Source organism: Diorhabda sublineata, chromosome 8, assembly GCF_026230105.1.
Source record: "Diorhabda sublineata isolate icDioSubl1.1 chromosome 8, icDioSubl1.1, whole genome shotgun sequence".
NCBI classification, from domain to species: Eukaryota; Metazoa; Arthropoda; class Insecta; order Coleoptera; family Chrysomelidae; genus Diorhabda; species Diorhabda sublineata.
In genome coordinates, this window is record NC_079481.1 from 18,917,616 (window position 1) to 19,205,973 (window position 288,358).

The window sequence follows — 288,358 nt, forward strand, 5'->3', positions numbered from 1 at the left end:
ATAAAATATGTAAGGGTCTTCTAATGCACGCGTTGAGAAATGTGACAAACATTCACTTGCAAAATTGTGTTGCACATGTCATAAAAGAAGAAGATTAACTGTTTAAGTTAGATAAGATTGTGAATGATCTTATAGAACCAATAATCGTTTCTTTCCTAGTGATGACAGTGAGGCAGATTTTCAATGACTATATTTTTTAACTTTAATAGGCAATGTAATTAATTGCTCCGATACACTGTAAAATGTTTATTTTTTTCAAATAATGTTTAATAAAAAATTATGCTAATAGTTCAATGATTAAACTGTTTTTGTACTACATCTGATTTCTAAATACTGAAATTACCGTTTTCAGAATAAGGATTAACTGCAATAGATTGTCTATTGAATAATAGGCCCTTTTTCATACTGTTTGTAAATTTTCTAAATAAAAAAATCTACGGGAGAAATGATGACCAATACATCATTCTGATAAGCTGTAGCACATACAGATATTTTTGATAATTTTTTTCTATTTTTAAATCAAATAAGTTCTTGTACTTGCAAGGGAACATTTTCCTAACCAATTTCAGGCTTAATCAATTCTTTAATCAACCGATCTTCATTTCTCAATTTGAGTTTTTGAGTAATTATACATCATCAAAATCAAAGGTTTCACCTTTTGCTGGGAATTTAAATAAAATTAAAAGCAACACTGATCTTTCATATTCTTTAATGCAGTTTTTGAAAAATCATGGTCATACTAACCTATTGCAGTTTTGTGTTGATGTTGGTGAGTTTTTATGGGGCCGAAAGTAGCGTTCACAGGAAACAGTTGAACAAGGAAAACCTGGTAATTAAATAAGGTCGAAAATACCCTAAAAATTTAATTTTGGCCGTATCAAATTTTATTTTCGAATTATATTGATATTGATTGGACCATTTTTTATTACAGATTTTGTTTCAATATTTGTGTTGACTTTTCACTTTGCGACACTTTATTCAATAAAAAATATAATGCTTGAAGCTCATTGATAAATCTCCTAAATTATCCTCAGACATTTATTTACCGAAAAACAAAATATATTTCCCAAAATCAACAGGGGAAACAGGAGTTGTTAAAATAAATATTTGTGTAAGGCATTCAGGAACAGTATATCCGAGAAAAAAATTAAAAATACATTTGAAGCCCATTTATTGTTTTCCCAAATCATCTTCTGACATTGCTTTATCGAAAAAAAATATAGCTTATAAAATTGCCTTATACAGGGGTTGTTTCAAAATAACTATCCAACTATAATAACTATTAAATACTCCTTATCTATGATTGATTCTCATGATCAGCGTAATTGGTATATTACTGACACTTGCGGTTTTTATATTTTTTGATGGTTCAACATAAAGATATTTAGTGTAAATATTATCAAAAACGGAGATCTATTATACATATAACTGCAAAAAATATTATAAATATTATTCCAAATATTATGGAAAATTCATGCTCCAAACTGAAGTAACAAAAATGAAATGTTTTCGTAAGTTCAGTTTCAAATTTCCGTTGAAAGCCACTTTTGTGAACTGATAAAAATTTCTTTCCCTTGGCAGGATCTTGGTTTCCGAAAAGGCCCGATCATGGGCAGCGTTGGCCCGAAAATAGTTGACATGACAATGTTGACGTTAAGATGACTGATTATAGAATAGTATTTTGGGTGGTTGTCATAAAGGTTATCCATTGTAGTTTTAGAAGGTATTCTACAGAAACTAAGAAAATTCAAAGGATATATTTATAGAGTTAATAGTTTCATTTTCAAAAAATGTCTCATCAAACAGGAATTAAAGGTATTTTAATATATTTTTGCCCAACTACAAGTAATTCTATTTGTCATCATGATTAGATATATAAGTATTGGTAAATAAACTTTTATAGTCTTATTTAAATTACTTTTGTTTTATAAACTTTCATTTGTAGCTAATGAAGAATTGTTAACATTTTTCGCTAAATGTAGAGATGGTACTATACGACTTATAAAAGTCATAATTCATAATGGTAAGTTATATTCTGGTTATTTGAAAATAATACCAGAAAAAAGATTCCTCCTGCATAGGATTGATTGTAAATATTAATTAAGTTATAGGGTTTTCAGTAGTCATTGTTGATATTTTGATTTCAATTCTATGATCATTTGAAATTCTAACATTGTTATTATTATAATTATGGTATCAAAATTTTATTACAATAGATCATTATTTTTAGAACAATTGTGTTTGGATAATCATAAGAAGACACAGAATACTTGGGATAAGGATTTTGATCCATTCATTCAACCATTGATTGAAGAAAATCAACCATGTTACATACTATATAGGTCAAGTATATTTATTTCAGTTCTCTTAAGACTGACAATACAAATAATTCTGTTAAGTATTTATGTATTCTAGCATAAATAATCAACCATATATTTTTATCCAAATGTTGGGCCAAACAAATTATTTAGCTACAATTGTACTTTTCTCCCAGGGTATGTTTATGAGTTTTTCTCAGTGTGGATTCTAGGACTTTTTGGAAACAATGATTGAATTAATCAGATTATTATCTGAATGTTCGGGAACTAACCTGAATCACATTAATTTTTGTTCGAAAAATGGTGAATTAATTGGGCAGTAAGGTCCTTTTTACCCTGATGGCTTGTGGATAAATGTGATCAGCTGAAGGGTTGTTTCATTTGTCTATGGTTTTTTGAAAATTAAAAGTTATTTATTCCCCTTAAATGCCTGGATACAGGGGTTCAAAAAAACCCAAGATCTTTACTACTTCTGTTTATATATCCTATTTAGTTTATTCTAAACAAGCACATATTGAAATCTATTTGACAACAGATTATGCATTATTGTACAGCTCGTAAAAAATTCCAAATCAGAGTGTCATATGTTGAATTTCAGTTGTTGCAAGCCATTTGCAAAATCTAAATATGAGCACTTTGCTTTTCATTACAATTGCCATTAAAAGTTTAGAGAGGTGTAAAAATAGGAGTAGAATGCTCTTGAAAATATATAATAGTAGTTGATTGCTCAAACTTTCGTATTTTGTAGAATTTGAGAAGCTACTATTTTACTTGCTTCAGCAAGGATTGTATCCTTTAGCAACTCTTTTTGGGATGATTTGACAAATATCAATAGTCCAAGATTTAGACAAGCAATTCGAGCACATGTTACATCGACAGAAATTCGCACATGTCCATCTCAAATTATTGATTTGAATCATCGACATCACCAGGTTTTTTGTGAAAATATATGAATTGTCTATCAGTTTTGACAATCTTAATTACATATTTTCACATGTTCATCATATATATGATGATATATATATATATATATATATATATATATATATATATATCATCATTGTCAAAACTGATAGACAATTCAATATATATCTCCTTGGGAGCATTTTCAAAAGAATAATTAATATATGATGATTGAATGTTTGTAGAATAGATAAAAATATATTAGTACATATCTTAAAAACATAGTATTAGAATCAGTGTATTTATGTGGTAGTTTGAGCTAAGATTTTTTTTTTAAATCAAATTGATGATATTCATTTTTTTCATGTTAGTGTAGAGCAGTCGATGCATTTTAGTGTATATATATATATATATATATATATATATATATATGCGCCTAAACCGAACCATTGTTGAACGAGCTTACTGTATGTTGTTCGATGCCCAATTAGATAAAAGGTTCTGGGCAGAAGCAGTAAATACTGCAGTTTACCTGAGAATTAGAAGTACAGTTTCAGGAATTGCCGACGATAAAACCATATTCGAGATTTGGCACGGAAGAAAGCCAGGCATAAGTTACATTAAAATCTTCGGGAGTAAAGTAATGACCCATATTCCTAAAAGCAATAGATTAAAATGGGACAAAAAATCTAAGAAGACCATTTTAGTTGGGTACAGTGAATGCAGCAAAGGATATCGTCTTTATGATCCAAATATCAACAACATAATCACATGTAGAGATGTTGATATAATTGAAGACATCAACAATGAAGTTGAGAGAAAACACAAATGAAGCAGCAGCTTCAGTGGGGGGTTCAGATGTTGCTGAACACTGACACTGACACTGAAAATGATTTTTTAAATTGTGCCGATACCAAAACAAGTACGTCAGAAGATTCTAACGATGAAGAGTTTGTTTTTAGAACAAAAAATGTGATTGAAGAAAAAATTAGAATTTCGCAAAGAGTCACAAAACCTAAAAGAATGGATGATTTTGTGACTTACATATGCATAGAAAATGATTTTCAAGAAGACCCTTTCACAGTTGAAGAAGTTTTGTCCAGACCAGATGCAGAAATGTGGAAGAAAGCAATGTCAGATGAACTGGACAGTTTTGAAGCAAATGAGGAAAGTTTTGCTCCTATTGTGCGGCACTCTAGCTTAAGATTACTTTTTTCATTATCAGTGAAGCTTGGTACAAGCATTGATCATCTTAATGTGCAAACAACATTCCTTAATGGTTTCCTGAAAGAAAATGTTTATATGCAAAGGCCCGAAGGGCTTGTTTGTTCGGATAATGATAAATGCTTGAAACTAAAAAAGGCAATATATGGGTTAAAACAGTCATCTAAGGCTTGGAATGATCGTGTGAATGATGTTTTAATTTAATTAAATAATGAAAGATCAAAAATTGAATCTTGTATTTATATAAAATGGGAAAATAATTCATTCACAATAATTGCTCTGTATGTGGACGATTTTTTTATTTTCTCTAACAACGAAATAGAAGCAAATAATTTAAAAATTGAGTTGAGTTCCAAATTTAAAATTAAAGATTTGGGTAAAATCAGAGAATGTTTAGGCATGCAAATTAATTTTGATGAAAAAAAGGGTGTAATCATCTTAAGTCAAAGAGATAATATTAATCATTTATTAATATGCTTGATGCCAAAACAGTCAAGACTCCAATGGAGGCTAAATTAAATTTAAATTTGGTCGAAAGCTGTTCTGATGAGGAGAAAGCTAAGTATCCTTATCAGAAATTAAATGGTAGTCTAATGTATTTTCTTGTTTTGACAAGGCCAGATATTTCTTTTTCTGTGAGTTTTCTGAGCCAATTTAATAATTCATACAATGAAAGTCACTGGAAATGTGTAAAGCGCATCCTTAGGTACTTAAAAGGTACTGTTAACTATTCATTGAGATATTCTAAAGATGACTCAGAACTACAATGTTTTGTAGACGCTGATTGGGCTAGTAATGCTGCTGACCGTAAGTCCTATACAGGATACGCTTTCAAACTTTGTGGTTCTGTGATTTCCTGGTTGAGCTCAAAGCAAAAGACAGTTGCGCTGTCGAGTACTGAGGCTGAATATATGTCAATCTCTGAGGCAACCAAGGAAGCTATATATTTAAAGGGATTATTGGAAGAATTGACAGGGAGTGTACCTTGTGTAACTTTATTTAATGATAACCAAAGCGCAATAAATTTGACAAGCAATCCCATGTATCATAAAAGAACAAAGCATATAGATGTGCGCCATCATTTTGTAAGAGAAACAATATTGAATAATGTTATACAGATGAAGTATTTATCGACTGTTATGCCATCACATGTTTTAACGAAGAGTCTACTTTCTGAAAAGCATTTCAGGCTGATAAATTTACTTGGTTTAATAGATACTTGAATTTTGTTGATAAGTGGGGGTGTTAGTATATGTTTATGTTTGGATATCAAACAAAATGTTGGTATTAATCAATAAAGTTTTTATTTTATTAGTTGGTATCACTGTTAAAAAGTGTGAAGTATGTCATGTCGTGTCAGTCGTTTGCTGATTACCTGAAAGGAAACCACGTCGCATTTTTTAATAGCTAAGCATCTAAATTCAGGATCTGATAGTTGGATAGATCTATTAAAATAATTTAATATTTTAGTGGAATAAAACGCGACGTGGTTTCCTTTCAGGTAATCAGCAAACGACTGACACGACATGACATACTTTTTAACAGTGAAACCAACTAACAAAATAAAAACTTTATTGATTAATACCAACATTTTGTAATGAATGTTAATGAATAGTTAATAGTACCTTTTAAGTACCTAAGGATGCGCTTTACACATTTCCAGTGACTTTCATTGTATGAATTATTAAATTGGCTCAGAAAACTCACAGAAAAAGAAATATCTGGCCTTGTCAAAACAAGAAAATACATTAGACTACCATTTAATTTCTGATAAGGATACTTAGCTTTCTCCTCATCAGAACAGCTTTCGACCAAATTTAAATTTAATTTAGCCTCCATTGGAGTCTTGACTGTTTTGGCATCAAGCATATTAATAAATGATTAATATTATCTCTTTGACTTAAGATGATTACACCCTTTTTTTCATCAAAATTAATTTGCATGCCTAAACATTCTCTGATTTTACCCAAATCCGATTATCTAATTATCCGAACAAACCATCCCTTCATGCATTTGCATATAAATATTTTCTTTCAGGAAACCGTTAAGAAATGCTGTTTGTGCGAACAAACGTTTTCAATAATGAAGAAATTGTCTTCTTAATAGGCTTTCGGCTCCTTTTTCTTTGTTTAAAATTTCAGCATCACAAATTTTTCGGCTTAAACAAAAACAGTTCCACATGTCACATGTTCCCACAAAGACCAGACCAACAATTAGTATTTCAGAAAAATTATGGCAATATTTTTATTTTAGTAAATAATATAATGCCTCAACTTGGCCCGCCATATATTTCGTTAGCAAAAATTGGCACGCGAAGAAAAAAGTTTCCCCATCCCTGCATTAAATAAGAAATTGAAGATTATATATATATATATATATATATATATATATATATATATATATATATATATATATATATTGTTATGGTATGAAGAATATATTCAAAATAAATTATTAAATAATAATAAGATATAAATAAAGCAATAAGTTCAGTTCTGTTATTCGGTTACTTAGAGCAGTTTATCACAATAAAATAAATAACATTCTTTATATTAAGTTTTGGCCAACACTATATTCTAAATTATTATTTAATTTTGACAAATCCGGTATAATCAAAGAATTTAATCCATAAATTGACAGATAAAAACAGGAGCACCAACTTCCAAAATTTGTGTGACATACCAACATAAATTTTAAGGTTATAAATGATAAAATATAAAAATTTTGACAACTGCAATGATAAAATTAATAACATAGGAATGAAATAAATACAACAAAGAAATTATAGAATAATATTATTTGAATAAAGTCACAATAATTTAAAAATTTAAAAATGACAATTTAGTAACCAACTTTTAAAATAAATATCATTGGTTAAAAAAAAAAGTTTGTTTAAAAAAAAAGGGATAAAAAAAATCAACAACGAGAAAAAATATTTTTGGCAAGAGAAAAAAGAGTAAAATAATTTTAATTGAAATTTAAAAAAATTAAAATCTTGATAAAAAAGGCATAAAATATTCAAAGGATTGATAATTAATAATTGTATAAGTGTAGTAATAAGAAATTAGTGAAAACAATTAAATAAAGTGAAATAAGTGAGAATACTCACTAAAAATCAGATTTTAATTTGGGCGCCATTAATAATTATTTGAATTTCTTTATTTTATTATGTTATTATTATTTTTTTTATTCTCAGGGTATTATATTGTGAGGTCAAATTAAAAAATTTTATTGCGATAAATTGTTATGGTTATAAGGTCAGATTATAATAGTTTTAAGACCGGGTCTGTTCTTTATAATGAATAAAATATTCAAAATATACAATTTCTTAACTAGCTATTACAATTATTTTATTTTACAAACATTCATTCATTCATTCATACTCATAATTACACTCATAAAACTAAATTATATGGAAATGTGAACTCAAATATTATATACTAAAGGAAATACTTAAACTTAATAGAACAGTACTTTAAGTGTTTGTTATGTTGTATTTTTAATTTTTTTTTTTTAATTGGAAATTGTTACGGCCTTGCAGAATAAACAGATACTCCGCTGTAGTTCCACTCCTGTTCTTTTCCTTTTCACAACTTCTTTATCTTGGAAATTGTCCCTTTGTGAGTATTCTCACTTATTTCACTTTATTTAATTGTTTTCACTAATTTCTTATTACTACACTTATACAATTATTAATTATCAATCCTTTGAATATTTTATGCCTTTTTTATCAAGATTTTAATTTTTTTAAATTTCAATTAAAATTATTTTACTCTTTTTTCTCTTGCCAAAAATATTTTTTCTCGTTGTTGATTTTTTTTTATTCCTTTTTTTTTAAACAAACTTTTTTTTTTAACCAATGATATTTATTTTAAAAGTTGGTTACTAAATTGTCATTTTTAAATTTTTAAATTATTGTGACTTTATTCAAATAATATTATTCTATAATTTCTTTGTTGTATTTATTTCATTCCTATGTTACTAATTTTATCATTGCAGTTGTCAAAATTTTTATATTTTATCATTTATAACCTTAAAATTTATGTTGGTATGTCACACAAATTTTTGAAGTTGGTGCTCCTGTTTTTATCTGTCAATTTATGGATTAAATTCTTTGATTATACAGGATTTGTCAAAATTAAATAATAATTTAGAATATAGTGTTGGCCAAAACTTAATATAAAGAATGTTATTTATTTTATTGTGATAAACTGCTCTAAGTAACCGAATAACAGAACTGAACTTATTGCTTTATTTATATCTTATTATTATTTAATAATTTATTTTGAATATATTCATACCATAACAATATATATATATATATATATATATATATATATATATATATATATATATATATATATAATATTGTGGATTATTTCATAATTAGTTACCTTGCCAATATTCCAATGCCAATACTCCTTTCGAATAATCTGCTAAACTACAAAATTTTTACATAAAAAATTATTACAAGAGAAGTAATGTCAGAAATCACATTGTATCCTGAGTTACATGTGAAGAATTCTTGAAGGACATTTTATAAACAATGCAATTGTATCAAATATCATAAACATGTATCAGCATTTATTTTATTTTGTATCAAATATCGTAAACATGTATCAGCATTTATTTTATTTTGTATCAAATATCGTAAACATATATCAGCATTTATTTTACTATAAATAAGATTTTTGTAAACAACTTGATAATATTTAATGTTTATTATTAGTTCGATCTTGAGATTCATTCAAATATTCAAAATAAATTTCGAAAACCGAAATTTATAAGTGGCGCAGTCAGTAGGATTAGTGCGGTCGCGAGTTTTACGCAAAGTGCGATAAAAGTTCCGGCTAAGTACTTCAGTACATCAGCACTAGACTTACGTATTCCACGAGGGACAGGACTTCAGATAGCTGTAAGTGCCAAGTTTCCTTATTATTTTTATTCCTTTATTATCCATCCTTATAAAAACGTTGAATAAGGAAGAGATAATTTAATAACTTTGAATAATTTTATGAACGATTTTGATAAATTATTAAATATATTCAGTAAGTTAAACTTAAAAGAGAATCCAGACTATATAAAAATGGCAACTTCAAGCCCAAAAACCCTAAATTGGGAATTATTCAAATTAAAGTTAGAAAACATTAAACCTTTGACGGAAATAAAAATACGTTCAATAAATTTATAAATCGATGCGAAAACCTAATAGAGACGTATTCAGTTTATAACGATCAAGACATTAATAATCATGTATTAGAATGTATACAAGAGAAATTAATAGATAAAGCCGAGTTAATGGTAGGAAATAGGACAGAATTGAATACATGGTTTAAATTAAAAGAAGCGTTGATTCAGTGTTTTGCAGATAGGCGCGATTTAGATTGTATTTTACAAGAATTAACGAGAACACGACCATTTAAAAATGAAAATCTAATAGCATTTGGTAACAGATTACAATTATTGAAAAGTCAGACTATACAAATAATTAGTAATAATTTAAACTTAGGAGAAATTGATAAAAGATGCCAAATTAATCATTGTGAGAAAACAGCCTTGAACACCTTTATTGCGGGATGTTCAGGTATTATACGTAATAAAATGTATTTAAAAAAGCCTGTAACGCAATTCACACCATTTGAAATTATTAAAGGTCATATAAATAACCCAGATCCATTTGATTTAGATGATCACCTAATAATATCTAATTACATACAAAATCATAAAGAAACATCAAAATTATTATATGAAAAAATTAAAGATAGAAACGCTAACATTAAAGAAAAAATAATAAATAAATGAAATGAAAATAGAAATGATCCCCCTTCCGATGAAAATCAAAACATAGCTTATATAAAAACAAAATTCTGAGACAAAAAACTACTTAAATTCAAAAAGGCTGAAATTGTAAAAGATTCTGGCATATTATTAGAAACAGACAAAGGAATTTATCATAAGAATATAATAAGAAAACAGAAAAATTGTTACAGATAATGAAGCTGACAATAGTATTAATGTTACTATTACTTTACAAGACGACCAAGACAGAAGACATAACAGTCACAAACGTAAACAACTTATTATTACCCATCAATTTAGGAACCAGTAATCTCATACATACCAAACACACTTTCATATACTATATAGATTTAGAATTTATTCACAAACAAATCAATAATTTAAAACAATATTATATATACTTATATACTTAAGAAATAATTTATCTCAAGCGAACGCAACAAATCCTATTTCGTATCATAACTTAGCTGAACAATCATTGAGTAGAACAGAAATTTTAATTAATACTTTAGATAAAAAATCAGAAAATATTTATCCACATTTAAGATTGAAAAGAGGATTAATAAATGCTGTAGGTAAATTAGATAAATGGCTTTTGGTACTTTAGACTCAGACGATGAAGAACGACATAATAACGCTATAAATGTCCTACAACAAAATCAGAAACAAATAATTCACGAAGTTAATTTACAAATATGACTACATAAAAAATTAATTGATCATTATAACAAATCGATTACGACTCTATGGGATAATCAACGGAAACTTTTTGATAATATAGAGAAATTTCACATTTCAATTGAAAATAAAATAATAACTTTAAACAATTTTATAACATTTCAAAGTACAATTTCACAAATTAATCTGGATTGTCAAAGTTTAATTACACTGATCAATAATATTAAAAATGCAATAACGTTTTCTAAATTAAATACAATTCACAGTTCAATTATATCAAGCTAAGAAATTTTGGAAATGATAAAATATCTAAGTACCATTTACAATAAAGAACAAATACCAAAATTTAATAATATTTTGACATATTATCTCTTTCTTGGTTCACAAGTAACCTTTTCCAAATCCAAAATAATATTTGCTACCCATGTTCCTATCCTAAAACCCAAAACCTATGAATTTTTTCATTTATACCCCATAATCCAAAATCATACAATATTTATCCCTCCTCAACCTTACTTGGCTAAAAGTCAAGAAGAAGTTACTTTTATTAAAGAAGAATGCCCCGAGTTAGAAGGAAAACATTATTGTAAAGAGACTTTCAAATTACAAGATAACTGTACTGTTGAACTTTTAAATGGACATTCTGGTAAAAATTGTGTTATTAGTGAAATTGATCTTCAAGAAACAATATTAGAACAAGTAACAAATGAACTTTTAGTGATTCCAAATTTTGAAACTGATTTTTCTAAATGTGTCTCAGACCGTTATTTTAAAATAATGTATCCATCGCTTATAAAAATTCCAAAAAATTGTAGTATTCAAATAGGAATTTTCTCAACTAATGTACAAATTAAAAAAGGAAAATCAATAATATTACCGAAATTAAACTTTAAATTTTTGAATAATCAAATTTATAAATCTCCTAATTTAACCAATATAGATTTTAATAAATTATATGAAATTAATAACATTGCTAAAAACATAAAACCAATTCATGAAATTTATAATCCGCAAAGTCATGTATCGATAGGACTATTCACTATAATAATAATAATTTGTATAATTTTAATAATATTTTGGATGATTCGTAAATATAAATATAAGTTTATAAGAAAACAGAAAATAGAAGAAATGAAGAAAGAAGACGTCGAATTAGAAGAGGAAAGAAAACAAGAAATGAAAAATACCTCCGTCATTTTTCATTCTTAGGGATGGAGAAGGAGAATTCTTGAATGACATTTTACAAACAATGCAATTGTATCAAATATCATAAACATGTATCAGCATTTATTTTATTTTGTATCAAATATCGTAAACATGTATCAGCATTTATTTTACTATAAATAAGATTTTTGTAAACAACTTGATAATATTCAATGTTTATAATTAGTTCGATCTTGAGATTCATTCAAATATTCAAAATAAATTTTTAAAAATAAATTTCAAAAACCGAAATTTATAAGTCCTGTGATTTTTTTATTATTTCATTAAAATAAAAGTTATATCTCATACTATGGGTTTTTTATTTCTTAATTCTTAACTGTATCTAAATTAAGAAAGTAACCTACAACTTAAGTTTCACCTAGTTTTAACAAATAAATGTGAAATTAGTTTTTTTTGTTGGAATTGTATTATTTTTTCAGATTAGACAGTAAAGATTCCTTGGGCTATGAATGGTTGTTTATTAGTTGGTCTCCTGATATAGCTCCCATCAGACAGAAAATGCTTTATGCATCAACAAAAGCTACTCTTAAACAGGAGTTTGGAACCTCACATATCAAAGAGGAGATTCATGGAACAATAGCTGTAAGTTTATACCACTGATCAGACATTAAGGGTGATTGTAGATGTGAGATAATAAGCCCATGTCATCTATTAACAAAAATCGTATTGGATTACTAGCAAATTGTGACTTCTATTCTCTTCTTATATGACATTCTGTAATAAAACATTAATTTAAATATTTGCATGTAAATTTCAGTGGTTGGTTTTCTGCTTCAGTATTATGTTCTGCATTATTGGCCATCAATAGGTTGCTTGCAAAAATAATGTGCATTGAAGTGTCAAATTTTGTTTGTAAGCTACCTTCAAATTATTCAGCTCTTAATGAGCCTATTGCTTTTCAATATTCCCTATATTAGCAGATTATGTAATGGCTTATATTTTGGATTTTGTTATAAATGTTCTACCCAATTGCCGAAGCATTTTTTCTATTCCAACTGAGGTACTTCAAAAACACTGAACTGGCAATTAATTTTCGATTTGCGATTATAAGAAATCATTGGGTGCCAAATAAGGACTGACCCATCACTTCGATGTTGCAACTGTTCTAAAACGTTTTTGTTTGAACTGATGTGTGAGAGCTAGCATTGTCTAGGTGAATAAAGATTCGTCGTCTGCGATTCAAGGGCGGATCCAGGGTCTTGAAAAAGGGGGGGGGTCATATTCATCCTGTTGCCAAGTGTAACCACGATTGTATTCAGAAAAACAGCGAAATACGGTAGCTCGATATGGTGCTGGATCAGCAAATATTCAGGCGAGTTCATTGATACTGTTTGTTTGATCGACCTTTAAATTCATAGAAAATCATCGCACGAAAATGTTCGCGATTTAATTCCATTTTTTGACCAAGATGAATGTTTCAACTATCTGTGAACAATTCAAATAGCACACGTTCTGATTATCAAATTAGATTAAAAAAACTAGTATGTTCTTCCAATATCAAATGCAGATTATAAAAACCCTTGTCCGCAATTTTGTTCGATCTACTATAGGCGTAGATATCTTATTTCATAAATTTATTATTTCTATAAATACTTTTAAAAATATGTATATCTTATGCGAGAAAGTATTCGTTAAAAGGCAATCGAATCATTATAAATTGGACGGACTTATACGCCGTTATTTAGACAGATGCATAATTGTAGTCTTACTTGGAACTTGGAAAAAAATCATTATTATACCTCATTAACTTGCTAACAACTAAATTATAAAACGTAAATGGACGAGTAAAATGTACCTATCTGTAAGGGCGTTTGGTTTAAACAAGGTACCAGACGTGACTTAAGCCCTTTTTGTACCCTATTCGTTTTTTTTCTTCTTCTTCTTCCTGCTGTGTATAGACATAATTGCCTGTTTTTCCTCACATCATTGCCTCTGCTCAGACACCTGGGAGGTTGTCACTCCATCTTTTCCTAGGTCTTCCAAGGCTTCTTTGTCCTGCTGGTGATTTGTCCCTTGATATTTTCACAATTCGTTCTTCCGTCATGCGGTCAATGTGCTCATTCCATTTTATCTTTCTATCCATTACCCAGTCATTGATGTTATCTATCCCGCATGTTCGTCTTATGTTTTCACTCCTTTCTCTATCCATTAGTGTTCTTCCCGCTATTCTTCGAACTATTTTCATTTCTGTAGTCTCCAATATCCGTTTCGTTTTAGAGGTCTCAGGTCGGGTCTCTGCTTCATAGGATAATATAGGTCTGATTGCGGTCTTGTATATGCGGGCTTTTGCTTCAGTTCGATTGTATTTATTTCGCCAGATTGTGTCATTTAGGTATGCTGCTGCTCTTGAGGTTCTTGTAGCTTGGTTTCTTACTTCCGTCTCCACGTCCCCGTGTCCAGATATTTCGATTCCCAGATATTTAAATTTCATTTCCTGGTGTATTATTTTGTTATCCACCACAAGCTTACACTTGATCGATGTCTTGGAAGTAACCATTGATTTTGTCTTTGCCGCTGATATTATATTGAACTCTTTTGCTGTTTTGTTAAATTGGTACAATAGCCTTTGCAGATCGTCCTCGTTCTCCGCCAACAGTATCGCATCGCCTGCATAGCACAGGATTTTGACTTCTTTATTTCCCATTTTATCTCCTCTTAGTTTGCGTACTTGTTTTATGATTTCATCCATCACTATGTTAAATAGGAGCGGACTGAGAAAGTCCCCTTGCCTAATGCCCCTATTTGCAGGTATCTGTTCAGTTAGGTCATCATTTATTTTTGCTTGGATCGTATTTTTTGAGTATATATTTTCGATTATTTTAATGACATTATATGGTATCTGTCTATCATAGAGAAGGTGTGTTATGTCTTTTAATTGTATTCGATCGAAGGCCTTCTGCAAGTCAATGAAACACATGAAGGCCGGTCGATTATATTCGATCGATTTTTCCGTTATTTGTCTTATGACAAATATTGCGTCCGTGCACGATCTTCCCGATCTGAAACCCTGTTGTTCATCTGCTAGTGAGATACATTCATTTATTTTATTTGTTTTTTTTCTGGAAAACAAAATTTCAGAGCGAAAACCATGAAAGAAAATAAAGGCAAATAAAACAAAAGAAAAAATTAACATTTCAATTCCAAAGTATCATGGTAATCAGAATCGTCTGAACTAGAGTCATCATTTGGATTGAATTATGAAAGGTTGTGAAGAGAGTGATATCACATACTCATCCACTTTTTCCAAAGCTCATGGCGGTCTGCTGCTAGAACTGTCTTTATAAGTTCTATAACTTCTTTACTAATTTCTGGAGACTGATTACATTTTCGTAATTCTGATTTTACTTTTTCGCACATTAACTTTATAAGGTTGAATATGCAATAGTTAGGAGGTAGTCTGAGAAGAGTATGACCCTGTTCTTTGCACAGCTTGTCAATATAATGAATTTTGCCCATAGAATCTAGCAAGAATAATGGTCGATCCGAAATCTTTCACTGCATTTCCTTTTTTGTCTTTTATAGAAACACTAGCCTTGTGAGTCAGTAATAATCCGACGTCGGTTTATTACTGCTGGACGTACTTCGAGTATGTTTTTTTCAACGCACTAAATTATTTCTGGGGAAATCATGTCTGTCGTTTTCGGTTTAATTCTACTTAAAGCATCACCAAGCTATCGTAGACTAAAAAGCGATATGTCATTTTGATTATTCGACCGACAACGCTCTACCAGATATCTCAATAAATGATTCATTTTGATATAGGAATATGAACCCTTACGGTGCCTAGTTGCTGAGATATAGGGTGCTCAAAATTTTAAATCAAAATAAATCAAGGACGCCTTTAAGTTTGTTTTTCAAATTTGGTGCCCAACATGCTCCTTAATAAAGTAATATTTTGACATAAACAAACTTTGAAAAAATTTAACCAGTGGCGCGCTGTCTGTGTATTTCTCACTTTTATCCCCCTATTTTTTACGCTACTGGAGCAAATTATTTTTTTTTATTTTGTTTTAAATTGGCTGATTATTTTTAGTTAAAAAACTTATAAATAACCTTTTATGGAGCTAAAATGAGCGGTGTTGTAGAAATTTGCCTCTAAACAAAAGTCTGCGGGTAATTAAATACTACTCAAAATTTCTAGTAGGGGTTATCATATTTTCAAAAATATGTGTGTTGTATACCGACGAGGCTAGATTTAATAGGGAAGGAATTTTCAACTCTAGAAATAGTCACATTTAGGATGAAGAAAATCCGCACTTTGTTCGCGAAAGGGGATTTCATCTTAAATATTTGGTTAATGTGTGGGTGGGTATGGTTGGAGATTGCTTAATCGGGTCTTACATTTTACCAAATAAATTAAATGGAGCAATTTATATGTGCTTTCTGGAAGAAATGTTGAATGAATTGTTGGAGAATGTACTGTTAAATATTAGACAACACATGTGGTTTCAACAGGATGGGGCATCTGTTCATTTTGCTTCAGCGGCAAGAAATTACTTAAACAGACGTTTTAGAGAAAAATGAATTGGCATTCAAGATCCCCTTACTTAAATCTTATCGATTTTTTCATATGGGGCTATTATATGAAGTCCTTAGTGTGCGAAACAATCATTGCATCTGAATAAGATCTAATAGCTAAAATTCAAGCTGCGGCAGAAATCATTCAATTCCATGCAGATTTATTGTCAAAAACACGTTTTTCAATGACAAAACGGTGTAATAAGTGTATTGAAATAAGCGGCCAACAGTTTGAACAACTACTGCAACTTTGTCAATTTTGTTATTGTTGTAATGCAGTGTTGTTTAAATTTAGTTGGTGCTATTATTATTTTTATTTTAATTGCCAATTTTGTTATTATTGTAATACATTTTTGTTTGAAATTGAGATTATGAATAATTTTTATTTGTTTTGAACTATTTATGCTTAATCATTATTGGAAATTAAATGAATAATTAATTAATTTGTAAATTACATGCTTGCAGACTTTTGTTTAGAGGCAAATGTCTACAACATTACAACACCGTTCATTTTAGCTCCATAAAAGGTTATTATTTTTTTAAACTAAAAATAATCGAGTAATTTAAAACAAAATTAAAAAAAGAATTTCAGGGGCGCAAAAAATAGGGGGATACATTTGAGAAAAAAATACAAATGCGTCCTTAATTTATGGCAAATTTTTGAATTTGATTTAAAATTTTGAACACCCTATATCTTAGCAACTAGGCCCTGTAAGGTTTCGTATCTATATATCAAAATGAATAATTTATTGAGATCTCTCTGTGGTATAGCCTGGTCGGTCGAGGATAGAAACACCCTGTATAGTGGAATGTTGTGGTAATAACTTTGCTGCCTCTCTCATCATAGTTTCTTGTAGTATTTGTTTGGTTAGTTTGTAAACAACTGCTCGATTTTGCACCAGGACAACGCACCTGTCCATAACGTGCTATCTGTGAAGCAGTATTTGGCCAGTAAGCGCACTCCAGTGCTTGAATACTCACCAGATCTGGCACCGTGTGATTTTTTTTTGTTTCCGAAGATAAAATCTGCTTTGAAAGGGACCCGATTTGAGTCGATGGAAGCGGTAAAGCCAGACGTCGTAATAGTAGCAACACAGGATTTAGCACATAATAATTGTACCTTGATATTATTCGTTTGATACGCAGATAAATGCATGCTCCATATGCCTTATCGCTCGCGTCGGAAAATCCGTGTAATTGAATTTTTTAACATCTGTGGTAATAATTACGGTACGTTGAAAGGACAATAAATTAAGAGCAAGTAATTGTTCACAATATATTAAAGATTCGTCTCAATCTAGTTTGTAAATCCATAAATTTTGTAAAGTTATTTCAGCCAGTATGATAACTGGAGATAGTAATTCCAAGGAATCAATGATTTTGGCTACCTCGTATAAAATAGTTCTTTTGGATACTCTCTTGGCTTGTATAGGCTTTACGGTAGCGGTGTGAGTCCCAGTATACAATGCGGTCCATATGCAAGGAATAAATTCAATTTTAGCGTTATTTTACCATGTGAAAAAACCTTAAACGGGTCGATTTTTATTTTTAAATTGAAAATTAACAGTATGAAAATATTATCTCCCTCCACCTCACTTTTGAATTATAATCAACCTCTTAAATAAGAAAGAGGAGGTGTTGTACCTTGTTGGAAAGGGATTTTAGTCCTATGTTCAGCAATATAAAGTTCTTCTAAATATGGTGCAATCATAATTGAGAAAATTGATTTTCAAGATGTAAAATTGTGATAATGTCTCTATCACAAAGCTTTATGTAGAATGAAGGTAATAATGTCGCATAATATTTACTTTACAATTAAATTAAATGTTCAAAATAACCACCATTCATTTCTTTACAATAACCGAGGCGATATTTTTTTTAAAACGGGCATTGTTGTACCATAAACACAATCAAATGCATCATTTTGAACATCCATTTTATAATAAATGTCACGTTTTCAACTAAACGTCAAAATATGTTAATTTATTTTATAGTTTTAGATAATGCAAAACTCGATTACTATAGAAACCAATTGACATTATCTTAGACTATTTTATTATTTTTTTCTTTAAAGATAGGCCGGAAAGTAAATAAAAATGAGTCCGGTAAAAGCTTTTACCGGACTATCACAATAATTTTCTGGCTCTGTCCGACAAAATGAGATAAAAAAGGGATAAAATTGTATAATCTATGAAGAATAGTTTGAAGGGGAAAACAGATATTACAAAATCCAAAATATAATCCATAACATTATCTGCTAATATAGAGGATATTGAAGAGCCCTTTGGTGTTCCAAAGATTTGTTATATAGAATTCGTTTCAAAAAATATGAAGAATGCGCATTTTTGCAAACTTATTTGTTTCCTATACCAGTCGATTAAAATTTTATTTTCTTCGTTTCTAATAAATTTGGTGCCATGAAAAGGTGATGATTGTTCAGAATTCTCCTATAGTAAATTGTATATGAGGATCAAAACTATTGAAGTAAAATAGTAAATTATCAATTCCATCATATGGAAGGGATAAAACTATTTCATCTACATAGTTTTCGATGAAGAATAGCTTGAATGGTAAAAAAGATGTAATACCGTTCAATATATAATCCATAACATAATCTATTCGATTAGGAGATATTGAAAAGCTCATTGGTGTTCCAAATGATTGTTGCTAATTTTTCTTGCAAGAAAAATTTGTGTTATTAAAAATGAATGTTATTAATTTTTATAGAGTGTATTATTAAGTTTCCAATTATTACCACTTGTGCTGTCCTGTGCCGTAGAGCTGTTAGACATATATTGAAGTGAACATTACTAAGAAGTGATTACATCTAAAACTTAGAGAACATAATTCTGTTGAATATCATATCATTAAATATTTCATTAATTGTCAAGGAATCTTGGTCATAAGATTTTGTCAAAATTTCAGTTAAGAAAACAGTAATAGGTCCAATCGGAGTATGTATTGATACTAAATTGTTCTAACTGATAATGTAGGTTCATGAATTTTTGGTAAACAGTATCCTAACTATTTTTGAACCTTTACCTTATATAAAATCAGTTACTCCTGAACTTTCCAGAATATTAAACAACATTGCTTACAGTCGAATATTCAATATTTAATCTATTTTTACTAAAATAAATGATAAAAAACCAAGTAATAAATTGACTAACATAGTTTATGAAATTTCCTGTTTAAATTGTGATAAAAAATAGAATGTTTAATCTAAGAGGTCGCTTACCAATTGGCTAAACTCTCACAAAAGTTACAGGAAATTATACCCAGATGGTTGCTTACCTCTCACGTTTTCGATGAAGATCATTCTATGGATTATGAATTCATGCTATTCAAAATGACATTGCGTTTTGCAGCATCTATCATGTTTTTATAAATTCAGATTGGTCATACTACTGTAGTCTGTAAATATTAGAAATTTCTCTTAATTAAGCCATATATTTTATTCTTCAATATTCACAAAATGATTCACATAAATTTTAGGCTGATATTACTCTGAATGGCTACATAAAATATAAAAAATCGGCCGCAGCTCCAGCTCCTTTATCAATGAGGGAAGAAGAATTACAAGAACTCAAAAGAACTGAAGTTAATACGGATATTAGCGTTGATACAAAGCAACAGACTCTTGGAGGTGTAGTTTTTCCAATAACGGAGCCAGCTAAACAAGCTATATTAGATATGGTGAGAGGATTATATGACTATTTACAATTTAGGATAGGTAAGGAAAATATTTTATCAATTTCCGTTTTTTGGTATTTAGATTACATTGATATTTAATAAATCCTAGTTCATCTTTTCTTGAAAATGACATAGATGATATTATCAGATACTCTCAATCATATGCTATTAGAAAATTTGTTGATAATGCGTACTTATCAGTTTCTCTCTAAATTAGTAAAAAATTTCCTATGTTAAGTGAAAAATCTTGTATGAATTGTCTGTGTCTTATCAAAGAATGAAAAAGTTTCCTAATGAAGGTTCTATTGAACCAATGACTTATGTAATATCTAACATCTGGGATATGATAGTGGTGGTATGCTCAAGTTTTTTATACCATGTAAACGTGATTTATAATTATTTCCATTTTCTTTTGATGCTTCTTTCCACTTGATTAATGTATACTCCATATTATTAATTTTTCATGCTTCCAGGTGACAAATGATTATTTTTATTAAGACTGAAAGTAGTCGATTTGTCAAATTTTTATCTGTCTTTCAAAAATTATGAAAAAAACTAATTTTAAAACAAAATAAACGATTCCCACTATTCACCTCCGTAATAATATAGAAATTTAATGTTTCAAAAATATATTCTGCCGTTCTTCGAAGGAGAAGAGTGTGATTTTAATTGACGCTTTGTCGATATTAACATCCCCAATTGCTTGCAGTTGCACGGAGGGGTTTGTAACCACTGGCTAATTTCGACTTTATTACGTTTCATCAGGGTGGTTTAACAACCCTCGTCCGGGCTTGAGACCCGGTCAGAAGTCAACGTTTTGGTTGATACAACTTCATTAAATTGTTTCAAAAAATAACTGGACGAAAGTTGGTCTTAAATATGCTTTCATTTTTAATTATGGGGAATATGGGGCTTCATAAATGGAACAAAGACAGTTTTTTATTACATTCGAAAAAATACAAAATGAACGTATAGATAAAAGCATCTACGTACGTACGAGGATGTATTGATATCTAGTTAGCCTAGACCAGTTCCATGCGTTACCATAGCAACGAACAATAACTTATTAGAAGTGTCAGTGTAAAGTTTGACGTCAAAAAAGTAAAGACTTATGCAATAAATTGAAAGAAAAAAGATGTCCACCGAAATTGTGCAAATCGAAAAATTGAAGTATCGAGCCATCATAAAGTACCTCTATTTAAAACGGTTAAGAGGTAAGCAGGTTTACGAAGATATGCTAAATACCCTTGGTGATCAATGTCCTTCGTATGTGACCGTGAAAAATTTGACTGCAAGCTTCAAAAGAGGTAAATTTTCTATTGAAGATGATGACCAATCGGGAAGGCCAGTTTCTGTGTCAGTCCCCGAAAATATCATGACATAATTTTATCAGACCGTCGAATTGGGCTAAAACGGATATCTGAAGCACTGAATATTTCATACGAATGCGTTCATCATATAGTTCACGTCAATTTGGACATGAAAAAAATTGCTGCAAAATGGATCCCCAAATGTTTGCATGTTGACCAAAAGCGCGCAAGGGTAAAAGCATCGCGTTAGATCTGTGCTCGATTTGAAAACGATGTAGACTTCTTAAACAGAATTGTTACTATAGATGAGACTTGGGTACATTTCTACGATCCAGAAACAAAGCAACAATCGATGGAATGGCGACATTCTGGTTCTCCTAGACCTAAGAAGTTTCGTGTCCAAAAATCTGCTGGAAAAGTTTTTGCTTCAGTTTTTTGGGATTGCCATGGAGTAATCATGATTGATTTTTTGGATAAGGGTAGAACAATAACTGGAGAGTACTATTCGACATTACTGACCACTCTACGGGAAAAATTAAAAAGAAAAGACGCGGAAAGCTATACAAATGTGTTTTGTTTTTGCAGGACAACGCCCCTGCATACAAATCTCATGTTGCCATGCAAAAAATTCTTGATTTAGGATTTGAATTACTAGAACTAAGAATTAAGAGGATTAAGAATTAAGAGGAGAATATGTTGAGTAATAAAATATTTTGACATTGAAATTTTGTTTAGTTCTATAGTAGGCTAAGAATTTTTCAATATATCCTGGTATATATTAGAATATCATATAAATCACGACTTAAATTATCGTGGGATGGCTCTAGCTGCCAGATATCTTCGTCCTCTATTTCATATGTCCCAGGTGTAGTGCTTTGGAGTTTCGAGACAATGTGGATAGAGGTTTCGTTCTCTGCGCAACACAATCTGCAGGCTGCATTTTTCGCCAAGTCTAACATCTTCAGGTGTTCAATAAGGCGATAGTGCATTAGATAAATACATAATTATCATGAAACTACCACTTTACAAGAGATCACCATAATTTAATCTTTCATCTACACCTTTCAAAATTCTATTAATTTTTTTACATAATTGAATAAAACTATATTTAATATAATATTTAACAAGTCAGTTTGCATTTCAAACGTATTATAATTATCGCAAAGAGGAAATTCATTATTTTTACCCCTTAATTATTCTAAAACTATTTTTTTAAACTATATTTATGAATACTGGGAAGTATTTCTATTATTTCAATTGTTATTTGATTGATGACAAATGTTATTACTAAGGATTAACAAGATGGTGTCCCTCATACTGCTGTAATCGCAAGTGTTCAGGTAATTCTTGTGATGAGGACTACAGAAGTTCCTTACAGAAAGTGCATGGATACTTTCGAAGAAAGCGTTTCGTTACCGCCCCGGCAACGTAGGAGGCAAAATCCTACACTAGCACATTTGGCACAGTGTTTGAGGAAATGCTACCTTCAACCTCAGGACATTCTATTTCCTCTTCTTAAAGCAATCGCTTAAACGATCCTAACAGCCCTGTTGATACATCTTTGTTGCAATTTGGCACATCACTGTGAGTAGAACTCAATCCATTGACTATAAGCACCTTATAAGCGTTAATAAACATGGAACAATTGGTATCCATGTGCATGACTTTTTATCTATGAGATAAATTTTTCCACCGGATCTTGATTTAAGTATCTCGGTGAAAAATACTCCATAAAGGAAAGTTATTTTTTTCACAGATAGAGGAAAGACAGTGGAAATCCAATTGTTTAAGGAAGGGGTTTGGGAACGGGTTGGATGTTTTATGTCTGCAATGCTTGACATTGAGGAGATTACAGGAAGAGATGATAGTCAAAAAGCTTTATGGCTAGATGATTTACTTACTACACGACGTAACGGTTTTCCAGGAGGAGATCCCGTTAACACTATCAAAGAACAATAGGAGAGCAGTGTCAACTTCTTCAGGTTTAATGAACCCGCCCTTGTGTGTATAGCGCTAACAAGGGTGTAACTGAACACCTGTGAAGCATGTTTCACCTTCATTTTTCTGATTCTGGAATATGAAAGGTGATCATCAGTTAGCTTGAAACATGGCACAAAAATTCCTTACTGCTGAGCGATAATGTAGAATTGAAAAATATGAGACTACGACTATGAGACCGCGATTACCGCCGTCCATTGAAAAGCAAATGTCCTTACTTAGGAAGCCGTTCTGGATACCCTCCAATAAATGAGAAGGGTCATAAATGTGGACAATCTCCTGTTACCCTATTATAAACAGTATTAGACCTTCAAATTTCCTTTTTTTAAAACTATTGATGGCAGCTACATTTGTAGACCCTTGATCACATATTACAAGTCCTATAGCTTGTAACTGCCCAATAACACTTTCAATGCAATGGGACAAGTAGACTATTGGAGTTGTGTTTTGGTAAAACACTAGCTGCTTCCAGGAGGCTCACACGCCCTTGGCTATAAATACGAGAGCATGGTCAGCAAATTGTATTGCAGTTCCTGTACTCCTTCTGTAGTTTGCCAAAGGAAGACTTCAAGTGTTCAAAAATTCGGGAACTGAAACCTGGGAAAAAAGGTACTCTATTTAATGTTCTTGCACTCCATTTATAAATAGTGAGTGAAAGGAGTTTATCGTCAAGACTAAAGCGCCGGCAGCGAGGCGACAACATAAAGTTGCGCAATTGCGTGCCCAAAAACTGTAAAAAAACTTTGTTGGAATTGCATAAATAATGTAATAAATTCCCTCTTTTCTCCAGTAATATGAAAAGGTGTGAACGAAGAAGTTATAGACAAAATAATTGAATGCAATTAAAATAATATGGAAAAATTTGAAATTTTGATCTGCTTTAGTCTTTATCAAAATATGATTTGATATTGACAATCTGAATAATTATATTAATTAATAGATCACCTTCATCATGAATATCAAAATAAAAATCAAATTGAAAAAAACTTACCAGAGTCTTTGAAAAGCTGTCTTCTTCGTACATATACTCTAATAGGTATTTGTACTTTCAACTCAGTGGGAGTAGGTGGGGTTTGTGACATTTGATCTACAATGACTACAAATATTATTAAAGATAGTTATATAGACTCTTATTGGCAACATCTTATAAGTACATCTATTATGCCGTGTTGGAACGCTTTATTGAAGTGGTGCTTGTGGTATAAACCAAAAGTTATCAGTGGAGTATCCAACAAGTGCATTTAGTTTGAATATTAACAAGAATAAAAAATACCTTACGGGAGGCATGGCACCGTACCCTTTACTAACTAACAAACCTTTGTCATCTTTTTTTAAACAGCTGAAATGCTTTGGATATATTTTAAACTACCTATTATGTTGCCTATAAAACTGATCTTAAATAATTAACCAATACTTTCCTTTCATATAAATAATATAGGACTATAGATAAAATATAAATTAGTAAATATTAATATCCTTACGTATTCGAACCACAATGTGACACTTAACACTTCTGCACATCCATTTCAGGTATCAAAATAACTGGATGTGATTTTAGGTCTCTTCTGTTTTAAAATTAGTCTTTATTAAAATATTATTTGATACTGACAATTGGCATATTTATATGAATCAATAGATCCTACATCATGAATATCAAAATAAAAATAAATTAAAATAGAAATCTGTTTTAACAAATCTGTGCTATGGGATCCATCCATCCATATCAAGTGTTATAGCACAATTAATAACAGAAGATCTTGAGGAAGCTGTCTCAAGCAAACTCACGTTACATAAAATTAACAATAACATAAGTACAGAGTGTTTTATGAAACCAACTTGATCTTCAAGATATTTAAACTTCAATTCGTGTCATCCTATATCACAAAAAAGATCAGTGATAATAAGTTTGGCTGATAGATCTATATCAACTATCAAATACTGAATTTAGATGCTTAAATATTAAAAAATCAAAAACTACATTGAAAGAAAATAATTATCCTTAAAAAACGCTAAACACCATATTCAAGAAAAGGATAAGCAGATAATACAATCAATTGAGGAATAAAACATCAAAACATAAATAATTTCTCCTTATCATATGTACGAGGACTTTCCCAACATATATCGAATTATTTCAATAAATATATTAGTGTAAGTCATAAAGGAAATAATACATTATCCATATATTTCACTTAACTAAAATCTAAAACACCAAAAAAAACAAAAGAAGTAATATTAATATCAAGTGTCTTGTACTGCCTATATAAGGCAGACATCTCAGTATTTAGAAAATAGACTAAAAAGTCATCAATAAATTCAATTATAAAATTTTTAAAATGATTGGAACGGAATAATACACTAAAAGGAGAATTTTTAGAAATGGTTCACATTCATAAGAACAAAAAAGCTATAAATGTTAAAAAAAGACCTAAATAGTTTAAGTAAAATTTATAACTCCATTTTGTAAAAATAACTACAAATAATTTAATTGATTACTGCTACATATTTGAAATGTATGAATTAACCAAAAATTCTTTTTTCTTGTTAGACCAGATTACTATTTTGATTTTATTTTGACATTCATGATGTAGGTGATCTATTGATTGATAAAATTACGCAAACTGACAGTCTCATATCATATTGAAAGTAGTCGAAATGTAAAATTTTCATATTTATTTCAAAAATTATAAAAAACCTAATTTTAGAACAGAAGGAAATCAAATAAACTATCTTTTTGAATTATGTAATTACGTAACTTCACCCAGTGGTACTAAAATTTATGTGCAGTATCAATGAGTTATCTGCAACCTTTAGGTTGAGTGAAATTTAATAAAAAATAATAATCGTAGTATTAAATTTTCTCATTTTTACTGAACAATAACACCATAAATAAGTACACTACAACTAGTGTTCTGGTACAAGAATAATCGAATTCTAAAAACCATATTTCAAATTCCAAATAATTTTTTGAATTAAAAATATTTTAATTATATTTTCAGACATCGAAGAAGAAATTATTCACTTAGTATGCGCAGAAAATATTACTTTACAAAAATTGCCTTCTAAAGTTCCTATTGATAGTGGAAGGTATCATTTATATAAATTCAAGCATACCCATGAAGGTGATTATATGGAGAATTTTGGTAAGATATATTTAACAGTCACTGACGCTTTAAAAAATGTCGATAAAGATTTTTCTATGCAAATAATTAAATGTTTGGAAATGGAAGAATAAAATGTAGAAATTTAAATATTCCTATTGATTATTCACGTCCAATTTCCTTTTTTTAAATTTGGTTTTCCTTTCAATTTAATATATGCCTACATTGAGACTTTCCTTTAGTGTAATAACATGATTAAAGTGATTATAAAATTGCAGATCCATATTTAATATTAATCAATTTATGTATTTAATTATTTTATTATATTAATCCATTCTGAAAATTATGATGACATACTTAAATAAAATAGCAAATTTGCCTAAAAAACTAATAAACATTCAAACAATTTCAACAAACGTCAATATAATAGTGTCGATGATAAAATTAGACCCATTTTTTCGTTAAAATTTTGTATGTTAGGAATCGCCTAAGATGTATATAAGACACTAGTACTCTTGATGAGACTAGAACATTGAAAAATTGTGCCAAAAGTTTTTACGTAGGTGGCTGAAATTAATATAAATAATATTTCTAATTCTAAAAGAATTTTCTAAATAAATTTTTAATGTCGAAAATAAGAGTAATTTATATTTAATTAACATTTCTAATGTATACATTCTAAAATTGGAATTTTGACTACTCAAATTCCAGTTTTCCTCAATTTTTGAGGAAAACAAAAGTTTCTGACGAGTCCGGCTCTGGCAACCGTAACGTTAACAGTGAAAGTGTCAGTTCTTATAAAAATAACTCTTTTTCGATAGTTATCACAGTCCTAAAATCTATGAAACTATAGATATAATCTTTTAGAAGTGTTCTTAACTCAGAGACATATTACTCTAAGTAGAATCTCATACATTCATACTAAAACAGTGAATTTGTACACACTGTGCTATCAATTTTACACCGCACTGGTTTGGAAGAAGAATTCGCAAAAAAACAAATCAGCCCTTATCAACTTGATATGAAGGGGCCTGTGCCAAAACAGATCCGCACTCTCGAATCAAAGCGGAAATATTTCTAAAATAAATGATGCAAAATACAAATGTTGGTACTTCTGACTACAGAAGCTCACAGAATATAAAACCTACAAAAACATACTCATTTATACTTAGTCAACCGCAATTTCCTACAAAACATCAAGCAATTGTTTTTCCAGCTGTTGATAACCTGAAAATTCAAGATTACCTGATATCACTTGGAGAACTAATCAGTCCAAAAAATATACTATTCACATCGAGGCTGTCAAACAATAGAATGTGCATGTACCTCGTAAATGAAGATACTGTAGACCGCTTCATGGCCTTTCATAAAGGGCTGATCATTATCAACAACACTTCGATCCAAGCCCGAAAGCTTATAACACCTTCCAAAAGATTAATACTCTCAAACGTATGCCCCACCACACAACACTCAGCTCTAATCGATGAACTTAACAAAATAGGTTTCAATACACTCTCACCAATGTCTTTCCTCAAAATTAACTCCACAATTCCGGATCATAACCACATCTACAGCTTCAGAAGACAAATCTTTATTTCACCATCCACAATCCAAATACCCGACTGTCTAATGATTACACACGAGAACACCAGCTACAGAATTTACCTATCCCAAGACCGTCTACTATGTTTTACATGCAAAAAACCAGGTCATACTGCAGCAAACTGTAAAAACTCACAATTACAAACTTATGAAGAACCCTAAATAACTGAACTACCACAAAACCCCACCCAACCTTCCCAGCAGCCCCAAAATACCGAAGCCAATGCTCCACAAGCACACACCAAGATCCCATCAGAAACCCCTATAACACCTCACTCTCAGAATGTACCCCCCATAAAAATAAAAGAAATTCCGCAAAACAGCACCAAACGCAACTACGAGCAAATAATTACGCCTCCTCCTCAAACAAAAGGAATTGTGCCAGAGAACCCCAAGAAACCTTCTTTCCCCAAACCAAATAGGCCAAGTAAAAAACCTAAAAATAAACCAGACATCTCTACAGAAATTCTCATGGAACCAATTGGAAAAGTCATTTCAGAACAGAATCCTCCTTTCATATTGGACCACAACCAGATATCTGACCTTTTTGAAAATGTCTACGGTTCATCTGATCCATTTAGCATTTGCCATAAAAAAACAGCTGTCTAGCTATTTTCTTTGACATTAACCGAGCTTTTGACACTGCAAGGCATGATTACATCAAAAAAATTCAACATACATGGTCACTACCTGGATTTTACCAAAAACTTCTTGAGAAATCGAACATTTAAAGTTAAAACCAACGGCACCACCTCCGAAGAAACATATTTTAATAATGGTATACCCCAAGGATCAATCATAAGTCCCACACTCTTTATCATCGCAATCAACGACATCCTGAAAAACTGAAAGTTACCAGTGAAAGCTCGACTATACGCAGATGACTTGGTTGTTTAATGTAAAGGAAATTATATATTAAATATTAAAAATATTAAAAACCTCTTCTCTCAAAGTCAGGCTTTTATCCATAAGTTAGAAAAAGTCACAAAAAACTGGTTTTACTTTTTCAACTACAAAGACTCGCTATATTCTTTTCTCAAGACAAAAGAACATACCAACTGCACCGGTACTGAAACTTTATAATGAAGACATAAAAATGGAAACATCAATAAAATTTCTCGGTATACTATTCGACCACACACTAAGATAGAACTATCATATTAGAAATCTTCTCCTAGTTTGCAACAAACGACTGAACTTACTGAAAACGCTAACGAACAAAGAATGGGGTGCAGATCGACAAACATTACTAACATTGTACCGAACACTTATTCGATCGAAACTAGATTATGGGTTAATTGTATATTCAACAGCAAACAAATCGCTTCTGAAAAAACTCGACACTTTTCACAATTCAGCCTTACGTTTAATAACAGGTGCATTCAAAACAACACCAGTGGAAAGTCTGTACTGCGAATCAGGGGAATCATCCTTGGGAGACAGAAGAATATATTTGAGCCTTACATATGCAGCCAAACTAAAATCCAATCCTTCCAATCCGACCCTCCAAAAATGCTTCTCCAAGACATTCCCAAATCTTTTTGCAAATAAACCCAGAACCCCCAAACCTTTCTATGCTAGAATTCGATCATATCTAAGCGAATTAAATTTCTTTATTCCTGAATATTCCTATTGAATCTTCTCAAACTCCGCCATGGACAATAGAAAGCACCAAATTCATTACCCATCTCACCTCTTTCGACAAACACCACACCAACCATAAGCTAATCGAAGGACACTTAAATAACATACTCAATAAGTACAAAAACTTTTTACATATTTACACAGACGCATTAATATCTCAAGATGGTACGGGGATCGCAATCATTACACCAACTTCCAAATATATGATAAAAGCTCCTCAAACCCTATCCACTTTCACTGCTGAATTATACGCAATATATCGAGCTACCCACTTCGCCGCTTCATCAAACGAGCCTAATCATGTCATACTCACAGACTCTCTTAGCTCAATCCAAAGTCTTCAAAAAATTCACACCACAAATCCATTATTAATAAAAATCAAGCAACAACTGCAATACACAAAAAATAGTATTCTGTTGGATCCCCTCACACATTGGAATAAAAGGAAACGAAGAGGCAGACCTGACTGCTAAGGAAGCTGTAATTAGTGATAGTGCGGAGTGCGCGAACTTTTTAACTACTACAATCCTAAAGCGTAAAGTGTTTAATGAATGGGAAAACAAATGGTCAACATCCACACATAAACTTCGTGAAGTGAAAGACTCAGTAAAACCTTGGTCAATCTACCGAAAAATCGCAGAGATGAAATTCTTCTAACACGTCTGCGTCTAGGCTATACGCGACTGACGCATAGCTACTTATTTGATGCGAAACCTGAACCAACATGTAGTAACTGCAATTGCAAATTGACTATAAAACACATAATCGCAGAATATCCATGTCTTAACTCAGAAAGATCATCATCAAATCTACCACTCGGAACAATACGTGAAATTTTAGGACAAAAATACAATATTATTTACCTTAAAAATTACCTTAAACAGATCTCTATCAAAAATTTAATTTAACAAATATTCATAGATAAAATCACAATCTTTACTAAATCGCTAATAACCAGTATACGGTTGATGTGAATTTTGTAATAAAAAAAAAAAGTTTCTGACAAATGGACAATAAAAAATATTTCCATATGGTGCACACTTTTAGGAACTAACAGTTAGTACATTGTCAATAGCTTTGCAGTATGTTATTACTTGAACTACTAATATAATAAATAAAAAAATATTTATATTGAATTTTTCAGTTTTCCCTGCCTTTGTACCCAATTACATGGGATTATCATTCTCTCCGTCTATTGAAAGCGTGATTGATCTGTGATTAGATATCTGGGTCTGTTTTTATTTGAATATGGTCTATATGGCTACACTATTTCACTGCGACCCCTTTTGTAGAGAAAATTTTTCTCATCATATCTAACTCATATTAATTTGTTTTATAATTAAAAAAAAATACTTTTCGTATAACAAAAAAATCAGTAAATTGGCCTTTGATAAGATGTATGTGGCTGCAAGTTTACAATTATCTCATCAATGTTTGGATATATGTTGCTAATTGCAATCCGCATATCATCTTCAAGGTTAAACGAAAGCTGTATTTAGTTTTTATTGAAACTAGATTTACATAAATACGTTAATGCAAATTTTATTAAAATCCTGATGGCATTCTGGCTTAAAACGCGATATTGCTTTTTGACGGTTAGCCAGTTTTTGGCAAGGCTGAGTCGTAAATTTATTTCAAAGAGTAAAATCGCTAATTAAATCTATCAATTGCTCTTTCTAACTAATTTGAAGAGTTGAACTGCATATGTCGTAGGAAAATGGATCTTGAATCCAACCAAGTTCGTTTTTAGGAAAATCCTCCAATCTTCTCAAAAAAATTTTTCTTTAACTTTTCAGTGTGATTCGAAATGATGTTTTCAAACATCAGAAAGCATTACGAGTTTCTTTAGAAGTGTCTTATCTAATAGGAAAAATAAAAACCCATACAATTGGAAAATCACTTATCCTTTCTGCAGCAATTATGCATGGCAATAAATATGGAAATGAACTAAAAACATTACGTTTTGCTATGAAACTTCGTTGGATAGTAGAGTGTGATAAAACAAAAAAATCGACTTTGAGATCATAGATTTGACAATAAAATGATTCATAAAATTAGAACCTTATATAAACTCGCAGCACTTTTAATCAACCGGTTTTTTTTGCCCAGAGGTGGGGTGGAAGCTAATGCCTTCTTCACAGCGGGCGGGTCCAAATGCGGTGAGTTTGTGTGGGACTCTCACCCACTAAACCACCCTCCTCAATCCTCCGGAGTGTCGTACGCCGGGAGAACAAGAAATTGTCATTGCATCAGCGTACTACACTTAATCCACCAGTCCGTCAAGACGGCACAAGAAGAGAGAAAGTTACTGAGCCACTCCACCAACTTCAAGGTCTTACAGTTCCCAGGAGTGGAAATCAACCGGTTTGGAAAACTCGTTACTGAAAATAGTCAGTTTTCATTAAAATAATCGATTCTATGAAAATCCTGGAGTTAATAACATAAGAAATGCTGACGACACTGTCTTAATAGCAGAGAATATAGAAGACCTTCAAAGAATTACAGAAAAGGTAAAAAGGGGCAGCAAGTAATATGAGCTACACATGAATTTAAATAAAACTTAATACATGTACTTCTCGAAAATGCAAAATCAGAATGCACAGTTACAAATTGGAAATAACCACATTGTACAAGTACAGAAATGCAAATATCTAGGGACTTGGATTAATTAGAGAAATGGTAGCACTAAACAGATAAAAGTAATAATTGAAATTGCGAAAGTGAATGATAAAATGTTATATAGACTCGATCCTTCTGTACGGAATGGAAGCAACTACTTTAAACAAGGCAAAAATGAAAAAACTGGAAGCCTTTGAAATGTGGATATTGAAAAGAATACTACGAATATCATGGACAGATAGAATTACAAATGATAAAGTTTTACGCAAAATGGCAACACAAAGCAAATTATTGACTACCATAAAAGTCCGCAAATTAGAGTACTTCGGTCATGTAATGAAAAAACAAAGATTCGAATTCCAGAGATTGATTATGCAGGGAAGCATAGAGGGAAAGAGAGGTATAGGATGGCGAAGAATATCACGGCTGCGAAACTTAAGGGAGTGGTTTAACTGCACATCAAACCAATTGTTTAGAGCAGCTGTGAATAAAATACAAATTGTCATGATGGTCGCCAACCTTCTTCCGAAGATGGCACTCGATGAAACTCAAATAAAATTATTATTTACTGGATCATATCAATACAACCAAGCAATCGCCTATCTAGCTGAAATATTTAACTCCGACGATACGCTAAGCTTAAATTTCGTTAAAGACCAATCGAACATTTGAAAACTACACGTGAGATCACGATATATAACACGACAGTCATATGTTTTGTTAAATATATTTAACGTAGGAACGATTGTGATGGAATAACTTGTTATTTTTATGAATGTCCGAATTAACGTCGCACAGTAGAATATTTCTCCAATTAGCTAAGAGAATTTATTACTTACAATAGTAAATGTAGGCTATCAGTACTTCTGCTCTTCATACATACAATGAATCATGGAAAAAAAAGAAAAAGTTGTAGCACTGAAAATATGCCAAAGAAAAGGTTGTGCGTATTCAGAGAGGAGTGGATTAAACAAGAAGAGTCGCTTAAACCATGTACAAGTAATGTTCACAAGTCCTCATGCAAATATTGCAATAGATTTTTCTATCGTTCATGGAGGCCGTAGTGATTTACTCAACATTCACAAGGCGAAGAACACAAAATAAATAAAGTCACAGTTGCTTCCGGTTCTTCGATAAGAAATTTTTTTTGCTACTAAAACATCTCCTGATAGTGACAGGATGTCTTTGGCAGTGTTAACCTCTGTATTTCATACACTTAAACATAATTTATCTTATATGTCAATGGATTTAGTCACAAGCTTTTACCTAAACTAAATGATGACTCAAAAGTGGCCTCACAAGTTTCTTTTGGAAGAACTAAAGCAGAAGCTATTGTAAAATATGTACCCAATGTTTACAAAATTATTAGGGACAGTTGCTTTTCTCTTTCTGTAACAGACTCATCGAATAAAAGAAATAGGAAGTTCCATCCAGTGTGCGTGCAATATTTCACTGAAGAAAAGGGCATTTGCACCAAACTGCTTGATTTTACAGAAACATACACAAGTTTAAACTAAGTTTCAGCTTTTTCTGCTGTTAATACAAATGCAAACATGGGTAAGAACTGGTCAACATCCACTTTGTTGAAAGATGAAAATCCAAACTTGTTAAAAGCAGGCTGCTTTTGCGATGATATTCATAATGATTTCCGCAATGCTATTGGCACGTTAGAAGTTGATATTGAAGCAGTAGTTCTAAAAATGTATTTTTATTCATCTGCTGTTAGGCGAGATTCTTTGAAAGACTTATTTGAATATATTGTTGAAGAGTACATCTATAAGGATCTGCTTAGGTATATTATCACAAGGTGGTTAAGTTTGGCAACTGCTGTTGATAGAATTATTAGAAACTGGACGGCTTTAATGGCATATTTCTTTTCAGAAAAGAACAATCTCCCAAAAACATTGAAAAATGTTTTATTTTCTTTAGAAGACAACTCTATTGAAAGTATTGAACTAAATGAACTTACAATAGTTTTACACTTTATCAGTACATTATGTGTCCGTGGTCTTTGAAGCTGCCAGCAAAAAACTGCAAAATGAAGGAACAACAGAGGGTGAAATTTATGATTTAATCGTTAAATTGGTCAAGCTGCTAGAAAGCAGGGTAAATGATAAGTTTTATAGATCCTTTGAATCAAAAACTCTAAAGAAGCTCAGTGATAGCAAGCGGCTAGCCATGACAAATGAGCTGAATGATTTCCTTCAAACTGCTATTAATTATTTAATAAAATGGTTTGATTTTTCTGAGTAAAACCCATTCTACATCATAAGACCAATGAGCTTAAACCACGATTTGAATTTTGATGATTTAACTAGAATTATGGATCAGCTTCATATTGAAAATGACATAGTAGTTGGAAATATGTATCAGGAATTTTCCATTGTAAGGGACGTTCTTAAATATTTAATAGAACAGAAAGAAATCGATGTTGGTTCTAGGTAGAAGATGTTAATTGAGAACAGCACTGCCGATCTACCAAATATATTTAAGATTGTTTCTTTTTGTCTAAGCATACCTCTTTCAAATGTCTTTGTTGAAAGAATATTCTCATACATGGACTTGAAGTGAACAATTTTTAGAAACAGATGTACACTTGAATCAAGGCGAAGCTAATTGTAGCAATTAATTCATCTGATAAGAGCTGTTCGGATTTTTTTCCAAATATTAGAGTTAATAGTAGAGTTTTCACTTTTCAGCCGAGATTCACTCGGATGCCTTAGGCCCATAGTGATGCCCTTGCTGACTTTTCAGTCAGCACTATTTCACTCCCCTTCCCTATTTCTTCCGTTGCCAGGTCCTTGCCCCCTTTCCAAGTTTTTCCAGTTTGCAATGAAGTGATTCAGGTCCTTAACACCCAGCTTCGCTGCTACTTCCAAACATTCCAATATTTCACTTCCCATGCATTGTAGTCGTTTCGACGCCAATGCTGTGCAGTGACACATTAGGTGTTTTATTGTTTCTTCCTCTTCACAGAGATCGTCGGTTCTGATACCCATTTTCCTGCAGTGATCGGTAATCACTGCTACTACCCTTCGGATAGAGGCTTTCCTATAGCCTAGCAGTTCTGTTGTCTTCCTCTTCTGTAGCACCAACCACAAGTAGCGTGAGATGACACAGTCTTCTCTATTACTCCATCTCTTGCAGTGCTCTCCCTCTAATGTTCTATCTACTATGTCTCTCAGTAATTTGATCGGTGGTAGTGGCAAGCCCACTGCTTCGTCACCGCTCCTGGTCGTTCCCGATTTGGCTAGTTTGTCTGCCATTTGATTGTTGTGTCCAGGTATCCAGCAGAGTCTAACCTTTCGGTCACGAATCCATGACAGGGCTTCGCGACAGCTCACCACTGACCTAGATCTCACTGCCGTAGACGATAGTGATCTCAGAGTCGCTTGGCTATCCGTGTAGATTGTGATATCACGCACCGTTTCATCTCTGCTTCGGATTAGTTCCGCGGCTCGTTCTATTTCCCGCAGCTCGGCCTACAGTATGTTGCAGCCATTTCTAAACATCAAGAATTCCCTTATTCCCAGAACTTCAGAGTATACTCCCGCTCCCGTCCGTTCGCCCTTTATGGACCCGTCCGTGAAGATCGAGGTACTTACTGTTCCTGGGTTCCTTTCCCAGTCTTCTCTCGTTGGTATGAGGATGTTCAGTTCTATATCAAAGGTCAGTCTGGCGATAGTATAGACGGTGCGTTGTTTCAACACACCTTTGCCTACTGTATCCGCCATATTCTCTATCTCCCATAGATGGATTGTTTCCACAGCCCAGTTTCCCTCAGTCTGAGGGCACTTTTAGCTGCTAATCCTTTTATGTGCAGATCCAGTGGTTTCAGATTCAGCGCACATCCAGTGCGGCTTGTGGTGCGCTTCTTTGTGCTCCTGTTATGCTTATGGCTAGCCTTTGCACCTTAGCGAGTTTTTCCGCATATTTCTTCTTATTCATGGCCTCCCACCACACTATGTATCAATCCCGTATTCTTGGTTCAGCTGAAAAACGCTTTCAATTATTTAAAATAGACAATATTACAGTCTCAATTTAAGAAGATAGTGAAAATGATTGTTTTTGTTTATTATATTATTATTAATACCATATGATATATTATATTTGTCAAATATATTTTCAAAACATTTCAAAAAATGAAAATAGTACTTGCATAGTTTCACTATGATAGATCAAAATAAATATAAATGTAAAAATTTTTAAATGAAAATTTTTTCTTAAAGACCCATTTCGTTTTTATATCCCTCCTATCTCATATAATTAGTTATAATTTTTTTAATACTGTTCTACCCTCTCAAAGATTTTGAAAAAAATATATGCTAGGAAGTATAGTGACGTTCATTCGTAAAAAAAGTGAGTCTAGTGTCTCTTAAACTACGTAAAAGTCTTGTGTTTGAAAATTTTTAATTTATGATATCACTGGAAAGACTTTTGTATAATACTGCTTTAGCGCATCTAATGTTTGCAAAAAAATCATAGTAAAATTTTATGTTGTAAAAGAAAAAAATATTTTCTCTCAAATTCTATCAACATCAACATAACTAACGAGGGGCATCTGACCCATGTTTATCCTGCCATACTCTTTTGTTCGTTTTTCTCCATCCTCATTTTTTTACTCCAATTGCGTACTCTTGCAATCTCCATATTTGTAATATTTTTTCCGATCCATTTTGAATTCTATCTACAATGTTTTTAATTTCAAGGGGATCATAGTCTGCATCTTTAAGGTCGAGTGTGAATAATATATTATTTTTCTTTTCGTCTTTTCTAAGTAAAATGTCCTTCATTAAATTAGATATTACAAAAAATTATGAAAAAATTACATTTAATGTTATCTGACGCATTTATATTACGAATATTGTGCCCTATGTATTTAATCAACTATTTCACTCAACATTTCTTATATGAAGTGTTGCAATAAAAAATCCACCTTATAATTAACTAATTGGGGATTTTCTTTTTTAGTGTTTATATATTCAATGCCAGGATATAGCTGTCCAATTAAAGAGAGGATGTTGTATTCTAGCTGTAAAAATCCTTTTACAGATACTGTATCCAGTTTAGGATTAGAAATAGCAAAGAAGGTTGGTATATTGAACATGAACAAAAAAATGCCTATATGATACGACCTATAACCAGGGAAGTAAATTTTTCTGGCCAAGTAATATCATTTTATACTTTCCTATAATGAAACAATGTGGCTAAAGGCTCATTAGTGCTATTGTAAAAAACGTAGCTAATGCTAATCTATGTCGTCTACGAGGTTTATGAAATTTTCTGCTAAGTTTTAAATATTGAGGATTTCAATGAGTTCATAAAGTAACTTACTCGTACGTTTTGGTTATAAAATTTTTGAGAAAAAAGTTTCTCAAATAACTCAAGCCATTTGTAATCAATGAGAAGTATACTGTAACATTTTTCTTATTTATTTACACTCCTATTCGTGGGATGACTTAATAAACACTGTCTCTTACGTTATTTATTTATACACTAGACAATACACTTATAATAATTTACTTATAAATGTCACTTAAATAATTTCTGCGATTATTTTTACTCGATATTTTCACTACGACTATTTATTTAAAATTGCGCTACATAAACTTCTGTTCTGTTCCTAATGTCCAATTGGAAACCATGAAGATTCATTATGCCCATTCCCATAATCACGTAATCTTCAATTTCAGCTACAATTACCTTATGTGTAAACTTTTCTGTACCAATTGCCAATTGTATTTGTATTCCTCAATGAAGGTCGGCACTCTTACTTGTGGCGGTTCGTAGTCAAATCCTGATTGGTAGTACCTTTTTCTTTGAGCTTATCAAATCAGATCTTATGATGGTTCTAGTTGCTTGCTCCAGTATCAACCAGCAGTGTATATTTTTTTCTATTTCTATTCTCCATCCACATATACACTGTTATTGCGACATCTGAGAGAAGCTATCTGTATGAGAGGGTCTTTAGAACGATTCTAGGTCTGTGCTGCCCTCTTCCGACCCGTTCTAGTTTTCCTGTGCCTGTGGTTCTCCATTTGCGGGAGTTCTGGGACGCTTACACGAACTTTGTACATGCCCTAGCTCTCCACAATTCCAGCATCGAATCTTTCTTGGCTTCTTTTCAACCATACCTTTGATCAAATTGAACATTTGGTTAGGTTATAGCAGAAGTCAGGGCATCTACTAAGGTTTTCGGATGGGTTAATCGAAGCGTCCTCTGCATACCGTGATCGCGCAGGCCATCAATGAGTGCCTGGATGCCCAAATATTCCATCATGTTTTCTGGTGCTGATGGATAAGCAAATCTGACAAGTCGGGCAATGTCTACTTCGTTCTCTTGAAGAGTTTAGTCGCGTATCTGCTTTCGGTTCTACAGATGCGATTGGTATAGGTGTTCTAGATGCACCTGACCATGTCCAATCTCTTCTCCAGCTGTTCGAAGTTGTGAGTCTCTTCAAGAGTTATCGTCTGGAGTACATACATGGCGTCTCCTCGGAGTGCAATGGTCAATTATTCACTCTAGCGGCTACCTCAAACTGTTTAACGTAAATGGTCCAACTCGTCTTACCGTTGAACGTAACTGCCGATCTCATCTGTTTTGAGTGGTGCTTGTATATTGTATGCTCGATCTCCTTTTCTTCTATTAGGATATGTCACTCTTCATGGTCGAAATCGTCTCGTCGATATTAGCCGTAATATTATTTTTCATTGTTGAAACTTTCTCGTCAATATTAGCCTATCCCTAAGTGACGGATTTGAGTCTTTTTATAAATTCACTCTTCTTGTCGGATGTTTCCTGCTCAAGATTCTCCAGTTTGGCTTTCAGTTCCGTCACTTTCAGATGACTTAGTCTCTTGGCCATGTTTATGTCACTATTTATTTACAGTACTCCACACCTGACATCAATGTAACGTTTTTCGTATTTATTTACATTCTTTCTATTCGTGGGGTGAATTAATAAACACTGCCTCTTACGTTCTTGATTTATTTACACACTATACAATACACTTACAATAATTTGCTCACTCACTGCACTACATAAACATAAGAAATAAATAAATAGACTTTTCTACAAATTAGACCATAATATATACTGATGGATCTAAGACGAGGGTTGGAGTTGGATGTGCAGTGTACATTCAAAATACAAAACAATTTATACGAATCAAGTTACCCGATATTTCTAGCATATATACTGCGGAGCTCTATGCTATCTTACAGGGTCTTTCCTGATTGAAATCAAATAAAAAAGATGGGGGTGTGATTTTATCTGACTCTAGATCAGCACTGTGTGCCATAAAAGAAACCCATCTTGAAAGAATGAGATGTCCTATTTTATGTGACATCAAAACTATATTATTAAATTTGAGTATTACCTTCATTTGTGTTAAAGGACATATTGGAATACGTGGTAATGAAACAGCTAAACGATTAGCAAAAGATTCAGTACTAAATGGAGTTTTTTGTAACGTATATACAGGAAGAGATGCGATAAATTCATAAAATGTACGTATCCTGGCAGAAACACTGGGATACTGCCTCACGATCCTCAAATAACACCTATTTTCAAATTTATCTTACTTTACCCTCACCCCCGAACTATATATTTAAATATACAACTTCGAAATTTTACTCAGCAAGTATCCTTAGAATGAAGACTGGTCATGGGAGATATCCCGCCCATCTTGCCAGGCTAGGTATTATACAATCATCAGTCTGTACCTGCGATGATAATTCTTGTGTTGATCTTCAATCACATTTTTTTCGGATTCATAAAACAAACAATTTGTTGCCGTTACTTGTTAAACAAAACTACTCCCTACCTCTGAATCTCACACACTTTTTGAGCGTGGATAGCTGACGGACTTTGGATCTGTTGGTAAATTTTATCAAAGATACTAAAATTAATTTTTAACTAGTATCATCGAATAATTCTGTGGCCGATGGACTTGCTTCAAGCAATTTGCGTTCACTCACACACACATACACATACACACACACACACACACACACACACACACACACACACACACACACACACACACACACACACACATTTAAAATAAATACTTTTATAAAAAAAAAAACAGATGGAAAGCGCCGCGCGAACTCGCCAAATTTTAAAATTCAATTGTACCTGCACAAGGCCGGCTTAAGGACCCATTTCGTGAGCTTGTTCGTAATAATACTGATGCTAATTTTTGAAACTTTAGAATATTGATTGAACAGGAAATAATAACGGTTCTTATGATGAGATAATGAGTGATTTGTAAAAAAACCGTGACTTTTACGACAATAAGAAATGCATGTAACATTTTAACGACATTTGGTTTCAGCAGGATGTTGCATTACCACATTTTCGTGTTTCTTTTCAAAATTATTTAAATGAAGTTTTCTAAAACAGATTTATTGAAGAAGGGGCACACTAAAGTAGTTAGCCACCCACAGCACTATAGTATAAGACCAAACTTGATGGACTGAAGAATAGATTACTGATAACAGCCTGTCAAATAACAAATCAGCAATTGTTTAATTACATATCATGTTTTTATAATAGATCATTTGAACATCTAATTAAATAAGAAGTTATTTGTTACTTTTAATTATTTTGTCAAACATTAGCAATAACTGTAGAACAAATAAAATTGAAATTATGTGGTCTTAACATTTGTGTTTGAAATTTAATAGATTCTGAAAAACTGAATTTGATTATAGGATGTAGATAAATTTTAAAAATATGTTAACAAGTTATTTTGGAATAACGGTGCACATATATGATATCAAATTATACAGATGGCTTGAATTATTTAAAAAAACTAGAATTAATAATTTTTTTGGAGCTGAACAGAAATGGGAATATTAGCAAGTTACATTAATTCATAAATATTCTGTTCAATAATTCAATTTATCAATGAGCCATAGTAAGTTCAGTTTTTGAAAGTGGAAACACATGTCCTTCTCATTCATTATATGCATGGTCCAATGAAATATTGGAAATGACTATACGTATTATTCAGAAATGTAAATGAATGTACTCACCAGTAAAAAATCCAAAGTTTCCTTTATATTTCTACTACTTCGTTTTTGATTGTGAAAAATTTATTGTTCATTTTTTGTATCGAAACGACTTCTATAACCTACAGCAAAACGAAGCTACATCTTGAAAGAACGATTATCTATACTGGAAAGATCTGTTTTTGCCATACTGAATACAATTTGACAGATTGCTTAATATATCAATTTTTTAGCTGGTATTCTATTAAGATGAAAATTTATCCATACTTTGAAAAAATATATATTTAAGGTGTATTAGAAATGTGTTGATTCCATATAACTATGCCAAATAATATTTTGATATAATGCCAAAATTGACCGAAATAATGGAAAATATTTTTCAAGAAACACTATATTTGATAAAGTAAAACAAAATAAAAACAATTATTCAAAAAAAATATATTAAATTGTCTAAAAAATAAAATATTGATGAAATAATAACTTTTTCAGTTGGAGATTGATTCAGGAGATGAACTAATAGAAAAATATTTATATGATGAGCTCCATCCAACCAACACATTACATAGACCCCAATTCGCCAGGCCCAAAGGTCCACCAAATAGAGGTCCAAAACGTATGACAAAAAGTAATGATCATTGACCATAAAGGAAGAATAGTTTTTATAAAGTCTTTCTATTTCTATGTTTGATCTTTGAACAAATTCTTCAAGGTTTTGTCAAAGGTTTCCAACAAAGTTGTTATTTATAGTCGGACTATATTGTAAGATGATTATTATGAAATTATAATGTTTAAATATTGAAATTACTCAAAGTATTACATAATTATATATTTTATATAAACTAAACTTTATAAAAACTAAAAATAAACTTGCTGTCAACATTGGTTTTGTTTTGTTTTAGCTAATAGTTATAGCAAGTTTTAATTAACAATTTCCTGTGTTAACGTTACTTTTCATTTAATCATTTTGTTGATGTTTGAAGACCTCAATGTTCGGTTTCCTGCTAGGCAGCTTTAATGGCATGAAATTCACTCGATTCTCTGTGAATCAAACTTATTTTTCACATAATAATCACTCTTGATAGTGTTACTGTCGTTAGGTTCAATTTCATTGTAATCATATTCATTTAATAATTTTGAATTTTAAAACTTATGCTGGTAAACTTTCAAATTTTTGCTATTGATTAGTTTTTTAACAACCAAATTCGTAAAATGACTGGCAGAAAACAATAATACGCAATACTATACTTTTCTAATAAATTAATTGTTGTATGTTTTGGCACCAAACTGACAGTACAAGGTACAGTAATAAATGGTGCTGTCAACAGTGTAATAATTGATAATTTTTGCAACAATTTTTTCATTATCGCTGTCACCAGTGTGATAACTGTGGATGAGCTCAAAGGTTCTGTGAAGCTGCCTTAGGTAATTCGATCACGTAACTTACATCCTTGTATACTGTATAACAACATGAATTGAATTTCTTAGTAAGCAAAATTGACGTAATTCACTTTTTACCTCAGTAATTATTTGTTTAATGATCAGAACTTTTCTATATTGCATATGAACACTACCTAAAACTTACCACTGTATACATTCAATTTTTTAATTATTTCTCTACACTGTTTACAATAGAATATATATAAATATTAATTTCTTATTTCTTAGACCTTTTAATATGTTTGTTTTTAAATGTTCTTGTCGATATTCATCTTTATTTTAAAAGATTATTATTAAAAAACAAATTTTGAAACAGAAGAGACCTAATATCAAGAACATTTAGAAATATAAGGATACTATTAAGATTTACCAGCTCATAAACATTCAATTTTCAATCCTTTCTCCAAATTAGTTACTCAGTAGGGATACTACTTAAAATTTAGCCGTTCATAAACATGGCCGTATTACAATATATAGCTCTGTATCAAAAGTATTCTTTCAAAATAAAATCTTGTGCATTTGCCTGTTGCCACGTTTTGTTAAGCTTGGCAACTCTGCGGAAAAATAAATCACAAAACAAAAATTAATTTGGACTTGCATGAAATTTCTCCTGTACGCTATGTACTGCGTTCGCTCGAAAAACACTATTTTCGAGGTCTTCGCTTACCTCGCTGCGAAATACACCGAAATGCTCTGGATCGTGGAGCGCCTCTACTAGAGCGCGAAACTGATTCTCAGCTGGTCGGGAACTTTCCATTTTTTAGGAGATCTTTTTGCTAATTGAGATCACTCGTGCAATTTTTTTTTGTGGAATAAAATAAATACATAAACATCATATGGTAAGTTGTTTGATAACAATCGTTACTTTGTTGTATATTTTTACCCGACTGCCAGGAAGGGTTATGTTTTTAACGCATATCTTGTATGTATGTATGTATATATGTATTCTTTATTACCTTGTATCTCCAGAACCGCTAAACAGACTTTCACATTTGAGGTATCGCTAGATTCGTTTCATTAGCCCAAGTGTTCTTAGATAGGAGACATTTAAAAAAAACTAAAATGGTGGATTTTGGACGCCATATTGTGAGGTAAAAAAATTTTTTTACTACCAAGCATATCGAGTTGGGTATCAAAATGAAGGATTTTAAACACTGATTGTAAATATGTATATAACTTGCTGTTTTAATATTAAATGGAACGATAAAAAATAGCTAATTAAAATAATTCAGACCTGTGCGGATAGGTGGCACCATTAGGTTTTTAAAACGCGGTATCGTTGTGTTTTCTTAATATTACTTATTATGAAGCATCGGTCAGCGCGCAACTAACAATTCGGATAGATGGCGCCACTAGGTTTTTAAAACGCGGTATCGTTGTGATTTCTAGTTATCTAAGACTAATATATTTACTACGAGGACGGACCTACGTTGTTACTATAATTATAATTGTCTTGTGCGATTTAAATATCTTCATTATTTGGTAGTAAGTTATAATAGACTCTCATGGACTAGAGTCTATGAGAGATTATAATTCATAAAGTCAGCAAAACGAGTCTCCCTCTACTCGTGAAGCCAGACTAAAGTCTATGAGAGAATATATTTCTCAATGTCGAGAAGACGAATCCCCTACTTCTCGATTAACTAGACTACGTCAAATATCTCAAATTAACACTCAGTTGTCTCCTGTTTCGCGTGAAGATAGACTGTCTGCCATGAGAAATAGATCTCGTGCCCAAAGACAGCTGTTTAATGAATTTGATGCAGAAATTTCGCAAATAGCTGTAGTACCATGCTATGTTTGTTCAACATTACTGTATCCAAAACAATGTCGTAATATCAATGTTACTGCAAGTTTGACAATACTACCTTCTAATACACCTTAACGCATAACATGTGGCAAATGCGCAAGTAAAATAACAAAGAATCAGTGCCCCACAAATGCAATTTGGAACAATATGACCGTTTCTCCAATTCCAGAGGAACTTGTTTGTCTTTCTGAAATTGAAATTGGAATTAACCCGGTTACGTAATCTTAACTTATTTGATCCTTGTGGGTTACCATTCTTCGTTTACCACAGTGGTTTTTGTACTGTAGTACGGCTTCATTCGTTTCGGCTTTGTTGGTCCGGGCACAGTGCGGCCGTCCAGACAAGGCGTTGGCTTTCTAGTGACGCACAGTAGTGGGAGGCAAGCTTCTAATCCTGGTTCCGTGCTGCCCACTTGCAGGTGACACGTTCTTGTTTTCCCTGTGACTGGACTTTGTTGTTTGTGGATGTACTGGGACGATTAAATGATCTGCGTGCATGTCCTGGCTTACCACAATTCAGACGTTTGCTCTTTCTCAGTTTCTTGTAACAATTTGACGATCTGGTCCAATTTATCCTTGTCACCTTCTTCTTGTATGGTTGTATTCCCGTTATATTCTGAAGCCTTCGTTGTTGCATTGTATTCAAGAGCAGCAGTCAGGCCATCTACTAAGTCTCTACACAGTCTCACAATAATCAGGTTCATAAACTAGTAGGCAAATACTTCGTTTCAGCTTTTATGAAAATATGTACATTATCTACTATTCACCCCTTCTATTATTTCAAACATAATGGTGTCCCGTTCATCAAAGAAGAAAACTACTTTCCTGGCGACAAATATTGAATTACATCTCCTCTTAAACATTTAGATGCCCTTTGACCTCTTTGTCGTATTGCAAGAAGATGCTAATTAGTTTCGACGTTTTTATGTTTCATCAGAGTAGCATAAGTCTCTCGTTCAATCCCTAATCCGAACTGAAGACATCTCCAGTAAGTGTGGTTGAAGTTGGAATTGAACATAGCGCCAGATGTCTGTTGGGGAATGTTTATGTACATGAACTTCTACAAGAGTTCATGTTTTTTGGTATTCAATTATTGTCACGATATATACAAATACACAAAATCCCAGTAAATATGTAAAACTTGTAATCTAATCTTAATGGCCAAGAAAACATTCTGATTCCAACTTGACGTCATACATGAGGCGTATCAAATATAAGCTGGGAAAAGATAGCTTAGAGATTCACTAGAGGATCTGAGAAGAGATGAGAGAATTAAAAATGAAACTATAGAGTTGAAACTTCCAAAGCAAAAAGTAAAAAACAATTGCAGTATTATAAATAATATTTACATTTATTTGGCATTTATTGGAACTAATCAAGATTTCATCCCAATTATTTATTAATAACTGTCACTATTTATAATTGGAACAAGAAAATAAATTTGTAATAGTCATATGTTACATTCGCAAGTTGAAAAATCATGAGATAAAATAATAACATGATAAGATCATATAGGGTAACATATCTTTATGCGATTTTGAGAATTCAATTAAAATTACCTAGACCACCTCCAACTATCCAGCCTCTAGGCCCCATATTGAATTTATACATTGTTCCAGTTACTACTCCAGATACTACATATTCTGAAATTCCATAGTTTCCTCTATATGTCTAGATGATTGTTGATACTGCCCTTTAAAATAAGTCTAAAGTATATTGTAATAATTTTTCTGAAGACACCTAAACTTACACAAACGTAGTGCTGAATAATGTTAATCTCCATCCCCATTTGAACGCACCTTTCCCAAAACTAATTGCAACTGCATTTTGTAACTTCCTCTAAAATGACAATAAACTTCTATACATATTTATATAGGTACTGGTGCATACTTGTAATTACCTTTGCATCTAAATGATTTTTAAAAGACGTTGCTTCATTGCTTCTCATAAATTCTAAATAAGCAGATCTACTATTAATAACCCCTCCATAAATGGCTCCTATGAAAGAACTCATTGCAGCAACTTTTAATATTAAGGCTACTTCATTTGTGAGATAGCCAAATTCACTGAAAAATATAAATATGTCTTATACTCAGTTAAAGATTTAAATGGGTTTGAAGTGTTGAACCAAGTTTTTTCACTTTATTATATATATATATATATATATATATATATATATATATATATATATATATTTATTTAAACTTACTGGAAAAGCCACCCCCTCACCCCTAGCAGCATCCCCTTTATTTTTTTAAATTACTTTTCATATTTTTTATGTTAAATTTGGATACTCCTCTTTGAGCTGATTTCAAAAATGTATAATACTTGTAGGTTAAAGTGGTTAGTTTATGAGATAAACAATTTTTCTTTTAAGAGCACAAATTTTACTTATTATTTACTTTTACCTTATTTGCCTGTACTAAAATGGGTTGTACAACAGTTCAAACTCTTTAATCTTTTTAACTGTGCTATTTATTCTACTTAAAAAATCCAAACAACAAAAAACTCTACTTTTTATTAAATTTTGACATTGTCAACTAGAATTGATAGTGTAATTTGATACATTATTTATTTTGTTTCTCTGAAATGATTTACTCGTTTTACGTGTTTTTGGATTTTTTCTAAATACCAGTATTACAAAAGTTATTAAAGGTGGATACTTTTATCTGAAAAGCACTGTATATATATATATATATATATATATATATATATATATTCAATAATATATGAATGGTATTTTGGAATATTTTTCAAAGAAGTGGAAATTTGAGAATATTACAATACATTTGATTGACAAAGAACATATAAATAATACTGAAATGATTGATATTAATTACTGTTATGAATTGTTTAATGTTGATGCCTTGAATGATAGACTTAGTGTACCCTATGTTATCTGAATTAACACTAGTTACCAGTTATGAAACTACATATTTGTTTATAAGAAACCAGCAGTGCTTTTCCTAGAGCTACTAGGATCTCACAATTGAAGGACCAGGTCCAGTTTAATGAAATATATCACAAATTTAGCAACACTGAGATTTTGTCTGTAGTCAAATCTTCACACCATGAAAATACTCTAGAATAATTGAATCAAAACAAAAATCTTGTTATCCTTTCAGTGGATAAAGCTCAACTGTATTAAACAATTCAATTTCACAAATTTCAACATTTTAATGAGGTTTCACATAATTTATTCATCAATATTCCAATGGATGAAACATATCATTTCTTACTTGTTAAAAAATAGCCTTTTGTCATAAATGGGTGTTGACCTATATGGGTATTGAGAAGGGGATGTTTGATAGGCATTTATAAGCCTTGTCTCATTCCCAATTATTAACAATTTGAGAAATTTATTACATTTAAATATTTTTCACAGAAATATCAACAAATTCAAATTAAAAATATCGCCAATGTTGTATAATAATTAATATTAGAACTTACAAGCATAACTTTCTTCAATTTCAACTGAATTTAATTATACTATTAAATAATATTTAAATATGTGTATAGTTTCACTTACTCTGCTTAAAAAATTTTTTTCACTTTCTCCCATCCCGTTTCTTTCAAAGTCTTTTCAGTAGTTTGTTCGGTTTTAGTAACATTTTGCACCTTATCTGCGTCAAATAAACCAATAACGGGAAGAATACTATATTTTCCGATTTTATTTAAAATTGAAACCATTATTTTGATTCAATTCAACACAAATTTTTTAACATTTTCGAATTCTAAAGGTTAGATTTTGTATTACATATATCACTTACAGAAATCCTCTATTTTTTACTATTCATTTGGACCTCCACTTTATAATACGTCACCGACCGTGAGAAAATAAAAATAAATGGAAACTAAAATATTAATTCAAAAATAATAGCTATCTGGAGAAAGTCATCGAAATAGAAATGCTTTGCTGTATATGGCAGAATAGTTACATAGGTCTATTTGTAAAAGTGATTTAAACCACGATCTAAAGGGGGCTTTACACGCTACGATAAATCGTAGCAATTTATCGTAACGATCAGATTGTTACAATTTATCGTTGCGTGTAAATGGGATATTGTAGCAATTTATTGGGATTGGAGTTGGAGTGGATGGTTGAAGCCGGCCGGCATCAATTTCTGGAAATCGTAACGATGTGTTGGAACGTGTAAACAGTTGCACCAACTTATCGCTACGATTTCACTCAGTGTCCAATCTGCTTTTGAGCTGCAAAGTTGTTTCGTGACAGAGTGTTGTTGTGTTCGGCCGGTAATCATGGAAAATGCAAGTAGACAAACACCTCGTGAATTTTTAATTGAATTCATAGAACTGTATAGAAGTTTTCCCTGTTTGTGGCTCGTTAAGAGCAAAGAATGCTCCGACAGGAAAAAAAAGACCTAGCATATATTGAGTTAGTCAAAAAGTTCAAGGAGTTTGATCCGTTGGCAGATAGAAACGCTGTGGTAAAAAAATTAACGTGTTGCGTACGGTGTACAAGAAAGAACTTTTGAAAGTCAAGTGTTCGGAGAAATCTGGGGCTGGTACGGATGAAATCTACAAACCTAGTTTGTGGTATTTAGACCATCTTCATTTCTTGAACGACCAGGACTTTGTGAGACCGAGTAGGAATACGATGAGGGATGTGGATGCAGTAACACAACAAGACGTAAGTAAAAATTCATTTTATTTATAGCATAAGTAGTGTCATAATGGTTTCGTTGAATTGTTACATCGTTACGTTTCAGAAATCAATTGGTCTACATTAATTACTTAAATGAGTATGAATGAATAAATGACAAATATACTTAGGGGCTACAAAAATTTTTCCTTGTAAATGCTGATTTTTCAACAAGATGTAAAAAAAAACCGTTTCTAACAAAAATGTTTCTGAGAAAAATGTACCTTTGTGCGCGTTGAAAAGATAGGACGTCCCCTCCCCTTGACTAGCTAAATAAAACAAATTATTCAAACTAGTGTTAGTATAGTATGCTTAACTTTATAACTGTTAATTTCAAGCGTTAAGTGCAAATTGTTCTTGCCAAGGAACTGACCCCTCCCTGTTAAAATACATACAGAACTTTTCTCGATCAGTTTTTGCGTGTTGTAAAACTTGACCTCCTGAACGACGTTGCAGGTTGTGTAACAAATCGGGATGAGGCCTTGTACCTAGATGAATAGTACCATCGATAATATTTTCATGATCAAAACTATCAGGAGGGGTGTAGGTGGCTGATTTTTTTCGCAAAAAGTTGAGCAAGGCACAGCACGCATGAACCACTGATTCAACGGTTTCAACGTCTAAATTAATTGCGGTGTGAAAAATGCGGAATCGTGAAGCTAAAATTCCAAAACTGTTTTCAACCACTCGCCGTGCCCTCGATATGCGATAGTTGCAAATTTTTCTCTCGTTGTTAAGGGAATCCCGGCTGCATGGCTTAATAAGATCAGGTCGCAATGCAAAGGCGTCGTCCCCCACAAATACATATTCCAGATCAAGATCGAAGGTAACTGGTTCTGGTTCAGGAATGTTCAGTTGCTTATTTACAAGTTTTTCATAGAAAAGAGTTGTTTATGACGCCTCCATCAGATATTCTACCGTTCGTCCCTACATCACAATATATAAATTCACAGTGAGCGTTTTCTATAGCCATGAAGACTATACTGTGTGTCTTTTTGTAATTGAAGTAGTAGGAACCACTATCCTTGGTTGAACAATACGGACATGCTTTCGAACGATCGCGCCCAAACAGTGAGGAAATTGCAACTTCTCATCAAACTCTGAAGGGATTTTCAACCACTCATTTGCTGTTTTAGGAAACTGGAACAAAAAAACTATACTTAATAGTTTTATTATCTAATAGTACTTTGAGTCTTTGAACCAGGGCCGAAAAATGGTATGGTTTGTAGATTTTTATGTTACGCCACTACTCTCAGTTGATGCTTTCGTATTCTGTAAGTTAAGTTTTTTTACAACCCATGTATTTCCTCGGGCCTGGCTAAAGAATTTTTTCTGTAATCTGCTTTATACAGGTGTCCAAGAATAAAATGCACAAATGTCAGAATTAGATACTAAAACTGCTTAGTTTTCCTAAAAAGTGACTGCTACTTAGAATTATTTTTGTACTATGTATAAAAAAAGGTCCGACTGTGTGTCAGATGTCACTCATGTTGACATTTTACTCTTTAACACTTATTCTTGAACACCCTGTATATCTGTCCAGACGTTTTGTGGAAACTAACAATACGTGCTTTTTTTTCGAACAGGAAGATTCAGAACCTTCTGATCTAGACCATTTCCAACGACGAGAGATAAACACACCGACTCCTCCAACATCAGGGAATGATGGATCAAGTGCATCAACAAGTGTGGCAGCTTCAACAATGTTTTCACGGCCGAAACGAAAAAAGAACCTGCCTCAAACAGATGCAGTGTTACACCTCGCGGGAGAGCAGTTAAAAGGTCTTCCTGATGATGAATTTCGAAGCCTTCAGAAAGTATATAGCGCATAAATTACGTTCCCTTAAAGGAAACCAGTCTGTATTCGCACGAAAACTCATAAATGATGTGATTTTTGAAGGAGAGCTTGAAGCACTTACCAAAGATTTTAAAGTAACCGAAAGTCACCCTCCATCATATCTTCAACAAACCCACCCTCCACTATACATTTCTCAAATTCCAAATTATCAATTCTCACACTCTCATATACCCTACCCTCAACATCACAGCCATACTTCTTCTAGTAATAATGTTCTACAGCAACTCTCGAAACAGTATACTCCCAAAATCCCTAGAATAACACTCTTAATGCCTCTAACAAGATACCGTCAAACACTGAATTAATAAACACTGGACAAGCCAATTCTCAACAACACAATGCAACAAACCAATACAATCCTGAACATTTGGTTCATTTTGTAATTCTTTCAATAAGTTAAGATGAGAGAAATCCTTTCTCTTTAGCAACCACTCCCGGCTCCACTGTGTTCTTGGTTTTCGCGACTTCTTCACCTTTCTCACTAAACAACCGATGTACAGCGACAGCAACACTACTTCCTCCATGGTAAAGCTTTACTGGGGTCGATAGCGGTAGGTAGTGACATTTGACAAGAAATCGTTACAATTTATCGTAGCGTGTAACCAGTACACTATTCTTTCGATTTGTTGAAGCAATAAATCGTTACGATAAATTGCTACGATTTATCGTAGCGTGTAAAGCCCCCTTTACACACATGCAAGACATGTGGGTATATGGGAGGATCTTCGAATAAAAGGAAGAAGTTCAATTGATAGGTTATGTTGCTATAATTGCTAATGTTCTTATAATCTTCAAAATGTGAATGATTCTATGAAAAAATCAGTTAAAAATGAGACTGTATAGTATATTGTAATTAGGAGTTTCACTTTCCATTGCATTAGTTATCTTTTTTTGTATAGTATAGGATAAATTATTACAACTGATAATTTAGAAGATGAATTTGAAGAATTAGAGGAAAATGAAGTAACAACAGAAAGAATCTATTTTAAACAGTCGGTTTCAATTAAAAGTAGTAAGCAGTATTTTAATCATTTCCTTTTTTAGGACTGATATTGTTGTTACAGTAGTTGCTTGTGGAGACAGATTGTTTGAAACATTGAACATGCTTAAATCTGCTCTAATGTTCAGTAAAGAGAAATTGAACTTTGTACTAGTTGCAGAAGAGAGATTAATTGATAGTTTCAATGAGAAAGTAAGCTTATTCTATAGAGCTTATTTTATTGAACAAGATGTTTTTTTCAGTTGGGTGAGTGGAATGCATTTACATTTAAAGTGTTGTCATTAACATTTCCATCAGATAATCCTTTAGAGTGGAAAAAATTATTCAAACCCTGTGCTGCACAACATTTATTTTTACCAGTAAGTAAATATATTGAATTGCTGTTGACAGTGTTGTTTACAGTGAGTAGATTTGATTTTAACCTATTAAAAAAAGTTCAATTTATAAATGAAGGGATGCAAATTGACATTTATTTTTAGAAATTGTCTACAACTAAAATTGGCATTATTATCCTTTACACTCACATGGAGTATATTACAGTACTCTATTTTGTTAGTTAATCAGAAGCTATTTTGTCTGTTCTTCTCAACTAAGACCTAGCAGATTTGTACATGTTAGTCATCCAGCTCTTTCAAATGCACAAATTTCTTCTTAAAACTAAAGCAACTTCTTGGTCTTATCAAGATTCATGATTTTCTTCTAGATTTTGTGATTCAGTAGATAGCACCATTAATTTTCTTGTAAATTCTCAAGAGCCACAAGTTTATTAAATTTAAGGAATGTATTCTGGTGTCAAATTTGAGTTATACTATATACTCTACTATCAATATATTCTCACTGAATCTTATTGCCTTTGTAGTCTATAGCTTGTGATGTAGATGTGACCCCTCATGGTGCTTTGGATTTGTTCCATCCTGAACTTTAATTTTTTAGCAGTTTATAAGTGAAGTTATGTTTTGGGGTTTTGTAACTGAAATTAGATTTAGTTCAAACATTTGTCTTCGATGGATCTACAATGTTACACAAGAACTTTTTACCAACATCTCTGGAACTGTATCAGCTTATCAGTTACTAATCTATTACCATTATGAGATGTATTTATTTCTGACAACAAGTCTAGAAAAGAAAAGTACCTGCTGGTTTTGCTTTATTAGTAAGGAGATAAAGAACAAAGGAATTTTTAGCCTCGAATTACTTTTCGCTATCCCAATATGTTCAATATGATATCAAATTGTTTACTGACACGGTCAGGCTGTTAGAGACACCTTCTATATATTTTTTCACTTGCCACAATCTTCAATTTCTTGGAAATCTCTAATTTGCCGCAAGGAAATAAAAATGTCTTCTTAGAAATTGTTTCAATGAAAACCTTCACAGTATAAGGTGAACAAGTCACAATAATATAAAGAAATAACCGCCAGGTTTAAATAGGTAGATCTTCCAGGAAATACAAAGAAAGTATGCCGTGCTTTCATTAAACTTTCAGTACAAGTACAATAAAGTAGGTCCAATATCTCTTCCAGACGGCGACTATACAAAGAATGAGAAGGAAATCCTGGAAGTCATGCTTCAAACATCCTTTCTGGGTTCTACTTAAATACAGATCACTTGTTGGAGCCCAGATTCATACGGATTACAACACGACCATAATGAAATAGATTTAATGACATACACTGTCCTTTCCTCCCTACAACATCATGTAGAGACTACATATATCCATGTCTACTTCAACAAGCACTGGAAAAACTTGCTCCTCACTTGGTAAGGACTCTTAAATTCTGCCTTGCTTGCTTCCTAGATAATGGAGAGGTTAAAGTAGTGTTTATTCCGAAACTGGTGGAACAATTGGACTGAGCCTGAAGGAATTATGAAAAGAAGTGTGTTTTCCATTTTTGATAATGAAACAATAAACATCTTTACTGCAGTTCTCAAAACCTTTTTTTGCAATAAGTGGCTGTAAATCGAAGTTTAAGTGAAATTCACAACTGTTTCTTGCATTTATTTGCAATTTGAATCGATTCAAAATCACCAAAAATCTTAATTATTTCCCAGGCGATGAATAAGATTTGCAGTGATTTTGATATTATTAAAGCTTGTAAAAATTTTTAATCTCATGGAATTCAAAATTCAATATTCAAATTGACTTTGATAGAAATATTTATTAATTGAAATATTTATTGTGGTTACTATAGGAATTTTTATTAATTTGTATAGGTTAGATAAGGATAAGTTTTAGTGAATGATGTTTAATATTGATTGGTAAATTTATGGATAACATTAAATTTCAATAGGTTATTAGTGAAGTTGAAATTTATAGGTTAGGTGAGGTTAGTTGGTTGTTAATGTCGTTGAATTTTTATAGAATTTGTTTTTTCGAAATCTAAAAGATATGCATACATTACACTAAGGTTATTTAAATCAGTTTTCTTATTAATGCATTGATCATTTTGAGCAATATATGTATCAAAACTTTGGCAGATTCTTAATTCATCCTTCCTGTTTCAAGTTTGAAAATGATCTCTCTCAATTTAAAAACCAAATAATTGATACAACAAATGAATTCACTTTTGAAATTTTTTCGAGCAGACAAGTTTTTATATTAAATTATTTCATAAAATTAAAAACAAACAAAAGAATAAACTTAATAATCTTATTTAACAAAAAAATCAATTCAGTTCTTAAAACCTAAGATAATTGGATTGAAAATATTTCAAATACAGACCTAAGGATATTTTACAGTTTCTATCGTTAGGACCTAAATTCAGTATTGAACCTATAATTACTAAAGATATTTCAATCAAAACTATGTTAGCCAATATTGATTACATATCCTCTTCATACAAAATGAACAAGAAAGAAATGTCGTTACAGCGAAAGCAACCAACATTTTAACTAACCACATTCATGAATCGAAACAATCTTCTGTTTTTAGAGATTTATTATATAAAACCAAAAATTTTCTAAAAATCCAAATTTAATAGTCATTCCATCTGACAAAAGTAATGTCACAGTCATTATGGAGAAACAACAGTATTTAGATTTATCTACAGTAATATATCATACAAAGAACTTAATAATGATCAAACTCTGAAAACAACTATAACAAATTAATAAAAAAAGTTTTTAACAAAAAACAAATTGACAAAGAAACCCAGAAGAAATTAACAAACTATAACAGTATTTCTGCTAAATTCTACTGTTTACCAAAAATTCATAAACCTACACTATCAGCTAGTCTTATTGTAGCATCAATTAACACTCCCATCGAACCCCTTATTAATATATATATTACTACCGAATTATGTATGTTAGGATAGGATGTAATATCCCTATTTAGTAATGTACACTTAAATATATGCCTTACAGCTCCACAACATAAATATAAGTAGAAATTGCGAACTTTATAAAGAAACTCTATTAGAATTAATAACATTCATTTTTAACAATACCATTTCTCTTATAATAATAAAAATTACCAGCAAATTTTGGAACACCAATGGGGTCTTCAATATCCCCTATATTAGCAGATTATGTAATGGATTATATCTTGGAATATATTCAAATTATAAGAGACGCTAGATGTATAAATGCTACAGCTTACAATTTCGAAAAAAAAACTGTATATTTCGCGCACTACTTGCTAAAATGTATTTATATAATAACTAATCACTTCTTCTTTTAAAATGTTTTAGAAATGGCTGGATATAAGTGTGTTTATTTCAAGTGTGGACTAAGTAAGAGATCAGATCCTACAATTAAAATGTACCGATTTCCTGTGAATGAACCTACCAGATGTCAAAAATGGATCATACACTCGGGTGAATTATTCTTAAGACAATTATTTTTCATAAAGGAATAAAAAATAGTGATTGTGAATAAATGACTGTTTACAAGTGTTCAATACTAAACATAAGTAGGTATTTGATTATCGTCAAATAAAAGATAATTCGTCTAATAGTTTTTTCTGATAATGAGTTTATTTGTATTTTGGTCGCATTGCATATTATACGAGTACTACAAATTCCATATCCATTCAATCTTATAAACTTATCAAAAGTATTTGAATCATAACTAAATTTAAACTTAGAAGCCACCTTTATAGTAAAGACAAACAAAATAGAATAAAACATTTTTGAAAATATTTCAAACTTATACATAAACACAACTAACCGAGGACTGAACTTTTAATATTTCACAAAAATTGAAATAGTATTTTTTGTTATTTTTTTATGTTTATGAACTAAGCACATAATAATAAGGTAGTGTGTATGTGTGTTTATATTTGGAAATTATCCTATCAATGAGGCAAAAATTTCACCTGTTCAAATGTATATAGACTGTTTGACAAACAGATTGACAAAATAGTAACAATTAGGGAGAAAATTATAATTATATATTATTATATACAAATTTACTATAGACATGTACCAACAAATCTTCGATACGACGTTTCGTGCCTTCACGAGGCAAACATATAGGTTTTTAATGAGGATATGCTTATTTATTATAATTATTAGTCAATTTAAGCGATATAGCACACTTTTATCTCGAATAACTAACATCACTAATGATTATTCTTAAATACGTTTCTGTCGTAGATATTCATTTTGATTTTGACAAAAAATGTACTGAAAGCTTTACTTTCAAAATTACTTGGTGTTTTCGATATAAAAAAGAACTTTTTTAACCAATGTAATGTATAAGAGATAATTTTATTTGCTAGTAAGTACCCGCTTCTATAACAATACATACTTGGTTCAGATAAGTATACCTTTTGCCTGCTTTTGCTATACCATTAAACAAACAAATGGTTTTGTAAGCATTTATGGTCTCATTTAAAATATAATTTCTGAAAGTTGAAGGTAGCAACAAGCTTCTCAAGTACATTTTTCCAGTCTCACATTATGAATGAATTTATCATCCCAACAAATATTGAGGTTGTTATTTATTTCACGATTTCCCTATCCGTAACTTCCTACAGTGATAATAGAAACAGCCTATTTAAAACTATAGAACAAATTAATTATTTTTAAAAAATCTTTCATATAAAAATCCTGGAGAAGAGCAATTTATATTTTCAACTTAGTAGTTGGTGTCTTTTTTGTAACATTATAACTATATTAAATATGACGCCTCAGATATATTTTTTAATGGTATATACTTTTTGTATTACACTTTAATAGGTTATAATTTTAAAAATATATGATTCATGCTTGATTTACCTATTTACAGATTTGTGCATAAAATCATTTTGTTAAATTAGTACCAGTAGTAATATAAATACATTTAACTCAACAATGAGCCCAGTTTTAACATTTGTATATTATTTTGTTGTCAATCCAAAAAGTATAAATAGATAATACAATAAATAATATTTAATATCTTTACACAATGATAAAACTGACAAAACGATTATAAGTAGGTATTTTAGTAGTAGTTGATAGGACAATTTTTTTTTCTTTATTAGAAAGTTTTTTTATTTATTGCTCTTATCCAAAATTTCGCATTGATCCGTAACTTTCAATACAAAGCCAATGAATATCTTTGGTACGTATATACTTATTTGTATATTTTTTATTTCTGGTTTTGTTACAATTCTTTTGAATGGTCTTTTTTGTTTGATTGTAAAAACCCATATTAAAGATAAGTATGAGAGTTACATGCAAAGAATTTCTGAAGGACATTTTTAAAACAATACCATTGTATCTAATATCATAAACATGTATCAGCATTTATTCTATTTTTGTATGAAATAACGTAAACATGTATCAGCACTATTTTACTATAAATAAGATGTTTGTAAACAATTCGATGATATTTAATGTTTATAATTAGTTCGATCTTGAGATTAATTGTATTCATATAAATATTCAAAAAATAAAGTTTTTTAAAAATAAATTTCGAAACCCGAAATTTATAATTGGCGCAGTCAGTAGGATTAGTGCGGTCGCGAGTTTACGCAAAGTGCGATAAAGTTCCGGCTAAGTACTCCAGTACCTCAGCACTAGATCTACGTATTCAACGAGGGACAGGACTTCAGATAGCTGTAAGTGCCAAGTCTCCTTATTATTTTGATTCCTTATTATCCATCCTTATCAAAACTTTGAATAGGGAAGAGATAATTTAATAATTTTAAACATATTATTTTATGAACCATTTTGATAAAGTATTAAATACATTCAGTGAGTTAAACTTAAAAGATAATCCAGAATATATAAAAATGGCAACGTCAAATCCAAAAACCCTAAATTGGGATTTATTTAAATTAAAATTAAAAAATATTAAACCTTATGATGGAAATAAAAATACATTAAATAAATTTATAAATCGATGTGAGAACCTTATAGGGACGTATTCAGTCTATAATGATCAAGATATTAATAATCACGTATTAGAATGCATTCAAGAAAAATTAATAGATAAAGCCGAGTTAATGGTGGAAAATAGAATTGAGTTGAATACATGGTTTAAATTAAAAGAAGCCTTGATTCAATGTTTTGCAGATAGGCGTGATTTGGATTGTATTTTACAAGAATTAACGAGAACACGACCATTTAAAAATGAAAATTTAATAGCTTTTGGTAACAGAATGCAATTATTAAAAAGTCAGACTATACAAATTATCAGTAATAATTTAAACTTAGGAGAAATCGATAAAAGATGTCAAATTAATCATTGTGAGAAAACAGCTTTGAACACCTTTATTGCGGGATGTTCAGGCGTTATACGTAACAATATGTACTTAAAAAAGCCTAATTCTCTGGAAGACGCTATGGCTTATGTAGACGAGTTTGAAAATTTCGAAAAACTTTATGGTCAATTTTACGAACCTAAAGTTAAATATAATAATAATAATAATACTAATGTTCAAATGAATCCATCAAGAAATAATAGAAACAATCAACATAACAATTATAATTCTTTCTACCGACAACCTAATAATAACAATTATAATAGATATAATAATTATGATAGAAATAATAATAACTATTATAATGAAAGATACAATAATAATAACAATAATTTCCCTAGTCAACCTATAAATGTAAATCCAATACCGCAAAGAAGACAAAACTACCCAACGAATACGCAAGTATTTAGTCCTAGGAAAAATGTTTTCCGCCCGAACCAAATACCTGTAAATCGTTTACCTAGACCTGAACCGATGTCAACGACATCAAGAAATTTTTCTGACAGACCAAGTAGACGTATAAATAATAATAATTATAATAATAATAATACAAATAATAACAAATATTTTAAATCACGAAATGAACCGAATTTTACTTCGGAAGAACTATATAATAATAACTACAAAAATAAAGAAGAAGAAGAAGAAAAAGAAATAATTGATTTTCACCATTTGTTTGAACGCGACGAAGATAATGATCGAATCGTAAATTTTCGGAAAGAGCCTCGGAAGAAAAATTAAAAGTAATTGAAATAAATATAGCCGCAAACAACCCTTTACCTTATATTGAAATTAAAAAACCAAATTTAAAATTATTAATAGACACAGGAAGTAACAAATCAATACTAAAACCTTCAATTGTAGAGAAATATTATCCTCAATGCATATATAACTCAAATGTAGAAATTAGAACATCATTAACTAGTAAAATAATTCGGCATCAAGCAAAAATCCCAGCATTTAAAGAATTCAATTATAATGATACAATAGATTTTATTTTATACGATTTTCACGACTTTTTTGACGGAATATTAGGTGTAGAAGACATGATGAGAATGAAATTAAATATTGATTTTACTAACAAACAATTAAATAATAAAAACGTTTCAATTCCAATAAAATTTAGGAAACCAACTGACATAAAATTCTCATTTGACATTGGACCGACTGAAAAATTATTAAAGTCTGTACCAGTAAATGTATTAAATGGAGAAATATTAATAAACAAAACACAATTAGGAAAAGCATATATTCCAGAAACACTAACAATAGCTCGAAATGGTTATGCTATAGTTGAAATTATAAATGAATCATTTAAAACAATACCTATAACTTTAAATGAACCCCTGAAAGCTCAACCATTTGAAATAAATCAATACGAAATTCACAATTTTAATTATTCAAAAGAAGATAAAAAACTAATTAACGAAAATCATAATTGGCAAGAAACTTATAATCGACAAAAAAATAAAATAGATATCAGTAAACTAATTCGAACTAGTCACATGAACGAGGAAGAAAGGAACAATATAATTAAACTATGTAAGAAATTTTCCGATATTTTTCTAAAGCCAGGAGATCCACTAACATTTACATCCAAAATAAAACATTCAATAAAGACAACAGATGAAATTCCTGTACATGTAAAGTCTTATAGATACCCATACATACACAAAAAAGAAGTACAAAAACAGATCAACGAAATGTTAGAAAAAGGAATAATAAGAGCATCATATTCCCCTTGGAGTTCACCTATATGGATCGTCAGTAAAAAATTAGATGCATCTGGAAAACAGAAATGGAGATTAGTAATTGATTATAGGAAATTAAACGAAAAAACTATTTCTGATAGATACCCGATTCCAAATATTCCAATATTAAAAAAGACAGCGTTTAGTGTAGATAATGGACATTACGAGTTTCTTAGAATGCCCTTTGGACTAAAGAATTCACCCGCAACATTTCAAAGAGTAATGGACGAAATTTTACAAGAACTACAGAATAAAATTTGTTTAGTATACATGGATGACATCATAATATTTAGCACAAGTTTACAAGAACATATGCAGAATCTACAAGCAATATTTTATAAACTAAGAGAAGCCCAGTTAAAAATTCAATTGGACAAATGTGAATTTTTATGCAAAGAAGTAGAATTTCTTGGACACGTTGTTACACCAGAAGGAATTAAACCTAACCCGAAAAAAATTAAAGCCATAAAAAATTTTCCTATACCTTATACTCAAAAACAAATTAAATCATTTCTAGGATTATTAGGATATTACAGAAAATTTATTAAAAATTTCGCAAAAATTACTAAACCTATGACGACATGCTTAAAAAAAGATAGAAAAGTAGAACATACACAAGAATTGATTAATTGTTTTAATACTTGTAAACAACTTTTAACATCAGAACCTATATTGGCCTACCCAGATTTTAATAAACAATTTGATTTGACTACTGATGCATCAAACTACGCAATAGGAGCAGTATTATCTCAAGAAGGACATCCAATTTCCTATGCTTCGAGAACATTAAACGACGCAGAAACAAATTACTCAACAATAGAAAAAGAACTATTAGCAATAGTATGGGCATGTAAATATTATCGACCCTATTTATTTGGAAGAAAATTCACTATATACACAGATCATAAACCTCTACATTGGCTAATGTCACTCAAAGAACCAAACTCAAGATTAGTAAGATGGAGATTGAAACTAGAAGAATATGATTATGAAATTAAATATTTAAAAGGAAAATCCAATCTAGTAGCAGATCCATTATCACGAATAAAACCAGATTGTGACGTAAATGCTTTAGAAACAGAATCACTTAATGTTAATATCGACGACTTAGATTCAATAATTCAAAGAGAAATTGATAACCTACCAAATGATTTTGAGCCGATAAACGATGACTTATTACCTGACTTATCATATTTAGACGATGTGGAAGAAATTATACAAAATAAAAATATAAATAATAACAAAATAAACATTATATCAGATATTCAAATACGACCACCGTTAAATAGAGATTCAGATTTAGAAACTATACATTCTTCTTTAGAAAATCCAATATTAGAAATTCCAATTTCAAATAGATCATTGAATACATATAAACATCAAATCTTAATAACAAGCGGTGAAGTAAATAATATAAGGATTAAAAGAGAAAAATGTTTTGACAACACTCGTATATATGTAATCTTATCTAAAAGAATATATCGACCCAAAATTACTCTATGCATTATATTTTGGAGAACCCCTAAAACCAGAACAATTTATAGCCACTGTACAAAAATATTTCAAAAACGCTTCATTCAAATTTATTCACTGTCTAAATGTAGTAAAAGATATTTTAACTGAGGAGGAACAAAAGGAAAAATTAGAATATTATCATATATATAAGAAAGGACATAGAGGGATCAATGAATTAAAAAAATCATTAACCGAAAAATATTACTGTCCCAAAATGATACAAGACATAGAAAATTTCGTTAATAATTGTGAAACATGTCAAAAAAATAAATATGATAGAAATCCACCGATAATAAAATTCAATTTAACCCCAACAGCTAGTAGACCATTTGAGCACATTCACATTGACACCTTTAAAATAGCAAACCAATCATATTTAACCATAATAGATGCTTTTTCTAGATACGGTCAAGCTTTTTCAATGTCAAGTGTGAATGGAACTTCAGTTGTTGATAACATATTAAATTACGTTACTCATCATGGTTTACCTTATAAAATAACAGCTGACTGTGGTTCAGAATTTAAAAATAATGACCTACAAGATTTTTGCAAATTACACAAAATTGAGTTACATTATACCCCGTCTAAAAATAGCAATTCTAATTCACCTATTGAACGTTTTCATTCCAGTTTAATTGAACATTTTAGGTGCATAAAAGAAAATAATAACGATTTGACTCCCGATCAATTGATAAAACACTCAATATTAGCATATAATAATTCAATTCATTCGGTAACGCAATTTGAAATTATTAAAGGCCATATAAATAACCCTGATCCATTCGATTTAGACGATCATTTAATAATATCTAATTACATACAAAATCACAAAGAAACCTCCAAATTATTATATGAAAAAATTAAAGATAGAAATACTAACATTAAAGAAAAAATAATTAATAAGAGAAATGAAAACAGAAACGATCCCCTATCCTATGAAAATCAAAACATAGCCTACATTAAAACAAAATTTCGAGACAAAAAACTACCTAAATTCAAAAAAGCCGAAGTTATAAAAGATTCTGGCATATTATTAGAAACAAACAAAGGGACATATCATAAAAATATAATTAGAAAACCAAAAAACTAAAACAAAAAATTGTTACAGATAATGAAGCTGACAATAGTATTAATGTTACTATTACTTTACAAGACGACCAAGACAGAAGACATAACAGTCACAAACGTAAACAACTTATTATTACCCATCAATTTAGGAACCAGTAATCTCATACATACCAAACACACTTTCATATACTATATAGATTTAGAATTTATTCACAAACAAATCAATAATTTAAAACAATATTATATATACTTATATACTTAAGAAATAATTTATCTCAAGCGAACGCAACAAATCCTATTTCGTATCATAACTTAGCTGAACAATCATTGAGTAGAACAGAAATTTTAATTAATACTTTAGATAAAAAATCAGAAAATATTTATCCACATTTAAGATTGAAAAGAGGATTAATAAATGCTGTAGGTAAATTAGATAAATGGCTTTTTGGTACTTTAGACTCAGACGATGAAGAACGACATAATAACGCTATAAATGTCCTACAACAAAATCAGAAACAAATAATTCACGAAGTTAATTTACAAATATCACTACATAAAAAATTAATTGATCATTATAACAAATCGATTACGACTCTATGGGATAATCAACGGAAACTTTTTGATAATATAGAGAAATTTCACATTTCAATTGAAAATAAAATAATAACTTTAAACAATTTTATAACATTTCAAAGTACAATTTCACAAATTAATCTGGATTGTCAAAGTTTAATTACACTGATCAATAATATTAAAAATGCAATAACGTTTTCTAAATTAAATACAATTCACAGTTCAGTTATATCAAGCCAGGAAATTTTAGAAATGATAAAATATTTAAGCACCATTTACAATGAAAAACAAATACCAAAATTTAATAATATTTTGACATATTATCTCTTTCTTGGTTCACAAGTAACCTTTTCCAAATCCAAAATAATATTTGCTACCCATGTTCCTATCCTAAAACCTAAAACCTACGAATTTTTTCATTTATACCCTGTAATTCAAAACCATACAATATTTATCCCTCCGCAACCTTACTTGGCCAGAAGTCAAAATGAAGTTACTTTCATCAAAGAAGAATGCCCCGAATTAGAAGGAAAATATTATTGTAAAGAAACTTTCAAATTACAAGATAACTGTACTGTTGAACTTTTAAATGGACATTCCGGTAAAAATTGTGTAATTAGTGAAATTAATCTTCAAGAAACAATATTGGAACAAGTAACAAATGATGAACTTTTAGTGATTCCAAATTTTGAAACTGATGTAATTTCTAAATGTGTATCAGACCGCTATTTTAAATTAATATATCCATCACTTATAAAAATTCCAAAAAATTGTAATATTCAAGTAGGAAGTGAAATTTTCTCAACCAATGTACAAATTAAAAAAGGGAAATCAATAATACTACCGAAATTAAACTTTAAATTTTTGAATAATGAAATTTATAAATCTCCTAATTTAACTAATATAGATTTTAATAAATTGTATGAAATTAATAACATCGCTAAGAATATAAAACCAATTCATGAAATTTATAATCCACAAAGTCATGTATCGATAGGACTATTTACTGTAATAATAATAATTTGTATAATTTTCATAATATTTTGGATAATTCGAAAATATAAATATAAGTTTGTAAGAAAACATAAAATAGAAGAAATGAAGAAAGAAGACATCGAATTAGAAGAGGAAAGACAACAAAGGATGAAAAATACCTCCGTCATTTTTCATTCTTAGGGATGGAGGAGTTACATGCAAAGAATTTCTGAAGGACATTTTTAAAACAATACCATTGTATCTAATATCATAAACATGTATCAGCATTTATTCTATTTTTGTATGAAATAACGTAAACATGTATCAGCACTATTTTATTATAAATAAGATGTTTGTAAACAATTCGATGATATTTAATGTTTATAATTAGTTCGATCTTGAGATTAATTGTATTCATATAAATATTCAAAAAATAAAGTTTTTTAAAAATAAATTTCGAAACCCGAAATTTATAATTTGAGAGTGTTTTTACCGTTGTTGTGAGTATACCAAGAAATTCCAATGATGTGTAGTTGTTTTTGAGAATGATACGCAGGTATGGAATTATCTTAACACAATTCGGGAAAATTCTGTCATTCCGACGATTCTAAAGATACAATTAGGGAAATTCCAAATAAGGGTACTACTAGTCGTTATTCCATTTATGCCCGTTATTGAAATGAAATAAATTCAAGTTTTTGAACATAAAAAAATACTTTACCATAACCATTACAATAAATATGTATGATAACATTGATGTTCCTTATTTCAGGTAATGCTGTTTTGACAAACCTAAGCCAGTAATCACTAAAAAATAAGCTGATATGTAGCAAACATTTCAGTGAAAATATTAGTCAATCTAAAAGATTGCCTACTACTGCTGTACCATTCCGCTACAAAAATGATGAAGGTTTAGAAAGTGAATCGGATAGGGAAAATTTGGATGAACAAATAATCCAATTGAATGTTTCCTCACATCCACAAACATATTCAAATAGTGATTTTATTGCCTCGATTCATTCCAGAAAAATTTACATGACAGATAGTTCTATCAGTAACCATGAAGATGAAGAGTGGTTGAAAGAGTTACAGAGCCTTCCATCTTGTTCTATGGGAATTGGAGGTAGGAAGCAGTCATTGCAAGAATAAAATGAATGGTTGAGAAAGGAACTAACCAATGCTAGGAAAAAAGTCAATAACCTGAATACTCAATTGAGAGATACAAAAAAAAAGATTATGAAAACGCAACTCTCTGCGGACGTTTTGTATGGAGAAGGAACTCTCACGAATTTTACAAAATCTCTTATGAATATGCAATTACGACATAAGATGAAATCCCCATGGTTACTGTCTGAAAAGAAAACTGCCCTGTCATTATTTTATAAAGGACCTAAGACATACAGATATTTGCGACAAAAAGGGTTTATTTTACGAGCAATATCAACAGTGAAATCATGGGTTGCCAATTTGCGTTGCAAACCTGAATTCAAAAGAAAATTTTATGCACCTTATTTTAAAAGCGGATACGATGCTGCCTTACGAGAAGAAATTGTTGTGAACGCACCTCGTATATATGTATATTTCTTTCTTGTTATTAATCTGTTCGCCGCATATATTGAATTTTGTTACCGTGGCAACAAGCTGTATTGTGATTTCTATTTTTTAGACCTTTTTTTGCTGTCGCCAGTCGGCTAGCGCTGGGCCGAAAGATAAATAGAAAAAGAAATGTAACACTTGCTTTTTGGCCTTGGTAGCGTGCGTGTGATTATTATCGCGCTACTATCTTATTATATATTTATATATTATGTATTTTGGTTGATGTCAATTAACAAGAGTGGATAAATGTTTTAGTTTCAAAGTACAATTTATTTAAATAGTAAATACAGTCCACTACTTATTTGTTTATAGTTTAATGATGTAGTAAATGTGAATAAGAAGAAAGTTTAGTGTTTTATTTGCCATTACAAATGAACTAAAAAATAACGTAATCAGGAATCTCCTGTACATAAAAATGGTCCTTCGAGCCGGATATTGAAGAATCCAGTGGGCTTTGGTGTAGTCTTCGTGGCTATTAACTATTTGATATTGGTTTTGGTTGTGCTTTGTGCAAATATACATTTCTCGCGTAGTTATTGGGACTATTGCAGCGAACTATTGGTTTTGGTTCACAAGAACGGTGTTATTGGAACACTAGTGATAAGAACAATTTGGTTTCGGATGCTAAAAATTCCTGGGATTGCTGTGCTGCTTAGATACTGGATTTGAGCTGACCGGTAAAGTACAAAAACACAAAGAAAAGTTCTTGGAGTTTGTGAGTATTTCCTTTCAATATTTTTCCCTTTAAACCTCGACTTTTTTCTCTGCTAACGTAAGCAAAATGGATATTTTAGTTAAAAATCTTAGCTCGCTTAACTCATTGGGGGTGAATACAGAACACTGGGATATAATGGTTATATTTTTAGCATGTTTAAAACTTGATTCGCATACAAAAAGAGAGTGGGATGAAAGAAAAAATAAAGCTGCATTACCTATCCTTGACGAGTTTAAAAATTTCCTAAAAGGTAAAGCCGATTTATTGGAATACTTAGGAATGAATAACTCTGTAAGTATCATTAAAGAAAAAGGGTTATATAGGGCAAAGGAAAAATCCTACGTTTCTGTCTCCTTTTGTAATACTGTAATACTCATTTTATTCAAAATTGTAAATCATTTTTCGAATTAAACACTTATGCTAGGTTTCAAAAGGCCTTACACCTTAAGGTTTGTTTAAATTGTCTAAGACCTGGGCATATGAGTAAAGATTGTTCCCAGAGACGGTGTAAAAAATGTGGGTCTAAACATAATGTTGTTTTACACTATGATAATAATAAAAATAATAGCATTCTCTCGGATGTAAATATATCTATGGCAGGAGTTAATCAGTTGGTTTCAAATATCAAGTCAAAGTGCAATGTGAAAATTGTTTCTTTTCATAATAATTTTGAGGCAAGCATATCATGCTTAGTGGTTTCAAAAATTTGTGATAATGTTCCTAGTCGGCCTTTAGATATATCGCATTTAAAAATACCAAACCATCTAAAATGGGCTGACCCATCTTTAGCTGAGCCAGGAGACATTGACATCTTATAAGGGGCTGAAATCTTCTATAGTCTTCTTTGTATTGGGCAAATAAGTCTTGGCGAAAAGCAACCAGTCATGCAAAATACTAAGCTTGGATGGGTGTTGTCTGGCAGCATTGTGGTTCCGCAAGCTACAATTAGATTATGCAACTTTGTCAAAACAACACCATGTATTGAGGACCAGTTAGAGGAATTCTGGCAGGTTGAGGAGCCTACATCAATTGTGACCTCAACAATGTCCAAGGAAAGTCTTTTTTGTGAAGATATGTTTGATAAAACCACATATAGATGTACTTATGATGGGAAGTTTGTTGTGCAGCTTCCACTTTGTGATTCTATAGACAAGTTGGGTGACTTCAGTTTTACTCATTGGAAAGGAGGTTAAATAAAAGCCCCATTTTAAAGGACATGTACTTCTCTTTTATGAATGAATATGAGCAAATGGGTCATATGACACTTTGTGATGAGACTTCGATTGATGGCATATTATATTTTCTTCCACACCACCTAAACGAGCAAAGCCAAACAACTAAACTTAGAGTTGTCTTTAATGGGTCTGCTTCTACTGATACTGGTGTGTCACTGTATGATATCCAACATACTGGGCCGGTCATTCAGTATGACTTATTGGATATTCTGCTTAGGTTTAGGCAGTTTAATGTGGTTGTTTGTGCGGACATTGAAAAAATGTATCGTATGATCTGGGTGGCTTCAGAACAAAGATGTTTTCAAAAAATCTTATGGAGAAGAAAACCCGATGAAGATGTTCAGGAGTATACTTTAAATACTATTACCTATGGTACCAGGTCAGCAGCGTACTTGGCCATACGCTGTTTAAAGCAGTTAGGATTGGACAATCTTGAAGCACATCCAGAGGCTTCTAATGTCATATTGCACGGATTTTACGTGGATGATATGCTCTGTGGAGGGTCTTCTGTTACTGAAATGATTGATGTGTGTAAACAAGTTACAGAAATTCTTGGAGGTGCTGGATTTAATTTAAGGACGTGGATATCAAATCGACCTGAGGTCATTGCTGGTTTTCAAGGATCGTCTAGTTCAGAGGAAAATGTAATTTTTGGAGAAAAGGATTCCAATAAGACATTGGGTTTGTATTGGTCTTTTAAAAAGGATGTGTTAATGTATTAAATAAATTTTCCTACCAATGTTTCTAAAGTAAACAATATAGCATAGTTTTGGTTAAAATTTTGCTGCAAAGACTATGGCAGTTAAAAATAAGTTGGGACGAATCTTTGCCTTCAAACTTGGATTTTTATTGGAGAAAATTAAGAAAAAAATTCTTTGTTTTAAATGAATTCGAGATTGAACGACAAGTTATATGTTTGGATCCAGTGGAGATCCAAATACACGGATTTTGTGACGCCAGTATGGAAGCCTATGGTTCTTGCGTGTAAATAAGAAGTGTTGATAAGAATGGTTCTGTCAAGATTTCATTAATTTCTGGGAAATCAAAGGTGGCACCACTTAAATCATTGACCATTCCTCGACCAGAGCTAAGCGGAGCTTTAGTGTTGGTACATCTTGTTAAAAGAATTAAAACATGTATGTCTGTCAAGTTCGATGCTTCTAATCGGGTTGCCCAGATCCAAGAAAAAACATCGCCCTACCATCTAAGGGGCACCATCCGTTGCACAGGCTAATATATTTTTCAAAGGAATTTGTTTTTCATCAAAATACGTTTTAAAACATTCATATATTGATGTGCCTTTCGTATCAGTGACTAAATGTGTGCAGAATAACATTTCTTCGATGATTTTTGAATCCTTTATGTACCTAATATAAGCCAATAATATTGCATCACTATCCCGTACACTATTCTCATCCAACTGTATATTAGTGAGCTCTCGTGTTTGGAGATCCGCAGTTAGTTTTATTGGCCATTTCATTAATCCTTCTTAATATGGTATCATTACCTAATGGAATCATTGACAAAATATTGACTGGATCTGCTGAAGTCATGGTAAGAACTTCCTTTAAAACCGGTAATAATAATTTCTCTCCAATATTATGAGGTTTCGCATTTTGAGCTATTATACGTGAATTCTTATATGATACCTCCAATCCCTTATTTATATTTGTGGTTGCTGTTTTGAATACATTGATTATTTTATTTCTTTTGGTAAACATCGTTTTTAAATTTTCGAAATATTCAATGTCTTTGTCCTGCTTGTCGGGATGTTTTCTTTTTAAATGTTCAATAATCCGGGATGGTTTCATTGCTTTATTAGAAAATACCTATTTGCACAGCAAACATATTGGAAGTTGGTTATTTTGTGACGAAGAAATAAAACCAAACTTTACATATTCAACAGAATATTGCCGGCATTTCTTTTTCTGGGACATTTTTAGAGGTTAATCTATAATTCAAATTTTTAAAAAATCAGTTTTAAATATATAAAAAATAAGTAAAATTGAAAATATTTATTTACTCAATGGGTAGAGAACTGCCATATGCGTACCACTTAATTTCAAATGTGATTTATTTATTATTTAGTAATAATTTATAGGAATATTATAATTTGAAACCAATCTATAATTACCGAAGTTGCTAATTGACTACAATTTTTTAATTATTTTTCAAGACAATGCATACAGTATGCTTTCGGATACCGGTATCCTAAAGCTTATCTATATGAAAATAGTACTTCTTGAATAAGGTTATATGTAAGTAAACCATTTTATTCACAAAAATATATCTTATAAAGAAAGCTCAGAAAACTCATCTGATTTCTTCAATCTCATATAATTCACAACAAAACAATTATTGTAACGGAATTTTTGTTCCTACTTCATCGATTTAATTAGAACTGACAATATAAAGCCTTTGTTTAGAAATAAATGACCTATTACGCTTTAGGTGACTAGTATGCATATGGCAACTCTCTCCTATAAGTAATAATTAACTTATTAATAGATCACACCATTGACTGCTCGATTAAATGATTGAAATCGTTGCACACGCAAAGCGAATCTAAGACATGCGCACTAGGGATTGCAATACCGGACTGCAACTTTGTATTCACATACCAATTAATTTTGCCCGTTAGGAAGACATATAAAACATTGAAAATACATTGTAGCAATTAAATATCAAAGGATAACAATATTGTTTTTACAAAATGTTTTATTCGCTTCTTTCACAACGCAATATAAAAATGCAGCGACCCATCAGTAAAAGCGGGTATTCAAAATGATTTCGCCCACGCCACCAGGGGGCGATATCGCCCAGGTTGAGAATCACTGGGTTAGACTATTGATTTATTGTGGGCTAAATGAACGTGAATTAGATTATTACGAAGATATAACAGTTAACAGTGAAAGTGTCAGTTCCTATAAAAATAACTCTTTTTCGATAGTTATCACAGTCCTAAAATCTATGAAACTATATATAGAATCTTTTAGAATTGTTAAGTTAGAGTTAAGACTCAGAGACATATTACTGTAAGTAGAATTTCATACATTCATACTAAACAGTGAATTTGTTACACACTGTGCTATCAATTTTACACCGCACTGGTTTGGAAGAAGAATTCGCAAAAAAACAAATCAGCCCTTATCAACTTGATATGAAGTGGCCTGTGCCAAAACAGATCCGCACTCTCGAATCAAAGCGGAAATATTTCTAAAATTAATGATGCAAATTCAAATGTTGGAACATCTGACTACAGAAGCTCACAGAATATAAACCCTACAAAACATACTCATCTATACTTAGTCAACCACAATTTCCTACAAAACATCAAGCAATTGTTGCTGCTGTTGATAACCTGAAAATTCAAGATTAACTGATATCACTTGGAGAACTAATTAGTCCAAAAAATATACTATTCACATCGAGGCTGTCAAATAATAAAATATGCATGTACCTCGCAAATGAAGATACTAAAGGGCTGATCATTATCAACAACACTTCGATCCAAGCCCGAAAGCTCATAACACCTTCCGAAAGATTAATACTCTCAAATTTATGCCCCACCACACCACACTCAGCTCCAATCGATGATCTTAACAAAATAGGTCTCAATACACTCTCACCAATGTCTTTCCTCAAAATTAACTCCACAATTCCGGAATATAACCACATCTACAGCTTCAGAAGACAAATCATTATTTCACCATCCACAATCCAAATACCCGACTGTCTAATAATTACACACGAGAACACCAGCTACAGAATTTACCCATCCAAGACCGTCTACTATGTTTTACATGCAAGAAACCAGGTCATACTGCAGCAAACTGTAAAAACTCCCAATAACAAACTTATGAAAAACCCCAAATATCTGAACTACCACAAAACCCCACCTAACCTTCCCAGCAGCCCCAAAATGTCGAAGCCAATACTCCACAAGCACACACCAAGATCTCATAAGAAGCCCCTATAACACCTCACTTCCAGAATGTACCCCCCATAAACATAAAAGAAATTCCGCAAAACAGCACCAAACGCAACTACGAGCAAATAATTACGCCTCCACCTCAAACAGAAGGAATTATGCCAGAGAACCCCAAGAAACTTTCTTTCCCCAAACCAAATAGGCCAAGTAAAAAACCTAAAAATAAACCAGACATCTCTACAGAAATTCTCATGGAACCAATTGGAAAAGTCATTTCAGAACAAAATCCTCCTTTCATATTGGACCACAACCAGATATCTGACCTTTTTGAAAATGTCTACGGTTCATCTGATCCATTTAGTATTATAAAGAACTACACAAATGATTTTACTGGATTAATAGACATGCTAACAAAAATTTACCCTTTCTTTCAGCACAGATCTATCAAAAGTAGATGTACTAAACTCAAGAAGAAACTGTTTTCTCACCTACAAATGAACATACCAACAACAGACCTCTCAGAAACAGAAAGTGAATCAATCATCTCAAACAAATATTAACTAACTGAACCAATAATTTACTTTAATATTTTTTTCCTTTTCTTCTATTTTTCTCCCCGTATTATCATGGACTTTACATCTATACTACAATGGAATATCAATGGCTTTTATAACAACTAACAAATGTTGCAAACTATCCTATCCAAACAGAAATGTGAAGTTATTTGTCTTCAAGAAACAATTTCAACTACAATGACAACGAACCGCTCAGGCAATTTAACAGCTTCTACAAGAACCGAATAAATACTTAAATAGTTAGCGGAGGAGTAGCAATATTTGTGGAAAAATCTCTCCACGCTGCAGAAATTACGATCTCCACAAACCTTGAAGCCGTAGCTATCGAACTACACACTAATCCAAAAGTAAATATCTGCAATATATATATATATATATATCCCTCCAGCATATCAAGTAGATGCTAAGGAGTTAAATGAATTATTGGAACAAATTACTCAACCTAGAATAATAGTCGGAGACTTCAATGCCCATAACAGCATGTGGGGATCAACATCTATAAACCACAGAGGTCGCTTACTAGGAGATATTCTTGATGACGCAAATCTCTCCATCTTAAATGATGGGAAGTCAACTAGATTTAACATACAATCAGGACTGGTTTCATGTATTAACCTTACTATCTGTGGCCCAACTTTGACTCCAGCTCTTTCCTGGGATCGGCTGGACTATACCTACACTATCCAATCGTCATTCATAACAATAGAAAACCAAATCATAATCACGACTTACATTCAAAATGGAACTTAAAAAAAGCAGACTGGGCACTTTTCAAAACAATTATCTCAAAAAGTTTGACAACTTACACAATTACAACAGATATAGACGAAGCTTTACAAAACCTTATTAGTATTTTTCAGCGAGCAGCAAACATATTAATCGGAAGAACTACACGTCTGAAACGACGCAATCCTGTGCCGTGGTGGAATAGTGACTGCGAATCAGCAATTAAGAGCAACAAAAAACTTTCAATAGATATAAAAGACACAATACATCAGCAAACAAAATCGAATTCTTGAAAACCCGAGCTGAAGCTAGACGTACAATAAAAACTGCTAAACGCAAATCCTGGACAGAATACGTCTCTACAATAAATTCTGAAACACCCATGACGGAGGTATGGGAAAGAGTGAGAAAAATATCAGGACTTTACAAGCACCATAATATATAAATGCTAGAGAAAGACGGACGCACAACCACAGACAACTCCAAAATAGTCTCAATACTAGCTACCACCTCCATCATACGCAATTACGATGATACTACCCATGATATTACCCATGAGAGAGAAGAAAAAGATGAGATAATGATACAGTTCGATGAAAATGAAGCCATCATTTTACCCATTACCACCCAAGAATATGATGAAGCTCTTTCAAGTCTGAAAGAAACGTCACCAGTACTAGATGAAATATAGTGAAACCACAAACCATTAGAACCCATACTGAATCCTATCACTCATATGTGCTATGTGCAAACTAATGGAAAAAATTATAAAAAATGACTGCTCTGGACTCTAAAAAAGAAATCTTATTATACCGTTACAAAGCGAATTTAGACAACATAGATCAACCCTGGATAACATAATAGACTTGGAAAGTGAAATCAACGAAGCATTTGCCCTAAAAAACAGCTGTCTAGCTATTTTCTTTGACATGAACCGAGCTTTTGACACTGCAAGGCATGATTACATGATAAAAAAATTATACGAATTTAACATACATGGTCACTGCCTGGATTTTATCAAAAACTTCCTGAGAAATCGAACATTTAAAGTTAAAATAAACGGCACCCCCTCCGAAAAAACATATTTTAATGATGGTATACTCCAAGGATCAATCATAAGTCCCACATTCTTTATCATCGCAATCAACGACATCCTGAAAAACTTAAAGTTACCAGTAAAAGCTCGACTATACGCAGATGACTTGGTTGTTTATTGTAAAGGAAAAAATATTAAAAACCTCTTCTCACAAAGATAGGCTTTTATCCATAACTTAGAAGTGTGGTCACAAAAAACTGGTTTTAATTTTTCAACTACAAAGACTCGCTATATCTTTTCTCGAGACAAAAGATCATACCAACTATACCGGTACTGAAACTTTATAATGAAGACATAAACATGGAAACATCAATAAAATTTCTCGGTATACTATTCGACCACACACTAAGCTGGAAGTATCATATTAGAAATCTTCTCCTAGTTTGCAACAAACGACTGAACTTACTGAAAACGCCAACGAACAAAGAATGGAGTGCAGATCGACAAACATTACTTACATTGTACCGAACATTTATTCGATCAAAACTAGATTATGGATCAATTCAACAGCAAACAAATCGCTTCTGAAAAAACTCGACAGCTTTCACAACTCAGCCTTACGTTTGATAACAGGTGCATTCAAAACAAAACCAGTGGAAAGTCTGTACTGCGAATCAGGGGAATCATCCTTGGGAGACAGAAGAATATATTTGAGCCTTACATATGCAGCCAAACTAAAATCCAATCCTTCCAATCCGACCCTCCAAAAATGCTTCTCCAAGACATTCCCAAATCTTTTTGCAAATATACCCAGAACCCCCAAACCTTTCTATGCTAGAATTCGATCATATCTAAGCGAATTAAATTTCTTTATTCCTGAATATTCCTATCGAATCTTTTCACTCCACCATGGACAATAGAAAGCACCAAATTCATTACCCATCTCACCTCTTTCGACAAACACCACACCAACCATAAACTAATCGAAGGACACTTAAATAACATACTCAATGAGTACAAAAACTTTGTACATATTTACACAGACGCATCAATATCTCAAGACGGTACGGGGATCGCAATCATTACACCAACCTCCAAATATATAATAAAAGCTCCTCAAACCCTATCTAATTTCACTGCTGAATTATACGCAATATATCGAGCTACCTACTTCGCCGCTTCATCAAACGAACCTAATCATGTCATACTCACAGACTTCCTTATCTCAATCCAAAGTCTTCAAAAAATTCACACCACAAATCCATTAGTAATCAAAATCAAGCAACAACTGCAATGCATACAAGACAACAACAAAAAAATAGTATTCTGTTGGATCCCCTCACACATTGGAATAAAAGGAAACGAAGAAGCATACCTGACCGCTAAGGAAGCTGTAATTAGTGATAGTGCGGAGTGCGCGAACTTTTTAACTACTACCGATATTAAAACAATCCTAAAGCGTAAAATGTTTAATGAATGGGAGAACAAATGGTCAACATCCACACATAAACTTCGTGAAGTGAAAGACTCAGTAAAACCGAGGTCAATACTACCGAAAAATCGCAGAGATGAAGTTTTTCTAACACGTTTGCGTCTAGGCCATACGCGACTCACGCATAGCTACTTATTTGATGCGAAACCTGAACCAAAATTTAGCAACTGCAATTGCAAATTGACTATAAAACACATAATCGCAGAATGTCCATCTCTTAACTCAGAAAGATCATCATCAAATCTACCACTCGGAACAATACGTGAAATTTTAGGACGAAAATACAATATTACTTACCTTAAAAATTACCTTAAACAGATTTGTATCATAAATTTAATTTAACAAATATTCATAGATAAAATACTTAATCTTTACTAAATCGCTAATAACCAGTATATGGTTGATGCTAATTTTGTTATAAAAAAAAGATATATTTAAAAATTTTTAGCCTTCTATAGAAACAAACAAAATTTCAATGTCAAAATATTTTATTACTCAACATATTCTCCTCTTAATTGGATACATTAATTACAGCGAACTTGCAACGTCTCAAGATCTCCAAAAAAATGTTTCTTCTTGCTCTGCAAACCAGACCTCCACAGCTTTTATTACCTCCTCATTGGAAGAAAATTTACGACCTCTTAAACTTTTTTTCAGTTGAGGAAAGAGATTATAGTCGGACGGAGCCAAATCTGGTGAAAAAGGGGGGTGTTCTAGTGATTCAAACCCTAAATCACGAATTTTTTACATGGCAACATGAGATTTGTGTGCAGGGGCGTTTTCCGGCAAAACCAAAACACCTTTGGATAGCTTTCCATGTCTTTTCTCTTCAATTTTTTCCCGTAGAGTGGTCAGTAATGTCTGATAGTAATCTCCAGTTATTGTTCTACCCTTATCCAAAAAATCAATCATGATTACTCCATGGCAATCCCAAAAAACTGCAGATTTTTGGTCACGAAACTTCTTAAGTCTTGGAGAACCAGAGTGTCGCCATTCCATCGATTGTTGCTTTGTTTCTGGATCGTAGAAATTCAAGTCTCATCCATAGTAACATTTTGGTTTAAAAAGTCTACATCGTTTTCAAATCGAGCACACATCGAACGCGATGTTTCTACCCTAGCAAGACTTTGGTCCACATTCAAACAATTGGGGATCCATTTCGCAGTAATTTTTCTCATGTCCAAATTGACGTGAACTATATGATGAACGCGTTCGTATGAAATATCCAGTGCTTCAGATATCCGTTTCATGCGCTTCTCTGTATGTTGAATTAGAAGAAGATGTGGTCGTGAATCAACTCATGCACAGCCTTTATGAACTGAATCCGATGCTGGAACCGAAGATTTTTTCAGTTTATGGAATATCAAAACATGGAGGCAAGTGTTGCAGATCCCTGTCTTTTCGTCAAGAAGTGCACCAATCGCCGAAAACTGATGGTTGTCAGGTTGTCATCTATGTTGATGATGGGATTCTGGTTGGGGATAGACCTGAGAAGATAATAGCTCCCCAAGGGAATTAAATAATCTTGAATCCAAATTCCTTCTAATGCGTTGAAAATGATATCTTGTTCTTTATTTTGGTATTTAGTTTGTTTGGCAACATGCGAATAGATTTTTGGTTGAATAGGTGGAATAAGAGAAGAGGAATATGTTAGGTTGTTGATCATTGAGGAAATATTCTGTGGCAGGCTGGAATTTGTTGGTAGTTGATAAGTGACTTATCAAATTACATGAAATATATTTCAAACGGTTGTAACGGACCGATCGAAACCTGTCCATTCCAGTACATAGGTAGGGATAAACCTCGACTTTGTATCGAACTTCATATTCGGTAAACCTAAAGTTTTTATATTTTCTTCAAAAAATTCTTGCAATTTGAGTACTTAGAAATTACTATGATAGTAAAATGAAAATAAACTAGACTACTCCACTACCAAATTAAGAAATTGTAAAAGCGAGGTGAAGACAACCTGTTTTGATATTTGCCATAACCGGACTGCAATCAAGTTTTTAAATTGTCAACATTAAAATTATCTATCACAATTATCAGACAATCAGGAAGTTTCATTCTGTTTTAGTTCTTTTGTCCTACTAAACTGTTCATCAAATGAAGGTTCAGAAATTCTTTTGATAACAGATTATATACATACAAGTCTGGAAATCAACATTTGTTGTTTGCAATCTAATTTTATAACCAATGAATTGTGTGAAAAACTAAAATTGTGCAAACATAAAATACATTTTCCAGTGGAATTAATTTAAGTTCGACTCAAATCAATCATCATACTTAATCAACTAAACGATCAAGAAATAGTACCGTCAAATAAAACGTTAACTGATAAAATATTTTACATGCTCGGAAAAATATGTATATTCCTCGATGCATCATCATTATACGAAGTACTGAGTGGCGGTCAACTCAAACAAATACCTAGAGATGGGTTAATGGCAAATAGTTCAGGAAGCAACCTCTAATTTTTCAACTGAAACAATTTTGGGAAGATTTAGTCAAAAACAAAAGAAGAGTGTGAAAGAGGAAACGAAAAGTGAAACAAGATGAACTGGAATATTTGCTGTGTCTATTTTGGCGAAATATCTACAAGATTTTGGTGAATCATATGACAAAGCACTAAAGAGTTTCTGTCAATTGAAAAGAAAACTAAATAATAATCTAATAATGAAACAGTTTTCCCGTCATTCAAGATAATACGCAGCATCACCAGTGTGCCATTTACCACATCATGGAATCACGAAACAAGAAAGATTAACTTTAAAAGGAAGAGGTATTTATAATATTTCTCCAAAAATCTCTACAAATCTTTCTCTCACTGATTGTCTGAAGGTTGGACCAACAATTTAGCCAGAACTACACAATACTAATCAAATTCAGGTGCTTCAACATAGTACTTGCAGCAGATATGGAAAAATGCATCGCCAAGTGCTTATACGTCCAGAAGAACAAAATTTCAAGGGTTTTCGATCTATTGGGTCTTCTTAGTTCATGTATAATCACAGCAAAGGTAGTAAAGCAAAAATTATGGAAATTAAACGTCGACTAGGACGAAACCGTATTAACAATAATGAAACAACTTTATGATGGCTTAAATTTATACTATGAATACTAGTAAAAAAGTTTAACATCCTCGTTGGATGCGTGAATGCCACCCCCAATATTCTGAAAAACTGAATTTTTGGGCTGGAATAATAGGCGACAAAATAATTTGTCCCTTTTTCATTGAGGGTAACTTAAATGGTCCGGCGTATTTAGATTTATTACTATATATTAAATCTGAGTTGGCTTGGATATTTCCAAATCCAATTATTTTCAACTACATTTCAAAAACTTCATTAATAGAAATTTTTAGACAATAACAATATCCCAAACGACAATATTTGGCTACAGCAAGATGGTGCCTCACCTCACTATGCGTGTACAGACAATATTAGCACATATAAGTAGTATATAAGACATTTTGTTCCCATTATTTGTAAAAGTTAGAGCAGTAGACTATGATTTTGGGTCAAGGAAATAACTTCGATTACATGAGTTCAAGTCCAGAATACTCATTCATGGAAATGTTGAAAGTTAATTATAATAATAAAATTATTGATAGTTGATGTTTAGGTGTCGGTGTTTGTTCTTTTCTTCTTTTATTATAATAATAATGATACACTATTGTATTTCGTAAACGCACAACTTTTATTACTTATATTATCATTGCATCTCATATATTGATATTGAATTATTATACATTTAACGAATTTTTATAAATTTTACGTCTGCAACTCTTGTGGTGTGTATCTTGAATGCCCTGGGTTTTTGCTGTCTCTCTTCTGGGCCCTCGTGGTCGCAGCGTTGCCAGGTTTAGCTTCCATATAAAATTTAGAAGTCGTAACATACCAGTAAGTAACAACAGTTACTTAAACTTAAGCACACACGTTTATTTTTTTTTACGGCAAAGGGCACAGTTTGGAAAAATCTCTGATGACAGTTCCATTGTTGGTGAGAATTTCTGCAACTCGCGAGATATTGTCACTGCCCCGGAATAATTTTGTTACGCGCCCCAATTTCCAGTTAAGAGGTGGAAGTTTGTCATCCTTTATAAGTACCAATATACCTTCTGCCAACTTTCCATGGTTCGTCTTCCTTTTAGATCGTTGCTGAAGTTCGGAAATGTATTCCTTATACCATCTCGTCCAGAAGTGTTGCCGAGCATTTTCGATTTTTTGGTATCTGGATAACCTGCTTTCCTTTTCTAAAATCATAACTGGCTCCAGAATTGAAGTTAGTGGACGACCAATGATGAAGTGAGCTGGTGTTAAAGGAGAAGGATCTAAAGGGTTAGTAGATAGCGGACAAAGAGGACGGGAGTTTAATATGGCCTCTACCTGACAGAGCAAAGTCGTGAACTCTTCAACAGTAAAGTTAGATTTACCAGAAACACGTTTCAAGTGATATTTCATTGCCTTAACCCCAGCCTCCCATAATCCACCAAAATGTGGAGCTTGGACTGGATTAAAGTGCCAGCGTATGCCTTGATTGTTCATAGAATCACTAATTAAACATTCATTTTGAGTGAGAAAATCACAGAGTGCTTTCAAGTTTCTATTTGCACCAATAAAATTTGTACCGTGGTCTGAATAAATTTGAGATGGTTTTCCACGTCGACTGATAAAGCGTTTCAGAGCCAACAGGAAATCTTCAGTTGAAAGACTACTTACAAACTCAAGAAGAATGGACTTTGTAGCCAAGCATATGAACAGACAAACATAACCTTTCATGATTTTTGAGCCACGTCCCCTTTTATTAAGTACATGAAAAGGTCCGGCATAATCTGTACCTGTGATTTGAAAGGGGAAACCAGATAAAAATCTATCACTTGGTAAATTTCCCATAATAGGTTGGACTGATTTTGGTTTTAATCTATAACATTGTATACATTTATGAACAATAGATCTAGCTAGGTTGCGAGCGGCAACTGGTCAATACGTTTCTCGTATATTATATAATAATTGTAATGGTCCTGCATGTAATAAGTTTTTATGCTCTTGTTCAAAAAGAAGTTTCGTGAAATGGTGTTTCGACGACAAAATCATTGGATGTTTTTTATTGAAATGAAAATTTGAATTCTGCAAACGACCTCCAACTCTAAGTATACCGCTCGTGTCCATAAACGGGTTTAAAGATAAAAGTTTACTTTTTTTGTCAATTTCATTCCCAGCTTTTAAATCATTATACTCCTTATTGAACGAAGATATTTGGGATAGTTTTACAAGCAACTTCAAAGAGTTATCTAATTCTGTTGTTGTAAAAACACCAAACGATCGATTTTCTTTATTACTTGAGCAATTTTTTATAAATCTTAAAATGAAAGCCATGCACCTCCTCAATCGATTCAAATTAGAAAACCTTTCGAATGGAAATTTAAATTCAGACACCGCTACCAAAGTAGTTTTTATTTCTGGAAGGGGAATAGACGTCTTGTTGTCTTTTGGCCAAAGGTCAGGGCTCTCTTGGAGCCAATATGGACCCTGCCACCATATATTTGAATTATTCAAACTACTAGGATAAGAGCCTCTTGATAAAATGTTTGCAGGATTTTCTAAACTTGGAACATAACGCCATGAACTGATATCAGTTAACTCCTGTATTTCAGCAATTCGATTACGAACGAATGGTTTTAACAAATGAACTGGAGTTTTAATCCAACCCAACACTATTGTGGAGTCAGACCATAATGTTACAGAATTGAAATCAAGCCTCAAAGAAGTAGTAACCTTATTAACAAAATTAGCCAGAAGATGGGCACATAATTCTAACCGAGGGATTGTTAGTGATTTAATTGGCGCAACCTTAGCTTTAGAGATAAGCAAATGACAAAATATTTCACCATAGCAATTTTTTGATCTGACATACACAGCTGCACCATATGCTACCTCAGAAGCGTCTGAAAAGCCATGTAATTCTATTTGTGTGGAATTATCACAAATAACATGTCGCTGAATTTTTAAATAATTTAATGACGGAAGTTCTTGTATAAAATTGTTCCATTTAACTTGTAATTCATGGGAAACTGGACTGACCCAAGATAGGTTTTCCTTCCAAAGTTATTGTAACATTACTTTGGCAATTATAATGCAAGGGCCAAGTAGACCCATTGGATCGAATATTCTGGATATACCTGAAAGCATAACTCTTTTTGTTAAACATTCACCCTTCATTTCAACATCAATATGAAATATTAATTTATCCGTTTTACTCATCCACGATATACCTAGGGTTTTTGCAACATCATCTTCGCCAATGACTAGACCTTCCGAAGAATCAGCAAGTTTACCTTCTTTTAGATCATGCATTATGTCCGGAAAGTTTGATCGCCACTTTCGAAGTGGAAAGTGTAAGTATAAACCTCAAGCAAAGTGTACTCCCCCATAATTATTACTATTCAATATTATAGTTAATCTATTGGTCTAATTGAAAACCTACGCATAGATTTACTAAGTCTACCTTCGCCCCCCACCACGGGGACTACACCGTACCCCACCGAGTATACACGAAGGTTGAGGGAAAAAACCAGAAATATTCTCTAGCGAAAATCTCAATATTGATAATAATGTGCGTGTTAATAGAGCAATAGTGTCAGTGAAAACGTCACCGAAAAGCAGATATAAAGGTACGTTAAAACATAAGACAATAACAAAAACTAATAAAATAAAAAGACTTACAAAAACCAACACACATAAAACAGTTCTTAAGATAAGTGTACGGGAATCTAGCCGTAGTTTTGATCCCGACGTTCCACGTCGCAGTGCCGATACTACAGATGAAAATTCACTGTCAAAATACTCTTCAGAAATCAATAGAATAAAAAAGAAAACTTCAGAATTAAAATTAAAAAACAAAAACTTTCTAAAACTAGTTTATATTGATGAAGATTTTTTGATTGATGATAAAACAAATAAAACTGATAGTTCGGAAACGATAATTATTCCAAAACAGTGTTTAGAAACAATCGACGTATCATCGCTATCTAAATGTATTGAGTTGACCAACAACCAACCATCTGAAGCAAAGTGTTCAGAAGTTAACATCGAAAAGTGTCCAGAACAAATAAACAAAAACATTAACAAGTGTTCAGAAAACAAAAATATCACTTGCGATAGTGATATAATAGGGCTGAAGTCTTTCAACTCTGAATTGTCAATTCCTGTGTGTAGAAGCAGTTCGGCCAATAATACCTCCACACCGGGTAGATCATTAAACAAAGTAACACAAACAAAAGTACAAATGGAAGAAGATACTATAGGATCACAGCGCAGTGACTCATCAGAGGAAGACATAAGCCCAAAGAGATCGACAAACGTCCCTGAAACAACAACAATTCAAGCACAAATACATAAACCTGCTAATCTCTCATGGGGGCAGGAAGTTGAAGACGCTGAGAATACTGGCGTTGGAATAACAACCGACAATTTCACGTCGCAATACGAGAAAATTGTTAAGAAAAATTCTAAAATAACTGCTAGAAAACTAAATATGTCTAGTGCGGAACAACAAAAAGTAGACATAAACGCAATCCAGACAATCACCACAAACGAACCCATGGACACTAGAGACGTCACGCCACCGGGATTCGAAAAACCCAAAAAATGTGTATCTTTCAATAAAATACTGAGTCAGACAAACAAACAAGCCACAATCGAAACACACAACAATTACGATACGCTATCTGAACTCTCTGAAGACGAGAAACAAACTACATTCAAAACACAAAAGAAAAGGAAGAAAACTCACTTCAGAAAGTTCAATAACTCCGGTGTTACCAGCGATGAGGACGACACAGGCATCCAAGAGAATAAACGTACAAAAGCAGCCTCCAAAATCTCTAAGAAACTCACCGCATGCCCACCAATAGTAATTGACGGAAACGTTTCACACCACAGGCATATGGTAAACAGAATAACAGAAGAAGTCAAAAACCCATTCGAACTTAAGTACACAAACAATTCAACAATCGTATTCACCAAAGATGCTAGCGACTTTGAGAATTTGAAAAAAACACTGAAACGGGAAAAAATTCAATTTCACACTTACTCCAGACGAGAAGACAAAACACACGCATTCGTACTAAGAGGCCTAGCAGAAGGGTTACACATCATTGACATCCGAGAAGAGCTTGAAAAAATTCATAAAATTCAAATTAAGGACATTTATCGTATGACAACGAAGGGTCGCCCTCTTTATTTAGTTATTACAGACTCCAAAATTACTCTGGACTACCTGAATAAAACGGTGAGAGTAATCGAACCCACAAGGGTTGTATGGGAACATAGAAGACAAAACAAACCAATCATACAATGCCACATCTGTCAGCTCTGGGGCCACGCTACCTCAAATTGCGGTAGAACGCCGAGATGCCTGAAATGCGCGGGGCAACATCTTACACCAAAATGTATTAAAGAAAGATCGCTTCCTGCCCGGTGGGCTAACTGCAGAGGAGACCACCCTGCAAACGCAGAAATTTGTCCAGAATTCATAAAAAGGAAAATATGGCTTGAAGAAAAGAAATCAATCAATCTAAAATCCAAAACCACCACCACCACCACAAAATATATCCCAGCTCCTATTCCAACAAACAACCCATGGACAAAAAGAAACAACAATGAAGATTTTCCCAGCCTCCCATCCAAAAACATCCCCCAAACAACCCCCCAAAATGAACAGCCTCAAATACAATCAAAAACAACAAACGTTCAACTCAGACCACCCAACAACGATATAACCAAATTCACCGAGCTGAACAACATGTTCAAAGAACTTCACTCCTTGGTAAACTTGGACGAACTAACCAGAGCCGTTGCTAATCTACTAGAGGAAATGAAGAAGGCAAACAATAAAATGGAGAAATTTACGATCTACAATAACTTTGTTACTAATATAGACAGCTATGACATCTAGGCAGGTAGGTGGTAGAACAGTATTTCAAAAACGATTTAATCTTAAAATTATATTCTGTAATGTACGTGGAGTTTACAGCAAACTCCATCTCATCAGACATTTTCTCGACATTCACAAACCAGATATTTTCTTTCTTATCGAGACACTTCTTAAACCAAATAAATCAATTAACTTTGGAAACCCAGAATATCGTTTCATTAGACAAGACCGCCCCGCCGATGCCAACGGTGGTGGTATCGCATTGTTAATCAAAAAAGGCATAAATTTCCAACTCTTGCAACAAAATAATACATCAATTGAGCATATCCCAATACTCTTAGATAATAAAATTAAAATAGTCGGTGTCTATAATCCTCCCGGTAATACGTTAAAAGAATTGGACTTTCACAATATCACAAAAACACACAACAAAGTTCTGATAGTAGGTGATCTTAATTGTCGACATCCACTGTGGGATCATTACGCTAAACTCCCTAATAAAAACGGAAATACTCTTTTGAAATTTTGTGACAATTCTGATTGTATTATATTCAATACTGATGAATCAACGCATTTTCCATACGCAAACTTCACTCCCAGCACACTCGACATAGCCATAGGGAAAAACATTAACAACATACACAAAATAAAAACCCTAACAGACTTCAACTCCGATCACGATCCTGTCCTTATCCATCTGAAACTTTCACACAATATACATAACCCTGTCATTACAAAAACATACGATTACAGCACTACAAGCTGGGTAAAATTTAGAAAACACATAAATGAAAACATCACAATAACAGACAAAATAGAAAATACACAACACTTAACAAAGATAATTGGAAATCTTCAAAATATTATCATCACAGCAAGAAATCAATCAACTATATTAAAACAAAAAAACCCAATTCCATAATACTCTCCCAGATCACATCATACAAACAATAGACGAGAAAAACAAAGTAAGGAGAAAATGGCAACAAACTAGGCACGATAACGATCATTCACTACTAAAACACTATCAACACACAATAAACAACTTGATAAAAGAACACAAAAACAACGAATGGTCCAATTTTTTGAACACCTTACAACCAGAAAACAACTCGCTATGGAAAATCGCGAAACGTCTCAGATTCAAACAAAATGAATTTAATAAAATTATTAGTAACGGACATACGTTTACTAATGAAATCGAAATAGCGGAAAAGTTCGGAGAGTATTTTCAAAACAACTTTATAAATTATTCACAACACACACAATACCATCAAAATATCACACAATCAGTTCATCAATACCTGAATTCATTAAACACTTTAAATACACAAAACTTAACAACTTGTACAGAAGTTTACAACACAATACAACAATTAAAAAATAAAACAGCCCCGGGATCAGACGGGATACCTAACATTTTACTCAAAAATATACCAAAAAAAGCAATAGTACAACTTACATCATAATAAATTTCATTATTAAAACTGGTCAATACCCGGATATGCTCAAGATTGCCAACATCATACCAATACAACAACAAACAACCATATTATGTGGATAGCTACAGACCAATTTCCCTACTGAATAATATAGCAAAGGTAATTGATAAAATAATCCTTAAAAGATTACAAAATTTCATATATAAACATAATACTATACCTTCCGAGCAATACGGATTCAGAAGCGGTCACAGCACAGTGGCTCAAATCATCAGAGTTTTAAATTATATTAGAGAAGGCTTCCAAAACAAAGAAAAAGCAATTATGGTCACTATCGACATACAGAAAGCATTTGACTCCGTATGGCCCGAGGGATTAGTTCACAAATTAATCAAATTAGGTATACCAAGCTATTTGATTAAAATTTTAAATTCATACCTAACGCATCGTAAATTCTTCACTAAAATAGAAAATCACACAGCTGGACCATTTTCAATACAAGCTGGAGTACCACAAGGCTCTGTGTTATCTCCTTTGCTATATTCCATATTTATCCATGATCTACCAACTTCCCCGCAACTTCTTATATATATATATATATATATATATATATATATATATATATATATATATATATATATATATATATATATATATATATATATCAATTTGGATGATAAAAACTTCCATAAGCCCGGACCAATCGAGATGCTGATAGGTGCTGATATTTTTTGGAATGTTTTATGTCCAAACCAATTGAAGTTAAATACAAATGGTCCTGTTTTACAGGAAACTCAGTTTGGGTGGTTGGTTTCAGGTAAAATACAAGGCTTTCAAATTTCTAATAATATAGTTTGTAATTTGGTTAAAAATGAATGTGATTTATATATCCAAGACCAGTTATCAAAATTCTTTGAAATAGAAAGTGTTAAAACTGCCAGTCCTTGGTCCAAAGAGAAAATGGACTATGAAACTCATTTTAAAGACACAACAACAAGAACTCAAGAAGGTCGTTTTGTTGTATCGATTCCATTGAAAGCAGGTCCAAAAATATTAGGTGAATCTTTAGGTCTAACCAAAAGAAGATTCAAATCGCTTGAGCAAAAATTCTCAAAAGAATACCAATTCTCAAGAATGTACAAGAATTTTATCCTCGAATATGAAAAGCTCAATCATATGCAAAACATAGGAGAGGTATCTGAAGTAAATCATGAGGATGCCTATTATATACCGCACCATGGAATTCTACGTATGCATAGCGCAGCAACGAAATTAAGGACAGTTTTTGACGCCTCGACGCGATCTACAAGTGGAATTTCTTTTAATGAACTTCAGCTAAAAGGACCGGTAATTCAAGATGATTTAGTGTCAATATTATTACGCTTTAGACAATATAAATATGTTGTTACCGCGGACATTGAAAAAATTTACCGTCAGGTCTTGGTGTCAAAAGATCAGTATAAAATGCAAAGAATTCTATGGCGAGATAACGAAGATTAAGCACTAAGTGTCTGTGAACTTTCCACGGTAACTTATGGTACTACAAGTGCACCATTTTTAGCTATTAGGTGTTTAGTAGAATTAGGTAAACTTTGTGAAAGAGAATTCCCGATTATTTCAAATATTATTCTTCACGACTTCCATGTCGATGACCTTTTGACAGGTTTCGATGACATTCACATTGCAAAAGAAAGTTGTCTTAAATTATGTGAAGTTCTTGGATCAGGCTGCTTTCCACTTCGAAAGTGGCGATCAAACTTTCCGGACATAATGCATGATCTAAAAGAAGGTAAACTTGCTGATTCTTCGGAAGGTCTAGTCATTGGCGAAGATGATGTTGCAAAAACCCTAGGTATATCGTGGATGAGTAAAACGGATAAATTAATATTTCATATTGATGTTGAAATGAAGGGTGAATGTTTAACAAAAAGAGTTATGCTTTCAGGTATATCCAGAATATTCGATCCAATGGGTCTACTTGGCCCTTGCATTATAATTGCCAAAGTAATGTTACAATAACTTTGGAAGGAAAACCTATCTTGGGTCAGTCCAGTTTCCCATGAATTACAAGTTAAATGGAACAATTTTATACAAGAACTTCCGTCATTAAATTATTTAAAAATTCAGCGACATGTTATTTGTGATAATTCCACACAAATAGAATTACATGGCTTTTCAGACGCTTCTGAGGTAGCATATGGTGCAGCTGTGTATGTCAGATCAAAAAATTGCTATGGTGAAATATTTTGTCATTTGCTTATCTCTAAAGCTAAGGTTGCGCCAATTAAATCACTAACAATCCCTCGGTTAGAATTATGTGCCCATCTTCTGGCTAATTTTGTTAATAAGGTTACTACTTCTTTGAGGCTTGATTTCAATTCTGTAACATTATGGTCTGACTCCACAATAGTGTTGGGTTGGATTAAAACTCCAGTTCATTTGTTAAAACCATTCGTTCGTAATCGAATTGCTGAAATACAGGAGTTAACTGATATCAGTTCATGGCGTTATGTTCCAAGTTTAGAAAATCCTGCAAACATTTTATCAAGAGGCTCTTATCCTAGTAGTTTGAATAATTCAAATATATGGTGGCAGGGTCCATATTGGCTCCAAGAGAGCCCTGACCTTTGGCCAAAAGACAACAAGACGTCTATTCCCCTTCCAGAAATAAAAACTACTTTGGTAGCGGTGTCTGAATTTAAATTTCCATTCGAAAGGTTTTCTAATTTGAATCGATTGAGGAGGTGCATGGCTTTCATTTTAAGATTTATAAAAAATTGCTCAAGTAATAAAGAAAATCGATCGTTTGGTGTTTTTACAACAACAGAATTAGATAACTCTTTGAAGTTGCTTGTAAAACTATCCCAAATATCTTCGTTCAATAAGGAGTATAATGATTTAAAAGCTGGGAATGAAATTGACAAAAAAAGTAAACTTTTATCTTTAAACCCGTTTATGGACACGAGCGGTATACTTAGAGTTGGAGGTCGTTTGCAGAATTCAAATTTTCATTTCAATAAAAAACATCCAATGATTTTGTCGTCGAAACACCATTTCACGAAACTTCTTTTTGAACAAGAGCATAAAAACTTATTACATGCAGGACCATTACAATTATTATATAATATACGAGAAACGTATTGACCAGTTGCCGCTCGCAACCTAGCTAGATCTATTGTTCATAAATGTATACAATGTTATAGATTAAAACCAAAATCAGTCCAACCTATTATGGGAAATTTACCAAGTGATAGATTTTTATCTGGTTTCCCCTTTCAAATCACAGGTACAGATTATGCCGGACCTTTTCATGTACTTAATAAAAGGGGACGTGGCTCAAAAATCATGAAAGGTTATGTTTGTCTGTTCATATGCTTGGCTACAAAGTCTATTCATCTTGAGTTTATAAGTAGTCTCAACTGAAGATTTCCTTTTGACTCTGAAACGCTTTATCAGTCGACGTGGAAAACCATCTCAAATTTATTCAGACCACGGTACAAATTTTATTGTTGCAAATAGAAACTTGAAAGCACTCTATGATTTTCTCACTCAAAATGAATGTTTAATTAGTGATTCTATGAACAATCAAGGCATACGCTGGAACTTTAATCCAGTCCAAGCTCCACATTTTGGTGGATTATGGGAGGCTGGGGTTAAGGCAATGAAATATCACTTGAAACGTGTTTCTGGTAAATCTAACTTTACTGTTGAAGAGTTCACGACTTTGCTCTGTCAGGTAGAGGCCATATTAAACTCCCGTCCTCTTTGTCCGCTATCTACTAACCCTTTAGATCCTTCTCCTTTAACACCAGCTCACTTCATCATTGGTCGTCCACTAACTTCAATTCTGGAGCCAGTTATGATTTTAGAAAAGGAAAGCAGGTTATCCAGATACCAAAAAATCGAAAATGCTCGGCAACACTTCTGGACGAGATGGTATAAGGAATACATTTCCGAACTTCAGCAACGATCTAAATGGAAGACGAACCATGGAGAGTTGGCAGAAGGTATATTGGTACTTATAAAGGATGACAAACTTCCACCTCTTAACTGGAAATTGGGGCGCGTAACAAAATTATTCCGGGGCAGTGACAATATCTCGCGAGTTGCAGAAATTCTCACCAACAATGGAACTGTCATCAGAGATTTTTCCAAACTGTGCCCTTTGCCGTAAAAAAAAATAAACGTGTGTGCTTAAGTTTAAGTAACTGTCATATACTCTGTTAAAAGCTGGTGGTTTTAAGGCCGCGGGTATGTTACGACTTCTAAATTTTATATGGAAGCTAAACCTGGCAACGCTGCGACCACGAGGGCCCAGAAGAGAGACAGCAAAAACCCAGGGCATTCAAGATACACACCACAAGAGTTGCAGACGTAAAAATTATAAAAATCTGTGTATAATAATTCAATAGCAATATATGAGCTGCAAGGATAATATATGTAATAAAAGTTGTGCGTTTACGAAATACAATAGTGTATCATTATTATTATAATAAAAGAAGAAAAGAACAAACACCAACACCTAAACATCCACTGTCTTCCACCGTTAATAATTTTTTGAAATACTAACTCTAACATTATTTTTCATTAATTTCTTTATATGTTGATTATAATCTAACATTATTTTTATTTTAATTTCTTTGTTTTTATTATCTTTGTGCTATCTTTTCTTATTTTTCTAAATATATTATCTTGTTTCATAGTTCGACGCCATTTTAGCCTAGCTTCTTTTTTCTCTTCAATTTTTATTGTGAATTCCTGGCCAAATCATTCTTTATTTTTTCCAATATCTTTTGTACAAATGATCCTCCATTGCAATAATAACACTTGTCCTAATCTTTTCCCATTGCTCATCAATACTATCTTTTTCTTTGCTCTTTTATTTATTTTCTGCATTCGTCCTCCCTCGTTTTCAGTTTCTGCACATTCCATTTTTTGCTTTTTATGGTCATGTTTACTATATTTATCATTCTTAATTTAATTTTGATTATTACTAAGTGATGATCATTCTTAACACCTGTTCCTCTGTATGATCTTGCATCTTAAATCATTTTTGATCTTCTTTTTGATATTAAGACGTGATCTATTTGGTTGCCGTTGGAAGTTTCTGGTATCATTCACGTAATTTTGTGTTCTTTTTTATGTTTAAAGCTAGTGCTACTAATATACATGTTGAGTTCCTCGGCTAGTCTACATATTTAGCCTTCAATATCGTTAGTTGTTACGTGTAAGGTGTGGTCGTGGGTGCATTCATATTCTAATTATTAATGTATCAAGTCTTGTAATGTCCTCGCATACCTTAACAAGGTTGTCAGAATTCATCTTTGTCTCCGCCTTTTGCTTTTTCTGTTGGTGCGTAAATATTAACTATTTTATATTTGCTATACCAGCGGTTCTCAAACGTTTTTAGTGACGGAACCCTTTTGGAAAGCAAAATACTTGACGGCACCCTACAATAAAACAATAGTTTCTAAGAGTATATTCTTTATTAATAAGCATAATAAACATAGAATGTAACATATACTTATTACTTACTTACATAACAAGTATAATAATAGAAATAGAAGATATTAAAAAAGAAAAAAAATAACTAATGGGAGTTATGAAACTGTTTTTTATTTTTCATTAATTGGTTGATATCAGGTTTGATAGAAGACAGTTGAAGTCTCATATCAGTTTCGGCGTCCAGTCTATTCCGGTATTTTGTTTTCGTGGCTGCATAGGTTGAGAATCCTATTTCGCACAAATATGTTGTTGGAAATGGAAGAAGAATATTCAGAGCCATTTTGGCAAGCATTGGGTATTCATCACGGATTCTGCACCAATAATCGTTTAGAGATGTCGTTTTGAACAATGCCTCCATACTTGTGTCTGATGACATTTCTAAAAGAGATTCATATATCTCATTTGAAATACTTTCGGGCTTTTGCAAGGTGGGTAAAAAAGGATTATGATTCCATGAATTCAGTTTCAATTTTGTATTATGTTCTTCGGGAAAATACTTCTCAAAAGATGCGCGCATCGAAGTGAGATATTGGACCAATTCTTCAAATACATCATCTTGAAACATTTCTGAGTCGTTATCGCTAACAAAACTCACTGAGTAACGTAAAGCTTTCTATTTCTCTCTTACTAACGCAAATAATCCAAAAATCTAATTTTCTTTTAAAGGCAGTTATTTTGTTACAGGCCTGGAATACTGTTGTCTGTTTACCTTGCAATGATAAATTTAATTCGTTCAGTTTTTGAAAGATATCCGCCATGAAAGACAGTCGGAACAACCAAGTTTTATCATACAAACGGTCTTTCAAATTAAAAGAAGTATCTGAAAGAAACATTTGTAACTCGGCTTTAAGTTCAAATAGCCTTGTTAAAGTTTTACCCCGAGACAGCCATCGCACTTCTGTATGGAGCAGCAGTGTTTTATGTTTGCTACCCTAATCTTCACACAATAATGAGAACAATCGGGATTGTAGTGGTCGTGATTTGAAAAAATTAATAATTTTTACCGCTTCATCCATTATTAATTTTAGGTTTGACGGCATTTGCTTCATTGCTAGTGTTTGTCTATGCAGGAGACAATGACTGGAACCACAATTAGGTGCTTTTTTTGTATTCGTGACACGACTCCTGCTGTTTTACCCGTCATCGCCTTGGCCCCATCTGTACAAATGTCAATGCAATCGTTCCAACTGAGATTATTTTCTTCAAAAAATATATTTATTTTAGTAAAAATTTCTTCTCCGGTAGTGTTTGTGGGCAACGGTGAACACATAAGCATGTCTTCTTCAAAAGAACTTTCAGAACCATCAAGATAGCCAGACCAGCGACATCAGTAGACTCATCCATTTGCAAGACGAATCGTGTTTTTTGTAGACGTGTAACTAGCTCTTGTTTGACGTAGCTTGATAGATCATGAATTCGACGTGAAACAATATCGTTTGATAGTGGCACAGTAGAAAGATGCTTTGCAGATTTTTCATTGAGCATACATTTTGTTATGTCTAACACACATGGTTTTATTAAAATCTCAGCGATAGTGTGCGCTTCATCTTCTTGTGCAATGCGATAGCTAACTAAATATGATGCCTTCGTGACCTTTCCATTGATAGTTTGGGTTACTTGCATCATAGTTTTTTGACTTTCTAATAACTGTTCTTTTTTACGTACAAAAAATTCTCTATTCTTGTCTTTAGACTCGGGGTGTACAGTTTCTAAATGTCGGCGCAACTTGGCAGGTGCCATGGAACTATTAGGAAGCAGTTTACTACATAACATGCAGAGAGGTGAGCCGTTGGAATCAACAAATCCGAAACTGATATATGATTCATCATACTTCCTTTTTTTCGCCTTTGAAACCGTGGAACTTGACGTCGTTGCATCGTTATCATCGATAATTGCTGTACACTCCGCGCGTACTGCTTTTGAACATTCGGCTTCGTTAGAAGATGTTGTTGCAACACGTTTAACGCCTTTAAGCCAACGTTCCATATTCTTTATTAATAATTACTTGTCAGGGTGGTGGGGTCAAATTAATGCACGATCGTTACTGAGTAGAAGAGTTTAGTTCAAAGAAGATATGTACAAAACTGATACAATCAGAATACAGCAGTAGAACAAAAAAAAACGTTTCTAGCAAATAGGTACTTATCGCTCCGAACGCTAATCGTCGACTGACTCGAGTGTCGAAGCGCGGTCGTCGCTTTTATAGTCCTAGCCTCGATCGCGAACATTCTTAAAAATACTCGGCGCCTTTGATAAATAAAAAGCCGAAATAAAAATAGAAATACAAAAAATGCGGTGTAAACAATCTCGACTTGTTTTGAAGTTATATAGCCGAAAGTCGCTTGTTTACAACTATAGCGTCTAATCTCAGCGGCGGCTTTTATCAAAGTGACTGCGCGCTCACAAGTAGATATCGGCGGTCGGTTTTCATCAAGACAAAGGCTAAAGCGGCTTGCGGATCTCATCGGTGAGACATAAAGCATAAATAAATCACCTAAAACTTAAGTATTAAGTCTATTCTTTTTATCTAGGCGCGTGCCGTCCTGAATAAATATTTGGGCTACTGTAGAGATATATTTTTTTAATCTTCTGACTCTCGTATTTTGTACAGGGATCGGTGTAAGTAAAGAACTTGCAATAGGTTTGCCATAAAGTTTTATTGAAGAGCGGCGTGATGTTAAACTCTCCTCGAAAATGCACTGTTTCAAGTTAGAATGAAATTACTTTACTGTGCTGGGTGGCGACTGAGTTCTAAATTCTTGCGGAACCCCTACAGGGGTTTCGCGGAACACACTTTGAGTATGGCGGTGCTATACTATTTTTTATTCTCAGCTTTGATATTCCTCCACTTATACTTATACTGTACCGTTTCTTCCTTGTTTATTTTCCTCGACATAAAATAGAGTATATTTCTTCTTATTTATTTGTCGTTTTCCCTTCCATCGTATTTCTCGGAGTGCCAATATGTCTATTTTGTATTCCTTACGTTTGCAATTTCTTCCATTTTTCCCATTGCCAACATTGTTATATTTGAGCGTTGCATTGCTTAATTTTACCTTAGGTAACAACTTTTTTCTTTCTATTTGTACTTTTCTTGAGTAGTCTCCATTAATCCATATATTGGAACCTTTCAGTTTTTTAGCTAGCTTCATTTCTAGTTTTTTGTCCCATTTTTTGATTTTAACTATAATTGTTCTCTTTTTGTTTGTTCTGAATGCTCCCAAATCAGCTACCAGGTCGACTTCTACTTCTATTTTCCCCATTATGAATTGGATCTTTTCCTTTATTTTTTATTCACTTTCATTTTCCCTATCTTCGATTCCTTGAATTATTATATTATTGAGTCTTAGTTCTCTTTCTAAATTTTCCCATCTTTCTTCTTGTTATTGTAGCTTCTTGTCGGCTATTATTCGATCAAGTCTTTAATTTTCTTGTTTTAATTCATCTATAATATATACATTTCTGTCTATTTTTTCTACCAAACTCTTGAGGCTATCTTTTATCTGTAAGAATATTCATTTTATTGTTTCCATGTCGTCCTATCTATTTTCATTTTTTTTTCTTAACACACCTTAACGAGTTCTGCGTTTTGAACAGTTTCTCAGTTCAGGCTCCAATACTTACCCTGGCTGGCAAAACTCGTCTAGCTACGTTATTGTGGCTTAATTTTGCAATTCTAATTGGATTTAGGCCGAGTCTGTATTTTTATCAGTTTGGGTTTCTATTTTTATTTATTTTTAAACGATATCTGTTTATCGCTTTTTTTGTTGATATTTATCACTATTTGGATTATTGATATTGATAATTCTAATTGTTTTTATATCTATTTTTTCCCTTATATTAATGTTATGGAATTACTCACCAGTAGTATATTAAAGCTTGCACTTACAGAAGATATTTCTGAACTTTCTGATAATTATTTATTCGTCGAGTTGTTTGTTGCCATTATTGTCAAATATGAATCGAATTTAAAAAAAAATAAACGTTGCATATAGTTATTTTGAGCAGAAGTGGTGAAAAAAGAAATGTATTTCTTAGTAAATTTCTTTTGGAAGCTTAGTTTGTGTTTGACAATCGCAAAGGCAAGCCATTGTGAAAGATTTAGACAATGGGAAAAATTGAATATCGAGCTGTCACTACATATTAGTTTTTGAAAGGCGATACGCCTATTTGAATTATGGAGGAATTAAGATGCTCAAAAAAGGTCACCAAATGGTTCTGGACAACCGTCGGATTAAGGTTAGAGTGACAGAAGAGGCTATATACATATCAAAAGAAGGCATTTGTCAGATACTCTCTGAAGAATTATGCATACGTAAGCTATCCACGTGTTGGGTGCTGAGTTTGCTCAACAAAAGCGCATTGGAATGAATATTTCCCAGGTCTTATTGGCGGGATTTAAATAAAATGCGTCCAAATTATTTGAGTCCATTTACAACTGTCCTAAAACGGTCAAAACCCTTCAAAAAGGTAAAACAAAGAAAAAAGTGTTTTTCCATCAGGACAGTTGGGTGATCGGCATGGCAAAAATTCACGATTAGCACTTCGAACCGAAACATGGTTTGGGAATAACAATAATCTTGGGGTGGGACTAAAATTAAAAGAATTTTAAAACCAACTAAAAATACAAAGCCTCCATTTGAAGTTTCTGCAAACGATATTTTGCAATTGCAAAGAAGCATACGGTTTAGCGTGAGGTTGTAGACGAGTTAGCCTGTTTTGAAACATAAATTGCAGAGCAGGGGTTTAATTTGCCATCAAAATGACAACGTACATAAAGGTAAAGACGTAAATTTTTAAATAAAAGTTGTTATATTTGCACAGATACACATTTCTAAAATATGTTGAGGTGTTCAGCCTAAGCGTGACAACATGACGTATAGTTTTTTAAATAGGACAGCCTGTATATTTGTTTACAATCGAATTTAGCGTAATTTTTTGCCCGGGCCCTAGCGCTGTCTTCTATTTTCCCATAAAAGGTAAAGAATGGTTGAAATGTATGAACAGAGTAGGAGTTACGTTTGGGGTTCGGGGTGTTTTTTAGATAAGCATTAATTCAGGAGATTTCAATTAGCAAAAACTTCATTTGTTTAAATGGAACATCCAGTATATTATTTTACCATCTTATAAAACTATTTTATTCCTTCGAATTATGTCTAATAATGTACACTCTAAAATTAACAGTTTTTAAGAAAAATGTTTAGTTTATGATTTAAAAATATTCATCTTTTTAACAAGTAAACACTGGATGTGACGTTTAAAATACTTCTAGTTTTTGTGACAAAATCAAACCAGTAATTTTATACCTTTAAAAATTGTAATAAATTAAATAGGATATCTACGAAACTAAATTATGGAAACATCACCTTACCAACAAATGAAATGAAAATATCCATAGTTTTATCAATTAACCTGTGAATTTGAGATTTTCACAGTTTAAGTCAGAGCGATTAGTTATTATCTAGACGTATTACAAAGAACGAGGAAGCGATTAAGATCAAGAATTTTCTGATACAAGAATAGACAGATATGATTTTTGTACTGGATGCCAGTGATAAGAACTGTTTACTCGCATAAACGATTTATCAACAGAAATTTCCAGATAGAAGACAGTCAAGAAAAGAGACATTGAAAAATTTGCTTCAACGATTTACCAGAATTGGTAGTGAAGCTTATGGAAAAAGCGAGAGGTTGAAAAATGCAATGTGACAGGACAACGAGATGACCATAATGTCAAAGGTTACGGAAGATCCTCATATCTCAACACAGGAAAGAATAAAAACAAATAGACAGAAATTGTACTGTCGTCCAAAAAATTCTATCTAAGAAAAAAATGCATCCTTACAGTATACTGGGAATGCAGGAACTATTGGATGATGATTATGAAAAGCGTGAGTATGCTCAAGAACAAATTCATTAAAACGTAGATTTTTTCAATTTTGTATTATTTGCCGATGAAGCAACATTTAATAACAATGGATTTGTTAATAGACACAATTTCCATTATTATGCAACAGATCAACCGCATTCTATACGGGCTATCAGTCAGACAAGGTGGTCATTAAATGTATGTAGTGGAATACTTGAAAATCATGTCATAAGCCCATATTTCTTTGACGGAACTGTTAATGGGAAAGTTGATTTAAATTTCTTAAAAAACGAATTACCCCAACTACTTCAGTAATTACCTGCTCATGATAGGCGGCGAATGTGGTACCTACATGACAGTGCACCATACCCAACTGATCACTACACGTTTAAATAATGACTTTCCCGGACGATGGATATGTAGAGGAGGACACCATAAATGGCCACCTCGTTCAGCGGACCTTACAAAAATGGATTTTTTTGGTGGGGTTACGTCAAAGAACAAATGTACAAAATACCCGCGACTACTAAGGAAGACATGAAGAATAGAATTAAACAGGTTTTCCTAACTGCTGATGTCAATATGTTACATCGTGCTAGAATTTGAAGATCGCATACATTATTGTAAATGGTAATTTTGAACATTTAATAAAATAGTTATCTAAAGTTTTTAGTTCTTCCTTATTTGTTGTTAATTATATTTGTTTAATTTGAGTTTTGTAGATACTCTATTTTATTACAGTTTTTAAATGTATAAAATTACTGATTTGATTTTGTCTACAAGTATTTTAAGCGTCACATTCAATGTTTACTTGTTAAAAAGGTGAATATTTTTGAATCATAAACGAAAAATGCCATTTTCTTAAAAAGAGTCAATTTTAGAGTGTACATTACCAGGCATAATTTGAAGGAATAAAGTAGTTTTATAAGATGGTATAATAATATATTGGATGTTCCATTTAAAAAATGAAGTTTTTGCTACTTAAAATCCCCTGAATTAATGCTTTTCTAAAAAACACCCCGAACCCCAAACGAAACTTCTACTCTGTTCAGACATTTCAGCCATCCTTTACCTTCGTACTTACCAAACAAGTTTAGTTACTTCTCACTAATAACGTTTACTGGGCCACATTTATAGTCCACCAATTTTCGTCAAATCTTCATATTTTTCACTCCAACTTGGCAACGTCACAATTTATGGGAAAAAGAAAAGACAGGGCTATATGCAGAATTTTAAGCTAAATTCGATGGTAAACAAATATACAGGGTGTCCTATTTAAAAAAACTTTATTGTCATGCTTAGGTTCAGCCTTGTATACCTCAAAATATTTTAGAAATGTGTAACTGTGCAAATATAATTTATTTAAAAAGTTTTTCGTATATTTTATCTTAAGTAAGTTATTGCACTTCCACACACTAATGGGCCGTATTTGAACATAACTAGAGAAATATTAAAAAGAAAATAAGCTTGTTTAATTGAATCATGAAAACGGAAGTGATAAAACTGTTTAAGCAAAAGAAATACTGGAAGTTACAAAAATAAACGAAAAGTTAATGAAGTTGTTAACAATGTATAAAAAGGCATGGAAGGATTTTGGGGAGAAAAAGAAGAACCTACACGAAAACCAAAAATTATCCTTTAAGGCGCTAACACCTATTCAGAAGGGTAAACATCAAAAAGACTAAAACAATAAAAGAAGGTAAATACTAACAAATACAATAAAAATTGTGGCACGGTGTAAAGAGCACTCGAATTAACTACTAGATTTAACCAGGAAGAACAAGAAGTAAATGTGCCAATAGATCATGTACATACTTGGAGAAGTGAAAACAGTCCTATTAACCTTCCGAGAAAATGGAATCCCAGCTTTAATTCAACAAATGAAATATTTGATGTAACAAATCTAATTTTAGCCTTAAAGATACTGTAGATACTTGAGAGTTCATGAAACTATTCATATATTGATTTGAAGATTTTTCTACATAAAATTGCAGAGTGCAAATCTAATGATATTGTAGAACTTAAGTGGTGTTATTTTTTAAATTAAATTATCAGGCCCATGGACAAAATTTCAACAGAAATATTGAGCCACCTTTCTTTAACTCGAGCAGTTGATCGCAAAACCTACAGGGCTATATTTTTTTATAGATTCTGGCAAATAGTGAATGTCATCTCTGCGGTCCGATAGATTCGACCAGTGACATTCCTCTTTGGGGATAATGAAGAATAGCCATATTTGAGAAAATTAAGAATCAATTTATTTTTGATAAAATTTCTCATATCCTTAGAAAAGTTTTGTGAATTGAATAATGGAGGACTGTTCCAATAATCATAGACTTGGTTTGTAAAGGGAAATGCCTTCAAACCCGTAAGGTTGCTTGTCAAAGTGAAATAATACTTACATTGGATAAGTAGCTGCTTGTATGTATGTTACCGGCAATGTGTATAATTCAGGTATTGTATACAATCCCTAGGTAATGTATATTACCGCCAATCGCTGGGGCGCCCAGGCAATGTATGAAATATCATGAATATCATTGTCCATTTCATACTTTACCTAGGTATTGTATACAATTCCTAGGGATTGTATAGAATACCTGTTGGTTCACCGGTAATGTGTAAAATAAATAAGTCTCAAGACTAAACTAATGTTAGGTCAGCCGGTTAATATCAATAAAATAGCGGACAAATAAAACATGTTGTATTTACTTGAAATAAACTTTATTATCAACTTTAAAATCACAAAAAAATAACAGGAAACTTAAAATTCTTCTTGTTTGTAACATAACATTACAAGTATCTTTTAACATAATATAAGTAATTTTGTAATTGACCTTCACAAACAAAACAATTCTCTTTATAACAAAAAGTAGGTCTAATAGGCATTCACAATTTTAAGTAAAAGTAGGTTTTATTTATTCTTACACGACAAACTATTATGGCACTTTGAAGAGCTCAGAGCCTTACTTTTGACACAGGAACACTTTTTAGAGTCACAGTTTTTTTTGCAGCTACATTTCACAAAGCCCTGTCCTGTCCCCGTAGATTGACAAGTCGCAACTGTACGGAGTGTCGTTTCCAGATTGGGGACGTCTTCTTCTTGCAGTAATTTCTGATGGCAAACAGTCGATACGGGAGGGAATTTTTTTTTCAGAAGTTTTAAGCATTTTCTGAGCTTGTACTATCAAATTCTCTTTGGCTCTGATGCGGTTTTCTATCGAAAAGACGTTTTTTGCGCATAAAGGACAAGCAACTTTGGATCCAAAACCTTCTGCAATATTTTCTTCCGGAGCAGCACAAATAGTATGAATAGGCCTATTGCACATTCTGCACGAATGATCACCTGTTGTCTCCTCGGAACAAACACAGCATATAAGTGCACAACTCAATGACTCCTCTCGTACCGAAATCGGATCATGTAACGGTTGATCATTTACCTCACAAGGAAGATTTTCGACATTCGTAGGCTCAACATTTGGGATAGCCATGTGTTCATCATGCGCACTTTGGACATTTGAAGCTTCCTTACCGATGTTAAAACTATCGAGTGCAGCATTTTGTTGATCTGGTGCCTGTAAAGGTTGAGTGTCAGCTGTGTCAGTTTCTGATGTCTCAGCCGCATCTATTACAGATTCTGAAGATGACTTCATCACTTTTTCTAAATCTTCTTCGCTCTCCAAGTTGTGAGTATCCTCAAAAGGCAAAGATATGCCAACTTTTATTTTCGACCCAAAAAGAGCTTCATAAGGTGTTCTTTTGATTCCTGAGTGAAACTCCCTATTCTTCATGAGTTGTACAAATCGCAGACCATCACTCCAACGTTCGCTATCGTTATCTTGCATCCAAGTTGTAAGCATGTTTTCAATGTCCTAGTTAGCTCGTTCGACACTCCCTTGACTTTGGGAATGTCTAGGCTTGCCATGCACAATTTTTAAGTTCGGCCAGTATATTTTAAGGTTACTGACCACTCGGTTTGCGAATTCTCGACCGTTGTCCGATTGTAAGATGGCTGGTGCACCAATCAGTGTAAAAATATCCAGTAAATTGTACGCTACTTCCTCAGCGCGTTTTGTTTTCAGGGCTCCTAATATGACAAACTTTGTGAGATGATCCTGATAGACCATTATGAATTTATAATCCCGGTCTGGATGAGATTGATAGTCTATCAAATCTACTTGACAGCGAGAATTAAAATCTGTTGAAAGTATGGGCTTCACGACAATCCCCTTTTTTATTCCCTTTTGTTTTTGCTGGCAGGGTTCGCAGAGTTCCAAAAATAGTTCAACATCGTGGCGAGTTATATTCTTATATCTTGAAGAAAGCTCCTTCAGCATTTTGTCTCGTCCTCCATGGCCGATACTTTGATGTGCGTCGTGAAGTATTTGAAATAATTCAGTATAAGCAACGTAGTATATAATATTGTTATTTGTAATAGCATCCACAGGAAAAATCAACTTATCTTTCTGACCAACAGTTATAACATCATAATGCTTCAATAACCAGTAATCCCAAGAAGCCTTTTTTTCAGCCGTTTTTGCATTTTTTGTTTCTTCTATCAATTGTTCATAACGATTTTTTTCAATAAACGTGCGATTTTTTGTATTTGCTGCTTCTCTTTTTATTTGTAATTGTGAATAAAATCTTTCTTTCATCTCAGCTATTCGTTGTTCAGCCGCCATTTTTTAATAAATTAAATTACTTTCCTACCTGACGAAAATTAGCAAAAATAATAACTATGACGTAAATAGCTCAATACACGTGTTAACAGTATCATCGCACGTCGCGAAATGAAATGGAGAAATGCGGCTGTTTGCTTAAATAGTGTCGCGGTATCCTTTTTCTCAAGCGGCGGCGGCTCCTTTGACCTGAAAGGCCGCCCGCTCGCGTTATCCTTTTTCTCAAGCGGCGGCTCTTTTGACCTGACCGGCCGCCCGCGGTATCCTTTTTCTCAAGCGGCGGCTCCTTTGACCTGACCGGCCGCGCCGCCTCTTGTCAAAGGATTTAATTTTATTTACAAAGGCTACCGCGTGCGGCGTACACCAGAAAGTGAAATTGACAGTTTTATATCGAAGCGCCTCCGTAGTGAAAAATTGTGTTTGTGAACTGTTGTTCTACGAATTGAATTTATTCTCAAAAAATCCGACATTTGATAAGATTCTGGATAAATTACACCTATGTACTTACCTCCGTAGCAACCTACAGACGCTTCAGCTGTAAGTCAAACTAAAAGTAAGTATTAATAAAAAAGGTAATTCCACATTTATGTGGAACATAAGTATACGTAGTTCACGCAATTACAGAAGAAAATAAGTACCTAAATATTTTGTTTTGGATTCAGAGCGTGATAATGGCTCTCTTATTAAAAATACGGGTGGTATTGAATATATAATATATTGAATTTACCTACTTTCGCATATTTTTGATTAAAATTATCTTTGCACCTAGCTTGTGTGTCCCGATAATTTTTATTCGTATTTTGTTTTATTAAACACAATTGCGTTCGGGTGTACCGACATTATCTAAACGAACTTACTTTGATCGCGCCGCCTTGGCGCCGTGCCGTCTCTTGTCAAAGGTATTAATTTTATTTGCAAAGGATACCCGCGTGCGGCGTACACTCGCGAGTGAACGGTAATGCTAAAACGATTCACTTCCATTAATGCTTGAAATGGCGCCTCTAGGAAGGGTGTCAGGGTTCTATGAAGCTTACCGTACTTATTTGTTTGTAATAACCACAATTGCGTTCGAGTGTTACATTACCTGCTGCAAGTTTGGCATTGTATAGAATACCTAGGTAAAGTGTAAAATAAATTCTATTTCATACTTTACCTGCCCGTTTTAGGTATTCTATACATTGCCTAGGTATTGTATACAATACCGGATTATACACATTGCCGGTAACATGTATATTTGAAGTAAAAAAATAAAGCCAAAACAAGAAAAGCAAAATTTTATCGCTATTATCCTACTTATGTTCTGCGTTCTGCTTCCAAAATATCTTCTTAATCAGTAACTGGAATTAGTAGTATCTCATGTAATTCAGATTTAGAGGCCTCTAAAATAGCTAATAACTCGATCTGTGAAGATTCAGTTTTTAAATATTTAAGTTTTATGCGGCAGAAGGATCAGAGACGTTAAAATCCATGGTAGTTACTTTTTAAATAAATTTATGTGTCAATGGTAACTTTTAAAATACCTTGACGTTTAACTACACGCTAACCAAAATTTACACACTTACTTCATTACACGATCTGAAAACACTGAACTAGTAATTTACATGTGTGACATGCGTACTCAAAGGATTAAAAAAATCGATCGTCACTCTGTACAAGATTTACCTCGTATCATTTTATAGATATACAGGAAAATGTCAAAGCTGTTTTATTCCAACTAAGCATAGTTTTATTTCACAAATAGTCTCCACAGTATAAATTTCACCCTCAAATGATTTATTAAGCTATGAGAACATTATATAAATTAATTAAAATTATTGTACTACCCCATATGATGAATTATGTAATAGTAAACAAAAAATATATGAAGTAAAAAATAAAAGTAAATTATTAGAATGACGCAAAGGAAATATCTTAGATAATGTCGTTTTAATGTTGAAACAAAAACATGTAATTAAATTCTATGAAATGTGATGAAATATAAACTTATTGCTCACATATATTAAAGTATAGTATACTGAAACGTGTTGTCAAATAAATGGGGTGGAATTTTATTTGAATTAGTTCAAATTCACAGAGTCTATACCAACCATAATTTTTCCATGAATTATACTACTTTAATGTGCTATTTTTTTAATCTTTCAATTCTTTCACTATATTTTCACTTTTCTATCTGCTCCTGTTCTTTACTTTCGTTGTCAGTACCAAAATCTATTTCTGAGTTTTGATTTTCTTGACCTATTTTCTTGTTTCTATTTTCTACCTTTAAACCAATCTGATTAGATTTCTGATCGATTAGAATTATACATAAAGTTTCTTCTTCCAATTCTAATTCCTGATCCCGATTTAAGACTTGTTTTGAATTAACATCATTTTGACAATCCTCGTTTTTCTCTTGGGCTGCTTTTTTAGTGTGGCAATCAACAATTTCTATTGATTTTTCCATGGCTGAATCTTCGTCTATACCAAGTATATATCCTTCTTCCTTGGTATGTTCTAGATTGAGTTCATCAACGTTTGTGTTTTGATTAATTTTGTTTTTTAAAGCATTTTCTTTTGTTTTCTCAGTTTCTTCTTCTTCTTCGTCAGTGCTCCATTCCATTTCAATATTTTTCCGATTAACATTTATTTGACATATCTCAGAATTAGCTTTATCTATCAGTATTTTATTCACATGTTCATTTAAAATATGTGTCTCTAAGAGTGATTGTCTTGCATGTGTTGAATTACAAATAATACAATTGAATTTTTGTAACATACATTCCTTGAGATCTTCATGAATTCTTAACTCTTTTTTAGTTGAAAAGTTTTTCGAACAGGTGGTACATCTAGAAATGAAACTTCATTAGACAAAAGATCACTTTTCCAAAAAACAATAATAATGTGTGGATACCCGTATATGCTATTATGCTAAAAATGAAATGCACTCTTGTTTAAAAAAAAGATTTTTTTTACGAAATTCATCTTAATGCTAGCATATTAGTAATATATTGAGTCTTTTCGGTAAGATTTTCAAGTAAGCTACACACACATACACCTTGCTGACAGAATAATTCCAAAAGTAGAAACAAGAAGAAGTTATAGGATTAAACGCCAACAGGAAAATTTCTCCTAGGTTTTTGTAAAGATACGAGTTAACCCCTATGACTACAAAAGAAGAAAAATCTAAAAAGATAGTTTGAATATAAACCTCTTTAACTCAAAGGTTTGCCTATGATTATACATTCACTAAATGGTCCATAAACTTAGCTAGAGCACCTAATGGAACAAACTCTCCATAATGCGGAAAGCTAAATATTAAGAGCAGTCAAAATATTGTAAGTGATATCTTTGCAGAGCTAGGTTATTCACTGAGTATTATGGTACAGATCCAATACACCAGTTGGAATTACTCAAACTGAAAATAAATAAGAGCAGGACTATATGATAGCAAATTTCAACTAACTTCATCAGAACTGCATTATAGACTTGAACGGTACTATTGAATACTGTTGAATTGCTATATCAGAGTACAGTCTACAAAGAAATATCTGCATGAAGATACTATCTTGGTGGCAATGCGGTTCTATTCATGGCATCGGATAGAAATAGGGTTATAAAAAACTTAATTTATTGATTTGAACCAGCCATATATCAAAAAAGTTCAAATTCGAGTTGCATTGCCTGCACCAATTTTTCTTTGTCAAAATATTCTAGAGCATATTTACTTCTGATGAAATTTTTTATAAATGTATGTATGAACCATGCCATACATATAATATAGCCGAATTTACTCACATATATGAATTTTTATGAGTACTTTCATGGAAACGTTTTTCACTGGGAGAATTGAGTATTAATTCACAGTATTCGCATTCAAACTTTTTCAGACCATTGTGAGTTTGTAAATGAGCAATCAATTCTTGTTTTGAAGACATTTTAATAGAACAAAAAATGCAACTGAGTCCATTATCTAAAAAAAAGGAATGAAATTACAAACATACAACTGTGAAAGGATATTTACCTTTAGCTGCCACTTTGCTGTAATTTCTCTTTGCGAGAGCCATATAAGTATTATGTTTGATAGAATGAGTTTTTTCATGTCTTTGCAGATAATCTAATCGTCCATAGCCCACACCGCATTCCTCGCAAACATATGGTGTTTCGGTTGAATGACAGACTCTGAAAATATTAGGTTATATCAGTAACATTCTCTCAAGTGGTAATCAGTAAAATGCATTAGAAAATATTATCATAAAGCCTCGTGATCGTCAGCTGGGTCCGGTGAGGGGATGAGCGGTTGTAGCCTCCCACGCATGAAAAAAAAATACATTCATTCATTTCCTCTCAGCTGAAAATTTGTCAAATTGTAGTTAACCTCAAGGAAAAAAAATCATATTGTATTGTACGTCTCCTGGTGACTTTTTTTAATTTTTTAATTTCAGTGATTTCCTCTCACATAAAAATTGAACTGTTGATAGCTTCATATGCAACTAATATATATGTCAGCTGGTTGTATCTTGGTGGAAAAGCCGTCAGATGATACTTTGAAAGTTATTACGTAGGAGTTAGGCAGAAGCATCAGCTGACTAGATTTTCTTCGACTTACTGCTACTTCGCCTGGGAAGAAATGACGTATCTTTAATTATTCGGTATAGCGAGCACTTCAATATGAGTGTTGAGATAAAATAAATATAAACAAATAATTTTAGATATATTCGAATAATTAAATAATTCGTTAGCTTAGTCTAAATTAACTACTTACTAGATAAATTTAATTTATTATACAAAAAGAATAAAAAGTTACAATAAGGGTAACAATGTTATTTATTCATTTTCGTTCTCGCTTTGACTTGATTAACTTTCATCTGTCTCTGATTCACTGTCAGAGTCGCTATCAGAGCTGTTTGCTGTTATGTTTTCATCGTCATCATCTTTAAAAAAAATTTAAAAAGTAGGATGCGTATTTTAGCATAATATAATATATATATATATATATAGTATAAGTCCTTCGAGTTTTAGCGCGGATCCACTTTATCTCTTTGGTCAATTCTCTCACCAGTTTTCAACTTATTTGATTTGGAACTTATTTACCTTAAGGTGTCTTTTTTCGAGTGCTGTAAATTTTGGTTGTTGTCCTTCATTCATTTTCATGATTGGATCTAGTTGGATTTGGAGGTTTTTTACCTTGTCGATGATGTTATTTCCTACTATCTCAATTTTCTTTCACTCATATTTAAGTTGTTCGGTTTTTGATCTTATGTAATTCTTTTGAAACAATTATTGATTGTGCTGTATTAATTTTGCTTCATTCTGCGTCTGAGGCACAATTATAGATTAGATTTTATTTCACTTCCGAAATTAATGGATTATTTCTTGAAGAACACTGTTTTCTTTCATAGTCACGAAGTTGAATTTCATTCCTAGTGTCAGTAATTTGTTAACTTTTTAAACAGTAAACCAGTAAACAATTACTCAAATCGATTCTCGACACGCCTTTGTTTTGCCAAAGTAAAACAAAACTGCTTAAACACCAATTACATATTTATTCTGAAATAATATAATGTCATCATCATCACACACTAAATTCACATCAATTTTTCAACGTTCAAGTTTTCAAACAAATTTATTTGTTGTCCACCTCCCATACTTCAAAGTTCATAAAAATCAGAGTCGACTCCAAAACGTCCTTTACTTACAATGTGTACTAAAGGTAAAACTTATTATACATTTGTGATGAAATAATTCTTTATATTTACTGCCCCGCAGCAGTCAGGGTTTAGTACAGCTGAAATCGAGAAATCTCCGTAGTTGAGGGCTACAACCATCACGGCTTTACGTAAATAAGTTCCAATTTTTATTTCTGATATATTCGAGTTATTAACAAGATTATACCAGGATATATTGAAAAGTTCTTAGCCTACTATAGAACTAAACAAAATTTCAATTTCAACATATTTTATTACTCAACATATTCTCCTCTTAATTGGATACATTTATTACAGCGAACCTGTAAGTCTCAGGACCTTCTGTCTGTTTCTTCTTGTTCTGCAAACCAGACCTCCACAGCTTTTATTACCTCTTCGTTGGAATGAAATTCACGATCTCTCAAACTTTTTTTCAATTGAGGAAAGAGATGATAGTCGGACGGAGCCAAATCTGGTGAATAAGGGGGGTGTTCTAGTAATTCAAACCCTTAATCACGAGTTTTTTGCATGGAAATATGAGATTTGTGTGCAGGGGCGTTGTCCTGCAAACACAAAACACCTTTGGATAGATTTCCACGTCTTTTCTCTTTAATTTATTCCCGTATAGTGGTCAGTAATGTCGAATAGTAATCTCCAGTTATTGTTCTACCTTTATCCAAGAAATCAATCATGATTACTCCATACAATCCCAAAAAACTGAAGCAGGAATTTTTCCAGCAGATTTTTGGACACGGAACTTCTTAGTTCTTGGCGAACCAGAATGTCGCCATTCCATCGATTATTGCTTTGTTTCTGGATCGTAAAAATGTACCCAAGTCTCATCCATAGTAACAATTCGGTTTAAGAAGTTTACATAGTTTTCAAATCGAAATAAAATACACAAAGAAATAAAAGAAATTTATTTACATATTTCTTTTATTTCTTTGATATATTAATGCATCTAAAGAAAGATAAATTTTGACTTTTCGACTTTTCTTTTCAACTTAGAACTTTGTTCTAATAAGAAAAATATTTTTTCCTTGATCCCTACATCTCAGATATATAGCAGTAATGAATTAAATTATTTATAGTTTTATTAGAATTTACAAAATAGAGCTATAAATTTTACTTAAATTATTTAGATCTTTTTTATCATTTATAGCTTTTTCGTTCTTATGAATGTGAATCATTTCTAAAAATTACCTTTTCCGTGTATTAGATTCCGTTTCAAGAATTTTTGATTTTTTATATTTGAATTTATGTTTTTTTGATATTTCATGGTTCGTTAATGCAGTTCTATTTTTTTATCGATTTGATGACCTCTTAGTCTATTTTCAAAATTCTGTGATGTTTGGTCTAGGTAGACAGCGTCACAATTAGTACAAATTGATGGTTGTGCTATGGGGGCTTCCATTTCAAGTGTTATAACACAATTGGTAATGGAAGATCTTGAGAAAACTGTCCTAAGCAAACTTGATATAAATATTCCATTCTTTTTCCGACATGTAGATGATTGCATTACTGCTGTACCAATGAATCGAATTGAAAACTTAAATAAAAAATTCAATTCTTATCATAAAGAGCTTCGAGGTTGAGCAAAATAATAGAACCGATTTTCTTGATGTCACATTATATAAAATTAACAATAACATAAGAACAGAATGGTATACTAAGTCAACTTGGTCCTCAAGATATTTAAACTTCAATTCGTGTCATCCTATGTCACAAAAAACATCAGTGATAGTAAGTTTGGATGATAGATCTATCCAACTATAAGATCCTGAATTTAGATGCTTAGCTATTCAAAAAGCAAAAACAGCATTGAAAGAAAATAATTATCCGGAAAAAATGATAAATAACATATTCAAGAAAAGGATAAGCATATACTACAATCAATTTAAAAACAAAACTGAAACGAAACATCAAAACATAAAACATTTTTACTTATCATATGTACAAGGACTTTCTAAACAATTATCGAATTATTTCAATAAATATGATATTAGTATAAGTCATAAAGGACATAATACATTATCCAAATATTTCACTAAATTAAAATCTAAAATACCAAAAAACAAAAGAAGTAATATTATATATCAAGTGCATTGACGCTGTCTACATAGGGCAAACATCTCAGTATTTTGAAAATAGACTAAGTGGTCATTGACTGCATTAACGAACCATGAAACATCAAAAAAACATAAATTCAATTATAAAGATTCAAAAATATAATACACAGAAAAGAGAATTTTTAGAAATGGTTCACATTCATAAAAACAAATGAAAAGCTATAAATGATAAAAAAGATCTAAATAATTTAAGTAAAATTTATAGCTCTATTTTGTAAATTCTAATAAAACTACAAATAATTTAATTCATTACAGCTATATATTTGAGATGTAGGGACCAAGGAAAAATGAATTTTTCTTATTAGAACAAAGTTCTAAGTTGATTTTATCCTTATTTTGATATTCAAGATAAAGGTCATAGATCAATATAAATAAGCAAATTGTCAGTGTCAATATCATATTTCGGTTAAGACTTAAAGAAAAGTGGAAACGTCAAAATTTATCTTTCTTTTAAAAATTATCAAAAAAAACTAATTTTAAAACAGAAGAAACCTAAAATCAAGAGCTTTTAGATGCAGTAGTTTTTTATTGGGAACGTGGCAAGGAAACACCATAGTGGATTAACTTCAATATATTTTCCGAGCTTTCTAATACTTCTCAACTTAATAATAAAAAAGTAGTTGAACAAACAGTATTAAATAATCCCATTACGACATTATGAGTTGTCTGTTTAAAAGAATTCAGTGAATATATAGTTTGCTTCAAATGTATGGTTCATGATGTAAAGACTACAAGGTGTACTCTTCCTGAGGGCTCATTTTCGACTCGTTCTGCACATCTCTCAAGAGCCAATGAGAATTCGCTCTTAAATTAGCAAGTCGTTTTTTGGAGCGAATTCTCATTGGCTGCTTCACAGCTATAGCACACCTTGTAGTCTTTACATCATGGTATGGTTTTAATGAACTTAATGTCCAAAGAGAAATATAAAAGTCTTACAAATGTTTAGAAATTCAACCAAAAAAGATTAAATTAATGTCGGATAAATCTCATTCTGAAACCTCGGTGGGGTTTATCGTTCGTATTCCAGTGCCTGAAGTTGACAGAGGAAAAGTTGACGCCAAATCTATTTTAGCTATAATCATAAAAATTACCGAAGAAGAATTTTTTCAATTGGGCATAAGAAACGGTCACATAAAACAATTATATTCCCGATTCCAGTTCAGTGTCTGTGAACAAAAAAAGCTGGGGCAATTTGTATATCGAACGCCCGCCCCTTTTATCACAATAATACTAGTATTTTACATTTATTATTATTTTATGCTTATTTTAAAAATTACTTTTAACTTTAGGTCAGATGATTTGACCAGAAACCCTATTTCACATTATGAAGATATTAATTTGATACATTTAACTTCTAGTCGAAAGTGTGAGGACATTGTAGAAATCCTCTCAAAATATCTTGCTGATCGTCAAAAAATTCTGGATCAAGTCAACTCTTAAGGAAAAAGATGGGTAGTACTTAAACATGTCCGAAGAAACATCGTTTCTTTTGAGTTTGCAGGCTTACAAAGAAATATGAAAAATTATGCCTAGCCTGTTTATATAACAGGAAGCCTGGCGATGGAAAGGCAAGTTCTTTAACCCCGTAGAAATTTAGAGTACCATGTGATATTATGGACATACACCATTTAGGATCATTCATAAAGGCACAACATAATAACTCATACCTGACAGCTATTACAGATGCTTTTTCACAGTTTATTTTTATTGAAGCGGTGAGATCAACAAAAACAAAACCTTTGATAATTTTTTAAAAGAGCGAAATAGAAAATATTGGATTACGACGAAGGACTATCAGTGACTAGGTGCATACAGGCTGGTACAAAAAAGTAATCTTATAATAAATATTATCTCTGTCATCCAGTACCAAGGAAGAATATACTTGAAACAATTTTGTTTCAAATGTTCGCAGGGGTTTAAGCAGAGTCACCTTACAAAATATTGTTTGGCTATAAAACTAGATATCTGATGCAGTTTTGGCAAATGAGATCAGTTTTCCAACAGACGAACGTGAAGATCTCGATAAAAAGGTAACGGATCAAAAGAATGATTTGATAAACGAAGATACAGCGGAAGCAAATATAGTTTTATTACCTACATATTTTGGCATATATGTCATCAAGGTTTCAAACCATGATAAGTTTTTAGAACTACCTCACGGGTTTTAATGGCTTCAAAAGTTTCACGAGAGTCAATACTTCTACTGATAAAACTGGACAACTTACTACTAATGTAAGTGCAGATTCCGAAGTGAAATCTGAAACTAGTCCTAACGAAATACAGTGTTCGTCCTAACGAGATGAATAAAGTCGGCCTAAAGAAGTGGACAACACTCATCTTAATTGAATAGACAATATTTCTAATAGAATGGGTAGTGATATCAATGACGTAGGTCCCAATGAAATAAGTTTTACATGTAACGAAATTTCTTTGTAGAGTAAGTGAGCCTAAGAAAGATCTGATATAAATGAACCAGAGTATTTCTGAGCTATAATGCCAAAGATTTTGTAATATTTAAAGAAATTGCATGTCCACTTCTACTCGACGATCTAAAATAAAGTATATCGAATATGTAATCAATATAAAAGAACTAAGTATCGACAGTTAGGTACTCCCAAATATATGTATAACCATTCCAAGCTGTTTACAGCACATTTTTTAGTGAGCAATAATGTGTTTACTAACTTTGGTAATAATGTAACAGATAATGCATGTGAACGCAAAATGTCAAGAGACATATGGTCAACAGTTTCCAAATTCAATGCTGTTCGCTAATTTAATACTGACCAATAATACTTATCCACTCATATATCAAAGTTTCGTTTATTTGTTAGCTATGTCGTTGTATATCCACGAGGACGTGATTATTGAAAGTATGGCAGACTGTAAAAAAAATGATTGCCACAGAACCTGTCGGTCGAAATAATTTTCATAAATCTGATCCGAATAACACCTACTGCACTAAAAATTTCTAATATTAATGCCGAATGACGATGAGGAAAAAGTGTTGTTTGACAATAACAATTTCTTCAAGTGGCAGCGCATTAGTAAAAATATGTAAAAGCGCAAAAACAAAAATTTGTAAAAGTAAAACTAATGCAAATCCAAATGCTGCAATTGCATTTACATGTCTTATTTGTGATCACTACTTATTTGAAAGGGACAAATTCAAAATGTCGGTCTACCCATATGTATCCATCTACTTATTGAAATGTATAATTCTAGAAGGTATTCAGACATAAGTTTTCTTTAATTTCACTGCAATTTTTTTTTAATTCTTCATTTTTATCTACCCTAAAATCTAAAGTTTTTCTTACCTCGCATGTACTTTTAAAGAATTGCTTGCACCGAACTTCTTTTGACATAGTCTACATTCAAACTCTTTAATTTTAAGATGAACTGAATTTATGTGCTGTTGAAGAGTATTGGTATAACCACACGTCAGACTACAATGGGGACATTGGAGCATTGGTTTTGTCGTATTCTTTATTAATGCACGGATTTTTGACATTCTATCATGCAAAGGCTCGTGTTTATCCAACAAAGCCTTTTTATGAAACTTTTCCCCACATTTCATACAATAATATCTTTCGGGATGGAGGGATATATGAGAATTTAGTTCTGTGGCAGTGGGAAAGCTGAAAATATGAAATAAAATTATAGCGTTCAATTCACAATTGGTAATAAGAAATTACAAATAATTATGACAATATAATTTGTAAAAGTAACATCACTCTACATTCTGGACATTGATGTAAAGACAAATGTCTAGATATGTACGAAAGGTAAAGTATAATAAAGTGCTTTTATTCAGATAACAGAGAAATGTTAGCGGAGTGAGCTGGAAATATATTTTAAATAATTTTATATTGCCACTCTATGTCTTAATCAAACTTAGAAAAATTAAGAATAAGGTTAAAATCAGAAACTCCCCCTAATTTTAGTTTAGAATCATCCATTGGAGCTAAAGAATAGATGGTGTTTCCATTTGAGAAAAGAATTTATTTAACTTTCGAGACATCCAGGTTCGGTTCCATTTTCTGAGTGCCCTAAACATTATTTAAAAAATTTCAAAAGATTTTAGAAAATCGAACGAGCATTATTCAGAAAAATTATGTTAACTTTTAACCTGACTCTTGTCTCACCTGTACTTGTCAAGCGTTAAAAAAATGAAATGACTGAAAAAGGGAGCCCTTTCGACATGTTTTGAAATAAAATAAGCATTTATAAAAATCGATTTCATGAAACGTACACTTCTGTTCATTGAAATAGATTATATGTCTTGGGGCAGATTTTTGCAATTTTTTAGCTGTGTAAATTTACTTTACATTTTACACCAACATTAAGTAGCAGGTGAATATTTACAAAAAATTATTCACCCTTTCAGTCCAGCAATGACAGCTTCTTGAATTTCAGTTACCTGAGGAGGTAGTTTTTCTTCAACTGAATCCAAATTAATTATTGAATTATCTGTCATTGATGACATTAGGTAGGAACTCCGATTTACACAGGCAAAATGTAAATGTATGCTTTTTCAGTGAACAGATGTTTCTATTGTTAATTCTCAAAGAAATGTAAAAACACTTCAAAGAGTTTGGTTCCGCGTCTATTTATTTTGATTCAAACTGAGTCCTATTCACTATTTGACATAGACCAAGACTGATTTGCAGTTTTCGATCATCGCGGAATTTTACGAGTCATTTCATGTCTAATGCGTTCTACTCCATTTTAACTTGTATCTTCGGTTAACGTAGACCCGACTTTTTAAATGTCCCCACAAAAAACCAAGAGGAGTAAAATCAGGTGACTTAGGTGGCCAGTCCATTTTTCCACATTTTCCAATCCACCTTCCTTCAAATTGCCCAGTAACGAGAATTGTGTCGATTTACTGTGCCATTTGAACAAAACGTTATCTCGTCTGTTAAGAACATTTGGATTTTCAATACAAGACCTACAGAAGATTTCACAAAATTCCAAATGTCTGTCCGGATCATTTCCTGAGAGTTCACTAACAAGTTATACTTAATGTGGGTGCAGTTTTTCTTTCTTTAATAATTTACTACAACAACTGACTCAACATTTTGTTGTGGTTGTGTGAGAGGCTTCTTCTAATAACTTTGCATCGCCGTGTATTCCTGTTCTTGTAGATTTTGGTGCGTCCCTGACGCTTCTAGCAATTGGAGGTTTTCAAAATATGTTTCGTTAAATGAAGAACACGCTTCCTCATGATTTTAATTTTTTGTCTATTCTACTAACTGTACAATTAGAATACTTACAAATCTTCACATAATTCACAGGCATATCCATGGGTACTTTTATGTTTTATTAAATCGTCATATCTGAAAAATTGCATATTACAGAAACTACATTTGAAAGATTGTTCTTCTGCAATTTTATGTGTGGAGGTTAAATGTAGTTTAATGCCTCGAAGGGTTCGATAATCTGTAATACATTGTGGACATCTTAATAACTGTATTAAATTTTCAGGAGCATAAGAATGATCACTATGTTCAATTTTAGAATTATTTTCATTTTCTTTTGGAGACATATCCTCAATCATGAAATCAACTAAAATTGATTGTTGAACGGCTTCATGAATTACGTTATTTTCTTTATGGTCAACAAACATTTCAGTTTCATCATGGATTTCTATGTTTTCAACAGAAAAACTGGAATTATTTGATTTAACACCTGCAATATCTAGTTCACTATTTGATTCATTACATGGGCAATCAAGTTGTTTATTCGACTCATCACTTGAACCATTAAATTTACTATTTGTTTCACTACCTGACATATTTAGTTCTTTATTTGATTTATCAACTAGGTCATTATTTGAATCACAAATTGGACTAACAGTTACTGTAAAAGAGTCCTTTTTATTCTCATTATTATCATTGAGAGCTTTTGATTTTCCATATTTCCTGACAGTGAATGTTTTTCCTTCTGAAATAGGTATGCCCCATTTGAGACCTGAAAAGACAACAATATTTTTTATATTTCGTTTGGATCAGTATATAAGAAAGTACCAATTATTAACTTATAACTAGGATTCTAAAATTCTATTACAAATTTACAAAATACACAGTGTTTCTGGAAGAATATATAAAGGATTTAACACCCTGTAATGTTTACTCAACCCTATATCGAGGGTGGCCAAGACGTCGACTGCAGTTGACATTGAAGACATTTTAGGTAGTGCGCGCGACTATACCGATAATGACCTCGGATATAAACAATTTAATTTATGACTTATAACATAGAATTAATGAATTATTTAAAATAAAAATTTACTATAGTTTACGCTCTAAAACCTCAACCAAACGTGGAAAAGAATTTAATGAATTTGTCGTTTTACAGTGAAAAATTAAATAGAAACTACTTGACAAAGCAATTACATAATTATTTGAACCTTGACGGAGGTATAGCGCGACCTTCTGTGATTAATATAGACGGATAAATAGTCTGTGAAAAGCACAGAAGCAGTCATTCCCAGAGAATGGAAACTCGCTAATGCGGCAGAGGAAAATGAACCGTAGCGTCCTCTCTTGATTCATAAGCACATCAAATACATCTAAAGATTTGACGGTAGGTGACACTAAAGGCTATGATGTCAAGCCAATCACAGAACAGGACTGACATTTGACATAATATAGTAGGTACCCAGTAGATTTAGGGCGGATGCTTATCAACAATAACTTATTAATCTCATTATAGCACATCTTATAGTCGTACAGAAATGTTTTCGTTTTATTCACTTACAGTTATTTTGATACCTGTATTGGGTGTGCAAAAGTGTTTAGTATTACATTGTGGTCAGAAAACTAATAATCTATATTCCTGTATTATTTATACGAAAACAAAGTGTAGGTTAATTATGTTAAAGTTGTACTTATTTTACGTTTGCACTTCCTGCAGTTGAGGAATGTCTGGCTAACCCGGGTCAGTTTTATGGGCAACATAACAGGTAGTTTAAGAATATGTCGAAAACATTACAGCCCTTTGTGTTTAAAAAAAGATGACAAAGGTATGGGGTTAGTAAAGGGTGCTCCATTTACCTGGTAAGGTATTTTTTTATTTTTGATAATATTCAAAAATATATAAACACTATTTATAGACTACGCACTTGTTGGAGACTTTTGGTTTCCACCACAAGCACCACTAAACGTCCAAACACCAGAAAACATTAAAGGAGGTTATAATAGGTGTACGTATAAGATGTTACCAATTTCATTCCTAAACTTTTTACTTCTTAAACCTTTATATATGTTTTTCTTGATATATCTTTTAAAATGGCAGGAAAAAATTTGTCGTTTCGTCCTATTTTTATTTTAATATTCATGATGAAGGTGATCTATTGATTAATATAATTATTCAGATTGTAAATGTCAAATCATATTTTCATAAAGACTAAAGTAGGTTAAAATGTCAAGTTTTTACATGTTATTTTAAATTCATTTTCTATGCTAAGAGACCGAAAATCAAGATAATAATAACAAAAATATATTTTTTCTATAACTTCTTTGTTCAAACCTTTGCATATAGTAAGTGTTTTATTTAATTGCAGAATTTTAAATATAATGCCTTCATAATAATTTATAAGGTTTCAAATGAATAATGTGGAAAAAGTAGCACACAAGTCTACTTTAATGGCGTAGTTAAGTATATTATCATATCATTGAAGGATTAGTGTCAATCTCTCTCTACGGAATAAGAAAAAACGAATGACCTTAAAATTTTTGTTGTCTGTCTTACGTGAAAACCGCAGAGGCAAGTAAAATAAGCAAGAAATAATCATCACGATTATGAAATTACGGTAGGAAAGAGGGAATTTTAATAAGTTATTTTTGCAATTCCAGCAATTTTAGGGAACGCAATGATCTTGACCATAAACCTCTTTTACTCGCTATTTATAAGCGGAATGCAAGAACATACAGATTTCTGTCCAAGTTTGTCAGCTTACCAAGTCGGAAGTCTTAAATAAGGTTTTCTCAGGTTTCAGTTCCCGTATTTTTGAACTCGAAGGTCTATTTACAGTAGGTGAGCAGGAGACCGTTCTGATTTATAACCCTCTTCATTTATTGGATGGTATCCAGAACAGCGTCCTAAGTAAGGACCTTCGCTTTTAAATGGACGGCAGTGATCAGGTAGCGTCTTGGTGCCATATTTTGCAATTCTACATTATCGATCAGCAGCAAGGACCTTTTGTGCAATGTTTCAAGCTAACTGATGAGCATGTTTTACATTCTAGAATCAGAACAATGAGGGTGAAACATACTTCACAGATGTTCAGTCACACCCTTGATATCGCCATACACGCCAGGGCTGATATGTCACGTAGGCATACGTTGGATCCGGCTGATCCCGGGTTCATTGAACCTGAAAACCATTGCGTCGTGTAGTAAGTAAATCAAAGCCAAAAGCTTTTTGGTTAATTCCCTTCAAGTAATCTCCTCAATGTCATACATTGCAGACATTAAACATCCAATACGTTCCCATATTTCTTCCTTAAACAATTGGATTTCCACTGTGCATGGCTTCCTCTATCTGCGAGAAAAATTACTTTCCTTTATCGAGTATTTGTCACAGAGATACTTCAACCAGGATCCGGTGGAAAAATTTTACTCACAGTTAAAAAGACTACTACTCACAGTGTAGGGAAAATTGCGAGGAAGATGTATCAACGGGGCTGTTGGGATCTTTGAAACGATTGCTTGAAAAAGAAGGAGAGAAAATATAATACTTCGAGGTTGAAGGGAGCATTTCCTCAAACACTGAGCCAAATACGCTAGTGGATGATTTTGCCTCGGACTACGTTGCCAGGGATGTGACGAAACGATATTTCCGCAAGTAATCATGCAATTTCTGTAAAGAACTTCTGTAAGGTATGTGGTGAGAACGAAACCTCTATCCACATTTCGAAGTGTGAAACACTACGAAACTCCAGAGCACTACACCTTGGAGCGTATGAAATAGAAGACTAAGATATCTGGCAGCTACAGCCATCCCATATTCTGAACTTTCTAATCGTGCCATGATTTTTTAATGAGTTGTTTGAAGTTAATCTTCAGATCATTGGCCAGCTGAACTAGCATTTCAAGATGATTCTTTGTGGCTTCTTTGGCATGGCGATCGGCACATTCGTTTCCAGAAATTCCAGTGTGCGATGGAAGCCAGATAAGAGAGACTGTTATATCAAGAGCAATGAAAGTTTGGTAGGTGTCATGAATGTTTTGGACCATTGGATGGTTCACCAGTGTAAACACTACACGTCGAGGGTAAGCGAAAAGAACTTATGAGTTCGTGGTTTGTAGTGACTGCGCAACCCACGCCGGATTCAGCTTTGGCGGCATCCGTATAGAGAATTAGGTCGAAGGATTTTTTATGCAGAATTTCCAAGAATGCTTTCTCTACAAGAACGCTAGGGGAGTCGTGTTTATTGTAGATGGTTAGTGAGGTATCTACTATGGGAATATTTTTTATTCAAAGGGGAGAAGAAGGCAAAGAAAGTGGAAAGGTCAACGAGAGGTTGGTATTTTGGAGTAGAGGTGTGAGCAATTGAAGAATTAAATTTACAGTTGTTCGTGAGTTGATAGGTACGGAAGTGGTGGAAAGTAGCGATAGGACAGGATTAGAAGGATTGGAAGATACTTTAGCAGCACATGACAGGAGAGGAGATTGTCGTCTTAAGGATAGTGGTGGCTTATTAGTTTCAATATTGACACTAGCGGCGGGGCTTGAGCGAAAGGCACCAAGGCAAAGGCGAAGAGCGGTGTTGTGTACAGAGTTCAACAAGTGAGTTTTAGACTTGGAAGCGGACATATACATAAAACAAACATAGCCAAGCTTTGAGCGTATGAGAGCTCTGTAAACTCTTAGCAGTATAGTTTCATTGGAGCCCCATTGAAGGTGGTTTTAATTATGCTCTTTAGGCAAATGCCTTTTACATCATGAATATGGTGATTCCAGTTGAGTCGAGAATCAAAAGTCATACCAAGGATTTTGCACTGATTCACAATAGGTAGAGGGGAGTTATCAAAGAAAATTTGAGGTGAGTGAATAGATGTTCTTCGAGAGAATTTCATCAGCATGGATTTGTTTCGGGAAAATGATAATCCTAGGTAGGTTATTTAATGCAGAGGAGATATTTGTTTGCAAGAGAACAAGGTTGTCTTATGTCGATCGATTACGTCGAAAACCCGATTGTGCGTCGAGAATAAGTTTGTATTTTTCAAGAAGCCATTGGAGTCTTCTATTGATTATTTTTTCAAGGAGTTTGCAAGTGAGTGAGATTGGACGGAAACACTTAGGGGATGATGTGGATTTATCTGCTTTTTTAATTGGAATGATTATAGAGTTGCCCCATGCGTCAGGGAACTGGTGAGTATTTCAAATAATGTTATAGATGTCAAAGAGCTTGGACAGGGACGGGTCAGATAGTTTTTTGAGAAATATATACAGGACATCATCAGGACCGGCAGCAGAATTTTTGCAGGTCGATAGCGCGAATTTTAGTTCAATTAAATTAATAGGAGCATTGACAGACGCAATATCGAGAGGATTTAGCTGGAGTGTGGAGGTGGGCTGAATATGTGAGTTATGAAAATCGGAAGCCGGATTATGAATGCTGAAATTTTCTTTAAAATGTTGTGCGAGTGTGTCAAAGATTTTTGGCTGACGGTGACATGCAGATCGTTAGATAATAAAGAAGGAATTTTGATATTAGTTTTATTGCCTTGGATTGTGCAATTTTTTTCCAAACTTGACTGGGGTCTGTATTTTGGGTAAGGAATGAAGTATAACTTTGCCAAGCAGATTTCTTTCTTTGCTTTACAATAAATTTAGCTTTAACTTTAAGCCTTTTATGTACAATAAGGTTTTCTTATGTTTTGTGACGTCTAAAACCTATTAAGAGCATGTTTTGATTCTCGTATGGCATTCGCATAATCCGGACTCCACCATGGAACAGCCCTACATGCCGAGGAAAAGACCGTTTTACCAATGATGATAAGTATGCTTCGGAGAGAGAGGTAAACTCAGGCCAGTTTGCATTTTTTATTTGCCAGAAGCTTTTGGCAACAGTTTCTTTATTATAGGGATTGGATATAATAATAGAAAAGTGGTTACTATCATGTAGGTCATCGGAAACTTGCCAAGAAAGAGAAAGTGCAGTTTTAGGGTCACAGAAGCTCTGAGGTCAATAGCAGAAAAGGAACCTGAGGAGATGTTAAAGTGAGTTTTGGATCCAGTATTTAATAGACAGATACCAGTTGAATTTATGACTTTTTCTATTGTGTTGCCTCTAGTGCGAGTTTGGGTGGCGCCCCACATAGTGTGATGTGGTGATGTACATTAATGTCTCCAACAAGAATGTATGGTTGGGGAAGCTGACGAATTAGGTCTGTTAACTCTTTTTCATCAAGGGGGTGGTCCGGTGGAATATATATACTGCAAATGGTAAGTTTATTGGGGCACCAAGTAGTTATAGCTACTACTTCAAGATTTGTTGATAATGGGAGGTGGGATGAGTATATGTCGCTGGATACAAATATTGAAGTGCCGCCACTGGCTCTTATGCAGTTGGTACGGATGTAATGATATCCTTCAAAGTTTCTCAAGTTGCGTTTATGATCAATTTTGAAGTTGGTTCCTTGGAGACAAAGGAAGTCAGGTTTATGGGAGGAAATGATTATCTGAATTCTTTCTAGTCGAGGATAAAATCCATCGCAGTTCCACTGTATCAGGGAGAATGTACTTGTTTAGGAAGAAGGGAGAGAGTATTTACTGAGATAATGTCGAGGAGTCAGTGGTATTCCCATCATCAGTAATAGACATTTCGGGAGGAGTTTTTTGTTCGGGGTGAAGTTTAAAGTTGATTCTATTGATTAGACGTGTGATACGGTTTTTTAAAGATTTTTCTTTTATAATAGGATAAATTAGGAACAAATCCTTCAGAAGAAGAGTTGTGTCGGAAATAAATTTGTTGGCTTCGGGGAGGGGGTCATTGATGCCATACGTGTTTTCAAGAAACGCAATAAATTGGGTGCCTGTAAGGGAAAATGATTCAGGAGAATCGTTAAATTGTTTATGTATAATGTAGCGTGATACAAGGCTTATGAAGTGACAATCGTTTTTAGTCAGTTTAGATTTTTTGTCTTCTTTTTCGCAGAGTTTCTGGAGCTGGATGTTGAAAATTCGGGGGGAGGCATTGGATCTGGATGAAGATCAGTAGGAGATATAGGCTGTGGTGAGTCGAGGTGGGGATGAGATTGACCGAATCATTTGATTTGGGAGAGGGATCTTGAGGGATGGAAGTGTATCAGGAGTGTGCCCAGCCTGTTAGCAGAGAAAGCATTCAAGTTTATCGGTAGAAATGAATATTCTGTGTATTGTATTTTCATGACTAATGACAGTCGAAGTTTGAAGAGAAAAATCATTATTGGTTGGTAATACATAAGTTACTCGGCGGAAGCTGAGCACATGTGCGTATTCGTCATCAGGTGAGCCACATTTGACGTATGATATAGGAGAGGTGTATGATAACTCTAGGTCTTGCAGTGCTTTCTCAATGACGGAATGGGGAATGGATGGACAAATATTGGAAATGTGTATTCTTTTCGTTGGAGATATAAGCCGACATATAGGGATTAAATTGGAATTAACTAGGATGCTTTGGTTGGTTTTTAGAAGTTCGTCGACTTGAGTTGTCGATGATAAATAAATGCATATGAGTCCGTGTGATATTCTGGATGCGAAAATGACATTTTTAGGAGAGACGATGCTACCTTTGATTTAATGTAGTCAAATAGTACAGTGTTTGGGATAGAAGGCATAATGATGGCCTGATCTCGTGAGGGCACAGAAGGCTGTGGGGATTTTGCTGAGGTAGCTGCAGCATATGATAAAGGTGGAGAGATAATATTTGGATTGATTTTTGGTATTGAGGGAAGGTTAGACATATTGCTGTGATCGTAGTTGCCAAAATCACAGTCAATAGTTGAAAAAAAAAATAAGAGAAACGGATGAAATGTATAAATAAATCTCAGCTCGAGAAAAACCAAACAGTCTGTGTCTCAGTGATTGGCCTATTGATATCCGGATACGTAAATAATTTTAAAGTATATTTACCAAATTCTATGATAAAAACGCTGCTTCAACAATTTGTGGTATCACATTTTAATTATAACAAAAAGCGAAGAATTTATTATTGTTGGGACTTAACTTAACGATCTGAACATGACGAGGTATACAGAAAGAATGATTGTAAATATTAATATCAAGTTTTTTTGAAAAAATAAAATACTTTACCATTTTTTCTTTGTACAGAAAATAAATATAGGTATAAACATGTACGTTACGTTAATTTAACTCAGCCATTTGTAGACTGCCTTCGATATTTTAAATGTGGCGTAGACCACGGATCCCAAAAGTTTGGCCACCTCTTCCCTATACCCTACCAAGAACTGGATTCACAAAAAAAACCTATGGAAATTTATACTGTAACTGAGACAGCTTCTTCCATTGGTATAAATATCCGCTAGTCAGCCTGTAAGCTATACTCTATTTTCAAACTAGGACAGATTGACAATTATAAACAAATAGTATCCATTTTGTTCTTTCTTAAGTTCTTTTTATTGTTTTATTAAAATATAAAAACAGTTCTTGTCAGGACTAATTTGAAAAGGGATCCAGAGTATTTATATATACTGTGCTTTTCAGATAAAAGTATCCACCTTTAATAACTTTTGTAATACTGGTATTTAGAAAAAATCCAAAAACACGTCAATTTATGTTGGAAGGGGCAAGCATTATGGCTTATTTAAACTTACTGGAAAAGCCACCCCCTCATCCCTAGCAGCATCCCCTTTATTTTTTTAAATTACTTTTCATATTTTTTATGTAAAATTTGGATACTCCTCTTTGAGCTGATTTCAAAAATGTATAATACTTGTAGGTTAAACTGGTAGAGGCTCAACAACCCCAATCGTTGTCAACAATAAGTAGAGCGATCGGTGTTTCATCTTCTACAGTTTTCCGAGTTCTACATAAATTCAAGTACCACCCATACAAAGTTAAGTTGGTGCACGAGTTGAATGAAGATGATTTTGATCGTCGTCTAGAGTTTTGCGAATCAATGACGCAAATTATCAATAACCATCCACAATTGTTAAACAATATTTGCTTTTCTGATGAATGCTCATGGTCATTAAATGGCTTAGTAAGTAGGCATAATTGTAGATATTGGGCTGAAAGTGATCCACATATTATGCGTGAATTCCATACACAACATCCCCAAAAGTTAAACGTTTGGTGTGGTATCCTAGGTGACCACATTGTCGGACCTTTCTTCATCAACGGAAATTTAAATGGTGAATCATATCTTGAGTTACTCAGGGAAGGGGTTGATCCACGTATTAGAGCAATAATAGAAAATGATGATAACCTTTCCGAAGATTTACTGGTATTTCATCAAGACGGAGCTCCCCCACACTATGCTATGCCTGTCCGACAATTTTTAAACGAAACATTCCCCGCTCGTTGGATAGGTAGAAGGGGGCAGATGATGGAGTGGCCACCTAGGTCACCGGATTTAACACCCCTAGACTTCTTTTTATGGGGGTATTTAAAAACAAAAGTTTATGCTACCCAACCAGAATCTCTGGATGATTTATGAGAGGGGATAGAAAATGAATGTCGACAATTAAATCCAGCCGTATTAAGCAATATCAGAGAGGCATTTCAAAATAGATTATACCATTGTATGGAAGTGAATGGTACTCATTTTGAACACTTATTGTAACTTCATAATAAATAGCACAGTTAAAAAGATTAAAGAGTTTGAACTGTTGTACAACCCATTTTAGTACAGGCAAATAAGGTGAAAGTAAATAATAAGTAAAATTTGTGCTCTTAAAAGAAAAATTGTTTATCTCATAAACTAACCACTTTAACCTACAAGTATTATACATTTTTGAAATCAGCTCAAAGAGGAGTATCCAAATTTTACATAAAAAATATGAAAAGTAATTTAAAAAAATAAAGGGGATGCTGCTAGGGGTGAGGGGGTGGCTTTTCCAGTAAGTTTAAATAAGCCATAATGCTTGCCCCTTCCAACATAAATTGACGTGTTTTTGGATTTTTTCTAAATACCAGTATTACAAAAGTTATTAAAGGTGGATACTTTTATCTGAAAAGCACTGTACATATTATATACTCCAGTACTACCACACATTATTTCCCTTACCTCCCAAAGGGTCTCTGTAATTTTAGGCCACTTATCATCTCCAGATAAGTAAGCATTGTGAATTTGTATAAACAAATCTCAGAGACACAGGTGAATGCCATTGTGTTTAATTTTTGAAAACGTTGGGTAATTCATCGATAATATCACTTTTGTATGAAATTAACAGATAACAGACAAAAATAGTGCCGTCAGTAATACTGAACATAGTTAGTGAAATTAGTGATATAACGCCGATTGACGCTTCCCCCCCTTTGGGGGTGGGGAAAAGTAGTTTTAAAAAATAACATCAGAAATCTAAAGAGTCTGAATAAAAAATATTCGAGGAATTTTTTCGAGAAATCAATAGTTTTTTAGTTATTCACGTTTGAAAACTTATGGCTAAAAAAAAACAGGTTTTCAAAGTATTTTTCACGAATAACTCAAAAATTACACATTTTATTAAAAAAAGAATAAACAAAATTATAGCTTGTGAAAAAGCAAAGAAAATATTTTTTTTAAATGTTCTACGTTCAATCCAAAGCAATATATGATTAGTGAAAGGAGAATTATTTTGGGGAGAATACTCGAGTCAATGGGTTCAACTTAAAATAACGAGAAAGAGGTTAATTTTACGTGCATAATGCTTAAAGTTTTTTGTAGTACTCAAAAAGACTTACAAAATAAGCACTTATAAAAGTAAATTGGATGAAAATTGTTAGAGAAGTTATAGTCAAAAATAAATTTGTCACTCATATTTTTTCAAAGATAATTGAGCAGTTACAGCTGTACCATTTCCACCAGAATTAAAATTAAACGTAGACCTTTTCCAATTAGTTTTATTTTAGTGTTATTCATACGATCCTGAAGTTACACCGATTTAGAATACATATTTTTTGAAAAATGTACGGTAAAAGTTGAAAACGTATTTTTTATTTTTCTAACAAAATTGCCATAATTGCATAATGACTCTGAAACCATAAAAAATTGTAAAAAACAAAAATGTAGCTTTTTTCCAACAAATATTTTGGTTTTTTTATTTCTGCAACTTGGAACATAAAGGAGATATTGCCGTTTAAAGTATCTACTTCAGTGGAAAAATGATGTCTGGAGACCTTCAACCGTTTCCCTTTAAAAAATAAAGGGATTAAAAGATTTTTCATTTACATGGCTTATAGCTCTTTAAATTTCGTTTATAATGTTTTCTTATAGGATACTATAGCTTTAAAATTAATCGAGTTATGATTTAAAAACCAATGACATTTTTATTGAGTAATACAGGCTTTCTCATTTTTAGAGCAAAATGTTAGGATTTGAGTGAGCATAAGTTATCGTGTCAGAAGTCGTCGATGTATTAGTTATTTTAACTGCAAGGGCTGTAGATATTGAGGAAATTCATTTTTTAAAATTGAGAAAGCAACATTTTGAATCATTCATATATTCCTCGAAATAGATTATTATAACAGCTCAAAGTTAATTATTTTTTCAGATTCTTTTACTGGTTATGCTTCAACGTCTGCCTTTTTTAATAAAGGATAAAAGATATTCATGGAACTTTTAGAAAAAAGATATATTTCACGGCAGTTCAAATGATCTTGAAAAAGTTTCAAAAGCCGGCAGACACTGTACGAGGCATATTTTTTAGTAAATACCGTTTTGCGATTCCACCGCCGCAACCCCAAGGTCGGCGCTCCGCACACGCGCGCTGGTTACCTACATCTCTTGTCTACGCACCGACGCCATTAGTCTGATTTTTCATTGTGTACGTTGTTTACTGAGTGTTTAAGATGCCTCAGACAATCGTGAGTCCCGCCGATTGTGAAGTACGGGCTGTTATAAGATTTCTTAGTGCTAAAGGCGTAAAACCGATCGATATTCATCGTGAGATCTGTGAAGTTTACGGACCTTATGAGTGATGGAATGGTAAGGAAATGGGTGAGAGCATTTAAAGATAGCCGTACAAATGTGCATGATGAAGAACGGAGTGGACGTCCTTCGGTCGTTAATGAAGATTTTGTGCAGAAAGTGGACGAAAAGGTGAGAGAAAACAAACGCTTTACAATTTCATCATTGTGCGACTACTTTCCTCAATATTCTCGTAGTGTTTTGTATCGCATTGCGACCGAAAATTTGAAATACCGGAAATTGTGTTCACGTTGGATTCCACAAAACCCAACGTTTAGGCAGTACATTGACTTTCCTTGAGTGGTACCACAATGAAGGTGACGATTTTTTAGACCAAATTGTTACTGGTGAAGAAACATAGGTGGCCTACGTAACACCAGAATCGAAACAACAATCCATGGAATTCGACATTCATCATCACCCAAAAAAGTGAAGTTTAAGCAAACAATTTCTGCCGGGAAAATCATGTGCACAGTTTTTTGGGACAGAAAAGGAGTATTGCTAGTGGAGTTTCGGCCTCGTAATGAGACAATCAATGCAGCGTCTTATTGTGAGACATTGAACAATCTGCGTCGTGCAATCCAGAACAAAAGTTGGCAAGTTGAGTAAGGGTATCGTTTTGCTGCATGACAATGCTCGTCCACATGTGGCTAATCGGACCGGCTTTCATGTAAAAATAAGATTATTGCGATATCTTTGCACTTCTTTTTTTAATTCCAAAACGGTACTTAAAGAATATGCCTCGTACTTTATTCATCTATGGACTGAATGAAGACATTCGATTTAGTAAGTCGAGTTCAATCGAAAACCTCGCAAAGCATCTTGAAAAGATGCGTTATGATAGTTTTGTTAAGCAACAAGTAAAAATGTTGCAGCCAAATTGGCGTCGCTTGCAAATGCAAATTTGGCTGGGCAATAAAAATATTAATCCAACCGATTGGGGATGGATTAAAATTGCCAATTTTCCACCTCAAGAACTGCTGCAGATGATCTTCTGCAACTTCAAAAAAGGGTGCGGCGCTACTTGCAGTTGCATAAGAGCATAAGAGTTGCTTAATCTGCAGTTGCATAAGAGTATAAGAGTTGCTTAATCTGCAGTTCCACTTATGGAGCATGCTGCAGAGATAGTTGCCAGAATTGTCCACCAGTAGAAAATAAAATATATTTTTTCAAAAAAAATATAAGGAAATTTCTATTTCAAATTATTGCACACAATTTAATAATTAAATAACGGTCAAAGTAAGGATTAAAAGTGAAATAACTTTGTAAACAATAAAGAAATGTTTATTTCAAATAACAAGCACCGTTGAAGCATTCCAATCTTTTAAAAAGCATTTATTTTCATTTTTCTCAATACACGGGTAAAAATAATTTTTTGTCATTATTTTTTGCATAGAAGTTGTTTTTAAGGGTTACATAAGGGATTCTAAACATCAAATATAAAATAAAATACGTTCGAGAAGATGAAATACTATTTAATCTTTGTGCTTGTGCTATTGTCAAGTGAAGAAAAAATTACCTAATATCCAACGAACAGTATAGGTGAGAACAGAGACCCAATATAACCTTGATGAAACCTGGCTAAATCAAGGTCATACAAATTTCAAAATATGAATAGACATATCTATTAGAAATAAAAAAGATGCTTTTCTTTAAGGATTGCCTACAGGATTGACAAATCCATTTGGGAAAGGAAAGTAAAAAAATTGGAGATTATCATAGCGATATGAATGGATTGATAATTGAAATATGGTTTTTCTGAATTTCTAAAAAAAAGAGGACAGAAAAGCAAATGAGTAAGTAGTATAAGAGCATGGGAATTGAAATGACAGCTTCTGTCCTGCCAGCATACACATACTCTCGAGGATGTTTAAGAGAGGAGGGTGGTTTAGTGAGGTGAAAGTCTCACACGAACTCTTAACTTTGCACAGCCATCTGAGAGGAAGGCGTAAGCCTTCACCCTACCTCGGGGCAAAAAAAAGATAGGATGTGGATGATCTTATAGCACCGATAATCGTTTATTTCTCTAGTGATGACAGTGATGGATAGTCTCAGTGAATTATTTATAACTTATATCAATTTATTTAGTGTTGTAAAATAATACCCTATGTTATAAATAGTTCTGATATGTTTATTTGTTACAAATAATATTTCATAAAAAATTCTGCGAATAATTCAACGATTAAACTATTTTTATATCACATTTGATTTCTAAGTACTGAAAGTACTGTTTTCAGAATGAGGTTTAACTATAATAGGTTGTCTATTGAAATATAGGCCCTTTATCATACCATTTGGAAATTTCAAATTCTATATAGGTATTTACCTAATCTTGCTATGAAATATTGCAAATAAGAAATCTACGGAAGAAGTGATGATGATTACATTCTTATGTTAAGTGTGTCACATACAGATATTTTCGATGATTTATTTCTATTTTTGAATCAACTAATTTCTTTTACTTACAATGGAACATTTTCTAATATTTCATACTCAAACAATTCTTTAATCAATTATTAACATTTCATCTTATCATTTTTTTTCATATTTATTTCACCAATAAATGCAAAACTTCATCTACCACCACATTTGACATATGTTATCAACCTTCTTACAAACGTAGTCACCGGCCTTAAAATTCTTTACATTTGTTGTATTTTTTTTTTTCGTTTTCAATAATATGAATTACCTCTTTCACTGTGTGTCTATTATGTTAATTATTATTTAGTTTGTGGTTCATTATTTCCAGACTATATTTCAGTATGACTAGTATGTTATGCCATCACTTCCTATCTAGTAACTTTTTTAGTGATTTTTTGTGGTGTCATTCAGGTTTCCAAAAATGATCCTCCTAGTTTAAAAATAGGGTATAGTGTCTAAGTGCATATGCTAAAAAACGTTAGTAACAGCTTAAAAGATAGTAGTTTCTGGTTTGAGTTCTCCCTACAATATGAACACACGAACCTGCTTTTATGTACTCCATGTCTTTTTATCACTTCCAAAATTCTAACGACTCTGGATGACATTTGTTTGACAACATGCACATGTTTACATAATTAAACGAAATAATATAATTATGTTTTAACAATAAGAAGTTTAAATTAACAACTCTAAGGTTATTATAAGATATGCCTGAGAAAATGCCCATCAAAATAAACTTGCCCTAAACAGCAGAAATTCAAAATGACTCTGTATGTAAGTTTATTTTGATGGGCATTAACGACGTTCCAAATCCTGCTTTCTAATAATCAATGATAACTACATATACCTTCTCATAAAAAGCCATTGTTTCATAGTTCATAAAGAAATTTGGAGTGAAATTGGACTCAACGGAAAAAGACAACGTATACACCTTCTTGTTACTAGAATTATCGCAGGGCTGAGGACGAATTTCCAGCATGATATAAAGCTTGAGCTATTGATATTTGTAGGATGGAAACTGAAAGATAATCTTATCTTCAGTTGTTTTTAATTGTTAACAATAATAAAATCACACCAACTGGGGCCATATTAAGCAATTTCAATTAAAAATGAATAACCGTTTCATAGTTAGGTACAAAATAATGTTCATATAGCTAAAAAATTTGAAATTAATTGTTAAAAGTATGTTACCTTCAAAATGTTCTTCTTCTTTTTCCACATTATGTTGTTCTTTATCTGAAATTACGAATTAAATGTAATTAGTTCACTTGAAAATGAGCTCAGACTCAGAGAGAAAATTGCTGCTAATAATATCCAAGAGACAGATGACATCGAAACAGCATGAACAAAACTAAGAAATAATATATTACAAGCAGAAGAAGAAGCCCGTGGAAGAAGGACTATAAAAAAGGGGGAAGAACAAATACAAAACCGTGGTTTAGACAAGAAGTCAAGATCCTAGCCGAAGAGAAAAGAAAATCGTACCTGCAATACAGATTCAATGCAACAACGTATATTGACTATAAAGCTGTAAGAAATAGAGTCAACGAAAATATTTGAAAAATTAAAAGAGATCACTGGAAGAAGTGTTCAAATGATATGGAACATGACTTATGTGGGGGACAGAAAAAAATGTGGAATCTTCTGAGGGATAGGAGAAAACCAATAAACGAATACATACAAAACACAAAAATCACACCAGACGAATAGGAAAGACATTTTGAAAAACTTTATAGTTCAATACAAGCTAACGTATCAGCACAGGAATTACCCTACAAAGATGAAAATATCAATGGAATACAAAATAGGATTTTCTCCCTGCATAAAATACAACAAATGATAGCCAAGATAAAGAACAGAAAAGCCCCAGGCATCGACGAAATAACAAACGAAATGATCAAATATGGAGGCGACACACTGTATGATGAACTACAATCCCTCTTCAATAAAATACTGGAGGTAAAAAATGTACCATCTGAATGGAAAGAAAGTATTCTGATACCGATTTTCAAAAAGGGAGAAAAAACCGATCCCCAAAATTATCGAGGCATTAGCCTGATGAGTACGGTTCTGAAACTATTCACTAAAATCTTAGCAGAAGAAGTAATGTCTACCGTGATATGTGAACAACAGCAAGGTTTCAGAAACAACAGATCTGCTATAGATGCTATATTTATAATGCGCCAAATAACTGAAAAAACCATAGAGTATATGTGCCTTTATGTGCTTCATTGATCTCACCCAAGCGTTTAATAGGATACGCTTAACTCATGTTATAACTCTACAAAAAAAAAGGAACGTTGACCCCAATATAATACCGAAAAACTTAACACCGATAATTATACCTTTGTGAGAACGGCAAACAAATTAGGCAATAAAATACCTGTGGCAACTGGTATCAGACAAGGGGATAGCCTAAGTCCAATCCTGTTCAATATTATAATGAACAAAATCATCAACAAAGTAAAGCAAGCCGGGAGAGGTACCGAATGGGAGACAAAGAGATAAAAATAATATGCTATGCTGATGACGCAGTAATCATCTCGGAAGACGAAGATAACCTACAGAAACTCCTATACAGTGCTTTTCAGATAAAAGTATCCACCTTTAATAACTTTTGTAATACTGGTATTTAGAAAAAATCCAAAAACACGTCAATTTATGTTGGAAGGGGCAAGCATTATGGCTTATTTAAACTTACTGGAAAAGCCACCCCCTCACCCCTAGCAGCATCCCCTTTATTTTTTTAAATTACTTTTCATATTTTTTATGTAAAATTTGGATACTCCTCTTTGAGCTGATTTCAAAAATGTATAATACTTGTAGGTTAAAGTGGTTAGTTTACGAGATAAACAATTTTTCTTTTAATAGCACAAATTTTACTTATTATTTACTTTCACCTTATTTGCCTGTACTAAAATGGGTTGTACAACAGTTCAAACTCTTTAATCTTTTTAACTGTGCTATTTATTATGAAGTTACAATAAGTGTTCAAAATGAGTACCATTCACTTCCATACAATGGTATAATCTATTTTGAAATGCCTCTCTGACATTGCTTAATACGGCTGGATTTAATTGTCGACATTCATTTTCTATCCTCTCTCCTAAATCATCCAGAGATTCTGGTTGGGTAGCATAAACTTTTGTTTTTAAATACCCCCATAAAAAGAAGTCTAGGGGTGTTAAATCCGGTGACCTAGGTGGCCACTCCATTATCTGCCCCCTTCTACCTATCCAACGAGCGGGGAATGTTTCGTTTAAAAATTGTCGGACAGGCATAGCATAGTGTGGGGGAGCTCCGTCTTGATGAAATACCAGTAAATCTTCGGAAAGGTTATCATCATTTTCTATTATTGTTCTAATACGTGGATCAACCCCTTCCCTGAGTAACTCAAGATATGATTCACCATTTAAATTTCCGTTGATGAAGAAAGGTCCGACAATGTGGACACCTAGGATACCACACCAAACGTTCAACTTTTGGGGATGTTGTGTATGGAATTCACGCATAATATGTGGATCACTTTCAGCCCAATATCTACAATTATGCCTACTTACTAAGCCATTTAATGACCATGAGCATTCATCAGAAAAGCAAATATTGTTTAACAATTGTGGATTGTTATTGATAATTTGCGTCATTGATTCGCAAAACTCTAGACGACGATCAAAATCATCTTCATTCAACTCGTGCACCAACTTAACTTTGTATGGGTGGTACTTGAATTTATGTAGAACTCAGAAAACTGTAGAAGATGAAACACCGATCGCTCTACTTATTGTTGACAACGATTGGGGTTGTTGAGCCTCTAAGCTGACTTGCCCTAAAATTGCCACTTGGATTGCTTCGTTATTTACGAGTCCCTCTCGCTTATGCACTTTATTGCAAACAGACCCTGTTGTGGTAAATTTCTCCATCAGTTGAATTACATACTTATGAGTTGCATGTCTTCCGTCATGTAATTCGTTAAATATTCTAGCAGCAGCTCTTGCACAATTATTATTTTGGTAGTATAAACCTACAATTTCAATTCTTTCTTGCAAAGAGTAAACCATTTCAGAGAAACAAAATAAATAATGTATCAAATTACACTATCAATAGTGAATACAAATTCTAGTTGACAATGTCAAACTTTAATAAAAAGTAGTTTTTTGTTGTTTGGATTTTTTAAGTAGAATAAATAGCACAGTTAAAAATCTCTGGATGATTTACGAGAGAGGATAGAAAATGAATGTCGACAATTAAATCCAGCCGTATTAAGCAATGTCAGAGAGGCATTTCAAAATAGATTATACCATTGTATGGAAGTGAATGGTACTCATTTTGAACACTTATTGTAACTTCATAATAAATAGCATAGTTAAAAAGATTAAAGAGTTTGAACTGTTGTACAACCCATTTTAGTACAGGCAAATAAGGTGAAAGTAAATAATAAGTAAAATTTGTGCTCTTAAAAGAAAAATTGTTTATCTCATAAACTAACCACTTTAACCTACAAGTATTATACATTTTTGAAATCAGCTCAAAGAGAAGTATCCAAATTCTACATAAAAAATATGAAAAGTAATTTAAAAAAATAAAGGGGATGCTGCTAGGGGTGAGGAGGTGGCTTTTCCAGTAAGTTTAAATAAGCCATAATGCTTGCCCCTTCCAACATAAATTGACGTGTTTTTGGATTTTTTCTAAATACCAGTATTACAAAAGTTATTAAAGGTGGATACTTTTATCTGAAAAGCACTGTATAAATTCCAACAAATAGCGAACACGTACAAGATGCAAATATCCACAACAAAAAAACAAAATCTCTCACAATATCTAATGAACCGAGAAGATGTCCTTCAAATATCTAGGAACAAACATAACAAGCGATAGAAATCTAAAGAAAGAAGTAAAAGCACAAACAACGAAGGCAGCATTAATATCAGGATACCTTAGAGATTTAATTTGGCGAAATAAATACATGAGCACAAAATGTAAAATTAGAATATATAAAACTTGCGTAAGGCCGGTCATGACATATGCCATAGAAACTAGAGCGGAGAACACAACCACTAAACGGCTCCTAAGAACAACAGAAATGCGAACTCTGAGATCAATAACAGGACATACGTTACTCGATCGGAAGAGAAATGAAAAAATAAGGGACATGTGCGATATTCAGGATGTAGTAAGATGGGCAAGGAGCCGCAGAAGAGAATGGAGAGACCATGTTGACAGAATGCCAAATGAACGGTTAGCAAAAATTGCAAAGGAAAAGAAACCAGACACAACTCGACCTCCTGGACGAACACCTTTAAGGTGGTATGAAAGCTGGTCCTCAGCATCCCAACTACTCCTGGCGAACTCTTGATGAAAATACAGGACCTAGTCCTAGCGTAAGAAGAAGAAGAAAATGAGCTAAAAGTGATTGTGAAACTTACCTATATTTTTATCATTTGTAAGGAGTTTGTGGTGGGGATAATAACAACTATATATATACTAACAAATAAAGTCGTGGGTTGAGTTAACATAAAATCCGTCAAGAATTGACGCCAGCGGTTATTGATTTCATATGGCAATGAGAAGAAAAATGGAGAATTGAAAATTAGAGACAATATTTACCTGTTTGACAATCAGCTTTTCGCTTCGGTCCACGTTTTCTTGGTATTTTGTCCAATAAATCGATTGGCTCATAATCCTTATCATCTTCCTTAATAAGAATAGCTGAAAACCCAGAGAATATTTTTTGAAATTACTTAAGGTCAACACGTTACAATTTTTGAGAGCACTTTTTTTTCAAAGTTAATTTTTCAAAAAAAATTCAACACGTGTTTATTAAAATTTATGCGATCAAGTATATCGATAGGATCCAACTGTAAAAGTTTGTCAATATATCATTAATCGCTTTTAACAACAAGATGTGTTTATCGCCCTGTATTAAGGCGGAAGAAAATGTGAATGCTTTGGCGTAAGTGCAACTTGATCTTCGTATAGGCACAAGAGAGAGCAATTGCGAGGGATTTGAGAATAACTTCAAAATACCTATTTTGAAGGAACATAATTATGAAGCAGGTGGTAGGAACAGCAAAAGATATTTGAAATTACTTCAACAATATTCAGTTAATTTACAAGGGTTTTTATTTATATCTTTGGCCTTGGCAACACTATTTCTGACTATCACTAACATTTCCGGTTCTGGATATAACAATTAATGAATCTACGTATGACAGTAAACTCCGAATAGTATACAACCATTTGTTGTTTAATGGAAAATTTCAGAAAACAAGAAAAAAAAAAGACGAATCATTCTTCATTATGACAATGCAAACTGCTACTCAAATTATTAAATCCTTACATAGACAGAAGGTCCATCATTAACCCAATATGTGCCGTCCAAGGACTTCTTCCCGTACACTAAACACAAATTCGGTGATCGACGATCAACACCAGTTTATGCGATCAAAACATATATTTTCAATCTATCTAAAGAGTGGAAAAATGCTTCAAAAATTTGTTTTTGTAAAAGACGATCCCTGATGATAAATGATAAATGACAGTTTATTTTAGTGAAACAGTTTCTAAGAACAGAAAGGTGAGTTTTTCTACATTTCTAAGACACAATAGTTATTAAGTAGAAATGGTTTTAATTTTTCCTATGTGTAAGAAAGTTCCAAATTTTTTTGATTGATGGCGGTAGCTACCCCTCTTGAATTTATGCTTGAGTTTAGAATACCTAAGCCTCTTATCTTTGAATAAATTTGGTAATTGGTAAATTCAAATGAGTGGAGATTTTTAAATAATTATAACCTCCCCTTCTTTAAGTTAAAAACTTATCAAATTTATTAAAAAATAAGAGTCTTAGGTGTTCTAAAAATAAAGCTAAAATAAATCACACCACATATTCTATCCTAAAACATAATAGCTTCTCAAGAAAAGATAGTTTTTTGTTATTTATACTAAATTTTCCCACCAATGAACTTCTCTAGTGGAAAAAACACACCTTAGCGGGAATTTCATATCTAATCTTCAATTAATAAACTAGAGTGGGCTATAAGGAATAGGTTCTTTGTCCCTATTAAAACTATTCTTATGTTTAACACTATCGATGTTTTCAAATGCATCCAATAATTAAACAATTTTACATTAATTAATTTCATATTGCAGTTCGTGAATTTCAGAATTAAACAAGGCGAAGATATGAAATTTCTAGACGTTTCGACTTCCACTTTAAAGGCATTATCAAGAGAGGTGAAAAATAAAAGTAATAATTGAAAAAAAATTTCATTTCTTTTGTTTCAATTACTTTAGGCAAATATTTCATTATTCTTATTTATTTTATGATATGTTTAACATCGTACTCAACAATACACGACTTTTTGGCCGCTCATATTTTAAATGCTCTTTAAACCAGACACTAACAGATCTCTTAGTCTGCCCAACATACTTTTTGTCACAATCATTATACCTAATTTCATGAATCTCTTTTGCTAATTTGTTATTTTATCCTTGTGATTGCCCAAAAATTGTTTCAATGTATTACTGAATTTATATACCAATTTCAAACCCACTTTGTCCAAAATACCTTCCAATCCATTTGTATAATCAGGATTGAAAGGTACCATCATGGTTAATTAACCCATCTACAATTAACTAGAGTGAACGATTAGAATTGTAAGCCAAACAATATTCAATTAGTTTTTGAAATTATAATTTTTAGAATTAAGAAGATGTACTAGAAAAAAACTTACGGTATTTTCTTGGCCTTCCCTTCTTTTTTGGGAGATTGATAGTTTGGTTAATATCTGTAAAAAAATTGTACTTGTATATCAAATTAGCAGTCTAATAAAATTTACAATATTGGTTAGATTCATTCATACTTCACTTCACTTTCACTCTTTGATTATACAAACTTGCATATTAAAATGATTTAACATTAATAACATTGAACAAAAGATTAATCGTTTGTTAATACCTTCTGTAATTGTGAACTTAAGATGATGGGGAATAATTTTAGATGATTATTATGGTGTCGTTATGCCATCATAATTTATGAAATCCTTTTTATTTTCAATTGCAAGCTTTTATATCTGAAAAGCCTCTATTATTACGAACTTTATAGTATTTAATCTACATATGCTATTTAGTGTTTAAATAGTGAATAACGGATAATTTGAACATTTAGTTTACTGGTATTATTACTATTCTTCGAGTTTTTATATAAGAAGCAAGCAAGTAGATTGAGTGGTGCCTGCCGTCTGGAGGTGCCTATGGATATTTATTTAAACTTCTGTAGGTTGTAGTGTTCAGGAAAGACGTGCCTTGGTAGCTGATTCCACAGGCTTGTCATTCTCCAAAGAAAGGAGTCCTTCTGGGCGTCTGCAGGCGAACTTGGTGTTCATGAGCCATGTCTGCCTTGTCGAGTAGGTCTTGTAAATCTATGTGGTATTATGTTGGATAGCTGGAAGAGCGTCTGCCGTGGTAGTATCGATAAACAGTCAGATAGGCGACCTTTCTTATATGCTCTAAACTGTCGAAGTTTCTACTCAACTCTGGATCGCCTATAAGTCGAATTGCTCTTCTGTATTGAGTAGAGCATCCTCACAGCATGCTTTAGGGTCGAGCTCCAAATGTGCAAGTATTACTCTAATTTAGACGAATCCGGGTCTTCTACACGATTAGAAGCTGTTGAAGAATATATAGTTTTTTGGTCTTAAAGAAGGCTTCAAATTTTTGTGAAGCTGCCTTAGCTAATTCGGCTTCCAAACTTAACACCAGTTATTTTGTATTACTCATGTATCCTGTTCAATATTTAGGTTTTTGTAGCGGTTTTGTATCTATGTAGAATTATTAAAAGGTTTACAAATGAATAAAGTTTCAATTATTGTCGAATGACTTTGGTATAAGTAAAAAAGCTTGATATGGATATAAATTAACTTTGTAAGTTAACAGATTCATCATTGAATATGCCACAATAGACCATAAGGTTATATTACTAGCCACATTGGAAAGGAATTTGTGTATGTAATGAAATACATTCTTTTTCAACAAATATCATTTATCTCGCCATTCTTATTCGGAAAAATTTTAACCATGCCATCCCGCCTAGTGATGGTAAGTTAGTGTTATATTGTTGATAAATTATCTTAATTTAAGGTTATATTATCTGTCCTTTTGACAAATAAAGTTGATGAAGTGTTTCAGATTTTTTGCGTCAAAAATCTTTGTCTTATTAGTTTTTTTGTTTAAATAAGCATAAATAGTAGGTAAATTTTTGTCAAGTTTCTAAACTAACTAAGAGTCATCTGTAACTGTAAGAAAAAACTATTGGAACTAATGATTTTGAGTGCGGATGAATTCTCACGAAGAAAATCACTATTTTAAAATTTTTTGTTGTTATGATTACCGTATTTTTCAAACTTTTGAATAAACTGAGCAACAGTGTATTGTGTAGGAACTAGTCTACCTGTATAAGCATAAATAAAACAATAATGTATTAATAAGTGTGAGCCTAAAAAATTCCAATTTAGTTTCTTGTAACGCAAATGAGTGAAAACAAGCGAATCAAATACGAATCCACATTCGCACATTTCCACTAAAGTCAGGAAAAGTGGAATGAGAATAAAGTGGAGCAATAATTTACAGCAACGTTCTATTGAAATTGACACTACTAGTTGTTTAGAAATTGCAATACAATGTAAGCCTACATTATTTATTTGAAAAAAGCACTACTATGTTACATGTTACAAAAAAACTTCCAAGAATAATGTAATGTAATGTAATAATGTAAAAATTCTGAATAAATCAAAATTATTAATCAGTGATCAATTGTTATTAATGCTAGGCAAAATCAAATATCAATAATACTTTTCTTTAGATTACATACCTCCTAAGTCATTGCTAGCTACATCCAATGAAATCTTTCCTGTTCTTAGTTGTTCTTCCGATTCAAGGCAGTTATCAATGAACAACAGGAACTTCAAAAGAAATCTATAACATTTATCACATATGTATTCATCATCATGTAGTTCCATTTGTGGGACACACAGTATAATAACTTGTTTGATAGTTTTGCCAAGCAACAATTTTATCAAAGCATGGGAAAAGTTTTTGGGGGCAATAGTCAAGCAAGTCCTACATCTTATTAACTCTATTTGTTTCATATGTTCAGCTATTTTGTCATCACTTGACTCTTCAGGTTTAATTTCTTTTTTTATACAGTTACTTTCTAAATCTTCATCTCCAGATTGATATTCCTCAAAAACAATAGGTTTACGTTTCCCTACAAGTTACCAAAAGCATATTTAAAATTTAAATGAAACATGAACGTATTTACAGATATTTTCCGTAAAATCCTCACTAGGAAAATTATCAAATGAAATACATATGAAATTAACAAAAACTATGGCTAAAATTGTAGTTGTATGAATCAAAAGTTAAAATTATATTGAAAAATGTCAATATAAATAACAATAAAAATTAACTTCAGCATTAAGTATATCTATATAACCAATTTGAAATATAACGATACACAAGGTAGAGAAAAATAATTAATGAATTCAATTATTGAAATGATTTTCTTATTTATTTACACTGTGAATTTATAAAAACTGTGCTTTACTCACTTAATTCATTTAAACACTTTACTATACACTTAAACAAATAAATAAATAGACAATGTAAACAAATCGCCTGCTATGATAAATGCTTATATTGAAACAAACATCAAACGTGCGCGTCTTCGCAGAATTTTATAATTCCACTACAACCGGACAGGACCGGCGACACGACTCATATCGTGGACTTGTTCGTAGCATTACACCTTCCTTAGCCGGAACTGGATGTTGAAATCGGCAAATGGACCCATTCCTGCACTTTCCGGTTACATGGAAATAGCAGGGCACCGTCTGCACCAGATATTGATGATGTGGTGGCTAACTGCTAATTAATATGTGAGCCTTGGAATCACCTCTACGATGTTCATGACGACTCGCTAATCCAACTGGTTACTTGGTATCTTGGTCATAGCCAGTTTAATTACGTTGGCTTCCAAAACATAGTTGTGGAAGCTTTGAAGAGTTTCCCACACATCGCGGTAGGTTAATTCATACTGACATTCATTTTTAATTACTAGGTAGTACATGTACCACAAATCGTATTAGATTCTAATGGTAATGCGGGATGCTCTTCTCGAAAATGGTTCACTCCTTGATCATGGTCTCCTTCGAACAGCGCTAGTCGATTTTTGGTAGACTACTCTACGATTTTCCATTTAAGATCTTGCATATGCGATAGATGACATCATTGATCCTTTTCTTGATTAAGTATGAACCTTCCCATGATTTTTGTAATTTTGGAGAAAATCCCTTTTTCCTCGTAGGGTTGTGCAGCCATACTTTATCTCCCCCTTTAAAACTGCCGTCTATAGCTTCCGTGTCATATTGTTTTTTCATTCTGTCTCTGGAAACTTGAAGATTTGAGCGAAGCAATTCGTGATGTCGACCATACTTCTTATCAATTGGAACACATAATCTTCTTCTGAATTATCCCAGCACTCTTTCTTGCCCTCCTTGGATCTGTGAGAGCACTCCTCCAATCGCTACATTGCTTACATCCGTGTCAAGGATGAAGTCTCCCTCTGGTAATGGATATCCTAATATCGGCGCCGTGGTTAAATGTATCGTCAAGGTCTCGAATGCCGTTTGATAGTCTTCATCTCGTCTTGCTATTTCTGTAACTCGAGCTAGTGGCTTGGCAATATCACCAAATTTTCTTATGATTCTTCGATAGTACGTGCAAAGTCCAAGGAAACTCCTAACTTGATGTTTATCGGTTGGTTGCGGCAATAGCTGTATGGAGGCAATTTTCTCTGGATCCATTGCCACTCTTTCATTACTCATTATATGGCCTAGATAGTTGACTCGGTTTTGGAAGAAATGGCATTTTTATGTGTTTAGCATGAGCTGGGCAGCTTGAAGTCATTTGAATACGTCTTCTGAATTCTTCAGATGTTCATCATACGTTTTTCTTAATACTACGATGTCATCCAGATATGTTTCCCAAGATAACCCTCTCAATTCGTTTTTCATAAGTCTTTCAAATGTCACGAACGCATTACAAAACCCGAATGGCATAACGTTGATTTGACATAGTCCAGATCCGGTAGTAAAAGCAGTCTTCTCCTTATCTCTTATATTTAAAGTGTTCAGTGCATCGTCAATTCGGGATATAGGATAGTCGTCACTATTCGTGGCGTAGTGACTGGCGAATCTTTTATTGTCTTATGATAAATTATTCTGTATAGTTTCGGGTAATTTTTTAAGAAGAAACTATCCGAGAACTTCCTTAGGTGAGATAAAGATCGCATGTTTTTCGCAGATATACGTAAACCTTTAGCGGACCAGGGTTTATGTTGCTTTGTTTTAATACTGTTTTTAAATCAGTGGAATTAGAGTATTATGTATTAATTAATTTCTTATTACAGCTCTTTCCTCTCAAAATTAAACACGGTGAAGATATGAAATTTCTCGACATTTCGGCTTCCTCTTTAAGGACATTATCAAGAGAAGTGCAAAGATAAAAGTAATAATTGAAACGGAAAATTCATTATTCTATTGGTTTAATTATATTTTCAATTTTTGTACATTGTAAATCAATCTTATTTACTGGTCTTTCAACGCTTCAAAATTTATTAACTGATTCGGTTAGGTGTAAAGAATGGCAAACGCAAAGAAAATATTTTAGAATAATTAAAAAAGTAATAATAGTTTCATTCCATAAATAATCAGTAAAAATTAAGAGAGGTGACGAATAGAGAAGGAGGTAAAGCCACAAAATATAATACAAATGAGGAATAAAAATTAAAATTGAGGAGGGAAAATGGTGCAGATGTGTTAAAACATGGAAGACATGCGCCAATAATACCAGTAATACAACAATATGCCCAATCAGAGAAAATTATAAAGTAAATCTGGCAAAAATAATGAGGAACATAATTGTCAGTCCCTCCATACTAAGCCCAGTTACATTATCATCCCTGGTACCACCGGTGGTGCACTTGGCCGGTGGAAGCATACCTACGGCTACAAGTGACCTAGAACTGGCGAGGCGAGACGGCCTCGGAGGATTTGATGCAGTATCTGACAAAGGAGGATGTGGATGTGGCCCTGATCCAAGAACCATGGCTCCATAGAGACAGAATTCGAGGATTGTGGACAAAGAAATACGAAACATTCCATTCACAAACTGGTAGGAAAAGAGCGTGTATAGTAGCAAAGAAATCACTACATTTCAATCTACTCTCACAGTATAGCAACAATGACCTGATCGTAGTGGCATGGGAGCAAAAGGGCAAAAACCAACTGTTTCTAGCCTCAGCTATGAGGAGAAAGAACTACCACCAGCAGCTGTCAGACACATGGTTCGAAGGGCTGGAGCTCAGAAAAAGCACATGGTGATAGGATGTGATGTCAATGGCCACCACACCCAGTGGGGAAGCAAGGATATAAACGAAAGAGGTTAGTCAAGACTTGATTTTATTGTAGGGAGATAGAGAATATGGCGGATACAGTTGACAAAGGTGTGGTGAAACAACGCACCGACCACGCTACCGCCAAACTGCCTTTTGATATAGACATGAACATTCTCATACCAACGAGAAAGGACTGGGAAGAGAACCCAGGAACAGTAAGTAACTGGAGCGGGATTATACTCTGAAGTTCTGGGAATAAGGAAATCCTTGAGGCTTAGAAATGGCTGCAGCATAATGCAAGCCGAGCTGCGGGCAATAGAACGAGCCGAGGAACTAAACCGATGCAGAGATGATACGGTGCGTGACATCACAATCTACACGGATAGCCAAGCGGCTCTGAGATCACTATCGTCTACAGCAATGAGATCTAGGTCAGTGTTGAGCTGTCGCGAAGCCCTGTCATGGATTCGTGACCGAAAGGTTAGGCTCTGTTGGATACCTGAACACAGCAATGTAGAAGGTAATCAAATGGCAGACAAACCAAACAAATTGGGAACGACCAGGAGCGGGGACGAAGCGGTGGGCTTGCCACTACCACCGATCAAATTGCTGAGATAGATAGAATATTAGAGGGAGAGCACGGCAAAAGATGGAGTAATAGAGATGACTGGGTCATCTCACGCTCCTTGTGGCCGGTGCTACAGAAGAGGAAGACAACAGAACTGCTAGGCTATGGGAAACCCTCGATCCGAAGGGTAGTAGCAGTGATTACCGATCACTGCACAGTAGGCTCTAGACTCAGGAAAATGGGTATCAGAACCGACGATCTCTGTGCAGAATGCAGTGAAGAGGAAGCAACAATAGAACACCTAATGTGTCACTGCACAGCATTGGCGTCGAAACGACTACAATGCATGGGGAGTGAAACACTGGAATGTCTGGAAGAAGCAGCGGAGCTGGATGTTAAGGACCTGAATCACTTGATTGAAAACTGGAAAAGCTTGGGAAGGGGGCAAGGACCTGGCAACGGACGAGATAGGGAAGGGGAGTGAAATGGTGCTGACTGAAAAATCAGCAAGGGCATCACAATGGGCCTAAGGCCTCCGAGTGGATCTCGGCTGAAAAGTGGAGATCACCCTGTTAACCTAACCTAATTGTCAGTTAACTCTAGAGGAATATCAAACAGATAGACACCAAATTGCAAACCACAAGATAAAACTTATTTTAGGTCTTTTTTCTATAAAAATCAGTTTAAAATAACATATTAAAATTAACATTTCTACTACCTACTACTCTTTATCAAAATATGATTTGACACTGACAATTATATTAATCAATATATCACCTACATCATGAATATTAAAATAAAATCAAAATAGAAATATATTTTAACAAAAAAAACGAATTTTATCCTTAGATTTTTATTTATTTATTAATATAACTGCATTAACGAACCACGAAATATCAAAAAAAACAAACATTCAATTATGGAGATGAAAAAATTCTTAAAATGGAATACACGAAAAAGAGAATTTTAGGAAATGGTTCACATACTTAGGAACCAGGAAGCTATCAATGATAATAAGATCTGAATAATAAATAATAATAAGTAAAACTTATAGTTCTATTTCATAAATGTTAATGCAACTATGAATAATTTAATTGATGGCTGCTACATATTTTTGAGATGTAATCTATTGATTAATACAATTACGCAAAATGTCAGTGTCAAGTCATATTTTGATAAGCATTGAAGTAAGTGGAAAAGTGACTTTTTATATGCTATCAACTGATTTTTATAAAGAGACCTAAAATCAAGACAAATTATCAAGAAAAACATATAAGAAAGCTTAAAAAGTAAAAAGTTGAAGAAAACTTTATTTATAGTCATATAGTTTTAAGAATGGGATGAACATAAATGAAGCACTAAGCAAATTATGTATATATTTTTAGTACCAAGTATTAAAGAAAAACTAACTAGCAAATTTGGTAAATTTGATAGGCCAAACTTTATAAAAATTTAGTAAGGGACACAATAGTTGAGAATTATATTTATCTTATCTTTAAAAGAATTAAGTCAATGTTATGATAAATTTCTTGTACATACTTGTGGATCTTCTTCTACCCTTTGCATTGTCTTCACTGAATTGTGGTGGCTTTTGTTCACTGAACAATGTAGGCATAGCATTATTCTTCAGAGTTCTTCTACCATCTTCTCTATGATTTTCAAACTGATCATAGGTAAAATGAACCTAAAGTTTTGAAAATGTAATTGATAAATCTGTTTTAAAACAGATAAAAATGTTGACGTTTGAACCTATAGTGGTCTCTATCAAGATTTTTTGATACATATTATAAACCATGTCTATATTTCGACTATAATTTGGTATTTCATTGCTTTCATTGCCACAACCCCACAACAATCACATTATTTATAAAATGCATTTATTTATTATATTTTTTGAACTAATCACAAATACCCCAAAGAAACAATAAAAATAAATTTGATATAACTGTTACTATTTTCATTGCTATTTTGTTATACAAAATAAAAAATCAGAATGTGACAAATCTGGTAAACTTGCTACTAACATAAGTTCTGGAGAATCATTAAATGTAGCTACTTGAAAAATACTTGAAAGCAATGTTATGCAAATAGTTTAAAACGGATACTTTTTGACATTATTTCAACAAATATAACCCCTTGCTATCATAACTGAACCAGAACCTATAAATATTCTTAACAAAATTAATGAGAATGACGATCATATGGAGACTCATTGGACCTGTATCATTATTTAATGATAATAAGCTACTGAACTGATCAACAAGGGAGTTAAAAAATACTGAAAATTTCAAAAAAATTGTAAGATACATTGCGACTGATTCGCTTCAGCAGCTTCATAACTTTGTATACATAAACTGTAATAAAAATGTGATTAAAACTTTGCCAGAATTACCAAAATAAAAAATAATAAAGATTTTGAGGAGCTAACAACAAATAATCCTGGAGACATGACCAATATTCCAGATACACAAGAATGAAATTCTTCCAAATCTGATACTAAAATAAAAACTAGAAGAAACGTCAAATTATCAAATTGAATGTAAAAATATCTCCGAAAAAAACTATTAGGACAAATATATTTAAAAAATGATTGACAATAAGAATATCGACATATGACATTATTTAGATTTGTAAAAAGTAGCTCTGCTTATACCTACAGAACTAGTATGACACAATGTTTTTAACATACCTTGTGGAAAAATAAAACATTTAAAACATTGAAATTTTATAAGAATATTTTTTGGAAGCTGATACATCCAATGAATTTGTTTTGTCTGACTCTCATAGAGGGCGTTAGTTACAGGGTCCATAGCAAATAGTATTGAATATAACTTTTTGAATATTAGATTTATTAAGCAAAATTTCATGTAAACTTAAACATGAGGGTGTTGAAGTGACGTCTTTTAATTCTTGAGGTGAACTTACCTCTGTAGCATAAACTTTGTCTTTAATATACGACCAAAGGGATTAAAATCACATGACTGAGGAGGTTAATGAATCAGATCTTCTGAACCTCTACCAATTATGACACCTTCCATCAAAGTGCGTGAAAGAGGAGGACATTTTGAACACCTAATCTAATTGAATTCTACTTTATGTTATTAACCTTTTTTTAAATTTCCATCTCCTGATTTTTTGTTTAATTAATACATTTATCATTATTTCATACCAGTATCGGTTATTACTTCATAAATTTCAAATCAACAAAATCTGAGAATGGTACACATTGAGTTTTATCTAAAGTACCTTTTTGATGTAAAATTAAAGGATGTTTAAGTTTACATAAAATTTTGCTTAATAAATCTAATATTCAAAAAGTTATATTCAATACTATTTGGTACGAACCTTTTAACTAACGCCCTCTATGAGAGTCAGACAAAAACAAATTCATTGAATGTATCAGCTTCCAAAAAATTTTCATATAAAATTTCAATACAAAGTTGCCATTAGTTGCGACAAAATTGTGAAAAATGTGTATACTTTTTCTTTCTTCAATGCACTTTATCTTGAATACGGATGGCGTTACGAACATTTTTTACTGAATATACCTCAAATATTTTTCAGTTTTCTATTAAACAGCTGAGTGTAAAAAAGTGCAATTTTTATTTAAATGTTTTATTTTTCCACAATGTATGTTAAGAATATTGTGTAATACTAGTTCTATGGTATAAGCAGAGCTACTTTTTACAAATCTAAATAATGTCACATGTCGATATTCTTATTGATAATCATGTTTGAAAAATACGCAACTGATAATGGTAAAAAGAGGTTCTTGAGGCACTAGTCTTTTGGAAAACCAGTATACCCCTGATTTGGAGGCCCAAACTAGTTTTGAATAGTGTTTACTGAAGATTTTATACAGTAATGTGACTCCAGCTTAAATAATCTGTTTAAAAATTATATTAAACCCTCTTGTTCTTTGTTTCGCCTACTTAGGATTACTTTTTATACTACAATATAATGGTTACTATTTTTTTTTCAAGAAGCCACAAGCCAACTGCTTTTTTAGTATATTAAGATTTCCATAGAACAACATATGCATGCTACACACACTTTTATACATATTTTTACGGTACAGTACAGCACAGTAAATATAAAACATAGGTTTTTTTAAAAATATTTTAGGCGACAAATTTGTCATCGATGTGTATGATTTTGGCGACATTTCTTGATGATTTGGCGACAATTGTCGCTATGTCGCCATGCTGGCGTGAACCCTACAAATGTTATTTCAGAAGAAAATACTCAAGGTATAATATGAAAAAACATGTTAAGTGTTTACTAAAAGAAGTGATAGGCCTATGGATAAGGAATGCTTCATTTTAATACACTCTCATTCATAACATATAGAACTTTATTTTTCATTCGAAGATTGATCATAATGAAATTACTTTTATTGGTCACGCTATATAAAATCAACAATACATAAAAGCATAAGATATTCAAAACCAAATTGGTCTTCTCTATATATGGGCCAGAAATTGCAAATTATATAGTAGGAACTTACATTTTAATAAATGTTAAGAATATTCATGATCTATTTAAATACTACTCATATACCTCACATATTTGCGCCCTAGATGATAAATCGTCCCGATTTATGTTTTTGATCCAAGCTTCTCTCCTTTCTTTATTTCGGTCTCCTTGAGGGAGCAAGAAAAGTCTTATTCCTTTTTCGGTTCTGTTACTGCAATAAGGAACACAACAAGCAGGCATGTTTAGAAAATTAACAACTGTTTCAAAAAAATATATACACGAATAAAATATCTTCACAAACAAATATGGAGATAATAGCACATCTTTTTTAAGGCGTACTGCTAAATTTCAGTATAGATGACAAAAATAATGACGTCATAGTTCGACCGTTAATTTTGCACTGGCCAGCACATTGCCTTAATTACATTGTCTAACAGAAATAATTTTCAAGTTGTGATACTATCATCTCAAATAATTAATAATAGGATAACTATTTCCACACACTCTCATGCATACAAGTTCGGAGAAGTAATTACTTCATGTTTTGTAGTTTTTACAACAGAACAGTTTGATAGCACAGTAGTGCAGCATGGCGTCAATGAATCATGACGTCACTACCACTAGCCACTATACAGAAATATATTTCCACATACAGCTTAATTTCCCGATTTCATTCCACTTCTTTGTAAATATAAATATGTATACCAGTTTCGAAGGTTATATCATTCATTATAGCACAGGTTATAAAAGTACTCTTCAACCAAGAACAATAGATAAATCATATCTGTAAGCTGTTAATCCAGAATAGCTATTTTGTTTTTGCAAGCTATACAATATCTAAGTAGCCAGAAAATTACTTTAAATGAATTAGTTAGTATTGAACATTAAAATATACGAGAATTCAAGAATCAATCAAATTAATGTATAAAATTTATCTATGATGATCAGATACGTCAAATATTATTACGTTTATTCTGAAAACTATGTAATAAAGCTTTGATATGATCGACATTCTTTTCTCAAACTTACTAAACACCAACAATTGAAATTTTTCTTAGATACACAATTTCATAAATGTAATTGCATAGGTCCTTTTTTTCTGTAGTACTCATGCAGAAAGGTGCTTTATTTGACATTTGACTGAAGTATCAAAGCAAAAAGTCAACGTTTCATGTTTAAAAATCATTTGAAATAGACGTTTGGTTTTGAGTGAATTATAACGAATCATTATAAACGGTTTTAGTTACTCAAACACATATAGTTAATTTTGTGAATTAGTATCAGTCGATTTTAGAATTTATATAAAATCAATTATTCTTGGAATATTCTTGAAAGGAAAATTATCTTTTAATTCTAAAATGGACGCGTTTACAGAGGTAATAATGAATTAGATTTGTTCTCATTTTTTTATTATTCTAATAATTTTAGAGTATTCTTAGTAGAGCCAGAGAAAGACAAAAGCTATTAGAAGGTTCTGGAAATGCTGAAAAAACGCCATTTAAAGAAACGAATTCTTTAATAGATCTTCCCAGATCAAAAAAGGAATCTTTGTCAGGTACTTTTATTTGCTCAAATTAGAATTTTTTACTATTTCTATTTATTATTATTATATATCGAAGTAATGGTATATTATGTTTGAAAGTTTTATGATTAATCTTCATTGATATAAATCAATATGGTGATGTAAATAATTCGGTTTATGAGTGAGTTTAAAACAGATGTGTTAAAAAAAGTTAATGGCTTATAAAAATGGTTGATTTATAATTATTTAAATACAAATCACTAAATGGTCTACAACAACAACAGTTTAAATTTACAATAAATTGCTTTATAACTCTTTATAGTCACTGCAATAACACAAAACACACACTTACACTAGTCCCCCAGTTGATTATTATATTCAGACCTGAACTTTTAGGCTTGTTTTACATTTAAATGAAAATACAATATGTTCTTTCATAAAATCAAATGGCTAATTATTGAAGTTCGTAGCTGCAGACATTTGTATCATTATTACCAACATTTATATCAAAATCACTTGTACCTAATGCAATACTGTGCTCTAAATTTCACATTGATACATATATGTTGATAAATTGATCATATTTATGGTCTAATAGTAACAATATAAAACTATATTGTTGTACATAGTAATTAATTGGCTTTAATTATACACTATTGGCTATAGCTATTCCTAAATTTTCCATGTCTTCCTGAAGCTCCCACTCATATTATAATATTATCTTCCTCTAATTTTGATTTCTTCTGACAGGTTTTTTCTTTTAGGATGATATTTATGAGCTGCTCTGGGATTATTTGTTTTTCCATTTTGTGTAATATTTTATCTGATATTTCCATAATTTCACTTATTCATTTTTTATTTATTTATGTTAACTGTTACCAAAAAACTCATTTCAGCTGCTCTGAGATTTAGAGTTATATGAAATCATGGTTTTAATCTTTTCAGCACAACAGATTCAGAAGTTACCTGCTTTCATTATCATTATTGGCGTTTATACATTATTATTATTTCACATTTGATATTTTCTAATGTTTATGAAAGTTTGGAATCTATATGTTATTAATTTATACACTATAATCATGAATTAGTTTCAATTATTTCATATGCTGGGGAAACTACTGCTTAGAAATATATTCATTTACATGTGGAATCTAAAGTGTACAACTTTTAGACTCCAACATCAATATATGTACAAAAAATTTGGAAACACTTTCTAAAGAAAATAAATCTGACAGTAATCTTCCTAAGTTTATAAGACAAAACTCAAGAACTAAGATTTCTTCTGAAATGCCAGGATCACCTAAAAATCAGTTAAAAACATTGAATATTCAACAAGAGGACTTCAATATGGAAATTAAAGTGACTGCTTCTGAAAATGTGAGGGTAGAAGTAGAAATTGCTGAAGCTAATAATAGTGGAAATGAAAATGATTCTGGAAATGACTGTCAAATGAGAATTGAATCTAAATGTAAATTGAAGAGACTTGGACAACTTTATGCAGGTATTAATAAAATTATGTTTGAGTTTCTATTATGAGTAGTCTATTATGGGTTGAAGAACTAATTAGAATTATCTTTGACTTTTTATTATTAGTCTATTATAGGTTGAAGTACTAATTAGAATCAAACATAGTATTGTTAACAATTAAATTATACATCAAAATCTTCATAGCAGATATATAACTTTATATTATATAAAACTCTAAATGACTTTGCATTCCATAAGAAAAATAATGAAATGAAATTCCTTTTACATTTTTTCTATTATTTCATACAGAAATATTTCATAGATGATAACTGTTGCTTTTGAATTTCAGAAGATCAAAATCATAAAGAATTACTTTTTCAAGAATTGGAATGTATTTTTTTCATTTATGTAGATCTATTTTAAATTATATGTCTAAAACCTGGATGTTTGTTCATACAAAATCACTACATAATCCAACAAACAAATAAAATGGGTTCAATTTTAAAGCTTTAATAAACAAACTTTACTATACCTTAAGTCTTTTTCTTGGCATCAGCAATTTATAAAGTATATCATTCTAGATTGTTTTATGATATAATACACACTCAACTTCTAATTTATGTCGCACTTCTAAAATCAAAATGAACCATAAGAACATTCCAAACAAGAAACATGAGGAGATATCCAATTATATTTTTACCTTGTAAGGGAAGTGCTATGCAATCTTTTATGCCTTATAAATACTGAATACACATGTGACGCAAGAATGCCTACAGAAATCTTCTCAATGATTAACCCATCTATATTATCCCTAACAGGGGTTAAACTGGATAATAGAAGTTAATAAACTGAACTAAAGGAATTTGCTTCTATAAACATTATACAAATACCTGGGAATAGCACATCATCAAAAATTATATTGAGACAAGAGAACTTCAATGGTTAAAAGGAAGAAAATCAATATTTTGAGCAACTTCAATAACCGATTGCTGCCAAATATCAATATTTTAAATTTTATTACTCATCTTCAGTAGTTTCAGTGATAGTAACTTATGTGAGTCAACCAGTGGTTTTTTTTACAAAAATTATTATATATAATTGTCGGGACGTCTCCAGATAAGCAACGTTGCCATAATGTTGAATATTACTTTAAGTGATCTGGATAATTTTAACTGTTTTACATTTTGTTATTATACCATTTTTATTACAATTTACAACTTTCATTTTATGTTACGGAGAGATCTGGTGGTCCTTCTATTGTTGAGTAGTAAAAACCGCGATTAATAGGATCGTAAGAGTTCATTTATAACAACTCCATACACTAACTGTCATTTGTAAAAAAGACACCAAACATCATGGCCCTTAGGAAATTACCTAAAGTCTCTAAATTAACAGCCACTTGAATCTCTAATGAAAGAGGGTTAAAAAAGTCTTTTGAATTAGTTTAATGAGATACATAAGATAATATGTTTTGGGGTGAGTTTGATTCTTAAGAATTAACATTCGGCCTATATAATGGATAGATAGATATGATAGAATATATATATATATATATATATATATATATATATATATATATATATATATATATTCATATATTCATATATTTAGCATACATTTTTATTTGTTCAAGGAGGTGATGACGCGAACATTTCCTCACCAATTCATAGAACTGAAGCTAAATTTTGTGCTGCCGAAGAAACTGCTACTGATGAGTTTAATAAACAAAATATTGACAAAATGCCAAGAAAAGGATTAAGTAAGTTAGCACATTTGGCTGAAACTATTAATCAATGGGAAGATGATATGCATCATGTAAGTTTTTATACACTTTATGTAGAATGTTAAAATTGAAACTAGGGGAAATTACACTTGTGTTATTGGAAATTATTTGGCTGAAAATGTAATTTTTAAAGAACTAATATTTGACACACAAGTGTTTTTGTACCATTCAGTAACTAGTTTGTACAATTTATTGTATAGTGTATTTTGTATTATAGGTGCAAAAAGCAGAGAGAAATTCTCCAAAAAAATATTGTAAAGGTTTTGCGCCTGAACCTCCAATCACAACTCCTATAAAGACTTCATTAAAATCAAAAGCACCACAACCACATGTTTGCATAGAAAAGTCAGAAACCCCGAAGTCGCCTGTTAAATATTTGGATTCCACAGTTAATGAAGAAATAAAGTTTGTAAAAAAAGTCGATTCTTCCACTTCTCAAAAGAGTTCGTTATGTGAAATATCCACTCCCAAGAAGAGTTTGAGGACTAATAATGATACCTCAAAGCAAGTGAGCTGGGATAAGAATGTTTTAGATAAGTTGGTAGGTATTGTCAAAGATTCTTTGTTTTCAACATGCAAGATGTGATTCATATAATAAAGACAGGCAAAAGGGTCTTAGAAATTGCAAAACTTGTAGCTTTGAAAATAGTTTACTGGAAAGAGATAATTTAATAAGTTTTTTGTTGAATTATTTTTTTTTCATCTACAATTTGTCTTCTTGTTTTTCTACTGTTTGTCTACTTCTAGAGACAACATGGGTTAAAGGAAGCGAGTACAGGCTAATCTCGCTTTCTTAAATACATGCTGACAACTGCTTGTTATATAAACTATGAGTATCCTACAATTTTAAAGAGTGACTCATATTGTAAAGAGATTTTAATGACTAATTAGACGTTACCAAAAAGTTGTTTTTAATAGTTGTTGGATACCAACAAAAAGAGAAAAATTTTGTATTATTTTATAAAAAAATTTACAACTTTTTTCTTGTACTCGCCCTCCAAAGACTGTAAATTTAGATAGTTTACTTCCTGAACAGGATGTTGTTAATTTGACTGGTTTATTTTTAAACTGTTCAAATTTCTTTTAAGGAATAAATAAAATAAAAAGTAGATATTAGAAGATGTCAGCAATGACGTAGCAAATTACAGATACTTTATTGGCAACAGTTTCACCAATCAGATAATTTCTGTCAGTTTTAAACACATGCTGCTAGGGTTTCATGAAACAGAGACCGGAATATTTTTGTGTTATTATAAGGTGTTACGTTTAAATGGATTGTATATTTTAATGTGCAGTACTATTCGAGATAAATAATAAATGTGCGAGAATAGTAATAGTGAACCAGATATCAAAAGGAAACATCACCATTTAATATCCAAAGAAAAACCATGATAGGAAATGTGTTTGAAGGAGTAGACAAGAGAAAAAATTTGAATATTTAGTATTTTAACAAAAGTTTCCAAAGCTAGTGTGCATAAAATAATTGAAACAAGGTATGAACAATCGATATTAATACTTCGAAGGCTGAGACAAATTAAATTGGATGATAAACTAAACAAGTCAGTACATGAATTTTTTTATAAGAAAGAATATCAACTGTTTGGAAAATTATTTTCTTTCTATAATTAAAATGTCCCAAAAATATCAAGACTTGTTTTGTTACGTCCTTAGTGTGAGAGCTTCAGGTATATTGAAAGAGAAAGAGGAATAGCACCCACAATGAAGAACAGGAAATTATTTTATAGCGCATAAAATAGCAGAATTTCAAAGAGAGGGCATAAAATATATGATACAAATGAAACTTGGTTAAATGAAGGTCAATATTAAAGTTTTAGTTTTTCAACAGGTTTAAAAACCTAATGGGGAAAGGAAAAACGCCTTGATATTATCCATATTGCTAGTGATTCGGGATTAGTTTCTTGTCTCTAAAAAAAAACTAAAACCTAAGATTATCATGAGGAGATGAGTGACAAAACATTATGAAAAATGGTTCTCGAAAATTTTTCTAAAAATCGAACCAGAATCTATAATTGTTATGGAAAACACTCCGTACCTCAGCTGACTTACCAACCACCCAATGAAGGAAAGCTCAGCTTGCTAAGAAAAATATTAAATCCAATGATCAAGTTTTAAAAATCAGATCCCTAAACTTAGCAGGATGTCATAAAGATAAATATATAAAATATATAGTAGATGAATTGGCACTAGAATGAGACTTAATTGTAATTCTATTGCCATTCTACTACTGTGAGTCAATAATGAATTAGTAAGGAACAATCCTACTTTCAAATTAAATGATGTAAAAAATTTGCTTAGTAGTGCCGTCAATAATGTAACCTCGTAATAGTCACATTGAAATTACCATCAAACCCTTAGTTGTGTATCTAGGCAAAGATTCTACCACTTATGAATCTGAAGACGACTTAGAATGAAGGTAACTTGTATCTGCGAACATTTTTTATTTTCCATAGAAATAAGTATTCAATTATGCTTAACTATCTATTACTACTACTATCATTCCAAAACTTGAAACTATACATGTGTAACATCAATTTAGTAATGTAAGTTATTTTGCTTCAAAACATATTTCTTTCGCACAGGTTGCATCAGTGGAGTACTATCAGTATTAAAGAGAATATTCTAATTTTATATTTTTATACAGATTTTTGTAAATATTTTCTATCAGTATTGTTTTTTATGGGACTTACTATTTCTTGTCATCTTTGTCACTGTAGGAATTGCAAGGATTTACTAGAAAAAACTCCAGTTCAAGTTTAGTATATTCATATAATTCACAGGAAAACTGTACCGAAGCCAAATCTATAACGTCAAATGATGTTAAAGAATTGAGACCAATACAAGAAGACACACCAAAAGAAAATAGAATAAAACAAATGGCTACTGCCTTAGAAGCAAAAGTTGGTATAACAGAAAAACCATCGAGTCCTGTTCAAAGCCTTCTAAGATCCCACAATATTGCCGAAAGAGCAGCTGCATTTGAAAGTCCTACAAGATCTAATAAAGATCCGGCTTTGCTTTCTGTTTCTGAAAGAAAAGCTTTGTTTGAGAGAAACAAAGGAGATGCGCTAGTTCCAAAAGCTGCATTCGGGATGGCTCCGCCAGTTAAGGTGGAATCTACAATGAAGGCCAGCTGTACAAAAATTATAACTGCAAGTAAGAATATTTAGAGTACAATTATAATTTTCTTGTAAATTGTAATTAGAAAGTGTTTATTTTGATACAGGTGAATTTCGAAAATTGACATTTACTGTATATTTGGAAATATTATGTCATTTTGGTTTTTAATTTCCTAACTTATTGAAAAATTGGACCATCTCTATTCCACATCGTTTGAGCATTCTTATGACTTCAAAAAATATTCTTTATGGTTCCCACTCTACATATGATAAGTATCTAGTTAGTAGATTGGTGGTTTGAAGAGACCTCGCATTTAATTCCCATTTATAACATTTATTTTCTAATTATAATTTAATTAGATACACTTAAGTTTGTGAATCTCCACTATGTTATTTGCTAATTGCACAACAGTAACAAAGCCTACATAAAACACATGGAGTAAATGTAAATGACATCACTAGTTGAAGCTGATGGAGCAGATTCTTTCCCCCTGTCATGTATGAAGTTTACCTTAATCAGCGATGAAGCTGACTTGACATATTGTTTAAATCGTAGAATTAATCGATCGCCATCACTGCAGGCCAAACCGTAGCAAATCAGTCTTGAATTCATTGAATACAGGCGAGTGTTATTGATAAAGTAATGAAATGTACTTGAGATGACTTACAAAATAAGGCACTGTAATTAAACTAAATGACATAAGTGACGCTCAAACTAGGTTTCAGGAACTTTCCATTGTCCAGATCCTAGTACTGTAAGCTGTAAGGATAATAAAATGTCACAAATGTACTAATACTATTTTATAACAAATTTATACTCATTAATGAGTATTAAATTATAAACTGATGTCTCTTACATGTGAACTTAGCGATTTATTACAATTACACATACATTCGGTTATATATACAGACTTCATACCTAATAATTTAAGTATGTATGTATGCTGTTTAAGGGGAAGTGTTATATAACTGAAGTACTGTAGATTATCGAATTGATTAATCACCATAGGATATATGTATAATTTTGATTCTTTATGTAAGTATGGTCAAACAAGAGATAAAAGTATATATTAGTGGAATAAATACAAAGTGAAACACGTAAAAATAAAGAGAAATATCACAGGAGGAGAAATAAATCAAAAGAAGTTATAAGAGTCAAGAGACAAATTTGGGAACATTATAATGTGAATAAGTATGATAGTGCTATACTAAAATTAACATAGAATGAAAAGCTGAAACAGGAGTTAATAGAAGAAATCTATATGTTTTACTAAAACTTCAAAAATTCATACGAGTTATGGATAAATACAAAGTAAAGATTTACATGTACTCAGACAATTGATAGAAAACAAAATCAGAAGAGTTTAGGAAGCAACTAGAATTAATAATTTGTTGTATATAGATGACATATATCGTGAATATAAAAAATAAGATTTAGAAATTAGTGAAACCTAAACAAGGTGAAATAGAAACAGAGGACCACAGGAAAAATTGAAGAAATAAAATGAAATTTGTTGTATAGAGATGACATATCGTGAATATAAAAAATAAGATTTAGAAATTAGTGAAACTTCAACAAGGCGAAAGATCAAAGACAAAGTTAGAGAAATAAAATTTAATGAAAACATCTAAGAAGTAGTATCCAGTATCTCGCCAATAATATGGCAACAGAGATTTGGTTAATGCGAAGAAAGCACAATAATTGAAATAATTGTAATGAAGTAATTGAGAAAAATAATGGAATAAATTCAGAAACAAATACATAAGGGATATTACATGGCAAGAAAAATAAAGCAATATATAATAGTCAATAAAATAATAAAGTAGGTAAACCAAACAAAGGAAGGAAAGAGGACAACCAAGAAAAGGTGGGAAAGAACTGGTGAGTTCCAATCCAAAGCTCTCTTTGCCAAAAAATTTATATAGTTTTCTCCATCTTTCTATAAAATGAGATTAAACTTTTTAAATTAATATATTACCATATTACCATATTACTTTTCTTCATTTTCTAGATACACAAATTAAACCAACAATTGAAAAACAAAAAGTACCTCCACAAGTTGATTTATTTAATTCTATGAAGGAAAGTCCAGCAAAGATTACAAATAAACCCGAATCCAAACTACCTGCAGAAGAAACTAATATAGCTGCTGTTCAGCAGGCTGTTGGAATAGCTAGTAAAATGGCCGCTTTGCTCGAGAATAAAACCACCATTTCACAGGAACAGATTGAAAAGAATACAAGAAATGAGCGACAAAAAGAGATGGACATGTTGTTAAATCGGTTTAATAAAAATAAGGAGGTAAAGTGAATTACAATATACTTTTTAATAAATTGGTACGTTTAAAATCATATTCATTCACCAGACTCTTTCCATTATTTATAAAGGTTTCTATTTAGATAAGTTTTGTTTATCTTCATATAATTTTACATTAACATTTTACATTTTTCAGTAGATTAATTACCTCAAGATTATCAAAAGAATTTATTCTAACAATACAAAGATTTTTGTTTTTGTTATATTTCAAATTTGAATATTTAATTGTTCAATCTGTTTATAATTTATTCTGTCCTTTATGACTTATTACAATTGCGTATTTATTAAAATTTGATAGTGTTGAAAATTTTCTTGAACATCTAGTACATTTTTACAGTATAATTATCTATTATTTAGTAGAAAATTTGTAATACCTCAATTTCTGATTAATAATTGTAACTTTCAATTTTCCAATATCTTTATATGTATACAATGATTATATGATTATATTTTATTTCGACCATAATTTCAGTCTTGATTTTAGGTCTCTTGAAAATTAGTTTTTAGAACAGGTAAAAAATTATATAGAAATACTGAGAAAAAAATTACTTATATTAATTTACAAAGAAGCGTGGTATCTTAATTTTTTCATAAAATATCAATTTCATATGATTCAAAAAACAACTTTTGCTTAACTCTGTTGTTTGTTTACAAAGTCATTAAATACGCGTTAGTTTATGTTTATTGTATGTTTTTTGTCGAATATTATCAGTTTAAATATACTTGTTGAGTCGAACTGTTCAAAAATTTCATACAGTCTACTAAATAATAGGCCAGTCCCTCTGGACAAACTCTTTCAATATTTTGGTACCCAAAATATTACCAAATAATGTCAGCTATCAACCAAACACAATCTGCCGGACCTAGCTTCGCAACCATAACTAAAAATGTACCCAAAAAAGCCCAAACACCAACATCATTTCCAAGCAGAAGGCAAGCAATCTTTATGAATACTTTTCCAGACGTTGTCCTTTTGAATCCATCAAGAAAGCAATCTGTGAAATCGTAACTCCTAAATCCACAAAATATGCATCAGTACCTGTTGTTGATGACCTAATCATTACTCCATTACAATCAAAAACCAAACCATTCCTATTCGCAGACTTGCAAAAAGACTATTATTTTCCAATGTTTGCCTCTCTATCCCTAATTCTACTATTGTAATTGCACTCAAGAATGAACTTGGGTTACAACTTACCTCTCCTGTGTCCTTTATCCGATGTGGGTCGCCATAGATGAATATGCTCATATCTTCAGTTTTCGTCGATCAATCCTCGTAATTCCCAATACAAGCTTCAGAATCTTCATTACCTCAGACAAGCTTGAATGCTTTCTATGTAAGCAAACTGGTCACACTGCAGATTCCTGTCAAAATCACCAAGAACTATCCTGCAATCATCTCCATCGTATCAGCAATAGCCATGAAACAGAAGGATCTTCTTTTAATGTTTCTCCTCTACGTGTACTCCAAACTTATCGTGCTCCTGATACAGCGCCTTAAGTTATACAACAACCTATACATCTAGTCAGCATCCCCACTCCTTCTGGTATCAAAAGAGCGCACCCCACTATTCCAAATAGTGTTTGTCATAGAACTCAACAAATTGAAAATACACTTTCCCTTACAACTGCTTCTTTCATAAAACCCAAAATTACCCCAAAAAAGAAATCCAAAACTGCTGACAAAAACCTTTGCGGAATCTTCTCGACTCAATCTTGAAAAATTAATCACTTCTGCGTCAGAAAAGTTCTCAATATCAAGTCTAGATTTGATAGCTTTTTTGGAAAAGTCTTGCGGTTACAATGATCCTCTAAAAGAAGCTTATAATTTCATCACCAACATTATTGCTCTCATTGAAGATCTAGCACAAATATATTCAATTATTGCTGACAGATCCCTTAAAAATCGTATCACTAGATTGCAGAAAAAAACCAAAGCAAAAATTGAACCCCAGTGATACTGCCGAGCTTGCAAGTTTAACTTCTACAAATTCAAACGACTCCAACCCTGATGATCACAATCTATCTCAACAACGGATACTATCCGCGCTTACAACAAATCTAGCATCTAACTACATCTTACAGCCCAAATTTTTTATGTCTCCAGGAGACTAACTTCACAACAGCTAATCTACCGCAACCCAAATCCTTTGAAGGTTATCATTATATCAGGACTAATTGTTCAAGAGCTAGCTAGTGGTGGTGTTTCAATATTCCAATTCCAATGATTTTTATTCAACCTTACTTCCTTTGAATACAGAATTTGAAGCTATCACCATAACTGCATATTGTCCAGATAAACTAACAATATGCTCTTCATTATATTCCCCCGAATCATCGTCGGAAAGAAGAACTCCTTGATTTGATATATCAACCACCCCAGCCTTTTATCTTAAACGGTGATTTCAATGCACATAACACAATACACATTCGGGAAGGGCAAAATTGTCGAAACTATCCTAAACTAAACTCTTGCCTTATTACGGTTCTGACACACACTTCAATATATCTCCCGGTACATATGCGTCCCTAAATCTGCACCTTCCCTTTCTTGGCAGACCTCCGATGATCTCCACAACAGCAACCACTATTCAATAATAATAACTAACCACAACAATGACCCAGCTTCAGTAAAAAACTATTGGCGCCTCAATAAGGCCAACTGGCCCGAGTATGCATCAGCTGTTGATAATTTCTTACGAGAATCTGATTCATTTCCTTGTAACAATATTGATAATTCCTTAAAAATAAAATAAAAATTCTATTCTCTCAGTAGCCAAAACCCACATTGGAAAGACAAGATTCACCCTAAACCATAGAGCAGTACCCTGGTGGAACTCCTTCTGCCAAGATGCAATACAACAATCCAAAATAGCATTAAGAACATACAAAAGAAACAAAATTCCTGAAAACGTAATCAATTACAAATGGCTCATGGCAAAAGCTCAATACATAGTGAAAAAAAGCTCCTTTGCAAAATTATGTAGCATATATTAATGATAACTCCAATCCTTCTCAGCTTTGGAAAAAAATTCGAAAAATCCAAGGCCGAAAAACAAATTCCGACATAACTCGCCTAATATCTAACGTCACAGAATATCACTCTCCAAAACTAATATGCAACACTCTTGCAAGCCACTTTGAATAGAAGTTCAAGGGTAATGTTAATATCGATATTCTAACTCATATAAATCCCCTAACTCTGATTTTAACTTGCAATTGACAGAAGACAGCAAATCAACTCGCCCTTTACAATTCACGAACTAATATCTACTTTAGCAAAACCGTTTTTTTTTACGATTTAAAACAGTAAAACTATGAGAAATTTTCATTCCAGCTATTTCTACCAATTTTTTTTATAAATCCGGCGTAAAATGGAACATTTTGAGACCAAGATCATTAAAATCCATCCATTTTTCGATTTTCTAGAGCCAAAAAACCAGGTGACCGTGACCTCTCTTCAATAAAATGTGCAGTATATGCAGATGTTATGAAATTTGGCAGAAGATCGTACTCCCCCCCCCCTAAAATATCAATCTACAACTCTCTACTATCAGTCATTGATAACTTAAAAATCCTAGGCATAATATTCGACACTACAGAGATTCAAGAAATTATAGAAATATGTCTTAGAAGGCTTAATATTATTAAAAATCTTTCTCATTATCATTGGGGTGCAGATGAAACTTCTCTGCTGAAAATATATAGAGCACTAATTCACTCTAAAGTCGACTATGGCAGCTTCATCTACATGTCTGCAAATAAAGCCCAACTGAAAACTCTCAACTCGATACACAATACTGCTATCCGACTATGCTTAGGTGCATTCCGGCTCAGCCCCACTGAAAGCAAAAATATAAACTTATCCCATGCCAGACCAGTGCTACTTTCGAATATACCACCCTGGTTAAAAATTTCAATTCAATCTGATATCTCCCTCTGCAAATTAAATAAGGAAGAAACCAGTTCATATGTTTTGCGATCGGCTTTTTCTGAACTGCTGAGTAGAGAAAAGTACAACATGGTCCTCTACACGGCTACCTCAAAGAACGAAGTTAGAGCTGTATGCTCTGTAATATCACTAGAAAAACACATCGGATGCTATAAAATCTTCTCTTTCTGTAGTGTTCACACTGGTGAAATATTCGCATTATTACAAGCGTTTAAACATACACAACAGTATAAAAATTCCTGCTTAGCAATATGCGCAGACTCCTTATCTGTCGTAAATTCCATAAAAACTAACTTACACCCGACATCCTTTAGTCCAAGATATACATAACATTAATGAACTATTGAGATATCTAAATAGTTCCATAACTATTATATGGGTCGCTGCTCACGTTGGTATTATAGGTAATGAAAGAGCCGATTTCCTTGCAAAATAAGCCACTTATCTCACCCCATGACTAACCTCCAAATTTCTGGAGATTTAAAAGTATACATAAACAATCTAAATCGTTACACCCGGCAAAGTCATTGGAATCAAGTTACGAGGATGTATTGATATCTAGTTAGCCTAGACCAGTTCCATGCATAAACAAAATATTGCGTTACCATAGTAATGAACAATAACTTATTAGAAGTGTCAGTGGAAAGTTTGACGTCAAAAAAGTAAACCAGAGTTACGCAATAAATTAAAAGAAAAAAGATGTCCACCGAAATTATGAAAATCGAAAAATGGGAGTATCCAGCCATCATCAAGTACTTGTATTTAGAAGGGTTAAGAGGTAAGCAGATTTACGAAGATATGCTTAATACCCTTGGTGATCAATGTCCTTCGTATGTGACCGTGAAAAATTGGACTGCAAGGTAAATTTTCCATTGAAGATAATGACCGATCGGTAAGACCAGTTTCTGTGTCAGTCCCCGAAAATATCGATGCAGTTCATGTCATGATTTTATCAGACCGTCGAATTGGGCTAAAACGGATATCTGAAGCACTGAATATTTCATACGAACTCTTTCATAATATAGTTTACGACAATTTTGACATGAGAAAAATTGCTGCAAAATGGATCTCCAAATGTTTGAATGTTGACCAAAAGCGTGCAAGGGTAGAAGCATCGCGTTCGATCTGTGCTCGATTTGAAAACTATGTAGACTTCTTAAACCGAATTGTTACTATGGATGAGGTATATTTATATGATCCAGAAACAAAGCAACAATCGATGGAATGGCGACACTCTTTCCTCAACTGAAAAGAAGGTTAAAAGGTCGTAAATTTTCTTCCAACGAGGAGGTAATAAAAGCTGGGGAGGTTTGGTTTGCAGAGCAAGAAACATTTTTTTTGAAAGGTCTAGAGACGTTGCAGGTTCGCTGTAATAAATGTGTTCAATGTAACCTCATACATAGTTATCTGATATCAGGATCTCCTCCGCCAAACTGCCAACATTGCCAAACGAAGGTAACAGTAAAACATATTTTCCTGATTGTCCAAATTACGCCAGGAGACGTTATCGGCTTGGTATAAAATCGAACTTTCCTTCAACTTTAAATTCAACATGTGAAGAGAATAAAGTAATTCAGTTCCTTGTAGAACAACTTATTTCCAAAATATAATATTCAGAAATTAGACTCACCTAACATTTCTGTGTATAAAAATTAAATTATGTATTGTCACTCATGCTAATGGGCACAGTTGTCACATGCACGTTAAATATAATAAAAAAAAACTTTCAAAATGACAGTAGATATAAATATTAACTATTTATATTTATTCGATTTCTTTCGAATTTGTAATCCGTCCATTGTAATCCATGTTAGGTTAGGCCGTTGAAAATGACGTCGTTGAATTTTCACAGGTTAGGTCATTACGATTGAAGCTGAATTTTTAATAGATTTATTTTTTTTAAAGAAAATATTTCAATTAAAACTATATTAGCAAATGTAGATTATATAGAATATATTATTCTATATATCTATATTATATATAGAACAAGAAAAAATTTTAACTAATCATATTCATGAAACAATCTTCTGTATTCAGAGAACTATTTTATAAAACAAAACAGGTTTTAAAGAAAATCCAAATTTAAAAGTCTAAATTGTAACGTTTTAGTTGTAGTGGAGAGACAATATTTAGATTTATCTAAGGAACCCTTGAGAAATTGAGGAACTATAACGGTATTTCTGCTAAATTTATATTATTTACCAAAAAATCATAATCCTACATTATTAGCTAGACCAAGTAGCATCAATAAGCACTCCAATTGTACCTCTTACTTCTTTACAATTAACGGAAATTTTAATGACATGGTATTACCACAAAATTATGTTTTCTTGGCCACTTTTTAAATATATGTCAAACTTTTAAAGAAAGTGTCAGAAATAATAAAATTCATTTTTAATAATACATATTTTTTTATAATAATGAAAATTACCAAAAAATATTTGGAACACATCAATATTTCCTCTCTACAATTTGTTATATAATATGTAAATGATATAATTTTACCCATTTCATATGATGAAATTGATAATATACTTTTTTACTTTTCGTTTCGATCCTCATATACGATTTACTGGGGTTTTTGTGTCCCACTTCTCAAGGTCAAGGTACTTAAGCCTTATAGTGAAATGGGCAGGAGATTCGCAAAGTCGATGCTCTGCTTTTTCCAAGGCTTGCTCGCAGATTCGGCAGCTATCGCCCTCTGCCATGCCTATCGTCTTTAAGTGATATTTGAAGGGACAGTGAGGTATCTCATGGGACCACTGTAGGGCTCTGGTCCTAGGTATGGAGGTGTTGCACCTTTTTTGGCAAGGCTGTCGTCTGCTTCCTCATTGACTGGTATACTTTTAGTGCTTTTAGAGCTTGTTTGCACTCCTACATAAGTTTGGACGTTCATTTAATAGCTTTCAGGACCTTCAAGGCCGTTTAATTATCTGAGAGAATTTGCTTTTTGAAGAGCTTTCCCTCCAAAAATGATCAGTGATTTTAGTAGTGCTGTGGATGCCCAAGCAGCTCCTTGCGCTAACTTCGAACCGTCTGTGTACCAAAGAGATATATTTCGAGCCCGCGGAAAATTTTTATTGATGGCAGTCATTAATTACCACTTCAAATGGATATCTGTCCATAATGCTGTGCTGTTCTCCAATGGTTTATCACTGCTTTCAAGCTTTATCAGTTTTAGATTTCTGAGGTGAACTCTCAGATTTTCTGGCTTTAATTTATCAGTGTAAAAAGGATGTTTTTATATATATTTTTTTCTATTTGCTTGAAATCATACTATTTCAAAAGGATTTGTATCTATTTGCAGATTGTAAATGTTATTGAGGAAGCATCATATGAAGATGACGATAATGACATAGATGCCACTGAAGAAACCGTCATGATCACTGAAAAACATGTTAAAGTTGTAACTTCTGATAATGAACAACGAAGATCAGCTGAAAAAAGAAAAAGTGGGGGGAAACCTTACAGTAAGTAGTTGATTGGAATGTTGTATATGTTTACTATTTATTATTTTTATAAATATGTATTTTTTTTTCATTATATGAACATAAATATTTCAGTTAATAAATTTTCTTGATTCTGAGTCGTAACTTTTGTTTTGGTTATTGAAAAAAATATTTAAAGTAACATAAATTCTTAGTGAAAAATCGACGTGAGTAATTGATAAGTCGTGATATTTTCATTAAATCCTAGTTGCTATGGAAATCATGTATACTATTGGTATCATTAGTGACAGTACAGTTGTTTATTTTATTGTGTATCTAGACTTGAAAATTGAAACAATGCGTTGTTGGGTTATGTTTGGATTTCGGGACACACCGAAGTGAAGGGAAATGAAATAGCTGACAAGTTCGCTAAATCGAAGGCAGATAGGCCCTTCATGGGAACTGAACCCTTCTTTGGAAAAGAAAGTAGATAGAAGCAAAACCAATTATTGTGACAACCTACAGAGGCTGATAGAGGCAAATACTCTCCTGGGAAACTATAACCAAAGAAGATCTGTTGAATGTATCAACCTAAGTAAGAACAATCTACAAATACTAACAGTCCTGTCAGGGCACTGCCGCCTCAATGGATACCTATACTTGGCAGATAATGCGGCAATTTTGCTGCACAGAGGACGAAACCTCTATCCACATTCTCTCGAGGTGTGAAACACTACTAAACTCTAGATCACTACACCTGAGAACGTATGAAATAGAAGACGAAGATCTCTGGCAGCTACAGCTATTCCACATTCTGGACTTTTTAAAAAAAGTGGGCTTAACAGATCAGCTGTAAACACCGGGTTCCCCAGTATCGCAGCAAGAAAGGGGGACACAAAAGATCCTTTGGGTCGAAGTGAATATGACATCTAAATATCTATAACAAAATAATATAATTCAGGCTTTAGAAGAACAGCTTTTTATTTCACCAGCAAATATAAAGTAATAAAGAAGTTTTCAAATATTCATATTAATTGGAATACTACTGTATCATGTTATGACATCAAAAACATAAATTAATATTCAATTCTTCATCTTTCATCAGTTTACAACTGACATGGATCAAAATAATAAAATTGATTATCTTGATATTACACTATATAAATTTAGTACACAATACGCACCAGCTCATCTATTCTAATATAAAATTATCAATAACGTTAAACAATATGGCATACAAAACCTAAAGACATTTAAACTTTAATTACTGTCGTTTTATCCCTATTCCCAAATTATTGATTATTAGTTTGGCACCTACATTACAATTATCCTAAAATATTCAAAAAAGAACCTCTTGTGCGGTCCCCTTGTTGCCAATGATAAAAGTAATCAGATAAATATGAAATAAGATTAAAATATGTCATTAACTAACATTAAATGTGAAATTAGTGTAAATAATGCCATTAACAAAATATGAATTTATTGAAACAGCATGAAATAAAAATGAAAGATATATATGAGAAATATATTAATTATAAAACAGAAACAACCATGGTAATCTATATTTATAGTTCTGTTCTCTGCGCTTAACAGTCGTCATATGAACATGGATTATGCTTAACGTTACAGGGTCGTCATTGTCTGTAACTGCTCCAGAAATGCTTAATAAAACCTCTACCCTGAGATAGGTAAAGAAGTAAATATTTCAGCAAAACGGGAATATAAAATGTTACAAGAAAAGTAACTATGAAATAGCTATCTGCATTGTTCGTGACGCTATTGCTACCTCGCATTAAAAATTCCAACGAATGTTTGGATATCTTGAAAAGTAACCCAGGTGAATTATCTAGTCAAAATATCTCAGTAGATAGAACTTGGCACATCATTATATTCAAGGAACAAAATAATCCAAGAAAGCAATAAACCCACGTACATAAATATAAGTTTCAAATAATATTTTTATTGAGATTAAAGTTGAGCCGACAAATTAAAAAATATTTCTGTGAAAAACACGTATTTTTATTGAAATACCTATTCTTCTGCTGGGATGCCACTTTAAACTGCTTTCATATAAATTTTTCGCTCATTTATAATGTTATACTTCTTCTTAGGCTGGTTAGTTTCTTCTTCATTATTCTACGTATATTTTGTTCAGAAGTAGATCTATTTAGAATTAGATAAAAATCATAAACAATTGCGTTAATAAAACTCTATTTTATTCAGAATAATTGATTTATAGGTAAAGGAGACAGTCCCATTGTTGCTGCTGTACTAGATGATGTCAAGAGGATTAAAGTTACTGGCCCAAAAGAAGGTAAATTGTACCCAAACTTATCAGATATTGAAGCAACCACTGAGACAGAACCGGATGCATATACGAGGACTCCATCCCCAAATGATCAGAACAGCAGGTGCGATACAGCTACTAATTGGATATTGTTTTGTTTTTGTCTAGCATGAGCAAGTTCCTATAAGCTTTGGGATAAGGTTATAATAAATGCTTTCAGATTGCTTTATTAACTGCTCTAAAACTATCAGGTGTACATGTCAATTATTTCTTATGTTTAAGTAAAACCTATCCTGTAGACTTTAAAAAACAGACTTCAGATTGATTCAAATTTGGAATCTGAATAAGTTGTTGTAATGTGATAATATGGAAAAATCTTCAGATAGCAAATGAATACATTTAGATTCAATTCTTCGTTAGTCTGCCTTTTATTCTCGACTTTATAAGAATCCATGTATAAGTTTTCTAATTATTGGTTGGCATTGCTTGGACATAGCTGAATCTTTAATTGCATATTTGATGTTTGTGTTTCCCTGGTGTAAATCACTCTTTATTCTCTTCATTTCGGCACTATGCATAATTGCCTAATATGCACATTGCATAATTTAGTGTTATGTACTAAAAGTCCGAACAAAAATAACTTTTAGCCACATTTTTGGAGCTTTTGTCTCCAAGTTGAACCTTTGCGATGGTGGGTTGTTTGATTATAAACAAGTAATTAAATAAAAGCAACTTTTTGAGATATACTAATTGAATTGTCTTAACATCTTTAACTTTAACTTTAGATCTACTTCAGAAAGAACTTTTAGGTGAAGATAAAGTGGGTTAGATAGATCCAAAATCACATCTGGGTAATTAATTAAAAAACATTTTAATATGTTCGTTTAATATTCGTTTACAAGAATTTTAAAATCATTTAAAAGCCAGAAGGTAGCCGGATAATAGACAAAAAACTGTTAATCGTGATACATTTATTATGCCTTTATATTTGGTAAGATGTTTAAATAATCATGAATATGAAATGAAACATAGTTGATCAGGAACTTATACAACTGAGACCATAGAAGAAAGATCGCCGACTTGACCCTATTCTACCACGGCAAATTCTCTTCCGAGCTGTCCAACATAATCCCGCCTAGAGACTTGATGAGTTCTTTCCTTGGATCTGATTTGAGCCAATATTTTCAAATTTTCATTCTCTCTTTCATACCTTCTGTCCGTTTTGAATCAAATGTACTTTCCCGACAGAGGTGTTCGACACGAAGTTCAGGATTTTCTCATAATTTCCATCTATATTTCTGCGAAGCCGCTTCTTATGTTGCTTGTCATTTTACCAGATACTTCTGAAAAACATACAGAGTATAATATAGAGACACGGATTAAATGTATACGATTTAATATTAAGATCAGGCTGCAAACAATAGAGTGTTAACATTCATTTTAACCTAACAATCATTACACTCTTATAAGCTATTAATTTGAGCTTTGATTTCTTCTTACTTTTAGTTTCAGAATGTTTATTCTTAATTCCTGTGAAAAAAGGAGTTTTTGTATCGCGGGTGCAACAAGTTAACAATGTATTATGGTACTCAATAACGGTTAATAAATAACAACATATACTTACATTTTTTAAACAGAGAGATGAATGTATATTGTCACTATAAGTTTAAGGCAAACTGAAGTAACAGTTATTTCACGTCGGTGTCCCCAGGTATAATTTTCAGTTTCATATGAAGATCAATTAATAGAACTGAATTGGAGTAACTATATTCTAGAAGAAACAAAGAAAATAAAAAAATTATCTTGATATCGTGAGTGAACATGGTTATAGATCAACAATTAATATTCCCACCACAGTACAAAAAAATTCCAGCACATGTTTGGACCATCATACAACATTATACAACTAGTTCTTGGAGAAAAAATGAAAAGACAGTATACCAACTTTAATATTAAATATAAAGAATACATTGAGAACAAAAAATTATTAAAAAATATACAGTGCGCCCCATTGAACGACATCCTTCTGAAACAAGATCTTGATAACAAAACAAACCAATTAATAAATATTGTACAGAAGCAATACGACAATCTATTATTTATTCAAAGGTAACATATTATCAAATAAAGGACATAAAAAATTAATTATATTTAGAATTGAAAAAAGATCATAACAACATTATGAAAAAATATTTGATCTGTAAAAATGAAACAGAAAGGTTGATAAACAAAGCAAAAAAAATATTACAATATTACAAGGTGAAAAAGGAAAAAAACTTCGTTGATAAAGTTATGGAAACTAGTCAATGAAGTTGTATTAAAAACAGAAAGAAAGGAGATTCAAAGTATCAAGACAATAACCCAATCTCACTGATATCAAGCCTAGCCAAAGTATTAGAAAAGATCGTGAAAATTAAAGAAATCAAATTCTTGGAAAAATATAATCTACTTTCAATTCGAAAACAACAGGTCAATGTAAAAGACAAAATAAGCATAACAAAAGAAATGACATGTGAAGTGCCTCAAGGAACGGTCTCGCGCCCTTTGTTATTCATTATTTACATGAATAATAAATTTTTATTGGAGACAATAAGATAAATCATCGCCGAAGCTGATGATACTGTGATCGTATAAAAAGACACAAACTGGTACAACTTTAAATTAAAAAATGAAAGGGATTTTGTAGAAATTAGAACTTGGTTGGACTATAGATTATTATCGGTGAATTTCAAAAAAATAGTTTATATACCATTCGGCAGCCTCGATACAGCGTTTCCAAAATTTAATATAACAATAAAAAATTCTTTCACAATAAAACCAGAAAATGAAATTAAATATTTGGGAAATGTGCTAGATCGCACTTTTCGATGGAAAACTCATGTGGACTACTTAATAAAAAAATTGAAGAGGATTCCATATAGTTTTAAAAAATTGTCGAATTTTTGAATATAAAAGATAGAATTATGGTTTATCAGAGTTTAGTGAAAATACATTAAGTTATGGAATCATAGGTTGGGGAGGTGTTTCAAAAACACACTATAAGGCACTACAAGTTTCACTGATAAACTTAACATCGAAGCTAAATTACTAGATATCCGTCAAATATATTATTTACATGTCAATTTACGACAATATTTAAACAGAGATAAATTACGCGGACGAACACATGACTATGAAACTAGAAATAAATAAAAGTATGTTGCACTCCTTATGAACAAAAATTTGGACCGAAAGTTATTTGCACTTGGGGACTGGACTGTATTATACCTGTATAACAACCTACCAGATGATATAAAAAAAGAAAATACACTAAAACGATTCAAACTGCACTAAAAAGTTATATATAGAATAGACAAAGAAAAGATGTGCATGAATTAATTGACAGTTCACAGCTCTTGATCTAAAAAAAACTGAGAAGTACATTGATTGTAATGCCATAGATCAGTGGTTCTTAACCTTTTTAAGCCGCGACCCAAATTTGAGAAATATGTTCATGTCGCAACCCAAAAAATTTTTTCATTGCTTTATTCTAGATCGTATTTTTAAAAAATCTTCAATCCTACGATGATGATTTTTTTTAACTTACAAATTTTTTATTTATTTTTTTAATAATAAAGATAAACAAAAGTACTTTTCGATTCAAGGAAAATTTTATTAATAATCAAGGGTTTTTAATAATTTTTATTGGCCAAATTAAAATATATTTATAACTTTTTGAAAATAATTGACATTTTAACTTATTCCTAAAAAAAAAGAAATATCAATACATATGTTAAGTCTTTTAAATTTTAAATGCAAGTCATACAGTTTTAATGAGTACCTTGTGCTTGAATACATTTTGAAAGATCTTCAAACCTCGGTTGAATATTTGAAAACATCGTCTGCTGGAAAATATCAATCAAAGTTTTTCTAAATGATTAATAGTAATTTTCTGTATTTCAAAATCTGTGATATCAATATTATTGTCTTCAACAAGTAAATTAAGAGTCGGGAATGAAGCAAGTTTCTTTACTTCAACCTTATTTCTCCATAATTTGAATTTATTTTTAAAAGATGTAATTTTTTCAGTTACTTTAATAATAGTATGATTACGTCCTTGCGTAGACGTATTTAGATTATTTATTTCAAATAAAATATCTGACAAATAAGCAAATTGAGTAATCCTCTTCAACTCGGAGAATTTAGATGCTAATGGGTGTTTCTTTTCTCTAAAAAAATTCTCCGCAATGATAATACTCTTTGAACAACTTTGCCCCGGGACAGCCATCTAACTTCTGCACCAAATTCGAAACACAGTTCACGGAAAATTCTACAGTTAAGAGTTGATTTGATAAAATTGACTACCGCAACAATTTCATCCAAAACGATACATAATTCAGGTTATAATTTTTTTGAAGCAAGATTTTGTCTATGTAACAAACAATGAATCGATATAATTGGTGGATTCATTTGTTTTGCTCTTGTCGAAAATCCCTTTTGAGATGCTGTCACCGTCACCGTAGGTGCAAATACTGAAACACTGATTCCAATTTAATCCTTCTTCTTTAAAAAACGAATCGACCATAAGAACAATATCTTCACCTCTAGTTGTTGTTAACATTGGTTTGCAAAATAAAATGGCCTCCTGTATATCTGTTAAACCTGGATACCGCACGTAAACCATGAGTTGAACATCTTTACTTACATCTGTCGTTTCATCCAGTTGAATACTAAATAAACCAGCAATTTTTATAGCAGAAATACGTTGATTCTTAATATCAAATGACATATCATTAATTCTTAAACGAATTATACCATTTGATAATGGTATCTTTTGTAATTTCTTTGAACTTTCATCTCCGAACTTGATACGTGCCATGTCAATGGCAGCAGGCTTTATAAGTTTTTCAGCAATATTATGGGGCTTCTTTTGTCTTGCAATATGCCAAGCTACATAAAAAGAAACAAGTGTAGCTTGTTTGGCAGAATTTATAAAACCATTACTACTTGGTGCATCCTAACGCTGTCTTTTTAAATGGGCTTCTTTTCTTTCGAAAAAAGGACGATCTTTTCCCTCAAAGGAAAATTTTTTATGTTTTGCATCAAAATGTCTTTTAAGTTTGTTCGGTTTCATCGATTCATTACTTAATATTTCACTGCACAACACGCATTGCGGCTTGTTCACTCCTCGATTATAAATGCAAGTAAAACCTAATGCTAAAAATGCTTCCTTGTATTCACGTTTTGTCATTATTAGGGTGATTACAATTTTACAATACGCACTGCAGCTTGATCAATCCACTATTAATAATAAGGCAAAATTTGTTTCTAAAATGCTTGTATTCACGTTTCACTGTTATTCACAACACAATACGCAGAAACGAGTTTTTGACAGAGAGCTTACTGAGTCTGCGCGCACGCAAAGCAATAGCGTGCGTATTACCAACACCTCCTAGAAGAGAAACCGTCAGGACAGGAATTGGATGTCACTTCCGGAAGACCATTCGTGAAGAGCGGTAAAACTAAAACATTGTATTAGGGTATAACTCTTCTAGGAGGTGTTGGTATTACTTATTATTTGATGTATTACTAACTTTTTTGGTTCGACTCAGCGCGACCCAAGAAATATGCTTCGCGACCCATAGGTTCATATGTATGCGAGATATGTTGAAATAGGAGAAAGAAGGATGCTTAAAGGAATATGCGGAGAAAAAAGAAAGAAAACAGAAAAGGGCTAGAAAAGAAGAATTAATGAAGAATTTGAGGATATTTACAAAGAATCTAGAATTAGTATGTTTTTTAGAGGGCTAGGATATATAGAGAGACTACATAAAGGTCAGATACCAAATATAGTGCTCTAGAGAATAAATAAGCAAAGAGAGGAACGGGGACTAGATGTGGTATGACTATTTTAAGAAAGACCAAAGAAATAATATTCAGAATTGGATTTTTCAATTCATAATAGCAAACTGTTAAGTACAAAGACTAAGGAAATTTTGTTAATTTTTGTAATAACAATTGCTATTTGGTGGTAACCAAAGTAAAATAAATTGAAAAATATGATAAATAAAAAATTTGATCCTCGTATAAAAAGAAAAAGTGCATCGAGGAACACAAAAATAAATGAAATATTTTTAAGGAGATAAAAAAGGAGTAACCATGAAAAAAATATCTCATGTCTTAAGGCGTAATGTGGCAACATTTAACTAACAGGTATCGACAATTCCGCATGCCACATGTTGATCACGATAGCTCTGACAAATGCATAAATTTTCGACACGGTTCAGCGTATCGAGTAATGTCTGCATTTATCATCGGTTTGGTGTAACTTGTATCTTGCGATATGGAGTGGAATATTAAGAAAATTACTTTGTTTATGGAATTATAAAATTTCTGTTTATAAAGACAACCAATTAAAAAATTACATCGACCAAATACAAATCCACTGTGATAGAGGTAAATAAAAAAATCAATAATTTCAGTTCCACATTCTATCGTGAGGGCAAAAGCTGTAATTGAACAAAAATGGTTTATCTCTTACCAAGAAAGAAAAATGATTTTCATTTGACTTTTGAGTTTTTTACTAGACGTCGATAAACCCAGACCAACAATATTTTACTAACCTTAACAACAACGTGTTAGAGTTAGATGTTGACCATAGCTTTGCATACATCTGGAATAATTCATGAAATTCTATGTTCAGATATGTGGAGCCGATAAATAAGAGTGCAATCTCTGGTAGTCAAATATATTAATACGTAATCTAAGACATATTGGTATTTGTTCACGGTTGGTATTAAATTATCTTTTAATCGGCGAGATGTCCTCCAAGAGTCTTCTAGAGTGAAATTCCTAAACAAAGCTTAGATCAGTTTATTGTATAATTCTTTCTGGGCGTCTTGGCCACTGATTTATAACTATCACCTCAACTTTTTTTTTACTATTGAAAGTTATTACCAGATAACTAAACTTTACTATATTGAACTAATAAATTCGTATACCACAAACATATGAGACAAAATGCTCGCGACAAAAAGTGACAAGTTGCTTGTGCAAAATTCTTCAGTATGCGGATGTCAGTCGCACGTCTACAAATAAGTAACATTACAGATGATGTGTGGTGTAATGTGCATAGTGTTGTTATTCTTTGGTACGGCAGTAATGCAACCATCTATATATCTATGTCTTTACATTTCAAATATATAGCAGTAATCAATTAAATTATTTATAATTTTATTAGAATTTACAAAATAAAGCTATAAATTTTAATTAGATAATTTAAGCTTTTTTTATCATTCATAGCTTTTTCGTTCTTATGAATTTGAACCATTTCTAAAAATTCTCTTTTTCGTGTATTAGATTTCTTTCAAGAATTTTTAAATCATTATAATTGATTTTATGTTTTTTTGATATTTCATGGTTAATTAATACAGTTTTATTGTTTTTCTGGTATTAATGACATTTTAGTCTATTTTCTAATTATTGAGAGGTCTGCCCTATGTAGACTGCGTCACAATTAGTGAGTAATTAAACCAGTGATTTTTAAAGTGGTCCACCCCCAGGATTCACGGTAAGCTCTTCAACAAGAGTATACTTGAATTTCCATAGTTAGATCTGATTTTTTGACGAGTTGATAATATGGTGAAAGTATTTTGAAAGTGGTTTACGAGAAAAAAAATTTCTGGAACTTCTGAATTAAACTGTTCAATAATCCAATAAAATACTTATTGACAATCTTGTGAAGCATAAAGAAATATTAACAGTAAATACTAAAAAAGGCCATGGTTAGCTAAACTGATTTTCCATCAAAAAATCCTCCTTTAAATTCTGACTTTTTTCATTCATCTCGGCATACGGGCAATCCATTTGTTGATAGTGGCTTGGGATATATTACTCCAACTTCCGCATAAAACATTCCATATTCTCACGAGAATGGACCGCAATTAGGAACGTTCATATCAAGCTATTTCCAAGTTCCAAGTTTTATAGGATTGAGATCCGGGCTTTGAGAAGGCCAAACCATGTTAATTAACAACCCTTGTACCTCTTTCTCTTCGAAATATTCTCTGCATAATTTGAAACTGCTTGGGATCATTGTCCTGTTGGAAAATTAATCTATCCTCGATTAATCGCAAACACGAAGGAACGGGATTTTGTTCTAATTCCCAATTTCATGGCTAGAAAAGCAACCCCAGAATATAATTGAACCACCATGCTTGATTGTTACTATACAGCCTGATATCAGTTTTTCCAGGGCACTACTTTTCGTTTTGAACGGAATAGCTCAAACTTGGATTCATCGCTTAAAAGAACTTTTTTTAAATCTTTCTCAATCCAATCTCGATGGGCAAAGTCCCACTGCACACGTTTTTTCTTCATACATCGCATCTCGCAAACGCCGTTTTACTTTAGTCAATGATAAAGGTTTCACTCTGGTTTTGTTTACTTTAACGCGGATTTCTGGTGCAGTTAAGCCTCTATTTAGCTTGTTAGTAACAATAATGTAATTATCTTCACTTGACGTGGTATTTATCGGCCTTTCCGAGCGCGGACGATCTTGAAAACTGTTTGTCTCCCTGTATCGAGTTATTGTGCCTTAAACATAAGTCTTCGATAACTTTAATTGTAAAGTAATCTCACCTCATTTTAAGACGTCTTCACTGCAGAAACCACAAGTTTAGACTAATTGAGATTGCTGGTGAACAAACCCATATAACCCCAGGTAATAAGAAGTCGGAAGCACGCGTTTTTTGAAGTTAAGTAATTCTTATAATTGACCGATGTAAAACAATTAGTTATTAGCACATCATAAAAATATTATTATAACTCCACCACCTGGCTCTAACGTACCGTTTTTCGAATAAGTATGTTTTTTTAATGTGGTCTCAAATTTTTAGCCGGCAGTGTATATAAATTGTATTACTAGTTTCAAATTAACTCTGAAAGCCACAGCCAAATAAAATAAACTCGTTAATAAATTGATAAGGGCGTGTTTGAAAAACCGCATGAACAAGTCGATTTGTATTTTTAAATGAGCATTTAAATAAAATATAATTAGGGTGTGCCATGTGACTGGCTGACCAATTCCAACTTTATCATTTTAAATGCAACCCTCTGTATATTATTTTTTTTTTTGGATTTTTCAATAAACTTTAGACATAATTCATGTACAATATCCTATACCTATCTTCAACATTTTCGGAATTATCAAGTGTTTTCAGATTTATTACATGAATTAAAATTGAATTTTAAAAAAGAAAATTATTTTATTTGAAAAATTCGCTACATTACACTCAATACGTATTTCCCATTTAGCTCTTGATGTTGAAAAAGTAATCAAAACCATTCCAGAGTTCCTTTTTACCTATATAAATTGAAAAAAATATGTATAATGTATACGAGAGTAGTCATCAATGTCAGTGCTATTGTCGTATGAATTTCGTAAACTGTACATAATAATCAGAAAATGTATAAATTGATTATGGAGGACACACAAATACAAGTTGTTCGCTTATTTCACGAAAAAATAAGAATTACAAGGGACTCGACTCAATTCTACTTGAAATTGAGTAGAAGTATATTTTTATTGGGAACGTGGCAAAGAAACACCAAAGTACACTAACTTCAATATATTTTTCGAGCTTTCCAATACTTATGTATTCATCGTCTGGGACTGAAATTATGGTCAAATAGAATATAAGAAATATGTATAAATGTATAACAATAATAAAATTTTACTTACAATAATTAATTAAGATTTCCGGTGATTTTGATATTATTAAAGCTTGTAAAAATTTTTAAACTCATGGAATTCAAAACTCAATATTCAAATTGACTTGAATGATGTTTAATATTGATTGGTAAATTTATGGATAACATTAAATTTCCTATTATATCCCTATTATAACATTCATTTTTAACAATACATATTATATCATGGACTTTGTAATATATGTTTCGAAAGCTCAGAAAATATATTGAAGTTAGACCACTTTGGTGTTTGTTTGCCACGTTCCCAATAAGAAACCGCTCATAATATAGCTGGCAAAGACACACACACGCGCATAAGTATAGTCTAAACTAAGGAGACTATAGACTTCATGTGTATGGTGTATAGTGTCTAAACATTCATACTGCTATGCTAATCTATACGATACATATCTGAATGAAGATACATAAAGGACAGTTCGGCTGAACACATTTGCTACTTTTTGGTACATCCATTACTTTCTTCTTACGGATATTACTTAATTTGTTACTGTTTCGAAGTACATATTTTACATAATACTTCATAAAATTCTCCTAACTTACATAACTATCCTAATCTACAAATTTTTTTGTGATTTATAGATTTCAGAGACACAATTTCAAAATTATCTCTCATTTTGAATTATATTGTACTGGAAATAGTGAATATACTTTCACTTTTACAAGTTACCTACATTGGTTGTTGTGTATTATTCATAGTATTTTATTTCTACAAAAACATGCCACGTCTTCGCAGAAGACCAAGAAATATTGGTTGACGTTCTCATAATGCGCAAATGGTCCATCGACTGAACAGAACAGTAGAACACTTGACAACTAATGTCAATGTAAGAGAACAAATGGCAAACTCACGTGCAAATAAGAATTCAGAGCAACGCAATCAACGCCTTCTTGCTAATACATTAAGGCAACGAAAGGCGCGTCAACGAGTGACCGACGCTCACAGAGTAAATGAGGGACAGCGGGTGCAAAATCATCGAGCATTGGCACGAGCATCGTTTAATATGACCCTGAAATAGACTATTCATCACTTTCGCTAATCATGATTAATAGTATGGATAAAGAATATAATATTGTCATGCTTACAAATACAAAGGTGAATCGGCCGGTTTATGTTGCGCATCTGAAAAAATTTCACTGCCATCACTAAATCCGCCATTAGAACCTTTGAAAACGCTATTAGCTGGAAACACATCTCAATCAAAGTTGTTTTTGCGTAAAATCCGTAAATTTAATTCTTGCTTCTACGTTGCGTGCTGGAGAGAGGGGAAACCATCGAATTTATTTGTTTATTCCTCTTAAGGATTAACCAAAAATATTGTACATCCAATGGCATTACGATAATTTCAGGATTTGTAGATAATTAACTCTAAGAATAAATACCCATTATAGAATAGTTTAAGATTCAACCTTTTCTACAATCAACATATCTGAAAGCATACTTGTAATAAGTTTCTGATAAAAATTTTCATCAAAATGGTCTAATTGTTACAGCTAATTTCCAAAAGTTTACATTCAAGACGTGGGCCAGGACAGGTCTGTCGGGTCCGCTAGTATTATATAAATTCGATAAAATATGTCAAAAAATAATATCATAATATATCAGAAAAGATTAATATTAGATATCAATTTATTTTACTCAAGTTTTCTAGATATTGCATAGTCATTCCTATATAATTTCTCGGACAATTTCAACATGGTATAGAGTAAATAACATTCGATTTCTTTGTATTTTTATGCATTTTAATTTTGTATATAATGGTAACAATGTATTTTCTGATTTATGACATATATTGATGTTGTATTTGGATATAATGTTATAGTTGCTCAGATAATTGATATAAGGTATATTATTTTCTTCTTGATTTGGATTTATTTGTGAATGTGGATTTAAGTTATTATTTTTATGAAATTAATATAAACATTGTTTAATAATGTTAATAATTTGGTTAGAAGAATATTGATTATTTATTAAGGTAATTTTAAGTTTTTCAATGTGATATTCGTGTGAACTTAAGTTTTATAGTTCTATCTGCTAATCCCATAATGACACTGTTTTTTGTGTTTTTGGATGGTATGGATTATAATTATGTATCTTCCAGATCATGTGTCTTTTGTATATAATTTAGTTTTAATCTATTATCATTAGTTTTAATGACAGTCATATCTGGAAAATTTATAGAGTTATTGTTTTCTATTAAAAGCATTCCTAGATGCTTCATCACATTTATCGTGTGGAACGGCAGCTAAACAGTCATCAACATAGCGTTTGAAAAAATAATACATTGAATTTTATGTTTTTCAATACTTTTTCTTCTATATATCGTTACAATTTATGCTAAGTAGGAAGAAATTGGAGATCCCATTGTACAACCATTTAGTTATTGAGAAAAATTATCTTGAAATTGAGAATAATTATTCATTTGGATGAGCATTGTACCCTCTAGAAACTCATTGTAATTAAGAGATGTATGTTGTTCAATTGAATTCCAACATGTGCTATTATATCATTTGGAATATTGGTGTACATTGAGGTAATATCTAGAGATATCATTTTATAATTATTAGGTATATGTAATGTATCTAAAAATTGCTTAAGCATTAATGAATCTTTTATATAAAATCGTTTAGTTAATTTTTATACAATTTTCGCTAGATATTTAAATAGATTTTAAAATGGTCACTGGATATATGATACTATTGGACGCATCGTATGTCATAAATAAGAAAATATATTGCCCCCATTATATACAAAATTGAAAAGCAAAACCAAAAATACAAAAAAAGATGTTATTTGCTCTATACTATATTGTCCAAGAAATTATATAGGAATGACTATGTAATATCTAGAAAATAGGATAAATGTTCACAAATATACTAAAAATGCATCAACCGCATTACATAAACATGAACAAAATGAAAAGCATGAATTTGATTTCAAAAATACCAAAATATTAACACAAGATAAAAATTATCAAAGCTTAACAATAAAAGAATTGATCTTTATAAAACAAAATAAATTATCAGTTAATGATAAACAAGGCATAAAAAACTAAAAATTTATTATAATTTATTAAATCGTCAAACTTATAAATCGTTAAGTATTTAAGGTAGGTAAACTGATATCTAACATTAATCTTCTCTGATATATTATGACATTATTTTTTGACATTAAAAATAATTCAAAAAGAAGTCTTTAGCTATATTATGAGCGGATTCTTATTGGGAACATAGCAACGAAACACCAAAGTGGACTAACTTCAATATATTTTACAAGCTTTCGAATACTTATGTATTCATCGTCTGGGACTGAAATTATAGCCAAATACAATATAAGAACTATGTATAAAAGTATAACAATAATAAAATTTTACTTACAATAATTAAGGAGAATCAAGATAATATATATATATATATATATATATATATATATATATATATATATATAATTTTCTTCTTCTTATTTTACTTACAATAATTAAGGAGAATCAATATATATATATATATATATATATATATATATATATATATATATATATATATATATATATATATACCTACGCCATTGCCCTTAGGTGAATTTTAGCAATTCAAAAATTTCCAATACCAAAAAATTCAAAACAATTAAAAGGGTTCCTTGGACTCCTAGGATATTACCGAAAATTTATAAAAGATTTTTCAAAATTAACTAAACCATTAACTATTAGACTGAAAAAAGATGCAATTATTAATGTAAACGATTCAGATTACGTCGAATGCTTTGAAATGTGTAAAAATCTGTTGATGAATGAACCAATACTTCAATATCCAGATTTTACAAAACCCTTTAACCTTACCACAGATGCCAGCAATTATGCTTTAGGTGCTGTTCTAACTCAAGGCAAAATAGGCTCTGATTTACCTGTGGCTTACGCCAGCAGAACCCTAAATGATTCAGAATGCAACTATTCTGTAATCGAGAAAGAACTTCTTGCCATAGTTTGGGCAACCAAATACTTCCGCCCCTATCTTTTTGGCAGAAAATTTACAATAGTTACCGATCATAAACCACTCCAGTGGTTATTCTCACTTAAAGATCCAAGTTCAAAACTTGTTAGATGGCGCTTGAAACTTGAGGAATATGATTATGATATTGTATACAAAAAGGGTGCTTCAAATACCAATAGCGATTGTTTATCCCGAATTCAAATAAATATCAATGAAACTGAATTACAAGAACCTCAATGTTCTAAAAAATTACTAGTTTATATGGACAAATTTAATAAAAAACTCTCATCAACTCCCGACGATAATGTATCGCTAATAGTTGAAACAGATAACGAAAGTAATAATAATGAGAATGACGACGAAGATATAACTGTTCATACAAATGAGGAAAATCCTGTAATTGGTATACCAATTTCAGATTCAGCGATAAATGTTGGTAAAAATCAATTAATATTTTCGGAAGTAAATTTCGAACCAGCCGTACCTACTATTATGAAACTATATGAAAATAAACAAAGAATTGTTGTGCAATTATCTAAAAACAATTTTGAGCAAGATGTCATTAATTTCGTAAAAGAATACATAGTACCAAAAACTAAATATTTTATTTATTTCGAAGACCCAATTTATGAAAAATTCAGTGTCGTTCTACAAAATCACTTTCAAGATTCTCAAATTGACTTTGTTAAATGTAATAAAAAATTAATAGATGTTCCCTTAAATGAAATTAAAGAAGTGATTCAAAATTACCACAAAGGTAAGACTAATCATAGAGGACTAGATGAAACTGAAAATCAATTAAGAACTTTGTATTACTGGCCAAATCAAAGAGCATCTATACAAACTTATATAAACAAATGTGAAGTTTGCCAGTTAAGTAAATATAATAGAGTACACTAGGAATAGTATAGAAGAAAAATTTGATAACATTAATATTCATTCTACCTTAGATAGACCAAAGAGAGGGTTAATTAACGGTCTTGGATCAATAGTAAAAACAATAACAGGAAACTTGGACTCTGAAGATGGAGAAAGAATTAATTCAATTATGGAACATTTAAAACAAAACCAAGAAAACTTGCAAAATCAAATAAGAATGCAATATTCTGTTAGTCGCCAAATAACTGATAATTTTAATAAGACAATTCAGGACATTCAGTATAATGAAAAATTATTAAAAACGAAAATATTTGAGATAAGAGATATTCTAGATTTTCAAGCAAATGCGGAAAATATTAAATATTTAAAAGATTTATTCAACGAACTTCTTATCACATTCAATGTAATTCAAGACATTTTAGAAACGGTTGAAAATTCCTTGACCTTCTGTAAACTTAGAACATTACATCCAAGTATTATAAAATCTCACGATTTATTTGTAGAGTTGCAAAAAGTGCATTATTACTACCAAGCGGAATTACCCTTTGAATTAAAACATAAAAATATTTTAGAATTTGAAGCCGTCATAGACGTAGTTTGTAAAGTAGAAAATAATCAAATTCAATATTTTTTATCGATACCCATTAACTATGATATTTTATTTAATCTTTTTTATATGTTACCTATACCTACAGAAATTGAATCAGAATACGTAACATTAATACCTAATTCAAAATTTTTACTTAAATCAAATAATATCATTAAACCTCTAAATGACATTTGTACTCGCGGCAATATATTTCAATGTCCTAACCATTTGCAAGACAATAATAATTATGGATGCGAAGAGAACATATTGCTAGCAGGAAATTCTACATATTGTCAATATACAAAAATTGAAATAATTAAGAATCACATTGAAATTATTCCGGAGATAAATCAATTTTTGGCAATATTTCCCGTAGAAGAAAAATTAATCATAAAATGTAAGCAAGAAACTGAAGTGAGAACTCTTAAAGGCATTTATTCAATAGAAAATTCGGCATGTAAAATTATATTTAGGAACCAAGAGTTAATATTTCAACAAAAAACGTTTGGACAACCTTTTGTAATAAATGAATTAAATTTGAAATTAAATCAATTACACGTTTCTCCAATGAGGATTGATTTAAAAAAATTAAAATTAAAGGATATTCCAAATCAACTGGTAACGCCAATATTCACTAATTTTCACATTCCCAGTATTTGGACTATTCTTCTTTATATAGCATTGATATTGGCCTTCTTGTGGATTTCGTATAAGAAGAAACATTCAGGAAGGACAAGTAAGAATCACCCGCAGGCAACAGAAGATGGGATCCAACTTCCAGGAGAAGCTTCCTTCTAAAGGGGGAGGTGTCACCTACGCCATTGCCCTTAGGTGGACAGTATATTGTGCTGATTAAGAACTTATTTTATTGTAGAATTGCTTAGCTTGTGTTTACCAAAAGATTATTTAATTCACGTTTGTAATAAAAAATATCAGTCTTGTAATTGAAGTTGTTGGTAGAATTTATGTTAGAAATAAAGTTAGTTTTTAAAAACACGGTTCCAGTAAATTAAAAGTTAAGTTATATATATATATATATATATATATATATATATATATATATATATATATATATATATATATATATATATATATATATACATATATATATATATATATATATATATATATATATATATATATATATATATAATTTTCTTCTTCTTCTTATTTCTAGACCATTTAAATGTTCTTGATTTTAGGTCTCTTCTGTTTTAAAATTAGTTTTTTTTGATAACTTTTAAAAGAAAGATAAATTTTGACGTTTCGACTTTTCTTCAAGTCTTTATCAAAATATTAAAACAAGAACATTTAGCAAATATAAATATATATATATATATATATATATATATATATATATATATATATATATACAGGGTAGCAACGAAACACCAAATTGGACAAAGTGTCCAATCTCTGAATTGTAGATTCTAGACCTCAAAATATGATGATTCTGCTCAACATGCCTTATGCAAATATTGCTAGTTTCCGAATTTATTTGGTAAATAACTATTACACTTGCTAATTACCAAATTGTTAATAAATGGTATACTAATGTATTACTTATTCTTATTATTATCCAATTTTTGCTTCTACACAAACTGTCTAAAAGTGATACTTAAAAAAAACGAAAAATTAAACTCTACACAAATGGTCGTAATAGCGACACAAGCTACTTGAACAAAAAAATGAAAAATTAAACCACGGCTTAATTCACGAATGTGTTTTTGATATTAAGAGATCTTTACGAAAGCGGATTATAAAGTGTGTTGAAGTAAATGGTGGGCATTTTGAGCATTCGCTTTGAAGTTTTTTATTTTTGTTTACAAATTTGTTATTGTTATATATTAAAGGAATAATAAAATTTTTTTATGAAAAAAGTTTACTTTGATTTCATTTACACAAATTGCCAATTTTCAAAGAGAAATTGTGAAAAAATAAAAAATTATTGGGAAAATAAAAATTTAAATATAAACTTAAACTCTCGCAATATGTAATATTTGCATAAGGTACGTTGAGCAGAATCATCATATTTTGAGGTCTACAGTTCAGAGATTGGACATTCTTAATGAATGACCCTGTATATATATATATATATACATATATATAGTGAATATTTTCATTTATCGTCTTCCTTTTATTGTTTTTCAAAGTTGCTAATTCCATTTTTATTTGTGAATACAGTTTAGAAACAAGTAACAATTCAGATAACCCTAATACTAGCTTCGGCCGTGAAATAATGAAAGCTGTATGTATTAATCAATCACAACAAAAAAGGGTAAGTATACATTCCATTATATCTTATTATTATGTTCAATCTCTTCTTCAATTTATATTTATATATACCTAAAAATGTGTTACGAAGTTTGCTACTTTTTTTTAAATAATTTCACTTCCCATGGGTTTCTTCTATGTTTGTTAGCATTCATTTAAATCTTTGATCGGATTTGTTTCCTTGAAAACGGTATTTATAATTAGTTTGTTCTTAATTTTATTACATATTTAGAAGTAAATTATTTTAACCTGCATAATGTGCTTGAAGGAATATTATTGATTTCACTAATTTCCTTTTCATTTTAAGCACTAATTTATTTGCATAATTCGCAATAAGGTCAACTTATCAAGTTTTTAACAGAATTTAGTTTGGGTTAATTTTTCCTCCTGTCTCAATTCTCCCTGTATTCTGAATGCCTCTGATTATTTCTTAATATCAATAAAACTGGTTTTATGTATTTATTTATGAAAAACTTTTCAGCCTATTTATGATGAAAGTACTGCCAGTGATATTTCAAGTATTTTAGATGACATGGATAATTATTTAGATGATGCAAGCAATGAAGACAATAATAGTGTTGGCCCAACTCCACCAAAGGTACGCCATGTATCACCTCAGGTAAATATTAATTTATCTATTATAATTAAAAAAATGTAATGTAAGGTTTTTTGTGTTATTTTTAGAAAGTTGTTACACAAACTTCTAACTCCTTCAGCTACATAAATTATTCTCCAGATTTTTCTACTCCAAAAACAACGAATAAATCTTTTCCAGAGTATGTTGTTGAAGGTGAAAATATTTTACCTTTGACTCATACTGTTAGTTTCTACAGGAAACAACAAAATCAAGCAAGTATATTAGATTATTATTCAAAAGTTTATAATTTATATACCAAAATACCAAAACTGATACCTTCGCGCAAGTAAACACTCGGATCTTATTACTTCTCTTGCTCCAATACACTGCTATTTCAGTTTGCTTTTCATCTGTCTTCATGATGTATTTTTATGGGCCTCCAGCTTGTTTATTTCATATAATTTTTTTAAACATAACATTCTCCGATAAATTATCATTAGTTAAAAAAGATTAGCTTAATCTTTCATAGTTATATATTTAGATTTTTTCCTATAAATAAGAAAATGTTTTCAAAAACGATATAGTTTATTCTTCCCATGAACTTGCATAATTAAATTGCTTCTATTCATTTCTACTTTTGTTTCTGCATCTTTGTTTAGTTTTTATGCAAATATCAAAAATCATCTAGATAATGATTTTCAGATTCAGTCTCCCATTCGCCAAATAAAAAGACAACCAATAATTGAAGAATCTTTAACAGAAAGTAACGCTAATGAAAATGAGGTAGTAAAAGAAAAAATTAAAGAACTACAAGAAGAGGTCAACAGACAACAAAACATTATTTCACAGACTAGCCAGGCACTTAATTTGTGCAGTTGTACACCAGAATTTTCAGGATCTACAGAACAGGTTGAGGCAGAGAGGGTTTTATTAGTAGCCAGTAAGTTTCTTTTAAGACATCTTTTCTATAAGACGTCAAATTTGATCACCTTAGGTATCACACCATTCTACAATGATTCGGGTTTTTATTAAGTTGAACACTTTGATGAAACCTATTAAACAGATGAAGAATAATACTTTGTGCTTATACCACCAATTTAGATCTAAATATTATTGATATAAAAACAGTGTTAAAAATCCAAAGTACAAAATTTGTAAACATTTCTCATATTTAATAAACTATGTTTAGTTTTTAACAAAGTTCAAATTTTCATATAAAATTTTATGGATCGATAACATTCTGTAATAAAAAGTCGATTTTTAAAATTTCATCTAATAATAAGCTGTTTTACTAGATTTCTAGTGGTTTAAATCCACTAGAAATATCAATTAACTATTCATTTAAATGTTTGTATATATTTTCCACCAGTTTCCTCTTAAGAAGAGCACTGTTGATTAGAAAATATTTCTTTCTCTGATAAAGAGTTCAATCCTCATATCCTTATTTAATTATATTCTTTTCATTGAGTCGTTCACTTTCCAATAAAATGCATTTATCCAACTTTGAAAAACTGCACCAGATTTATCCCTTTTTTTGCTATAAAATTAATTGATTAAAACTCCGTTTCCCCTCTTGTCATACATAGTGAAAATTATGCCGAATATACACAATAATACTTAAGTATATGTAACCTGACTCATTTTGAGGTTGGATGAGGGCAAACTACATACTGCTACACTCGATTTCAATTTATGTTTAACTTTATCAATTTAAAAATTCTACTTGAATTTTTACAACTCCAGCTCACAGAAGACAAGCAGCTTTGCATGAACTACAAAGACTAAAAGTTGAAGGCACTATTAGACCACAACAAGAACATTCAAAGAATGTACCTTTAGAAAAAGGTACATTGACCATATCGAACATAGTGCTTCCATTAAAACACAAATACGTTAAAGCTTTGGCTGCTGGTAAGTATGCAGATGAACTGTCATTATATACTCCGCGTCCATTATTTTATTTTGTAGCAGGAGGTAAAGGACATCACATAGTATGTTTAATAAAATGTGGAGAACAAGTGATTCCCACCAAATTAACATCTACCGTAGTTCTCAGTGTCAAGAATCCTGATACAGAATTAGTTATTCCGGGAAACGTTGTTATCCACAACATCTATAGTGATTTTACAATAACTTTTGAAGTATACTGTCTTCAAGCTCAGGAAGAATTTCTACCACATGAAGTAAAATATCACATAAACAATAAAAAGGTATGTAATAGTTTAAGATATTTTTAAATAACTAAATAATAACTCATAAAGCAGCAATTAGAAGTTTCGATTTTTATAAGTAATTTTTCATTATAGTAGTTTCGTTATTGGTCCATGAATTCTATTATTAATAATTTGCTTTAGGAGTTACGTTATTGGCGATTTTCTAATCTCTCTTATTGTTTGTGGCTTTTATAATGAATCTTGCATTTTTGCAATTTGGATGTCCTGATCAATTCTTGTGCTATACAATACTGAATGATTTCAGGACTTAGGACAGAATCAGACAATCAAAAAATCATAGATCTATGCATATAAGTCCAAAATAGCGATAAATAGTGATGGACACTCCAATCACAACAATTGTTTAAGAGGAGGCATAGTAAAACTTTTAGTCTCTTCTGCAATAATGAACAAATCACCACTCCAACACTATCTGACAGTTTATTTGTGAGTGTTGCTGTTGTGGAGGTAAAGTGTTCAGTGTGAATATAACTTGGTAACATTGATTGTTCAATACTAAATTATCTACATGATCATTTATTTGCCAGAAGTCATTAGAAAATTATATAAAAATTTAAAGAAGTCCTCGTCCTCATCAAGGCAATGCTCGTTCTTACACATCGATTTATAAAGGAATTTTTGACTCACTAAAATATTGATACACACTAAATGGCTTTTATTTATAGAATCGAGACTGGTAGAATATCTAACCTGTCTATTGAAATGGAGGCAGGTCGAACAAACGACCTGCAAATGAACCCCAAAGCCCTTGAAAATTACCGCTAGGCTAACTAACTTAAACCGGTCAAAATAAATTTAAATAACATTTGGAGAAAATGAAGTGAAGGAGGAACTTGCTTCCAGGTTTGAAGTTAACGATAGACAGTTAATTTCGGGTTTTCGAAAGCATTATCAGAAATCCTCTGTCCTCTAAAACAATCAATCAACTACCATTTGATCGAGTGAATGTGAAAGAGAATTTAATAATAAAACTCGTTCACCATCTTCATCCAACATACTACTACAGACTATAATTTCTGGCTTGTTGTTGACACCAGTGGTAGCTGGTAGTTTTGGACTATATTTCAAAACAAATTTCTTAAACAAAAAGTAAATCTGTATTGTTTCACTGCTTTTCATAGTAATTGAAAAGTTCGAGTTCAATAATGTGCTTTTTTTTAACCTAATACTTTACACAGGCAAATATTTTTTGGTGGCGGTATCAATATTAAATTGTTGATTGCTAATATTTGCTCAACATATCATCTTCATGTCTAATATTAATAATGTTTATGTCGAAGACTATTTAATATTTATATTGTTTTTAGCCCGGCAATAAATTGACAACTCCTAAAAAATTAAAACAAGATTCCAGAATGGTAATGCCAATCAAAGAATCTCCAGCAGGCCCACAAGCAGTAAGGACTTCCTCATTTGCAATCATGGGATATGTTGTATTTTCTGTGCAAGCAGTGAATAAACGAATTTGGAATTTGAATAATGTAAGAATATCAATAATTTTATTTCATTAGAAGTTTGATTTAATTTGGTATCCATAAATTACTGTAAAAAATAAAAAATTATGTACATTGTAAGATATTGCAAGAAAACTCTCATGATTTTATTTAAACAACAGATTTTTGAGAAAAATGCTTCATTTATATCATGCTTGTATAAAAATAAAAAATTTTCTCCAAAAAGAAAGCATATGTTATGGTTCTCATACGCCAACAGTGCACATTTGAGCTTTAAGACGACCTCTTTCAGTGACAAACTGTGTCTGTATTGTCTTCCATATTAATGTCATTTCATACCATTATTGATCCGCCACAGCAGCATTACTCAAACCTTTCTTTCTTTCTCTGTATATTGCGACTCATCGATCATTGTCAAATATGGCATGATATGAGAATATTACATTCGACCATTGCACTAGTAATATTCCCAGTAAAATGAGCCATAGTAAACTGTAATTATACACTTTGATGTGCTGGAGGTTCAGTTGCAGGCTTACAATCTTTACATCAGTAAGTGTTTCTTGTTGATAACGCCACATACGATCATCTTGGCGAAGTAGATGTAATAAACACACAAAAATCGGTTGTACTTTGCTTTTTATTGTGTCCTATGATTTTGGCGAACTAAGGATTCATTTTATAGGTTTACTTAATTTAAGTTACGTACGTAGAAAAAATTATTTTAAAATAATTCATCTCTTACATTTTGACAAATTCACATGTTTTACACAGAAACAAGAAGTAATAGTAAGTTATTACCAATTTTTGAAAAAAAACAGCTATTCAGATAGAAATATTAGGCAGCAGCAAAATTAACCCAGTAAAAGTTATACAAATAGTTTTACACGTATAGTTAAGAAGGTATAGTAGTAGTAGTATATCGGACTAATACATTTATTGGAAATTTTATGTTGGACTCTTATTTTTGTATATATATATTTGTAATATTTTTGAAATTGCATATAAATTTAATACAAATATGATATTTAATCATTCTAATTACTGCTAACTATGCAGTCAGTTCATTATATCATTAAATGTGTTGCAGACACCGTCTATGAGCCCTTTGGAAGGTACAGTAGAAATGCGTATTAGCTGCGAGTTGGCCGTTTCAGTAGAACACAAAGGATTCTTAACTATGTTTGAAGATGTTTCTGGATTCGGTGCATGGCATAGGAGATGGTGCATACTTAAAGGACATACATTGAGTTATTGGAAATATCCAGATGATGAGAAAAAAATGGTACCTTCACTTACACATTAAAATATATAGTTGATTTATATTGGTAACTATGTTTTTTAGGCTCCAATAAATCACATCGATCTGAAAAACTGCATAACGGAAAATGTCAATCCAGTAAATAGAGATATTTGTGCAAGATTACACACACTTCTGTTGGAAATAGAGAGGCCTGCTTATTCTACTGATAAAGATAGTCTAGTTACTATTTGTAAAGGAGATAAAACTATTATAAGGTTGGTAATATTGTATATTATAAGTAATCTTATTCTCAGAATTTATATACAGGGTGGGTCTGGAGGAGTACATTAAACTCTAGGAGTGTATTGTACACGCGAAAAAAATGTAAAAAACTCATATGTTCTTATGCAATTTTCATTTATCTTCAAGTTATAGAGTGATTAAAAATGTTCATCTAGCTTTCCACTTATATCTGAATTTTAACATTATCAAAGTATGCCATGTTCGAGGCTCAAAGGCATTTGATAATTCTGAAGTTTTGATGAACTGTCAGTGTACAGTGAACAGTAACTGAACGTTTAATTTCGAATTTAAGTGATTGTTAGTGTTGCAAAATGCCAGATACTTATTCAAATTTAGAATATGCAAATATGGTGTTTGTTTACGATTTCTGTAATGGAAATGCTACAGCTGCTGCTGAAGAATATCGTCAACGTTATCCACACCAAAGATATCCTTGATAAAAACGTATTTATTAGAGTTTTTAACAAATTGTGCGAGACTGGTAAGCTTCCCAGTGCTAACATATAATCTGAACGCGCTATATCCTTATCACGTACAGAGAGTACAGCACCTACAACCAGAGGATTATGCTAACCGTATGGAGTTTTGTCGGTGGATAAATAATAATCATCGTGTTGTATCGAGTATACCCTTTGCGGATAAAGCTACATTTACCCGTGATGGCATTAATAATACTCGTAACTATCATGTATGATCTGACGAAAATCCCCACGCAATAGTCGAAAGCAATTTTCAATATAGGTTTTCTGTAAACATGTAGTGTGGTATGGTTGACAGTTATTTAATTGGCGCTTTCATTTTGGAGAATCGTCTCACAGGAGACAACTACCTAAATTTTTTAGAAAATGAATTACAAGGCCTACTAGAGGATGTTCCTGTAAATATTAGAATGCAGATATACTATCAGCACAATGGAGCTCCTGCACATGTCGCTCGACAGGTCAAGCAACATTTGGATGAACGTTTTTCAGGGCGTTAGATTGGTCGTGGAGGTCCTATTAATTGGCCCACAAGATCTCCAGACTTCACACCACTAGATTTTTGTTTATGGGGTTGGATGAGAAATGAAGTCTACCAAATAAAAGTGGACACACGGGATACACTAATTAGACGAATTGAGAATACTGCAAACCATATTAAAGAAGAAAGAAATGAATCAATTGGGAGAGACAACAAACGCTCTTCGTAGACGAAGCAGAAAATTTTTAGTCAATGGCGGTATTTTTAAACATTTATTGAAAGAACGCTATAATCAAGAAAATTTTTATGTGATAATTTGTTTATTTGTTAATATGCTATAACTTGAAAACAAATGAAAATCGGATAAGAACATATGAGTTTTTTTACATTATTTCCACTCCTAGAGTTTGGTGCGCTCCTCTCGACTCACCATGTATATACACCTCACAAAAATTATCGCATCAATCATTATTTTTTAAATATTTTAAATGTGTTGCCTGTTTTTCGAATTTTATTATTATTACAAATTAAAACACCAATAGATACGCCTTTTGCAACATTTATTTTATATCAGTTTAATCTACAGAGGACAAAAAGTTTGATTTACCAAAACATACAAAATATCAAAAAAATTGTACAAAATATCTATACACAAAATGAACGGTGCTTAAACAGCTTCCATTTGCTTTGGAAGGCTTCTAAACAGGCTCTGGACATATCCTTGCGGCTTGTGTTCCCAGAAGTTAAAAAAAAACATTTTGAAGATCATCTAGTGTTCTTATTGGTGCCGGATGTTGCTGAATTTGCCATCCTAGATTGTCCTAGATTTGGTCTATTGGGTTAAGGTCCGGGCTACGTGCAGGCCAATTCAGGGTGGATATCTCGACCTCTTCTAAGTACTGCTGAACCACTCAAGCAGCGTGTGGACGAGCATTATCGTGCATTAGCACAGAGTTGTCACCGATATCAGGCATATAGGGCACTACATGGGGCTCTAGGTTATTGGTTATGTACCTGTCAGCGTTTAGTCTTCCATCATTCACTGGTACTAACTCCGTGCGACCCTCGAAAGAAATTCCTGCCCAAACCATGATAGAGCCACCACCAAAGCTTTCAGTTTCACAAAAATTAACCTGATCGTGTCATTCACCACGTTGCCTATATACTGGTACACGCCTATCTGATGAATACAGACAAAATCTTGATTCATCCGTGAATAAAATATTGGACCAATCCAATTCCAATCTTGCTACTCGTTGTTCTCTGGTAAGACGTGGACCTCTAGCTGGCACTCTGGCTCGTATACTTGCTTCTCTCAGCCTATTTCGAATTGTTCGTATGCTTATTCGGACATTAAGAGCAGCCAACAGATCTGTTTGCAGCCTTCGAGTGGTGGTATGCCTAATTCTTAACGCCGTTAACCTCATATAACGATCATCTATTACCGAAATTGTCCTGCCCTGTTCCTTGGTAACGAATAACAACTCTGGATATGGTGCTTTGTTGAACTCCAATTACCCCGGCGACGTATCTTTGACTGCGGCCATCATGTATGAGCGCGATGTTTCTAGCGGCTTCTTCATTCGTCACATGTCTTATTAAACGTTGAGGCACATCCATTATTAACAAAGTAACACAGTTTGCTTAGAATCTTCTCGATCTGAATGCATTCTTCAAGACAGAAATGATTTAGTCGAGCATTTTTGCTTCTAAAAAAATTTGTAAGAAATTGTGATATTTTTTGCCCATGATAAGAAACCAGAAATATACAGATACAGTTGATACATATACAGATTGTCCCAAAAAACTAAAATTAAGTATTATAAATATCCTAAAATACCAGTGAAGCGATAATTTTTGTGGGATATATATTATATTTCTGAGAAAGTTCAAAAACTTTGTTAAACTATTCCTAAAATCAAGAAAAATATTTTCTGATGATGAATATATGAATTTTCTAAAGCTAGGAATATAAATTAAAACTAATATACTTCGGTATTTTACGGCCAGTCCCGCAACAATCACCCTTATAAACATCTATTTTGTACTTTTTAGACATTTTTATATCTTTGTTTTGATAAGTCATCTTGATTTTAGGTCTCTTTACTTGTATCGGCTTTTTGAAGCACAACTTTTTATATAAAACATGTACTTATTTTTTTCTTTTATATTACAGGCATTTATTATCTGCAGATACAAAAGAGGAAAGAGTAGAATGGTGCACCAAGTTCAATGCTGCATTGACTGCATTAAGGATGTGGGGCAATTCCCAGCAATAATTTTAGTGGTACATTATTTTTTATAAAATTACTTATAGCGATACAGAATTAAAATATGTGAACGTTTATTGAAATATGGTAAAAATCAATTAAAGCATCGTGCAATTTTCCCTTCGGGAAAATTTGTTATTAACTGTAATTATTCACATTATTAAATATTTTCTGTATGAATCGTTTGTAAAACTAGTTCTAAAAAACGTATTTTTTACAAAATAAAAAATTAAGCTTTTTTATATTTATAACAAAATTTATTGTATAAATTATATCATTATTTACAAATTTAGTATGTGTTTTTTCTGTTAAACCAAACCAATTTCTTTATTATATTCCTCATCAGAAATTTTTCTTTTCTTGTGTTTTTTGAGTAATTCTACATCTCGTTTCAATTCTTCTAAATCTTCATCACTCATCCCTGCAATAAAATTGGGATTATAATAAATAAACAAGTAGAGATAAAATACGTTGTTGCCTAAGTATCATCAAACAGTTTGATTTGATGTTTCTATTTGAAAATTATTCTTGAAAATGCAATTAGACTTTTGATATATTAATGCATCTAAATATATATATATATATATATATATATATATATATATATATATATATATATATATATATATATATATAAATTCAATTTCTTAGACCTTTTGATATATTAATGCATCTAAATGTTCTAAATTTAGGTCTCATCTGTTTCAAAATTAGTTTTTTTCAGTTTTTAAAAGGAAGATAAATTTTGACGTTTCTACTTTTCTTTAAGTCTGTATCAAAATATGATATTGATACTGACAATTTACATTACACCTAACCTAACCTGTAAAATTTATTGTCATTTATATTCTAAACAATAAATATTCAATATTAATGTCCCGAGTGCATGTCAAATTGTCGATAATTTAATTTTCTCGAGTGCGCGAATGCGCACGAGAGGAAATTATGAAACAATTTGACATGCACGAGAGGGCATTTTGGCAGACTTTCCTGAGAAAAATTTAATTTAAAATAAACTTAATTCTGTGTTTAAAATTTGTTATTCTTTAAATTATACCGTAGTTGACGATCATCATATTGGCATAAAAGTGACAAATCACTCGAACCGTGCTGCGGCAGTTACTCAGCTTGCCAAGGTTGGGGTTTCAGAAAATCAAATTATGAAGGTTACCGGACACTCAAATCAGGCCTCGATAAAGAGTTACCTCCAAGTAAATAGTGAACACCACGAGGAAATTGTACAAAAAATGCGAAATGACAGTAGCGAAGTAACAATAAGAAGTGGTGGAAGCAGCATAGAAACACCATCGTCGGCCTCCAGTAAAGTTGTATATTCTAATTGCATTTTCAATAATTGTTCCTTTTCTTAAAATATAAAATTAAAACTGAAATTTGATCGTTGCTAGGTAAACATAAAATATTACAGCTTTTTGGTTGGCTTAAATTTTTCGAAGGAAATAGTCAGCTACATTTATAACGACCTAGCCTATTGAAAATATATGTTATCCATAAATTAACCAATCCAATCCAATTAAGTAAAATTTTATTATAGTTATACATTTATACATATTTCCCATATTGGATTTGACCATAATTTCAGTCCCAAACGATGAATACATCCACTTTGGTGTTTCCTTGCCACGTTCCCATTAAGAAACCGCTCAATATAGCTGGCAAAGACTTCGTTACAATTCACATATCTTAATATATAAAAATTCAGTGTTCGTGTGTATGTTCCGAATGAACTCAAAAACGAGTCAACTGATATTCATGAAATTTGGCATATATATGTAATTCTGTACAACTTAAATGATTATTTAAATTAATGGTCTCAACAATTAATAATAAACTTATCATCAACGTTGATTGTTGTTATTAATCGTAGTTTCCATAACAGATGGCACCTTAAGCGAATTTCCTTACAGAGAACTGTAAAATTTTGTCCTTTGCACCTCATAGATGGCGCTACACTATATATGTCTTATTTTGCCTATACTACTTAAATTTATTCAGAGAACAGCAAAATTCATTCACATTAAAAATTCAATTACTATTTTTAGTAAAATGCCACCCAAAAAATCCATCCTTAATACCCGTAGCAAGAAGACTCGATGTGCACGTGTTGAAAGAGTCTAACCTAACCTAACCGAACCAACCGCGAACCAAAGTTACTATTGGTGTGATGGACAAAATATGCAATTATTTTCAGGCGTTAAAATTTCGCAATTAAACACCCGGCATGTGTTGCGCATCAGGAAAAGTTGTATTGTCACCACTCCCTACTCCACCTGAACCTTTGAAATCCCTTCATTCTGGCATTTCAAATGAATCAAAATTATTTTTGCATAAGACACGAAAATTTTATTCTTGCTTCCAAATGACGTCGAGTGGAGCCTCTAAAGTTTGTGTTTTGTCATCTGATGGTCCTAATTATGAGACATCATTCAAAATTCAAGGCCAGGTATATCATAAAATTGAATATCGAATTATTTCAATAAATATGATATTAGTATAAGTCATGAAGGACATAATACATTATCTAAATATTGCACTAAATTAAAATCTAAAACATCAAAAAAAAAAGAAGTAATATTATATATCAAGTGCCTTGTACTAATTGTGACGCTGTCTACATAGGGCAGACATCTCAGTATTTATAAAATAGACTAAAAGGTCATCAATACGATAAAAAAATAGAACATATTTTGAGGTCTAGAATCAGTTCAGAGATTGAACATTCTCAGTATATATATATATATATATATATATATATATATATATATGATATTGACAATGACATTTACATTACAATTACATAGATGTGATATATGAATAACGACTTCTATAAAGAGCATAAATTTGCATACTAGGCTAGTAGTTAAATCAATAAGTTAAGAGTTTAGAAATGGTTCACATTCAAAAAAACGAAAAAGCTATAAATGATAAAAAAGACCTAAATAACTTAAGTGAAATCTATAGCTCTATTTTGTAATATATATATATATATATATATATATATATATATATATATATATATATATATATATATATATATATATATATATATATATATATATGTTATGGTATGAATAGTAACCAACTTTTAAAATAAATATCATTGGTTAAAAAAAAAACAATGAAGAAAAGAATCAACAACGAGAGAAATATTTTTTGGCAAGAAAAAAAAGAGTAAAATAATTTTAATTGAAATTTAAAAAATTAAAATCTTGATAAAAAAGGCATAAAATATTCAAAGGATTGATAATTAATAATCGTATAAGTGTAGTAATAAGAAATTAGTGAAAACATTTAAATAAAGTGAAATAAGTGAGAATACTCACAAAGGGACAATATCCAAGATAAAGAAGTTGTGAAAAGGAAAAGAACAGGAGTGGAACTACAGCGGAGTATCTGTTTATTCTGAAAGGCCGTAACAATTTCCAATTAAAAAAAAAATTAAAAATACAACATAACAAACACTTAAGGTACTGTTCTATTAAGTTTAAGTATTTCTTTTAGTATATAATATTTGAGTTCACATTTCCATATAATTTAGTTTTATGAGTGTAATTACCGAGTATGAATGAATAAATGAATGTTTGTAAAATAAAATAATTGTAATAGCTAGTTAAGAAATTGTATATTTTGAATATTTTATTCATTATAAAGAACAGACCCAGTCTTAAAACTATTATCATCTGACCTTATAACCATAACAATTTATCGCAATAAAATTTTTTTAATTTGACCTCACAATATAATACCCTGAGAATAAAAAAAATAATAATAATAACATAATAAAATAAAGAAATTCAAATAAAATCTGATTTTATTTAAAAAAAAATTTATAAAAATAAACATTACACATTATCATACCATAACAATATATATATATATATATATATATATATATATATATATATATATATATATATATATATATATATATATATACAGTGCTTACTTATTATTTACTTTCACCTTATTTGCCTGTACTAAAATGGGTTGTACAACAGTTCAAACTCTTTAATCTTTTTAACTGTGCTATTTATTATGAAGTTACAATAAGTGTTCAAAATGAGTACCATTCACTTCCATACAATGGTATAATCTATTTTGAAATGCCTCTCTGACATTGCTTAATACGGCTACTTATTGTTGACAACGATTGGGGTTGTTGAGCCTCTAAGTTGACTTGCCCTAAAATTGCCACTTGGATTGCTTCGTTATTTACGAGTCCCTCTCGCTTATGCACTTTATTGTGGTTTCATATTTTAATGTATCTATCATATCTCATGTTACTTACTTTTCCTTTTTTTCTTCACAATATTCTTGCTATTTGTTAATTTCTGCTTTTTTTCTTTTCTTTTAAGACGTTTGTTTTTCTTTTCTTCTTTTTTCTGTTTTGTTAATGACCAAGGTTCTGTTGGTTTTTTATAAAATACTTGTTTGTTACTGGGCCAGACACCTAAATTTTATCAATAAACCTTTAATTAATAAAAAAGGTTACATAAATTGATATGAATGATGAATAACCCAAAAGACAAGATATGAATATCTCAAAAGTAAGAGGCGATAATATTTACTTTCAGGTATGAACCTAAATAATATTTGAAATAAAATACGCATTCCTTAATATTTCAAATATTATTTGATAATACCAGAAAAATATGATAAAAGGATCTATGTTTATGATTTTTGTAAGTTTTATAATGCAAACTTGAACTTATCCGCTATTAAATTATAAATCTATTCTATTATATAAATCGAAATAAACAGAATCAAGTATTGTTAAAATCAGTATAGTTCTTTCAATATCAATTGCAGATTATAAAAACCAGTTTAAAACACTTGCCATAATTTTGTTTGATCTACCATAGGCGTAGATACCTGATTTTATAAGTTTATTATTTCTATAAATACTTTTAAAACTATGTATATTTTATGTATTCGTTAAAAGGCAATCGAATCATTATAAATCGGACAGCATTTATTCAGATTTTACGTTTGCCCATATTAACTCTATAGGGTTAAATATGCAATAGTAAGGAGGTAGTCTGAGAAGAGTATAACCTTTCTTTGCACAGCTTGTCAATATGATACATTTTCTCTAACTTTAGACCTTTAATAACAGTAAGCAATTCTTTGTTTGTTGGGCCTCTTTTACGATCGCTGACAGGAATAGGAATATTTTTTTCAGGCATAAATGCTAAAATTTGAGCTTTGTTTCTACTTTTATTTGGTATCTTAAGGAGTGGCCACAAGTAGTAAAATGCGTTGTCCATAACGATTATTGACTGTGTTGGAATGTTAGGTAAAAGCCTTTCATTAAAACACTTTGAAAATAATTATGCTGTCTATCTAAATCTTCATTATTAAATACATAACTGTCTTTATTCTCACAACACTGTGCAGTTCCATTGTCTTCATTCGCCCATGGTGTAAAGAACGCAATATTTCTATTTATTCAAAGAAATTTAGTAATTAAATTAGTCTAACGAACGACGCCTCTGCTTATCGCAGACTGTCTGGCAGGAGATATTTCGAAGAAATTGTGTACATTCGCCTTCCGACAGCTTCAGCCAATGGAAATGTATTTATGTTTACGATGTTTATAGGTAAACAGTGGAGATGATGAATTTTCACACGTATTCATCAAGTCCACGTGAACTGACGGTTTGTTAGATGTTTACCGAATTTTATACGGGGAGTAAACATTATTTTTCATTTCTTCATTTGGTATGAGTGCCGTGCGTATTTATGAAATATTGATTGTTCCTCCCATAACTGTCTTCTGCAATTGACATTGGAAGAACTATACACAACTCTGACTTTAAAATTTATTGTGTAGTAGTGTTCAGAACAAAATGTAACAGAAAATGATTGACCTAATATTCCTTACCTGTGTTATTATACTGCTCTAATTTTTTAAGTCTTATTTTTTCTCTGGCTGTATCTTTGTAAGGAACACAGTTTATATTAAAATTGGGTATTTCTGGAAAATCGGTGATAATTCGTTTCTTCAATTCTGGCATTTTTGGTAGTTGCAAGAGTCCATATGTTGCAGCTACAGCTCCTATTGGTAATTCCTGTGAAAATATGGTTTTGATTGGTTACTTTGAACTTTTGTAACGTGTGTTGAAATTTGCAATATAACAATTTACAAGTATATCTTTAACAAAATTATGAAGCTAAAACAGAATTAGAGTCTAGTAATGAAGAAGTTTTCATTTTTTTTTATATAGATAAATTATAAAAATTTAAGTAAAATAAAACAAACACGTGAAAGAATTAATAAAATATCTCAAGAAATTAAAAAGTTATGGGACTTTGAAGTTGCGCTTGCAAGAATAATTTTATTACACGCGGAGCTCCATCGTGTGACGTCATTTGACCTAAACGATGCAGCATGTATTCGCTGAGTACGTACGAATGTTTTGTTGTGTAGTTGCTTGCGCCGTTCGATTCGCATTTTATTTATTACCCGGTGACAGAAGTTAAAAAAAATGCCTACAAATATTGTATTGTTCCTATGTGTCAAAGCACAACAGTTAAAAATCCCAATAATTTTTTTTTCGTGTACCAAATAATATAACAACAAGGAAAAAGTGGTGCAAAGTCATGAAGCGTGATTTAATTGGCCCTAAAAGCACTAAATATGTGTGTGAAGATCATTTTGATGTAAGTAACTATTAATAATAGGTGCCTATTTCTGATCGATATAGCTATTAAATCGTAAGTAGGTCCGGAATAACTTATTCAGTAAAAATAACTATAAATTTTATGTAAATATATTTGTTATTTACTTCATATGTATGTAAGTACTGTGAATATCGAATTTATTTACAGGTTGAAAATGACACAGAAAATTTAGTTGAACATCGACTAGTTGGGGGAACAATGAAGTTAAAAGCCAACATATGTCCTCATAAATTTGACTGTCAAAATGCGATGAAACCTCAAAAAGAACAAGTAGCGTATGAAAAAAGACGTCGAATTTAATTTTATGAAAATCTATTAACAAAAGAAGTACCGTCGACTTCAAGTCAATCATCTTCGTTTCAATCTTTTGAAATGATTGTGTGTGATGAAATGGAATTAGATGAAATAGAGGATCTGCTACCAGAGAGCATTATTTTTACAGAATCAGATAATCATCCCAATAAAAAGAGAAACAAAGGAGTTCAAGTAAATATGAAAACGTCACAGAAAAATCAAGCAGTGCAAACAATTGTAAGGAGGAACAGTGCGAAAAATACAGGAAATAAATACTCCCAAATTGTTTATGAATCTCCTCAGCACTCTCCATCGAGAATATCGATATCTTCTTTAAGCAGTTCCCAATCAAAAGCATCAATATTTTCACTGAACAGTACAAGTTAAAAAAACAATTCAAGTGTAGCACTATTAAATCTTTATACAATTTATAACACAACCCTTAGTTTTAATTCATTTACTAGCACAAATAAAGGATTACCAGATATCAAAGGTTTATAAATTTGTCCTTAAACTGAATATCTTATTAAAATCTGCTGTTATTTTTTTCTGCATAATCTACATCTATAAGTTCAACTTTTTTGACAAACAATTTTAAGGCCAATTCACAAAAAATTTTAGAACTGTCCTAGCTATTGAAATACACAGAACCAAAGCAATGGACCAATTTGTCCAGCCTTCAATGTTTTTGTGGATTCTATTTCTCATTTAATAAAGAGCTTTGGAGGTCTGTAAAATTACTATTATTTATGTATTTCGGCATTTTTCTCCAATAAATAGTGATTATTCTATGATCTATATACTACTTTAAACCTAGAAAAATGTATATATTACTTACCTTGATTTGTAGTAAATAAGAGCATTCATGCTTTGAATAGGCTTGAATGTATGAAACAAAAGCTTTAGTACTTTTTTCCATAATAGCTCTGTCTTTTTTTAGTATGTTCCGTATTTTCTCTCTCAAATGTTCTATCTAAAAAGAGGTACATCAATAAAAGATATTTTAGAAAATATTTGCAAATCATAGACAACAAAGGATATCAATATAGGTAAATTATTATATCAACCTTACATTACTACCTTTCTCAGGCTATTGAAAGAATAATAACACAAAAATTTATGTACTTTTTCGTTTCTCCCGAGTATCTGAGACTATTGGCAGTTTAGAATTATAATTTTGTAATAAAAAAATGTTAAGTAATTAGGTAAATTATAAACACAGCAGGGTGTTTCTAAATTCATGCAACAAAATTCAGTGATTGCTCATATGAAATGAAGTTGGGTCTTTTCTATAACCAGCTCACGCTTTCCCGAAATATCACTCTTAGAAGGTGGTGACTAAAATTGAGTTAACTTACACAATTTCTTCTTTATGCCCATAGTTTCAGCAGAGCTTCGCAGTAAAATTAATGGCATCAAAAATAAATACTGGAAATCTGGAACTGATGGACTTACACTCATCGCCCATCAGGTAAAGTAAAGCGAGGACAACAGGATCATTAGATTAAGTTAAGTGAAAAAAAAAAAGGTTAATTATTCTCAATTATTGCTTTGGGAAGTTACTATCACGATTGGCCTATTTTTATGCTTTATTATACAGAACAAGTTTTATAGTTCAGTTTGAACTCCTCTATTTTTAAAATTTTTCACTATCTGTACTTTCAGCTTTATTCTGCCATCCTCAATTATTAAAATTTAATCTATTATGAATAGTTTAATTCAGTTTGGCTGGCTTTAAGATTATGTATGTCTTAAATTGTGGAAAATGGTTGGTTATAATAACTTACTTTTTCATCCACAACTACGTTCTCAACAATTTGGAGTTTTACCCTCTGGTTTTGTTCAATAAAGGATACATAAGCTTCTTCATTTTCAAGTAATAGTAAAAGTGCTGAGCCCTGTTTCCCCTGCCGAGCTGTTCTACCGACTCTGTGGACAAAAGCACTAGCACTTGTAGGTGGATCCCACTGAATCACCCAGTCTACCTAAGTCAACATAAATTGATGATAATAAAGTTCCATTCATTTTATATAAGTATAATAATATATTATACAGAAGTATAATAATATATATTATACAGAAATATAATAATGTAACCCGATAAATATATCAAAAACAGAAATGATTTGTCATAAAGATTTTAAATGGTAGAAATATCGCTTTCCATCTATTTACTCAATAAGCTTCTGCCCATAACTTTAGTAGAGAAAAATTACCTTGGATTCAGTTTCACATTAACAGTAATATCAAATTTTCTGAATGGTCGTGGCATTCATATAAAATATATCAAATTATGCCCCCGCTTCATGTGAACAATATTATATAATTAATGAAGCCCGAATTTTTATACAAATCTATCTTTATATATAAAAATCTTCTGTACGTGTGTTTGTAATTGTGCTCCTTCTAAACGGCTGGACCTATTTTAATGAAATTTTTCTTGTGTATTCAATTTAAGGGGATTCGGGAATGGTTTAGATTCACAATTCGATCAACTAGATAACGTTTTATCAATTATTTTTAAATTGTTGTTATTGCTAGAATGTTTTCCATAGAAGTCCGGCAGACTGCGATGCAGTCGTGTCAGATATTCAAAAGTATATTTGAGTTTCAGTTGCGCCTGGTAGATTGCGCTGAGATCATATTCTAAGTTAGCATAAGTATAATCTAAACTATGGAGACTATAGACTTCATGTGTATGGTGTATAGTGTCTAAACATTCATACTGCCATGCTAATCTATACGATACTTATTTGAATGAAGACTCATAAAGGACAGTTCTGCTGAACACATTTGTTTCTTTTTGGTACATTTCAGGATTCGTAGATAATTAACTCTAAGAATAAGTACCCTTTATAGAATAGTTTAAGATTCAACCTTTTCTACAATCAACATCTCTGAAAGCATACTAATACACATTCTCCCACGCCATCGATTGGTTGAATTGTAATAAATATATATGAATGACGTTAGGTATTGTAATAAGTTTCTGATAAAAATTTTCATCAAAATGGTCTAATTGTTACAGCTAATTTCCAAAAGTTTACATTCAAGACGTGGGACAGGACAGGTCTGTCGGGTCCGCTAGTATTTGAATAATAAGCTTTCATTTTACTTAGGAATCTAGAAATATTGCATTTTTCGAAAATACAAATATCTTACAAGGAAAACTTGTGAAACTCACTTCGGGAATATCAATACCTCTGGCCATAATATCGGTACACAATAATAAAGCTTTTTCCGCAATTCTGAATTTTCCTAAAATTGCTTGTCTTTTATGTTTCATTTTTCCATGAATAGCAAGAATTGGTAAATTTAAATGTTTAGGTATGATGTAGGGAAAAATATAAGACCAATAATCTACGCAGGCACACGTTGGCAGAAAAAGTAATCCTTTCTGTATATTTTTCTTTTCAAGAAAATCTATCAAACTGGCTAATTTACCTAAAAAAAACACAAATATTATTACTCTACATTAAATGTATTATAATATTGTGGCTAATAACAATATTGAAAGGTAGGTCTATTTCTACTTAAACCTCTAACAATTAAAACTGGCATAAGTAAATAGACATTGAATAATTACTAATATAGATGGAGAGCCTTCTTAATGAAAGAGTGAAAACAATGATATTTTACATGTTATCATTCAGCAGCTACTGTATCCAGTATGTATTCTGTTCAGATTAAACTCTACACCTGAAACAATACACTATCGAGGCTCAAAAATGCCTGTTTTTTGTTGTCTTTTTTGTGCAAGTATGAATGAACAATGGACCACTGTTTCTTTTTCAGGAAAATCTTAATTCAATAGTTGTCACGGCATATGGCCGGGAAAATTGTTGATTTTTCTTTAAAAATATCTTATAATATATATGGAGATAAATAGCAATATTTTTGCAATAAATTTATAAATCTTTAACAATCAAAAGAGTTTTAAAAATCTATAATATTTAAAGTAGGTAAATAATTCTTAAGAATATTTTAAGAGAAATGAATCAGTTGTTAAAAATGTAAAGGAAAGAATATCAAGGATATGAATAACCTAACATTGGAAAGATATCTTTTTGATAAAGATATACTGAAATAAATTCAGATTGGATCGAAATTTTAACTGATATTCTGATAGTAAAATACCATTTGAATAAATGTTTTTTATTTAGGTCCTCATTTTGCACAAAGAATTGACAAGAAATATATTAACCTATAATATCACTTATTTCTATTACAACTATCAACTTAATTGACTTTCGATGAATATTTCATTCTTTTTCCTCTATGTAATATGCTGTACAAAAATTTAAAAATATAAGTTAGATATTTAATACTTTATCATAAAAAAATTTTATTCCTAATCGAGATTGAATAAAATACTAAGCACACTATATGAAAGATAAGATATAGAAATAATGGTATATAAAACCAACTTGGTTCTCAAAACTAAACCAACCAAAGCACTAATTATTAATTTGATTAATAGAGCTATCAGATACTGAACTTTGATGCATAGTTATTGAAAAAGCAAAAAATATATTAGGAGAAAATAATTATTCCGAAATATTATATATAACATATTTAAAAGGAGGATAAACAAATTATAATAAATTAACAAACAAAATAGATCCTAAACATCCAAATGTAAAACCTCTTTACCAATCATATGCACAAGGACTTTCTCAACTACATCAATAAGATATTAGTATAAGACAAGTCAAAAAGGACAATACAATATCGAAATATTTCACTACACTAAAAACTACTCAATCACAGAAGAAGTTATATATCAACTACCTTGTAATACTTGACGCTGTTTACAAAGGAATATCTAGAAAGTAGATAAATAATTCATCAATTTGATAATAATAAAACTGCATCAACAAACCATTATAATATAGAAAAACACACATTTAATCATAGAAATTCAAAGAACTTTAGAAGAATGTAAAATATAATATATTGGTCTATTATCATTTATCATGACAATAATTAGAATAAGTCATAAAGGACATAATACATTAACAAAATAAAGATAAAAATAAGATTGGAACGTCAAACATAATATCTATTACTTACCATTATCTTTTGTGATCAAATAATAATTATTTAATTGATCAGGTGTGCTTTGTTTAGCTTTGGCGGATACGCTGACTAAGACTGGGTTACGCAAACCGGCCCTAATTAAATCTTCAACTTCTTTGGTTTGTGTGGCTGAAAACAGGCCAGTTCTTCTTTGCCTTGGCAAATAACTCAGAATTGTATTGATAGATTTTTGAAAACCCAAATCTAATAATCTATCAGCTTCATCTAGGATTAAAATCTCCTACAACAATTGAACCGTTTAAGAATAGTCAAATAAACTTAATAATTAATCATCATTAGTCTCAAACACTATCTATTTATAGTCTATTTCAGAAATATATATATATATATATATATATATAAATATATATATATATATATATATATATATATATATATAAATATATATATATATATATATATATAAATATATATATATATATATATATATATATATATATATAGCAATAAAATGGGGAATTTCGTCCAGTTCGGCTCAATTTCGGTGCCGGCCATAGGTGTAGGTCTTGAAATATTGTGTAGGGATTACTTAGGTAGTAGATTATACAGTTACGTTTTGCGTTTAACAGGTACCGTTTAACCTTCTATTAGTGCCTCTGCCTAATTCCAACCCTATTTCAAATTCGGTTTAACCGCCGTAAGGGCAATGGTGCCATACCCAAAATTTTTAGACCTTAGACCCTAAGTATATTTTTTTAGTTTAACGCATCAGTATTTGCTGTTAAGCCGTAAATAGTGTTCACAGTATTATAAGATTAATAATGAAATGGCGACATTTACACAAACGAAAAGATGTTCCAATAATTCTCCACTATCAGTGAATGAAAAACTTATTATGTATTCTAAATGTAAACAATTGCATAAAATACGATTAGCCGAAATTTACTGTACAAGAAACTGTCGACCGTTGTTCCCGAATGACTGGACTTGGAAAGTTCACCGTTTTTAAATTATTGCGAGGGAGAAAAATAGCAGGTCAAGTGGAACCTTCCAAAAAAAGTCCAGACAGATCAGTAAAACTCCTTGATGAAGACACCAAAAGTGTTATTCGAAGAAAAGTTCACTCTTTTTATTTTAAAAAAGAAATACTCGCCCTAAATAAGATTTTAATGGAGCTTGGCCAGGATGGCAGTATTCCGTTGATAACTAAAAAACTTTTATGGACTACTTTTAGAAATTTGGATTTTGCCTGGGAAAAGCATAACCGTGAAGCACTTTTACTGGAAAGCGATGAAATTGTTTGCTGGCGACAAAAATACTTAAGAAGTATAAAGCAGTATAGAACAGAGCAGAAGAAAATATTTTATCTTGATGAGACGTGGATTAATGAAAGTTATACAGTACCAAAAATATGGAAAGACAAAAATATAACCAGTGCTCGCCAAGCTTTCATGAAAGGCCTGTCAACGGGTATTAAGGTGACTTCAGGTAAAGGGAAAAGACTAATAATCGTCCATATTGGAAGCGAAGAGGGATTTTTAAAAGAAGGTTTGCTAACCTTTCAGTAGTGCCATACGGGAGATTACCACGAGGTCATGGATACGGATGTTTTTGAAGACTATTTTGGTGAAATGATAAAATATCTTTAGGCTGATTCAGTAGTAGTTATGGATAACGCAAGTTTTCATTCTCGACGCATTGAAAAGACTCCAACTTCATCTTGGAGAAAACAAGAAATTATTGACTGGTAAACCACCAAAAGTATTGAATTTGAAAATAATTTGATAAAAAAAAGGACTATTCGCTGTAGCAAATTAACACAAACATCATTTTATGAAATATACCGTGGAAGATATAGCAGAAAAACATAGTGTAACTGTGCTGCGCACACAGCCGTATTATTGCATACTAAATCCTATAGAACTTATATGGGCGCAAGTGAAAGGATTTGTAGAAAGACACAAGATGACATTCAACATGAAAGATGTTGAGCTACTGTTTGATCAAGCCATTAAGAAGGTGACACCAGAGAACTGGCGAAAAGCAGTCCAGCATATCATTAAAGAAGAGGAGAAAATGTGGGATCTTGACTACTTCATCGATCGGACCGTCGACCCGTTAATTATAACGTCAAGAGGAGATGACAGTTCCTCAGATAACGAAGAATATTATGATTTTTTTAAATTTAATTTTTGTATAATGTATTTTTTGTATAATGTTCAATAAAAAAGAAATGTACCTAATACTATGTACATAATGCCTAATTTTTATTCTGTTGAAATAAAATTCTTTCCTTTTTACGAGTATCATACCGGCACGCCATTGGCACAAATTTTCAGTGTTTTTGAATGGATAACAATAGGCTAAACCAATAAATTGACCCTAGCCCGGGTGATACTACCTAGACTTGATAAAAAAATTTTTTTACAATGAAATCAACGCCAAACTATGAAAGTACCTTAAATATTCGTTGGATCACTCTGTAGTCCCTTTGCATACCTAATGAGTTTTTATTGCTCTATACATTTCTGTAATAAACTATAGATATCATATAATAAAGTACCTGATTTTACAACACAAATGATATAATTGTAGTTTTTTAAATATTTTAATAAATCTATTTGAATTCAATGAAGAGTTCTATTAAATTGTTTGGACTATTTCAAACAATTTGATGTAATATTATCAATCCAAGAAAATCTTAAACAACCTTATAATATTTATTTTGTAATGTTTTTCTTATTTATTCACACTCTTTCTATTCATGGGGTGAATGTATGAACACTGTCTTTTACATTCTTAATTTTTTTCAAGACTTTACACTACACTCCACTAACTTATAAGAATTAACGTATCATTAACACTTAACTAACTTATATATAACATTTAAATTCTCGATTACTTTTCTATTTCGTTCAGTTTCCTATGACTATTTATTATAAACTAACTAAACTGTGAAAAACAAGTTTATATATCCAACCGCAGTTCTTAAAAATTCTAGAAAATAATCGAAAAGTGCCATGTTACCATACAAGATGATTGATTATAAACGATAATTTGGATATTTAATTTCTTATTTCTCACACCTTTTGATATATTAATGCATCTAAATGTTCTTGATTTTTGATAATTTTTAAAAGAATAACGTTTCGACTTTTCTTGTCTTTATCAAAATATGACTGACAATTTGCTTATTTATATTGATTTATAGATCATGAATATCAAAATAAGGATAAAATCAACTTAAAACTTTGTTCTAATAAGAAAAATTGATTTTTCCTTGGTATCTACATCTCAAATATATAGCAGTAATCAATTAAATTATTTGTAGTTTTATTAGAATTTACAAAATAGAGCGAACCATGGAATATCACAAAAGCATAAATTCAATTATAAAGATTCTAAAATTCTTGAAACGGAATCTAATACACGAAAAAGGGAATTTTTAGAAATGGTTCACATTCATAAGAACGAAAAAAGAATGGTATATATCGAGAAGATTTATATATAAAAGTCTTTGCCAGCTATATTATGCGCGGTTTTTTATTGGGAACGAGCAAGGACACACCAAAGTGGACTAACTTCGATATATTTTCAAGCTTTCGAATACTTATGTATTCATCGTATTGGACTGAAATTATGGTCAAATACAATATAAGAAATATGTATATACATATACATATGTACTAGAGCCGGTCCTGCTTAGATGTATTGAAATTATAAAATTCGGCGAAGGAGCGCATGTGGCGTAAGAGACAGTGTTTATTAATTAACCCCTCTAATAGAAATTGTATAAATAAGCTTTGATACAGAAACATATCTATTCAAAGACGAGTCTTCCACCTTAATCTTGTCAAGATGGACGAGAAGAGTTCGACATTGAAAATATTTCTCTTAATATGAAAAATGATATTTCAACTCTGAAGAGAATATATCTTTCCAAATATTAAAGAAAAGATTTCCACCATAAAGTGCAGTATGTCGACTTTGAGGTAGGACAGGAAAATAATCAATAGCGATTTTAAGTACATCATTTAGAAAAATAGCGACCATAATTTGCAGTGGAAGAACGTCTGCTGTACCAGAATAATCCAAATTTGTAAACATAAAAAAATACATAAATTGGACCAAGATTATTTTTTCTCATCCTCACAATTATTTTGATTTAGCTCTGTGTGACTATTTCATAGGAGACGATGTTGAATAATATTTTTTTCACTATTTCGCAGGTTTTCTTTCTAGAAATAGTGAAGAATCTCAAACGTGTCTTAGAATATTGATTTCGTCGCAATATCTGATGAAGCCAACGGGTTCATCGTTTGGCCTATAATGGAAGGACGTCCAGATCTGTGGATCATACCGATAGCTATATTCTTAGTATATATGGGTTGGTAGAAGAATTACATTTCTAAGAACAGTCCGATTCCCATTATAAAAAAAATGGGAAAAATCAGAGAGCAGTACGATCAAACGAAATATTTCACTTATATGTTTATATCCATCAGGGAAGAAATAATCTGTTTCTCATTACAATATTATTCGTTATACTGGCTAGACAAGGAGAGATTTGGTTCTTATTCACGGAGTTTTCATAAGGATGGGGCACTTACTCTATCACAATATTAAAGGTAAGTGCAATTTTAGTTTTGAAAGAAAAATATTTGTTATTGGATATGTGATTTGAACGTATCAACCGATTCTTTATGTGTGAAAAAATGAGCCTATTCATTCTGTGGTAAGTTTGAAACCCAATAAAATTATCAACGGACACATAGAAAGCAAAACACCTTTACATATAGAAACAGATCAAAAAATAGTTAATGATTATGTTCAAAATCATAAGGATAAAATGAAAGTTTTATATTCAAAAATAAATCAAAAATTAAATGAAAATAAATCAAAAGTAATCTCCAAAACAAATGATAAATGTGAAGAATTACCAAATACAATAGCCACTAAAGTATACGTGCGTAATAAACAAGCACAAGGTAAAACAAAAAATAAATATAAAACCGAAGATATTAAAAGCAAAAATATATAACTAAAAACAGCATAAATCGCTACTAGACATTAGAATACTTCAGAAAATATTCATATGTCAAACATAAAACGCCCTAAAAAGACTCCATATAAATTAATTTCAGGTTCGTCACCTTGAGAGACTTCAGAATGAAATATGTTACTCACAACTTGGGAATACTTCCTATAAATCTTGGATTTGCCAAATTTCAGATATCCAGTCATACTTTAGTTCATTGTTATGATTTAAATCCACTACTAGTAGAATATAATAAGTGTAATAATGTAATCCTGTAAAAAACAATATATCAAACTCAATTAATTCAAGAGAGTCAAGAGACAAAAATAAATTGTAAATATAATCGAATACACAAAATAGTGAAGAAAAATTTTACAAAATTAACATTAATTCTTCCTTGGATAGACCAAAAAGGAATAATTAACGGTCTTGAATCAGTTATACAAGCTATCACGGGAAATTTAGACTCCAACGATGAAGTAAGAATAAATTCAATTTTTGAACATTTAAAACAAAACCAGGAAAACTTACAAAATCATAAAATTGCAATATTCTGTTAGTAACCAAATTATTAATGATTTTGATAAAACAAAAAAGGAGATACAGTAAAATGAGAAGATTCTTAGAACATAGATAATTGAGATAAGAGATATTCTAGATTTTCAAGCAAACGCTGTAAACATTGTTTATTTAGAAAAAATTTTCTACAAAGTCTTAATTACATTTAATGTCATTGTAAATATGATGAAGACATTAGAAAATTCGTTAATCTTTTGCAATTTAAATTTCTACATCTCAGTATCATAAAATCTCGCGACCTATTTACGGAACTTCTAAAAGTACATATTAAGCCAAATTGTCATTCGAATTAAAATATATAAATATTTTAGATTTTGAAGCTATCATAGACGTAGCTTGTAAAGTAGAAAATAATCAAATACTACACTTTTTGTCAATAGGTACCTATTAATTATGATATTTTATTTAATATGTTTTATATGTTACCCATTCATACAGAAGTTGAATCGGAATACGTAACTTTAATACCTAACGCGAAATATTTATTGAAATCAAACATTAAACCTCTATATGACATTTGCACTCACGGCAACATTTTTCAATGTCCTAACAATTTACAAGACAACAGTAATTATGGTTTGAGTGACTGGCAATCACTCAGTGACTTTACTACACCTAAATTTTACAAAATTCAAAATATCATCTTTCGCGCTGAAAACAATAGAAGGTATTAATAACATTGGTAAGTATGTAAGTATTAACAACAAGAAACAAATTGAAAAATAACCAGTCTCATAAGAAAAATTAGTTGAACTTAAATAGAAATAAGAGATATGGAGTACACATAAAAATTTTACAAATTAAATCAAAATTGATGGTTTTCACATCTCCAATTTTACATGGATCTCAAATACTAGTAAGTTTTACTATAATAGTGTAAAAATAATTGTAACAACTAGACTGTATTAATTTTTGTAGCCCTTGATAAAGGAATTGAACAATTTCGAAATATTGGCATAGTAAAAGAGTTTAACTTAAATCAAACTCTATATTGGCTGTTACCCCGTGAAAATAGATGCTTTATATATATTATATATTTGACCATAATTTCAGTTCCAGACGATGAATACATAAGTATGTGAGATCTCGGAAAATATATTAAAGTTAGTTCACTTTGGTGTTTCATTGCCAAAAGTAGAAGAAATTTCTTCAATTTCTTAGACTTTTTGATATATTAATGCTATTAATGTATCAAATGTTCTTGATTTTAGGTCTCTTCTGTTTCAAAATTAGTTTTTTTTGATAGTTTTTTTAAAAAAAGATAAATTTTGACGTTTCGACTTTTCTTTAAGTCTAGCAAAATATGATATTGACACTAACAATTTGCTTATTTATATTGATCTATAGATCACTTTCATCATGAATATCAAAATAAGGATAAAATCAACTTAGAACTTTGTTGCAATAAGAAAAATTAATTTATTAGAATTTACAAAAGAGAGCTATAAATTTTACCTAAATTTAGATCTTTTTTATCATTTATCTTTTTCGTTCTTATGAATGTGAACCATTTCTAAGAATTCTCTTTGTATTATATTCCGTTTCAAGAATTTTTGAATTATTATAATTGAATTTATGTTTTTTTGATATTTCATGGTTCGTTAATGCAGTTCTATTTGTTTTTATCGTATTGATGACCTCTTAGTCTATTTTCAAAATACTGAGACGTTTTCCCTATGTGGACAGCGTCACAATTAGTTCAAGGCACTTGATATATAATATTACTTCTTTTGTTTTTTGGTGTTTTAGATTTTAATTTAGTGAAACATTTGGATAATGTATTATGTCCTCTATAACTTATACTAATATCATATTTATTGAAATAATTCGATAATTGTTGGGAAAGTCCTTGTACATATGATGAGGAAAAATGTTTTATGTTTTGATGTTTCGTTTCAGTTTTGTTTTTAAATTGATTGTAGTATATGCTTATCCTTTTCTTGAATATGTTATTTATCATTTTTTCCGGATAATTATTTTCTTTCAATGCTGTTTTTGCTTTTTGAATAGCTAAGCATCTAAATTCAGGATCTTATAGTTGGATAGATCTATCATCCAAACTTACTATCACTGATGTTTTTTGTGACATAGGATGACATGAATTGAAGTTTAAATATCTTGAGGACCAAGTTGGCTTCTTATACCATTCTGTTCTTATGTTATTGTTAATTTTATATAATGTGACATCAAGAAAATCGGTTCTATTATTTTGCTCAACCTCGATTGTGAATTGATGTTTTTCACGATAACAATTGAATTTTTTACTTATGTTTTCAATTTGATTCTTTGGTACATTAGTAATGCAATCATCTACATATCGGAAAAAGAATGGAATATTTATATCAAGTTTGCTTAGAACCGTTTCCTCAAGATCTTCCATTACCAATTGTGCTAACACTTGAAATGGAAGCTTCCATAGCACAACCATCAATTTGTTTGTATATTTCATTTTCATATTTGATATATGTTGTTGTAAGTGTGAGTTCTATAGCTTTTATAAATTCATTTTGAGGTATTTCTGTGTATTCTTTATTTTTGTCCCATTTTTTCATTAATATATTTTTCACAATTCTAGATTCATTTTCCAAGTCATGCAACTATTTATTACCGAATCAACTACTCTAATAAGAAAATTACAAAATTATTTAGAAAACATAACATTTAAAATAAATGAAGTAATTCCTATTAATATTTTCCAAAAATTTAACGAAAAATGTCGAGAAAGAACTGAATAACTTTTTAATAAATGCAAAGAAAAAAATATTAAGAAAATTGATAAGCTAATATCAAAACAACAACCAATTCTTGAAAATACAAATGAAATAAAATCAAAATGGATCAATAATTTAACTGATACTCTCATATCAGATGAAGTAAAAGAAGTTTTATCTTAGTTCCCAATTTTCCACAAAATATTTTTAGTGACAAAGAATTACCTGTGAGTCACAGGCTGTGACAAATATCTTATGTAATATTGAATGCAACACCAATTCATCTAAATAACGAAATTCAAAATAAAATAAGATCTGATACTTGTAATATTATCTCTAATTTCAAAAATAAATTGAAAAACAAAAGACAACAAAACAATATCAAACCGCAAAATATAACTAAAACCAAAAAATTCATAAATAAAAATAGAAATCTTAAAATTTTGAAAGCAGATAAATCTAATAAAATTTTTATCATGAAATCAGAAGATTATAAAAGTAAAATGATGAAATTATTAAACAATAAGACAACTTACAAAAAAATTAAACAAGACCCTACGAATTCTTATCAATAACAAAATAATGATCTAAACCAATCTTTTAAAGGACAACTTTTCATTTCGCCATCAGACGCAAAAAAATTGAAAATTCACAATGCCTTACCCCCTAAAATATATGGTTTACCAAAACTCTACAAACCTGACATTCCCCTTCGACCGATTGTTTCAAGAATCAAACTCCTCTCACCCCATTATCTAATTATTTGAAAAATATTTTGAAAAAAAATTTTATATCAAAAACACATGGGATTTCAAAGAAAAAATTAAAAGTATCAAAATTCCTAATGAATATGTATATTTATTTCGTTAGATGTGGTTTCTTTATATACAAATATTCCTATTACCGTTGTGAAAAATATATTAATGAAAAAATGAGACAAAATTGAAGATTATACAGAAATACCTCAAAATGAATTTATAAAAGCTATAGAGCTCACACTTACAACAACATATATCAAATATGAAAATGAAATATACAAACAAATTGATGGTTGTGCTATGGGAGCTTCCATTTCAAGTGTTATAGCACAATTGGTAATGGAAGATCTTGTATGTACCAAAGAATCAAATTGAAAACATAAGTAAAAAATTCAATTCTTATCAAGAAAAACTTCAATTCACAATCGAGGTTAAGCAAAATAATAGAATCAATTTTCTTGATTCACATTATATAAAATTAACAATAACATAAGAACAGAATGGTATATGAAACCAACTTGATTCTCAAGATATTTAAACTTCAATTCGTGTCATTCTATGTGACAAAAAAGATCAGTGATAATAAGTTTGGCTAATGGATCTATCCAACTATCAGATCCTGAATTTAGATGTTAAGCTATTCAGAAAGCAAAAACTGCATTGAAAGAAAATAATTACCTGAAAAAAATGATACTATGATAATGAACAGATACTACAATCAATTTAAAAACAAAACTGAAACGAAACATCAAAACATTTTTCCTAACCATATGTACAAGGACTTTCCCAACAATTATCGAATTATTTCAATAAATATGATATTAGTATAAGTCATAGAGGACATAATACATTATCCAAATGTTTCACTAAATTAAAATCTAAAACACCAAAAAACAAAAGAAGTAATATTATATATCAAGTGCCTTGTACTAATTAATTGTGACGCTGTCTACATAGAGCAAACATCTCAGTATTTAGAAAATAGACTAAGAGGTCATCAATACGATAAAAAAATAGAACTGCATTAACGAACCATGGAATATCAAAAAAACATAAATTCAATTATAAATATTCAAAAATTCTAGAAACGGAATCTAATACACAAAAAAGAGAATTTTTAGAAATGGTTCACATTCATAAGAACGAAAAAGCTATAAATGATAAAAGAGATCCAAATAATTAAAGTAAAATTTATAGCTCTATTTTGTAAATTCTAATTGAATTAACATGTTCAATCAGTGCACATTTTTCAGGATGTAATCTGCAAGTCACTTTTGAGGGAGATAATTCTGTTGGATAAGGATCTAAGTGTATGACTGACATATTGTTTGTAACAATCTTTACATGGAATGCTGTAAATAACATTAGTAAGTGAAAATAGAGGTGTTTTATCTTTTATTTTGGAAAAGATAGACATGGTTTCCTGTACCAATCTATCAAGATGGAATTATCCAATCTGCGAATAAACCTCTTATCCAGAAATGGTACAGAATGATTGGCGTCTTCTACCTCTATGATGAATTAGATATGTGGACCACAGCTATTAAAAGTATCTAAAAGGGTTTAAAGGAAAGTACAGGAATAACCATGTCTAGCACATCCTCCATGACATAAGATGCTAAGATAAGTGACAACCCATTGGTGTACAAAAAATTTGTTTATAAAATTTATTATTAAAAGAAAAATATATATTGTTGAAAAGAAATATTTCAAAAAATGAATTCTCATTTATATTACAATGGAAACTGATATCTTCCCATTTTTTGTCAATAGCTATGCAAGCTCCTAAATAGATGTTATTTAAAATTAAGCAGCATCCAGGCTAGCCAACACATAGTTGTCTATATTGTTTTGTAAGTTTTGTATTATTAAATTGATTATAAATATCAAACGAATCTTTTACAAAATAATCATTATTTGAATCATATGCATAAGATATTTGTTGCAAATTGTGCAATTTGCTCCATAGCGGCCCTTATGGAGGCTACTATAGGTTTCATGAATAAGTTGGGTTTATGAACCTTTGGGATGGAGTATAATTTTGGTGAAATACCATGATAGCTCGTAAGTTTTTTCTTACTAGATAATAGAATAATTACCGGGAAATTGAATTGTTATTATTTATATTATGATTGGTGATTATATTGGTGGCTCTTGCAATAGTGATATTTCTTTCAAGGATATTAGGTATGAATGAGATAAGGAAATCTACATTTGCTAAGATCTTTTTGAAGATGATGTCTTTGGTAATAATGGGTTCTATAATAAATGTTAGACCCAAAGCTAAGAAGTTCAATATATCATTTGGAATGAAAGTATTAGATATATTTTTCATGGATTTAGGATTTTATTTGAAATTTGATTTGATTAGTGAATCATATAATGTTTCAAATTTGTTAATATTTTTGTTTTATACTTCATGACAAAGTTTGTAGTATGTTCTTTGTTGTGTACTAATGAAATTGGAGACTATGTATTCATTAGTGAGTGAAATTAAAGAATGATGTAAAACTTTGAGACATGATTCTAATGTCTTAAATCAAAGAGTGATTTGCAACAATCTCAATATTCAAAAGTTTGTATTCTAACCTGCTCATATTTGTGAATTTCCAATATGCATTTTGGTTGAAGATTAGTGAAGTTATAAATGTTATTGCGGCTGTTGTATGTGAGGGTATGATCCAAGTGTTTCTTCATTTTAGTGGGAAACATCTTCTATTGTATTATTTTGCTAGCTTTATCTTAATCTAATTTGAATTCTCTAACTGTGTTGTCTCTGTAGTTATATCTTATGTTATCAAAAAATCCCATTTCTGTATTGTTTAACACATCGACTATCAATACTATTATAACTATAAACTCTAATATCACACCCAATAGTGCATCTGAACTGTCTCAATCTTATATAATTTACAAATCTCTACCTTTTATTAGGCTCGCCGAACTCTTCAACCATGATAACAAATCCAATATTGCAAATAAAACAATTTTAACCAGATCAGATCTATCTTTTCCAAAATAAAAGATAAAACACCTCTATTTTCACTTACCAATGTTAATTATGTAATAATAATAATTATTTACCATGTAAAGATTGTAACAAACAATATGTCTATCAAACCCTTAAATCCTTATCCAACAGAATCATCTCCCACAAAAGCGACTGTAGATTACATCCTGAAAGATGTGATCTAGCCGAACATGTTAATTTGACCAATCATCGATGGATTTCTGTGTTGCAAGCGTTTTAACAACTGAACCAGATCCCAAAAAAGAAACTTTTCAGAAATGGCCTACATCTCTCAACTAGAAAATTGTATAAACAAAAAACATAAACCATCTTAGCGAGATTTGTTAAAATATTTCAATTAATCAATAATCAACATCACTTTGAATTTTGAATCCTATGAATTTAAATTTTTTACAAGAATTCATACAAGTTCAAGCAACTACAAATCTCTACAAACTACAAAGTTGATAATATAATTGTTATTTGTATAAAAATTAAGCTACTATAATATGATATAAAACTGGAATTTATTATGTGAGCTTTATTGTATTTAATTTCCCAACTAGTATATTTTTTGGTACTTACCAAACTTTTCAGTGATTTAGCTAAGTTTAAATCATATTTTCTAACAAGTAAATCTTCTAGCCTGCCTGGAGTACAAATTAAAATGTTTCCACCTTGTGTTTTGAAATTATTTACATCCTCTTCTACACTATTTCCACCAACAAATAAAATTTGAGATATATTCTGTAAGATACCATACGAAAATTATTAAAGTATCTATGAAAAATCGAAATTCTGCAAAATAGCCCTACCTAAAATGTTATTTACTTTCCAGATATGCCAGAAACTTAAAACATTCGTTATTACATAAATTAACAATAATTAAACTGACAGAAAATAAAACAATGCCAATTATAAATATGTTGTTGCTACAGAAATGTTTGGTATTATTATGATATATTATGAGTACTTTGACTATTTCCTTCGAAAAATTTAAGCCAACCAAAAAGCTGTAATATTTTATGTTTACCTAGCAACGATCAAATTTCAGCGATAATACTGCACTAGTGCAAATTATCGATAATTTGCACTAGTGCCAAATTTTCGTCTAGGATTAATAAACATCATTTGGTTTTAATTTTATATTTTAAGAAAAGGAACAATTATTGTTTATTTTAAATTAAATTTTTCTCAGGAAATAGTCTGCCAAAATGCCCTCTCGTGCATGTCAAATTGTCTCATAATTTCCTTAATTAAATTATCGACAATTTGACATGCACTCGGGACATTGATATTGACTATTTTCTTTCGAAAAATTTAAGCCAACAAAAAAGCTGTAATATTTTTTGTTAACCTAGAAACGATCAAATTTCAGCGATAATACTGCACTAGTGCAAATTATCGATAATTTGCACTAGTGCCAAATTTTCGTCTAGGATTAATAAACATCATTTGGTTTTAATTTTATATTTCAAGAAAAGGAACAATTATTGTTTATTTTAAATTAAATTTTTCTCAGGAAATAGTCTGCCAAAATGCCCTCTCGTGCATGTCAAATTGTCTCATAATTTCCTCTCGTGCGCATTCGCGCACTCGAGAAAATTAAATTATCGACAATTTGACATGCACTCGGGACATTAATATTGAAAATACAATGTTCTAAATTTAATTCTTATCCTTTTTTGGGTTGTTTTCAAATAAGTATAATGAAAAGTATCATTCATTACAGGTCTAGAAATGTATTTTCACAGGCTTGCATGACTTCTGATGAGAATTTGTCATGTACACATAGAAAAATCCCTATTTCCAGACTCCTAATAAAATATACTATTCAATCTTACTAAAAATATTTATACTTAGTTGTCATATCACTAAATAGGAGAAACCCTCAATTCAAATGTTTCACAGTTACTTTGAAATTTAAAAATTGAATTATAAATTTTAGTCAAGAAAATTCACATATATATTAAAAAAATTCACTAGTTGAGTATAAGTTAATCACTACAAATTTATCCAGGTGATTCACATTTTGAATTGAGTTTACGGTCTATCACTATTAAAAGTGTTTTGGTCATATTTAAAATTTATATTTATTGCTTACTTTCACATGTATTAATAATGTGTCTAGCACATATTTGGTTTGTAGAGCTAGTTCCCTTGTTGGGGACAATACAACAGCTCCAACTTGATGTTTGCCCCATTTTTCCTCAGATTCTCTCTGTTTCATGATTTGTAAGGTTGGTATTAAAAAAGCTAATGTTTTACCAGAGCCTAAAATAATCATATATTAATTATTTACCTGATAAACTGATCTGTTTTTACTCTGCTGTATATACCCTTCAGATATAGCTAACTTTTATCAATGTCTATTTTGAACTAATTGAACCATTATGCTAATTTCATATTCTCATACTAAATATTAAAGTAGATTTGCTGTTAATATTATTATCTATTTGAGTGATGTGCAATGTGTAAAATTGTATTATCAGATAGTACAAGCAACAGAGTTCAGCCTCTAATTATTTCTTGTGTAATATGTGTTTCCTTTCGGCCTCGATATTCTATTGCCTAATAAGCAAAATTCTGAAATGTACCCACCTGTAACAGCTTCAGCAGCTACATCCTTTTTCTTCAATAATTGCGGGATAGTATATGCTTGTACTGGAGTCATAGTTGGAAATTGTAAACATTTGATACCATTCTTTACTTCTTCGTGTAAAATTACGTCCAATTGATTCCATTTGATCAACATTTCTTATCATTGATATTCTAATTCAAATTTACAATAACCTCACTTTCCTTCTTCTTCTTCTTTGTGGTGATTGACTCAATCCCTAGGGTAAGTTAAGGTTCCTGCAATTTGATTTAACTGTCCAGAATTGCGAAAATTATCCCGTCTGATTCATAGTCATTACTCCTTCCAGCCATCTGAAATTATAAAATTTTAGTTTGTTTTCTTTGAAAAAGCAAATATTAGGGAAGCACTTTTAGTAGTTGGATTAATAAGCATGCATTCAAAGTTTAAAACAGAGCTGCCACTAAACAAGCAATTGAGCATACTAAAATAAAATCTATTTCTAATGTCACTTCTAATGCTGCTGCATTCTAATAGTTTGTGTTTCAAACTCCCTAGTTTCCCGCACATGCACTGAGGCGAGTCGACCAATCCAATTCTATAAAGATGCTCTTCAGTGCCACAATGACCCAATCTTATTCTACACATCATGGGGATTCTGGCCCTATCCAAATTCACTTAACAAAACCACGGTTTTTGATTGACGTTGCCCATCAATCAAACAGATGTTTTCCTTTTATTTTGCATATATCTGTCAATTCCTCATTCCACAGGTCCCTTATTTCTTTTTTGATGATAGGTAATAAATCTTTATAGTCAGTTTCTTCAAAATTGATATTATCTTCATTGAGACTCTGCTTCGCAATTTTATCTGCTTCCTCATTCCCGTGCATCTCTGTGTGTTCAGGTATCCAAGCCAATTCAATTTCTATTCCTCTTTGCTTGGCTTTCCATAGATATTGTCTTATCATTAACTGTGAGAAGTCTGTACTGCTATCTAGTCCAAATCTTTTTTTTATTGCATTACTCGAATCCGTTAGAATTAAAACCTTGGTTATTTTATATTCAATACTTCATTGGATCGCTACAGCAATTGCTGGGGTTTCAGCCGTGCATATACTGGCATAGTTCGATACTCTAGCTGATGCTTTGAATGTAGTTGCTTTGTCTTTGTTTTTCATGTACAGACCAAACCCAGTTATGTTCTCTTCATTTTTAGAGCCATCTGTATATATTGTCTGGTAGTAGGGCTATTTTTCTTGTAGGATGTTGGCTAGGAATATTTGATTATTATGGGAAGATTTTGAGAGTTTAAGATTGTGTGTTTTGACATCCATTAATTGTGATTCATAGAAGTGTAAAAAACAAGGGATTAATTGGTTTTTTTTATATGAGAATTTAATAATAAGGTTCTATAGACCTTTCACTACTGGAAAATTGGTACATTTGGAAACAAACTCTTGATCTTGGTATAAGTTTATTAGTAAAGGAAGAATTAAGATTTTTTAATGGATAGTTGTTTGATTTGTTGTTGTTGTTTGTGTTGTTTTTGTGCTAGCCACACCTGTCTCCAATTGAGTGGGAGTTCACTAGCCTGTGCTAGAAGTGAATTTGTTACAGTTAAGGATATGGTACCCATCACCACTCTCAAAGCTTTAAACTGAGTTTTTTTAAGTTTTGTTGTGAGACATTATTTATATATATTAAATAAAATCGATCCGATATCTAGGTGTGATCTTACAACAGCCTTGTAAATCATAAGTAGCTCCCCACCAAGCTGTAGAGATTGATCTCATGACGTCTATCCCTTTTTGTGCTTTCGCTACAATCTTGTCTATGTGTTTTGTGGATTTCATTTTTTCATCTAATATAACTCCTAAATATTGTAATGATAGCCTCTCTATTAATTTCTCTCAGGTATTACTACCGTTGATTTCCTTTTTTCGAATAAGGCAGCCTTTGATTTGTGAACCGAGAGCTGTAGGAAATGCTGTTCTAGCCATATTCCTATATTATATAAAGATTCATTAATATTCCTGATTGTTTGATGGATGTTCTGCTATTAAGACTAAGCCGTTAGTAAATGCCAATAATTCTAGTCCCTCTGTCTTCAAATCAAACATATCGTTTGTGTAGATGTTGTATAGTAAAGCCGAGCCCTGAGGTAATCCTTTACATACTAGAATAGAGCTTGTTTATTATACCAATAGTTTTCTGTGGAATTTTCAGCTTTGCCAGTTTATCTAATAAGATAGGTATTCTCACATGATCATAGGCTGATTTAATATCAAGAAACACAGTTAACAATTTTTTGTTTTTTTAAAAGATAGAATTATTTTAGTTTCTAGCATAATCAGATTTTGATTAATTAACGATTAATTTTCCAGTTTATATTCTAGCCTATTTTTAATTAGATTTTTAAATATCTTCATAACACAAGATTGTAATGCAATATACCTATAATTTTCTATTTGGGTTTGTTCCCGGTTTTACTATAGGACAATTTCTATTTGTGTTTTCCAATTATCCGAGATATTACTTTTTTCATAGATGTGGTTAATACTTTTAAAAGACTGATTTCACATGAAATTGTTAAATTCTTTATTTGAGAATAAATAATGCCATCCACACATGGAGCAGTATCCTTAATTTTTCTATTGATTACTACATTTAGTTCTTCTAAAGTTAACTTTTTATCTTCTTTATCAATATGATAATATTGTTGTTCATTGGGTATGTCAGGGGTCGTTATGTGGTTGACAAAGATGTCGAGGTTGTCCTTAACAAAATTATTTGATGTGATGGATATATATATATATATATATATATATATATATATATATATATATATATATATATATATATGTATATATATATATATATATATTTTATGTCATTTTCTTTGTTGATAGTATTGCAAAATTGAATAAAGCTGTTCTTTATTTTGGATTTAAGGACTTTTTTTACTCGAGCCACCCGTAAATTCATGTTTATATGATTTTCTTTTGTACTATTATCTAAATATTTTTGTGTAACTGATTTTCTTTCTTTAATCAACTTGGTACATTCATCATCCCATCATATGGTAGACTGCAGCTTTTTGCAACTCCTTCCCTTCTTCTTTGGTACACAAATTGCCTTGGCTTCTTTTATTATTTCAATCATATTTCCATAGGTTTCATCAGTTGTCTGGTTTATCATATTTCCTGTTAACGAGTTATATTTGCTCCATTCCGCTAATTTGAAGTTAAATGATTGCTTTATAGTTGTAAAGTAGTTGTTCACCTCAGTCTGTGAGTAATGTTGTCCAAGAACAGCTCTTCTGTGCAGAATTTAAGGTCGGTTACGCTTTTATTTTTTCCTGGAAGACTAACCCTTATGCCTGAGCCATCATAAATCTAGATTAAGGAGTCAAAGACCTGAACCTATTAAAGATTATGGACTGGACTACTTATCTTTTCGCACGTGGTTTCGAGATGCCAACATTAGAAAGAGAGGTTCGAGATAGAGATAGAGCTAAAGGGGGCAAAAGGACACGCATATATATGTAATACTTCTATATGGACTATTTCTGTAAGTGGAATATTGGTCGCTAGCAATATTTAAATTACTTTTATTTTATTAATAAGTGATAATAAAATAATAAATAATAAACGAAAAAGTCATATATATAATTATTTTTATATTTCATATAAGATGCTTTCAAATAAATGATAAATAAAAAAATCTTATGCCAACTAATTTATTTATAAATTTAAAAATATTTACTATATAATACTTATAGTCTATAGTATTGTATTATAAAACTTAACCCAGGAAATAGTCTAAATAGTAATGATCTATGTATTTCAGGCACGTTTTCCAGCAATAAAAAATTCTAATAACCTAAATCATGTGAACATCTCAAAAACTATGCTCAAAATTTAAGAGAAAACTACACCTCTAACATTAACAACTGTTCAGAAGATATCTTTTTTTCTTTTAACAAGTGTTTCAGCAATGAGTTGTTCATTTTCTGTCATCGTTCTCTGATTGTATTTTGATATTTCTTGAGTTTGTTAGATTTTAATATAGTATCATCAGCTACCTTCCAAAATCTTTATCTCCTCATTTTTTCATCTGAGTCAATTTTTTTAAAATCTCCGAAGAAAACAGGGTATATTGTATTCTAAGATTCGAAATAGAAAATTTGTTAGTTAGTTAGTAGGTAAAATGACAAAGTACCGAGTCGAAAATAATATTAATATAAATGCCAAAATTTTGAGAGAAGGTTGAACGGATTATTGAAGAATTCCGACTCTACAGTTATTTTTGTAGCAGCTATCTGCGGACACTGCGGTTTTTCATTATGAATGGTTGGCAGCAAAATTTTATCAAATCACGACCACTACAAACATAAAACACTGCTGCTCCATACAGAAGTGCGATGGCTGTCTCGGGGTAAAACTTTAACAAGGCGAGTTACAAATGTTTCTTTCAGATATTTCTTTTAATTTGAAAGACCGTTTGTATGATAAAACTTGGTTGTTCCGACTGTCTTTCATGGCGGATATCTTTCAAAAACTGAACGAATTAAATTTATCATTGCAAGGTAAACAGACAACAGTGTTCCAGGCCTGTAACAAAATAACTGCCTTTAAAAGAAAATTAGATTTTTGGATTATTTGCGTTAGTAAGAGAGAAATAGAAAGCTTTACGTTACTCAGTGAGTTTGTTAGCGATAACGACTCAGAAATGTTTCAAGATGATGTATTTGAAGAATTGGTCCAATATCTCACTTCGATGCGCGCATCTTTTGAGAAGTATTTTCCCGAAGAACAGAATACAAAATTGAAACTGAATTCATGGAATCATAATCCTTTTTTACCCACCTTGCAAAAGCCCGAAAGTATGTCAAATGAGATATATGAATCTCTTTTAGAAATGTCATCAGACACAAGTATGGAGGCATTGTTCAAAACGACATCTCTAAACGATTATTGGTGCAGAATCCGTGATGAATACCCAATGCTTGCCAAAATGGCTCTGAATATTCTTCCATTTCCAACAACATATTTGTGCGAAACAGGATTCTCAACCTATGCAGCCACGGAAACAAAATTCCGGAACCTGATATGAGACTTCACCTCTCTTCTATCAAACCTGATATCAACCAATTAATGAAAAATAAAAAACAGTTTCATACCTCCCATTAGCTATTTTTTTTTCTTTTTTAATATCTTCTATTTCTATTATTATACTTGTTATGTAAGTAAGTAATAAGTATATGTTACATTCTACGTTTATTATGCTTATTAATAAAGAATATACTTTTAGAGACTATTGTTTTATTGTAGGGTTCCGTTAAGTATTTCGCTTTCCAAACGGGTTCCGTCACTAAAAAAGTTTGAGAGCCGCTGGTCTAGAGTGTGGATTGCGTCGACAGTTGATTTTCCCGGCGATTGTTAGCAGTACAGCTACATAATTTTCACATCTATTTATTGCCTTTTCTAAATATTGGTGTGATTATGCCTGTACTTCACTCGTCTGCTCTATTAGTTGATGAATATGTTTATTTAGTTTTTCTCCACCATATTTAAGAAGTTCCGGTTCTATTCCATCTTCTCCTGGGGCTTTATCATTCTGGATTTTTCTTAATTCGTCTTGCAACTTATTTTCTGTGGGGCATTTTATATCGTCCTCTTCTTCTTCTGTTAATATTATTTCTTCATTTGCTTTTATTTTTTCTTTCTGTATAGTATTCTTTCCATATATTTCTCATTTCTTGTGGGTGATTTTCTATTTTGCCGTCTTTCGCTTTTATACCTCTTGTTTTTATTACTTGTGTATAGTTTTGATATTTTATATTTTATCTTTTTTTTATTTTTTCTATCATCCTATTGAGCCATTCATTCTTTTTTTATAAATCGCATTTGCTCTATTCCCTTTTCTTTCTTGCTCTGTATTTTGTTCTCTTGCCTCCTTACTCTCTTAGTCACACCATTCTTTTTCTTTCTTTTTTCATTCCTCCCTGTTTAGTATCACTTATGCAGTTTTTGCAATATTATTTTCTATTAGTCTTCACGTTTCTTCATCTCTTTTTTGTCTATTGAGTAGTTTTCCGTGATCTCGCATAATCTTCTTGATATTTTATCCCAGTCTCTTCTTTTTTAATTTTCCTATGTCCCACTTTCTTGCGGTCTGTGTCTGCTTGTGTTCATCTGTATGTTCTTGCGTCTTTTGATTTCGGTATTTCCTCCTGGGTCTCAACAAGTTTCTTTATGTTTTTTTCTAGTTGTACGTTTGTGTCTCCAAGTAATATTATCTCGTCTCTCTTTGGTATTTTCTCTCCTACTTGACTTACTCTCCATCGTCTTTTTAGTTTTCTTGTTGGTGCATATATATTGATAAACGTAACATACTTGTTGTTTTTAATTTCAAAGCTGCTATTCATTCATTTACTGGTCTAAAATCTACTATGCTATTTTCCATTTCCTTCCTTTCGTAGAATCCTACTCCCTTATTTCCACTTTTTGGTTCCCCGTTGAATAGGAATATGTATTTCTTTTTTTATGTCTCCCGCTTTTTCCCATCTCGTTTTTTGTATTGTTGTACTTTTCTATTTCCTTTGCTACTTCTCTCATCTGTCCGGTTTTTAAAAGAGTCTTTCTGTTCCATGTTGCTACTAGTAGATGTTGTCTTATTTCTTTTTCTTTGATTTAGTCTTGTTATCATTTTTATTGTCGATTAATTTTTTATTATTACTATGCTCATTAATATTACTAGTATTCCCATTATTATATTAGCAACTATTACTACTATTTTCCTCTAACAAATTACTACAACTATAATTACAACTAAAATGAATACTATGTGTTTCTCCTGTACTTACCCTTTCATTTCTTCCGTTCTCTGTTTTTCTTCCATTAGTTTTTTGAATCGTTCGGTTTCACTATTTTCCTCTCTGTGTTGCTCCATTTCCGTTCATTCCCATCTACTGTTATTTTATTGTAACCAACTTTTACTGTTTTTCCTTTTTTTTTCATGTGTTCTTTCGCTGTTCAGGCAGTTGTTTTCTTTTTTCAGCTCCCCTCGTATAAGGTATTTATTAATGTATATTTGTTCTGTTCTGATGTCACTTAATTTGTGCTTATTCTGGAGGATAATGTCTTTTTCCTTTTCCGTGTTTAATTATATTAAGCAAATTTTGTCTCCATTTTTTTGCTTGTTTCACTTCAATCTTCAGATTCAGATGCGTTTTTATTATTCTTTCAGCTGCTTTCTTCAGAATCATTTGATCTTCTGTATCTACCTTTATTCCAGTTAGCTCTACGTTGCTTCTTTTCCTTTCTTTTTCATATCTATCCATTGATTTTCTCAATTTTTCAGTACTGCTTTGATCTCTAGATTTTTTCATTGTTTTCATTTTCCTTTTTTTGTGCCTTATTTTTCTTTGTTCTTATGTGTTCTATCTCTCTCTTTTTCGCTTTTTGATCGGATATCATCTGTCATTTTATTCAATAATTGGTTTGGCTTGATTTAATCTTTTTTCTTCCTTCTTGTTGATGATCTTTTTCTTTCATCTGTTGAATCCATTTTTTTCCTGTCGGCGTTCTGAGTTCAGTTATGTCAAAACCTTAGAATTTCAAACCATATTATAACAGGTAGATTGAAATAGTGATATCACTAGTAGGCTGTAATTGTATACCTTAGATAATATCCATTTTTTATTGATTTTGCTTATTGGTAGAATTGTTTTTTGTTCCAAAGAGCTTCCGAAGTCTCATAAGAATAAGTTTCGTAATTAGCGTCACCGGGGTTATTAATAATTGAATCGGTATTCTACTTAGACTGTCAGATATAACATTTGAAGATCCACATTTATTAAATATTTTATAGTTTATTTCAAACGCCCACTAATTTTGAGTTGGATTCTTTTAACTTGAGAAGCCAGGTTAGGTGTGTTATGATCAGTGCATATGTGAAACTATCGTCCGTACAAATACAAATTTCAATCGTAGAGTAATTGATTTCTGTATCGTTTAGGGCTCCTGAGGCGTAATCTATAAGTTTGTCTTTTGGAACGATACCTTGTGATAATACTGCTCCAACGAAATAGTGTCAATTTGAGAACGTCTGGATATTGTAATATGGAATCGATTGTTGAGATCTCTATACAATTTTGAAGAGTCTATGAATGGGTTTGGTTAGTTTGGCAAAATTGGGTATAGCTTTTCTGTTTGTCAAACACTTGTTTAAATTTTTGTATATATTCCTGAAGGAAAGTACTGTAAATCAAGATATCGTCTTGAATTCTCAAAAAACATGTCTGGGGAAACGTGTTCGTTGAAGGCACGTTTTAGATTGATTTCATCCTGTTTAAACATGACAATCATATTGTAGTTATCGCGTATTAGCTGATTTGGTATTTTCGAATAAGTCTGGCATAGGTAAAAGAGTCGATAACTTCAACTCTTTTAACTGGCGATAGTCCACGCATAATCTCGTTGTTCCATCCTTTTTCTTCACGAGCACTACTGGAGACACCCATAGCTACTAGTAGATGGTTCTATTAGTTTTTTCTTTTCCACATCTCGAATTATTCTTACAGCTTCTTCTCTCTTTGCTCTTGGTAGTCTATGAGCTGATTGTCCGATTGGTTTGGCATCATTGGTAATGATTTTGTGTTTGACGGTTGATGTTCTACCAGTCTCTCCTTGATACAAATAGTTCTCGATACTTCAAGATATATTCCCCCATCCTCCTTTTCTCAGCTATATTCAATATTAATGTCCCGAGTGCATGTCAAATTGTCGATAATTTAATTAAGGAAATTATGAGACAATTTGACATGCACGAGAGGGCATTTTGGCAGACTATTTCCTGAGAAAAATTTAATTTAAAATAAACAATAATTGTTCCTTTTCTTAAAATATAAAATTAAAACCAAATGATGTTTATTAATCCTAGAAGAAAATTTGGCACTAGTGCAAATTATCGATAATTTGCACTAGTGCAGTATTATCGCTGAAATTTGATCGTTGCTAGGTAAACATAAAATATTACAGCTTTTTGGTTGGCTTAAATTTTTCGAAGGAAATAGTCAAGGATTGAACAGCTACTGATATCATATGTTCAAATTGGTCATGGAAATTATCGGTTGTCGTCGTTTTGATGGACTATAGACGTTAATGATACGCAGGATCCAACCCTGGCTTCATTTTTGATGGTAAACGGGTAATTGTTTAAATTTATCACACGTACTGGGATCCCCTTCGCCGATATAACTAACATTTTTGCATTTCTGCTGTGTCGGTATATCATTTTCTAGGAATTAACTCCTTCGGCCTTAGTGGAGAACTATGGGGGTGGAATAAAAGTTCGATGACTAAAGTCCAATATTCACCTCGAAGGGTTTCTCTTGAAAGGCTTCTTCTTGGTTTTCTCTACATGGCAATATTAAATCAAAAATCAAATCAAAAATATATAATAAATTTGTATAAATAATTGTCAAAATGCACAGGAATTTATATTGGTTTTCGAAGTTTGTATTAATATGTCGTGTATTTGCACTTCACAGTTATTACTTACTTCCTCGAAGATGAATATTGTTAATAATTATACAACACTTTTGCGTCGCCACGATATTAAAGGGTAATGTAACTATTCACTGATTTCTTTTCACTTTGGGAATTTGAGGTTCGATTATTTTAATTGGCATTTGGTGGCACTGTTGAGCAATATTCTTTAAATTTTTGGGCCAGCCAATTTCATTTCGCCATGGAAGTTGTCAGTTGTTGTTGAAGTTGTTTGAGGATTTGGCTGAATGTCTACACAAATTAATTCCCCTGCCGGTACTACTTGGCATCTGGTATTCAATAACGCCTATTCCTAATCCGTGGAAAGTAGGTTTTCAGATGGAAGAACTATCCGTTTGTACGAATAACAATATGATGTATGCAGGGAATATATCAAATGATAGTATCTTTAATCGTTCTGTACAGGAGATTCCTGATTACGTTATTTATTAGTTCATTTGTAATGGCAAATAAAACACTAAACTTTCTTCTTATTCACCTTTACTACATCATTAAACCATAAACCAATAAGTAGTGGACTGTATTTACTGTTTAACTAAATTGTACATTGAAACTAAAACATTTATACACTCTTGCTAATTGACATCAACCAAAATACATAATATATAAATATATTATAAGATAGTAGCGCGCCAATAATCACACACACGCTACCAAAGCCAAAAAGCAAGTGTTACATTTATTTTTCTGTTTATCTTACAGCCCAGCGTTAAACGACTAGACAAGCAAAAAAAGGTCTAAAAATAAAAACCACAATACAGCTTGTTGCCACGGTAACAAAATTCAGTATATGCGGCGAACAGATTAATAACATGAAAGAAATATACATATATACGAGGTGCGTTCACAACACGTTCAATTATTGGTATTTCAAGAATGAATATCTTTTAGTTCTTAACTTGAATCGTCTTCTCGAATAGTAGAACATTTTTTAAAATTGACTTAAATGAAATTCAATTTTTTTAAGTTGAGATACAATTCGTTCAGAATTCATGTAATATTTTTCCACTTATCACTATCATGCTAATTTTCCGTGAGTAGCTTTATTTTGATGTGACGCCCAACAATTCCCGATAGGAATCTCTCGATTTTGATAGCTAACAGAGGTAACTGGTATAAAATATGCCGATTCGATGATTCTTAAAAGTTTATTACTAACTGGATATTCCCTGTTAAATCTCAAGATGATTAAATAAATTATTCGAAAAAATTTGTGTCCTACAGAATGTGTGTATGTCGATAACGAGATCCTCATAAATGATTACTAACTAGCTGATTTTTTTACTAAGTTAATATTTATATAATTTAATAGTACGTTACGAATTGCGTGGTACATTATCCCGGTCCTACGCTCAAAAGTGGTGGCACAGATCCTTGATGTAAAAAGCATTACTATTTAGTTAAAGTTAAAAGTTCGTGAACAGCTCAACAATTTCCTGGGCGAAACTTCTCAATTGTGATACCTAACAGAGATGAAATATGTCGTTTTGAAGACACTCAAAAATTTATACTAACTGATATAGTAAAATAAAATGCATTTATTAAAAATACTTATAGATAACAGAAAAGACATATTTGGCAAATACAAAAACCCAACATTTAAGATTTTAAACATGATCTGTGATATGAAGAAAACACACAGTATACTTCATCTCACCTAAGGTAATTCTTGGATAGTGTCTTCTTCAATAGCTGCCAAAGATATTTATTATAATAGAAGACTCTTCAATTCTCGTAATGTCTCTAAAAAAACTTAGTCCATTCTGAATGATGTAAGAAATAAGGCTTCTTCATCGAACATAATCTCTATTTCACCTAATAACCTTAATTGTCACTTTGTGAATGTAGCCAAAAATTTATCAAATCCTATAACTCCTTCTCATGATCCGCTTTCATATCTCCCTGATGCTAATTCTAACCTACACAGTTTCTTCTTTGCGCCCGTAGTTTTAGCAGAGCTTCCCAGTACAATTAATAACATCAAAAATTAACTTTCAACTCCTTTCCACGTTATCTAAGATCATAGAAAGATTAGTCATAACGAGGTTTTTATCATTTCTGTTTAAATATCCCCAATAAATATTTAAATACCCATCAATTTGGGTTTTTAAGTAACAAATGCATAAATAATGCTATATTCTCCCTTCTAAATAATGTCTACTCCAGCTTAAACAGCTATTCACTCCACTGCAACAAATTTGAATGCAAGTCTTTTTGCATACAATACTAGTTTCTCTTGGACGAACCTTGATCTTACGGCACTTCATAGCACTTGGGTGATCTGTGCTCGATTTGAAAACGATGTAGACTTCTTAAACCGAATTGTTACTATGGATGAGACTTGGGTACATTTCTAAGATCCAGAAACAAAGCAACAATCGATGGAATGGCGACACTCTGGTTCTCCTAGACCTAAGAAGTTTCGTGTCCAAAAATCTGCTGGAAAATTTCTTGCTTCAGTTTTTTAGGATTGCCATGGAGTAATCATGGTTGATTTTTTGAATAAGGGTAGAACAATAACTGGAGATTACTATTCGACATTACTGACCACTCTACTGGAAAAAATTTAAGAGAAAAGATGCGGAAACCTATTCAAAGGTATTTTGTTTTTGTGGGACAACGCCCCTGCACACAAATCTCATGTTGCCATGCAAAAAATTCGTAATTTAGGGTTTGAATTACTAGAACACCCCCTTATTCACCAGATTTGGCTTCGTCCGACTATCACCTCTTTCCTCAACTGAAAGAAAGTTTATAAGGTCGTAAATTTTCTTCCAACAAGAAGGTAATAAAAGCTGTGGAGGTCTGGTTTACAGAGCAAGAAGAAACCTTTTTTTTTAAGGTCTAGAGACATTGCAGGTTCGTTGTAATAAATGTATCCAAATAAGAGGAGAATATGTTGAGTAATAAAATATTTTGACATTGAAATTTTGTTTGGTTCTATAGTAGGCTAAGAATTTTTCAATATATATTCATATGTAAACTTAATCAATACTACTAATCAAGATTGATCATGGTTTGTACTTGAAGATTGTCATAGAAGTTTAAAACTCTATTGTCGTTTAAATAAAAACTTGTTCACTGATATATACAGACTTTCTAAAAATAATGTATTACATTGATAATCTTTAGCAATACACTCAAAGTCATTTGTTTTTAAGATCACATACTGATTAGGAAAATTAAGAATATAAAATAATATTGGAAAGTATATTTTAATTATATTTTTAATCTTAATTTGAACTAGTTATAAAATAGTTACACTGCTAAAAATCCATCAGAGATATAGCATTTTCTACATCTCTACATTTAGCATGTTGTAATTCTCTTCTTATCTCCTGAGTAATAGTGTGATGGCTCTGTTTTTTCAATAACTCTAATAATGCTTCCTTTTGTTCTGTAGATATATCAGCTTTATATCTTTGAACAAAAGTTAGTAGTGCCTGATGCCATAGTACTGGTAATTCTCTGCTGTCCCTCTGAAATCTTGTAAAATGAAATACGCATGCATCAACAACCCTGTAAGGTAAAGCATATTTTTTATCAAAAAATATTCGTAAAAATATAGAATTTGCTCCTGTGTAATCCATTTCTGCAATTTTCAAGAGGGCAGCAGATGAGTGTAATATTGGGATGGAATTTTTGGCAACTACTGATCCTATTATTATAGCCTCTCTTAAAGAACAGTTACCACTCTCCAATAAAGGTAATAGTATACCTTTCATAAAAGCACCTGGCTTGAATAAGGATTTTCTTAAAGCTTCATATAAATGAAAATTTAGTCTCTTATATTCAGCTAAATCGTCTCTGATTCTAGGAAGTAAAACTAAATTATAAAATCTCTGCGCCATATTATCTTTCAAATTAGATGCAAAAATTCTGGTTGCTTGATACATTGCTGCTGCTGACCATACTGATGGATCAGTAATATAGAGTATTTGTTCCCAATTTTTCAATTTAGGTATAATTTTAAAGGCTTTTGGAAGTTTGCCACTTCTGTATTTAGTAAGAACATCTCTAACTCCTTCATACATCTGTTTGACCCTAGGATCAAGATCTTGTAATTGCATAGAACCAACATCACTAAATTGAGTAACTATCTCCGTTTGCTTTTCTGTTATTTTTGCGGTTATAATATCTGCCAATGTTCTACAAGGTATAGGATTTTTACTCATGAAATTATTAATGGCTCTCTCATCTTCTTCATTAATTTCTATATCTTCATAATAAGTTGTATCAATACTGTCATCAATTTCGTTATCTGAATCATCTGTTTCCATTGTATCCAGATTTTTACTAAATCTGACCTTTGGTTGATTAGAGGAGGAGTCACCTTCCAATTCCATTTGTTGTGAACGTGCTGCCGATAGAATTTTTCTAGATAAATTTGTATCCACAAACTAAAAAAAATATGTGTCTTTAATCACTATATTTAGATATCAAACTGAAATTTCAGATAAGAATGGCCGGTCGTAAACATTCGTTGCTCATACTTAATTCGAAAACAATTATAAAATACTTACTTGTTCCTCCTCATCTTTCCTTAGACGAATTTTTGATCTATTTTTACTTTTAGCTATCTTTGTATTTTGAATGTCTTGTTCTAAAGGTACGTGTTTTAAGGGTTGGTTTCCTTTTTGTTTTACTTTACCCATTCTGTTTATATCTGAGTTCTTTTTATTTAATGCAAGTATAAACTGATTTTTAAACAATTTCCACGTGTATTTGACACTGACAACGATAACATGAAAGATGTCAAAATCTTCTTTTCATTTTTAATGAAAATAAAGTATGCGTTAAGTGAGTATCCTCCATTGTTGACAATTAATATATCCTATCGAATGCAAATTTAAAACTGAATTTTTTAAATACACCCAATATTATTTTTATATTCAATCAATGTCGACGTGCTGCAAGTATTTCACCTCCAAACCAATACTTGTGGGAGCTACTGAAAAGTCAAGTTTGAGGACATTTGTTTAAAAAGAAGAATTGATACGTACTGTACTGTGACATAATGGTCGGACATGTTGATCCGTGCTAAAAAGTGATTGCGCTTTCTGTGAGACAGAAACTGGAATTTTCAGAGATATTTGATTTTCATGATCTTTCACAAGACTATACGAACTGTGTACAATTTTGAGTTGATGAGTTTATGGTGCTGTGAATAATTTTGAATTTCTTAGCATGGAGAGGTATACGTGCAGAACTTGCCTATCCATCGCCGACGTTGATGAATCTTTGGAAATTTTAGAAAAATATTTTCCAAAAAAAACTATAAAAGATGTTCTACTTCAATATGTCCCTCAAATGGTTAGAAATATTGTAGACTTTTGCTTGTTTTTAATTAATGAAATTTTTGGTTTTAGGAAAATTCTTTATCTGATAGCGATAGGATTTGTGTTATATGTTTTCAAACATTAAAAAATTTTGTGGAGTTTATTGACAAATGCATCGAGATAGAAGAGCACTTGAAAAATAATGAGGATGTAATTGAAGAAATTGAGGACAATAATGATAGTACAATTGAAAATATTCATATTGTCTTGGATGATGGTAAATATAATTTTGAATAGGAAAATCATATTAAAAACTCGTTCTGCTATTCATAGTAATTAATTAAATATTAGACCATTAAAGACGTACTTCATGTAAGTAAAATGACTGCTTAAGATCTTTCTTCCCATGTTTGTTTTGTTTTTTTTTAATTTTACAGTAAATTTATTTCCTTCAATTTGTTGAGGTAATGGCACATAAAATCTAGATGCTTTCAATCATTAGTAATCAGCAAATCTTCTTTCTGGGATCATTAATAAAATAATTTACAGTAGAATATTGTTTCAAATTTTTTCATATTTTAGACCTAAAACCATGCTTTGGAGATATAGTAAGCAGGGGAAAACCCATAACAGTGAATGTAGATCATGACCATTCTTATATAAAGTTTGACTCTACAAATAAAACTTTGGACACATCTAGTATAAATTGTAAAGAAGATACTAGTAATCATGTCTATGACCAAGAAGATAGTTTTGATGGCATAGGAAATCTAAAATTTATTCCAGGTTAGCATATCAATTGAATAACTAATTGAAATAAAATATTTATTATCATATGATTGTTAACATACATGTATTTGTTCATAATTTGAATAATTTTAACACTAATTCATTAAGGTTATGTAAAGTGTATTCATAAATTTACTTCAAGAGACTTTCTTTGGTAATATTTGTTTAATTATAATTTGAACCATTTGTATTTCCATCTTTTCAGGCAATAGTTGATGGTATACACAATCGAATGCCTTTGATATATCTAATAACATCCTAAATAGAATTTTCCAAGAACAAAAAGCAGTTCTTTTAGTAAATTTTCATTTTAGGTATCCAGGCTGATTGGAACTAATACAATAATACTGGGAATTTCAAAAAAAGGTGCTTCCTTCTCTAGGATACATAGAAAACTGAAAAATATTTGGGGTTTGTTCAGTAAAAAATTACACATTTTTTACGATTTTATCACAGCTTAAGCAAAAATTTTCGGAATATTTTGATTTGAAAAGTATGAAGTAATTAGAGAAGGTTTCACAAGTACATTCCATCCATTAATCTTCTAAATGGTTGGGAGTCGGTCATTAAAGTGATTGTGCCTTTCAATTCTTGAGGTGAATTTACCTCTGTAGCATCAACTTGGTAAGTTTCTTTGAGGAAACTTTTCTGCATAATGAGTAACAGCTGCACTAGAGTTTCTTAAACACTGGCCTAAAGTTAATAACATGTCAGTGTATTCAAAATTTGAGTACATTTTGATTAACAATATCTAATTGTAATAAATAACAAGGTTTCAGAAATGTAATTATTATTGATTCAATTTGATAACAATCAATGAATGACCATTTTCTATGGCAAACATAGGACATGCCATTGCTGCGTAAAATTCAAATTTAAATAATTATGAGTACTCAGCTATTGGGGGCCTTAGTATGAAACAAACAACAGTTTGAGTCCTAGAACCACAATACATGATCATCAAATTGTTTTTTGTTTCATACTAAGGCCTCTAATAGCTCAGTGCCCATACTTATTTGACAATACTTTAGACCATCATCGGTTATTACTTCATAATTTTCAAATCAAAATATTCTGAAAACAGTACACAGTATCAAAAATATTAGGAGTACCTTTATGATGTAAAATTAAATAATGTTTAAGTTCACTTACAATTTTGCTTAATAAATCTAATCCTCTATGAGTCAGACATAAAAACCAATTCATTGAATGTATCAGGTTCCAAAACATATTCCTATAAAATTTCAATACAATGTTGCCAGTAGCTGCGGCAAAATTGTAAAAAATGTGTATAATTTTTTACTCAACACCCTTTATCTTGAATACTGATGGCGTTACGAAAATTTTTTACTAAGCAAACCTCAAATATTTTTCAGTTTTCTATTTATCCTAGAGACAGGATCACATTTTGTTGAAACACCTTGTACAATATCAATTTTCAACTTAAAAATCTCAAATATTTTAAAGAAACTGGAAAAAAGACAAATTAACCTATAATTTTAAATCTCCTGTGGTCTCCTTTTTTGAAATCCTATTTGTGACCACTTAGGTCTTCCTTATCTTACTCGTATAGACCCATAAACCAAACCCTACTTCAAAACTCGTTGGTGTTACGAAACAGCCGTGGAAGTCCACTCGAAAAACCACCCAATTAAAATTTTCCCAATCTAAGCTCTGCAGAGAAAAATATTTCTTTATCTGTGTCACACCAAATTCTATATGAAAGACCATTCTATGGGATATAAATCTTCTATTTCTAAAAACATCTTTTTTAGTAATAACATATACTGTTCTAAATCAGTGTATCAATAAAAAAATGATTTTAATAACTTAACTGTAATATATTCACATTATTCACACACACACACACACACACACACACACACACACACACACACACACACATATATATATATATATATATATATATATATATATATATATATATATATATATATATATATATATATACAAGGCATATTTTTTAAGTACCATTTTGCGATTCCGCTGCTGCAACCCCAAGGTTGGTGTTCCGCACATGCGCGCTGGTTACCTACATCTCTTGTCTACGCACTGACTCCACTACAGTCGTACAATTCTTCATTGTGTACGACGTTGTTTACTGAGTATTTAAAATGCCTCCGATAATTGTGAGTCCTGCCGATTGTGAAGTACGGGCTGTTATACGATTTCTTAGTGCTAAAGGCGTAAAATCGATCGATATTCATCGTGAGATCTGTGAAGTTTAAGGACAAAACATGAATGATGGAATGGTAAGGAAATGGGTGAGAGCATTTAAAGATGGCCGCACAAATGTGCATGATGAAGAACGGAGTGGGCGTCCTTCGGTGGTTAATGAAGATTTGGTGCAGAAAGTGGACGAAAAGGTGAGAGAAAATAGACGCTTTACAATTTCATCATTGTGCGACTACTTTAAATACCGGAAATTGTGTTCATGTTGGGTTCCAAAAATGTTGACGGATTTGCACAAAACCCAACGTGGCAGTGCATTGGCTTTCCTTGAGCGGTACCACAATGAAGGTGAAGATTTTTTAGACCAAATTGTTACTGGTGACGAAATATGGGTGGCCTACGTCACACCAGAATCGAAACAACAGTCCACGAAATGGCGATATTCATCATCACCCAAAATAGTGAAGTTTAAGCAAACAATTTCTGTCCGGAAAATCATGTGCAAAGTTTTTTAGGACAGAATGGGAGTATTGCTAGTGGAGTTTCGGCCTCGTAATAAGAAAATCAAAGCAGCGTCTTATTGTAAGACATTGAATAATCTATGTCGTGCAATACAGAACAAAAGACATGGCAAAATGAGTAAGGTTATCGTTTTGCTGCATGACAATGCCCGTCCATATGTGGCTAATCGGACCAAAGATCTCATCAAATCTTTTCAATGGGAAACTCTAGATCATCCTCCCTACAGTCCTGATCTGGCGCCCAGGGACTACCATTTGTTCCTGCACTTGAAGAAACACCTGAGCGGTCAGCGTTGTGATACAGTGGTTAACAAGTTAGGCGGCAGAATTTTTTGAGGAGGGTATTCAAAAACTGGGGCCACGTTATGACAAGTGCCTCAATATTCACGGAAATTATGTAGAAAAGTAGATTAAGGTACAGGCTTTCATGTAAAAATAAAATTATTGCGATATCTTTGCACATCTTTTTTTAATTCCAAATACTTACTTAAAAAATATGCCTGTATATATATATATATATATATATATATATATATATATATATATATATATAGTGGTTTCTTATTTATGAATTTGAAAATTTTTACAAGAATTAATACAATTCAAAACCACTGAAAATCTTAATTAATTATTTCTCAGACAAAGAATACATAAGTATTTGAAAGCTCGGAAAATATATTAAAATTAGTCCACTTTGGTGTTTCATTGCCATGTTCTCAATAAGAAACCGCTCATAATATAGCTGGCAAAGACTTCGTTACAATATACATATATATATATCTTTCAGTTTTTTTAAAAAATAAATTCATAATAACTATAAAAATTCAACGTTATATATGTAATCATCTAATGTCACCTTTGATTGGACGAATTTTATAGCAAAATTTTAATGTTCCAATTATCAATCAATTCCCTGGAGATGAATACATAATTATTTGAAAGCTCATAATAAAATTAAAGAATATACTTTGGTATTTTATTGCCCCAATTCCTTAATTACATTCATAATAATGGCCGTGTGTACTCTTTTTAATATATATTACAAGCTTTTGAATAACCATCTCATCATTCTTAGGAACTGAAATTATAGCCATAAATATAAAATAAAAATATGAACATTGTGTAAAAAAAAATTCAATCTACATATCGTCCCTTAAGTGCGTAGTTCAAAAAGGACAACTTTTCAGGAGATCAAAATAACTGTGCTTTTTTAAATATCGCGATCATAATACATATATTTTTTTTAAAAATATATAAAAATATAAATTCATTGTTCAAAAGACAACAAAAAAATTGTTTCTCAAAAATCTAGAATTTTTTCATAAATTACACTAAAGTTATTTAAATCAGCCCTATAAGGTTCCCATTTTACTACTTTAAAGAGTTGATTATTCATTGTTAATCATCTAGTATTTTAACCATACTATGAATCATTGGAACATTTATATGTATTTTAGTTGCTACAGTTAGTGATGATATGTTAGATGGACAATTTATAGAAGCTTGCAGCTCACAGACACACAATGAATTACATCCAAATATAACCATATTGGCAACAGGTGATGAATTGATTGATTCAGCAATTATTCAAATCAAAGAAGAATCAAATGGAGAGTAAGTCAGATTTTTCTACATTCTACATTTTCTTCAATCCTGTTCACATATTTATATGGATAACTCAAGGATGTTACACAATATTAATAACACACATGATATGATAGGCACTAAAAGTGCTTCACTTTTTGTATTTGAGTTTTCTTTGTAGATTCCTCAATTAAATTCTTATGTCAATTCTTCGTTTCAAATCACTTTATTAACTCTTTATTACAAAGAGTTAATAATATATAATAATAATAAGCTATCGTTCTCCTAACATTGCTACAAAAATACAACTTATTGAGTATATTGTTACACCTTATGTGTGTCATATAGACTTTTTTGCCACTATCTAAACAATTTCTGATCTCAAATAATCTTTTAGTATTTGATATTGTTGGATATTTCATCAATATTTCTCGGGCTAGAGATTCAAGTAAATTGGAATGGAAAAGTATAGCTAATTGCCTAGAGATGTTTGTTACTCAAAAATTGCAGCTAATTGTAGTCTTGTTGTTTTGCAAAGAAAATATGGTATTAGTGGCATAGAGATATGCAATATCTTAAACGCTAAAAAAATACAACAAACAAAATTTTTTATTTGTAGAAGATTTGCATTTCATTTTTACAAACATTTTATTATAAAAAAAATATTTGAAATTACTATTCTAATTTTGAGAATCAAGGCACTTAAACACTTGGTATCAACCTAACTTAACCCTACCTTCTATTGCACATATTTTGATACATTTTCAGAATCATGCTAATCTAGTCTAATATTTTAGACTATTTAAAGAAATATAAAAAAATATTTCATAACTTATGCATATAAAATTTATTTTTAAAAATTGTGCTCTATAACCCTTGGCCAAATTATTAGTAAAATATCAATTATCAAGTGTATTGTTTTATATTCATTTTTTTTATTTCTATATTATTCAATCAATTACTGATTAATTTAACATAGGTAAAACAGCAGAAATTTAGAAAATCATGTTTATTAAGTTTTAAAGAAAAGTGAAAATAACGTAAGTAAAAATTAATAAATAGTTGAGCCACCTTTAGCCGCTATTAAAACTTCAAATTTGCGCGGCATGCTATCAAAGCAAGATTGTACTGTCTCCTGGTGATTCCGTACATGAATAATTTTTTCTAGGAGCTTGGTTTTGTAGGTGATTACCTTTGGTCTCTTCTCTTTCGTCAGCTTCCACACAATTCATATCAGGGCAGTGTGGCTCGGTCTGTTAAAGCTTCATCTTGCATGAAAGTGAATGGTTCCCTATTTGGAAACCATTCTCTGAGCTACGAAATCAACCGATTTTGTAATACTTCTTTGTACTGATCTTGCCTGATTATTCCTTTTACGACATACAGACGTCCAGTGCCCTGAATCACTTTGGTTGGATGTTTAACCCTTTAGGACACAGACAGGATGATACTTTTCTCCATAACCACGACACATACAGAGCTATATTCTGCAAAGTGTTTTCCTCATTGAGGCTGTCAAAAATTGAAAAAAATTATAAGCTTCCATCGTTCTTTGGTTTATTTAACTGATAATGATAATAATGTATTAATTTTATATCAAATTACAATATCTTACCGATCTCCAGAAGTCCACATCTTTGTCTTGCCATTGTTTGGAACACTTCATGAACTTTGCTTTCATTGCAGCCGTTAACTTGGGGTTCCTGAAGGGACGACAAGCCTTAAAATTTAATTATTCCAATCTTCTTCAAACAGTGTGCTCAGAAGCATTCACTGTAGCATCCTGGTGTTGTGATTTTATCACCTTTGTAGTAGCAAATCTATTTTCTAGACAAATTTTCTTCAACCACCTCTTTGGACGTGAAGTGAAAATTGGTTTTCTACCGCATCTTTTCTTTTTTTTCTAGCTAAATTTTTCCCATGACTCAATTTTCAGTTTTATCTGCCTTACACTAGTTTCAGAAACCTTCAATCTTCGTGATATTTCCTGGTTTGTAAATATTTTCGCATTCACAAGGGCATTCTCTTCAGCGTTTTTATTTAATACATACCAATAATTAAAATAGTCCGATTATTTTTTAGAAGACATTGCACACAAAATAAACTAATAACTAAATAGTATAACACTACCAAACAAACAGTCGCAGTCCATAAACCCACAGAAACACGTCCGTACCTGGCGCGATTCCAATACAAGTTTGTACTTGTTTACGTTCATGTATAAATTTTTCAACATAATGTTGCCATAAGAATCAAAAAGATTAAAGTTTAAATTAAAAATACAATTATAACATAAAAACTCCTAAGAAACATAATTATTTAAAAAATACAGAGCCCTGATAATTTGGCTAGGGAATGTATATAAATTTTTCTTAATTACCTGAACAGTGTGAGCAGAAACATATCATTAGGGATTTACCTATAATTTAATTTTTGTTCCACTGAAACAAAGTTGATATCTACTCTTAACTGAGGAAATAATAAATTACAACAAAAGGTTGGTAAAGTAACTTAAATAGTGTAACTAATATAAACTAACTTTATTATGATAAAGTTATAAACGTTAATGATACACCTTCGTATCAGAGATCACTGCTATTTAACTGTGAAAAAGATTATTTTAATTACTCAACTAGACTTTCTTGACTTTGCTCCTTTGTCTCCTCGACAGTACACATCTAGACTTATGCTGTAATATACAATTTCCTAGCCCTGTCACGTAAATAAGTATTCAATAATCATAATTTATCTATTACTAAATCATTATTTCAGATCATCAGATGATATTGAACAGATGGAGTATCAATCAATTGACGAAAAACCAACTACATGTGCTTGTGAATTTTGTGGAGTTGAGTTCATATCTGAATATGTATTGAAAGAACACTATCTTACTCATGGAGAAGTCAGACTAATGTGTGACAAATGTCCCAAAATTTTTAAAAATGATAGTGCTTTAAAAGCTCATTACAGGTTAGTAAACTGCATTTATTACTATCTCCACTATTATACTATTTAGTTATTTGAGCACATTTTTAAAATATACAGTATTATATCCAAAACATCTTATGGACAATAGCTTTAATTTTATTCTGCCACTTTTAAATAAAGTCAACGAATAATATTTATGAAAACATTTACTGTTGAATAAAAACAGTGCATCATGGTACAAAATTAGTAATATTCTTTACTTATTACCTTACAAAAATTTTGAGATCATAAATTCTATGTTTAATTGACTTGCACTTTTATTAAAATCGTCGAATACTGTTGAATTTTATCAATAAATCGATGGAAAATTTAGATAAGAATGACTCAAGTCAGAACAAACTCATGTAGAAAATAGACGACACAAACCAAAACAGACTTCTTTAACCCACTATTAGGTGTAAATAAAAGAAGCTAATCCTGGGAACCAAAGAATTGCAAAAAAACAAGTGGCACCGCCAGCGTCCAACAGACTATAAGAATCAATTATTTAAGTGTTACTCCATCTAACTACGAGATACAGAAACAGAAGTAGATAGCAAGGCTTCGACCCTTGTGATTGAATTATTGTAGCTCTTTCTGTACTAATCACGTCCAGGCATTCACTAAAGATTTCAAGGTGAATTTCATATGTAAACGATAATTTTCATTTAACATTTTTTTTACATTACAAAAAAAACAAAAATGTATGAGTTTCTCTCCTTATAGAGAACATGTGTTTCTATGCACAAAATTTAGAATCTAATATGTGAAAGTTATTAATTGTATGGTGATATAAATACAAAATATATAATCATTAGTTAATCTAAAACTTGTAAAATGGTTTTTAAGTCATATGTCTGGTTCACTACTTTGGTCTTTCATTACTACTTCATGATATGTGTTGTGACATGATCCAACAAAACAACCCATGTTACCAGATCTAGGTATATTTTTAACGTCGCCTTAGTATGTTTATGTGCAACATAATTCAATACATAGGGAGATGTGCACATCTAATGCATATGCCTAACACCACTGCAATCGCGAAAATAAGCGTTTTTCTTTGGAACATTTCGAACGAAAGTTGGAAAAAAATATTTTGATAAATTACATTGTCAATAAAAAAATTTTTTTTGTGCATGGGTTTTACTTGATATATTCAGATTATATAAGCATATACATAAAAATAAATGTGATAAGAATTAAAAAATATTTGCTTTTTAAGAACTTACAGTGATTTTTGCGCCCAATCAATGTCGGTTATCGTGCGCTATTGGTGTAGAAAGATAAGTGAGAGGGCATGTGAGTAGTGTTTCTTGCATCGCTCATTGTGTACGACAGTTGGTGTTTGAATATTACAATCTTGAAGGTAAGTTCCTTTTCTCTTTTTTATTCTATTAACTATCTTATGATAACATGTTTACGTTACGTTTTATTGTAGGCTGCTACCGAGGTGTGAAAAGAGCAATGAAGTTGCAATGCAGTACCGAGAATTTGGAGAGAACTCAATGATCATTACAAGATTTGTTATTTTTATATTTTGAATCCACTCAGAAGAAAATCTTGTACCTGCCCCGCCATTGCTGGAAAAGGAAGTACTTTGTCACGGCAATTACGAAGTTCGACTATATCCGTACATTCTGAATTTGTTTTTGAATCTGAACCAAAAATACCACACCTCATCAACTCTCAGGATCTCAATGACTTAATAAATAAGAGACTTAAATCTTTCAAAAAGTAAAGCCAAGTTACTAGCATCGCGATTCAAACAATAGAATTTAATTAAATTTGATATTCGATTATCCCGTTAAGGAAAACGTCATGAAGAATTTTCTTGATTCTACAGTAAGTAAGATTAGCTCTGTTTTTGACATGACGTGAAAGATCTATTTGAAAAAATCGGTATTGAAAGTTCAACTCAACAATTTATAAAGTCTGAAAGCTGTTCTACTACACAATGGGAACAAATTTCTATCGATTCCATTAGCACATTCCGTACATCTCAAAGAAAATTACAACAGTATTAAAATGCTATTAACTGCGATTAAATATATGGAATACGAGGAAAGTTATTGATGATTTCAAGATGGTGTGTTTTATTGACAGGAATGCAAGGTGGTTGTACTATGTCTGTGGGATAGTAAAAATGATGCCGCTCGTTACCGACAAAAACATTGGCCTGGTAGGAAAATATAATGTTAAACGGAATTAATTGTCAATCTCAAAGCTATACTAATGCCACCATTGCATATTAAATTGGGTTTTATTAAACAATTTGTGAGGGCTCTTAATAATGAGTCTAAAGCTATTTAAGATTGTTTCCAAAGCTCTTAGAGGCTAAAATTAAACCTGGAATCTTTGTTAGCCCTCAAAAAAAATTATTAATTGTGTAATTTTGTAGAGTTACTCAGCAATACAGAGAAAAAAGCCTGGATCAGTTTTAAGGCAGTAGTTCATGGTTTTCCAATCATAGAGCTGAAAAGTACGAAGAGCTGGGATGTAGAACGTCTCTAAACGAACATATGTTACATTAAAGATAATATGGAGCTTATTCGGAAGAACAAGGGAAAGCCTCCATTTACCAAGGCCAGTATACTGGAAGCGTGATGGAAGACTATATTTGGAGGTTAATAACAAACTTCTTCCGAACATAACAGAAACAGTAAATAAATTCATTTTTAACTTTCTTAACTCCACTCTTAACTTTTTGATATGTTTTAATAAATCATCTCTTTCTGAATTTTCTATGTACTTTCATCGATTTTTTACTCATAAAAACAAATTCATAAGTATTTTTTGTTCTAATGCTTATTTCTGGGTATAAAAGCAATAAAAATAAATAACGTATAAAATGTTGTAAACCGTTGTTATTAATTTAACATTATACTATATTCATCAAAAATATTAAATAAAAAAAATACAAAATGGCTTCCATCGGAAGCGATCAGCGGAACTCAGCATAACTGTCGCACACTTGAACATGGAACAAAAAAAATTCCACTAGTAGTGGATTTTGAAAATATTAATTTTTGTAAATTTGGAAGCAAATTGAAAAAAAATTCAATTTTCATGAAATAAAAGTCACGTTTTTGTTTGTGAAAATTGTTTAAATCAATTTATTAAAAATCCCCTACGTGATTCACTGCGAAATATAATAATTAAATTATGATCAAAATTTCAAACTGATTGGAAGAAAACCTTTAAACGGTGTACCCATTGAGAAAAAGTCGTTTCGAGAAAAATCAAATTAAAGTTTGAAAATCAGTTTTCGACATTTCCAATTAGTTTATCTATAGAAAATCTCTAGAAAACATTTTATTATTCGAAAAATAAAGAAATAAAAAAAATTACAATTAGTCTGCAACGCTAAGACCATAAAGTTGTCCTTCTAAATTGAAATTTTCCTCCTTGTCTGCTTTTCTTGCAGCTTTAATGCGCTCGCTCGCGCCTCTTTTACTGCTTCGGATAGGGAGCATATTGAATGCGCTTTTCGTCGACTTCACAGCAAAAATTATGAGTTTGTAAGCCGATATTTACCTCTAAATACTTAATCATTATAATTACACACTACATCAGTTTAATTATTGAGCGTTATGATATAGAGACGCTACGCTAACGTACATTATTTTGAGCGTCGTTTGCTTACGGTATACTAACGTATTTTATTATGAGACTACTTCATTGTTGTGGGCGGTGAAGACGTAAGACGGAGAGGTCAACTGCGGTCAGTGCGACATCTTCCCAGGGTGATAGATTTGGGAGCTCTCTGCGTAGCCACTCCAAAAGTCTATGTTTTCGGCTGTGATTCCTAAGAGGAAGAGGAAGGAACTGTAGTGGCCTAGCTCCGCTACCAAATGGGCACCGCATGATGGCCTCAGTCACCTCGTCGATAAAATCTAGCAGCTGCTCCACCGTAAAGCCGATATTGGGTTGTCCCACTCGGCTCACGCTAACTGCAAATTCGAGCGGCCCAACGACTTTGCGTAGCCAGTACCAGGCCCTTTGCAGGTTTTGTGCCTTTTGACGCCAACTCGCTGTTCGATAGGCGTCGACGCAGGGGCTCTTGGCCTTTTGGATTTCTAGAGTTAGTATGTCCAAAAGTAAGTTCGAAAGTTGTGAAATTTGTAGCACTATGTATCGAATTGTTATTGGCAATTATAGCATAATCCATTAAATCATTTTCATTAGGGTAAATTTCTCTTAAAAGTCTTAAGTGTTCTATTAAAGTGGAGTGTAACCCTTCGGGTATTGAGTTTGGTGACCTGGGGTCGTGAAATGAACTTTTATTTTAAGAAGACCTAGCAGTTCTTTAACTGTTTGAGGAATGCCAAAAGAAAAGTCATATTTTATTAGTACTTTACTTACAACTTCTGCGGATTTTCCTGGAATTGATATTGCCTGTGCAAATTTCGTAAAAGCGTCAATTAAAGTTAAATAATTTTTTCCATCAAAAATAAAAACATCCATATGAATAATTTGGAAAGGTTTGGTGTCTGTTTCTGTCAACATAAGAGGAACATAAGGATTATGTCTTGAATATTTATTTTTCTGACAAATACTACAATTATTAATATAGTTTGTGACTGTGTTTTTCATATTTTTCCAATAATAAAGTTTACGTAATTGTTCTCAAGATTCATTAATTCCTCTGTGGTTATTTTTACCTTAATGATAATTTTTTAACAAAAGTATTTGTTCTTCTGTGTCTAGTATTGTAATAATAGTATTGAGTAATTATGTATATTTAATTAATTTTGGTCCCTTAGCAGATAAATGTTTTAAATAGACATTACTGAAATCACGATATATTTTTTTGCACACAAAAACAATGATAAGTTAAATATAGGACTGTTACAAAATCTATTACAATGCATAAATTAAATTATATTTTCTTATACAGCTTGGTGGCTTTAAGAAACTGCACGATTTTCCTTATTTCCGTCGGGCAGTTAAGTGTCTCCTTGAGCTTGGGTTTCATATCAAACTGTTGATATGCGGTAGAATATTCTCTGTAGTCGGTGAGGATGTGCTTAACAGTCACAGGAACTTGAAAAGTTCGGCAGACAGGACGACTTTCTGACGACATCAAATAGCCGTAAGTTTCGTGTGGTTGATGCGAAGTCTTCTTATTGTCACAGCTTCTTTCCTATTCAAAAAGTAGGGAAATGTGAGAAGTAGTTGAGTGGATTTGATGTAGTGCTGTAGTACTCTTGCTCCATGTATCGTGCCAAGATTTTTGAATGAGGTGTTTGAAATTAATCTTCAGATCATTCGCCAGCTGAACTGGGATTTCAAGATGATTCTTTGTGGCTTCTTTGGCACGGCGATCGGCATATTCGTTTCCAGCAATTCCAGTGTGCGATTGAAGTCAGATGAGAGAGACTGTTATATCAAGAGCAATGAGAGTTTGTTAGGTGTCATAAATGTTTTGGACTATTGGATGGTCGGTGAATATGGTTGTGATTGACTGTATGGATGAAAGAGAGTCAGTACATATGGCGATATGTTTATGGGGAGAAGAAATATATTTGAAAGCTTGAAGAATACTGTATAGGTCACCAGTGTAAACACTACACGTCGAGGGTAAGCGGAAAAAACTTATGAGCTCGTGGTTTGTAGTGACTGCGCAACCCACACCGGATTCAGCTTTGGAGGCATCCGTATAGAGAATTAGGTCGAAGGATTTTTTATGCAGAATTTCCAAGAATGCTTTCTCTACAAGAACGCTAGGGGAGTCGTGTTTATTGTAGATGGTTAGTGAGGTATCTACTATGGGAATATTTTTTATTCAAAGGGGAGAAGAAGGCAAAGAAAGTGGAAAGGTCAACGAGAGGTATTTTGGAGTAGAGGTGTGAGCAATTGAGGGATTGAATTTACAGTTGTTCGTGAGTTGGTAGGTACGGAAGTGGTGGTAAGTAGCGAATGGACAGGATTAGAAGTATTGGAAGATAATTTAGCAGCAAATGACAGGAGAAGAGATTGTCGTCTTAAGGATAGTGGTGGCTCATTAGCTTCAACATTGACACTAGCGGCGGTGCTTGAGCGAAAGGCACCAAGGCAAAGGCGAAGAGCGGTGTTGTGTACAGAGTTCAACAAGTCAGTTTTAGACTTGGAAGCGGACATATAGATAAAACAACCATAGTGAAGCTTGGAGCGTATGAGAGCTCTGTAAACTCTTAGCAGTATAGTTCCATTGGAACCCCATTGAAGGTGGCTAAGGGTTTTAATTATGTTCAACCTCTTTAGGCAAATGCCTTTTACATCATGAATATGGTGATTCCAGTTGAGTCGAGAATCAAAAGTCATACCAAGGATTTTGCACTGATTCACAATAGGTAGAGGGGAGTTATCAAGGAAAATTTGGGGTGAGTGAATAGATGTTCTTCGAGAGAATTTTATCAGCATGGATTTGTTTCGGAAAAATGATAATCCAAGGTAGGGGAATCTCTCTTGTAGTAGATTTATTGCTCTTTGGAGCAGTTGTCTCCAACAAGAATGTATGGTTGGGGAAGCTGACGAATTAGGTCTGTTAACTTTTTTCATCAAAGGGGTGGTCCGGTGGAATGTATATACTGCAAATGGAAGTTTGTTGGGGCACCAAGTAGTTATAGCTACTACTTCAGGGTTTGTTCATAATGGGAGATGGGATGAGTATATGTCGCTGGATACAAATATTGAAGTAACGCCACTGGCTCTTATGCAGTTGGTACGGATGTAATGATATCCTTCAAAGTTTCTCAAATTGCGTTTATGATCAATTTTGAAGTTGGTTCCTTGGAGACAAAGGAAGTATATGGGAGGAAATGACTATCTGAATTCTTTCCAGTCGAGGATAAAATCCATCGCAGTTCCACTGTATCAGGGAGAATGTACTTGTTTAGGAAGAAGGGAGAGAGTATTTACTGAGATAATGTCGAGGAGTCAGTGGTATTTCCATCATCAGTAATAGACATTACGGGAGGAGTTTTTTGCTCGGGATGAAATTTAAAGTTAATTCTATTGATTAGACGTGTAATACGGTTTTTTAAAGATCTTTCTTTTATATTAGGATAAATTAGGAACAAATCCTTCAGATGAAGAGTTGTATTGGAAATAAATTTGTTGGCTTCGGGGAGGGGGTCATTGATGCCATACGTGTTTTCCAGAAACGCAATAAATTGGGTGCCTGTAAGGGAAATTGCTTCAGGAGAATCGTTGAGTTGTTTATGTATAACGGAGCGTGATTCAGGGCTTATGAAGTGACAATCGTTTTTAGTCAGTTTAGATTTTTTGGTCTTCTTTTTCGCAGGGTTTCTGGAGCTGGATGTTGAAAATTCGGGGGGAGACATTGGATCTGGATGAAGATCAGTAGGAGATATAGGCTGTGGTGAGTCGAGGCTGCTGTCATTCGAACGGGGACGTTTTTCGCTAGTTTTTGATAAGGAAATTAGAGAAGGAAAAAAAGAAAGGGTGTCCTCCGAGATACTATGGGAATAACCGAAGTATTAGTAGTGGCAGTATGGTCAGTACAGGAGGTGAGGATGAGATTGACCAAATCATTTGATTTGGGAGAGGGATCTTGAGGGATGGAAGTGTTGGGGCATGAATCAGCAGTGTGCTCAGCCTGTTTGCAGAGAAAGCATTCAAGTTTGTCGGTAGAAATGAATATTCTGTGTGTTGTATTTTCATGACTAATGACAGTCGAAGTTTGAAGAGAAAAATCATTGGTTGGTAATACGTAAGTTACTCGGCGGAAGCTGAGCACATTTGACGTATGATATAGGAGAGGTGAATGATAACCCTAGGTCTTGCAGTGCTTTCTCAATGACGGAATTAAATTGGAATTAACTAGGATGCTTTGGTTGGTTTTTAGAAGTTCGTCGACTTGAGTCGTCGATGATAAATAAATGCATATGCGTCCGTGTGATTATCTAGACGCGAAAATGACATTTTTAGGAGAGACGATGCTACCTATTGATTTAATGTTGTCAAATGGTACAGTGTTGGGGATAGAAGGCATAATGATGGCCTGATTTCGTGAGGGCACAGAAGGCGGTGAGGATTTTGCTGAGGTAGCTGTGTCTCAGTGATTGGCCTATTGATATCCGGATACGTAAATAATTTTAAAGTATATTCACCAAATTCTATGATAAAAACGCTGCTCCAACAATTTGTGGTATCACATTTTAATTATAACAAAAAGCGAAGAATTTATTATTGTTGGGATTTAACTTAACGATCTGAACCTGACGAGGTATACAGAAAGAATAATATAAATTTTCATTATGAAAATGCATGTAAAAGGTATTATTAAAATCGGTATATTCGGCTATAAAACAAAATAAATTTTTCATTATCTGATTCAGGAATTTTTACTTTTATTATTTTTTAATTTTCGTATGTTTCGTGGAAAACATCTGTTTTTGAATATATGTTTGGATAGACGAAAATTTGATTAACTCTATTATTTATCATTTCATCTAAAATGGGTAGACCGTTACTTGTTGTTCTCTTTTGCTGAGTGTCTAGTTTCATCGTCAGAGTCGTCGTTCGCATCATGTTTTCTCCAAAAGGGTTCGGGAGTATTTAAGTCATTAATATCATTATCTTTTTGAAAATTTAGAGGTTGTATTTGAACATCAGAAATAATATTTGACTTTGATTGATTTGTATTACTTGTAAAAGGCTGTGGATCTATGGAAATATTTTCGGCTAGTTGTTGTAAGAAATCTAAAATGTCGTCTGAGAATCTCCGGGGTTGTTAACTATTGATTCGGTTTCTAATGCGTTGATAAGAATTCGAGATAAACAATCAGCATTAGAATTTAATTTGCCCTTTTTGTAGAAAATTTCATAATCATATTTCTCTGGTTTCAATCACCATCGAATTAATTTGGAACTAGGTTCTTTGAGACTAAATAACCAAGAAAGAGATTTGTGATCAGTGTAAATATGAAATTGTCTACCGTATAGATAAGACCTGAAGTGTTTACATGCCCACACAATGGCAAGCAGTTCTTTTTCTATAACTGAATAATTTATTTCTGATTGATATGTTATATGTGATATGTTATGGGTTTTTCATTAGGTACGTTTCCTTGGGATAAAACAGCTCCTATTGCATATTTATTGGCATCAGTTGTAAGAATGTTTTTGAAAAATCGGGATATTGTAAAATTGAATCATTGGTTAAAATTTCTTTAGAAGTTTGGAATGAATTTAGAAAATCTTTATTATGTATAATTTTAGATCCTTTTTTTAAATATTTTGTTATTGGTTTTGTTTATTTGTATTTTTTATGGCTGAAAGTTTGTCTGGGTGTGATTATATATCCTAAATACATAATTGTTTTCTTCAAAAATTCAGATTTGTCGAGATGAACTTTCAAATTGTGTTGTCTTAATCTATCAAATACAGATTTCAATTTTTCCTGAAGTGTTCCTGAAGAGATGTGCTATATATTAAAATGTCTAAATAAACTATGCAAGTCTCGTCGGTCAAACCTTGTAATACGTTATCCATGACATTTTGGAAAGTAGATGGACCGAAACTCATACGTTTGAAGTGAAAATGTTCTTGTGGGGTGCTCTAGGCGGTTATATCTTGCGGGTTAATTTCTATCTGATGAAATCCACTAGCAAGATCAAGGGTTGTGAAGTAGTTGGCTCTACCTAGTCTATCTAATATTTCATGTATTCGTGGAATGGGATATCGATTTTGAATATTCTTTTAATTCAGTTTCCTATAGTCGATAACAAGTCGCCATTTCTTTTTGCCAGAAGCGTCTAATTTTTTTGAAACAATCCAAATTGGTGAGGAAAAGGAGGATGTAGACGGTTCAATGATACCTTCATCTAACATTTTCGTGATTTGTCAGTTTACTTCTTCTCTATGAATCTCAGGAAGTCTGTAAAATTTCGTATATATGGGTGTATTGTCAGTCAAGTTTATTTTATGTAAAACTGAGTGATATTCCATGGCAGTAAAAGATCCTTACTAATATTATAAATGTGAAAGCGTGGATGTTTGTTACGCTTTCACGCAAAAACTACTTGACGAATCATCATGAAACTTTGTACACATATTCTGGAAGGTTTTAGTATACTTTTTATTAAAAAAATATTTTTCACAAAAATAAAAAAAAATTGTCAACAAATATCAGCATTTTGCTACTTCAGCGCCATCTAACATACAGTAATGAAGTTCAAACCCTAAATACTATATTATCGACGGTCAAGTCAATATCTATTCAATCTATACAACCAATTCAATTGGCTATATTTTCAGTTGTTTGGAATTTTTGAGGTTAGGTATCTTCAGTGACTGTCATTGAAAGCGTATGTCTAAACAATGCCTCGGAAGCGTAAATCTACAATATCTAAAAATTCGTAACGGACCTTAGCACCAAAAAATGAAGTGGTTAATAAGATTAACACCGACATTTTAAAAGATGTGCCAGGAGAAATGAAGGAATATTTGTCAAAGGATACAATTATGGATACAGAAGGCTTCGTATAACAAAATTGGGCCAGAATATACTTGGTGCTACTATTTTAACAGGTGTCAGCAAGAGAGAAAGTGTTATCATACCTCGGATTCCAATTATTTCAACTGACCTTACTTTTCAATTTAAAAGAGTTCAGCTTCCGGTCAAGCTTAGCTTTGCTGTTACTTTAAACAAAGCATAAGGGCAGACATTACAGGTAGCAGGAGTGCATTTAGAAAAGCCATGGCCAACTATATGTAGCGTGTTCACGTGTATCTAATGCCCGGAATTTACACATATTTGCACCCAAAGAAAAAAATTATAATATAGTCTACAAAAATATTCTAGAGTAATACTCAGCATTTTATCTTTTTAATTGTCAGAATTCAAAACAATTTATTTTTGTTACAGGAAAATATATTTTAACATTTGTTATTGTATTTCAATAAAGCATGTTTTGAAACTACATTATGTAGTAATTTTTAAAAATCGATAATACTAACCAAGCCATAGAATAAAGTTATCATATTGATATAGTTCTATTAAAGTTATTTCTGATACTTATTTAATTGATTCGATGCGAGCGAAGCCCCGGGTAAAAGCTAGTATATCTATAATTATAACATACATTTCTGATAGCTTCTATCTCCTCTTTGTTACAATGTTCAAGTCGTAAGATTTTTCAAATTTTCTTTCCATTTATTTTGTTAAATAGTTGTCAAGTCCGTATCAGATTCGCATTCTAATTTATTAATAGAATTTACTTCAAGTGGATTTGTAATTTCGATTTCTAAAGGTTCATTAACATTTTTAAGCCATTTCCTAAATCCTCATAATCAAGTATAGGGGAAGTTGGGGGAATACCGCGCGCCTAAGGAGAAAAGTCCAAAATTTGATTAATATGAAATGAATAAATTTCATTTTTACCCCACGTAGACTGAATAATATTATTTACTTAAGGAACTACCCAAAACCTTATTATTGTTAATATTTGTAGTTTGACTAATAAATTTATGAGGTGGTAGTAAAGCGCGGTATTCCCCCGCATAAAGAGTAATGCCGCGTAAAGTATTTAATTGCCAACAATAAAATATGGTTTGTTATTTATTGAAATTCCGTTTTTTTGCGTCTGCAGTACACATATCGCAAGTATATCCATCAGCTGTACTCCATCCACTACACTCAGAATGTGACCAATTTGAACAGAAATTACAACGGTACCATAATTCATGAGATTCTGTCCAAATTCTCCGCAAACCAAGCAAACGTCATTATTTTGAGAGTCTACATCGTCTAGTTCATCATCATCGCATAACTGTCTTTCGTCATAACTACTTTCAGAATCAGAGTCTTCTACTATTTTTCTTACACGAGATGTTTTTCGCGATAATTTTTTTATTTGCTGATTTATTAATAAATTTTTTCTTTCTATTTCTCTTTTTGTCTTCTGTAAGTTTCTTCTTATCTTTTTTTTCTTGTTTAGCTTCCAGTTGTTTTTTCAGAGGAGTGGAAGTAGAAATCTCCGAATGTTGTTTTTTGTAGGATTTGGCTACAGTTTTCTTCTCAGTCATTACTGGCAGCGGTACTATTTTCTCTGTAAGATTCAGTGATTCATTGAGAGATGAGTTTTCTTTAAAAATCTGAGTAGGTTTATTTCCTTTTTGAGGTGGAATGATTTCATTTTTAGCTTGCGTAGCAGTACTAGGTTCTTGCTGGATATTAAAATGAACTTCTCTTACTATATTATACTGTTTCGAAGTTCCAGGTTGTTCTATATTTTCTTGGTTCGATTGATCCATTTCGTTAGTGGTAGTTTCACTAATGTCAATTGAGATTTGGATATTAGTGGCGTCTGTGTGATCTAATGTAAAAAAGTCGTCATCTGAAAATTTGTCAGAGTCCAGGGGCCATATTCCAGCAGCCCTGAATCCAGAAATTCCTTTTTCCATTGAAGCTGCTTTTAGATATGCTTTATTGAACAGACTGGCTAGTTCGTAATGCGGTATTTTTTCGTAAGCACGATTTTTAAGATATAAATCACATTCACGATTAAAAGCCGCTTTGAGAGGTCCGAAGAAAGTTAGGTCGAGTGGTTGAAGTTTATGTGATGTGTGCGGAGTAATCGATACCATAACCCATTAGCTCGGCAATATTCATATATAGTTAGTGAAATATGGCTCCCGTGATTATACAGCACAAGCAACACCGGATCATCGGTTGTTGCCTTAACAAACTGATTGAAATGTACGATCCAGTCAAAAAATAATTCTTCGTTGATTCATGCGTTTTTGGAGCAACCATATATAGCAGCAATTGGCCCATTTTTCTTCAATGTATGAACCATACGCGTCCTAGGAAATATAAACATCGGTGGCACGAATTGTCCTGATGCACTTACTGAACAAACTGCAGTGACATTTTTCCCCTTTCCCAAGATGTTATCGAGCCAACTTGTTTCTGACCCTTTGCAGTCAATATTTTTCTAGGAGTTTGCACAGTCGATATTCCTGTTTCGTCAACATTGTAAATACGATTGGCTGTAAATTTGTACTTTTCCATAACATCTTCTAAGCTCTTGAAAAACCGGTCTACTTCAGGTTTGTTGAAGGCAGTAGGTTTTGACTTGTACCTTCTGGTTTTCGAAGGCTTATCTGGGGATTACGCTTTAAAAATAGATCGACCCAATCTTCACCAGCCAACTTCTTTTCGTTATCGAATCTTTCATTTCTTTGTTTTTTTTTACTGCAAAATCATAAGCCACAGATCTAAGTCTTAAACGAGTTATCCCGTAGAAAACATTGGCCAATTTAATAATGTGTAAAGCAAGGGCTTGCTCCTCTTCCTTAGTGAACACTGGACGTCTGGACTTTATCAAATTATTAGCTTTTTTTCTATCCCTTAAAGTAGATTCCAGTATACCTAATGCTCTACCAACTTCCCTGACTGCTCGTCCGGCTTCTATTGCATTCATAACCATTCCCAACTGCTCCTCAGTCCACTGACCCCTTGTTGTTTTTCTTTTATATGCCCATGGCATTTTTTCTATAATAAAAAAAACTCTTACCAAAGAAAATCCATATGGGGTAATTCGGCATAATTCCTTCGAATAAAAAACAGTTTTTTTCAGGCAAAGGGTAAAATACTACTGAACTATTCATAGTCAAGATGAAACAGTATATATTAAGCAACAATTCAATTTGTAGTACTGCCGGTGTCGATTAAAAATTTCGCATTAATTTCTTGAATTTTGAAATGTGGTAAATTTCAGATATCAGATTGCAGATATTAGCAACCACAACAAATTTCAGGAAAACTAATTTAAATTGATATAATAATGTACACTACCAATTTCTGTTAGATATGTAATGAATACACACATAGTTATCAAGACGATAACTTGGTTATCGAAACGCGCTTCAGACATTGTAATCGTGAGGGTTGGTGTATTGGTGATGTAAACAGTATTCAGTATGTAATTTCGCGGTACAATAGGTAGAAGAACCTTTTTAATCCAATAAATACATTAATAATAATATATTTCTAAATATTACAAATTATTTATTAATATAAATAGAATTTTGGGTCTCTTCTGATTTAAAATCAGTTTCTTTTGAATTTTTTAAAGACAGAGAAAATTTTACGCTTCGACTTCTTTTAGTCTTTATCAAAATATGTTGACACTGACGATTTGCGTATTTATATTAATCAATAGATCATCTATATCATGAGTATCAAAATAAGAATAAAATCGAAATAGAAATTTGTTTTAACAAGATTAATTTTTTTAGTTTTTACATCTCAAATACTTAGCAGTCATCAATTAAATTATTTGTAGTTGTATTAACATCCTAAAAATATATAAATAAAATCTTCTCAATTCATAAAGTCAAAATTTGAAATTAAATGCTATTGTATTGATTGTTACAGTTTCATTTATTTTACGCATATTAAATTTGATTGCTTATCAAAGCATGTAAACTTTCCATTTTTGAACAATTATTCGAATTATGTCGAGCAATAGAAGCGACTATACAGAATGAGTTTTATGTATGGAAGGCCTCAATTATCTTGGAAACGGCTTGTTACATTTTTTTGCTCAAAGGTCTTGTGATACGGTCGGTATTATGGTGGTATCTACATTGTTGTTGTCAGACCCTTTCTTTTTTCAGAAAAATAATGAACTTTGTTATTTCTAATGGATCACCCTATATATATAGGGCATCTAAATGTTCTTTATTTTAGGTCTCTTCTGTTTCAAAATTAATTTTAAAAAGATTACCTTCTTCATGAATATCAAAATAAGGATAAAATCAACTTAGAACTTTGTTCAAATAAGAAAAATTAATTTTTCCACATCTCAAATTTATTAGAATTTACAAAATAGAGCTATAAATTTAAATTATTTAGATCTTTTTTATCACTTATAGCTTTTTCGTTCTTATGAATGTGAACCATTTTCAAAAATTCTCTTTTTCGTGTATTAGATTCCGTTTCAAGAATTTTTGAATCTTTATAATGGAATCTGTTTTTTTGATATTTCATGGTTCGTTAATGCAGTTCTATTTTTTATCGTATTGATGACCTTTTAATCTATTTTCTAAATACTGAGATGTCACAATTAATACATGCCCTGTGTAAAAAAATCTAAACTGAAGAGACCTAAAATCAAGAACATTTACATGTATTAATATATCAAAAAGTCTAATAAATGAGAAATTGAAGAAATTTGTGTATATATATATATATATATATATACATATATATATATATATATATATATATATATATATATATATATATATATATATATATATATATATATATATACATATATATATAAAATTTTTATCCAAATCAAATCGCAGAAAACCTACAACAGAAGGCAAGTCTTTAAATGTTTGTGTCATGTTGGTACATCCACATTTGTGATGTAGAAAAATTACGAATTTTAGAAAACATACAGTCAATGCAGCAGGGGCTCAAAATGTTGTACATTTACTTCAATACAACAAGCCATCCGATGTTTAAAACTTTGCAACATCTCTGACTGCTCAATTCTTATTATCTCTGTGGTAATCTTATTTTTTTTCCTGAATATTGGCAGGCTTTGATTTATAAACGATGTTTTTTAAGTGATCCCATAGAAAATAGTATAAAGGGTTCATGTCGGGTGATCGAGGGGGCCATTCGATAAAACCATGCCTTCCAATCCATCTTATTACAAATAATGTGTTTCCCATTATTTGTAATAATAATAAAGTAATTGAAAATACTATTTTCCCAGAAACCTAAATACGCCGGACCAATTAAATTACCCTCAATGAAAAAAGAGCCAATTATTTTGTCGCCTATTATTCCAGCCTATACACTTAGTTTTTGGGTAATTGGGTGTGGGATTCACGCATCCAACGAGGATTGTTACCTGACCAGTATCTACAATTATGCCGCAAAACAATACATTACTTGAAAAATTTGTATCGTTTTGATTGTAACATTTTACCATCATTAGGTCTGCAAACTCTCCACGTCTATCAATATCGTCAACTGACAACTCTTGAACCAACGTTACTTTGTATGGATGGAATTTATTATCACGTAAAATTTTCATTACGGATGTTTACGAAATTTCCCTGGATATTTGTCTAGTACTCAAATGTGGTTCGTCTTCTAATTACTAACTAACTAACTAACTAACTTTTTCACTAATTTACTGACACTAGATCTTGTTATGGGATTTCGGTTAGAATATAAATTATTAAAGATATTACACGTTTCTTGTTGACTATGCCTATCATTAGTGCTGGGCAATTATCAAAAAATATAATCGATTATATAAAATAATCGATTATTTTCGATAAATCGAGAATAATCAAAAATAATCAATTTATCGAAAATAATCGATCAATCGAAAATAATCGATTAATCGAAAATAATTAATTTTCGATTATTCGATAATTGGAAATAAAGTTTCAAAAGAGCGATTGTGGTTTGATTCCTACAAAAAACAAGATAAAGAGCAAGTATACCACTAAGAACATACAGAAGACATTATGGTTTGATTCCCAATAAAAACAAACAAAATAATGAACCTACAAAAGATATTTGGAAGTAAGATTCTTATATTGAATTATGTTGATATAATCATTCAGAAAATAAATTTTTTAATTGTTAAATTGATTATTATATTTTTTGATTATTTGAACGATTGTACGAAAAATAGTGTGTATGCCATAGCCGGGAAACTTTTTAACGACCTCAAGATTATCTTGCCTCGGCCACAGGCGGTCTCGGCGATAACTGTTCTTTTGGTACGTTAAAGTTAAAAAAGTATTTCACGGCATACAAATAACTATTTCAGTCTTTCACTTTGTAATAAAGCCACTTAAAAACTCTCTTTTAAATTCAATTAAACTGTACCAAAACTATGAAACTAGGCAAGAAACATTGTATTTTATAGAACCAAATTCTCACAGGATGTTGTCCACAAGCTCCACCTTACACAACAATCTCTTTTGTATATTATTAATTTAAAGTGATAATTTGTGACTAGCTCTTAATGGGCTTGTTTCAAAATAAACTCTTTAGTCTTAGATTTAGGCTTGCAACTAATAGCAAAACAAAAAATTATTATCTCGAAAGATGTTTATTATAAATTTTTAGGAATTTTAACAAACGTCTTATTCATAATTAAAAAAAACAAGCTGGTCAATATGATCTCCAGTGACGCTCTTTGGCCAGTTACTATTTGGCCTCCTTTGCTAAATACTCGGTCAGATAGAACACTGGAAGCTTGAATACAAAGAAACTTTTTTGCACATTGGGAAAGAAAAGGAAATACATGTGCGTTATATTTCCACCATATCAGTGAGTCTTCTTCAACATCAATGACTGGTATATTCATATATTGTTCGATTTAATTTATAATTTTTAATTTATAATTTAAACTCACAGCATTACTACCTTCAACAGTTTTCATAGATTTAAAAATTGATGAAAGTCCGCTTTTCTTTTTTCCTGATGACGCAGCTCTATTCTCAGAAACTGGAATTATTTCTAATTCGCTACTAAGTTGTAATATTATATCTTCAATTAGCTGGTTTTCTGCTAAAAAAGGATCCTTTAAAACGTGGGTCCATGAAGGTGACAGTATGCAATAGTTTATGAGTTGCTTTCATATCTGTTTTTAAGTGTGTTTAAAATTAATGAAGCTATTTCCCTTTTTAGTTCTACAATGTCTTCATCAAATTCAGTTTCATCGTATGCATCTACCAATGTTTTACCTAATTCCAAAGAAATAGTTAGAATGGTAGATCCCGTTACATAATTTTCTCCAGACAGCTAGAGTTTATTATTATAGTTTTGTAAAAAATTTAAGAGATTTACTTCTTGTTGAACAATTATCTTGATTAAATTTAAAAGAGACCACCATCGCGTTTTAGAAAAGGAAGGAATTTTTGTTTTCTAGTGTTGTATTTTTTCTGAATTATTTTTAAATCTCTAACAGCTTTCTAACTATGTACAAAAATATTCTGAATTTTTTTAATTCTACTTATAGTTTCGCTTACTTTTACATTTTCAAAACATTTATTTACTGCAATATTAATTGCATGTCCAAAACAACATATATGGGCTATTCCCATACCTTAATAGCTTTTAATACATTACTTCCGTAATCTGTGGTAAACGATGTATTTGCTTTTTCTTCAATACTCCACTCGTTTAAAATAAGATTTATATTATTACATAAATTTTCAGCAGTATGATCTTCATCCATTTCATAACAGCCCAAACAAAGGCTTATTAACTGATAATTTTCGTCTATAAAATGGCATGTAAGGGAGATATAGGACCTGTTTGCAATGGAAGTCCAGCAATCGGTGGTACAAGATATAAATTTGGCTTGTTTTAAAATGGCTTCAATAACTCGGCGCGTTTCATTGTACAAATTAGGAATTAACTCTTGTGACAATGTGTTTCTGCTGGGTAATTTATAGCTTCAATTTAAAACTTGTAGAAATTTTTTGAAACCATCTTTTTCTACTATATTATAAGGCATTATTTCTGTACCTACAAAAAAAGCCAAAGCCATGTCGGTTTTGGTTTGTAACTTTTTTGTCATCGTAACGCTTTTTATGGACGCTTGTTTGGAAGTTGAAGGGGCTTTTGTCTACATCAGTAGTTTGGATCACGATCTTGCTAGGCGACAAAAGATCTTCTATTTCCTCTTTATAACTCGAAATTCTAAAAACAAAAGCATTTATTAGTGATTTTATTTTATACCGGCTTATACCTGATTTATTATCCATAATTAGAGTAGCTCGTATATCAAATAATATAGCTATTTCGTTTATACGCAGAATTATTTGTTGGTCCCAATTTTGCCTTCTCCTTTTATTGATGGTTCAAACATCTCCTTTTCAATGTAAATATTCTTTGTTTTTATGCTCAACAATTATTTTTTAATTTTACCTCAGTTAGAAATAATTTATTGGCCGAAAAAATCAAAATTATCCCTTATTTTTGTTATCCTTCCCTGAGGAATTTTGCTCAAAATCAATCTGAACTGACTATTTGTGCAAAATTTCCAATGGATTGTTCAACTAACTGCAAAAGTGTCGGTAAGCGTAACGAGCGATGAGGAACTTCGTTCCAAAAAACGCACTATATCCTTGTACCTTAATTCAATAATAAGATGAGTAGTTCGTACTATGAAATACCTTGATGCATCATCGCTTATTTCAGAACTCGCAGATTTATCTGTTCGATAAATATTTTGCATCTCAGCGTAAAGAAGTGGATGCTTTGCCTTCAAGTGATTCCTTAAATTGGTAGTGTTACCGCATGACTTAATGTCATTTTCTACAAACTGAGGTGTCTCCAGTTCCAGATTTATTGAAGTAATGCCAAAGTAAGCTTCTTCCTCTATTTTTTTCCATATTCCTAAAAAAGCATAATTCAGACAAAAAATGCTGCATCTGCACTTCATTCACATTATTTTTATTATCGACTGCAAGAATAAACTTTAAACTAGCCGCTCTCAAAAAATTTGACAGCACCGAGACCGGACTTTGCTGAACTCTGTATAATCAAAGATTATAGTAATTGTAATTAACTTGTTGAAAAAATAGGTGACATACAAAAATTTTAAGTAAAACTGTTTTCATAAATGATCCTCTGTAACAAAAACAAGAAAATAATTGGCATAATAATTAATCGATCACCCGATTAATCGATTATTTTTCAATTAATCGATTATTTAGCCCACCCCTACCTATCATCATATCCTAATATCTATTCATTCTTTTTTAGATAAACGATCCATTGTAACTTTCAATAAACTTATTAATATCATTTTCTTAAGGATTTCTAAAAACACGAAATATATAGGGTGATCCATTCGAAATAACAAAGTTCATAATTTTTCCGGAAACAGGGAAGATTTGGCAACAATGTAAATACTACCATAATACCGGCCGTATCACAATACCCTTGTACACAATTTTTATAAAAATCGTACAAGCTGTTTTCCAGATAATTGAGGCGTTCCATACATAAAACTTACTCTAATTCCATAATTTTTGAGGATTTACCAATGAAAAATACTTTCAGGTTGAAACATATGGAAGTAGAACGGTTCAAATGTGATATTTGTGATCAAGTATTTGGTAGGGCGGATTACCTTAGGAATCATCGCAAACGACACGAAGATAATAACCAACGGGATAGAGATAATGTAAAATGTAGAGTTCCTGGAAAATTTCTTCGGTTTAAGAATACAGGTATTATTACTTCTAACTGTAAAATTCACAGATTGTAATATAAATATACAAATGTAACAAACTGGATGAAGAAATTACGAAGAAACTTCAATCAAATCAAATGAAAACAAATACAATTTGATAAGCTAGAATGATAATTCCAGAGAGGTTCACGAAATTTCATTTATTTCACTATTGAATTCCAACGTTTGTACATAATTTTCAGTTTTCAGAAGACGCCACATTTATAGAATTTGTTTCCAACATTTTCTGAAAACCAGTAAGAGGACAGCATAAGAGATATTTCTCTTTGACTCTTACAATTACCGAATGATTTCTTTTTTTTTTCTCACTTATAGCAACTTTGGCTATCTGCAAACATATGACTGATGCCATACCTCTTTGTTTTTCTCCTTTTCCCACAACTTAAGGTGTTTCTAAATCTTCAAGATTGGAATTCCCACTGCACACTCGGGTCTCGTCATCAGTTGACGGATTTCAAGGTTGAGCAGGTCGTTGGCAATTTCACTGCCTCTGATTTCCCTAGGTCCAAGTATACAGAAAAACCTACCGCCAGTAAACCATTGAGTGCTTGGTAGCATTCTGGAAGCTTCTTTGATTCGATAATCATGCAAGTTAATGTATTTAAATATGCCGTGACACAACAACAATTTGAACATTGTCACTTGTGTGTATTGGAACAAAAACCTTTTTTACAATATGTGTATTTACTACTGAAATATTTACTATTTTTTATTTTATAGATGATCCGTTACCTTGTAAAATATGTGGAAAATACTATAATGGTATACAAAAATTGAAGGTGCATCTTCAAACCCATTTAGTGGTCAAAAGATTTGCTTGTAAATATTGTGACCTAACATACAAGAGATGGCCTAGCTTGAAAAGGCATGAAAAAACTCATTTGGAAGCGGACACTTTCTTTCATAGGTAGACATCTTTTGTATTTTGCAATATTTATGTTAGTTGTAATATTTTAATTGTATATTATATAAACTGGAAACATTTGTATACTGATGACCTCGTGCTTATTCTGTGACCTAAATTGCGTATACTTATGAAATCATACGACAAACCAGACTGAAATGTGAAAGTATGGTCACTAATATTAATAAACATCAGTGTCACGTTAAAATTATTTGTTTATATATATATATATATATATATATATATATATATATATATATATATATTCTATCAAAATTAATAAACAAAAAATATGAAAATCAAGATATTTTGTTAACTATAGATATTTTAGGTGTAATGTATGCTGGAAACGATTCTACACCAAAGAAGAATTGGAGTTTCATATGACTCAGCACGGGAATCCCAGGTATCGCTGTCAAGTATGTGACGAACAGTTCCATCGTAAATACTTATTTGACAATCATTATTTACTTAAACATGCAACTCTTGAAGATATTGAAAATTCCAAGAAAGAAGTTATATATGATACATTATTAGAATTATCCAACCAAAACCTTCTTGTACCAAATAAAACTGATGAATAGAAATAGTTTTAGTATAATGTGCCATAAACTATTAAATATATCTTTAGTTATATACTATGTTTAAGTGTATCTTGCTACCCTGAAATGTCGTAATTGAATCACATAATCCTATCTAGACCGATTGTTAACTTAATTATTCAACAAGCTATATCGACATGTACGAGGATATATTGAAAAATTCTTAGCCTACTATAGAACCAAACAAAATTTCAATGTCAAAATATTGTATTACTCAACATATTCTCCTCTTATTTGGATACATTTATTACAGCGAACCTGCAACGTCTCTAGACCTTTACAAAAAATGTTTCTTCTTGCTCTGCAAACCAGACCTCCACAGCTTTTATTAACTCTTCGTTGGAAGAAAATTTACGGCCCTTTAAACTTTTTTTCAGTTGAGGAAACAGATGATAGTCGGACGGAGCCAAATCTGGTGAATAAGAGGGGTTCTAGTAATTCAAACCCTAAATCACGAATTTTGCATGGCAACATGAGATTTGTGTACAGGGCGTTGTCCTGCAAAAACAAAACACCACCAGCAGATTTTTAGACACGAAACTTCTTAGGTCTTGGAGAACCAGAGTGTCGCCATTCCATCGATCGTTGCTTGGTTTCTGGATCGTAGAAATGTAACAATTCGGTTAAGAAGTCTACATCGTTTTCAAATAGAGCACAGAAAATATATTTTACTGTTACCTTCGTTTGGCAATGTTGGCAGTTTGGCGGAGGAGATCCTGATATCAGATAACTATGTGTGAGGTTACATTGGATACATTTATTACAGCGAACCTGCAACGTCTCTAGACCTTTCAAAAAAATGTTTCTTGCTCTGCAAACCAAACCTCCCCAGCTTTTATTACCTCCTCGTTGAAAGAAAATTGACGACCTTTTAACCTTCTTTTCAGTTGAGGAAAGAGTGTCGCCATTCCATCGATCGTTGCTTGGTTTCTGGATCGTAGAAATGTAACAATTCGGTTAAGAAGTCTACATCGTTTTCAAGCACGAGCACAAATCGAACGCGATGCTTCTCCCTTGCACGCTTTTGATCAACATTCAAACATTTGGGGATCCATTTTGCAGCAATTTTTTTCATGTCCAAATTGACGTAAACTATATGATTAACGCGTTCGTATGAAATATTCAGTGCTTCAGATATCCGTTTTAGCCCAATTCGACGGTCTGATAAAGTTATGTCATGAACTGCATCGATATTTTCGGGGACTGACACAGAAATTGGCCTTCCCGATCGGTCATCATCTTCAATGGAAAATTTACCTTGAAGCTTGCAGTCAAATTCACGGTCACATACAAAGGACATTGATCACCAAGGGTATTAAGCATATCTTCATAAATCTGCTTACCTCTCAACCCTTTTAATTACAGTTACTTTATGATGGCTCTATACTCCAATTTCTCGATTTTCACAATTTCGATGGAGATCTTTTTTCTTTTAATTTATTGCGTAACTCTATTTTACTTTTTTAACGTCAAACTTTACACTGACACTTCTAATAAGTTATTGTTCGTTGTTATGGTAACGCAATATTTTGTTTATGCATGGTACTGGTCTAGGCTAACAAGATATCAATACATCCTCGTAGCTTTTACTCGATCATAAAAGGTATGGAAATTAAGTGATAAAAAAAATCGCTAATCAGAACTTCCAAAAAACTGAGAATTGTGCAATTGATGAGAAATTATTTTTGTTTGAAATATAATTATCTTCTTTAGATATCAACAAAATGTACATTTAATGTCAGATGACGAAAATTCTAGAACATTCAATGAGTTTAAAAAGGCCTTCAACAGACAAGTGATAATCTACTCAATGGGACCCCTATTCTTTGCTTTAAAGTATGCTATTAAACACTTGCAAACTCATCACATGCTATCGAACTAATTTAGCGCGACTGGATAATAATATAATTAATATTTTTAATTCAATTGCTCCCAAAATCATACAACATATATTCAGATATTTTTTTAATTATTATCAGTTTCTCCACATTGTGAAGTCTCATAAAATATTTCTGTGGTGATTTGCCAAAAGCTGATATGTCATTTTTTCTTAATTTTTAGGTTATATCACCCTGATACGTAATAGACTCTAAAGTTTTATCTACACCAAAAACTGATATGTCAATCCAAGAATCTGAGCATGCGTTTAAAATTTACAGTAGTTGATATGTCTGTGAACGCAATTTCAGTTTTTGTCAAAACCTGTTATGTCTGACATATCATGTTTGGTCGGCTTTGGAAAGGTGACATATCAAGTTTTGACAAATTTTATTAAGGTTAACTCAGTGCAGCTCTGTTTAGTTTAGTTTTTAATATAAAAAGCCAATAAAATAGGAATTCTGTAATTAGTACTAAATTAATTTTTGATCTAAGGGCCTGTTTATTCACATTTGAGTAAATTTGATAATTGCCACGTAGTTACCAGTGATCTACTAGTGGGGAATCATTAATCATAGCAACAACTGAATAGATTTAGAAATTTAATTATACGGTTAATTTACTGAGCCTTAGTAAAATTTAAAAAAAAAACTAAAAAGAAATAATTCCAGTAATAATAATGCAGTTATTAATTTTAGATTTACACCATGTCACGAGGAAAACGAATGTTAGAAATGATAGAAATTCAGCTTAATGATAAAATTAGTGCTAATAAATCTCGGAATGTCACTGTTAAAAAAATTCCCAGTCTAGCTGATTTAGCTCCTTACACCGCTATTCTTCTGGAACCAAACATAAGCGAAACTCAGCCAGATGGAAACAGAAATAATTTAAATTATTATTCTAAATCTAAACCAAGCTGTAGTAAAAGTCGAAAGGATAATAATATTGGTTATGATTTACAAAATGATTATGATAGCGAGTCTTGTGACGACGACAGGGATGTCAATTATATTCCTAAAGATTCATCGGAAAAATCTGAAAATGCCAGTCTAGCTGATTTAGCTCCTTTCACTGCTATTCTTCTCGAATCAATCATAAGCGAAACTCAGCCAGAGGGAAACAGAAATAATTTAAATCATTATTCTAAATCTAAACCAAGCTGCAGTAAAAGTCGAGAGGATGAAAATATTGATATGATTTACAAAATGATTATGATAGCGAGTCTTGTGACGACAACAGGGATGTCGATTATATTCCTAAAGATTCATCGGAAAAATCTGAAAATGAGCCATCTATTGTATGAATTGGATCGAAGACAATCAGATTAGATAATTCCTCAATTAATCTAAATAGGGAAGAAAACACAACAAATCAAGAAAATAAAGAAAACAAGATCGAAGCGGCAAACGATTAAGTTAGGAAATGAAAGTCAGTTAACAGAAAATTTATGAAGGAAAAAAAATTAAAAAGGAACGAACTAGAAAGGCTATTTTGGTACCAGCTAAAGAGTTTACACCTGTAATTAGCTGTTGCAGGAAGAATTGTGCTGATAAACTAACACCAGAGAGTCATAAAATAATTTTCGATAACTTTTTAAAAAATGTGACAAACAAAGATCAAGTTTTAAGCAACAGAATTAAATTCTCCGAAAAAAAGAAAAAAAAGTAGAACGAAAAGCAAGAAATGAAACTGGCATTACGAGAGATTTAATTATTAACAATTAACAGCGTCTTACTTTGTTACGTTCAACGATAAGTAAATAAATATTTGTTACAAAAAGTCCATTCAGTCACAAGGAGAAAAGTTGATATTTTAATTCAAAAGCGACGTGCGTGCCAAACTGGATTTATAGACGAAAATTTAAGTGAATGGCAGAAATCGGTAAATTCAAAAGATGAAGAAAGACAAGAAGTAATAAACTAAGAAATAAGAAAAACCATTGTGTTCTCAATGTATGCAAAAATATTTAATGAACTAGGCTATAAAATAAAAAACCCAAGTATTGACACTTGCAAAACGTACAACAAGCTCCAAAATGATATTAAATGTGCAGCTACTGAAGAAGAGCGAAACAATAAAGTAAGGGAGAAAGTAAACATCTGGAAATGGCGGAAAAAGCTGACAGTCAAAAAAAAATTGACAAAGAGAGAGCTAGAAATTCCGAAGCTGAACGTGTCATTGTTTTCGATTTTCAACAGAATTTACCTACGCCGGCTTGACCACAAGTGAAGTATATTATAAAAGACAATTATGGACCTATAACTTTACCATGAGAGATTGTTGTAAAGAAATTACAACTTGTTTTATGTAGCACGAAGCTTTCTCAGACCGTAGAGCAGATCAAATTGCCTCTTGTAAAGTTCAATTTTTTAAAGATTTGCCCAATAGTGTTAATAAGGTAGTTTTATATTCAGGTCAAAATAAAAATAATATTGTGGCAGCTGCACTTTCTTGGTTTCTGCGTGAATTGAAAAATATAAACATTATTGAACACAAGTTCTTAGAAGTTGGCCACTCCAGACTAGAATGTGACTCAGATCATGCACGAATCGAACGAGCCAAAAAAGCTGCAGGTGATATCAAAATAAGGCTTCCTCATGATTGGTATCAGTTTGTTCGAACCGTTCGAGGGAAGAAACCTTTTAAGGTTGTTGAAATGCAAAAAGAAGACTTCCTGCTCTATTGTTCGCACGATGAGAATGAGCCGTTTTTTCGGCTTAAAATTAAAAAAAAATTAAACATTATCCCCGAATTTTACTACAGGTTTATGATGGTCCCAAACCTATTAATCCAAAGAAGAGAATCTTGTGTTTCTGTTAAAATACATAGACAGCGTTTACCATCCATTTTATCAGAATCTTACCGTAAATGCAAATGCTGAAGATGCTCTATGAAATTTTGTTGTTAGAATACTTAAATTTTAATAATAAAGTATGTTAATATAATACACTCTGGTGTTCCTTTAGATAAACACTTTAAAAATAATAATAAATCTCATAGTAATAAGGTCATTCCCGTTGTTGATATGTCAAAAATGATTTCACGTCAAAAGTTGATATGTCATTCAAAGTCACTTGTTTCAATTTTGAAAAAAAGGTTTTAATGAAAATCAACGGTCTTCTGTGAACTACGTATTTTAACTCTTATCATAAAAATACTTACATACAGAAGACAGACATTATTTTGAGCAAATTGTTCGCGAAAATGGATTTGTCATTTTCGTAAAAACTTTAAAGTGGCGTCCTGTAAAGCGACATATCAGCTTTTGGCAAATCACCACAGATTTAAAGCGCTACATGCATATTGCTATAAGAATCTTATCATTAATATTTGGAAGTAACTAGACATTAATAAAAAGCATGGAGTTAACTAACATATAAGCAAGGTTTCTATCTGAATTTACCTAGTGATGTTAGTGATGTAATACATGGAGAAGATTCGTGTAATTGAAATTTAAATTTCTATGGTTGAGTGAGAAATGCAATCTACTCAGTTTATGATGTATTAAACAGAGTGACACAGACTGAAAATATTGTTTTGAGGAGACATATCTAGGCTATTAATATTTCGAGGCTTAGAAAGTTGATTTTTTGATGATCGAGAACTATTAGCTGAATTATAAATGTCCAAAAGATTCATAGAAATATTTGATAATAATAAACGTGAGTGACTTTCAGAAATATGGTTAAGTGCTTATGAAATATAAAGGAACGTTATACTTACATGGAGAAGATTACTGGTGATGTCTTCTGCATACTACGTATTTCTGGTTTTAGTTTGATGGGTCGTTTCGTTTAACAACTACAGTTGACCAGGAAACTTAGGGTTTTGTACGAAGTCAATCCTGTTCACAACACTAGAAATATTCTTCGAGATTTCAACTTTTAAAAATATCTATTTCCGAGAAAACGTAAGTTTGGATTAATCGGTCAAGTAGAACCGGAGCGTTTTTCTTAGTTAAAAGTTCCTATCCTCCCTCTTCACTATTTTGAATGTAAACTAAAACTTGAGTAACATGCTATTTGGCTTGTTATGTTTTTTTTTCAAACATTTTGAATATTCCTTTGTGCACATAGTCACTTCATTTATTTATTCTAACATTCGAGTTTTTGAAGAAATTAATTTGTTATCGACCTCTCACTTTATGAAATTCAATAAAAACTCTAAATAGAATCGAATTCCTTCCTCTACCAATCTACACTACACATATGAAAGTAAATTTGTGGTGATTTTATTCTTTAGATTCACTGGTAAGTTTTTCTTTGTTTCTTTTATTGTGCTCACAAAAATTTCAGTTATCTTTATGGATTTCCTTTTGTTTTAAGGAAATTTTGTTAATTTCATAAAAATTTGTATTTTCTATTTATTTGACAAATAAAACGAATAGAATAGATTCCTGTTGGTTATATTTTAAAAAATATAAATTCAGTTTTTTTTCTGTTAGAGCATAAGCTCCTCATGTTTAAATCTGTACTCATTCCTTCTTCCGTAATTTCCGTCTGTGTTCCCGTTTCCTTCCTCATCCTTTCCAATTTTTTTTTTATTATTTGTTCACACCCTCCAACTATTGGCATACAACTATTTTGTTTCAAAGATATCTCGGGATAGAAAAAAAATATCGACATGTCATTTTTTCTATAAACTAGTATTTAAAATTTTCTAGAATACTAGGATAAAAAAAATAAATAAACGGTAGGCATACAAACTTTCTTATATTTTTTTCGACAGCTGTACTACAAACTATTTCTGAGATATAGTTGAGAGCGATTCTTATTGGGACACCAGTACATATTATGTAGAAGGGTTGATATATTTTTTTACGTTAATTAACATTTTTAAGAATTTTAATACTTTGCGTCATTGTCTAGATATAAGCCGTTAAAATGTGATTTTTTACATATGGAAGTTCTTACATGATTTCAAAAATTCTAAAATGTTTACTCGCCAAAAGTCGCTTTGGTCATAAGTTTTTATGGGCTAGAAATTCAATTGGAATGTTTTTTTGGGATTAATAACCTTAGAGAGGAAATAAAATTTAATTTATTTGCATTCACATTTTATTTGACACATTCCATAAATGAAGCAACTGTAGATTAACAGATTGTTCAAGTCCACCTCTCAAGCCTTTATTCAAAATTACTTATTACACATTAATTTCGTATGAATAGTTTTATTTTCTACAATATATTATATAAATTTCTAGTAAATTAAAAAAAAACGGCAACATATAAATCTGAAAAGCAAGACTCTTTGGAACTGGAATTTTCAGAATTATTTAAAAATAAAATGTCATTTTATTTTTCTATTACATGTTCAACATAATTTTTCCATACATCATTGTCACTTTCTGGTATAATTTGTTTTCAATCACTACCGCACAAGTAAATAAACGATTATATTTGCATTTTATTTCAATGTACTTCAAATCATTTCTATAGGATTAAACACAGAATAACATAGGGCAGTCTTGATAAAGTATGCCCATAAGACTTGCTAATGCTATCAATAACATAGGTACACGTTTTTCAAATTATAACTTTTTATAGTTTGAAACAACTATTTTTGTGGGAATCTTTTTGGGAGTATGTATGTTCTACACGTTCATAACTGTTATTATCTCCATCTTTCTATAGAATTAAAATAATGCAGCAGTCATGTCTTCGAGGCAATCAGCACAGGATTGGGAGTTATGTTAACGGATAATAGTAAATCAATATAAAACCACCTTTACTCCAATCATTATCAATAACTACTCAATTTTCCTTGAGCAATTAGTATTTAAAAAATTATAATCATCATCCCAGTCAAAACCAAGAATTTCGTGCGTATCAAAACATGTTATGTGCAAGTCTCGGTATGTCGAAGTTCCACCATACGTCGTGATGCCAAAATATAAGTTTTTTATGTTTAAAATCACACTATATTCAAATACACCGAAATGTTTATAAAGAATTTATAGTCATAATTACGTACGCAATTTGTATGAATCATGTCCAATTTTGGTACCAAATTGGCTTTAGAAAAGACATACACTATTCGTCGCATAACATCTTGGGTTGCATCAACAACATTCAACAGTTTTCATTTACTTTCTTTCGTTTTTGTGTATATATCTAATATCCCTCACTTGTATAAGGCGATAAACGCTAGAATATAGAATTAAGTTAATCGTTCAATCCGTATAAAAATAGGATTTTCTCGTTAATATCCATATTTTCATCTTATGCGCTCAAACATATTTAAAATATTCGATTAACTACGGTACCAACACTTTTCACTATTCGACACCAAATTGTCTACCCCAAATGGTCGCGAAAAAGTCATAACCCTCAATGAATGCAAAAAGTTAATAAAAACAAAACACTGTCATTTGTTAAACCTTTAGGGACAAGAAATTTTGTTCCAGCAATTAACTTCTATTTTTTTGAATATTTGAACTAATATAACTTAGAAATTGTTGCAACACTTTTTCAGTTATCAGATTGTCTTGATAGGATTTTTCACTTTTGTTTCGATTATTTTATTTTAAGGCATATCGAAAAGAAAAACAATGATTTAGATTGATATTATGTAATAAAATTTGATATTACAATCGCAAATAAGTGCAATTACAAAAATAGAATTCTGTATAATCTTTCTGGGAATGCTTACAAAGAAATGCAACATTCGAAAAATCATTCATAACCTTACTAACTATAAAGGAAAATGTGACATTTGTCATATTACTCAACATACAATGGTAAACACACACACACATACATTTATATATCTACAAATAATGTAGGCATTTTAGTAAATGTTTGAGTATACAATATACCTAAAGCTCTTTGTACATGAATTAAGCAGTCAATCATAATCTTTCAAATATGTTTGCTGAAATATATGAAAATAAAAAAATTATCGTCGGCTTAAATCGCAAATGACCTAAAATGACTTTTTATGCGGTTTACATTCCACATTACCAGGCGCATCGACTAAATAACGCCTAATAACTGAAATGTCGAAATTCCCGCCAAAAATTGCAAGTCGCTGATCTTGGCATTCTAGAATAATACGCGATTGGCCTAATTTATTAGTATAAAGAAAAACGTGAGTGGAAGATGTGCTTTCGTTAAAAAGCGCGAAATTTATAGTTAAGGTAAGTATTAATAAATGTTTTTTAATATTATTAAGTTAAATAGCAAAGACACCTAAAAAATAAATATTTATTGCTGTAGTTTTGGTTTTTAGTGGCCCAATTTCATTTTAAAATAATGCATTGAAGTTATGCCATTTTCTGTTTATATTGACTAGGAGATAGACTATTTTCCTAATATATGCTTCTTTGTTTTTTACCAATATTATATTATAAATTAAGTTTCTATCAAATTACCTTAGCCTTAAATGTCTAAAAATAAAAAATATGAAGCTGAGCATTAAGTATGAAAAAACACTTCTGCTCAAAATTAAATAGGACATGTATTATAAACTTAACATCAACAATAATTTAACAGTTATTCACCCGTTTTTTTTTATAAAAAAAACTGCAGTTGTTGCAATTGTTAAAAGTAGGTAAGTAAATGCTTAAATTGAAATCCGTTTTTGTTTGACAGAACACGAGGGAAATAATCAGCGTAAAAATGGAGTTATGGGCCCCACACACCTCGTTTTTCACTGTCATCTTTACTCGACGGTTAAAACTGCCACAAAACCGAGGTGTGTGGGCAAAAACCGTCGGTTTTGAACGACGTTCCAAAATTCAGACTAGGCTTGATTTTTGTCGGTTATCGTGCTAACTGTTCGGGTAAACACGAGGTGTGTGGCCTCCATCGTTCTTCATTCTTCCCTGACGTTTTTAACCGTCGGTTAAACACGACAGAGAAGAACGAGGTGTGTGGGGCCCATTATGGGGATTTACTTAACTAATATAATAAGGTGTTATAAACTCCTTGCAGCGAATAACTTTTAGGTTGGCAACAGTTTTGCAGCAGTCTGTCTCACTCCAGTGGTAGTAGTAGTAATGTGGGGAGACTTTCAACCTGACAAGTAGGCCACCACGTGGTCCTTTTTTGCCAACCCCTGACTGTCTCACTCTAAGTAAATTATATTGGGAATGAAACAGACTGCTACCAACAAAAAAGTTGTCCGGTGCAAAGAGTATCTACTTATAATGCACAAAATGTATAGAATATTCATTACAAACTTATACCTATAGGTACCTACTTTACAGTGTTTTACACTTTCGTTCGTTTTTGTCTATGCAAGGCCTAAATAAAACCTATTTATTTCAGAATGAATCCCCACTCTCGTGCGTCCAAAATCCTTTAATTGGCTGGAATAGACATAAAAGCACCAACTGTTGAAAATGGAGTTTACAGTACAAAATAAAATAGTAGTTTAGATCTTAATGACATGAATTTGTCTGTTTATAAGCCTAAAAAAGACAAGTGCGACGTGTGTGTAGCATATGAAACAGGTAATACTGATGAAACTACATATCGAGAGCATCGCGATAAAAAAGCAGAGGCACGAAAGGAAAAAGAAGATGACAAAAAAGAGAAAGTGTTAAGGTATTTGAGATGGATCTACAGTCAGTTCTTTTATTTCCAAAATCTAATGTCAGTGCCTTATACTACAAAACCAAGTTAATTGTTCATAATTTTACAATTATGGACATTAACACATTGGATAGCTTTTGTTTTATCTGGCATGAAGGGCAAGCCGGACTAACAGCGAATACTTTTGCATCCATTATTTACAAGTTCCTGCAAAGTAATGTTATACCCCAAAAAGAATCTTTTGAGAAAATTGTTTTGTTTAGCGATGGATGTACGGGCCAGAACCGGAATGCCCTCCTTTCTAACGTGCTTTTAAATCTTGCCAAAGAAAATAAAATAATTATAGAACAAAAATATTTAGAAAAGGGCCATACACAGATGGAGTGCGATTCAATGCACTCCACCATCCAAAGAAAAGTTAAAAACAGGGTAATAAATGTTCCAGCAGATTATGTCAATATTTGTGAGACAGCGCGGCGCATATAAATCCAAGACCATACAAAGTAGAGTAACTAGAGCATACCTATATTCAACATTTTCAGTGTTCAAGCCATAACTTTTTAAGTCAAAAAAGTTATTGTCTATGTCCTTTTGGTTATATATTTTAAGAGCGCAAAGTGCCCAACTCGCGATTTTTTTATTAAAATGTATTTTTTTGCATTTTTTGTGTGTTTAATAACTTTGAGAAAAAATATAGACGTTGTCATCAAAACTTACATGTTGTATTTTATTTTTAAGGGAGTTTTTTCTCTCCCCTGAATAATTTATGTTTTTGGAGATAAGCCATTTGCGATTTAAGCCGACGATATATTATGATTTGCTTTCGTCAATATTTCAATTGAAAGTGTATGAAATCCAATGTTCATTACAAACTTTCAAATAATTTAATTTTATTTAGGTTTATTATCAGAGAATTTATCAAAATAAGTAAAATAGAGATTATTTACTCAAGTATACTTTGGTGTGAAAGTTTAAATAAGTAGCTGATGAAGAATTTTCAAAAAACTAATAAGGGGTTATTAGCATAATTTGAGCAAACCTGATTTGTTTCTGCCATAATATAATTGAATAAATATGAAATATAAGCCAAAAACAGTCCAAATATGTGAATGATTATAAAGTATAAATATTTTAATATCTGTCAAAGTTTATCATGCATATTTCATATATAACAATTCATCAAAATGAATGATATGAATAACTATTTACACAAGTATACTTTGAGGTAAAATTAAATGGTATTCTGTTAAATGAGCGTCAGAATGGGAATTATTTAAATAAAAAAATTTAATATTATCAATTAACTGTCAAAAATAGAAACATGGATTGGAGTGTGGTTTAATCTAAAATGCCTATCAAAAAATTTACTTTTCCTCTTTATTTTTCACATCCAATTCACCTATTTGTTTTGTCAAGTCCGCACATTCTTTTTCATCAGACTCATTATTTTTACTTTCGTCAGCACTATTTACTAATGAATTATTTTCTTGCGATTCTTGATTATTTTGAGAATTGTACAGCTCACATTGGCTTTCTACAATTTTTTTAGCTTCTTCAAACTTCTCTTTGAATAAATTTGCATCTGGAAATCAAATATAATAATTACGACAATTGGTTTTTGTTCACCTACAATAAATTCATTTCTTTTAAATCTTTAAACTTCTTGACTAAGACATGACATATTTAAAGTGGGTATATAGACTATAATGACATAGCAGTAGAGTAGATTCTCGTTAAGGTGACTAGGGTACTGCTGGATTAGTGAAAACGTCGGATTACTGAAAAATTATAGTAAAAATACACAAAAAGTACAAAATATGTCGAGCTTATTCTTCAAGTTTTAAGTAAAAAGTGCATATTACAGACAAAAAGACTCTTTTAAAAAATGAAGTTTTAAAATTTTGTTATGGTGGACTATACCACTGGAGTAAAGAAACTGTCAATTTTCTTTTGCTTCTTGGCTTGAATTGACACTTGTAACACATTCTCTTGAAGCCTCTTTAAAACAAGAATATCATTTGCGGAATCATTATTTTCTCTTGCCCACTTTATGGAAGTAGCAAAGGCACCCATTGCATCATCATGGCTAATTTTTCGCCCGTCATACTTAGCAGACGAGTTCCAAAACGGTTTTGGAATTTTTAGGCCATTTTTCACTACCTTGAAAATCATTTTACCCCAGTATTTTACCGTAGAAGAATCTGGCTTTTTCTTTGAGAACTTCTACTAAGATCGGTGTATGTCTGTTTCGCTCTTGGTGGAACTAGAACAACCTGAGGAAACTCTCCAGTTTTCCCTATTTTTCATATATCGTGTATGGAAGTCTGAGAGCATCGGATTACTGGAGTGCTGGATCAGTATAATTAAATTTGAGCATAAATCTTAAGTAGAAGATATTTTTGAGTTAAAAGAAGAAATTTTGGTTATATTTGTATTTACATAACTTGATTTAGCTTTTTTCTTCTTATTCGTATTCAATTATTTGAGGAAAATAATGATAAAATTATTCAAATGCCATACTTACTATCAACTGTTCCAAACTTAATAGCTAAACATTCAGAAGTTGGTTTTTCATCAGCAAAATCAACCATTACTGTATAAACAAATGCCTTATCACTACCTTTGCTAGGTTTCAATACCATCCATGGAGTGATGAAATGATTGGCACAAACTTTCAAAGTTTTGTCTCTACGCATTACAACACGCACTGTGTGTGTTTCTTTATGTTGTAGTAGTTTCAGTTCTCCCGTTCCCCTTTCCTAAATTGGAAATATTTTTAATTTTTACAAATATCTTGTGAGAGAAACAGAGAGAAAGTAAAATGAATTAATTAAAATAAAAGTTTGTCCGGAAAGAGTGAATTGCCGTGTTTCTCTCGCAATCAATGGGTCTAGAGAGAGACTACCAACGCACGAGCATTTTGTGACAAATCACTAGAAAATATGTAGAGTTCAACAAAGTAGTTGTGTTATGGTTAGCTCAGCATCCAATTATTAGTGATATAATCACATTAAGTATATTTTAAACTCTGTAGGAAGCTAAGAAAACAAGAGAAAATTATTTCTTCAACAACTTTAAGACAAGTAAAGATTATTCAATATACTATTTCACTGGAGTTTCAATCGCGTGTAATTTTCAAATAAAGTTAAATAACATCATGGTTTCGGAGGAGTTCCACCTTAAGCTATTAATGATGGCTTTTCTGGATCATATCTTTGATTGATAATTTCATTTATTCTTAACAGTTGTGTACCATATCGATTCGAAGTCAAACAATTCATATATATGACACGTAGGCTACATTCATGTATTTTGGCTAGAACTGATTATTTACAGTTTTGTTATGAATTGTAAACATTTTACATCTTTACTGTTTCCCACTCAATTTATTAAAAAAATCATAAATTATGGTGTTTTTTATCTTTGCATTTATCGGAAAAAATTTGACAAAAATACATTTTTAAATAAAACAAAGATTTCACGTTACTATTTTTTTCATGAAACTCATCTTGAAATAAAATTTTGATATGAAATAAAGGAAGGGTTGCTAATTCCACCCCCGTATAAACAGGAATATTGAACAAATACCTGTACTTAGACTCATGCGAGTGCACGAAAATTTCAGATTTTACGTTTCGAGCATTACTGAAATTTTAGGACAAAAAAAAAACTCAATTGGAGTCACCATATTTTAAGGGTGTGGGCTGAGGATATTTTGTTATAGGGAATATCGATAAAGTTCCGTTGGTTCTATATATAGTATTAAATGCATTGGTTTGAATGCAGCCTTCTGCAATTAAGGTATGTTTTTAATTCTCCAATACCAAGTTATGAGGTTTTCTTTGGGAATATTACATATATTACTTATCATGTCTGTACTGAGAGTTTTGAGTTTAAACAAATAATTCCGAGCTTTATTACATTCTGCTAATAATGTATTCATTCACTGGTGTCAATTTCATTGCCCCGACACAAATTATCATGCATTTATATTGGATACGATCTATTTGGTGTAAGTTTGAATTACTACTTGACCCATATAAACTACATATATAGTCTATAACTGATCTTAGATGAGCTCTGTAAAATATGATTACAATGGAAGGGACTGCGCCCCATCAGAAGTTTGTAACACATTTGTAACACATATGTTTGGATCATAATAATTTACTATCTAGTATAATACCCAAGTATTTACACTCGTTTAGTACTGACAATGTTCGCTCGCACAGAGTTAAGCTCTATACAGATATCATCTACATACTGTATGCATCTTATACATTATTATATCAAATAATAAAAGACTCAATCCACTATGAACAATTCTGGGACAGTGAAATAAATTTCTATGATCCCTTATGCAAACTATACACAAATAATATAGTTGTAGTATACTTTGAGAAGTACTTTGTTTTGAAGTAAATATATATCCTCACAATCATAAGTACCTTTCATATCAAGAAATAAGCAAACTAGATATTTGCTTTGAGAAAATGTAATTTGGACATCCATTCAAAAGTTTTTGTTATACAGGACATTGGCATTAAAAGTATGGTACCCTATTTCCTCTGATACTTGCAATTGTCTCTACTTCGCTAATGTGTGAATAATTTTGCATAAAACAATTTGTGGATAATTAGTCCCTTATGTTCAAGGTCTTGATGTTAAGAGTTGAATAGATTAAAATGCAATATGAAGTTTTATAAAAATCCATAAAAAACTGTTAAAGTATCTAAGTATATTAAAGTATTAAAGATATTTGGGTAAAATTAGAAAGTTTCACACAATTCTGTCAAATTTTCTTGAATATATAATATGAAATACATAATTAAAAATGTATAAACCTGGCAAAGGAAAAATTACAAAAGAATCAAGATAATTTAGCAAATAACAGAGCTCATTTAAATTCTTATTTATTATTAATCAACATTCCAGAATGCTCAAATAAAGCATGTATTTATTCTGGCTGCAAACCATTTAATAGATGATAATGTGACCAGAGGTCACTCAAGATATCAAAATAATCATACCTTACATTTTATAAAATTATAAAAGAATTAGATATAATCAATCTACGCCAATAGTTGTATATTTCTAATAATATTTCATACTGAATAAAAATTTATATTTTCTGTAAGTACTGGTACCGATATTTTCAATAAAATTACAAGCTGCTACTGTCATTCTATCTAAAATCAAGCTACATGTCTATTCTATTAAAAAATTCAGTGCTTGTTTAAATTGCTCCACTGAAAAATACAATGAGATGTAATGGTAATATATTACATTTTCTTGAATAGGATATATGAAATTTGAAACATTGTAGGAATGTACTTTGTTAACAAATCACTTTATGATGGCACCATGTGTTTAAGGTACATATTATATATCACATATCACACAAATTTTTGTTAATTATAATAATTAAAGATATATATCTTACTTTCCATTCACCACTTGGCTCGGAAGTATCATATCTGTACAGCTTAGCTCGTATGTTTAGTAATTCGATTTCATTTTCCTCGTTCGTGGAAATTTCTACTTCTGGCAAACTGATAATAGGTTTAAATTGAGGATCATACTCTGTGTCACTACTCTCGCTCTGTTGTCTTTCCCTTTCTGAATCGGTATTCTAAAACATCAAAATGTGTATTTTAGGTTATAATCATGCCGCTATTGATAGAGATATATATACAAATTACTTACTAATGTTTGAAATTCACTCATTTTTCCGCTATAATGAATCCTGAAGATTGTTTTAATAATTTGAATTTTTCAATGATTAACATAAACCAACGAATTTCTTTTCCATTCAACAAATGTGACAATAGTGGTGACAGGTGATGGATACGTTCCACAGAACTTACTATCTTAAGGTATGTTCCGTGGGTACAATCCCTCTGTATCGTATCTAAAACTGGTGATCATTGAGAGCCATTGCAATCGCGTTCACTTCACCCATAAAATATCGGTGGGTCAGTTCAAACAATAGTTGCATTCAGTGAAAGTAGCGCTTAGAGTTATAAATGTAAACGATTACCCGATTACCATTAAAAAGGAAACCAGGGTGGGACCTGCGTACCAATAACGTCTATAGTTCACCAAACCCCGACAACCGACATTTTTCATGACCTATTCAAACAGATGATATTAGTAGCTGGTAAATCCTTGAATCAAGCTGAGAAAACGAGAATGAGGGAATTTCTTTTGCAGTATCGAGACCTATTTGTGCCAAAACGACCGAAGACGGGTAGAACATCAACCGTCAAACACAAAATCGATACTGGTGATGCCAAGCCAATCAGACAATCAGCTCGCTGACTACCAAGAGCAAAGAGAGAGGAAGCTGAAAAAATTATTCGAGAGATGGGAGAGGAGAAAGTAATAAAACCATCTACCAGTCCATGGATGCTAGTCAAGAAAAAGGATGGGACAACGAGATTCTGCGTGGACTATAGCCAGTCACGTCACGTAGAGAGATAGCTATCCTCTACCCCGAATTGACGATACACTAGATACTTTAGCTGACAGAAAGCTGTTTTCTACCATGGATCTGAAGTCTGGATATTGGCAAGTAGAGTTGGTCCCAGAAGATAAAAAGAAGACTATGGCAATTCAACGTTATGCCATTAGGGCTTTGTAATGCTCCCGTGACATTTGAAAGACTTATGGAAAACGTCTTGATAAGGTTATCTTGGAAAACATGCCTGGTTTATTTGGATGACATCGAGGTATTGAGGCATTTGAGAAACATATTAAGAATTTGAGAATTTAGAAGACGAATTTCAAGCGACCTTAAGCTGCCCAGCTCATGTTAAACCCAAAGAAGTGCCAACTATTTCAAAACTGAATCAACTATCTAGACCATATAGTGAGCAACGAAGGAGTGGCAGTAGACCCAGAGAAAATTGTCTCCATACAGTGATGGAGTTTTTTTGGACTTTACTAATATTTAAACACAGCGCCAATATTGGGATATCCACTACCAGAGGGGAACTTTATCCTTGACACGGATGCAATCAGCGTAGGGATTGGAGGAGTGCTCTCACAGGTCCAAGGAGGACAAGAAAGAGTACTGGGATACTTTAGTAAAGTTCACTCGAAACCAGAATGGAACTACTGTGTCACGAGAAGAAAACTTTTGGCTGTAGTGAAGTCCGTGGAGCACTATTACCAGTACCTTTATGGAAGGAAGTTTCTTATTTCGATTGACCATTCAGCACTCAAGTGGTTGATACAAATCAAGAAACCTAAGTGGAGATCGCCAGATGGATTGAACACCTTCAATAATACAACTTCGATATCCAACATCGAGCTGGTGTCAGCCATCTCTATTTAGACGACCGTGCCCAGCAGACTGCTCTCACTATAACAAGCCGAATCGAAGGAAGCCGTAGTTTCAAAAACTACAGCGGTCAATGAAGAATGGTCACCCACAAGAATCAAAGAAGATAAGTAGAATGATCCTCACCTAAAAATGATTCTGCAATGGGAGACAATCGGCAAGAAGGGTCAAGATTTTTACCGGCACTGGAAGAGGAAGAATCCTTGAGAATGATAACTTAGGGTAAAGCTGGAGATTAAACTATGGTTTGGACTCTAGTTTAACCAAGAATAAACAAAATTGCTGTATTTTAGAGGTCACAGTAAAACAGACATTGTCTCAAATAATAATAAATATTATTTTTCCGATATTTGTTTTCAAATTGAATTGTTTAAGAAAGGTGTATGAACAAAAATAAACAAAGAAAATCGTGTATTTCATATGAAGTAGTGCGTTGACAATGTTGATAATTTCTTCATTATCATCGTCGAGTTCATCAAATATGAAATGTAAATCTTCAACCATTCTACCAAGTTTGTCAGTGAAGGCCATCTATAAAACGTAAAAAAACTATATCTGTAGCTCATACCGACTTTTGTAGCTTAAACTTCACTTATAAAATTGGGCCTTAACGGGTAGCGTTAGTGATCGGGAACAAGTTGAACGTTTGCTGCCAAGCCCTTTTTGATTTATGTGAATATTTAGATTCCGCAGGTTACATTGGTTGTTTTTTGTTCAGTTCCTCAAAAAAAAATTATTTTTATTAAACTTAATGAGTTTTACACAATGTGTGGGTACTTTGTCTAGTTTCTTTTTAAATAAATTATGGAGAATAATTCATGGAGCCTCAATTTATTTGACTCATCCTCATGACCTAATTTAATCATTTTCCTTCTAAAAAGGCAATAATTCAACGTTTGATCACAGAATATAGTAGGCTTAAGTTGGAATTTCTGGAACCGTTGGTGATATTTATATTGAACACACTGTTTACACTGCCACTACACCAACACTTTCAATTACACTGTCTGACGCGCGTTTCGATAACAAAGTTATCGTCTTCAGAAATTGATGGTAAGGTGTTGTGTAAACAGTGTGTTCAGTACAGTAGACTTAACAAATTTCTGTTACCTAGCATAAATTAAAAACGCTCCGAAAAATGGCGATTGCTCCAAAACGTGTTGAGTTTGTAGCGTATGTGTCAGCGAACGATTTTGTAACGGTTGAATACAACCATTGTATGCACATGTGCAGCCTAGCCATTTTATAACCGGAAAATCTATCAACCACATGGGTGCATTTCACTAAGCACTCACGACAATCATGTTCACGACTACGATCTTTCTCGTTCCACTTAATCCAGAGCATTATAATCGTAAATCCAAGAGATCACGAGGCGTTTTGAGCGTTAAGATAAACATTAACTAATTACAAAAAAAAATAAAGCGAAAGCTTCAAGAGGTTGTGTTATAATTTGTAAGTTATTGAATTTTTTAGTGGAGTGCTTAACTGATTTAAATAACATTAAAATCAAAATACTTATCTTCTGCGGTGATAGTAAAATATTTGGTGGTATGTTACAATCATCCAAAGTATAAATGAGTATAAATATTTTTCTTGTAGTTATTCATGTTAATAACTTGATCCTGGATAGCCATCATGAAACCTTCGGTCTCTGGAAAGAGATTGCTGATAGTAAGCCATCTGTTTGGTTAAGGTCATAATGATGTCTACCGTGTAGTACCTTTGGTGACCACTGTTTGGGCTTTTCGGTTTCCAATACTATATTTACGTCAGATTCTGGCGAAGCGAGGTTGAGGGGTGAATAATCATTATCCGCTTTGGATATAATCCGGTGTAGAGTTGAGATTACCGATTTAGTATGACAGAATTCACGTAGTTTCATTACCTGTCGAGAGTGCAAGGTGTAATGTTGTTCTAATAGTGGATGACTTTGGGTGGTGGTTGTTGTTCTTTGTCATCATTGTTCGTATCAACCTCTGAAAACCCTGTTTTCGTCCACTTCAAGATTCCAAAAGAGTACATTAAAACGGACGTGGAATAGGTATTGATTGCCTGGACTAAGTTACCTGCATTTAATTCGGATTTCTTAAGTGGTGACTTCAATCTTTTAGTGTATTGATCCCGCATTCTAGCTGTTACCTGCTTGTGGTCCAGCCTGTTGAAATCCTAAGTAATTGTAGGTTTCTCCGTTTTTCATCTCCTGTACTATTCTCCGTAGGGAAGTTGCACATCTCCGTTCATGATAATGCCTTTCTCAATATGTAGAGTCTTGCACAGTCCAAACTCCATATGTATATCGGTGGAGAATCGATGTGTTATATCGAACAGGTGATTGATTTGACGCTTATTTGCTGCGTATAGCTTGATATGAAGAAGGGAGATGGTACTGTTGGTGTCTCTGTTCGCTTTAATGTTGAGTCCGTACTTTGTATCATTGAGCATAGTAGATAGTGAATTCATTGCAAGGCAGAACCACAACGGACTCAGGGAGTCGCCCTGGAATATTCCCCTACGAATGGGTATTTCGTCAGTACTAAGGGAGTTTGGACCGATTTGAAGATGTAGATTCATTCGCCTTCTCTTCATCGTTGTTAAAAGGAAACTTACAATAGTTGGGCGAACTTTTTAAATCTGCAAGACCTCCACAAGCCAGGAATGAGGTACATTATCAAACGCTTTCTTATAATCCACAGTGTGTATACTCCGGTGATCGTTCTGTGCTTGCCAAAGTATCACAGAGTCCATGATAAGTTGTTCTTTGCGCCCTTGATGATCTCTTATGCAACCTTTCTGTTCCTCTGCTAAAATGTTATTTACCTGGATGTGCCCGGATCACATGGAAGATGCCTTCTAAGCCTTCGCTGGGTGTGAGGTCTCATTAAAGGTTGATCCAATGCAATAGAATAGAGTTTCAAAGCGGTGAGAATATTTCTGGGTGAAGTTAGGTATTTATTTTTTTACTGACTTAATTTGAAGGTCACAAGCAATAATATTGTTGGGTACATACCATGGAGCATTTACAAAAATTCTTTTGACTAAAATATTTCTAGAGGTGCTGTATTCGAGTTAAATGTAGTGCCCCATAGTTGAATACCATAACTCCAGATAGGTTTTAGTGTGACTTCGTATATTAGCAGCTTGTTGATTGTTAGTTGGGATCGTCGACCTATTAACCAATACAGTTTGCTGAGTTTTAGATCCAATTGCTTTTTGTCGATAGTTACTTATTAAATTATCCCCGAAAGAGTTTTTAGTGTGATAATTTTATCTTTTATCTAATTGTAGTTAAGCCATAAGTTGCTGTTAGGATTGATTTTATAAGATGCTCAACAATTATTATCAAAGCTTTTTTCCATAGCCTTTAGTAGCTGCCGGTCATTGAGTTATTAGTCTAGAGCCCCATTGTGTAAGTTTGGCGTTGTAATCACCGGCAGCAAGGAAACTGTTGCCAAGTTTGGTATAGTTCTTCCAATATCAATTGCAGATTATAAAAATCCTTGCCGACAATTTTGTTTGATCTACCGTAGACATATGCACATAATTGTAGTCCTACTTGGAACACAGAAAAAAATCATTATTATACCTCGTTGATTTGCTACAACTGAATATTAAATTATAAAACGTAAATAATAGACGAGTAAAATAATAATTTTCCTCTAACTTTAGACATTTAATAACAGTAAGCAATTATTTATTTGTTGGCCTTACGATCGCTGACAGGAATAGGAATATTTTTTTCAGATAAAAATGCTAAAATTTGAGCTTTGTTACTACTACTATTTGGTATTTTAAGGAGTTTCCGCGAGTGGTAGATTGCGTTGTCTATAACGATTATTGATTGTGGTGGAATGTTAGGTAAAAGCTGTTCATTAAATCACTTTTCAAATAATTCCGCTTCATAATAATCAGCGGAACAGTTTTAAATTTATTTAGCAGATATTAATAAAGTATTAGGCTCGAAACCGTCTTTCTTCCAGTGTGTACTATTAAAATGCATTTCCCTTCAGAACATGGCCCATTTAAACAGTAATTTTCACTATTGTCAACCCAACTATATCATGACTGTCCAACCATGTTTCATCTAGAAAAATTATGTGTCTATTAGAACTTCGGTAGTCTTTTATCTGATACAAACAATAAAAATAACTACCCTTTATGATTCGGTTATTGCCATCCATTTATTAAGTTTTTTGTATTTGAAACCACATGTTGACAAAATTTCATGCAAT

General features: G+C 31.8%; 7 protein-coding genes across 10 annotated transcripts; 3 read left to right on the forward strand and 4 right to left on the reverse strand.

Moving 5' to 3' along the window:
- Window positions 1-1,634: 1,634 nt before the first annotated feature.
- Window positions 1,635-42,528, forward strand: LOC130447740 (twinfilin). The gene is made up of 8 exons (XM_056784721.1): window positions 1,635-1,815; window positions 1,946-2,023; window positions 2,231-2,342; window positions 12,566-12,728; window positions 20,160-20,397; window positions 26,665-26,808; window positions 37,603-37,721; window positions 42,139-42,528. The coding sequence occupies exons 1-8, from the start codon at window positions 1,791-1,793 to the stop codon at window positions 42,286-42,288; spliced, it is 1,029 nt and encodes a 342-aa protein (XP_056640699.1). The 5' UTR covers window positions 1,635-1,790; the 3' UTR covers window positions 42,289-42,528.
- Window positions 42,529-103,765: 61,237 nt separating this feature from the next.
- Window positions 103,766-149,086, reverse strand: LOC130447736 (zinc finger protein 681-like). The gene is made up of 11 exons (XM_056784711.1): window positions 148,641-149,086; window positions 145,620-145,764; window positions 139,928-140,323; window positions 137,793-137,846; window positions 135,667-135,768; window positions 131,254-131,298; window positions 115,793-116,489; window positions 113,834-114,154; window positions 106,725-106,882; window positions 106,499-106,673; window positions 103,766-105,549 (listed from the first exon to the last, which is right to left on the reverse strand). Exons 1-11 carry the CDS (start codon window positions 148,794-148,796, stop codon window positions 104,883-104,885), a joined length of 2,916 nt encoding a protein of 971 aa, XP_056640689.1. The 5' UTR covers window positions 148,797-149,086; the 3' UTR covers window positions 103,766-104,882.
- Window positions 149,087-149,687: 601 nt separating this feature from the next.
- On the forward strand, window positions 149,688-195,258 carry LOC130448241 (anillin-like). Of its 4 annotated transcripts, none has more exons than XM_056785520.1 (19): window positions 149,688-149,932; window positions 149,985-150,111; window positions 151,250-151,579; window positions 153,179-153,360; window positions 153,546-153,869; window positions 156,064-156,502; window positions 158,478-158,767; window positions 166,042-166,204; window positions 168,402-168,573; window positions 185,836-185,929; window positions 186,407-186,544; window positions 186,610-186,774; window positions 187,205-187,442; window positions 188,246-188,413; window positions 188,471-188,712; window positions 190,044-190,217; window positions 191,281-191,475; window positions 191,536-191,708; window positions 194,873-195,258. In XM_056785520.1, the coding sequence occupies exons 1-19, from the start codon at window positions 149,915-149,917 to the stop codon at window positions 194,973-194,975; spliced, it is 3,735 nt and encodes a 1,244-aa protein (XP_056641498.1). In that variant the 5' UTR covers window positions 149,688-149,914; the 3' UTR covers window positions 194,976-195,258. The 4 variants fall into 4 exon arrangements, with proteins under 4 accessions (XP_056641498.1, XP_056641500.1, XP_056641501.1 ...); XM_056785522.1 differs by having other exon boundaries at window positions 149,691-149,932; window positions 188,474-188,712; XM_056785523.1 differs by having other exon boundaries at window positions 149,691-149,932; window positions 151,373-151,579.
- LOC130448242 (probable ATP-dependent RNA helicase DDX55 homolog) lies at window positions 195,165-222,029 on the reverse strand. Its single transcript, XM_056785525.1, has 10 exons — window positions 221,700-222,029; window positions 221,203-221,372; window positions 219,684-219,845; window positions 207,036-207,282; window positions 205,147-205,406; window positions 203,750-203,947; window positions 202,801-202,935; window positions 200,869-201,055; window positions 199,273-199,434; window positions 195,165-195,387 (listed from the first exon to the last, which is right to left on the reverse strand). Exons 1-10 carry the CDS (start codon window positions 221,851-221,853, stop codon window positions 195,275-195,277), a joined length of 1,788 nt encoding a protein of 595 aa, XP_056641503.1. The 5' UTR covers window positions 221,854-222,029; the 3' UTR covers window positions 195,165-195,274.
- A 12,406-nt stretch (window positions 222,030-234,435) lies between these two features.
- LOC130447905 (bystin) lies at window positions 234,436-236,017 on the reverse strand. Its single transcript, XM_056784956.1, has 2 exons — window positions 235,778-236,017; window positions 234,436-235,654 (listed from the first exon to the last, which is right to left on the reverse strand). Exons 1-2 carry the CDS (start codon window positions 235,907-235,909, stop codon window positions 234,521-234,523), a joined length of 1,266 nt encoding a protein of 421 aa, XP_056640934.1. The 5' UTR covers window positions 235,910-236,017; the 3' UTR covers window positions 234,436-234,520.
- Window positions 236,018-236,248: 231 nt separating this feature from the next.
- On the forward strand, window positions 236,249-266,402 carry LOC130447349 (zinc finger protein 468-like). The gene is made up of 8 exons (XM_056784124.1): window positions 236,249-236,567; window positions 236,624-236,810; window positions 237,116-237,319; window positions 241,494-241,650; window positions 244,393-244,593; window positions 264,665-264,834; window positions 265,578-265,764; window positions 266,093-266,402. The coding sequence occupies exons 1-8, from the start codon at window positions 236,442-236,444 to the stop codon at window positions 266,343-266,345; spliced, it is 1,485 nt and encodes a 494-aa protein (XP_056640102.1). The 5' UTR covers window positions 236,249-236,441; the 3' UTR covers window positions 266,346-266,402.
- Window positions 266,403-277,334: 10,932 nt separating this feature from the next.
- LOC130447350 (ran-specific GTPase-activating protein-like) lies at window positions 277,335-282,649 on the reverse strand. The gene is made up of 4 exons (XM_056784125.1): window positions 282,488-282,649; window positions 282,225-282,413; window positions 279,306-279,540; window positions 277,335-278,363 (listed from the first exon to the last, which is right to left on the reverse strand). Exons 1-4 carry the CDS (start codon window positions 282,506-282,508, stop codon window positions 278,146-278,148), a joined length of 663 nt encoding a protein of 220 aa, XP_056640103.1. The 5' UTR covers window positions 282,509-282,649; the 3' UTR covers window positions 277,335-278,145.
- Window positions 282,650-288,358: the final 5,709 nt, after the last annotated feature.

Coding starts and splice junctions, on each gene's coding strand:
- LOC130447736 (XM_056784711.1), bottom strand. CDS start 148,796: ATGCCTGCTTGTTGTGTTCCTTATTGCAGTAACAGAACCGAAAAAGGA. Junction 116,490..131,253: donor AGAAGAAGAACATTTTGAAG/GTAACATACTTT, acceptor TTGTCTTTTCAG/GTCTCAAATGGGGCATACCT. Junction 106,674..106,724: donor CAGCAAAGTGGCAGCTAAAG/GTAAATATCCTT, acceptor CCTTTTTTTTAG/ATAATGGACTCAGTTGCATT.
- LOC130447350 (XM_056784125.1), bottom strand. CDS start 282,508: ATGAGTGAATTTCAAACATTA. Junction 279,541..282,224: donor AGCCAAGTGGTGAATGGAAA/GTAAGATATATA, acceptor TTTCCAATTTAG/GAAAGGGGAACGGGAGAACT. Junction 278,364..279,305: donor TAAGTTTGGAACAGTTGATA/GTAAGTATGGCA, acceptor TTTGATTTCCAG/ATGCAAATTTATTCAAAGAG.
- LOC130448241 (XM_056785520.1), top strand. Junction 156,503..158,477: donor TACAAAAATTATAACTGCAA/GTAAGAATATTT, acceptor TTCATTTTCTAG/ATACACAAATTAAACCAACA. Junction 158,768..166,041: donor GGTTTAATAAAAATAAGGAG/GTAAAGTGAATT, acceptor ATCTATTTGCAG/ATTGTAAATGTTATTGAGGA.
- LOC130448242 (XM_056785525.1), bottom strand. CDS start 221,853: ATGTTGATCAAATGGAATCAATTGGACGTAATTTTACACGAAGAAGTA. Junction 221,373..221,699: donor AGCTGCTGAAGCTGTTACAG/GTGGGTACATTT, acceptor TGATTATTTTAG/GCTCTGGTAAAACATTAGCT. Junction 201,056..202,800: donor CTTATTTACTACAAATCAAG/GTAAGTAATATA, acceptor ATATTTTCACAG/GAATTACCAATAGGAGCTGT.
- LOC130447905 (XM_056784956.1), bottom strand. CDS start 235,909: ATGGGTAAAGTAAAACAAAAAGGAAACCAACCCTTAAAACACGTACCT. Junction 235,655..235,777: donor GGAAAGATGAGGAGGAACAA/GTAAGTATTTTA, acceptor TATTTTTTTTAG/TTTGTGGATACAAATTTATC.
- LOC130447740 (XM_056784721.1), top strand. CDS start 1,791: ATGTCTCATCAAACAGGAATTAAAG. Junction 2,343..12,565: donor CCATGTTACATACTATATAG/GTCAAGTATATT, acceptor TTATTTTTTCAG/ATTAGACAGTAAAGATTCCT. Junction 26,809..37,602: donor TGATTATATGGAGAATTTTG/GTAAGATATATT, acceptor TTTCTTTTTTAG/TGTTTATATATTCAATGCCA.
- LOC130447349 (XM_056784124.1), top strand. CDS start 236,442: ATGGAGAGGTATACGTGCAGAACTTGCCTATCCATCGCCGACGTTGAT. Junction 236,811..237,115: donor TCATATTGTCTTGGATGATG/GTAAATATAATT, acceptor TTCATATTTTAG/ACCTAAAACCATGCTTTGGA. Junction 265,765..266,092: donor GCGGACACTTTCTTTCATAG/GTAGACATCTTT, acceptor TAGATATTTTAG/GTGTAATGTATGCTGGAAAC.